This window comes from Vulpes lagopus, chromosome 1 (assembly GCF_018345385.1).
Source record: "Vulpes lagopus strain Blue_001 chromosome 1, ASM1834538v1, whole genome shotgun sequence".
Taxonomy (NCBI): Eukaryota; Metazoa; Chordata; class Mammalia; order Carnivora; family Canidae; genus Vulpes; species Vulpes lagopus.
This window is the reverse complement of record NC_054824.1, coordinates 78,000,469-78,277,590: the sequence shown is the minus strand read 5'-3', so window position 1 is coordinate 78,277,590 and position 277,122 is coordinate 78,000,469. Positions and strand designations below refer to the sequence as shown.

At 48.9% G+C, this 277,122-nt stretch overlaps 3 protein-coding genes, 1 long non-coding RNA gene and 1 pseudogene across 15 annotated transcripts; 3 read left to right on the top strand and 2 right to left on the bottom strand.

Moving 5' to 3' along the window:
* Positions 1 to 20,981: 20,981 nt before the first annotated feature.
* On the top strand, positions 20,982 to 90,170 carry SEC22A (SEC22 homolog A, vesicle trafficking protein). 10 transcript variants are annotated; one of them, XM_041760920.1, is made up of 10 exons: positions 20,982 to 21,100; positions 21,952 to 22,085; positions 25,169 to 25,196; positions 28,118 to 28,161; positions 28,860 to 29,060; positions 40,206 to 40,369; positions 41,493 to 41,687; positions 62,408 to 62,523; positions 76,667 to 76,732; positions 87,887 to 90,170. In XM_041760920.1, exons 3-10 carry the CDS (start codon positions 25,185 to 25,187, stop codon positions 88,085 to 88,087), a joined length of 999 nt encoding a protein of 332 aa, XP_041616854.1. In that variant the 5' UTR covers positions 20,982 to 21,100; positions 21,952 to 22,085; positions 25,169 to 25,184; the 3' UTR covers positions 88,088 to 90,170. The 10 variants fall into 10 exon arrangements, with proteins under 10 accessions (XP_041616854.1, XP_041616871.1, XP_041616913.1 ...); XM_041760912.1 differs by lacking the exon at positions 20,982 to 21,100 and adding an exon at positions 21,107 to 21,296; XM_041760943.1 differs by lacking the exons at positions 20,982 to 21,100; positions 87,887 to 90,170 and adding exons at positions 21,107 to 21,296; positions 78,892 to 80,228.
* LOC121471980 lies at positions 80,371 to 86,093 on the bottom strand (annotated as a pseudogene).
* A 10,568-nt stretch (positions 90,171 to 100,738) lies between the features above and the next one.
* ADCY5 (adenylate cyclase 5) lies at positions 100,739 to 245,906 on the bottom strand. Of its 2 annotated transcripts, none has more exons than XM_041773154.1 (21): positions 244,579 to 245,906; positions 161,179 to 161,328; positions 156,738 to 156,859; positions 143,889 to 144,000; positions 142,144 to 142,271; positions 140,106 to 140,264; positions 139,157 to 139,298; positions 137,116 to 137,256; positions 132,637 to 132,659; positions 131,962 to 132,106; positions 130,792 to 130,889; positions 127,503 to 127,590; positions 114,791 to 114,907; positions 114,433 to 114,597; positions 111,465 to 111,586; positions 109,640 to 109,672; positions 108,345 to 108,477; positions 104,964 to 105,227; positions 103,975 to 104,179; positions 102,935 to 103,059; positions 100,739 to 101,507 (listed from the first exon to the last, which is right to left on the bottom strand). In XM_041773154.1, exons 1-21 carry the CDS (start codon positions 245,755 to 245,757, stop codon positions 101,379 to 101,381), a joined length of 3,780 nt encoding a protein of 1,259 aa, XP_041629088.1. In that variant the 5' UTR covers positions 245,758 to 245,906; the 3' UTR covers positions 100,739 to 101,378. The 2 variants fall into 2 exon arrangements, with proteins under 2 accessions (XP_041629088.1, XP_041629086.1); XM_041773152.1 differs by having other exon boundaries at positions 111,465 to 111,640; positions 244,579 to 245,893.
* Positions 209,139 to 211,992, top strand: LOC121501073. 2 transcript variants are annotated; one of them, XR_005990522.1, is made up of 3 exons: positions 209,139 to 209,397; positions 209,976 to 210,090; positions 211,248 to 211,992. It is a non-coding gene; the product is annotated as an uncharacterized LOC121501073 (long non-coding RNA). The 2 variants fall into 2 exon arrangements; XR_005990516.1 differs by having other exon boundaries at positions 209,139 to 209,512.
* Positions 245,756 to 256,982, top strand: LOC121487011 (collagen alpha-1(III) chain-like). Its single transcript, XM_041748491.1, has 2 exons — positions 245,756 to 247,376; positions 255,520 to 256,982. Exons 1-2 carry the CDS (start codon positions 245,756 to 245,758, stop codon positions 255,585 to 255,587), a joined length of 1,689 nt encoding a protein of 562 aa, XP_041604425.1. The 3' UTR covers positions 255,588 to 256,982.
* Positions 256,983 to 277,122: the final 20,140 nt, after the last annotated feature.

The following is a 277,122-nucleotide window of genomic DNA, read 5'->3' as shown; positions in this document are numbered from 1 at the left end:
CTCTGGCTCTCTCTTCCCCACTTGCCATGTGTTCGAGATGAAAGAGCCAAGATTCCTGAGTCCCTCTTTGGAGAGGAGCTGCCAAGGGAGCAGCCCGCCGACACCAGATTGTGACATGAGTGATAAATAAAGACCTTTATTTAGTATCTTAAGCCTATCCTGTCTCATCTAAAACAAACTGCATTTTAACACAGAACCCCTCAAATTCTCCCATAACAGGGGTGGTGCCACATGATATTAATTTGGGTTTAGTAACATACTAAGTAGGATCAGACGTTCATGAGGCCCGTGTCCTTACATGTGACACGTGGCATCTGGATATTTATGTTCTTTTTGTTCTTTATGTCCTTTATGTTCTTTTGCCTCCCACATGAAAGAGGGCTTGTGCTTGCCCATGCCAGGGATGCGACACCCTTCACCGGAGCTCTCTTTTCTCTCTCTATGGGCTTCTCTCTGCAACTGGCACTCATTGGTCCTTCACTGTAGCCAAGTGCAACAGTTCAAAAGGGTTGAGTGCATGAAAAAGGGTGTACTCTACGAAATACCTTCCCCTGAACACAGGATGATAGTCTTTTTCCCCTTTTGGAAAAAAAAAAAATGTTTGGTAACCAAATTACTAATTAGAGAGATTAGCATACCGCCTCTCTTCCTAAGAATCCAGAAGTTCTTCGTATTTTATAAGCCATCACGTTTATATTGCAAAAATCTCCCCCACTAATTCATAAGCACCTTACGGTTAAGGAACCAGGCTGGGGCGGGGAGTGTTTTCTTTTGTTTTTATTTTTATTTTTTTAAAAGATTTTATTTATTTATTCATGAAAGATACAGAGACAGAGAGAGGCAGAGACACAGGCAGAGGGAGAAGCAGGCTCCATGCAGGGAGCCCGACATGGGACTTGATCCCGGGACCCCAGGATCACACCCTGGGCCAAAGGTAGGTGCTAAACCACTGAGCCACCCAGGGATCTCCATTTTGTTTTGTTTTTAATCTTAAGTCCTGAGAGTTGGGTTAATCTTACTCCTGATTCATAGCAAATTATCATTATCACTCCACATAAGGCCCCTTTCTAGTTTTATATGATTTTATTTTATTTCTACCCATTCACTCTGATAGTCACCCACCAATGTATCTGATATATGTTGTTAAATATGTATGTATCCTTTTCAAATATGGTGTGTGTGTGTGTGTGTGTGTGTGTGTGTGTGTAAAATCTTTGTTTCATTTCCATGGATATTAAAAATCTGGTGCAAACTCTGGGCTGGCTTCTAGAATGTAAGTAAGTAAACCACTTCCTCCACAGACTTTCAGGTAACAAGCTGATGATTAGACTATGCACCTTTATTATATTTATAGGGTTTTCAATGCCCTTTGAAATGTGATTAGGTCTTTTAAGGATCGTGGACCCTTACGATACTTAGCTTATAAATAATTAAATCCTATTAATACTCCAGACTGACTCAAACCTAATTTATTTCAAGTTCTGAGTCTCAGTAGAGGAGGCCTTGGCTCACTACTTTCAAAATAATGTCACTGCCTCATTCCATCTTCTCCTCAATTCATTTGAGTGGTAAAATACAGGTGACAAAAGAGGGGGAGTTGTGCAGAGTATTACTAAAATACAGGATTTTATTAATTTGAAAAAAGCCTTCAAATTCCAGAAAAGCAGAGAGAATAATAAACCACATGCCACTGAATTTCTTCTTTAGAAAATAATGTATTTCAGATACATTAAAAGGGACTAAAAGAATATAAAGAGCACCACTGTGTCCATTCCTCAGCTTTAGATCTTACAAATACAATTGAAGGCAAGTTCCTGATCCAATTCCCATCCATCCTTCCATCCCTAAAATCACCATTATTTTGCATCTTATGTGTCACTCTCATGGAAGCCTTTATGCCTTTACTACTCCCATATGCATCCAAAACACCAATAATATTTTGCAGATTTGAAATTTTGTATCAATGAGATCATACCCTTTTAGCCTTTTGTAACTTTTCTATTTACCTTTTTTGGAGGTTTTTCCTCATTGTTAATATATGTGGTTCTAATGCATTTAAATTCTACTGCCACCTGTTTTATTGCATGACTAAAGTTTATTTTTGCTCTGACAAGCAATGCTGACGTGCGCATTCTTGAGCATGTCCTCTTCTGTACACGAGGGGATTTCTCAGAGTGGCTGTTGGGAGGTGAGATGCTGGTTTCTGGTGCTCCTTGCCTGCAGGCCTGCCTGGCCCTCCTCACTCAGCCCACTCCTGATGCAGCTCTCTCCTCTGTGTCTTGCAGCCACTGGGGCAAATGCTCTGATGAGGGCAGCCCCATGTCAGTGGCTGAGTGCTCCCTCTGGTCCTCCTCGCCCTCCACAGTTGCTGTGACTGTACCCTCTCTAATTCCAGCACCCAGGCTCTCACCCACAGCCTCCGGGGGAGCAGTCAGCAGCCCTCCACGGGAGCCCCTCTGCACACTGGCCTGTCATCAGCTTTGGGCATGGCACTGATCTCAGCTCTGACCTCTTCACGCTCCCCCGTCTCTCTGCTTCTCTCAAGGCATCAGACTTCACCCTCCATGCACTCCCTGCACCTGGCACTGTCCTCCTTGCCACCTCGCTGCCATGGGCCCCTACCGACCAACCTTTGTTCCCCTCCTACCCATGTCCTATTTCCTCTGCCACCAGGCTTATTTATTTTTCACATATCCTTGTTTCACCCCTGTCCCCAGTTTTCTCATCTTTGCCACCAGGACTCTCTCTCCTGCCAGACCCACCTCCACCAACGTCCTCCTCTCTGTCACCATGACCCTTTTTGCCACCAGCTTCAATCACCCTCTTTCTTTTTGTTCACCTTCACCATTGGGCACCTCTCTACCACCAAATCACTTAATTCCATTAAGCCACACACTTTTTAAAACTGAAGTATAGTTGTCACACAATGTTACATTAGTGTCAGGTGTGCGACATAGTGATTGGACAACTCTGTGTTAGGCTCTGCTCACTGCAGCGTAGCTCACCACCTGTCACCATATGATGCCATCCTAATACCACTGATTCTATTCTTCAGGCTGGGCTTTTTAATCCTGTGACTTGTTCGTTCCAGAACTGGAAGCTTCTATCTCCCTCTCCCCTGCACCCATTTCACCTGAATCCCCATCCCCCCTCCCCTCTGGCAACCATCATTCCATCTCTGTATTTATGGATCTGTTTCTGCTTTTTTTTTAAATAATAAATTTATTTTTTATTGGTGTTCAATTTGCCAACATACAGAATAACACCCAGTGCTCATCCCGTCAAGTGCCCCCCTCAGTGCCCGCTCCCACCCCCCGCCTGTTTCTGCTTTTTGTCTATTTATTCATTTGTTTTGTTTTTTAGACTCTGCACATAAGTGAAGTGATATAGTTTTTGTCCTTCTCTGCCATCTAGCTCCATCCATGTTGTCACAGGTAGCAAGATTTCATTCTTTTTTATAGCTGAGTAATATTCCTCGTGTGTGTGTGTGTGTGTGTGTGTGTGTGTGTGTGTGGCAGCTTTATCCATTCATCTGGCAATGGACACAGGCTGCTTCCATGTCTTGGCTGTTGTAAATAATGCTACAATAAACATAGGGATGCATAGATCTTTTCTTTTTTTTTTGTTAAGATTTTATTTATTTATTCATGAGAAACACAGAGAGGCAGAGACATAGGCAGAGGGAGAAGCAGGCTCCTGCGGGGAGCCTGACATGGGACACAATCCCAGGACTCTAGGATCACGCCCGGGCCAAAGGCAGACGCTCAACCACTGAGCCACCCAGATGTTTCAAATTAATGTTTTCATTTTCTCTGGGAAAACACCCAATAGTCAAATTCCTGGATCATATGGATCCTATCTTTAATTTTTCAAGGAACCTTTATCCTATTTTCCACAGTGACTACACCAATTTACATTCCCACCAACAGTGCATGAGGGTTCCATTTCCTCTGCATCCTTGCCAATTCTTGTTATTTCTTGTCTTTTTGATACTGGCCATCCTGACCAGTGTGAAGTGATATCTCATTGCAGTTTTGTTTTCTATTTCCCTGGTAATTAGTGATGTTGAGCATCTTTTCATGTGTCTGTTGGCCATCTGTATGTTTTTTTTTTGGAAAAATACTTATTCAGATTCTCTGCCCAGTTTTTTTTTCAGTTTTTTTTCACAATAAAATATCTCAAATTTTATTATGATTATGACTATGATTGCTATTTTATTGTTGACAAATTTACAGGCACAGATTGGTGGGATGAGAAGAGGAGGCAAAGTTTAAAGAAATTTAATTAGACTATCATTTTCCTATATAGCCACTAGACCACCTTCTCAGCTATTCGTTCTTTTTTTTTTTTTTTTGTATATTTTTTTATTGGAGTTCGATTTGCCAACATGAAGTATAGCACCCAGTGCTCATCCCGTCAAGTGCCCTCTGCCCAGTTTTAAATAAAATTTTTTGTGTTTTGGGTGTTGAGTTGTAGAAGTTCTTTAAGTATTTTGGATATTAACCCCTTATTGGATGTATCATTTGTGAATATCTTCTCCCATTCGATAGGTTACCTTTTTATTTTATTGATGGTTCCCTTCACTGTTGAAGAACTTTTTACCATAGTGTAGTCCAATAGTTTCTTTCTGCTTTTGTTTCCCTTGCCTGAGGACACATACCTAGAAAAAAATTGGACTCAACACCCCTAACAGACAAACTTTCACCACTGACATGTGGCTTTTCTTCTCTCTCCCTAGACCACACTCTGATCTGAAATCTTCACCAGCAAGACCTCACTTTCTGTCACTGGGCCCTTCCCTGGCACCTGACCCCCAATATACCTCACTTTAATCCAATCCTATAGAATTATTGTGCCACAGAGCTCATCTCCATGGACTCCTTGTTGGTTGGCTTCTTCTGTCCCAACAGTCTTAGACTTTGATCCCTTGCGCCTTAGACTTTGATCCCTTGTAAGAAGGTGGGCTGCTCCTCTATGCTGATTTCCTGTTAGGAAAGTGATGCAGGAGGTTGATTTAGGAATTCTTTAAAGGGTCAGAGAATTCCAGGAAAGAATCAAGGCTGAGCTTCGCTGCAATCAAGAAATGCCCCTAGGTATAGTGACCTGGGAAACTCCCCAAAGTAAAAGGGATATCTATACATCTATACAGGGATGCAGAAATACCCTCCACCACAAGGAGTGTTGGTCACCATGTCTTACAGAGTGCTTGCTGGTGATTTGAAGCTCAGATTTGAAATGAAGCCACTGAACGAGTCCCAGGTCTGCCGTTTGGTGAGGCACTTTGGCTTCTCCAGTCTCTCTGGCCAGAGTGCGCCCAGGGGGGACGTGGCAGTTTTCCAGGGGCTGGGCGCCCTTATGGAGGCCAAAAGATGCTGCCTGGGACAATGGTCTCTGAGCCGCTGGCCCCAGTGAAGAGCCCGGGTAAGTATTTCTCCTCAGTGGAAAAGAGAGGCCTCTAAGAGATCTAATACAGAAGAGCAAGGAGGACAGCAGGAAGAATTAGGTACTTCCAAAGCCGGAGGGAACAGCCAAGCTGTTTGGGTCAGAACAGAGACTCTTATAGACAAGACCCCCCAACTCCTGGCACAGAATGAATAGCAGATTGGGAGAAATGATGAGGCACTTTTTACAGAGGCTTTTCCAGGAAAAAAAAGACAAGGGGCAAGAAGATGCTTTTCCAAAAGCCAAGTCAGTGTCAACTTCTACAGAGTCAGGCCCGTTAGAAACTAGACTGTCTTCAAGGGCAGTGGGGGTGCTCTGGAGCTCAGGAGCACCTGACAGTCATGGGTCTGATCCTGGAGAGAATCTGGAGCTTAGGCGTGGACTTCACACACGGGAGGAAGGTTAGGACAAGAAGGAAGCGTGTTCCTTGCAGAACCTGGAGATGGGCATGCCTGCAACACAAGGTTCCCTTTGTCCCAGAGCAAAGGAAAGTGATGAGCACCCCACCCTATGGCAACCAAGCAGGCTTTGAGGGGCAGAGCTGTCCCAGCAGTTGCAAGTCCTAAGTCACCAGTAATAAGACATGTCGCTATCATGTGCCCCTCAGCGTGTGGTGCACCGAGGAAGATACAACATGACTTCTGCGATATCCTTGCCAAAAGTGCATAAGCTCAATCGAATCAAGAAAATACCAGTCAAACCCAAATTGAGGGACATTTTATAAGTTAGCAGTACTTTTCAAAAGTATTGGGTACATGAAAAATAAGAAAAGACCAAGGAAATGTCACAAATTGGAGGAGAATATGGCGTTAGGATAACTAAATGCATTAGGAAGGGGGGTTCTGGATCAAACCCCAAAGACTAGTAAAAGTCTGTAAGTCTGTAGTGTTTAGTTTTAACACCAATATTAATTTCTGGGTTTTGATTATCGTAATGATGTAAATTGCTAGTAGTAGAAGAATTACACAGGAACTCTGCAATATTTTTGCAACTTCTCTGTAAGTCTAACATTATTTCAAGCTTAGTGAAAAGAAAAATTTTTTTAAAAATCTGGGTCTGATACCTTTTGGCAGGGGGCAATTTTTGGTCATAAGTCATTATCTTCATTAGCTATGGGTCTGTCTAGGTTTTCTATTCCTTCTCTAGACATCTTTAAATTTTCTCAAGAGTTTTCCATTTCAACTATGCTTTCAGAATCATTGGCATCATATTCATTTATATTATTCTCCAATACGTTTTGAAATTTGTTGGGGTTATAGTTCTAGCCCATTTTTCTTTTCTTTTCTTTCTTTTTTTTTTTAATTCAGAGGTTTTATTCTGTAAAGCACATATGCACATGTTTCAAACACAGAAAATGAATCTGGGAGTGAATGCCACAACAGATCAGCTACTGACCATCATGCAGCAAGGCAAGTGAGGTGGGTCCACTGGCCCTCGTAACCCCACAGTGCCTGCAGGAGGGTTGAAAACCAGGATGCTGAATCCCTACATACTGCCAAAGAAAATGCAACCGAAAAGCAGGTGCCTAGTAACGAGAAAAACTTACAAATAGAATCAAAACTGATTCAAGTCATACAGTGAAAGGACAAAAGGAAAACGGAAAGAGATCAATATGATTTGAAACAACCATTTAATAATAAGTTGCTAACCTTTTATTGGACCTCCAGTCCAAGATGCCTGAGGACACGCCAGGGGTCCTGTGCAGGGTCACTCAGAATGGCACATGGGCCCCGGATGGGACGCGTTTCTTATCCTGAGGTCCCCAGCAGGATGTGGCGGAGGACTGGGCCTTGTCTGCAAGTGCCCGGATATGAACAGGACTCTGGACTTCCTGAGATTCCACGGGAGTCTCTTCAGTTCCTAGACCTCTTCACCCATGTCCATGGCCACCATCCTTCATACACCTGCCTGACTCTGGGTTTCCATAAAGATCTTTGAGAATTACCTGGATAGCCCCTTTTTCATTAACGCTATTATGTACTTAGGCTTTCCCTTACAGTTGTCCCCTTTGATTGGATTGGGACTGCAAGGGGCTTGTCTTTTTATTAGCCTTTCAAAGAATCTGTTTTGGTTTTGTTAGTCATTCTTTGTTTTCTATTTTCAGTAATTTCTAATTTAATTTCACATTTTTTTCCTTTTTTTGTGTGTTCACTCTATGATTTTTTTTTTTTAGATTTTATTTATTTATTCATGAGAGACACAGGGAGAGAGGCAGAGACATCGGCAGAGGGAGAAACAGGCTTGCCATGGGGAGCCGGATGCAGGAACTCAGATCCCAGGACCACACCCTGAGCCACCCAAGCATCCTCATTCTGTGATTCTTTTTCTAACTTCTTGAACACTTTGCTCATGAGTTTCCCACCCTTCTTATTTATATTGTAAACAGTCATTAGGACATAGTCATTGCTTCTAGTTCTATTTTTATCACTTATGTTGTCATCTGTAGTGTATTCATCGTTGTACAATTTTAACAGTCATAATTTCTGTTCTAGTTTTTCCTTTAATCGATGGGTTATTCATAAATATGCCTTTTTTTAATAAATATGCCTTTTATTTCAAAATACACGGGATATATTTTCATATAATTTCAAAATGCAATTTATTTTTTGTATATAGTTCAACAGGATTTGTATAATTTTTCACCATAACTTTTTATTATTAAGAATTTTATTTTACTAAAACATGGACATTCTTATAGTCTAAATAATATCGTTGCCATTTGGCATAAGGTTCACAATACAATTTTAGTAAAAACTGTCCATCTGCTCTTCACTCTTCCCACCAAAACAGTTATTGGTTGCCTGAAATGAGGAAAATGTTTCAAAATAGAATGTGTCATTGACTGAATGATCTAAGGCTTCAGGTTTGACTCACCACCCCTGTACCTTTCCAATGATTTTGTATACTAATGAAGAGTATTGAAGCACACCTTGAGCTTGATTTGTGATTCAGTTCACCATCTTCAAACAAATTACAGCCAATAAAAGTTTTTAAATTAACATCTCTCTGGCAGTTGCAATGACATTTGTGTGTGAATAGAGGTTATGGAGATTTGTGATTGTGCCGAAGAATATAGGTCCAGAATCACTACTTATTATTGCTAGTGTTAAAGTATGACAAGTAATATTCTGGTGAATTTATATATTCCCACTATTTGAAACACTGAGGGAAGCTGGAATCTGGAGACAAGGTCAGGAAAGTCACTCTCTAAAATGGAATCTAATGGGATTTAATATACAAGGGAGGGGAGTTTTTATACCATATTCTGTTTTGTGGTTTTGTGTGCTTTCCTATGAACCCAAAATGCTAGGAATAATGGCCCTAACTTATCCACAGTAAAAAAAGAATCTAATATTAATTATCTATCATTGCCTGTATTAGGGGTGTCCACAGATGCAGAACCAAAAGGATGTGTGTGTGCCCGCACACAGTGTGAGAGAGGGGTGGGGGGACAGAGAGAGAGAGAGAGAGAGAGAGAGAGAGAGAGATTTTAAGGACTTGGCTTACATGATTATAGAGACTGGCAAGTCCCAAACCTGCGGGATGGGCCAGCAGACTGGAGACCTGGGGAAGAGCCAATGCTACCGTTCAGATCTGAAGGCCGTCTGCGGCTAGGACTCCTTTTTGCTTTGGAGAGGTCGGTCTATTTCTATTTAGGCCTTGTACTATGTGTATGAGTCTCACTCACATTATGCAGGACAAGTTGCTTTTTCTCAAAGTCCACAGATTTATATGAAATCTCGTCTAAAAAAACCCACCATCTCAAGAACATTCAGAATAATGTTTGACCAAGCACCAAACACTGGCCCAGCCAAATGGACAAATATTAACCATTGCAGTGCCCACGGAGGATGGGATTGTAATGGATAGCTGTTACTATTTTAGTCTTTAGAAGACAGGCTGCCCACAAGGAAAAGCGGCCTTTGATTAGCAACTGTATTTTTTCTCAGTTTTGTGGCCTTGACCGGTTTAGTTAACCTCTTGCAGCTTCAGATTCTTTCTATAACTAAATAATAAGGTTGTGGGAATTAAATGATATTATTCTGTGTAACATCCAAGGGTCCCTTTGTAGGTGCTCAAAGATTGCTCATATCCCTCTGCGTCTCCAGGAAGGAACATTCTCCAGCTGCTGCCTCGTCTAAGCTAAGTTCTTATGAGATGAGTCAACACTCTGGGCTCTGGCATCCTGATCGCAAAGCCACATCTGATTATTAATTCTATTTTCCATGTATGCAGACATAAAATATTTGTTAGAAAGGATTGTCCCATTGTTCATGAAGACAATGGCATTCTTTTCTTCAAAAAAATGGAATTATGTCGGGGCGTCTAGGTGGCTCAGTCAGTTAAGTGGCTGACCTTGATTTCAGCTCAGGTCATGATCTCAGGGTCCTGGGATTGAGCTCCGTCTTGGGAGGGGGGGTTCCATGCTCAGTAGGGAGTCTGCTTGAGGATTCTCTCTCTCCCTCTGCCCCTCCCCCTGCTTGCACCCTCTCTCTCTCTCTAAAATAAGTCTCTCATAAAAAAAATAGAATTATGTCCTCCATGCATGCAGTGTGTGTGCATGTGTGTGTAGTTATTTTCTTCATTAAAAAACTTGATACACAGTGTTACATTAGTTTCAGGTGTACAACATAACTATTCAATAAGCTTATCTTATGCTATGCTAACCACAAGCATAGCCACCATCTGTCACCGTACAACACTATTACACCATTGACTGTATTCCCTATGCTGGACCACAATGTTATTCTTATTCATAAATCAACGTCTCAGTCAGAAATTGTTGGTAAGAAACTCACTCTAAGAAACTCATAAAAAAAATTGGTCGTTGTTGTTTTTTGACTCAGGACTGAGGGGAACCTCACAGAGATTTAATTACAGGAAATCACCTATCCTCATTGGAAACCAGAAAATGAGTTATCTGCCTCCATCTCTAGCCTGAGAACACATAGGCTTGTTCATTGCTCTTGGTCTTCCTTACTATGTTCTAAATATTTGCTCCCCTGTAATTTAGGCTTTGTGTGGCACTTCATAGTTTTGCTGGCCTACCCTCTACATGGCCTTCAGCTCCATGCACATGGCATTTGACCAACTCACTATGTTTCTTAGATCAACTTTGGAGTCTGGCTGGTTGCTAACCAGCTCCTATGGTCAGATGGTTCCACTGGCTGTGGCTAAGAAGGAATGGATTGTGTAACTGATAGACTGATCCTTTCAGGACTATAAGTCAGAAACTTAGGCTGGAAAGGTAAGTTGGGTACGCCGGGCAAAGTAACCTAGAACTTAATTCTATATGGCTACCTCGATGGGTCAGTTGATGCACCTTAAAAAGCTGTGCCTGCCCTCTGCTCCTGCAGCCCCAGCCTATAGTTTGCCTTTAACTCAAAGCTAGCTTCCAGATTTGCACAGTCTGATTTCTCCCCAAGTGAGAGAAGCCAAAGCTCCTACAGGCCTTTCTAACCCTTGGCTGCTGTTTGTCCCACCAGGGGAGAACTTGGACCACATCATAATGTGGCTCTCAATAGACTACTATGATCTCTGGCATGGACTGGACATCTCTGCTTGTCTTGTCTTGCTTTTGTATCTCTGTCTGCAATCTCGGTGGCCTTCCTGGTTTTTGTCTCCTCTTCCCTCCACAGACCTGTGGACTTTGCCTGTATTCACATTCTCCTGGTGTCCAGCTGGATCTTCTCACTCCTGATGCTCGTGGCCCAGTACTTTACTCCACTCCAGTATGAACCAACTTAGAATGCTGGCTTTCTGAACTTGCACAGCTGATGGGAAAACCCAGATGTGGCTGGATCCCTGTGACATGTGAAATGTCCTGAGAGGACAAGCCTATAATAGCCAGCCTGCCAGCACCCCTATAGACCCACCAACTGCAAGTGGCAGCAAAGCTTCACAGTGAGAAGAACCAGCATGTGAGTCAGCAGGCCTGGATTTGAATCCTAGACCTTCTATTCACCAACTGCGGGAACATGGCCAAGTTTTCTGAGGTTTAGTCCTATAAAATAATAATAATTGTAATAGTTAAGGCACACAGTTGCTAGAAAAACTAAATGAGATGAGTGTAAAGTAATTAGCACATAATAAACAAATGGTAATAGTTCTTTTAAATCATTTTTATCAGTGTTAATAGCAACATTTCCTAGTCCCCAGGAAATGGTTAAGGAGGAGATATTGTTAATACCACACAGTCAACTCCTCATTTCTGAAATAGGCTTTTCTCTTTACTCCATCTATCCTACAAGGTCATTGCTGTATGCGGGTGGAGAAGAAATGATGAGTGTATTTATAGCATTTAGGGAAACTGTATTTTGGATGTGGAGAACTCCCCCACCTAAAACCCTCTTCTATAATAAAAGTTTAAAATCCTTTCCTTGCAGCTTACCTTATTTTTTCCCCCTTAAACCACAGCAGCAATGTCACATTGAGGTTTCTCTGTGCGAGCACCACCATACTAACACATATATCTTAACTGAATTTTGGTTAGAGGGAAAACTATTTCTAAGTCATTTTTCCTATAGCCAAGAAGTAGACAGTAATTAACACATTATTTGTAAACAGGAACAAGAAATAATTTATAGCTAATGTGTGGTCGTTCCATTCTTTCATGAACTCACAAATTTATGTGTTGAATAAAACCTATGAATACTAACTGGCTCTTTATTCCAGTAAATGAGACTGGTGGGGAGTGAATTGGAAAAGGAAAGTGTGGGACAGATAATTGAAAAATAAGATGGAATGATGGATTTGAGATGCATGTCTGCTTCTGAATCATTTTGTGGCTCTAAATAAAGACAGCATTTTCGGGCTCTGGTTCTCCACCTGGAAGATTATGATAATATAACTATCTGGAAAGTATGGCATGAGAGTCAATTTTTTAAAGAGGGAGAACGTCAAAAAGATTTTTGGACTTTTGGATCCCAACAGACAAACATTAAAACCAAGAGTCTGGGAAACATTTTATCCTTGGTTAACAGATTTTGTAATATTTGAAGAAGCGATTTTACATCTACGGTTTCATTAAATTAATAGTTACTCATACATGGTTTTGTCAAAGAGACAAATGAATGGGCAGTTTACAAAAGTTGAAACACATTTGCCCAAGGAACATATAAAACAATTGCCATCCTCACTAATAATATCAACATCGCAAGCTTAGCTATGAAGTTACTTTTTTTCCCCACTCTTCAAATTGGGAAAAAAATCAAAGTTTGATGGTACAAATACAGCTTTGGTTGAGGGTATGGGGAAATGTGCACATCGGTGATGGTATAAGATACTAAAGGATTTTTGAGAGCAATCTGGTAATAGCTCTAAAAATTTTAAACCAGCATGCCTTTGGACCAGGAAATTCTACTTTGAAGGATCTATCCTACCTAAAGACAGAGATATACATATGACGGTGTTTGTGACAGCAATGTTTGTAATGACATGAAACGAGAACCTGATCATCCATTAATAGAAAGTGATTCAATAATTCACCGTACATCCATATTACCATCTGCCACTGTGAAAAGGAATGAAGCAAATCCACAGATACTGACAGATGGGGTATGAAGAGGGATTGTCCATGAAATGTTGTCATAAAGACAAGTTGCAGAACAATATATAGAATATATCATAAAAAAAGAATATGATATCATTAAAAAAGTTCATGTGGAAGATACCCACTAAAATAGTAAGAGGAAGATTATTTTAAAAAGATTAAATGATGACTTTCTCATTTTTTATTTATATTATGTCTCAGAAATGAAAATTTTAGTTGTTTTTTTGTAAATGTGTAGCTAGCTCTAAAGATATGATAGATTCAAGCTAAACTTTTTTTTTTAAGATTTTATTTATTTATTCATGAGAGGCACAGAGACATAGGCAGAGGGAGAAGCAGAGGGAGACGCAGGCTCCACTGCAGGACCCTGGGATCATGACCTGAGCCAAAGTCAGGTGTTCAACCGCTGAGCCACCCAGGTGCTCCTAATCTAAACATTGTTTTTGGAAAGAATCCATCACAGGTGATGTGTACTTCTTACTGCATCACATCAGGGAACTGAGACACAGCATCTTACAGCCAGTGAGGGATGTTCAGATTGACCCGTGGAGTAGAGTGGCAGCAACCTTTTGCCTTCATTGTACTGGTGGGTATACCTGTGTGGTGTGTTTTGGTGTCAAAAGAATATCCTTGGGGATCCTTGGGTGGCTCAGTGGTTTAATGCCTGCCTTCAGCCCAGGGTGTGATCCTGGAGACCTGGGATCGAGTACCACGTCGGGCTCCCTGCATGGGGTCTGCTTCTCCTTCTGTCTGTGTCTCTGCCTCTCTCTCTGTGTCTCTCATGAATAAATAAATAAAATCTTTTTTTAAAAAAAGATATCCTCTGTCCATCGACCATTTACCTACTGACTTTACCACCAAGTTAATTTCTACCTAAATTAGTGTTTTCGTTTGAGTTGAAAATAATGAGTTTATAACTCCACCATCCCTTTTGTTATATCTATTTTCATTATATTATTAAGCCAAGTTTTCTCTCATTACCTGGGACTACTTATTTCCTCTGAAATACAGCCCTACTAGAAAAGTAGGAATTTTTTCACTTTATTTATTTATTTATTTATTTATTTATTTATTTATTTATTTATTATTTTTTCACTTTAATTAGCATTCAAATATTTGTTGGCCACTGATAGTTCTTTTGTGAATTATCTTTTTTGTGCCTGTTTGCCATGGGTATGTTCCTAATACTCTTACTGATATGCTGACTTTTTTTTTTTGTCATATGTGGTATATATGTCACTTGGTTTGTCATCTGGTTTTTCATTTATTTATTTTCATGTATAGACACTTTAATGTGATCTAGTAAACTTTCTCTTTGTGGTTTCTTCGTTGCTTTTGTACATAGAAATGCTTCTTTATCCCAAAGTCAAATCCATTTTTATTTTCTTACAGCTATTTTATAGTTGAACTTTCTTTTTCTGATTATAGAATGTTTATTTTAAAAACATTGTATCTTTCTCTTTGTTCTTTTCACTTAAAAAAATATATGTATTTATTATTCCCCTGTCTAAAATCTTTCTCTGCCTTCCTATTGCCTGTCTGATTAAAGTCAAACTTGGTAGTTTGGCATATTAGCTCTTTGGAGTCTAATTTTTTTTTCTGCTTCATTTCCATCCATATCCTAGCACTAAGAGACCACTTGCAGTTCCCTGAATTGTTAATGCTTTTCCACAGATCTATGTCTTTACATATATATATATATATATATATATATATATATATATATATATTCCTTCTCTATGTCCCACCACAGTTTGCCTGGTAAACTTTTCTTCTTCCTGTAAGTCTCCTCAAACATCACCTCCTTTTTTTCTCTCCAGCTCAGTTTGTCACCCCTTTGTGATCTTCCCAGAGCCTTTGGTTAGATTTTTTTTTCATTAACTTTTAGCTTATTTCATTAGCATTGGCATTACCATTTTCTGTCAGCCTTCTTCACTGTAAAGTTCCTGGTGTTTTCTTTATTTAAGAAGCAATTTGGGAAAAAAATAAAAATAAAAAAATAAAAAAAATAAAAAAAAAGAAGCAATTTGGGAAGATATTTTGAGAATATATAAATATCTTCATTAAACTTTGGACTACTAGTGTTGGCATTGGCGTCTATTAATGGTTTTCTAACTCCATCATTCCTTTTGTATTTACTACTTGGCATCCTACCATAAGGAAAAGCTTTCTTTTCTTACTTTTTAATTAATTAATTTATTATTTAAATTATTGTGCATGGACTATGAATCCATAGTTTGTTTAACTGATTACTTTTATTCCAGTCGATGGGCTATAAAACATTACAATCACTGTTTGATTTGATGTTCCTATTGTCCCAGATTGAATCTGTGGGAATTCCCTCAAGCTGACTCCAATGTCCTGTCACTCTTTGGTACTTCTTCACTTTCTGATACAGGTTGGTCCAGATTCATATTCTTCTTTCTGTGTCCAGGCCTGAGATTAACTTTTCCCCCAAGATCTCTGGTTCCTTTTAGTGGAAATGGCATTATGTTCCCTTATTTTTAGGTAACTCCTTTATTTTCAAGTTACTCCCTTTTTAAAAGTAAGTCCCTTATTTTTAGATAACTCCCTTATTTTTAACTACCTTCCCTGTCATGAGAAACTGGCTTCCATGATCCTCAATGTATTTAGTCATTTGCTTAAGCCTAGAAAATACAGAAAATCATTTCAGAATTGCTAATTAGACTTCAATATATGTATGCTATTTGTTACTTTTGAGGTAAATTTTACATACAATGAAATGCAAAAATCTCAAGTGTACCATTTAATGAGTTCTGAATTATGCACACACCTGTGCAACCCAAACCTCTATCAAGATATAGAACATTATCACCGACCCCAGAAAATTCCCTCATGCCCTTTTCTAGTCAACCCAACCACTAGAGGCAACCATTTTATGATTTTCTTTTTCATTACAGGTTAGTTGTATTTGTGTAGAACTTCATTTAAATGGAAAAATACAGAATGTACTTTTAGTGTCTGGGTTTTTTTTTTTTTTTTTTGCTTTACATAATGGTTTTTTAAAAATTATTTTTATGGCCCAACATATGGTCTGTCTTGGTGAAGATTGCATGTGCACTAGGAAAGAATGTGTATTCTGCTGTTGTTTGGTGGAATATTCTATAATTATCAGTTGTGTCAAGTTGGTTGCCAGTTCGTGTCTTCTATTACCTTATTGACTTTTTGTCTACTCTTCCTATAACTTTTTAAAAAATATTTTATTTATTTAATTTATTTATTCATGAGAGACACAGAGAAAGAGAGTTAGAGACATAAGCAGAGGGAGAAGCAGGCTCCTCGGGAGGAGCCCAATGTGGAACTCGATCCTGGATTCCAGGATCATGCCCTGAGCCAAAGGCAGATGTTCAACCGCTGAGCCACCCAGGCATTCCTTCCTATCACTTTCTAAGAGAAAGTGTTGAAATCTTCACCTATAATTGTGGATTTGTGTATTTCTCCTTTCAGTTCTATCCATTTTTGCTTTGTGGACTTTGAAACTGTTATTAGATACATTTCTATTAGAATGTATGCCTGTTTTGATGAAAATGATTCTTTTGTCATTATGAAATATCCCTCTTTAGCCTTGATAATATTCCTTGTTCTGAAGTTCGCTTTGTCTGATATTAATACAACTACTTCACCTTTTTTGGATTAGTGATTGGGCTTTTCTTTGTCCATCTTTTCACTTTTAACTTATCTATGTCATTATATTTAAAGTGAGTTTCTTGTAGATAGCATATAGTTGGGTCTTGACTAATTTTTCAAATCCAGTATGACAATGCCTTTTAAAGCAGAGTTTAGACCATTTGCATTTATTTTTTTTAAAGATTTTATTTATTTATTCATGAGAGACAGAGAGAGAGAGAAAAAGGCAGAGACACAGGTAGAGGGAGAAGCAGGCTCCCCTGCAGGGAGCCCAACGTGGGACTCCATCCCATGACTCCGGGATCACGACCTGAGCCGAAGGCAGACGCTCAACCACTGAGCCACCCAGGCATCCCATAGACCATTTCCATTTAATGTGACTATCAATATGTGTTTTGTGTGAATTAGTCATACTGGATTTCTTGGTGTTTATCCTTTTTTGGGCTGGCTTTCTTTCTTGGACCTATGGGTTTATATTTTTTATTAATCTTAGAAAACTTTTGGTTATTATTTCTTTGTATTTTGTATTCTTTCCTGTCTTTCTGGATTTCTGTTTGCACATGTGTTAGATAACTATTGTCCTACAGGTTACAAGGCTCTGCTCATTTTATTTTTAACTTTATTTCTCCCTGCACTTTGGTGTAGTTCATTCTTTTTTTTTTTTTTAAGATTTCACTTATTTATTTGAGAGAGAAAGAGCACAAGTGGGGGGGGGGGAGGGAGAGGGTCAAACAAGACTTCCTGTTGAGTGAGGAGCCCTAAGGAGGACTTGATCTCAGCACCCTGAGATTATGACCTAAGCCAAAGTCAGATACTTAACCAACTGAGCTGCCCAGACTCCCATAGTTCATTTTTTGTATTGTTTCCTCATTACAGATCTTTTCTTCTGCAGTGTCTAAGTTGCATTCAAACCCATCCAGTGAAATTTTCATTTGGGATATTATATTTTACTACTCTACAAGTTTTATCTAATTCTTTCTATAGTTTCTTTTTATAAAACTTTAATTACATTTGTGTTTTTCTTTAAATTCTTGACCACATTTATAGTAGCTGCTTTAAAGTTCCTATCTGCTGGGGCACCTGGGAGGCTCAGTCAATTGAATGTCCAACTCTTGATTTCTACTCTGGTTGTGATCTTGGGGTCATGGGTTGAGGCCCATGTTGAGGCCTGTGTGGAGCTCTACAGGGGTTCTGCCCTGGGTGGAGAGTCTACTTGGTGTTCTCTCTCTTCCTTTTTCTCTGTCCCTCCCTGCCATAAGCTCTCTCTTTGTAAAACAAATAAATAAATCTTAAAAAAATAAAGTTCTGGAGATGCCTGGGTGGCTCAGCAGTTAAGCATCTACCTTCAGCTCAGGGCATGATCCTGGAGTCCTGGGATCAAGTCCCACATTGGGCTCCCTGCAAGAGGCCTGCTTCTCCCTCTGCCTATGTCTCTGCCTCTCTCTCTGTGTCTCTCATGAATAAATAAATAAAATCTTTTTTAAAAAATATAGTTCCCATCTATTAATTTTATCATCTGCACCATTTTTGGGTCTACTTCTATTGACTGATTTTTCTCCTGTTCATGGTTCACGTTTTCCTACTTCTTTGCATATACAGTAATATTTTCATTGGATAATGGACATTGTGGGTAATTACTGGTTTGGTGCCAGGATTTCGTCTTTATTTACAGATTGTTAAGTTTCATTCAAGCAAGAAGTTAATTATTTGCAGATAAGTTTTCTCAGCTTTGTTTAAGTGGATAGAATAGACTTTATTTACTCTTGGGTTAGTTTAGCCTTATTTCTAAAATGTGGCCTTTCTGAGGTCTCCCTATTGAATCCTCCAGGTGTTTAGTAAGGTGTCTGCCTTCCAATTGGCCAGAGTTTGAATGTTTCTAAACTTTATTCAAGCTCTAGTAGTTGTTCAGCTTATAGTTCCCCTAGTAGTTGTTATTTGACTAGCCTCACGAAATCTATCCTTAAGCCTACACCAGAGATTCATGGAGACCCTCATGCATGTTTCTGGAGTTCCTTTTCTGGTGTCCTGCCCTGCAAATTTTACTTGCCTCAATGTCTCCTAATTCCAATTTCTCTCTCCTCATTTAGTAAGAGTAATATCTCTTTGGCTTTCTTCTATCCTGTGCTTAGGTACATACCTCCAGAAAGAAACCTTGGGAAACCTTTGGGCTCATCTTATTTGTTTTCCTTTTTTCCAGTATGTCTACTGTCCAATGTCTGAAAACACTTCTTTCATAGATTTGGTTCAGTTTTCTAATGTTTGTGATAGGAAGATTAGTCCGGTGTCAGTAATTTATGGCAGGATCACTCCTAATATTTTAAAAATGTAAACTTTCTGTTGAAAATTTACTGGAAAATTGCATAAATCGTAAGTGTACAGCTTGATGAATTTTCATTAATTGAACACACTGGTGCAATCAACACCCAGGTCAAGAACAACAGTATTAGAATTGCAGGAGCCCCCTGGTGGCCCTTTTTAAACATTAATACCACCTAAACATACCTGATATCCCAACTTCTACTATATTTATTATTTTTGTCTATTTTTGAATATTATGTAAGTAGAATCATATAATATATACTTTTTGTGTTTGACTTCTTTCATTCAATTTTAAGACTGAAATTTGTGTGTTACTGGTAAGTTGTTTGTTCTCTTTCCACTATGTGAATATTCTAAAATTTACTCATCCTCTTAACATTCTTAAACATGTCTTTTGGTGAACATATGAATATATTTCTGTTACATATATACTTACAAGTGGAATTGCTGGGTTATCCCACTTCAATAACTATCAAATTTATATAATTAGTCTAGACATTTCTTCTTAAGTCCGGCCTTACACCTTCAAATCTGTTTGACACCTCTGTTTACAAGCATCTCAAACTCATATCCAAAACCATTTGCTCCTCTTTTAATGTTCCCCAAATCAGTAAATGGCTTCTTAATCCATCTAGTTACTTAAGGAGTCATTCATTCTTTTTTTTTTTTTTTAAGATTTTATTTATTCATTCATGAAAGACATAGAGAGAGAGGCAGAGACATAGGCAGAGGGAGAAGCAGGCTTCCTGCAGGGAGCCCAATGTGGGACTGGATCCCGGGACTCCAGGATCACACCCTGAGCCAAAGGCAGATGCTCAACTGCTGAGCCATGCAGGCGTCCCTTAAGGAGTCATTCTTAATGCTCCTCTTTTCTTTACTCTTCCCAGAAAACCAATCCATTATTAAGTCCCTTGGATTCCACCTCTCATTTATACACGTCTTGAAATTATCCAACTCTCACTGTCTCTACTGCCATTATCCTAGTTCAAGCCACCGTCATCTCTGGCCTTGACTAATGTAACCACCTCCCACCTGGCCTTTCAGCAACCCCACTTGCCCTCTTCCATACTATTTCCCACAAATAGCCTGAGTGAGCTTTTAAATATGTAAATCAGATCCCGTTTAACATTCCCTATTAGCTGCCCATTAACCTTAGGATACATTCCAAAATACAGTCTAAAAGCCATTATGTGGCCAGTAAGAGCCTGCTCGGTCTGGCCTCTGTCTCATCTCAGCCGAAGCTTGCTCCCTACATCTCAACCACACTGACTTCCTTTCAGTTCCTAGAACACCCCAAGTTCTTTCATGCCCCTCTTTCATGCCCTAACAATTTTAATGTTCTCTTGGCTTGAACCATTCTTTAAGGCTCTTTCATATGCCTGATACTTAAAAGGCACTTCTTCAAACACTCTTCCCTGATAGTCCAGAATTAATCCATCATCACACCTACTAATTTTCCTTCATAGTACTGATTGCAATTTATAATTATGTAATGCTTTATGCTTTAACGTCTCTCGCTCCTGTTGCACTTTAGATTCCATCCAGTGTTACCTTCATTCCTGTAACCCGATGCCTGACACCGTGCTTTGCACGTGGTTCACAGTCATTAAGTGCTTATTTAATAATGTATGGCCCATGCAAAAGTTGGAAGGGGTTGCAGGGTCTGCAAACGGCATTTCTCTGCCGAGGTTAGGTGCTTCCTCTTGCGAGGTGATAGATGGGACAAATCCTTTTTTTTTTCTTAGTTTCCCCCTGCTCCTTGGATAAGTGTTTGCTGTAGGGCCGCGTGAGAGACAAACTGCCTCTAGATAGAGGCGGGAGCAGGACCGATGAGCTTCATTCGTGAGAGACAGCACCAGCCGTCAGCTGAGCGCTTTGCAACCTCTCGGCGCAGGTGCGTGGAGAGCTGTCAGTCTTTTTGGGAAGGGGGCGGGGCGACTTCGGGCCCCCAGGAGGGGGCGGGTCAACGTGGCCTCCCCGCAGAAGCTGATTGGCCTAGGCGAGGGGCCGGGGGCGGGGCCTGGTTCCGTCGGGCGCCAGCCACGTCGGACGCGGGGCCGCCCCGCAGGAAGGCCCCTCCCCGGCCCCACAATGCACTGCGGGCCGCGTCACTCGGGGCGGCGGGTCCCGGCTCGACAGGTACGACCCGGACGGTCCCGGCGCTCGGTCCTCCGCTCCGAGGGTCGCTGGGACCCCGGCAGGCGGCCCCTGGCTCTGCCTGCCTGCCGCCGCGGCCTTCGCGACCACAGACCTTCCCCCCGGGCGGGGACCCAGCGCGTGCCGTGGGGGCGGGAGCCGGGTGGTTGGAGCCGCGGCGCTCGGGAGAGGTGGAGAGGTGCGATGCCGGGGGCTTCGTCCCCTGCGGCGTGAGGGGGGCTGTGGGTCCGCGCGAACGGCGGCTGCCCCCGGGCTGACCTGCTTGGGTACATGGGGCACCCAGGCAGGGCGCTCCGGGAGGGAGAGTCGCTGTGGGCGCCCGGCGGCGGCGGGGGGCGGGGCGGTGGGCGGGGCAACTGGTGTGGCGTAGTCCAGGGGGCGGGCGGTGGGCGGGGCAATGCGTGTTGTGGTCGAGAGGGGGCGTGGCAGTGGGCGTGGCGCGGCGGTGGGAGGGGCCGGTGGGCGGGGCACTCCCTGCCCCCCCCCCCCCCCCCCTGTTGTTAGAAACACGGTAATCCCCCCGAGGCTACTTAGGTGGCCTAGAGAGCTCGACCTGGCGTTTACTATTTTTTAAAGGCTAGGGTGGGATTTGAACCAGCGGCTTACTTCGCGTCCTGTGGGGAGTTAATTTGCATTGAGCCCAGAGATCGGCCCTCGTTGGCCCAAGAGAAACGCCTGCCCTGCCTGCCCCTGGCAACTTTGGGAGAGATGTGGCCTTACAAGGAGTCCTGAGCGCTTGGCTGGGCAGGTGGAAGAGGGACTCGGGAATAGGAGCCCCAGGGACTTGAATCTCTCTGCCCGCAAAAACAGCTTTGGACTTTTCTCTGCCTTAGTTTCCTGGATCGTCCGCTTGGGGGCAAGTTGGAGAGCTTGAGAAGCAGCCCCTCCTATGCCTAGACAGCCAAGGCAAAGCCCAGGGCTAGAGCGTCAGCCACCAGACGCGAGATGTTGTGATGCCAGCTAACAGGTGGAGCATCCACTTTTCTAAACTCTGAATTTGCTCACGTGCTGAGAGATTATAAGGAGTTGGGCAGTACTGGAAACAGTACCTATGCTTTCCGGTGTTGAAGGTTGTAGTTGAGCACTTGAATCCGACGTATGTGGCCATGCCCTAAATTAATGGGACGCCTGGGCATTTCCTGTGTTGAAAACCGTGATAACAGTTTAGTGATTTGTGTGTGTGTGTGTGTGTGTGTGTGTGTGTGTGAATGAACTGATTTTTAAAAATCTACCCATGTTTTATGTTGATGTTTATTTATTTTTTAAAGATTTTATTTATTCACGAGAGATAACAGAGAGAAGGGCAGAGACACAAGCAGAGGGAGAAGCAGGCTTCATGCAGGAAGCCCGACGTGGGATTCGATCCCGAGACTCCAGGATCAGGCCCCAGGCTGAAGGCAGGCGCTAAACCACTGAGCCACCCGGGCTGCCCTATATTGATGTTTAAAAGAAGCACAGGTCTTATCAAAGGCTTGGCTCTGACTTTCCATATACTTGAGTAGGAAGCTTGGCTGTGTCGTGAGGCAGTGTGTGGTTGGGTTCACTGTTTGGAGTTCAGCCTGTATGGAAGTCTGTCACTTACAAATGTTGGACTTGCCTAAATTCTTTTCTGAGCTTGAATTTCCTCAAAGGTAAAACAAAACTGATAATACCCATCTCACAGGTTATCAGAAGGCCTAAATGAGATAGTGTATAAAGTGCCTGGTAAATAGAGGGCAGTTAATGAATAATAATAATAATATTCTTTTTTTTTTAAATTTTTATTTATTTATGATAGTCACAGAGAGAGAGAGAGAGAGGCACAGACACAGGCAGAGGGAGAAGCAGGCTCCATGCACCAGGAGCCCGACGTGGGATTCGATCCCGGGTCTCCAGGATCGCGCCCCGGGCGAAAGGCAGGCGCCAAACTGCTGCGCCACCCAGGGATCCCCCCATAATAATAATATTCTACTTTTAGTCCTACAGGGTGATGTTTCAGGTTCTTTATGTATCCCTATTAGGTAGATACTATTAGTATCTTTCAAACAGTCCTATGAGATACACACTAGTAGTGACCACAATTTACAGGTGAGGCAACTTGAGTGTAGAAAGTCAAAACTTGCTCACGTTTACAGTTAACACATGGTGGAGCCAGTTTTTGAACCCAGACACCTGTTCCAGAGTCCATCATGTTAACTATTAGGGAAAATATAAGGTGGTCTTAAGGAAAATATAAGGTGGTCTTTTATTATTTCAAAATTTGTGGCTAAATAGCTTCAATCACTGGGTTCTTGCCTCTTGTGGGTTTTAGGAGACTGATGTAGCACAACGATTTGGAGACACAGAAAACTTAGGTATAAGCACCAGTTTGGCTATATATTTGCAGTGTGACATTGAGAAAGGGACCTTCAATTTCCTCGTCTGTCAAATAGAGGTTATATTTCACTCACTGTTTGTAAACTGTAAGGTGCTGCACAACTGTTAGGGATTGACACATTTGTGCCTGTATTGGGGGCCCTGTTCCTAGTTGTGGGTATAATCTACTCTGGAGCCTGAGGCTAGATGTACTGTGTAGTACAGGCACCTGTATTAGGAGTACTGAAGGCTGCTGGTAAGGTGCGGGGGTGGGTAGGCAAAACTGTAAAATAAATTCTGATTGTCCTTGGTACGCTTTCCCCTTTTCCTCTTTAAGCTCTGTTTTTCAAGTGTCTTTCTGTTAACCTGCGGCTGTACAGAGACCTTCCCTTTTCTCTCAGTCTTGCTCCCTCCCTGTGTATTACAATTAATATAGCTTTACCCCCAGTAACCCCCACTCCCAAGTCCCACAGATCTCAGCTGGCTCTTTCTTTTCTTTCTTTCTTTCTTTCTTTCTTTCTTTCTTTCTTTCTTTCTTTCTTTCTTTCTTTCTTTCTCTTTCTTTCTTTCTTTCTTTCTTTCTTTCTTTCTTTCTTTTCTTTCTTTCTCTTTCTTTCTTTTCTCCCTTTCCCTTTCCCTTTCCCTTTCCCTTTCCTTTTTTTTTTTTTTTAAAGGGTCAGCTGGCACTTTCAATAAAATATGTACCAAGGTAGTGTTTCCCATGCAGAATACTTTGAGTGATGAGTAGATGAATATTTTCAACAATAATTTTCCAAAAAATTTAACACACATTTGGATGAAACAACAACAGGGACTCCTGGGTGGCTCAGTGGTTGAGTGTCTGCCTTGGGCTCAGGGCTGGTCCTTGGGTCCTGGGATCGAGTCCCACATTGGGCGCCCTGCAGGGAGCCTGCTTCTCCCTTTACCTGTGTCTCTGCCTTTCTCTCTCTGTCTCTCATGAATAAATGAATAACATCTTTAAAAATAAAAAAAGAAACAACAACAAAAATCTCTAAATAGGAGACAAACCTCAAAATTGATTTCACAGCTATTGCTAAGGATAGTCAATATCAATTGAATAGTCAATAAGTCAATGAAAGACCTACATTAGGTAAATAATGATACAAGTGAGGTGTAGATATGGTAAGAATTCTGCAAATGGGGGCACCTGGGTTGCTCAGTCGGTTTAAACAGCTGACTCTTGTTTTGGCTAAGGTCATGATCTCAGGGTTGTGAGATTGAGCCTTGTGTCGGGCTCTATGCTGAGTATGGAGTCTGCTTGAGATTCTCTTTCTCCCTCTCCCCTCTGCTCATGTGTGCATGCTGTCTCTCTCTCTCTCAAATAAATAAAATCTTAAAAAAAAAAAAAAAGAATTCTGAAAATAGTACTTGGATAATTAAAGTTTGGGAAATAGCCAAAATAAGATATAAATGGTTAACCTGATATTAAATGTTTTTATCTCTTATGAAAGCATCTTGCTGGAAAGTAGATATAAAACATACCTTGTATGTTGGGTTTCGTTGATTTTTGAGAAAGTGCCTTCTTGGTGACCCATAGTCATTACCCCATGAGGTTCTGAAGAAGAGGTCAGCATCCTGTTATCCTAGGACTAAACAGTTGCTAACCACTGGCACAGTGGGAGTTTATTTTTCTCAGTTTCTACATAAATGTTTTCCCAGACCTATCTAGATTCTAATTTGGGCTTTTTCCTTTAGCAGTTGCTGTTGAAGAATGGGTATACAGGTCAGTACTCAGATTCCCTTTGAGTTTTCTGCTGTCTAAAGACATACTTTTTTTTTTAGTGTTAATGGTGAGAGAAAATGGATCATGACCTAAAAATGTATCAGTGGCCCTGATAAAACTATTGCTCCTGAATCTTCCCATGCAAATGTTAACCTCTTGATTTCCCCAGTTCCCATCAATTCTTCATTGGTTTTCCCAACCACCACTGTGCCTTAGACCCTAAGGGTATTCTAACCTAGCTTGGCCCCTATGTGGAGGGATCCCTTTTTCTACTAGCATAGTCCAGATAAGATGGAGTGTTTTCTTTAAGGAACTGCATTAAGAATCCAAGGTAGAAAGAGAAAAGAGGGGAGGTAATAGTTGATAGAGGAGAGATTGTTTATCCTAAAGTGGTTGAAATCCATCCACAAACCAGGCAAGCCTGACATTGTTCATGGGCAGTCATGACAGTTTCTTTTGCTAGTTTACTGGTTAGCATGTAAGGTCAAATGACTCTGGGAGGAAGAAGTTTAACTTTTTTTCCTCAGAGGAATCGTATCTACTGATAGAAGCGATTTTCTGACAACCTTTTAAGAATTTTGACAGGGAGTCTCAGTGCTGTGTTGTGCTTTTGGTTTCAAGCCTACATGTATTGGGAATATCTGAAATGCAAGTTTGTCTAACAGTAGTTTTCCAGTTAAGTGGTGGGTGGCACAACTTGTGTTTGCTCTTTTCATATGAATTTCCTTAATTCTGGATTGATGGTCCCTGATGGTAGGAACTAATGTCTGCCGTAGTCCTAGACTGTAGAACCTATTCAATAAATGTTTGTTAAATGAATGGAACTTACAGGTTGGCGTTTGTTTCTTAGTATATGTTTTACAAAGTATGAATCATATCTTTCTGTTTTGAATTCATTAAAAAGAAAAGAGTAATTGAAGACTCCATGAAAATTGGCACTCTATAATAAATATTATTCCTAATATTTCTGTTGGGATCCTAGAAAGATCAGGCATAAAAGAATGCAGTCTACTTCTAAATACTAAGAATATGGGTGTTTGGAAACTATAGGTCACAACCTTGCCCTCATGTTAATTCCCAGAGTAATTGTGTTGCAGTAAACTTTAGGAAGAAAAAATTTTATATTTTAAATTTCGTATTTTAAATTTATATTTAAATAAGAAATGCCTAAGGATATGAAGTAAGACATTTTACTACTTCTTATCCTTAGGCTAAATCTCATAATTATGGTTTATTTTATTTATTTATTCATGATAAACACAGACAGAGAGAGAGCGCATGCGCGAGAGGCAGAGACACAGGCAGAGGGAGAAGCAGGCTCCATGAGTCCCCAATGCGGGACTCAATCCCGGGACCCCAGGATCACGCCCTGGGCCGAAGGCAGGTGCCAAACTGCTGAGCCACCCAGGGATCCCCATAATTATGGTTTGATAATGAAATAAAACATAGAACAATTTTTAAGAGGAGTTTGTAGTTTATACATTATCTCTTGAAGGATCTCATCTTTTTCTTTACTGCTTTTAGAAGAGAAAAGAAACTTATTTAATAGGGAAAAAATGATTTGAATATGTCATATTGGAATGTTAGAAGATCCCATTATGATTAAGGCTAATTTGATTGATGTGGGTTTTTTTTCTGTTTAAGTGAATGGAGAAGAAAAATATTAAAGGGTAATGACATGTTAATACTTAGCTATTCCTCTCATTTCCTCATGAAAAGAGGAAAAGGGGGAGTAAATTTAACGCATTAACTTTGTTATATGGGTTAATTTTTTGTGTTAAGTCAGTTGCCATTGTAAATGGACAGTGAGGTTTCAACTTCACACGGCAACAAAAATGAGAAATTTTTTATGGTACTAATTTCCAGAGTCAGTACCAGTTGGTTTTCTGTGCCATATTTTGATACATAACTAAGTTTTTCATTTTTGGAATGAAGTAATATTGAGCTATCTGAGAAGGACAAGTGAGGATTAATTTAGCTCTGAGATACAGTATCTTGAAAAAAGTCTATGAAATTGTTACCAAGTTTTTCAATTTTCACCATTTTCCCTACTTCTAGTGAAGCAGTATTTAGTGCGCTGTGCTCTGAAGGCCTCACAAGAAAGAGTTATCACTTAATTTCAGACTGAACATGTTTTAATTTAGTGTTTTTTAAAGTATGATCTGATCTGTAGGCACTAAGCATAGTAATTACCTGGGAATTTGTTAAAAATGGAAGATTCTCAAGCCCTACCTCAATGTCAGTGGATCAGAATTTGGAGATAGGGGGAGGTTCAGAAACCTGCATTTCTAACCAAGCTTCCAGTGGTTTTTATTCAAGCTAAAATTTGAGCAACATTGAATAGTTTTTAGCAAAGTTTCTGTTTACCTAATTTCTTTCAGACCCAGCCTATGAAGTCCTTTTTATCTATCTCCATGAAGCTTGATCATAATATAATAAAAGAGGCCATTATGTTTTATTTTCTGGTAAAGAAATTGAGAATGATATTAAAACCAGTATTCCTAGCTTTAAGATTTATTATGAATACAATTTTTTTGTTATTTAAAGATTTATTTATTTATTTTAGGGAGAGAGAGAGAGAGAGAGTGCGTAAGTTGGGGAAGGAGCAGAGGGAGAGAATCCCAAGCAGACTCCCTGCTGAGTGGGGAGCCTAACATAGGTCTTGATCGCAGGATCCTGAGATTATGACCTGAACTGAAGAGTTGGATACTCAATCAACTGAGCCACCCAGGCACCTCAATAAAATTTTTTTCCTGATTATAAAAATAATATATACCTATTGTGGAATATTATGAAAATTTAGGAAATGTAATAATCTTCCATAATACTATTTTCTGGGGATAAGCATTATTATAATTTTGGCATGTTTTCTTGTATCTATTTCTCCATTTATCCCTCCCTTCTTCTTTTTGTCTTTATAGAAAACATTCGCGATTTTTATCCTGCCTTTTTTCCTAATTAATGTGTAAGCATTTTACCATATTACTGAACTCTTTTTCACAGACATGTGCATTATATTCCATCATAGGAGTATACTATAATTTATTTAATACTCTGTTATTGTTGGATGTTTAGATTGGGTTTGGTTATTTCTGTGAAAGAATGTCTTTCTGTTTAAAATTTTGTCTGAAACTATTTCTATTAAGGTAGGGCTATATATTTACATTATTATTGTGGTCAAAGGGCATAATAAGTAATTTTAAACTCTCTTGAATATTGCAAGATTATTTTGAGAAGATATTTATTCCAATATTTACTCCTGCAGATACCTTTAAGAATGCCAGAAAGAAGCAAGTATCATTTTTTTAATTTTTAAAAAATATTTTATTTATTTGTTTTAGAGAGCCCATGTACTGGAGGAGGAGTGGTGGGGTAGAAGAGGGACAAGCACTCCAACTTGAGTGCAGAGCCTGACTTAGGACTGGATCTCATGACCCTGAGATCGTGAACTGAGCTGAAATCAAGAGTGGGTAGCTCAACTGACTGAGCCCCCAGGTGCCCCAACAAGTATTATTTTTTAAAAGCTAACTTGTTAAGGAAAATGTAGTATGTTAGCGCTTTAATTAGTGAACCTTTGATTATTAGTGAATTGAACATTTTTACACCATTTATCAGGTTTGACTTTAATTTTTTATCTAACTCAAATTGTTCATCTTGTTTTAGGTCTTCTCTGCTGGTTGAAATGTCTATGATTTTATCTGCATCAGTCATTCGCGTCAGAGATGGACTCCCCCTTTCTGCTTCTACTGACTATGAACAAGGCACAGGCGTGCAGGAGTGCAGAAAGTATTTTAAAATGCTCTCAAAGAAACTTGCTCAGCTTCCTGATAGATGTACACTGAAAACTGGACATTATAACATTAAGTAAGACTTGAGTTTGCACCATTAGAATAATTTGCTCAGTGTTTGCCATTTGCATGAAATATAAAAGTGGTTGTAGTAAAAAGTAGTGATTGGTTAGTTTAGGAAAAGTGTTCAAATCAAGAATCATGTGGTTCTCAATTTATACTAAACAGTAGTCGTCATATTATTGCCCTTTTTGCAGCTTCTCTGTGTTTATATCTGGCTTTAGAAATTTTTATACTTTTGCAGATCACGGATATTCTGTAAGTTGGTCATTAGGTATTTATTACTTAGTGTTCTTACATGTCCAGACAAACTGTGTAGGAAAATATAAAAATTGTGCATGATACCTGTCCTCAAAGAACTTAAATTTATATTCTAGTGAGAGAGGATACCACTCATTTCTATTTATTGCACATGAAAGTAACACTGGGCTATGGGATAGAGTGACTTTATAGTAGTTCAAGGCCTCCCTGAAAGGGTGATATTTGAGCAGAGACCTAAGAGATGTGAAGGATGCTGTGGATGAAGAGTAAGGCAGAGTGACAGCCAGTGCATAAGGCCTGTGATACTGATCAAAGGATGGAAGGAAAACCAGAGATGCTGAAGCAATATGGGCAATTAATAAAGTGGCAGAAGGTGAGATCAGAAAGTTAGGAATGGGACAGGTTATATAGAGCCTTCTGGGCTGGGATAGGAGTTTGGATTGAGTCTAATGTGATGGAAAGCCAGTGAAGAGTTTTAAGCTAGAGAGCTATATATAATGTGATTTATGGCTTTGTGTAAATCATCCTGGCTGCTGTATGAAGAATGTGCTCTAAGGGAGAAAGAGTAGAAGCAGAAAGATCATTTAGGAGACTCTTAAAGAAGTTCAGGTAAAGGTGATGTTTATAACTTGAATGAGAGTGATAATAATGAGAAGTGGTTATATTTGGGCTGTATTTTGGGAGTAGCACCAACAGATCTTCCTAATGGATTCTAGTGGGATGTGAGGGAAAGAGAATAATTGAGTCCCCCCTAGATTTTTGGCCTAGAGGATGCCCATAATTACTTGGCTAATGGGGCTGCAATGAGTAATATTGGAGGATGTGTGTTTCAAAAATCAAGAGTTTTGTTTGAACATATTAAGTCTAAGATGTCCATTAGACATTCAGGAAGATCTGTCAGGTAGGAAGCTGGGTGTGTAAGTCTGAAGTTCAGTGAAGAAGGACAAGTATGGAGATTTAGATTTGGGGGTCAGCTTACAATGTATAATTAAAACTGGGAATAGATAAGACCCCCTTGAAGAGCATCCACATGACACAGAGGACAATTAACTCTTGAGCAGTTTGATACAGAATTTGCATACAGAAGGATATCAGATAAGGACAAGGTCCATTATATCAAGGTCCTTGATATAATTAGCAGAGGGCTTAGTTATTGAGATGACACGAGTCATGTCCTGACGAATTATTAAGATTTGGCCAAGACAGAGAAGAGGGCATTCTAGGTGTAGAGAGGAGAGGCGGAATAAGTAAAGAATGACTTAGCCTTAGGGGTGTATTCACCTGTTTGGCCTGGTGTAGTGGATGGTGATTTAGGGATAGTTATGGGAAATGTGAGATAATTAGTGTGGGGCCAGATCCAGGATTTCCTTGCAAGTTCAGACTGAGGGATAGGAAGCTGTTACTGCAGGTTTGAGGGAAGTGACTTGATTAAAACAAAACAAAACAAAAAACCCCAAAAAACAAAAGCAATGCTGAGGCAGTGAAATGTAAGGTGAAATGGAAACTCTGAGAAGAGAGAGATTAACCTATAATTAGGGCCTGAGCTAGTAAGATGTAAGTGCAAATGAAAAAGAGAATGCCAGTTACAAAGACACTTCAAAAAGAAATGATTAAGGGATCCCTGGGTGGCTCAGCGGTTTGGTGCTTGCCTTTGGCTCAGGGCGTGATCCTGGAGACCCAGGATCGAGTCCCACATCGGGCTCCCTGCATGGAGCCTGCTTCTCCCTCTGCCTGTGTCTCTGCCTCTGTCTCTCTCTCTCGTGAATAAATAAATAAAATCTTTAAAAAAAAAGAAAAAAGAAAAAAAAGAAATGATTAAGCCTGATAAGATGGAGTGCCAGAAGGGAAGAGATGGAATACCAAAGATGACTGAAGCCCTGGAGTTGGACAGAATGAGCTCTTTGGAAAGGGTTGCTTACTCTGAGGGTGAGGAAGAAGAGGAGGGTAACTAAGCACTACTTTTGAGTATTTTACTTGAGGTTTTGACTAGGTAGTCCAGTTGAGATGGGATAGAGATCTTGAAATTGCTCACATGAAGTTGAAACTGTGAGGGTAGAAATGCCCACTGAGTTTCTGAGAGGCCCAGAATAGAACCTTAGAGAATGTCTATAATTACTTAGATCAATTAGGTAATGGAAAGATAATGAGCTTTTATCTTAAACTGGGTTTTCAAAGGATTTTACAGGAAAATGTGGTGGTTGATGGTTAAAATATATCTAAAATGATGTCTAATCTATTTCTGATTTATGGAGAAAAACTTGAAACCTTTTAATATTCTATTTAATAGGCTCTTTTAGTACCCTTGGTCATTATTCTGAGTTTCAGTTGATATTGTATAGGACTATAGACCTATATCAGTGTGATGGAAGATTGTTTGAACATATATTAATTCTGACAGATATCCTAGACTTGAAGAACAACTTTTTTTGCCAATGTTTTTCCTCCTTTATTTTATTCTCTTAAAAGCAGAGTATCATGTAGTAAAATTTTAATACCCCTTCCAATTCTGTTTGTTTTGAATTCTAGATTTTGTGTTATTTCTTTGTATTCCTTCTTATTCCACAAAAGATGTGAGGTAGTTTACAAAATAATTCAAGAGCACAGAAGAGAGTATCACATAAAGGGATAAAGATAGGAGAATCATAAACTAAAATAACATTTCCTTCTGGAGATGGAAACTACTTAATCCAGTCATTTGTTGGAAAAGGACTGCAAATATTTCTCTGAGCTTCCTCATGGCCCAAAGGAGGATAATGAATCATTTACAGGATTTAGTGTCCATTGGATAAAAACATTGCTCTTCACATTCCTGAGACCTGATGTACGTTAAGAGGGACAGCATTTGAATAGCATTTTTCCAGCAGCCATAACGATGAGCTATTTATGATTTTTCTTGTAAAATTCCTTAGTGTAAGCAAATGACACAATTCAAAAAGCAATTTTATGAGAGAGTTTAGGAGTGAGATGAATCAGCAGCGGTCTAATCTGGCCTGACCTAAGAATACAATTTAGAAATGTCTAAAGGAATAAATAGATTACATGGCCTTTAGAACCACACATAGAAAAGCCTCTATGCATGTTATTTTTGTAACCAAGTTTTTAAAAGGGATTGAACGGAGAAATTTTAGTTCTAGTTCCTGACAAGAACCTGGGTTTTATGTTTTCTATTATTGATTAGAGGACTTGATTATTTTCTAGTTTATAGAGGTTTCCATGCTGTATGGCATTACATTTAGACTAATTATAAAGTCACTGTAAAATTGAGAGTTTATATGTTACCTGAGTTACTTAAAGTTCCCTTGTGACACCTCTTTTTCTAACTGCCCATGAGCTTGCCAGATAAAACTCACAGATCTGCAGTTATAGCATGGCACAGCCCAGAACTGGCACAGGCTGCCCATCTGCCTTGTCGCCTGGCTTATAGCCTTTTGAATCACCTTCTTCTTGCTACTACTATTTCATTTCTCTCATGATCTCACTCCTTACACAGATTGCCTGTAGAACTTGGCTTTTTTTTTTAATCATTTATATTTTTCTTGTTTTAAATTTATTTTTAAGTTTTTATAATCTTTCTATATAGTTAGATAACTTACAGAGATCATTATCTGTTCTAGCTTATAAATGATTCCTCATCTTTTAACATTGTGGCTTTCAAATACGTATAAAAATTGAGGTTGTCTTTGCGGAATACCAGTGAGAACCAAAACAAAGTTAAGTATGTAATTATATGCTAAATCAAATGGTACCTCATGCTGGAGTCTAGGTGAATAGGTAGAGGAAGACCATAGAGTTTGAGGAGAAGAATTAGGGTAACATTTTAAAATTAAGAAAATTCCAGGGCGCCTGGGTGGCTCAGTTAAGCATCTGCCTCTTGATTTCAGCTCAGGCCATGATCTCATGGGTTGTGGGATCAAGCCCCACATTGTTTGAGTCTCTTCCTCTGCCCCCCACTCATGCTCTCTCCAGGAAGTGAATCTTTAAAAAATATTTTTAAACGTAGAAAAAAATTAAGAAAATTCCTTTAATCCCTCCTCCCCACAGTGTGTTGGGAGAATAATGAACATCAGATTGTAGTGGCTGAGTAGTGAGTTAAGCTAATGGAGCCCATTCTGTGGAGCTCAGGCTGGCACAATGCCTTGCACATAGGTTACTAACTGCTAAATGAGGGATGATTGTTTTGGGGGTATGGCAATGTTCAGAGATGCCATGGAGTTAAGTCTTCACTTTCTCCAAAATACTTCAGTTTGGCTTGTTGATTGGTGGCTGGTTGGGGGAAGCATAATCTAGTTTTGTGATTTCTTCTCATTTTTTACAGTTGAATCTTTGAATGACATGGGTTTGAACTGCACAAGTCCATTTATAAGCCAATACTTTTCATAAATACAGTACTGTAAATGTTATTTTTAAATAGCATTTTCCTTTCTCTATCTTCATTGTATGAATACAGCATATAATATAACACAATGTGTGTTAATTGTGTTTTGGTAAGGCTTTCAGTCAACAGTAGGGTATTAGTAGTCAAGTTTTTGGGGAGTCTAAACGTATGCTGATTTTTTACTGTGCAGGATATTGACATCCCTAACCCTAGCATTGTTCAAGGGTCACCTGTACATAGTGATGCTATAGTTCTCTCTGTGTAAAAGTTTAAAGAATTTATCTGTTTCATAAGTTGAAGGATACTTTCCTTAAATTGTCATAAATGTTTAATATATAAACCTATGTCAGAACTTAGGAAACACAGTGGCTAAAGCAATAATTATGAATCATATGAAATTAAGTTGTGTCATATGAAATCTTAAAATTTTGAGATTGGTTTTGGAGATTTGGGAATCATAGTGGGACATTTTGAGATCTCTTTAAACATTGAGATACTGATCTTATGAAAATACAAACGTCTTTGGGAAGCCAATCATACTCTATTGTGAATTTTAATGCAAGAAATAAAATTTCTTAATTTTCCCACTGAATTCTTCTGAAGTCTGATAATACCTGTGAGCCTTACAGGTTCTCTCTTTACCTTAGTCTCTACTTTCTCCATATTAGTCCACAAACTGCTACCTCTAGCTGGGAATGCTATTTTAGGCTTACCTACTTTTTGTTTTTAGTTTCTGGCGGTGCTTTTCTTTCAGTTTTTGGTGTTATTTTCTGATTACAGGAATAACAACTTCAACAATGACCCGGTCATTAAGTGCCTGCAGTTGCCAGGCACTTTTCCTATGTTATTCAGTTTTGTAACAGTTCTGTGATTGGTTAATAAATAGGGCTCTTTCCCATTGTCAGTGCAGAAACAACTTACACTAGCATAAGCAAAAAAAGGGTATTGTGAAGGAGAGGCAGGCTTCTAAAGTGGCTGGAGCCCGGGAACACAGATGTTATCAGGAATCTTGCATTTCTCCACTCTCCTTTTGCAGATAGCTATTCTCCATATATTGGAAAACACTACAGGCAGCTGCAGGCTTACTTCATTTCGGCTGAGCAACCCCTCAGGTTAATTATTACTGTCTTAATTTATTAATAGTTTGCAATATACATGGTTATTTAGCATGCTACAAAATGCAGTTTTGTTTCCTAGTTTTGTATATTGGTGTTTTAAGTGCTTTCCCAGCACCATATCATAAGTGCCTGGCAAGCAGAGATTTTGTCTTTGAAGTCAGAGCCTATAGAGTAGAATGCTAGACATATGCTATGTGCTTTGTTATTGCTTGGGGAAGATCATTGCTTTCACTAATTGTTTAGTTGGTATAGCAGGCCACAATTGTCCTAATGTTGTTAGTGTTTAATTGCTGTGTAAAATTTGACACTTAATAAATAAAATCAGATACCAGAAAATGCTTAATGTTTAAGCATTTTTATTGGATCTTAGAAATCACTTGAGGTATGGCTTGCTTGGATACCTGATAGAATTAGCTTTTTAGGGAAGTGATTTGAAATGGGTAAATACCCCCTATCTGGAGTTTGAATTTCTGTCAGTCTTACCTGTTCAAGACATACTTAGTCCTGGAAGGCCCTGAAGAAGTTCCTAGTGTGTATGCTGGGGGAGGAACCAAAGATGTAATGAAGTTGGATAAATTCCTTGGCCTGAAGCTATAAAGACCAAATCCTATTGGTACCAAGGCCAAGAAGAAAAAGGGAAGTAAAAAAATTGGAGCAAAGTAGGAAGAAAACAATGGCAGTTTAAAAATTGTGCTCAAGGTGAGGAAAAGATGTGTGAGGTTAGTAATGTCTGTGATAAAAGGATAGTAGACATATCTAACATAGTAATTCTGCATGGTATCTGAGAACATCTTTGTCTCTAAAGTAGGAGGATGAGGATGTTGAAAACTCACTGACCTGAACCCTAAAGCCTTTTGGAAGAGGAGGTGAAGTTGTATTCCGGTCTGTAAAATTTAGTCAACTATTTATTGAACTTCTTCTTTATGTAGATACTTTGAATAGATACTGCTGGGCTGTACAATTATATGTGCACAATATACTCAACAAATTAGTGTATAAATGAGTAAATGAATGATGTCATCTTTGTACTCATTCACTAATTTATTGAAAACATTTTGTGTACTAGACCCCAAATATTCTAGTTGCTAAGAATATAGCGGTGAGCTCTATAGAAATGATCTCTGCTCTTATAGAGCATAGATAGCAGTGAAAAACATTACAACAAATAAACATAAATATATAATTACAAACTGGATTAGTTACATGAAGAAAAATAACAGCTACTATGGTATAACCCAAGGGGTGGGATCAATTTATTTTTTTTAACGATTGTTTATTTCCCACTGAGCATGGAGCTTGATGTGGGGCTCAATTCCACAATCCATGAGATCATGACTTGAGCCAAAATCATGAATCTGATGCTCAGAGAACTGAGCCACCCAGGTGCCCCGTGCCGGGATCAATTTAGATTATATGCTCTGGGAGGAACTTTTTTAAGTCTAAGAAGGATGAATAGGATTAACCAGGTCAGAATTGGAGCATGGTAGAGATAGGGTTGGGTTGGAAGCATTGCAGGTGAGGAAGACAATTTGTAAAGTTTCTCAGATTAGACGTTGGGAGGACTGGGAGTAGGTTGGTATCCTTTGGATCTGAAATACTTTATGTGGCTAGAATGCAGAGAAGGAGGGGTAGAGTGGCACAAGAAGTAGAGAAGTTGGCAGGGCTTCCTGAATATCCTGATACAAGTTCCTAAATCCTCAAGTTTCATTTACTCTTAATTAGAGGAAAAAAAAATAGAGATTGATTTATGGCTTGAAAAAGTGAAAAAAAAAAGTTGGTGAATTAAACACATAGTTGGTTTATGTATAACATAGGGAAGTTGGTGTTGTGTTGGAAAAGAAGGGATGCTTTGGAGTTAGAACTAAGTTTGACCCCGCTCTGCTTCTAAAATGTTGATGTGGCCCTGGTAAGCTGCTAAAAATCCCTGAGCCTCTGTTCCATCATCTGTAAAATGGAGATAGTCGTGCCCCTTTACTGTGAGAGTAAAATTAAATAGAATACGTAGCTAAAGCCCTTATTAGCAGGGGGCCTGGTTCAAACTAAAGGGTCAGTAAACTGTACCTGCCGCTGTTACTGTTACTCCTCCTCCTCCTAATGGACAGGCAGATGCATGCACAAACTGGCATACCTATAGTGACTTTAGGCAGTTTCATATGAGGAATTCTCAGTGAGAGGATGGGAATCTTTGTCCCCCATGATAATCGCAAAAGCCAGAAATCTTTTGATAAAGAAGGCTTGTATGTATTGTTGAAAAACTGCCTTTGCATTTCAAAGAAAGACAATAGCATATGACTAAGTTCACTATGAAAAGCCATAATATTATAGAGCTCTTTTTGGCCTTTTCAGAGAGTATCACATAATTAGAGTAAAGTAAAGGCTTTGGAAAAAAGACTGTGAAAATGCTGACATTTAATCTTAAAAACACAAGCTTCCTTTTATTTCACAAATAATTCTCTAGTTAACTAAGTGTAAGCAAGAGAAACTGTTTGGGATAAATTATCGTGTTTGTGTCTGTGGTTAACTTTTTTTCCCCTCCCTGTGGTTCACTTTATCATTAATATGGAAATACAGTAAAATTCTACTGTAACACAAAAAAATGAAGTCCAAAAGCTTCAGTCATATTTGTGGAGGATAATGAAACAACTCCTAGGGTAGCTCCTTGAGTGTTGGGAGTGTGTGGAAGCAATCACCAATTGTGTTTTATCTCAGCTCAAGTTCCTGGGGCGGGTGGGGGGCGGGGGGTGGTGTGCAAGGCGGAAGTAGGGTATATTTGGATGCTAATGACATGTCAAAGAATTTTTATAATGATGGTAAAGATTTTTTGGAAAGAGAAAATGACTTGAGAAAAATGTACTTTGCCCTTTGGTTTAGTTATTCATTTCATAGAAAAATGCAATATGCATGGCTAAACTTTTTTGACTATGACTCATAAGAAGATATTTCAGTTTGTGAACATTACCTATAAAATAGGAAACTAAAAAGTTTTATACACTCCAATATTTTCTGTTATGTTCTATTTCAGTTTTTAGGAAAATGCTTTATGTAGTTTACTACACTAATTTTATGACCTTCTAATGGGTCACAAGTTGTAGTTTGAAAAACATTTCATCTAATGATTGTGTTAAGTGAACTTCAGAAAGGAATTCTAGGTTATTTCAGAAGCTATAAGTTTCAGAACTTACGGAGTTTCCACACCATTAATAATAATGAATAATAGGTACCAATCCCACATCATTTGGTCTTTTGAGAGAGAGAGAAAGATAGATAAATGCATGAACTCTCACTGAAGGATACATAAGAATTTAATAATAACATGAGTTGGGGTGCCTGGCAGGCTTGATCAGTGGAGTATGTGCTCTTGATCTGGGGGTTGTAGGTTCAAGTTCCACATTGGGTGTGGAGATTGCTTAAAAAAAAATCCTAAAAAAAAATAACATGAGCTGCTTGAGGAACAGAGAACTGGGTATCTTTGGGTGGAGGTAGTGGTAAGACACTCTTTAAGTACTGAATTTCTTTTTTCATTCTTTTAAAATTTTGAACCATGTGAATATATTCTATACATTAAATTTAAAATACAAATTCTGCTTCTTTATTATTAGAGAAAAAAAGAGGGAAGGGGGTCTCCAGTATGGATCAGGGTTTGTTCAGTGAAGATTGCTCTTAGAGATTAGCAGTGTCTTTCAAAGGAGCGGGAGATAATAACCTATATGATATGTTTGCTGTGACTGATCTAGAGGAGCTACATGGGCAGTTCTATAAAACAATGTTTAGATGATTCACTAGGGTTAATTTGTGTAGCATTCTCTGCTTATTGAGGGGATTATACACTTTAGATTTTTTTTTTCCAGTAGAACATGACCAATTTGAACATTTCAGTGCTTGAAGTTTTAATAATTTTTAATTTCTTATTTAGAAATAATTTCAAACTTAGAGAAAAGTTGTATAAATAAGAATGACAAACATAATACCTATCCCCAATTTCACCTTTTGTTAACATTTTACCCCATTTAGTTAACTATCATTATCTGCCTGTCTTATTTTTGTCTAAATCATTTGAGAGAAACTTAAAATACCATGCCCTTAATTCCTAATTACTTCGAAGTGTATTTTCTAAGATTAAGGATACTCTCTTAACTGGCATAGTTATCAGCTCTAGTAATATTGACATCATATTTTAATCTACTTCCTGTTTTCCATTTTTGTCAGTTGACGAGGGATGTCCTCTACGGCATTTTTCCCCCTTTGTGGCACAGGATCCAGACTACTGTTACGTATTGCATTTAGTAGTGTCTCTTTAGCTTCCTTTGATCAGAAACATTTACACAGCCTTTATTTCCGTTCTACAGTGTTGAGATTTTTAAAGATTATAGCTCCCCTGCCTTTTAAAATACAATGTTGATCATTTTGATATTCTTTCATGATTAGATTCAGATTATGCATTCTTGGCTAGAATACTTTATAGCTGATATATCTTTCTGAGGCTGTCACAACTGAAGACACAGAAAATCCATCTGCCCCTTATTAGTAACGTTAAGAGTACTCAGTCAAGATGTTGTCTAGTTTCTGCTGTATAATAAATATTTTCTCCTTGCAACAAATAAGCAGTCCATGGGAAGATATTTTAAAACCACACAGAATTTCCTGCTCCTCACCAGAAGTTCCACCTATACTCACCTTTCATTGATTGTCCTTGCTTGACCCAGTCTTTACTATATTGGTTGCAAAATGCTGATTTTTCCAGTTCTAGCGTTATGTACACATTTACCAATTTGTACTCAGCATTCTGCTGTAAGCAAGAGTTCTCCTTTCTATCCCATTTATTTTATTTGTTCTTGTTAAAAAACTCCTAAATTACTCTTACTTCCCCAGTGGTTCATAATTCATTATTATATAAAGTAGGGGATTTGATTCTGGAGTCAGTGGATGACTTTAAGAGGTCAATGACCAACCTGAAATTGTGAGCCAGATTTTGTGGTGTTTGGACAATTTTCTGAGGAGAGTGTCTGTAACTTTAATCAGAATCTCTAAAGAGTTCTGGATTCAAACAGGATTAAGTTCCACAAGGTGAATAGTTAAGTGTTAAGCTATCTGTAACCCTTACATATTTGTATATTTTCCCCTGCTTTCTACCCCAAGTGATAAATAACTTAAGTGTTAGAATTGTACTGTATGTCCATCTGTAGGTACTATTCCATTTTTTTTTTTTGTCTACTGTTTTTAACTGCAACAGAAAGTAGTAGTATACTTTGGTTTCTTTAATTTCTTTTTTGCTAGAATATATAATAAAATGTTAATATCTTCATTGCCACTGTAGCAGCTGTTTATGGTATATAGAACCAGTCTTTGGAAGCAACGAATTACCTTGATTTAATTTGAAATTTTAAAACCAATGTTTTTTACACTGTAGTTTTATTAGCTCTCTGGGAGTGAGCTACATGATGTTGTGCACTGAAAATTACCCAAATGTTCTGGCCTTCTCTTTCCTGGATGAGCTTCAGAAGGAGTTCATTACTACTTATAACATGATGAAGACAAATACTGCTGTCAGACCATACTGTTTCATTGAATTTGGTAAGGGCCTGATTTTTTTTCCTTTTCATTATCCTGTCTCCATCCAGTCATAAGAGATTTTTTTGTATAATACTGGGGGCCAGGGGAAAAACTCAGAAGATTTTGCTACCTTGCATTTGATAGAACAATTTGACAAATGGTCTATAAATTATGGCAACTTCTTCATTTAGGTGCCTATTAGAAAAAATTGTGTTTGAGCTGTGGAGGGGATTGTGATTATTGGCACAAAGAATTAATCCCAGAGGACTGTTTCTCAATGAGAAATTTAAAAGAGATTCAGAGTTCTGTGTGTTTATGTGATAATCTTTTATAGTCTGCTTAATGTAGGATGGAGGTTGGCAAACATTTGCTGGAAAGTACCAGATAGTACATATTTTAAGCTTTAAGGACCATATGGTCTCTGTCACAACTACTCAGCCCTGCCATTGTGGCTTGAAAGCAGCCATAGGCAATACATAAATGAATGAGTATAGTTATATTCCAATAAAACCTTATTTACATAAACAATCAGCAGGCTCAATTTGGCCTTGGGCAGTAGTTTGCTTGACTCCTGGTGTAGGAGAAAAAAGTAAAACCAAGTTATAAATAATGAAAGTAAAGTTGGAAGATATTTAGAAATGTCTTTTATTGATTTCATTAAATTTGTTCTTTAAAACATACATTCTAATGGTGTAAGCAGTAAATAAGAAAACAGGTTTATAAGAACATGTAATTTACAGTATATATTCTTATGTAATTCAGTTGGTAAATACTGACAGACTTAATATTTTATGAGATATGGTTCCCTATAAAAATTAAGACTTTGGTTTAAAATTAAAGCTGTTTTTCCTTTTTTTTTTTTGGTAAAAATGTAAAGTAATTATTTGAAGTGAATAATAGAAATAGTCCTACAGTTATGTAGTGTTAAATCTTTATTGTGTTTGTAATTATTTCTAGAGTATAATTTCTAGAGTACAACACTGATGACTCCATGATATATTAAACACAAATAATATTAGAATATTCTATGGCAAATTAAATAGTTTGAATAACAAACTGTCTGCAGAATTTATTCCATAAATGTCACACTCTCAAATTAATTAACAAATGACTGCAAGGAAATTTATTTTTTTATTTTACATAGATAACTTCATTCAGAGGACAAAGCAGCGATATAATAATCCCAGGTCTCTTTCAACAAAGATAAATCTGTCTGACATGCAGATGGAAATCAAGCTGAGGCCCCCTTATCAAATTTCCATGTGTGAACTGGGGTCCGCCAATGGAGTCACATCTGCATTTTCTGTTGACTATAAAGGTGCTGGTAAGATTTCTTCTGGTGAGTTATGGATCTCAATTATTTCATTAAAAAAAAAAAACTTTTGTAAGAACTGAGTAATTCTTGTAAATTAATTTCTTTATCCTAATATTTTAAAGCAAGTACATGAGATAATGTAGAAAATAAAGTAATTCTTTGTACCAGTGTTTTATGTGGTAATCTGCCAGATATGTGACAATCAGAAAAATACTTTTAAATAGTAATCTCAGAGGAACTCTTTGCTAGGGAAACATTTAAGAATTTTTTTGTGTTTCTTAAATATTTCTTTATAATTTTTTTCAAGAGATGGATAATAGTTTATTAGTAATATATGTTTATGTACATGTAAAGTGCTTTGCATTATGTCAAAATAGCTATAATCAAGGCCAGGTTTCTTGATTATCACAGAAAATGGGATCATCTACCCAACCCTTCCCTCCCAAACTAGAAACGCCACACTCAACAACTGTGACAGATTGAAAACCACGGCTTAAAAATGGAAACCTTATTATTATAAAAAATAGCATATGCCATTTTTGAAGTCCTTGTTTAAAAAAATTCCCTGTAGTACAACTTTTTTGTCTAAGTTCTGTGACTTTTCCCTGCTCTTCAGCCAAACCAGGGTAGCACTTCAGAACTTTGAAATTAGCAACTCAGTGTCTTTTCTATCCTATTTCTCTGATCGACTTCAGATATAATCAGTTTCCTTAGCTTTTTGTTCTATGATGTTTTGAAACCCTCCCCATTCTGGAAGCTGCTTCTGTATGTGCTTTAGTTTGTTAGTATTCTTTAAATGGGGCATTGAGGACTGAACACAACATTTCTTGGTTTGATTAATAGAAATTATGGAAGAAAGAAGGATACAAATTATAGTAAAATAATCCAGTCTGTTAGGAAACAAACACAAAAACAAGGTCAATACCAGTAACAAGCCCCAAGAGAGAGGAGGTAGATCAGTACTCAGAGTTGTTATATGTTTTCTAAAATATCCAATTGCCAAGAAAAAATTACAAGACATGCAGAGGAAGAGGAAAGTATAATCTATATAGTAGGGGGAAACAAAGCAGGCAATAGAAACTGCCTTTGAGAGTGATCAGATGTCAGATTTAACAAATAGTTTAAACCATTATAAGTGTTCAGAGAACTAAAGGAAACCATGATTAAGGTATGACAATGATATTGTATCAAATAGACAATATCAATAAAGACATAGAAATTATAAAGAAAAAGAACCAGTGTATGTTCTCATTCATTTGGGGAATATGAATAATAGTGAAAGGGAATATAAAGGAAGGGAAAAGAAATGTTGGGAAATATCAGGAAGGGAGACAGAACATAAAGACTCCTAACTCGGGGAAACGAACTAGGGGTGGTGGAAGGGGAGGAGGGCGGGTGTTGGAGGGGAATGGGTGACGGGCACTGAGGTGGACACTTGACGGGATGAGCACTGGGTGTTTTTCTGTATGTTGGTAAATTAAACACCAATAAAAGTTAATTAAAAAAAAAAAAAAAAAGAAAAAGAACCAAATGGAACTTCAGGAAGTGAACAATACACCTGAAATAAAAAATTTACTAGTGGGGCTCAAAAGTAGATTTGAACTGACAAAAGAAAGATCAATAGAGATTATGTAATCCAAAGAATAGAGTTAATAAGAATGAAGAAAAATGAACAGAACCTCAGGAAAATGTGGCGCACCAACATATGCATGGTGGGAGAACCAGAAGGAGAAAAGAGAAAGCAGAAAAAGTATTTGAAGAAATAATGGCTGAAAAGTTTCCAAATTTACTCAAAAACATTACTCCTCCAGGAAGCTCAGTGAGTTCCAAATAACCATGTAAACAATCCACAAATAGATGAGTCATATTAAACATGCTGAAAGACTAGACAATGAGAAAATCTTGAAGCCAGCAAGAGAAAAACAACTTGTCACAAGATTAACAGCTGACTTATCAACAGAAACAGTAGAGATCAGAAGGCAGTGGGACAATATGTTCAAAATGATCAAAGGAAAAAACAAAACAAAACAAAACTGTTGGTCAACAGCAGTTGACTATATCCAGCAAAGCTGTCTTTCAAAAATAAGGTTAAATAAGGACATTTGCAGATAAGTAGAAGCTGCGAGAATTGTTGCTGGTAGACTCACCTTACAAGAAATACTAAAGGAAGTTTTTCAGGCTGAAAAGTGATCCAAACAGTAATTTGAATCTACACCAAAAAAATCAAAGAGCAACAGTAAAGATAATTGTACAATAGTCATTTTTCTTCTCTCTTTTGTTGACTGATGTAAAAAGCAATTGTATAAAACTGATGTATTATTGAACCTATAACATGAATTGTAGTGTATATTTTCCATAACAGCACAGAGGAGGTGGGTGGAAGCAAATGGAAATGATTCCAGGTGGTAATTTGAATCCACAGGAATGAATGAAGAAAGCCAGAGTGATAAGAATTCATATTAATAAAACTTAGAAAAATATAATTACTGTGCTTCTCTTAGCTTCTTTAAGAGATGTAAAATTAAGTAAAGTAATAATTATAACAGTGTATTTTGGGGTTTGTAATGTTTATAAATGTAATATGTATACAACAATACCTCAAAAAGAGAAGAAAGGGAATAGAGCTACATAGGAATAATGTTTCTATAGCTCATTGGAATTAAGTTAGTATAAATATGAAACTATTTCTGATTAGATGTTTATGGTAAGTCCTAGAGTAGCCACTAAGCAAATCACTCAAAGTAGTGAATGAAGTTCATTAAAGAAATTAAAATGCTGCAGCATAAAACATTCACATAATGCAATGATAGCAGTAAAGAAGTAGAGCAAAAGGCATGAGACATATAGAAATAAGTAAAATGGCATATGTAAATCTGCTATGTCAATTAATAAGATTGGATTTAAAAATGTGAATGAAACATTCTAGTCAAAAGTTGGAGATTATAAAAGTGGATTAAGAATGGATTTAAAAATGTGAATGAAACATTCTAGTCAAAAGTTGGAGATTATAAAAGTGGATTAAGAAACTAAAAAGGTAGAAGTAGATTGAAAGCAAAAGGAATTTAAAACCCATATAATGCAAATAGCAACCAAAAGAGAGGTGGAGTGGGTTTTTGATGTTGGACAAAATGGGTTTTAAGACAAAAATTGCTACTAGAGACAAGACATTTTATATTGATTTATATTTATATTGATTGCCAATCCCTTAAAGTAAAACAATTTTAAACATAGATGCATTTAACAACAAAGCTCCCAAATACATGAAGCAGAAATCTGCCAGAAATGAAGGAGGAATAGACAATAATGGTTGAAGATTTAACACCCAACTTTCAATAATGGATAGAACTAGGCAGAAGGTAAATAGGAAACAAGATTTGAACAACGCCATAAACCAACTAGATCTAACAACTACAGAACACTCTGTTCAACATCAGGAAATGTATTCTTTTTACAAAAAATTTTATTTACTTATTAGAGAGACAGAGTACAAGTGGGTCGGAGGGGCAGAGGGAGAGGGAGAAGCACTCTTTGCTGAGCAGGGAGTTTGACATGGGGCTTGATTCCAGGACCTCACGATCATGACTTGAGCTGAAGGCAGATGCTTAACCAGCTGAGCCACCCAGGCAACCCCTAGAAAATATATTCTTAAGTGCAGATGGAATATTCTCTTCCAGGATAGACTTTATGCTAGGCTATTAAAAAAAAACAAAAAACATAAATTTAACAGGCTAAGAATAATACAAAGTAAGTTCTATAACTACACTGGAATGAAATTAGAAATTAATAACAAAAGAATTTGAGAAACTCTTAAATACGTGGAAATTAAACAATACACTCCTAAATAATGAATGGGTCAAAGAAGAAATCAAAAGGGGGAATTTATACACGGAGATGAGCAAAGATGAAGATACAATATAACAAAATGTGAGATGCAGCTAAAGTTGTATTTAGAGGAAATTTTATAGCTATAAATACCTTTATTTTTTAAAAAGGAACATCTCCGGGATGCCTGGGTGGCTCAGCAATTGGGCGTCTGCCTTTGGCCCAGGGCATGATCCCAAAATCTGGGATCGAGTCCTGCATTGGGGTCCTTGCATGGAGCCTGCTTCCCTTGGCCTGTGTCTCTGCCTCTCTGTGTGTTTCTCATGAATAAATAAAATCTTTAAAAAAAAAAAAAATCTCATGAATACTTTAACCGTCTGTCTAAAGGTACTAGAAAAAGAAAAGCAAATTAAACCTAAAATAAAAAGGAAATAACAAAGATTAGGGCAGAAATGAAAATGAAATAGAAAATAGAAGAATAGAGAAAAATCAATAAAACCAAAAACTAGTTCTTTGAAAAGACTAACAAAATTAACAAACCTTTAGCTAGATTGACCAAGGGAAAAAGAGTTTATTAGAATCAGAAATGAAAAGACATTTCTGCTGATCTTACAAAATAAAGGATTTTTTTTTTTAATTTTATTTATTTATGATAGTCATACAGAGAGAAAGAGAGAGAGGCAGAGACACAGGCAGAGGGAGAAGCAGGCTCCATGCGCCGGGAGCCTGATGTGGGATTCGATCCCGGGTCTCCAGGATCGCGCCCTGGGCCAAAGGCAGGCGCCAAACCGCTGCGCCACCCAGGGATCCCCAAAATAAAGGATTTTAAAAGAACACTGTGAACAGTTTTATGCCAGTGAATTAGACAACTTTGATGAAATGGGCATATACTTAGAAATACACAAACTACTGAAACCAAGTCAAGAAGAAATAAATAATCTGAATAAACTGTATCCAAGAATAGGGATTAAATTACTAATAAACTGACAGGGATGCCTAGCTGGCTGAATGGGTGGAGTGTGTGACTCCTGATCTTTGGTTGTTGGGGTAGAGATTACTTAAAAATAAAATCTTAAGAAGGAGAAGGAAAAGAAAAAAACAAACTACTGACAAAGAAAATCCTAGATTGAAGTGGCGTCACTGGAGAATTTTACCAAACAGTTTAAGAATTAACCAATTCTTTAGAAACTCTTCCAGTAAATAGAAGAGGGGGAATGCTTTTCAACCCATTCTTTGAGGCCAGTATTCTCCCATTTCAAAACTAGATAACAACATCACAATAAATTTACAGATTAATAGTATCTCATGCATATGGACAACGGTCCTCAACAAAATGCTAGCAAACCAAATCTTAGCCACATAAAAATTACTATATACCATGACCAAGTGAGATTAATCCAGGAGTGCAAGGTTGGTTTAACATCTGAAAATCAGTGTCATATACAATATCAATAGAATAGAAACCAAAATCCCCTAATCATCTTGATAGGTGAAAAAAAAAGCATGTAACAAAGTCCAACAGTCTTTCATTATAGTACTCAACAAACTAGGAATTGAAAGAAACTTCTTCATCCTGATAAAAGGTATCTACAAAAACCCACAGCTAAATTCATATGTAATGGTGAAAGACTGATGCTTTCTTCTAAGATTAGAAACAAGTCAAGGATGTCTGCTCTCACTAGTTTTTTTTTTTTAAGATTTAATTTTTTTTAAAAGATTTATTTGTTTATTTGAGAGAGAGCAAGAGCAAGTATCAAGGAGGGGCAGAAGAAGAGAGAAACTCAGACTCCATGCTGAGTGTGGAGCCTGAAACTGGGCTTGATCTCACAACTCTGAGATCAGACCCAAGCTGAAACCAAGAGTCAGATGCTTAACTGACTGTGGTACCCAGGCCCCCGTCGCTAGTTTTTGTTTGTTTTTTTGTTTTGTTTTGTTTTGTTTTGTTTTTTTGCTAGTTCTATTCAGCATGATACTGGAGGTTCTAGACAGGGCAGTTAAGCAAGGAAGGGAGGTGGGGAAAGCATCTGATTGGAAAGGGAGAAATAAAATAACTTCATATATAAGATGATTTTGAATATAGAAAATCCTAAAGAATCCATTAAAAAACTATTAAAACCAATGACTTTAGCAAGGTTGCAGGATACAAGATCAATATACAAAAAATGAGTTCTATATACCAGTATTCAACAATCTGAAAATGAAATTAAGAGAATCCTAGCAACTATTGGCTGAAACAAGACAGATTGTACTTCGTATTGTTTGCAATTTAAAAGAAAGAAAATTCCTTATAATGAGAAGGTAAAGTGTAAAGTTAAGAAGAATATAAAGCCAAGGGCAGAACACTGAAGAATGCCACTATTTAATGGACAGGCAAAGGAAGAAAGTTTACCAAATAAACTTTGGAATAGGAATACCAAAGAAAAAAAATACAACAGGAGAAAACTGTTTCATGAAAATGAAGGGATAAGAAATTGTTGGGCAGTGTGGGTGGCTCAGTGGTTTAGCGCCGCCTTCAGCCCAGGGTGTGATCCTGGAGACCCAGGATCGAGTCCCACGTCGGGCTCCCTGCATGGAGCCTGCTTCTGTCTCTGCCTGTGTCTCTGCCTCTCCCTCTCTGTGTCTGTCATGAATAAATAAAATCTTAAAAAAAAAAAAAAAGAGTCCAATACTTAACTGAATGAGCCACCCAGACACCCCAAGGTTAAAAATTTTGTTTTTCAAAGACACTGTCAATAAATTGAAAAGATAATCCACAGACAAATCATATATTTCCTAAAGGATTTATGTCCAGAAAAATAAGTAACACAACAGTAACAATAAAAAGAAAATCCAATTTTAAAATGAGGAAAGGATTTGAATAGATATTTCTACAAAGAAAATGTGCAACCGTCTAACACATGAAAAGATGTTCCACATTATTAGTCATAGTGAAATTCAAAATTCAAAAGCAAAATTATAAGCCACTAGGATGGCTGTAGTTTTAAAAAATAGTAACAAGTGTCAGCAAGGATATGGATAAATTGGAACTCTCCTATATTGCTAGTCGGGATGCAGAATGGAGAGCTGCTTTGGAAAATACTTTGGAAGTTCCTCCAAAAGGTAAATACAGGAAATGTGTACATGAATATTTATAGCACTATTATGCACAGTAGCCAAAAAGTTGAAATAACCCAAACATCTATCAAGTGATGAATGAATAAACAGATTATGGTGTATGCATGCAATAGAATATTAAGGAGTTAAGAATGAATGAAGTATTGATACCTAATGACAACATGGATGAACTTTAAAAACATTATGCTAAGTAAAAGAAGCCAGATTCAAAAGGCTAGCTATTTTATTTATTTATTTTTAAAGATTTTATTTATTTATTCATGAGAGAGAGAGAGAGAGAGGCAGAGACACAGGCAGAAGAAGAAGGAGGCTCCATGCAGGGAGACCGATGTGGGACTCGATCTAAGATCTCCAGGAACAGGCCCTGGGCTGAAGGTGGCGCTAAACTGCTGAGCCACGTGGGCTGCCCAAAAGGCCATATATCTATAATCTCATTTGTACTAAATGTCCATAGAGACAAAAAGTAGCTTAATAATTTTTTTTTAGCTTAATGATTAACAGGAGTTGGAGAGGTACAGGGAAATAGGCAATGACTACTAATGGTTAGGAGAAATCTATTTGAGGTGATGGAGATTGTGGAACTAGATAATGATTACACAATTTGTTTTTTTGTTTTTTTTTTTTAAATTATTTTTTATTGGTGTTCAATTTGCCATGATTATACAATTTGTAAATATGCTAAAGCCTTCTGAATTATATACTTTTATTTCATTTTGAAAGAGCTTGTGCCCATGCGAGTGGGGGGAGCAGAAGAAGGAGAGAGAGAATCTTAAGCAGGCCCCATGCTCAGCACAGAGCCATGTGGGGGTTGATCTCACGACTCTGATATCATGGCCTGAGTCAAATTTTTTTTTTTTTAAGATTTTATTTATTTACGAGAGACACAGAGAGAAAGGGAGGCTCCATGCAGGGAACCCGATGTGGGACTCGATCCCGGGTCTCCAGGATCACGTATGTCCTGGGCCAAAGGCGGCGCTAAACCGCTGAACCACCAGGGCTACCCTCATGGCCTGAGTCAAAATCAAGAGTTGGACATTTAACCAATTCAGCTGCCCAGGCGCCCCTGAATTATGTACTTCTAAGGGTGAATTATTATATTCTGATTATATTTCAGTTTTTAAAGTCAATAGTAAATGATTGAGTTACTACTTTGAAGACTTCTATTTCCAGTAGTGATGGAGTAGCAGTTCAGACCAATAGTCCCACAAAATACATGTAGGAAAGTTAAATGGAATGTATATATTATATAGAATAGGTCTTAAAAAAAAGAATATGTAGCTCTAATATGATACAGAATTTAAATTAAAATGTAATCTTACTGAAGTCTTTGGATATCCAACAAGATTACTAAGAATTACTGGGAGACAGAAGAGAGTGGAGGCCTAGGGAGATGAGCTTAATGTTTGGAGCTACTTTTTCTTTCTTTTTTTTTTTTCTTTTTTAAGATTTTTAAAATTTATTCATGGGAGACAGAGGCAGAGACATAGGCAGAGGGAAAAACAGGCTCCCTGTGGGGAGCCTGGTTCAGGACTTGATCCCAGGACCCCAGGATAATGACCTGAGCCAAAGGCAGATGCTCAACCACTGAGCCGCCCCGGTGCCCTGGAGCTACTTCTTTTGGGGCTTTTATGAATTCTGGAGGGAACAGCTGACAGCCACTCAAGATTAGGAGACAGAGATTAGAAAACAGGGTCCACTAAACTGATGGACCTCATGAACAGCCACCCAGCTTTGGGTTTGGTCTTTGGATGTTGGCACTCTAGGAATATAGGTAAAAGGATTGTGAAGTAAAATCTTTTATGAGGACTGGAGCTTAGTTTTGAATAATATTGGTCTCTGAAATTGGATTGAGTGGATTCCAGTGCTATGCTCCAAAGATCCTGGTGGAAGCAAGCAAATATCTTTCTTAGAGCAAAAAGTCACATAAGTTTCAAATTATATCTACAGCAATACTTTGAAAATAGAATATTTGGTAAACAATAAAGTAACCAGGTATATATCACCAGGCACTTGGATATACTAGACTACATGAACACAAACCATTACACACACGCATACATGGCCTTATAGGAGTCAGGGAAGCCAGAAGACCACTTAATGATGTCTTCTAAAGGATAAAAGAAACTGCAAATGTGGAATTCTGTGTGTAACAAAAATATACTGAAAGAATGAAATGGCAAGACTGGCTGTCCTTGCAATGTTCCTGATCTTAGCAGGGAAAGCATTCAGTCTTTCACAGTTAAAAATGATGCTAACTTAGGGTTTATGTAAATGCCTTTTTATCTAGTTGAGAAAATTCCCTTATGTTCCTGGTTTGATGAGTGGTTGTACCAGAAATTAATGATGTATTGTGTCAAATGCTTTGTCTACATTTATTTATTGAAATGATTATGATTTTCTTTTTGAAGTCTTTACGTGTAAATTATATTGATTGCTTTTTTTTTTTAAGATTTTATTTATTCATGAGAGACACACACAGAGAGAGAGAAAGGCAGAGACACAGGCAGAGGGAAGCAGGCTCCATGCAGGGACTCTATTCCGGGTCTCCAGGATCACGCCCTGGGCTGAAGACTACGCTAAACCCAGGGCTGAATGAAGACGGCGCTAAAACCACTGAGCCACCAGGGCTTTTCAAATGCTAAACCAACCTTGCCTTTCTGTGATAAACCCCACTTTGCTAAAATTTTATTTAGATATTTTTTTATATGTTTTCATGTAGGAATTGGTTTATAGTTTTCCTTTTTTTGTAATGTTTTTGTCTGGTTTTGTTATCAGGATAACATTGGCTTCAGAATAAATTGGGGGGATCCCTGGGTGGCGCAGCGGTTTAGCGCCTGCCTTTGGCCCAGGGCGTGATCCTGGAGACCCGGGATTGAATCCCATGTCAGGCTCCTGGTGCATGGAGCCTGCTTCTCCCTCTGCCTGTGTCTCTGCCTCTCTCTCTCTCTCTCTCTCTCTCTCTCTCTCTCTCTCTCTGTGTGACTATCATAAATAAATAAAAATTTAAAAAAAATAAATTGGGAGGTATTTCCTCTGGATCTTCAATTTTTTAAGAGATGTTTTTGTAGAACGTTTATTTCTCTTTTTTGGTCAGTTTGGTGAAGTCTTTTTTAGCCTCTGGTTTTCTTTGTGGAAATGTTTTCAACTACAATTTCTTTGGTGGATGTAGAGTTGTTCAAGTTACCTGTTTCTTCTTGAGTGAGTTTAAGTAGTTTGTGTCTCTGAAGGAATCTGTTCTTTTCACCTAAGTTAATGAATTTTGGGGAATAAGTTAATATTCTCTTAAACCTTTAATAATCTGTAGAATTGTAATGATACAACCATTCTCATTTCTGATATTGGAAATTTTTGTCTTTTGAATTTTTCTTCTGATCAATAAAAATGCAAAGCTCTAATGAAAATGATTTTCTTAAAGAACCAGCTTTTGGTTTCATTGACTTTTTATTGTTTTTGTTTTCTTTCATTGATTTATGATCTGGTCTTTATTACTTAATCTTCTGCTTACTTGGGGTTTAATTTGCCCTTTTTCTAGGTTCTTACAGCAGAAGTTGAGGTTATTTTTTTAAAAAATTGGTTATATTTTATTTGAGATCTTCTTTTCTAATCGGCATTTAGTAGTATGTATTTCCTTCTAAATATTGCTTTAGCTACATTCATAAATTTTGATGCATTGTATTTTCACTTTCATATTGTTTAAATATGTTTTTTAAATTTCACTTTTAATTTTTTTTATCACCCGTTGGTTATTTAGAAATGTGGTACAGAGTTTTAAATAGTTAGAGATTTTTCCAGATAGCTTTCATTTCTTGATTTCTAACTTCATGTGGTCAGATACCAAATTTTGTGTGATTCCAATCCTTTTAAATTTATTGAGACTTGTTTTTCTCTCCCAGAATATATTCTCCTTTAGCCGTTTTTCTCTGTTCTGTGTTGAAAAGTGTGTATTCTATTATTGTAGTGTGAAGTTCTCTACATGTCATTTAGATCGGGTTGGTTGATAATGTTCATATCTTTCATATCCTTCCTGATTTTCTGTCTACACTCAATTGTTGGTGTTGAAATCTCTGACTATATTTGTGAATTTATATCTTTCTCCTCTTTGGTCTGTTAGTTTTTATTTTATATATTTTAAAGCTTGTTAAATATTTAGGATTGTTTTTTCTCTTGGTGCATGGATCTAGCAATATTCTTAGTTCAGCAGTTTATTAATATAGCCACTCTAACTTCTTCTTTAAGTAGTATTACAACGGTTTATCTTTTTCTGTCTTTTCTCTTTTAACTTCTCTATTTATAGTGGTTGCTTTTGGGTATTAATTTAGTTGAGTCTGTTGAGAAACAAAATCCAATTAGACTGTATCTTTTTATTTAGGTGTTTAGACTGCTTATATTTAGTGTGATTATTGATATGGTTGGGGTTTTTTTTAAGATTTTATTTTTAAGCAATCTCTGTACTCATTATGGGGCTCAAACCCATAACCCCAAGATCAAGAGTCACATGCTCTATTGACTGAGCCAGCAAGGCACCCCAATGTGGTTAGTTTAAACCTACTATCTTGGCTGTTTTCTTTTTATCCTAGTTTTAGTCACCTTTCTCTCTTTTTCTGCCTTCCTTTAAATTATTATTATTATTATTTTATTATTTATTCATGATAGTCATAGAGAGAGGAGAGAGAGGCAGACACAGGCAGAGGGAGAAGCGGGCCCCATGCCGGGAGCCCGATGTGGGACTCGATCCTGGGACTCCGGGATCGCGCCCTGGGCCAAAGGCAGGCGCTAAACCGCTGAGCCACCCAGGGATCCCCCCTTTAAATTATTTTTTGATCCATTTTCTGTTCTTTGTTGACTTATTACACCTCTTCATTTCATTTATTTGTTTTTATAGTTGCTTTAGGGTTTATAGTATATACCTGATATTTCATGGAAGGGCCAGTAGTTTTTGCCATGGCCAACAAGCAAGCCAGGTCTTGAAATGAAAACAGTTTTGTTTTGTTTTGCGTAAGGGCCATGTCATTGCTTCAAAGCCCAGGAGCCTCTTTTATGATTCTTCTTTCCAAATGTGCTTCAGACTCAAAAAATATCTCTACCACAGATATTTTGAACACCATTAGATCCGTGAGGCCTAAGGGCTGGATGGCAAAGTGTCCATTATGTAATGCAGTCTCGGTCTTTCTGTTGCTTTGGCCCTCCTTAGCTATTGTTAGTCAGTAAACATGTTGCAGCTACATACCCACGTTTTGTAATGTTGCTTTTGGAATCTAAAGGCATACTCAGCAGATCTTTTCTTAGTGGTCTGGGTTGCAAGGTGCAACCTGATGTTTACATTCAACATACTCTAGACTTTTAACCACCAGAAACTTGACTGATGTGGTAGGCTCCTATAGTTTTTTTGTTTTTTTTTTTAAATTATTTTCCATACTCTGGCATACATGTATCATACCAGGGTATCTAATCCAAGGCATATACTGTCTGTTCTTCAGATCCTGTCAGCATGAGAATATCAACAAAGTGGATCAATATAATGTTCCATGAGGTGTTAAGATATTGGGTTCTTGTAGGCTAAGAGTCAGCAGACTTTTTCTCTAAATGGCCAGATAGCAAATATATTAGCTTTTATAGGCCAAATGGTCTCTGTTGCAACTACTATACTTTGCTGGTATGGTATAAAAATAACCATAGACAATGTGTAAAAGAATAGATAAGACTGTATTGTAATAAAGCTTTACTTACAAAAACAAGTGGTGGACTGGATTTGACCTGTGGGTCATAGTTTGCCCAACCCTGCTATAGACTAATCTCCAGCTTAGAGTTGATATAACCTCACGGCAATATACTAAATGGACTGCTCTCATTCGCTCTCCTCCTCCTCCTTTCTTCTTCTTTCTTCTTTTTTCTTCTTCTTCTTCTTCTTCTTCTTCTTCTTCTTCTTCTTCTTCTTCTTCACAGCATGTGAGCGAGTGCTGGGGGGGAGGGGCAGAGGGAGAGAGAATTCCAAGCTCAGTGGGGTTCAGTCTCACAACCCAGAGATCATGACCTGAGCCAAAATCAAGAGTCAGGTGCTTAACTGACTAAGCCACTCAGGTACCCCTATGTACTGCTCTCTTTATCAGGTAAAAGCAAAATGCTTCTGATTTTCTCTGTTTATTAGGGTAGAAAAGAAAGTGTTAGCAAATTAGTATCTACATGTCATGGAATTAATTGATTGTTCCATATGGAGATTGTGTTTGGAAAAACACGTGAAATTGGAAGCCACAGTAATCTGTTATCCTCTACTATACTTTCATTTTGGAGCCTTAAACTGGAGAGTTAAGTGGGTGTGTAGTAGGAATCAGTATCTGTGCATATTTTAATAAGCCTTGGATGGTGAAACTGATTTCTACATTTACCATAACGATTAATATTTTGATGATGTTTCAGTAGGGGAAGCTCCATGGCTTCCATTGGCCTGTCCTTCTCTAATAGTTCTAGTTTGATAGGTCTGACAGTCAGTGTTGGCTGCCAAAATATCTGTCCATTAATGTATACAGTCAAGATCTAGAAAATTAACCTTTAATTTGAGGCAGGGGACTATCCAACTTGATATATCAAGAGATGAATTCTGTTAGAAAGTACGTATATTGTTTGACTTCCGTAAGTCCCCACTCTGACCTGTAGTCTGTAATGGTATCCTGGATCAGCAGGTATCCAGACAGCAGACACTGGGAAAATGGGGGAAAATCTGGGATTGTTTTAAGAAAGATAGAGAAAGGGACACCTGGGTGGCTTAGCAGTTGAGCATCTGCCTTCGGCTCAGGGCATGATTCCAGAATCGCCGGATCAAGTCCCACATCGGGCTCCCCACGGGAGCCTGCTTCTCCCTCTGCTTATGTCTGCGTCTCTCTTTAAAGATTTTATTTATTCATGAGAGACACACAGAGAGACAGACAGAGACATAGGAAGAGGGAAGAGAAGCAGGCTCCATGCAGGGAGCCCCATGCGGCACTCAATCCTGGGATTCCGGGATCACACCCTGAGCGGAAGGCCGATGCTCAACCACTGACCACTCAGGAGTCCCTAAAATTTTCTTTAAATGCAGATGAACCCTGCATAATATTTTCTATAGTCTCTGTTGGTTTTCCTTTTTTTTTTTTTTTTTTCCTAAATAAAGTTACTTTATTTTGGAATCTGGCTAATAGTTATTTGATAGACATTACTTTTCAGGCCCTTTTTTCTGTTACTTTTGGTTTCTTTTCTCTTTCTGACCTTGTGACCCCTTTCCCCACAGTCTAGCATGAATTTTTTCTATAATTTTTGGAAGTCTACAGATGTTCTGCTATCCATCATAGGGTGAATATGTTAAGCTAAACACTGTGTCTTACTTTTACCCTTTTTGTTTTCTTTTTAAAACATTTCATCATGGGGAAATTTTAAATAGCTGCAAAGTAAACAGAATAGTATAATGAACTCTTATGTACCTGTCACCCAACTATAGTAACTATGTCAACATTTTGCCATTCTTGTTTCATCTGTATCCCCACCCACTATCCACTCACCTACTTGATAATTACCTCTGTGGTTCTTTCTTTAAGGAAAAAAAAAATATTTATTTGAAAGAGACAGAGCATGAACAGGGAGGAGAGGGAGAAGAGGGAGAGGATTCCCAGGTCCTGCTCAATCCTAGGACCCTGGGATCATGACCTGAGCTGAAGGCAGATGTTTAACCCCCTGAACTACCCAGGCACCCTGGTGCTCTTTCTTTTTTAAGGGGAATTTGCACATGTTAAAATGCATGAATCTTTGCTGTGTGGTTTAGACACATGGATACATTTGTATAAGCCATTCTGTTTTGAAGTGTAGATTTTATTCAGGTATGGCAAGGCCAACAGATCAGGAGACAGCTGCCACTGAAAAAGTAGTTACACTCAGATCCCAAGAGAAGGGTGCACACTACACCATCCAGGGCCATGTGGGGAAGTACTGGTATTGGTCAGGAGGTAAAGAAGTGTGTTTGGCTTCTTTTAGTACAGTGTCATATCATAGGTCTTTCTTATGCTTTTGCCAGGAAAGAACTGGAGAGGCAGCGTAAGCACGTTTGGCTGGGTTGGGTACTTATAGCAGTCTCTGGATATAGGGCTGTTCTTAGTTGTGTGATACCTGACCCTGGGGTGATTCAGGCTGGGGGATAGTGGCCCTGAGTTTGGGAGCCCCATAGAGAAGGTAAAGTATGGGATTTGGATTAGGGGATTTGCTTCTGAAAAACACTCTTGCAAGTGAGTGGTTTGGTATCTCTTAGGAATTTGATAGCCCTGGGAAGGGCCACCCTGTAGGGTCAGAGCAAGGCCCCAAGATATCAAAGTATCAAAACACAGAATTATAAGAAAAAAACTAATACATACCTGTATCACAATATTACAATATATCCATCTCCCCAGGAAGTTCTTTTGTATCTCTTCCCAATCTCTGTACCACCTCTAGGCAACCGCTGGTTCTGAATTTTTGCTCTCTAGTTATTTTAAATTTTGTTTGTTCTAGAACTTTATATAAACAAGATTATATAGTGTGACTCTTGTGTTTGGCTTCTTTTAGTACAGTGTCATGTCACAGGTCTCTGTAGTTTGATCCTTTTTATTGCTGAGTAGTAGTCATTGTATAAACATGCCACAGTCTGTCCATTCTCCTGCTGATATTAGCTTGTTTCCAGTTTGGGGTTATAAGGTTACTACAAGCATTTGTCTTTTGTTGACATGTTTTCATTTCTCTTGAGTAAATATTAGCAGTTGAATTTGCCAAATCAAAAGTAAGGTACATGTTTGAGTCTTTTAGAAACTACCAGTTTTCTAAAGGAGTTGTACCATTTTACATTTCCACAAGCAATGTGTAAGAGTTTCTTCTATGTTCTCATCAACATTTAGTGTTGCTGATCTTTTTAATTTTATATTTGCTTTTATTATTTAAAAAAGTTTCACAAAACTCTAAATAAAATACATTTTTCTGTTTTCTTTGACACCTTTTTTTTTAGGATAAACACTAGGTTATACAGTCTTTTTTCCACCTGTGTAATTTTATAGACAGTTTCTCAGTTGACTAAGAATGGTAGTCTATTTGGCAGTTGCCCCACAAGGCAAATAAATTTCCTAATCTCTGTCTTTCTCAAATACACACACACCTCAGTAAGTAAAATACAAGACAGAATGTGATACATGTTCCAAAAGAGATAAATAAAAAGTACCATTTTTAGGCCCCATGGCCTTAAAGGACATACAAGCTTTTGACAGGTGATGATCTAAGAAAGTGTTTTAAAAAAAAAAAAAAAAAGTAGGTTTTTAGTATCATACAATTAATCTCATTCAGTCATAATTTAGTAACAAATTATGTTCATTTAGATGGAACTGACCAGAAATTTCTCTTATATGTTCCAAAATCTGTTTCTCCAGATATTTGGGGCATCATTGAATGTCTGTACCTCCAGAATTTTGTTTCTGCTCAAAGCATTGGTACTGTGGTATTATGATATGCTTTGGAGGTTAGAATGGTACCCTCATTTTACATCTTCGTAATGACTGTTCTGGTATTCTCTTTCGCCATTTGCCTTTCTCTTGACTCTTCTTTCTCCTCTTCATTGAATTTTTTCATTCCACCTATAAATGTATTCAAGTCTCCCTCCTCCACCACATGATAGGGGAAAAATAATTATTTCTCTCGGTCCTAGTCTGTCAGGCTGTCATCCTGGTTTTCTTTAACTGTGGTAGTGTTATTGCACTGCTTCTCTCTCTTACCGTCAACAGTTTTTAGCCTCTTGCAGGTTGAATTTTGCCTTCAGCCACTCTTCTGAAACTGTTTTATAACAAGTCAGCAACCATCCCTTAGCAATATATCTAATAATCTTTTTTTTTCCGAGTTCAGACTGTCTTTGGCCTGTGCACAGGCATTGTTACCCATATTCTTTTTTATGGATGGTCTCCCCTTCCTAGGCTTCTGAGGCTCTTTCCTCTTCTTATTCTGTCTTCCTGAATCCTTGTCCTCCCTTTAAAGGTAGTGTTTGCCAACGATTTGCAAAAGTTCTTTCCCTAGTTATCCCATCCCAACCCTTCCTTTCAGATGCAAACCTTTCTGTTTCTCCAGCTCTCACTCTTCCATTCTTTCATTGCTTATTAAACATGCCTCATTATCACTGCAAGTTTGATATCTTTAAAATGTCTCCATTTTTTTTTTTTTAAATCAAACCTGAGTTTCTTCCAGTGTCTTTGCTGGCAGCACCCTTGTCTTTCCAGTCATCCACACTTAAAACCTTGACATTTTCTTTAATTTTTTTTCATTTTTGTTTCCTAGTTAATTGCCAGGTCTGCTAGTTTTAACCCCTTTAATATCACTCACCTCTTCATTCCTGCTGTCACTATCCTAATTCAGGCCCTCATATCAGCCAGTCTTTTGCAATGACTCCCTAATGAATTCTCTCTAAGGTAGATTTGTAGAAAGAGCATGGGCTTCGCACTCTTGTTAGACCCAAGTGCTAATTGTGAAGATGGCACTTACCAGCTGTCTGATTTATAGCAGATTATTTAACCTCCATTTACAGATGAAAAAATTCAGACACTGAGAAGTTAGTCATTCCTGCCTTATGAAGTACCATATTTTGAGGGATAAATGGGACAAAGTGTACCTATGAAGAAAGCACTGAGAAAATATTGTCTTCCTGCTTTTAATCTCTTTAAAACCTTAATATTCCTTAAGCATAGCTTTAATCATATTGGTCTCTTGCTTTTCAGTGTTTCTCCACTAACTTGTTCATAATTTTTAGCCTAATATTTCCAACTGTTTGTTAATTTGCTTCAACTCCCATTCCTGACCTTATTTCTTCCTACTCTTCATAAACATCCTTTTAAGCCAAACAAAACCAATATTAATGTCCAGTGGGAAAGTGGTTAAGAATATGAGTTCTAGTGTCAGGCTACCTGGGTTTAAATCCTAGTTCATTTACTTTGGACAAATTACTTAGTTTCTGTATACCTTAGTTTCATTTGAAAAGATAGGGATAATTATAGTGCCTCCTGCACTGGGTTCTCGGGTGAAACGAGATCATGTATATAAGCCCTTGTGCCTGGTACATTGAGAACAGCCACTGTTAGTAGGATTAGCGGAGGTAGTAGTAGTAGTTGTTGTTTATGCTCTTAATATTTGCATCTCATTTCTACCTCCAGGCTCACATTCTTTTCTCTGCATGAAATGTATGAAATGTAGTTTTTCCAATTTTTACCTATCTAAATTTTAACCCATCTTTAAATATCTTCCCTGGTTTTCTTACCACTCCTGTATCACCACCTTCCCCCTAATTACCTTTCTTCTTTCTTCTTCAGAATTCCTTAACTATTTTAGTTTAGAATGCTTATCTGTCTGTTTCCCTTCAAAAGACTAGAAGTATCTTGAGAGCAGATTGTGCAAATAATTCTTTGTATTTTCTGAAGCACAATATTTTACACAGAATCATGCTAAAAAGTATTTGCTAAGTGAGTATATTAATTCCCTATAAGCAATAACCCTTTGGTTCCAAAAGGTTTACTCTTACTTCTTAGGAGCTTTTGTAAACTTCATTAATCATTGGCTCATAAAAAGTTTAATTTTGTCATGACCCATTATTGGGCTCAAGGAGAGTAATTAAAGAAAAGGCATTGTAGCAAAAGACAGTTATAGCAAAAACAAAACAACAACTGACCAGATGACACTACTTAGAATTCAGTAACTTTTTTTCTTCCTAAAAAAAAAATTGCCTTTCATTTATTATTTTTCCAAATCCACTCTATACCTACTAGTACCTACCATGGTGCCAAATTGAAGTGTGAAGTGAGCATTTGTGGATAACAATGAATCTAAAATATGTTTTACTAAAATAGAAAGGAGATATCGCATAATACGTTAAAATGTGATTTAAATATCTTGTTCAGTTGCTAACATGAGAAATTGTCCTTAGGGAGTGTCACCCTCATGTTGTATGCAGATGGAGTTTTCTCTTGGTAACCATTCCCACAGGTCCTAGGGAAGAAGATAGGGTGGGAGTGGGTGAATCTTTACTTGAGAATTTCTTTCCCACAGTGATTTGGCACAGCTCCATCCTGTTCTTCAGCATAATACATGCCTTGTCTTTGTTAAAAGAGGCTTGTCATTTGCTTTCATGCTTTTAAAAATATTTTGGGTCATTTTGAAATAATTTTAATAGTAAATAGTAAGTGGTATACTATAATTAATTATAAAGAGAGTGTTCCAAGGCCAAGAGATAAATATTAGAAACTTAATATTTAATATAGTCATTTATTTCTTAAATAGGCATTGGTCAACACCTTAAAATGGTAATATTTTTCCATTCAGAATGGCCATACTTGTCCATAAACAGCTAAGATTTTTTTCTTTAGTTATAATACAGAATATTATTTGGGCTTTTTCATAAGGTAAACTTGTATACTTTAGAAGTATGATTTATGTAATCTGTTCAGTTGTCAGGTAGTTTTATCCTTGAGGCCCATATTAAGGATTCCTTTTTTATTAGAGGCCAGTTTTTCCCTACTACTGAGAGGGTGTGGGGAGGGATGGACAGGGGATACAAAACACGACTAATTACTAGACTAGTTGGATAGATTGTGAAGGTTTTTTTCTACTGATTAAAAATTTGGTATTAATACTTTACAAAGATATTTAAATTTTTGTTTTCATATTAAAACCTCAAGGAAATTGAGAGACCAAGTAATCAGCTTGGGCACAGAAGAAATTTAAGAAAATATTATCCCATCTTAGCATTTTCTTCTGAACTTGAAGAACAAATACTTTTTTATGATATGTAGGGTTTTGTGTTTCTGTAACTATTTAGGGAAGCTTTTCTGCTGTAATGGCTGAACATAAGTTGCAGAGATTTAAGCCTTTCCTTATATTAATGTTCTACCTCATTAGCTTCATTGTTAGGGCTTTTACACTTCAGCGATTTAAATAAAATGATCTAACTGTGGTTCTGTTGCCCCCTCTTTCCCTCTGTCTCTTTTTGAGGTCTAGATTATTTCATTTTGTATTTTCATTTAGACTCAGTTGTTAATTCTGTTAAGCCCAAGATGATGATAAAGTGAAACTATTGCATAACTAAATATCTTACCCTACTGAAGCCCACAGATAACAGAATCCATTCGTGAAGATGAAGTGGTCCCTTCTTCAGCTAGTGTTTTATCATTTGTAGTGTTCTTCAGGTGGTCTTCAGAGATCAGGAACTTCATAGCCATACATACGACTATTCTATTGTAAAGTTCAGATTGGTGATTATATAGAAGCTTTCACATATATCCCATGGTATTTATAGCCCTGGAACCCAAATAAGGGAGTTTTGCTTAAAAAAAAAAAAAAAAAAAGCAAGCTATGTTCGTCCTTAAAAGTGTTATCTAAGCATTTTTCAGAAAAAGTAGGAATTATGCAATGATTTTTCAGGCAAAGTCACCTTTGCTTATATTTGCAACTCCTTGCAAATGGTAGACCTATTTAAGCAGTAAGGTTTTTTTCTACATGACTTACTGCCAGATGTGAGCACTCCTTAGCACTCTATACCCCAAGTGCAAGTGAGATGTCTTTGTTAAAAATGTAGAGAAAAAGAAGTTAATTGAGCTTGAGTTCAGGGCAGTGAAGCTGACATGTCATCGTTTTGCATTTTAAAAAAATTGTTCCTAATATATTAATAAATAGCTTTATGAAGATTAATCCGTGTTTGACCCATTTAAATTAAGCAGTGTATTTCATTTTACATAATTTTAGGTATTGATGTAAGATAGTGATACTCATTTCTAACCATTTCTTTTATTTTCCAGCTCACCTGCGACTGGAACCAGCAACTCTGTCAGGGATTGTGGCTTTTATCCTCAGTCTTTTATGTGGAGCTCTGAATTTAATTCGAGGTTTTCATGCCATAGAAAGTGTTTTGCAGGTACTGTGCTGTTTTTGCAATTTCAAGTGACTATGCCTGTTGATTCTACTTGTTACTCAATTGATTTGAATTGATTTGGGTATAGTACAATTTACGGTGTGTGCTCAAACTACCCTAGTCTCCTCTTCCTCTAAGAACAGTGATTTCTAGTTGGCTTCTTTGACTCAATTAGCACGTATTTATTTACTGTTTGCTCTGCAGGAGGCTCTGTTTATAGGTACTCTCAAGATATTTCTGACATGAGCACAACACAGAGCCCAGATTGAATTGGGAGGGGGCAAAGCAGCACATGAATAATTGCCAAGTACGTAGAGTTTGAAAGAAGAATAGTCAGTGTAAGAAGGATAGGAGAAAGAGGCTTTGTGGAGGAGGGGTGAGCTGGATCTAAAAGGATCCTAGTGGACAGAAAGGAATGGAAGAAAGAAGGCATTTAAAGGCAGGTTTTTGTCCCAGTTCTGTGTATTTCCACTTTGTTATCTGTTCTTTTTCCTTTTTGTTGGTGACTACCTGAAACCCTTATTGTTTTCAGATATTGCCAACTACTTTGTTTTCCAGTAGAATTTTTTCCAGAGACCGTGGCTGTCAGAATATTCTAACTTTTTCTCTTTCTTTCTTAAAGTTAAGCACATTTCAGACTGGATAGTTTTCTTTACCTTTGTTTGTACTCACTTTCTCTGAAGTTTTTTTTTTTTTCCTGATACTTCCACATGTAAATTAGTTCTCTGTTTTTGGTCAGCATTAAGCTCAGAATACCATTCATAAAAACCCACTTAGCATACCTTGTATTCTTTTTTAAAATTGCTTGTTAGTTTGGGGAACACTTAGTACCATTCTGAGTACCCTCTGAATGTCCTCAGCTGTTTGAAGCCAATAGCAGAGGAAATCACAGGTTCCAGGCAGTTAAGCTGTCCCTTTGAGTAGGTAGGCAGAGCTTCTCAGGACTTCTCAGTTTCATTTTTCAAACCTCTTAAACCCCCCAGTTAAAGCCCCTCTTCCCTTTGAGACCTAGGACAGCTGGCTACTGTCCTTTGGTGTTCCTGTCCCTATTCCCTAGCCAGGTCAGCTTTATTTCAGCAGGAGTTCAGTTTTGAGCCAGTTAGACAACCTAGACAACCTGCCAAAAAGAAAAAGCAATTTGGAGAAAGCTGATTGGAAAAGTTAATAAATAGGATAGCCTCTTCCTTTTTTTTTTTTTTTTTTTTTTTTTAACTTGATGTAGTGGAAAGATCAGTAGTATAGGTGTGTGAAGAGATGGTTTTTGTGGAGGAAAGAGAGAGAGGGTTGGCTCCATCTCAGCTCCTGATTAGCTCTGTGACCTTGAATAGCTCACTTTACTCTCTAGTCCTCAATATCATTACTTATAAAATGAAGAAGGCTGGATTTGATGAGTATTTTCCAAGTATGGGGCATATTTACCACTAGTTGTACAGTGGATGACTTTAAGTGGTAGAGGAAGAAACATTTTTAATTTAAGAGTTGTATATTTAGTGTATGTTAATGTGTAGTATCTGTATTTGGTAAGATTAATGATAGAGATATAAAATTTTCCTTTTAAAATTAATTTTGATAAAAAGCCAACTTTATATAATTTATTAAGTAAGTAATGGCATAATTAGTATTTGGAGTTGGCAAAAATTGTGAAGATGGTTTTTTGTGGTTAAAAAAATTCTCAGGTTGTTTGAAATTACCAAATTAATAAATAAGGGGAGGGAGCATATCTGAGTAGAGAGAAGTTTTTGTGTTGCAGAGACTTACCATCCCTGACTCAGAAGACTGACCACATGTGGAACCGGGAGCTTAGACCCCCATTACTTTTAAGTTAAAAGTCAGGCAAGGCTGTTGTATCTCAACAAAACCTATTAAAGAAAATGATTTCTTTCAGGCACTCAGATATCTTATCCCTCATCTTCCTGGATTGATCTTTGCTTCCCCCTCCTCTGATTCACAACTTCAAAATAAGGAAAATAGGGATGCCTGGGTGGCTCAGCGGTTGAGCATTTGCCTTTGGCCTGGGGCCTGATCCTGGAGACCCAGGATCGAGTCCCACATCAGGCTCCCTGCATGGAGCCTGCTTCTCCCTCTGCCTGTGTCTCTGCCTCTCTCTCATCTCTCATGAATAAATAAATAATCTTAAAAAAATAAGGAAAGTAGTATAAACTATTATCTTTTCATGCTTTTGAGCTGCTACAACTGGCTGATGCCTGCCTCAATTCCTGAGTGTTTCATGTTTTCCCTCTGAGCAGTAATGTCTTTGCTTCTGCCTCATCGAAGTTGTTGTTTAGGTTTCAGAAGAATAATAATCGAATTAAACTGATTACTACTTACATGTAACTAACTGATGGCTCTGAGATTTCTCAGCCTATTGCTACTTTAAAAAGACATCACAGACCAATGTAACTCATGAACACAGATGGAAAACTCAACAAGATATTAGCAAATTGAATCCAATGATGTATAAAAAGAATTATATACCACAGACAAGGGGGATTTTATTCCACATATGCAAGGCTGGTGCAACACTGGACAAGTAGTTAATGTAATCCATTACATCAGCAGGCTAAAGAAGAAAAATCATATGAACATATCTGTGGATGGAGAAAAAGCATTTGACAAAGTCCAATACGTATTCATGAACCCATCACAAACTAGGAATAAAGGGGAGCTCCCTCAGTTTGATAAAGAACATCGACAGAAACCCTATAGCTAATACCAAACTTGATGAGAAACTAGATGCTTTCTCCCTAAGAACAGGAACAAGACAAAGATTTCCCTCTAATCATTCCTAGTCAACATTGTACTGGGAAACCTAGTTAATGCAGTTAAGACAAGAAAACAGAAGGCATACAGATTGGGGGGAAAAGGAACACTACTGTCTTTATTCATAGATATTCTGATTATGTAGAAAATCCTCAAAATTGACAGATTCCTAGAACTCATAATGATTATAGCATGGTCACAGGATCCAGAGTAAATATATAAAAGTTACTTAATATCAGCAAGGAACAATTGAAATTTGAAATTTAAAAAGCAATACTATTTATATTAGCATCTCCAAAAATGAGGCACTTAATAAATCTAACACAATACATATAAGATCTGTATGAGAAAAACTATAAAACTCTGATAAGAGAAAGATTTAAATAAATGGATAGACATTCAGTATTGTTAAGATGTCACTTCTTCCCAATTTGATCTGTAGATTCAACACAACCCCAGCCAAAATCCCAGAAAGTTATTTAGTAGATATAGACTAAGTGATCCTGTACGGAAAGGCAAAAGACTCAGAATAGCCAACACAATACTGAGGAGAAGGAAATCGAAGGACTGCTACTACCCAACTTCAAGACTTGTCAACCTGTAATAATTAAGACAGTGTGACTGGCAAAACAATAGACAGATCAATAGAACAGACTGGAGTTGCCCAGAAGTACACCCACAAGTATAGTCAATCTTTGACAAAGGAACAAAAGCAATTCAGTGGAGGAAGAATAATCTTTTCAACAAATGGTGCTAAAATAGCTAGACATCCACATGCAAATAATAATAATAAATCTAGACACAGATTTTATACATTTAATAAAAAAAACTTAGCTCAAAATGGATCACAGACTTGAATGTAAGATATAAAACTTAAAAAACCTAACAGGAGAAAACTAAGATGATCTTGGGTTTCATGATGACTTTTTAGATACATCAAAAATATCCGTGAAAGGTTTTGTTTTTTTTTTTTCATTTTTTTAAAAGATTTTATTTATTCATGAGAGACACAAAGAGAAAGAGAGAGAGGCAGAGACACAGGCTGAGGGAGAAGCAGGCTCCATGAAGGGAGCCCGATGTGGGACTCGATTCCGGGACTCCAGGATCACACCCTGGGCTGAAGGCGACGCTAAACTGCTGAGCCACTAGGGCTTCCCTGATCCGTGAAAGTTTAAAAACTTTTGTTCTGTGAAGGGCATTAAGAGAATGAAAAGCATTAAGAGAATGAAAGAGATTAAGAGAAAATATTTGCAGAACGGGTCTGACAAAGGGCTCATGTCCAAAGCATACACAGAACTAAAACTCAGGAGCACAAATAATGCAATTAAAAATTAGACGAAAGAATGGAACAGACACCACACCACGGTAGATATACAGGTGGCAGATGAGCACATGAAAAGATATCCAGGGGATGCCTGGGTGGCTCAGCGGTTTAGCACCTGTCTTTGGCCCAGGGCATGATCCTGGAGTCCCGGGATCGAGTCCCACATCAGGCTGTCTGCCTGGAGCCTGTCTGTCTCTGTCTCTGTCTCTCATGAATAAATAAAGTCTTAAAAAAAAAAAGAAAAGATATCCAACATCATATGTCACTAAGGAATTACAAATTAAAACAATAACATAACACTAAACTCCTATTAGAATGGCAAAATCCAAAACACTGACAAAACCAAATGTTTAGTGAGGATATGTAAATACGAACTCTTCATTCAATGCTGGTGGGAGTGCAGAATGGCTCAGGTGCTTTAGAAGACAATTTGGCTGTCTGTATGATCCAGCAGTCAGGCTTCTAGGTATATTTGCTTAAACGAGTAGGAAATTTATGTCCACACAAAAACCTGCACATGAATGTTTATATCTGCTTTACTCGTAATTTCAAAAAACTAGAAGCAACTAGGATGTCCTTCAAAGGGTAAAAGAATAAACAAACTGGCAAGCTGTACAATGGAGTATTTTCAGTAATAAAAAGAAATCTCTCAAGCCAAAAAAGACATGGCAAAACCTTAAGTGCACATTATTTAATGAGAGAAGCCTGAGAAAACTGCATACTTACATGATTCTAATTATATGACATTCTGGGGAAGGCAAAACTATATAATAGAGACAGTAAGTAAAAGGATGAGTAGTTGCCAGTACTATGGAGGGAGGTAGAACGGGATGAAATCCCATGCTCCATGGAATTTAGGGCAGTGAAACTATTCAGTGTGTTACTGTAATGGTGGTTATGTTATTCTACGTTTGTCAAAACCCAGAGAATGTACAATACAAAGAGTGAACCCTAATGTAAACTGTGGGCTTCAGTTAATGATGTGTCACTGTTGGCTCATCCGTTGTAACGAATGGACCACATTAATGTAAAATGTTAATGAGGAAACTGTGAACAGGGAAAGAGCCAGGTATGTAGGAATTCTGCAGTACACTCTCTGCTTAATTTTCCATAAACCTGTTCTAAGGATAAAAATCTATTAATTGAAACACACACATTCATACCACCCATCAACATTAAAAGAAAGAGCGGGAAGGGAGGAGCCTTCTCCAGCCTTTGGTTTTCATTAGGTGTGGCTCCACTTAGCAGTTAAAGTATAGCTCCTTGTACCCACCCAGCTCCTAGGAAATGGTGGATTGGCTTTCTCTTCTCATGGAACAGCTGAGCTTTCCCCTTCACGCGGGCCAGGAGGGGATGTCAGTGTCCCAGCCTGGGTGGAACCTGGGAATGTGATTCATGTTTTGATGTCAGGTGTAGACTTTTGTGCCCTTTGAGAATAGTGACCATTTTGAGAAAGCCAGTGGAGACCCTCTAACCCTGTACCCACTAGTCCCTCTCAGCTCATCCCCAAGTACCCCCACCAAAGATGATTGGAGAAAATAATATCTTTTAATTTACATTTATTTGTATAAAGAAACTCTTGAACAATAAGAAACTAAAAAATGCAGTAGGAACTGGACAGATGGGCAGCAGGGTAGGAATGAGACTCTTCACAGTATATGCCTTATATGTTATTTTTACTCTTTGAACCATATGACTATATTATTCAGATTTTAAGTAATAAAATGAGTATTTAGTAACACCTGTTATTTAAGCATGAAAAAAAAAAGACAACTTCTGTTAACCCAACCTAATAGGTAGATTTTCAATAACATTTTAGTTGAGTAAAGGTAAATATTTTTGTTGGGGTTAAAGGGAGCCCGAGCACTTTCCCTGGTTTTTGTAGCTTCTTACTTACTGCCTCTTAGAGACCAGTTTCCCCTAGAAGCTTCAAGGTTTTTTGATTGTTTTAAACAGTTCCTTAAAACTGTGGTGCTGGAGTATGAAGGAAACATGGAGTACCTTACAAGTAGGGAAGAAATTAGAGGGCTTTTTTTTTTAAATTAGTAGATCATTATAATTTGGGGACTCAGTAGATGCTTGTATCTTTGAGATGTGTCTTTCTAATGGTTGACATGGAATTCTTTCTTTTTCACTGTTGTCCTAGATTTATTCCAACAGTGTTTCCTTATCACCTGATCCAAGGACCTGTAAACTGGTTGAAATGGGATTTTTAGTTGTCTGGAAACTATGGACACTTAGTTACTTGGTTCCTTTAAGATTGTTTTAAATCTTTGTTCTATCATAGCCACCTGACCTATTCCACATACATTCATCAGTAATTGAGGTTTCTAAAATGGGGACACTTAAAGACAGGAACAAGGAATCAGTACAAAGTTGGGAGGAATATAGTCCACAGTTAGTTTGTCACTCGTAGATAGTTTGAAAAGATTTTCCAGCAAATTCTGATCCTCTAAATGAGAATCACCTAAATGAGAATCACTGCTTTTGGAAATTCATTGGACCAAAAGTAGAGTTTCCTATTCCAGTTATTGGGGATTTTTATATCAATATAGAGGAAAATGTTCTGATAAGTCATGCTTGGAAATATTTTTCCATGTCTTTTTCTAAGAATAATGAATTAGGAGCACTGTGTGGTGTTGGAAATACCTACCTTCTAAGGATTCTGTGTCTTCCTTTTTTTTTTTTTTTTTAACATTTTATTTATTCATGAGAGACATAGGGAGGAGAGAGAGAGAGAGGCAGAGACACAGGCAGAGGGAGAACCAGGCTCCATGCAGGGAGCCCAATATGGGACTTGATCCCAGGACTCTAGGATCACGCCTTGGGCTGAAGGTGGCACTAAACCACCCGGGCTGCCCAGGATTCTGTGTCTTAAAGGATGGAAAGGACAGTAGGTAAACAGAAGGAGAGAATGGAATGTCAAACTGCAGAGGACACTGTGATCAATTTAGAGTTTTAAGCAGGATAGGATTAGGGATACAAACTAGATTAATTTCAACAAGTACATCCTTTCAGCCCAGGTTAACCTAAAAATATATACAGAACTGGGGACCTGAGGTCTCTTGCTTTTACTTTTCCCTCATTGGCATCTATTTCATTATTGTTGATGACTTGTACTGGAAAAAGATCCTTTTTATTCTCACTAAAGCCATTGAATTTAAGACATACTTTCAGCCTTCTCTGTGGTTCATCATTGTATTTTGTGTTAGAAATAACCTCTAGAGTCACTGTAGATAATTTTTGGTCAGGAAAAATAGATCTTTTTGAGATGGTGTGCTGTGTGAATTCCAGTGCAAATTCCAGGGCATGGGACTTAAACTTACCTGTTTTAAAGTTAACTGTGGTGGAGTTACTCGGATCATGGTGGTCATAGAGGAGGCAGAAAGGCAGTGTGCAGAGGAAGTGCCCTCAGCATTTCTTTAATACTTGATTGAAGAGCCAAGGATTGATTTGTGGATCATATTTTTAGATCTAGCTGAGAATACATATATTTCCTGAGTGTGAGCAGTGCATTGATATTAAAGTTTACCTTTTTAAGGCCATGAATTTTAACTCCTTTCTGAATGCTAAAAATGATTGCCACATTTATCTTCTAGTATGTAAGTTGGTGCCTGAGGCACATTTAAACTTGAGAACCCACATGAATCAACATTCCTGTATATTGTTAACACTGTTTGAAGATGCAGTACAAGTTTGTTTCTTCTAAATTAACAACTGCCTCTTAGAGTAATAACAAGGAATTCATTAAAAGATGTAGCACTGAAATGTTTTCTTTGGAATTTAAGTTCAAACTAGGGGAGCTGTAGGATGAGTGCAGTTTTATTTTAAGCTGGTAAATTTGATTTAGGGTTCACAGTAATATGTAAATTAGATTATTTTCACTCATTTCCTAATTTTCTTCTGAGTTTAGAGATGTTAATAAGTTTATTATGAACTGACATCTCATGAATATAGAAGCTTTTATCACATTAGGTTTATATTGCCTGTATTCCTTAAATGGTCAACCTTGAGACAATGATTATTAATTAAACTGGTGCCAGTCTAGAACTAATTTGCATGTGGTGCATTAGGAAAAAATTGAGGAATCTGATACAGCAGTAGAAATGCTAGTCTAGATTCAGGATACCTGGGTCCCATCTGCCAGTAACTGACTTAGTGACCTTGGATGGGTTGTTTTATGTTCTTGGATTTCATTTTCCTATTCTTCAAGAGACAGGTTTTAGACTACCTAGGCTCAAGGACCACTTCAGTAGTAACAGTCTAAGACTCTGATTTTGAAATTGTAATGGCTACTACAAAGCAGAAGTAATCAACTTGCTTTTATTCCTTGAGTTCTTTATTTCCCATAGATTTATTTCTACCTATTAAAGCTCAACAGAAGTTTTTGATTTATTTAGTGGCATAATATCTATGCTAAGATGCAGTGCTTGCTTGCTTTCAAAAGAAATAAAAGTATTTTTCCTGATACTATGCTCATTGTTAAAGAGTTGAGGGAAAAAGTATAAGGAAAATAAAAATCATCTCCAAATTTTCTCTTTATTTGTGTGCGTGTGTGTGTGTATATACACACACACATATACATACAAATACATACATATACTTTCATATCCATTATATAAGTTTATGCCCTTTCTTCCACTTAAGATTAAAAAGTAAATATTTCCCAATGATTACAGTCATTTTTATGGTATCATCCAAAAACATTGTGTGGCTTTTATATAAAGCCTGTGCTTATCTCTTCATCTTCACCTTTAAGAAAATGTTCTTTCCCTCTGTTAGTTTTCAAAGCAATATATTGGTATCCTAGTATTACCCTAAGGGTAAAAGTAACATATTTAAAATTTTTATTTGAACTCCTTAGTCTACCCCCTCCTTCCCTGCTCTGCCCCCTGCCTTCATCCCTCTGTTCTTGCCCTCCCACTCCGAACCTCTGTCCCACCTTCCCTCAACCGCTAGCTGTTCCCTCACCTGCATTTCATCTCTTCCAATCTACTGGCTCTTTTCTCCAAGCTCATAAACATGCCGTAGTGTGCCGATCTTTAAAAAAAAAACAAAAAACCTTCTTGATGTATGTTCCCTTCTCATTTTTGAAAGAATATACTGTTTGTTGTTCCCACTCCTTCACCCCTATTCTCTTCATCTCTTGTGATCTCTTCTCTGCCCTTCATTCTTCCAAATCCTGACCATTAAGCTCACTGGTATCCAATTGCCAAATGCTGCAGCCACTCTTGAGGTCTCATCTTATGTGACCTCTCTGCCTCATCTCACATACTATTCAGTTTTTCCTATTAAAAGTGACTGTTTAATTTCAGAAATAAAATTTATTTTAGAGAACTTAGAAGCAAATCAATTACTATTAATAGTTTATGTTACATTATTCTTCTTGACAGTTTTTTTTTTTTAAGATTTTTTTATTTATGAGGGGGGGGTGTGGAGAGAGAGCAGGGCAGAGACAAAGGCAGAGGCAGGCTCCACGCAGGGAGCCCGATGTGGGACTTGATCTCGGGTCTCCAGGATCATACCCTGGGCTGAAGGCAGCGCTAAACTGCTGAGCCACCCACACTGCCCAACAATTTCTTATCCCTTCATTTTCATGAAACAGTTTTCTCCTGTTGTATTTTTTTTTCCTTTGATACTCCTATTCCTAAGTTTATTTGGTAAACTTTCTTCCTTCACCTGTCCTTTAAATAGTGGCATTCTTCGATGTTCTGCCCTTGGCTTTATATTCTTAACTTTACACTTTACCTTCTCTTTGGATATTTTCATGATGGCCTTTTTTAAAAAAGTTAATCTGTACACATACCCACACATCCTCCTGCATATGCACATGCCTACAGTTTCAAAGCCTGTAATTCCAAAGCCTGTTGTCACAGTAAGTCATTCTTTTCCCATTTCTCTTCCTTAAAGTCAACCACTGGGTTATCCTGCTAGGGAGATAATGTGCATATGCTATACATATTTACTTATGCAGTTGTTCTTTTCAAAGTATTTCTATATAAATGGCAACATACTCTATACTTATTTGCATCTTTCCCACCTAACAATATGTAGATCATTTTATATAAGTATATGGAGATCTATTACATTCATTTTAGTGGTTGCATAGCATTAAATTTTTGCATTCCCCTTTCCTTCCACTGCATTTTATTTTGGAAGAATTCAAACTTACAGAAAGATTTTAAAGACAATACAATTAGCACCCATCTGTATACCTACCTACCCTTCTTTCTTTTTTCTTTTTTTTCCCTGAATAATGTGGAAGTAAAATTGTAGGTATCATCACAATTTATTTCAGAATTATTTAGTATGTATGCCTTAAAGGACCAGGAATTCTCCTACGTAATCATCATACCTTTATTACACCAAAGATTTTAAGAGCAATGCAGTATTATCTAATCTAAAAATTCATATTCAAATTTCTACAACTGACTAAATATCCTTTATAGTTTCTTTTCCTCTCTCCAATCTGGAGCCAATCAGATTTACATTTGATTGTCCTAGGCATTTAACAACTCTTTAAATAGATGACTAAAGTAAGATCTCTAGATTCAACTCTTTCCTGAAGCTGATTTAAATATCTATGAAATATGATTATTAAGATGTCAAACTGGCCCCTCTAAAATAACGTGTCCAGAATGAACTCAGTTTTTCTGCTCTCAAACCTACTTTTCCTTCTGTATTCCCAATTTAGTGAATGGTATCTTTCAAATGTTGCCTTAACAAGAAGACTTGAGGTCATCCTAAGCTCTTGCCTCTTTGATTGTATGTGCTACTCTCTTTGCCTGGAATTCTCTCCCCAGCTTGTCTCCCTTTCTATTAATTCATTCTTCAAGACCCAGATTAAGCTTTACTTCCTTGAACAAACCATTTCTGACCCTTTTTTTTACCCCAGGCAGAATTAGATGTATCTCTACTAGTCTCCTTTTGTACGCTGTATACACACCTATCCCATCAGTTAACACTTTGGGTGGGAATTGTTGCTTAATATATCTGCCTCCTTAATTAGAAAGTAAGCTCCTTGAGTTCATATGGATTTACTTCTATCCTAAGTCTAGTAATAAAATACCTTGCCCATAAATGTTTAATGAATATTTATTGAATCAAAGAATACATTTATAGGCAGTCTTTGGCAAGTACAAATATTTTTTTTAAGCTCAACTCGACATGCATTTGTTGAATTCCTACTACGTTCAGTTTCATTCAGGTAGTAAGTTTGATTTTCTGCCTTGAAGAAAGGTTAGAGTGGGATTGGGGGAGTGGGCAAAATGGGTGAAGGGAGCCAAGAGGTACAAACTTATAGTTATAAATATGGGAATGTAACATCAACATGGTGACTGTAGTCAATAATATTGTGTTGTATATTGAAAGTAACTAAGGGGCAGCCCCAGTGGCACAGCGGTTTGGCGCCGCCTGCAGCCTGGGGTGTGATCCTGGAGACCTGGGATCAAGTCCCGCAATGGGCTCCCTGCATGGAGCTTGCTTCTCCCTCTGCCTGTGTCTCTGTCTCTCTCTGTGTCTATGAATAAATAAATAAAATCTTTAAAAAAAAAAAAGTAACTAAGAGTAAATTTTAAAGTTATCACAAGAAAAAAAATTGTAACTTTGTATGGTGACACATGACAACTAGATTTATTGTGGTGATCTTTTTGCAATATATACAAATATAGAACTGTTATGGCATACACTTGAAACTAATATAATGTTTTATGTCAATTATACCTCAATTTAAAAAAAATAAAGGTTAGGGTCTACTTGAGAAGGTAAGGGTTTAAACAATACTAGAAGATAATCTGATTATCTGATAAATGATGCAGACAGTGACCTCAGGGAAAGAGAGGTTGGTAAATGTTTTTGAGTACTTACTGTGTGCCAGTTACAGTTCTTTGTGTTTGCAAATGTTATTTAATCTCTACAACTTTTTTTTTTTAAGTGGAAATTGAAGTTAAATAGTCCAAGACCATACAGATAGTAAGGAAAGATTTGAACCCAGGTCTGACTGACTCCAGGAACTTGCTCTTAAATGTTCCAAAGGCAATTAAGAGAGTTACAAAGTGATATTGTAAATTAAGGGAAAAAATAATATCCCAGTAGGGTAATTAATGGTATATCCCCACAGTGGAACGTTAAATAATCGCTACAAATCATGCGTTTGAGGAATATTCGGTATCTTGAGAAAGTGTTTATGATATAATGTGTAGTATTAAAAACTATATAAAAGTATAATTCCATTTTTTAATGTGCATATATTTTTATACAGAAAATATCAGAAGGAAATACATGAAATGGTTAGTGGGAATCCTCCCGGAGTTATGGTATTATAGACAATATGAATTTCTTCTTTGTGACAGTCTGTTTTCCAAATTTTGTATAATCAACATAAGCTCTTATAATCAGAAAAAATGATCACTTAAAAAATGAAGGATTAAGAAAAAACAAGCAGGACTTAAAGTCTTAGAATTATTAAAGTTAGGAAGGTTTCATGTTGACCTTCTGTGCCTCTGAGGTAGAACAAGCCTACACATTCCAGACAGATTAATGGTTCCTATTTTAAGATTATCTTGCTAGGTTAAGCCATTCTCCCTCTGCTTTACGATCAGTTCTCTTGCCTAATAGCAAATGGAAAAGTAATTTTCTCTATATATTATCATGAGAGACACTCCCATGTCCTGTGAACATTTTCATTGTGTAAATATATTTTTTCTAAAATAAGGGCCAAATGTAATGTTCCTGCTTGGGCTATATGTTTTAGTTTTTAAAAACACTGAAAGAGGGATCCCTGGGTGGCGCAGCAGTTTGGCGCCTGCCTTTGGCCCAGAGCATGATCCTGGAGACCTGGGATCGAATCCCCTGTCGGGCTTCCGGTGCATGGAGCCTGCTTCTCCCTCTGCCTGTGTCTCTGCCTCTCTCTCTGTGTCTCTCATGAATAAATAAATAAAATATTAAAAAAAAAAAAACACTGAAAGAAATTAAATATAGATATGTAAGAGGAATCAAGAGAGAATAGAAAAACTTGGGTTTTCTATTAGTTTTCCATTAGTTTTCATTGGAAAAAAAAACATTCTGTATATGACGTATCTGTTTTTCCTCTGGGTGGCTATTTTTCTCGTAGTGTGTGACTGTTCTCATTGGGATTTAGCACACTCTAGTGGACAGTAACTTTTCAGTTTTTTTTTAAATCCTGTCAAATTACTTTATTGGACGATTCAATGATATGCTTCCCTGATAGTAAGCTTTGTCAATGCTTATTTAAGTCAGGTAGTGATCCTAGTGAGCAGGACTGACTTTATAGGCCACTGGAGTGTTGTGCTTTTTTTTTTTTTTTTTTCCAGTGGAGAAAGAGGTTTTTGTTTGTTTGTTTGTTTTGCTTTTGTTTTTGTTTTACCTTATGTGGAAACTTTCCCATTGGCTTTCATCTTTTCTTGGGTTGACTAAGAAAAGAGGCAGAGCTAAAATAAAACAAAAACATTTATATGGGGTCTCTGAATTGCAACTGGGAGAGCACAGTTTGGATAGCAACCCAAATTGTGTCCCTTTAGGGCACAAAATTTAAGGTTTTAAAGAAGACAAAAAAAAGTTTGTATGTGTTGCTTACAAAGAATTTTGTTTGGCGTTGGCAGCAGAAAACTAGTCTTGCCTGAGTATAATTGGTTGCTGAGGCTGCCCCTTAGCAAAGACTCTTACCACAGGTAATTGCAGGTGTTTGGGCAGAGTCCTTGGAATATTTGTAGTTTGGCCCAGTTTAGAGTTCATGGTTTCATCAGTGAGGATGTGCATAAAGGCCCATCTCCTTCATGGCCCCTGGCACCATTTTAAAACCCTTTGACATAAGTGATTTCATTTCATTTCACCTTTCATACATGGGTAAAATGAAATTGATGGGCCAAAACATAGAGGAACGCCGGTAGTGTTTCTGTACCTCACACTCCCTGGACTTTTAGGACTCTTGAGAATTCTTACATACCATTTGTGCATAAACATTATTGTATCCTATCCTGATGGATTCTTTTTGGAAATGAGCTTCCACCAGAAAAAAAGTAACTTTTAATTTTGTTTTTGCAGAGTGATGGTGAAGATTTTAATTACGTTGTTGCATTTTTCCTTGGAACAGCAGCCTGCCTTTACCAGGTAGGTTCTCCCCATTTTTTTAAAAAACATTTTCCTATTGTTTGTTTCAGGTATTAATTCTAATAATTGCTTGTGGAATTTAAATAAATAAAAATAATGTCTGAGTTCTTTGCTTCTCTTTTGAGCCTCTGTTAGCTTTATGATCTACATCTCCATTTTTTAAAAAAGATTTTATTTGTTCATTTGAGACACAGAGAGCATGAGCAGGGGGAGAAGCAGAGAGGGAGGGAGAAGCAGACTTCCTGCTGAGCAGGGAGCCCTATGTGGGGCTTGATCCCAGGACCCTGGAATCATGACCTGAGCTGAAGGCAGATGCTTAACTGACTGAGCCTCCTAGGTGCCCCTACATCTCCATTTTGAATGGACTTAGAGCCCAGTGAACTTAATGTTTACACTCTTCTGTGCCAGGTTTCAGTGGTAGTATGTCAACTGCCTGTGGCAGTAAAGGCTACTTCTGGATTTTTTGGTGATTGATTACTGAGCCCAAGAGCTCTTCTTATACTTCAGCATGAGGATTTTATACTTTTGGGAAAGTATGAAAGAAGTGTAAAAGAAGAGCAGAAGCAGAATTTTCGGGTATTTATTAGTGAGGACTAGGATGGATTGCCAGAATAGAGAAATTGGAAGAAAGGAAATTAGTTGAAGGTGATTCCCTTACTTAAGGCAGAAGGCAATGAAAGAAGAAACTCTGGTAAAGGCAGTAGGGATGGGGGGTGAGGGAAGGACACTTTGGAGGAAGCCTGCAAGGACTTGAAGACAGGATAGATACGAGAGACTTACAGAGCCAGGAGGTTTTGCACCTGGTGATAGGGAGCTAGGTCCTGGCATTCCTGAGAAGTAAGAGGAATGTCTTTGCTGAAATGTGGTAAGGCAAGCAGACCTTTTGATGTAACGTTTATAAGTGACACATTTCTCTGGCTTGCATAGAAAGAATGTTATAAAGATTCAGGACTGCAAACTTAAGGCTATCTAAAAACTCAGTAGAAGTCTCTGGTGAAATACTTTGAATATATGCATTTGACTTTATATAAAGATGGATGAGAAATTTTAGTTTCAAGTGGCCCTATTTTTTTAATCCTCTAATTTTTCTTAAGCATTTGTATTTAGAAATTTTCTATCCAGTTTGACAGATTTAATTATAATGAATGACATTTCATGCAGGAAATGTGAACACTTGTATTTGTTAATGTCATAAGTACTTTAATTTTATGAAGTGTTTTGTGTAGATTTTAAACTATAATCTCTATAGCCCTATCACACAGAAGACATCATCTCATTTTTGAAAATGAGAAATCTGAGGCAGTTTGAGAAATCACATAGCTAGTAAGCAGTAGAGTCAGGATTTGACTTTGTTTTTTTTTTATTTTAAATATCATATTCATCCCACTATATTACGCTGTTTGTAAGCAAAATTACTATATTTGTATAATGCTTTGAAAATTACTATATTTATAATGCTTTGAAATTACAGTTTTATAACTTAACATGCATTATTTCATATTCTAAAACAATGAGGTAAATGTTAACTTTAAAATAATTTCATGAGTAATTCTTGTAAAATGTACTTTTGGCTGTTTTGCTTTAATAAAATTATTTTAATATATTTACATTTTTTAAATGATTTTTTATCAAAGGCCTTAATGAAATAATTTTAAATACTACTAATAACAGCAAAATGAAATGAGCTCTTAGTTGTGCTGATAAGCTCTTTATATTCCTTGTGTCCATTAAACCCTCACAGAAAGTACCACGCTAATCTTGTTATTGTTGCCATTTTTCACTGAGGCCTAGCCAGTTCCTATAGTCAGTCAGTGACTCGGGCCCCATCTGCATGAGGCACACCTCTATTATATTTCCCAGGACAGCTAATAGTTTTGAGAGGAGCACTGTCACTCACGTGTTCTTTTACTTGAGAGAAGTTAATTGGATTCATGCTTTAAAAAAGAAAAGCAAAAAGCCAATTTTCTCACTGACCGGCATGAAACTGTTTGCTTTCCAAATATGCTTGAGCCAGAGTGATAATAATGCTAGTTTTTTCCACGGTAAAACATACCATGTTTTATCCTGTAACATGTTCCATCTTCAGGGTATTTTTTTCATTCCCTTTAGATCAGACCTCAAAGGCTACGACTCCATGGTTTTGTTGCCTTTTTCTCCAGGTTCTGGGTACTTATGGACACACACAGCTCAGTCAGATAGGAGTAATCTTGCTGTGGAACATTGGAAGAGGAAATCAAAGGATCTGGAAACTAGAGACTGTTCTTTTTTCCCCCGCAGTGCTTATTTTGAAAACTTTCTGACAAGTTGAAACACTAGTATACTTAGAGACACCAATTATTAACATTTTGCAATTCTTTCTATATTACACTCTCGTTTTGTATGTGCATGCATATAATGTGTCTGTTAGTTGTTTATAAAATAAGTTGCAGACAAATATGTGAGTGTAAAGTTGTTTTTCTTATTAAACTTTTTATTTTGAGATAATTGTAGTTGTTGTAAAAGAGATACATAACCTTTACCTGGATTTCCCCCAGTAGTACCATCTTGCACAACTATAATACATTATCTCAGCCAGGATGTTGATGTCAATGCTGGCAAGACAGAGAAAAGTTTTATTACCACAAGTAGCCTTTGTTTGCCTCTTTATAGCCACATCCACTTCCCTTCTGCCCCTTAATCTCTGGCAGCCACTAATGTGTTCTCCATTTCTGTAATTTCCTAATTTTAGGTCATGTTATGTAAATGGAACCATATAGTATGAACCTTTTGTGATTGGCATTATTTTATTCATATATAATTCTCTGGAGATTTATCCAGGTTCTTGCATTTATCAACGATTTTTTGTTGCTTTTTGTTGGTGAATGGTATTCCAGGGTATGGATGTACCATATTTTGTTTAATCATTCACCCATTGAAGGACATCTGGGTTGTTTCCAGTTTGGGGCTATTATAAATGAAGCTGCTATAAACATTCATGTACAGGTATCTGTGTGAACATGTCTTCATTTCTCTGAGATAAATGCTCAGGAGGGTAATTGCTAGGTCTTGTAGTAGTTGTGTGGTTAGTTTTATTGAGATAGACACAGTTCTCCAGAGTAGAATTCCATTTTACATTTACATTTTTACATTTTACATCACTCATATCAGCATTGTAGGAGTGATCTAGTTTCTCCGACATCCTCTCCAGCATTTGTTATCACTTTTTTATTTTAGCCATTCTGTTAGGTGTGTAGTGATCCCTCACATTGGTTAATTTGCGTTTCTCTAATGGCTAATGATGTTGAATATTGTTTCATGTACTTATTTGTTATCTATGTGTCCTCTTGGATGAAATGTCTTTTCATGTTTTTTTGCCTATTTTGTAATTGGATCATTTGTTTTTTGCTGTCAAGTTTGAGAGTTCTAGACATAAGTCCTATGACAGAAATATAATTTGCAAGTATCTTATCCCAGTCTGTAGCTTGTCTTTTCATCCTTTTTAACCAGGTCTTTTGCAGAGCGAAAGTTTTTAATTTTGATAAAGTTCATTTTATCAGGTTTTTTCTTTTATGGAAAATGTTTGTGGTATCTAGTCTAAGAACTTTTTTTTTTTAATTGAAGTATAGTTTCAGATGTACAACATAGTGATTCCACAAGTTTATACCTTTTGCTATGCTCACCACAGTGTAGCAACCATCTGTCACCATATGCTATTATAATTCCATTGATTCAAGTCTAAGAACTCTTTCCCTACCCCTACCCCCTGAAGATTTTCTTTGTTTTCTTAAAGTTTTAGTTTTATGTTTTACATTTAAGTTCATGACCCATTTTTAATTAAATTTTGTATAAGATTATATGAAATTTGAGACTTAGATGATTAGATTAAGGGGCTTGTGTTTCTTGGTTTTGTTTTTGTTTTTTGGACTTTTGTTTTGCACATAGCTGGCTGGCCTACCAGGTCCTTTATGCAGTTGAATTTATAAGGTGATGCCAAGGTAGGACAAGTAAAGTTCCAGTTTGAGGGCCTCCATCTCCCTCCCCTGATACCTGATCCACTGGCTGCCAAAGCCGGAAGGGGTTTGGGATAGGGTGCTTGGTCATGGGATAAGCTGCTATGGTTGGACCAGCAGATGGGCAGAAGGGAAGGTTTCACTTCTTTACAATCTGAATGACATCCTTGTCCTCCAACTTTACCCACTTTTTGAGGATTATCTTTCACAGATAGACCCCAGACCAGAGCATATTTAAATTCTTTGATAAGATTTTTGTGAATCTTCATGCAGAAATCCTCCGCTGTAGTCCTGGAATAAGGCAGCACCACTGGAGATGTATAGTCTGGCAGTTGGCCTTTGGGTTTGGTGTAAATCCTTACTAGTTTCAGATAGTCCCAGATCTTTTTCAATAGGTCATCAAAATTCTGGTGGTGATGGGCAGAAATGGGTACACAGTAGGGCCCCTTATAGATGATATACAATTCCTCAATGGAGATCTGATCAATCTTATTCAGCACATAGATACAAGGGATATAAACTCTGTTTCCTTCCACCACATGGATGAGGTCGTCTGCTGTGGCATCACTACGCAGTCACATCAGCATTGTGAATTTTGGATTCAGCCAGAATGCTCTTCACAGTCTCAGCATCCATCTTGCTCTGAGGGCAAGTGGCTGTGAGATTAATGCCTCCTTTGTCCTTCTTCTTAAAGGCATTGTTGGGGGGTTTGCTGTTCAAGCGAATGTCAAAGCCTTCCAGCTCATTTTCAATTATCTTTTTATGTCCCAAGGGTTGCAAGACATCCAGAACAATCAGGATCCAAGTTACACGTTCGGGCCACTGCAATGACTTGACGGCCTCTACCTTTCCCATCCTTGGCACCCTCAATGATACCTGGAAGATCCAGGAGCTGGATCTTGGCACCTTTGTATCTGATAACACCAGGCACAGTAGTCAGAGTAGTGAACTCATAGGCTACCACCCCAGAATATACCCCTGCCAGGTTACTAAGCAGTGTTGACTTCCCCACTGATGGAAAACCCACAAACCCAATTCGAGCATCACCTGTCTTGGCCACATCAAAACCTTCTCCTGGCCCACCACCACCACCACCACCACCACCTTTTGGGGTAATGAGATTTTTACGAAGCTTAGCGGGGCTCTCTTACGAGCCTTCAGCAGCCCTAGGTGGTGTGCGGTGGCCTTGTTCTTTTGAGTCCAAGCCATCTCGGCTTCGATCTCCACGATCTTCGCTAAGGTGCTGCTTAGGTGGCGAGTCACTGGGAGGTCGCTGGGGAGTGTAGTGGCCTCCGCACAAATTACCACCCCTCTGTTTTTTGAACTTTGTTGTTGTTTTGGCTTATGGATGAATGGTCAGTTGCTCCATTTTTTTAAAAAAGGTTTTTTTTTTTTCTCCACTGAATTACTTTTGCATCTTTGTCATACATCAGTTGGACATATTTGTGTGAGCCTATTTCTGAGTTTTGTATTCTCTTTTTTTGATGTATGTGTCAGTCTCTCTGCCAGTACCACATGGTATTGATTACCATGACTATATAATCTATATTAAGTTCCATTTTCCTAATAGTTACATAGTTACTCGGATTATCTTTCTCATAATACATGACTTATGATAGTTTGTATTTTATGATGAAGTGGTCTATTTCATTATCAAGTTTATGTGTGTAGAGTTGGTTGAGTATCCCTTAACTATCCTTTTGATGTCTGTATGATCTGTAGTACTGTAGTAATATTCTGTTTCTTTAAAAAAAAAAAAAAGAAAAAAAGATTTTATTCATTCATGAGAGACATAGGCAGAGGCAGAAGCAGGCTCCCTGTAGGGAGCCCGATGTGGGACTTGATCCTAGGATCCCAGGGTCATGACCTGGGCCGAAGGCAGATGCTCAACCACTGAGCCACCCAGGTGTCCCTAATACTCTGTTTCATTCCTCATATTGTATCTTCTCTTTTTCTTTGTCAGACTTACTTATTAATTGAACTTTTCAAAGAACCTGCTCTTTGTTTTGTTGGGTTTTTTTTGTATATTCAGTTCTATTGATTTCTACTCTTTATTATTTCCTTCTTCATGCTTGCTTTGGTTTATTTGGCTTTTTTTTTTTTTTTTTTTAAATAATTGGTATATATTTTGAATAAGCAAAGAGATCTGCATCATTACCTGATTAGAAGTTGCTTTATTTTTTTTTAAATTTTTTTTTTCCTTTTTATTTATGATAGTCACAGAGAGAGAGAGAGGCAGAGACAGAGACACAGGCAGAGCAGGCTCCATGCACCGGGAGCCCGACGTGGGATTCGATCCCGGGTCTCCAGGATCGCGCCCTGGGCCAAAGGCAGGCGCCAAACCGCTGCGCCACCCAGGGATCCCCGGTTTATTTGGCTCTTATTTTGGCTTTTGCGATGGGAGCTTTGATAATTGAGAATTTTCTCTTTTGTAATATATATTTTTAGTGTTAAATATTTCTCTCTTTGAACACCATTATCTGTGTCCCATAAATTTTGATATGTTACATTTTTTTCATTAAAATTTTTATTTTTTTCTTCCTCAAGTTTTTTTTAAATTTTATATAGTTAATATAGGTGTAATACTGGTTTCAGGTGTAGAATCTAGTGATTCATTATTGAAATACAACACCCAGTGTTCATCACAAGTGCCCTCCTTAGTCCCCATCACCTATTTCACCCATCCCTCTGCCCGCCTCCTTTCCAGCAACCCTGTTTGTTCTCTGTGGTTAAGAGTCTGTTTCCAGGTTTGCCTCATTCCCCCCTTCCCATTTCATCTGTTTTGTTTCTTAAATTCCACATATAAATGAGATCTATGAGGTATTTACCTTTCTTTGACTGGCTTAGTTCACTTAGCATAATAATTTCTGGCTCTATTCATGTCATTGCAAATTGCAAATGGTAAGATTTCATTCTTTTTTATGGCTGAGTAATATTCCATTATATAAATGGAGCATTACATACACATATAATGGGATGGATATATATATATATATAATGGAATATATGTGTGTGTGTGTATATATGTTTCTATATATACATGTATGTTTATATATACATATATATGTTTATATATATACAAAATAAAAAATATATAGAATAGAATATATAAAATAGAATATATATATAAAATAGAATATATATATATAAAAATATATATATATTAAAACAGAATATCTACACACACACACATATACCCATACACTCCACATCTTCTTTATCTATTCATCAGTCAGTGGGTATTTGGGCTTTTTACAAGAGGATTTTTATTTTCATTTAATTCAATGTATTTAAAAACTTTTTTTTCTTGTGGCTTCCTCTTTGATCTATGGATTATGGATTATTTGGAATTAATGTTTCGCTTCCAAGAGTTTGGAGATTTTCCAGTTTTCTTTCCATTATTGATTTCTAGTTTGATTTTACTGTGGTTGAAAACACTCTGTGTGGTTTCAGTTCTTTTAAATTTGTTGAGATTTATTCTTTGGCTCAGAATATGGTCTGTCTTGGTATATGTTCCATGAGCAGTTAAACAGAATGTGTATTCTACTGCAGCTGAGTAAGTGCTCTGTAAATGTCAACTAGATCCAATGGTTGATGGTGTTCAGTGTTTCTGTATCCTAGTTGATTTTCTATTTAGTCTTATCGGTTGAGAGAGGAGTACTGGAATTTTCTCTTTTTTTTAAATTAATTAATTAATTAATTAATTATTTATATATTTATGTATGTATGTATTTATTTATTTATTTACTTACTTACTTACTTACTTATTTATGATAGAGAGAGAGAGAGGCAGAGACACAGGAGGAGGGAGAAGCAGGCTCCATGCTGGGAGCCTGACGTGGGACTCGATCCTGGGACTCCAAGATCACTCCCTGGGCCAAAGGCAGGCGCTAAACCACTGAGCCACCCAGGGATCCCTTGGAGTTTTCAAGTGTAATTGTGGATTGGTATATTTCTCATTTTAATATATCAGTTTTTGCTTTGCATATTTTGTAGCTCTGTTGTTTGGCTCATACACATTTGGCATTATTGCCTTCATGGTGGGTTGATCTATATAATATGCGATTTATAGTCTCTTTAGCCCTCTCTCTTTTTGGAAATATTTTTATATTTATCTGGTACTAATATAGTAATTTCTGTTTTCTTCTGATTAATGTTTGCATAATATATCCTCTGTCTTTTTACTTCCACCTTCCCTATATCATTTGAAGTGAGTTTCTGGTAGAAGATTAAAAACTTTTTTTATTTGTTGTATTTACACCATTACTTTTATTTATTTATTTATTTTCTCACGAGAGACAGAGGCAGAGAGAGGCAGACACACAAGCAGAGGGAAAAGCAGGCCTCATTGCAGGGAGCCCGATGTGGGACTCGATCCCAGGCCCCCAGGATCACACCCTGAGCTGAAAGCAGTGCTAAACCGCTGAGCCACCCGGGCTGCCCTACACCATTACTTTTAATGTAATCATTGATGTATTAGAGCCTAAGTTTGCCATCTTATTTTTTGTTTTATGGTTTTCATTTTTATGTTTTCTTTTTCCTAAATCTTCCTGTGGGTTACTTGAACATTTTGTAGAACTCCATTTTGATTTATTTGTGGTGTTTTTAAGTTTATTTCTTTGTGTAGTTTTCTTTTTTGAGAGAGAAAATGAGTTTGTATACACGTGTGCAAGAGATTGGAAGGGGCCGAGGGCGAGGGAGAGAGAATCTTAGCCTCCATGCTCAGTATGGACTCCATCTCACAACTGTGAGATTATGACATGAGCTGAAATCAAGAGTAGGACACCTAACTGACTGAGCCACCCAGGTACCCCCTTGGTATAGTTTTAACTGATTGCTCTAGGTATTGCGTTATACGGTTTTTTGGTATTGTCCTTTTACTAGTTCAGGTGAAACATAGAAACTATATCTCCTTTTATGTCCCTTTGCCCTCCTCTGTTTATAATTGTCTTAAATATTTCCTCTACAAATATTTAGAGCCACATCAGACAGTGTTATGAATTTTTACTTCAGTCATCAAATATAATTTAGAAATCTCAAGAGAAGGAGAACCTATTATATTATGTTGCTGACTGTTCTTTTTGCTTTCCCAGTGTTCTTTCAGGGTTTCTCTTTTATTGTTTCCTCTCTGCTCTGAGATCTTCCTTTAGCCATTCTTTTAGGGTGCATCTGTAAGTGTCAAATTCTCTCTTTCACCTGAGAATGTCTTTATTTGTCCTCCCACAAGATAACTTACTAATTCAAAGAGAAAAATAGTAACTTTACCATGGAGAAATGTGTCAGACACCACTTTACTGAGAGATCAAAGTTAACATCACCAATTATAAGACATATTGCACATCACCTCTGTAGTATTCTTGCCCAAACTGCATGTTCTCACTTTAGTCTTGAGACAGTATCAGGCAAGCCAAAATTAAAGGACATTCTACAAAATAACTGATTGATACTCTTTAGACTGTCAAAGTCATGAAAAACAATGACTTGAGGAGCTATAGCAGATTTGAAGAGATAAGACAGCTAAATGCTCTAGGGAATCCTGGATTGGATTCTGGACCAGAAAACAACCTTAATAAGACAGCTGGCAAAATTCCAATAAAGTCTGTAGATCCGTCTACAGTATCATATCAATGTTAATTTTGTGGTTTGATGAGCATCCTGAAATTATGCAAGGGGATATTCTTAGAGGGAGCAGGGTGAAGGGTGTACAAGAACTCTACTATTTTTACAACTCTTCTCTAGGTCTAAAATTATTTCAAAAGGAAAAATTATTTTTCCAGCTTTTTTACACAATGAAAATCACTCAAAATAAGTACTTACCGTTCATTTTGTTTGGATAGCAGCCTTCTTTTTTAAGTAGGCAGAGTCCTAATTTGTATAAGAACTAAACAGATTTAACAGAACATTTCCACATTCTTTCTGCAATTGTTGCAGACACCTTAACGTCCTTCCTATAGTGAAGCCTGGATAGAATTTCACACAAGACCTGTGCTTCTTTCTTAAGACTTTGTAATCACATATAAATCCTATATTTAACAGATTGTGAATTCTAGATATCTTCTAGGACACTGTTCATTCATTCAGCAGATTTTTATTTGTGTGCCAGGCAGTGTTATGGGCACTGGAGATAAATGAATGAACAAGACAGAAATCTCACATCTCATGAAAAACATAGATCCTTTTGGAAGAATATATAACAAATTAAGCAAGCATATTTTAAAGTGTGTTTATAGTTATATTATGGAGAATAGTAAAGCAGGAAAAGGTGAATGCCAGGATTTGGGGCTTGTGGGGGATATTTTTTTTTACTATATTTTCTAAAATAGCACTTACTACATCATCCTCTGTCCTCTTGTTCCATCTTTTAAGATATAACTATTTGGTATTTTAGATACATACATACATATGTATAATCTTTTATATATTATATACATATATAACCTTTTATATTTCTATATTATATTTTAATATATAATTTATATTTTATTATAATCTTTTATATATTATATGTATTATATGCATATATATATGTATATATCTTTCTTTCTCCACTGGAATGTAAGCTCCATGTGAGCAAGGGCTTTATTTGGTTATTTGAAGTTAAAGAACAATGTCTAACTCTTAGCTGGCCCTCAATAAACATCTGTTGAATAAATTCTACCTCAAATGCTCACTCAAATACTCTATCTTGCTTAGTTCTTTGCACTTAGGGGGATTAGTAGATATTTGTGGATTTCATTAACATGCAGATTCAAGTTATATGAGAGTCCATTTTGCTGTGGTTTGTTTTTGGTACTTTTCTAGGGTAAGAATGGTAGATGGAATCCCCTCAGACCCTGAGAATACTTCATAGTTGCCTGTCACCTTGAGGAATGTGTTCAGCCTGGTTGCAAGGGAGTCATCCAGTTGTAACTCCATTTTAAATATGATACAAAATGTTGTATCTTTTGACAAATGAAAAACATAAAAGGAAAAATCTGTTTTCCTTTCAAGCTGTAGAGCTTTCATAGCTGAATGTCTTAAAGAGGTTACATTATCTTATCTGTAGATGAAAAATCCCCTTATTCCACACTTATATTCTACTCTGTGGCCTGTTAAAATTTTATAGTAGAAGCATCTATTTCTTTTCTTGTAACCCTAATCATCTGTCATTTTATATTTTGAACAGTGTTATTTACTTGTCTACTACACCAGCTGGCGGAATGTCAAATCTTTTTTGACTTTTGGTTTAATCTGTCTATGCAACATGTATCTCTATGAACTGCGCAACCTGTGGCAGCTTTTCTTTCACGTGACTGTGGGAGCGTTTGTTACGCTACAGATATGGCTAAGGCAGGCCCAGGGCAAGGCTCCTGATTATGATGTCTGACACCATCCTTCAGACATACTGCCCTGGCTTCCAAGGAAAAAGGAGGGAGCCTATCTTAACTGCCACTGTGATGAAGAAACTGTTCACCACAATCAAGAAGCTCTGCTTTCTTTCTCTCCAACTATCCTTTTTGTTTTAAGTCAGCATGGCATGCCTGGGAGCATGCAGTACCTGCTAGGCAAACTCCTCATGTTAGCCATGAGATTATTATTATTCAGAAGAGGAGGAGACTTCTCTCTACAGGGCCACAACAGTGGAAGAACAGTCAGAAGCTACTGGAAGACTTGGCCAGCAGTCCTGAATCCTTCTGAAGAGTTCAATCAAAAAATATGTGTGGTACATGCTCTGAGGACCAAGCAGGAACTCTACAACCTGGGTTTGCCTTTGTGAGGCATGAGTATAGCCCAAATAAAAAGATGCTGTGAAGTTTATGTTTAAAACAACTTGCTAAATATCAGATTATTTGCACATTTATGGTACTAAGTTTATAAAGTCCAGGATGGTGTGGAATTGGTTCTTTTTCCTTTTGTATGTTTGTTTGAATATTACTCTGGAGTCGCTTGATGTAGGAGAAGGCTTTTATGAGCTCATCTCTAGATCAGCACAAGTATTGAAAACAAGTAACATGTTTTCTTTCTAGCCCCTGTTTATAGTTTCTTTTGAAATCATTTTTCAAACATGATTTGTTACATTATAGCCATCGTTTCCCAAACTTCAATCACCTGAATATTACATTTACTATTGTTTCTTAGTATTTATCTTTTAAATCTTAAAATAGTTCAAAAACAAACGAATCTCTACTCCAAGAGGAAAACCAGCATCAATTTACCGTGAATAACTACAAAATAAAACAAAAAATGTTATCCAGTTCTAACTAGATACTAATGCCTCCCAAGGCTCTGAACCCAAGAAGTCTGCTCTTTGTTCCAGTGAGAGAGATGTTACCCAGCACCAAAATGGGGCTCTCTCTGTGGAATTATCAGAAGAATAAAATAAAATTGTAAAGGGAATGACATTCTCACTGTGATTCTGCATTATTTAGTTCTGTGTTGTATACCACCTAAAATCCTCTGGTGTGCCACCAATGGTATGGGTCCTGCTCCATGGAAATACTGAACTGTATTAGCTCCCAGCAATTCTTTTATTGTTTAATGGCTTTGAGGAGTTCAGCCCCTAGTATCTTAGAGAACCTGTTTGCTTTTTGATAACATTACAAAGGTTGTTCGAACAGTTATGAATTGATATAGGAAGCACAGTTTGATTCCATTAGCAAAATCGGCAACTCTCCTGGTTTTGGAAGGCACCTTCATTAATGATTTTCCTTTGTTTTCAAAGAAGAGATTCCAAGCAAAGAATACATAAGGCACTGAAATTTGATATCCAGAAAAACAGTGGACCCGTTCCATATAATTCATATTACTGAGAGTATTAATTAAGCAGAATGGTCCAGAGGGGTAAAATCCTTGAACTACCATGGTTGCCTGAACCCCATATATGTAGGATGTCTGTAACTGTAAAATCTTGCCTAACTAGAACCTTTTTTGCTGCACTCCCCTTTTAGGAGAATGAGGCAAAGGGAAGACAATAAGTTTGTAATATCAGGGATTTATTTAAAACAGGAAATTCTAGTTCATTTCAGTTTTCTGCCTCTAACAAAACTGACAGAAATTATATATATTCTGAAAGCTACCCCAAGATATACTACATGATCCTAAATCATCAAAATAAAATTGATTTGTGTTTGGCATTTTGTATTTACAGAGCCAGGAAAGTGAAGTGGTTCAGTTTAGAAAGATTTTTCTGAACTAATGGTTAAAACAAGAAGAGTTCTCTTGTGATTTTGCTATATGTTGAATCTTTATAGCTCTCTCAACCTGTTTGGTTCAGTTTGGTTCTCCCTATTGTTGAGTTATTGTGTTTGGTATTTGGATCATTCAGCAAGGACACTTTAAAACTCACCAACTGTCTTTAAAGGCTTAATTTATTTTCTGTTTTTGTTGTTTTTTCACCAGCTATTTTGGATAATGGGATGTTTACATCTTAATGTAAAAAATGAAAATAGGCATAAATCATGTTTTATGTATAGAAATGCTTTCTTTCATTATTTGGTGTCTGCATCACTGAGTGTTTATATTGACTTCTCTGCTTCTATCATGTTGTTGCCAAAGAAACTATGAATTTGGAATGAAAAGTTTTTGCCACGAGTATAAAGCTCTTAAGCTCATTAGGCTTCTAATGTGTATGATAGTATAATATCTTCCATATATACTGTACTTTTAAGAACAAGTCTGCATTTACCTAATCATAATGAGTTTTGCAGTGTTGGAAGAGAATTAGTTGCCCTCTTGTTATGAAGGAGGAAACTGAGCTAATCAGATGTTAATGACTTACCTAGGGTCACAGAGCTAATAAGTAAGCATAGACAGTTTCTAATCCTTTAGCCTTAGGGTTCTTCCCCACCAGAGTGGGGACTGATGAAGATAACTAAGGTTGTACTCAGGGAATAGGTCTGTTCTTGGTGTAAAATTGGGGAATTGGGGACTTAATGAGCTCTCCGGCCTGCTAGTGTCGAATTTAGGTATTTATTAAGGTAATTCTGAAATGCTGCTTTTTTATGAAGGCGTGCCATGAAGGCATAGATGCTTTGTTTTGTATCCTAAAAGTAATCACAATATATGCTTGCTTTTCGGTCTGTATTTGCAATGTATTTATACCTGACATCTTTCCCAAAAGAATTTGAAGCACCATACCCAAATAAGACCTGTACAATGGTAATAAAATATGAACCGAAGGGAAGAAAACAAAATCAGTGAAAATGAAAGGAAAAGTGAACATGTTGCTATTATCAAGTGTATAATTTGACTCTTGAACTTCTTGGAAGTCATGGCTAGAAGAAAGGGAAACAAGTTTCATGTCACTCTAGCTCTGTCTGGTAAGTCAGAGGACACCAGTGCCTCAGGGGAGACTTCTTCTGGAGGGATTTTGGTAAAAATGCACTTAAATCCTAAAATGAACAGATCCTCACCTCCTCTAGACATTTGCATATTAAGATTGTGCCTTGAATCCTCAACTTGTACCAGTTTCAGTCTTTCATTTAAGGATTTTTAGTGTGGTTAATAGAGGATTTTGTTCCCATAAGGAAAAATTCTTATCCTAAGCCCTAATTAGGTATGTGTTAAAGCTTGAGAATCCACTTGAGACAAATGCCTGGAGACATGGAGAATCTTTGCCTAATTTTGTAATTTTATAATTTATATAAAGTGAATGTGCTGTCCCTGGGTTAGCACATTTATTTTGTATTAAGTGTGGTCTTTTTCACAGAGGAATCTAGTCTGGAGAAATGGCTGGCCCCTTTTCTCTTAGGCCATGTCTGGAATCTCATTAGACTTGATTTGTGAAGGCTTCACAGAGCAGATTTGTCATATGAGCCTTAACCTCCATGTCACAGAAGTGCTTCCTGCTGAGATTAACTGCCCACCAAAAGGGAGTTGCTTGGCCTTTATTCCAAAAGTTTTGATAAGTAACCTGGGGACCCCACCCTGAGCTATTGGATTTCCAAGAGACACAGCAAAGTGTGCATATGTGTATGTATGTGGTTTTCAGTTTAAGAAACTTTTTGTTCATTTTAAAAGTTAGAGCTATCATGGAGTATATAGTAAAAGAACGAATAAATTGCAGTTTGACCTTGAACAACACAGGGTTTAGGGGCACCAACTCCTCCCTCCCTGTGTAGTCAAAAATCCATTCATAACTACTTAACTACTAATAGCCTACAACTTACTGGAAGCTTTACTGATAACATAAGCAGTCAACACATTTTATATGTTATATGTATTATATACTTTATTCTTTTATAATAAGAGAAAAATTTAAGAAAATCTTAAGGAAAATACATTTTATAGTACTGTAATAATTAAAAAGTCCGTATGTAAGAGACCCTGCACAGCTCAAACCTGTGTTCAAGGATCATCTGTGTCAAAAGCAACCCACTTGATCAAATTGAACATTTGGCCTTACCACAGATTATAGGTAACTCCTCAGGGCTGCCAGCTTTGTCTCTGGGCAAGCCTTCTTTGTGTTTTCCTGCTTTATCATCTCTAAGGAAATGCTGTAGTAAAATCAGACCTGATTTTTAGTTTTAATTGGCTTTAGTAATATGCTACCTTAAAGTTAATAAAAGAAACCTCTCCAACTCCAGGGGTTGTGAATGAGTTTGTGTGTAAAGGCTGAACGGGCTGAGAGCTATCTCTAATAGTGCTATTGATGAGGGCTAGCGGTGTCCGATCATCAGTGTTCTAGGACTGCTGTTCAGTGCTGCCGTATTGCAGCCTCCTGTTTGAGCAATGAACTTTTCAAAGAGAAACGGTGTCTGGCTGCCACTGTTGAAACGTCCTCCTTGAGTGGCCAGGCTTTCTAGATTACTTTATTTCACAGATGAAGTCACAGCGTGAAGCGCCGTGTGGTTGCAAACCCTGTGGCTGGTACCCTCCTTGCTTGTGAACAGTGAGTTCTCTTGATGCCGTGTACGTGTTTTTCTCCTGCGTCGGCAGTGCCAGTATATAACAAATAGCCTTACTTAGCACAATTGGACACTGTAGGAAACTCAAGGAGAGAAAGAATAGGCTTAGTTCTCAGTTCCTGTACTTAATACCCTAGCCTTATGAATTGCTCCCGCTATTTCCTTGGTAACAAACAGTATTTTCAGCCCCACCTCACCCACGGGTGCTATTTGCCCTTTTCTCCTGCGCAGCACAGCACAGCCATGCAGGTGTCCCTGAACAGGAGCACGTTCAGTGGCCCTCTGAGGGGAGGGAACAGGACTCAGAAGCTCTGTTTCCCGTTTGGTCCTGGCAGGCCCTCCCCAGCTCTGCCCTGATGGCTTGCCTATTTGTGCCAGAGGCTGGGCTGTCGAGGACCTTGCCAAAAGGTGAGCAAATAATATTTGGCCTTCTACTTTGAATTCCTCCGGTGCCTGGGACTAATGGTGGCACTTGGAGCGCCGTTGGAGGGCCAGGGCTCGGTCCTCCTACATGGTTCATCCTTAGGGCAGCCTTGGGGATGGGGTGGAGCCATCTCACCTTCACCCGAGGAAACAGACGTTCACACCTGACGTTCAGGCTTAAATGATTCAAAAGTTGGTGTTCATATTTCTGTGCTGCGGAACCTCAGGAAGAATATTCTCTTTGTATGGGTGCGAGTGACGGCCCCTGGGCTGCTCTTGTTCTAGCAGCAGTGCGGACAGAGCCGACACAACCGCCTGTCACAGCAAGTGGCACCGTGTACGAGGAGCACGTCAGCCTCCCAGAAGGCCTTTCTGTAGGCTCTCCTCTATAGACAAAGCACCTGAGGCCTGAAGGGGTAAGGGACTTGACCTCAGTCACAGTCTAGCTCATGTGGTGGTGCCAAGACTTCAGTCCGGATCAGTCTTATTCAGAACTGGTGCTCTTAACCACCATGTACCGTGAAGCTGGACAACATGGAAATACGTCGAAGTATATAAGGAGTATGTATTGGAACGTATATATATGAGTAATCTACGTTACTTTTTAAATTAGAGATTGGTCAGTGCCAACTGCTGCAGTGTGGATATTCTAGACTGAGTAAAACGGCTTCCTAAAATTCCTGCATCTGTAATGCCACATGGGGACATACGGCCGCAGGGGGTATGGTGAGACTTCAATGAGCCTTCGATTTTAGGGCAAGGACCTATACAGTCTGGTCTTTGTGGTAAGACTACCCCATGAATTCATGACTCTTGCGGAATATTAAAGTTTCACTGGTGATTCATTTGTTACAAACATTTTTATTTTTTTAATTTTTTAAAAAGATTGTATTTATTGAGAGAGAGACAGATAGCAAGAGAGAGCAGAGCAGGGAGGAGAGGGAGAAGCAGGCTCCTGGCTGAGCCCAGGACTCTGGGATCATTGACCTGAGCCAAAGGTAGTCGCTTAATCAATTGAGTCACCCAGGTACCCCTCTTTTTTATTTTTATTTTTTTCCTTAAGATTTATTTATTCTAGAGCACACAAGCAGGGAAAGGGAGAGGGGGAGAGAGAACCCAAGGAGACTCCCCACTGAGCGCAGAGCCCAACCTGGGCTCGACCCCATGACCCCAAGACCATGACCTGAGCTGAAACCAAGAGTCAGATGCTTAACTGAGCCACGCCAGTGCCCCTCAAGCATTTACTTTTTCTAACTGAAGAACAGAATTGATTGGTTCTTTGATATAAAGTAATTTTATGGAAATTTCTTCATTAAGTGGTCTCTATATCTGAAAACATTAAACAAAAATAGAACATAACTTTGCAATTTTGAATAGTGATTATGAATTTGGAGTCAGACTCCCTAGCTGTCTGTACTGGTATCATGACCTCAGTAAGCCACATAGTCTCTCTACCTCCATTTCCTCATCTGTAAAGTGAGGAAAATAATAGTACCTTGGGCAAGGTGTTACTGTGAGTATTTGAGTCAATAAATCTAGAGTACTTAGAGCTTGGCACAGTGAGTGCTAGGACAGCGTGGTCCATAGCATTATGGTCTGTCTTGGTGTTACTGTTACTTTCAAGGTAATGAGTCTTTTACATTGCAAATGGCCCTAAATAGACATTGTACAACGTTTTTCAGAGATCACCAGCAAAGCATCTTATTGGAATGTCTAGCAGACGTGTTGCCTGCCCTGGCAAGCTTTTGGTTACAGACTTCTGGGCAGGGCAGTGGGGATGCATTCAATGAGAAGAGAAGGGAACAGAGCGACTCATGCTTGCCAAGCACCTGGTGTACATCAGGTGCTTTCTTTACAGGTTGTGTGAGCTTAACAAAATCCATCTGAGGTAAGTGAGCAGGATTAAGTTGTCCAGTGCCATGCAGCCTGGAAGTGGTAGACTGGGCTCTCCAGGACCTCACAGTCTCCCAGGCGCTGGAGCACCATCAAGAGGGGGGAAGGTGCCTCTGGGAATCTCATCTTGTCCAATGTGGTCCTTGCACTGTGGCCCCAACATCGTTTGCTTTGAACCCTCTGATCTGACCTAACGGGTGCCCTTGAATGGTGGCCGCCCCAATGCCCACCACTCCGTAGGGGCCTTCATGAGTGTGCGTGTGTGTGGTCTGTGCTTTGATGGGAAGCAAGGGAAGGCAGAATGAAACCAGCAACCTCCAACCCACGATATAGATACTTCTATAGTATCTATAGCATATATAAATGCTGGGCATGTGAAGCCTAAGGCACTCTTAAAAAGTGCAGATGCAACATAAAAGATGAGTCCGATGCAAAATGCAGCCCTCAAAAAAAAGAAAGAAAGAAAAAAAAAACAAAAAAACCCTGCATGAGCCAGGAGGTGCCACTCTAGCTAACTGACAAAGTCAATGCACAGAAGCAAATTTTGCAAAATTGGAAAATAGAGATGCTGACAAACCAGAGATTCTAGGCAGGTCTAAATTAGAAATTATGCTGAGGGGGAGAAAAAGTGAAGAGGCCCCTCATGGACTCCAGTGAGAACTCTTCAGTTCACAGGCCTCATAGACCAGCGATAGGAAAGGGGCCCTGAGGATGAAGATGCATTCAGCAAGTAAGGGGATGGCTCCTCTGTGGGTGAGGTTTAGGGCTGTCCAGCCAGTTGGGACAGGGGCCTGCTTTACCCTCAGCCCTAGACAATCCCCTCCCTCCCCTTATTGTCTTTCACCTTCATCCCATCCTCCGGACCTTCTGCTGGGTCTGTGAACCTAGACTGATCACCTGGTGCTCTGCACTGCATGCATCCGGGCCCTTGGTAGGAAAGGACTGGCCACACTGCCTGCTGCGCACCGCTACTGCTGCTACGGCTGGCATGGTGTCTGGAGGAGGTCAGAGCACAGGGTTTTGCAATTTTGGTTTCAAGGTGATCTTCCCACGGATCCCCCTTGGTGTGATGCTTTTCATTTCATTTGTCTGCCTTTGGCTTTAAGATCTTCGAATCCTAATTCCATCGTGTTTATGTTTGTGCCGTACTGTGGTCTAGCACTTGGATATAGGACAGGCTCACACAAATATGTAGAATCTGAGAATGCTGGAGGAGAGAAGAAGCTTAGACATCAGCCATTCCGATGGCCTGACTGGGCTTTGTTCTTGAGAAGCAGCGATCCTGCAGGTGGGAAGGAAAGAGAGGCAAGAGGAAGACAGCAAATACCGTATTTTTCATTCCAAGACAGAGACGGGGCGGGGGGGGGGGACCTCAAAAGGGCTTTTTTGAGAATCCGAAAGGCTAAGAGAAGCTGTAGTACTATAGTCCATGGACTTCACCTGTTGTCAACCTTGAGAAGTGGCAGGTCCTCTGTCCCTGCAGGATCATCAGTGCCCAGCCAGGTAGGCACAATGGACAGAAGAGCCTGTGGGTCGGAGTCATACCTTTTGCCCTAGAGGATCAGAGCTGCCTAGGAGATGGCACCAGTCCTCTCTCCCCCTGCCTCCCGGGCCTGGGGACAAGCACAGGCGAGAAAATGTATGGGCGAGCTCTTTGTACACCTTGGATTAAGTTCATCCGAAGGCAGGGGGTGGGGGGCATGGTCTTGTCTGGGCTGCTGTGCCCTCTTCTTCCCCCACCTTCGCAGATCACACCAGCCCTTCCAACTCGCCCCCTGATCCCTGTGCTAAGTCATGGTGCTTGTCGCGGTCAGCATGGCCCAGACTTGATAGCCCCTTCCTTCCGGATACAACCTGGAGAGCATTTGTTGTCTTCACAGTGAGGAATTATCTTGATTTGGACATTCAAAAGCTGTGTGTTTTCAGCGTGTATCCCTGCCTCTGCCCTCTCTCGTGCAGGTGGCTGCGTGCTTCTGAGCATTGTACTCCCTGTGCCCAAGAGGGCCGCCCCGCGCTGCAGTGATAGGGGCTCAGCATCTTTTCCAAGCCCTAGAGGCTCACTCTCTGCTAATTAGCAACTCCTGGCCAGGTTGCAACATTAAGGAAAACACCCACATCTTATCACGCAAAAGCCACAGCCTCCGGGCATCATTTGACTGTATGGCATTTAGGTGATACTTGCTTTTGGAAAAGTTCTGTAAATGTATTTTTTTAAAGTCTTAAAGTAACATGACTACTTGGTGACTATGTAGCTTCAGCTTCCTCAGTGCACCAGGCTTCACTGTGCCTTCCCGAACATTGCTAACCCCCCTCTGCAGTCAGATCATCACGATGTTGGCTCAAGTCTGATCTTGTTTGTTTTTTAAAATTATTTATTCATGAGAGAGAGAGAGAGAGGCAGAGACACACGCCGAGGGGGAAGCAGGCTCCATGCAGGGAGCCCGATGTGGGACTCGATTCCAGGACTCCAGGATCAGGCCCTGGGCTGAAGGCAGGCACTAAACCACTGAGCCACCCAGGCTGCCCTGATCTTGGTTCTATTATTATTATTATTATTATTATTATTATTATTATTATTTATTTTTCTGATCTTGGTTTTAATGGTCTTTGCTGTCAGTGGGTGTTAAAGCAGTGTTTGGAACTCACTACAACCTACCAATGGGGTCTTTGGTAATAAGTTTTGCTAATTAACATTCCAGGTACAATATGCTTTTGTTAAGAAAAAAGAAAAGTATAAATCTCTAAGGGAGACACAAATGTGTTCTCTGCAATTAGCTCAATAGAAATGGGGATGGGGGGGCAGCCCCGGTGGCGCAGCAGTTTAGCGCCACCTGCAGCCCAGGGCGGAATCCTGGAGACCCGGGATCGAGTCCCCCGTCAGGCTCCCTGCATGGAGCCTGCTTCTCCCTCTGCCTGTGTCTCTGCGCCCCTCTCTCTCTCTCTCTCTCTCTCTCTCATGAGTAAATAAATAAAATCTTTAAAAAAAAAAGAGAGAGATGGGGATGAGAAGGGCTCATGGAAGTTCTGGGCTGCATTCCCTCACTGCCCTGGTGTGCGCCGGGTGTGCATACACACGCACGTGGTTTCATGGGCCTGCCTGAGGGCTTGCCCTCCACGAGTTGCCGTGGGGTTGGGATTCTTCAGGAGCTGATGTGCTGCCCACATGGTCCAGTCAGCCTCTGAGGTTGGCGTTTTCATTTGGTTTCCTTTCCTGATTGTTTCCTAACCTGTTTCCTAACCTGAAAAGTTCTCAGAGTCAGACATGAGCTTTATACAGTCGCACCCTTCGCCGTGCACACTGGGAGCATTGCTGATGCTGTCCCGCTTCCTTGGAGCAGGGGGCCTGCCTAGGACCAGGGCTGCCACACCTGTGCCCCCATGTGGCACATTGTTGCAATGAACCCAGTGAAGTTTGGTGGTGGTGATGGTGATGGTGGTGGTGAACTTAACAGTGAGCACAAGCAGGGGGAGCGGCAGGCAGAGGGAGGGAGAAGCAGGCTCCCTCCTGAGCAGGGCTGGATCCCAGAACCCAACCCAGCATCAGCAGATGCTGAACCAGCTGAGCCCCCCAGGCGCCCCACCGCGGGAGTGAGGTCTTTTGCTGGCTCCTTCATGTTCACTTGACCAAGCCCCTGGGTTTATTTCCTGATCCCAACCATGGCCCTACATTTGATGGCTGTGGCAGGTGGGAACCGCCTTCCTACCACCTGGAGGTAAGAGTCCTCCTGGGGCACACAGGTAGTTACCTGCATGTGCTGAGCCGATGGGCCTGCTTTGAATCTCCTCTTAGTTACCAGTTGTGCGAGGTTGGGCAGGTAACTCCACCTCTGTCTGTCCGTCAGTGACGTGGCGGCCAGGAGGATCAAGTGGTGCTTATCCCCGTGTCTGGCACACAGTGTCCAGCAAACGGTGGGCGTGGGTATTAGCTCTCCAGGTCAAACCAGCATCCCTCCCGCCTGCATCTCCTCCCCTCCCTGCCACTCGGGTCCTTTCCATGATCTGTGTTCTTGTCATTTTCAACTTTCTTTCCCTCATCACGGTTCACCTGTTTTAAAACATCCTCTTCTCAACCTTGGATCTTTTCTGGTTCCATCCTCAGTCCCTTGTCCCCTTGACTCCTCAGTCCAGGGAACTACCCTCTCGCCAAGGCCACCAGTGTCCTCTCGCCTGCCTCAATGGTCCTTAGCGGATGTTCTCTCCGTAGCACTGTGCCGTTCCCCACTCGGGGTCGGTCTCTGCCCTCTGGGGCTCCCTCCCCGGTGCCCCGCCAAGGGCTGAGTGCACCGTTCTTCAGGCTGGAACCAGGCCCGTTGTTGGCCCAGACCGCAAATCAGACCAGGACACGTTACCAGTGAAAGTGTTTAATAGTTAAATTATTTAAATAGACGTTTTAATTTCCATGGGAAATCATAATCGTATCTGTTTTTGCAAGAGCAGGAATAAAAAGAGTGCACACCCTTGGAGGGAATGAAGAGCTAGTACTGCACGGTGTCACCAGTCACTGCTGGGATAGGGGGGCTGGGCCCCCAAGAGGCCGAGGAGACCGTCACCGACGGGGGGACCAGCAGAGGAACTCAGCACACACGTTACTCAGGTTAGAAGCAAAATCAAAACCCGGCACCACCAGAGGGTACCATGGGGGGGTGGGGGGACTTGAGAACACCACCATGGAGAGAGCCAGCCCCCCCCACACCCACACACCTGCACACCTGCACACCTGCAAAGAGATGCAAGGGAGGGGGGGGCGATGCAGAACTCGAAGGATGGAGCAGCAAAAGCATGGACAGACTTGGGCTGGCAGTTTAGGTCTGCAAGCTTTGCTTCTCAGAGCCGTGCTCACACTGGGGCGAGAGATGGTGTGTGGAAGGGGCAGGCCGGTGCTCGTGTCCGGTGAGGGGTGGTGCAGGGCAGGCATCAAGGGAACGTCTCGCAGCTGCCGCCCCACCCCCTTCAAGCTCGGGTGGGAGGTGACATTTCTGCCCTGAGAAGCAACAAAAAGATCTGGGCACGGGACCCAAGGACTCTGACTAGATCTCTAGGATAATAGTTCATTCTCCACTTTCATGCCCGTTTCCATTTTATACCCTTGTAGGGTATAAAAGTGATTTATATATATATATATATATATATATATATATATAAATTTAACTGCCCCCTCCCCCAAAAAACAAGAACCAGACTAAACAAAATCTCTGCTAGCTTTGTCTTTTAGACGTTGAAGCTGGGCTCTACCCTTTCCTCTGGTCTGCGGAGGGAGAGCCAGCTGAGAGAGGCAGCAGGCGACTGACATCCCAGGGAGAAGAGACCGTGGTTTGCTGCAGGTTGGGGCCGGTTCCCTCAGTTCCAGCCGGGCCGAGAGGGGAACGTACCCATTTGCATTTAACTTTAGGGAAGTGACGTGTTAGGGAGGGGGGTCATGTGTACGTGCATCTTCCCACTTACTCTGAACGCAGGGCACCCCAAAAGGACATACGCTCACTGCTCTGGTTGGACCTGGGAAAACCCAAAACTGCCGAATCTGAGGTGAGGGAACGGGCATCCTGCATGTGACCAGTTCCACAGCGTAAACACACACACACACACACACCTACACCAGTACATACGTTGACATACATACAGTACAAATGCTGTGCACAGCTGTTTTCTAGTATAATTTACAAAATATAGAATTTGGTATATTTGTTAGATCTCCAAGGATTTCAATGATACAAAATAAAAAATACAAAAAGACAAATCGGGGTCCCTGCCCTCCCACCCCAGCGGCATCTTCGTTTGCTTGCGGGTCTCTTACACGCATACAACTAGCATAGTCTAAAGAAGGGCACAGAAAGTTGTTTTATTTAATAAATATTCTTTTTCTCAGAACCACCCCTCCTTGCCTCGAGTCCTCTTGCCTCCCCCTCGCACTTCGTTCCGTTCCCCTCGACGAGGCGTCGTCTACGTGTGCGGGTGCAGGAGGGGGACTGCGGAGAAGGCCGCAGCCCCTCCGCAGCCAGCACTTCCGCCAGAAGCCCCTCCGCGGGGCAGGGGCCGTGGCCTCTGGCGGAAGCTGAAATGCTCACACAGGAAAGCGGGGCCCTGGGTCCCCCAGGCCGAGGCCTCCCCGTCAGCCCTGTTGCCGCACGCCTGGCTACCACACGCCGCCAGAGCTCCAGCAGCTCCTTTCTACCCGTGCAGTAGCAGCACCCGTTAGAAAACTCGAGACTCAGATCACGCCTGGCGGAGTCTTCTACGGAGGAAACATCTTTGGTCAGCTTGGTGCTTGCAGGACGCTGGCACCCCAGGGCCTGGGGCCTGCCCACAAAGGCAGAAGCTGCTTCTGGAGTCAAAGTGGAAAATCTCACCGGCGCGGCCACACGGGCTAGAGCGCAGGCTTCCACCTGCCCACTGGCACACAAAGAAGCCATTTCCGTTTCTCAGGAGGCCAGGCGGCCTGGCATCACCAGTTGGCAGCTGCTAACTGAGCGGGGGCCCACCGTTGAGGAAGTAGGTCATCATCTCGCCTTTGCCCTTGACCTTGACCACACCCCTGCACTCCAGCTGGTACGTATTGGCAGCCAACACCTGGTACATGTCCGTGGTGACCTGAGGAGGCAATGGAGAGGTTCAGATCCCTGAACTGCCTGTCGTCATCCACGATGACAGGTGCACCCGTAGCAATCTCACGCTGCTGCCATCGATCCTGAGCATGTGACCAGCGTGCTCACCCAAGTCTCACTCCACGGCAGCTAGATTAAATGGGATAAGCAGCGGCCCTCAAACTCGGAGGGAAGTCCTATGATCTCAGGCTCACAAAACCCGAGTCCCTTCCCTAGGGTTTCACAGCTAACCAATGGCAGAGCCTGCATCCAGGCCTGTGTCCTACTGCCCATCTGCTTCAGCTTTTGGAACAAAGAGGGGGACTGAGCAGTGGCCTCGGTAGTCACCGCACTACTGCTGGGTGAAGGAGAAAGCAGCTATGCAAGCGCGAATCTCACTAGGGGAGCTCCCTGAGCACATCCCACAGTACCGCTGAGGCTCCTGGCCCTTCCTGGCTGTCAGGCCGGGGGAGAAGGGCCCGGGAATCTCTGGGTGGGCTACTGGAAGGTGACCCTGCTGCGGTACCATGCGTATTCCAAGAATGGGAAAGCCCTCTGCAAAGCTGAGGTGCCAGGCCACTGTGTGGTTGCACAGAGTCCTTCACTTGGCTGTGGGTGGGGTCAGAAGCTCTGCAAACTCTCCCCATCTCCCATCGTGTCCCTTCTCCCCTTGACACGGGGATGCAGGTGGGAGAAAGCAGTTTGCTCAGGTCACTCCGACAGCACCTACATGCCAGCCAGGCGGGGCTGATCTGGCCAGAGCTATGCTTGGGCCGACTCTTTGTTCAGGGGTCCCACGGGAGACGGAATCTAAGGGACATTTGAGCAGCATCAGTGTGAGCAAAGAAAGGGCCATGCAAGAGAGCACAGTTCAAACGTGGGGACACTGAGGCCAGGGAAGCTCAGTGACCTGCCCACAGCCTTGTGGGGCATGGGGGGCTGGAGGGTACAGGAAGGGAGCCCAGTCCAGGGCCTCAATCTTGTCAGACTGGAGCAGAGGGAATCAAGGAAGGCCTGGGACTCACAAATGCCAGCTTGCAAAGGATAGAGAAGAGAAAAAAAATCTCTGGGCCTCTGGCCAGGCCCCTTGGCTGTTGGGGGCACCATCCCAGGGACCAGTGGCCTTGCCTGGTTCCCCTGAAATAGGCCCTGAGTGCTGTGGGCTCCATGCAGCAGGACCTGTCCCCCCCCCCCCCTTCCCCCTTCCGTATAATCTTTGTGTCCCGCTGCGTATGCGGGTTGGGTCCTTAGCACTCCGGCTTAGCCGGGACCCCTCAATTCCTTCTGCGGCCAGTAGAGGGCTCAGCGGGCTGGAGCTCTGTCCAAGGTGCTGAGGGCTGGAAACACACTTGGGGTTCCAGGGACCTGCCGGCGGCCTGCCCCCAAGACCGTGCGGCACAGCCTGAGGCCCGCCAGGTGGGCCCCAGCCCTCACCTGGATGCGGTCTGGCACGCCGGTGCTGTCCATGCGGCTGGCCACGTTCACCGTATTGCCCCAGATGTCGTACTGAGGCTTGCGAGCCCCGATCACCCCGGCCACCACGGGGCCGATGTTGAGCCCTGCAGGGGACAGAAGTCGGCACGTTCTCTTCGGGGCTCAGACCAGCGCTCGCCCCCACTCTCATCCCTCCCTCGATGCCCAGCGGGTTCTGCTTGGCCTGAAGACAGGCTTGGCCCCGCAGCTCCCGCCCCGCCAAGCCAGACCACAGAGGCCTGTTCACGCAGCACCGCTCCCGTACGTGTGCCACCCAGGTGGCCGCCCCTGCCAGTGCATCAGCAGGACCACCCTCTTCGAGCACCCAGGGACGTGCCACATCATCCGGTCGCCTTTCCATAATCCTCCTTCTCAGGGGCATTTCAGTTTTCACTGCCACTTCAGGCTCCGCGTACCAGAGCCCCCCTTCTCTTCCTCCTCACCTCTGCTGCTGCTTTCGGGGGCACTACCATGGTGGCTCCTCCTAACCCACGGTCTCTTCCGTGTCCAAGTGGGCCTCCCCCGGGCGTCTGAGCTAGGACGGGCCGGGATGTCGCCAGGGCCCAGCTCCAGAAGCAAGGCTGCTGCCCTCCATGTGGGCTCCCTGCCTCACTCCTGGCACTTTTGCTCTAATCTCCCCGACGTCCTCCCAGTCTTGCCCACACCAACCCCGATCACCCTGCCACTCAGCATCCGCTGTGCTGGTTCCCCCACCTCAAGCGTCCTCCCTCCTCCCCAGGCAAGAACCTTCCCCAGCACACCTGGCTTAGCTGATGTGGTCTAGACAGTTCCTGCCACGTCTCCAAGCCCCTGGGCTCTCTCCCCTCTTGCCCCAGAAACTCTCACCCGGGGCTGCATCAAGCCTCACCGTTGCATGAGAGGGAGGACCACAAACATAGACCCTTCCCTCCACAGCCCTCCTCCTCGGTCCTGCCAGGCCACATGCGGCTTTTTACCCCACCTGCTGCCCCCAGGCTGGACTGGCCGGAAGCCAAGCTCACCGATCTTCATCTGAAAGTTGTTGAAGGAGTGCTCATTGATGTACTTCATTTGGTCCATGAGCTTCATGGCAAAGTCAGCCAGGGCTTTGATGTGGGTCTTGCCCACCTTGTCGTATGTAGAGTCATTGAGGCCTGAGGCGGCCATGTAGGTGCTGCCAATGGTCTTGATCTTCTCCAGCTGCCTGAACCGATCCTCGCTGATGATCTGGATGGAAGGAGGCCAAACCTGGGTCACCTCCAAGGCTGGGGCACTGAGGTCTGCGGGGAAGGGCAGCAGCATGGCCCCTCATAGCCCCTCGGTTCGCACAGGGGGCCCGTCTCCACGCTAACGTGTGAGCCTGACAAAGCAGACCTCCCAGGGACACGTCCTCATCTTTGTCCAGAGAGACACCCTTCCTCTACCTCCAGGCCCAGCCAGAAGCCTGCCCAGACGCACTTCAGCCAACGTGAGTTACCTGCTGCCCCAGGAGCCGCAGGGGCTGTTTCCACACAGCCTGGCCCCAGCCCCATCCTCCTCCCCAGGACCTGCAATCCCGCTGGGGTTGATCCCCTCACGCTCATCACTCAGTGAGCTCCCAGGGTCGAAATGCCCTCCTGGGCACAGCAGACCCAGTGCCGGGCACACACCGGGTACTTGCTGAGGGTGCTTGTTTGTGTTTCTGCCCTTGCCGTCAAGGACTTTGGATCATCGTCCTTCTTCCTCCCTTGGTCTAGGCCCTCCTTCCTTGGACTCTCTCGAAAGCCAGGCCCCGACCCGGCGCATGCCCAGCCCCAGGTGGCATGAGAGAAACAGCAGCGAATGGGGAGGACTGGCGGGATAGCCGGCCAGGGTCTCAGAAGCCCCCTTGGTCACCTACTGGCTGTGACCTCGGCTGAGCCGCGTCTGTGGACCTATTTTGTCCTTTGTAGGAGGCCAGGGGCCTGTCCTCGGGTGCCCTGGCGTCCCTCCCGCTCCAGGGACCCACGCACCCCCCACTCCCCAGCCGCACCTCATCAAAGTCAGCGATGATCTCATTGAGCAGCCGCAGGCACTCGACACCCTCATTGTTGGCCTCAAGCTCCACGTAGAACTCGGAGAAGTTGGCGATGGAGGCGAACATGACAGCCACGCACTCGCACGACTGGTAGTAGAGCTCGTCGTTGCGTCGCTCGCGGGCCAGGAAGTGGGCAGCCACGTCCTTGGGCAGGATGTTGTGCAGCAGCCGCCGGTTGTAGGCCTGCAGCTCCTCCATCTCCTCCTTCTCCTCCGTGGCCTAGGACACGGCACCGGCCGGTCGGAGGGAGGGGTGCGTAGGCCGCAGCCCCGGGCCCCCCCACTCCTCCCCGGCTCCTCCCCGCCGTCCCCACCTCCCGCTCTCCGCGAGGAGCAGCGACAGCAGAAAAGCGACACGCGTGTTCGCACCCACTGGGCCTGCCCGCCCCTCAGAACACGACACGCGGGAGGGTGCTGGACCCAGGGCCTGGAGGAGAGGCCGAGCGCAGCCTGTCTGCGCAGAGCTGGGCCGACAGGGCGGCTACGGGGCTGGTCCCAGACCGCACCTCCAGTGGCCCTCTGGCGACCAAGCGCTCCCCCGCTGTCCCTTTCCCTCTTCCTATCAGGGAGCACCGTTTGAGGAGGGTCCCTCCTGCAGACCGACCCACGGGAAGATGACCCAAAGCCCTGCCGCTCCCCCCGGTTCCCCCAAGGGCAGGCGTGCCCCAGGGCCAGGAGGTGCAGATGCCCCAAAGGGCCACCTGGGGTGGGATGGGGACGTCACCACTGATTTTGGTTCTCCCCCACTTTCTTGGGTCTGGGAAATCAGGCTTTGTGGTCACTCACCCTCCAGGTTAAAGGGACAGTGCAGAGCTCTGGAATCAAGTGGCCAAGAGTGGCTCAGGCTGAAGCGCAGAGGTGCAGGAGCCACCTGACCAGAGTTCATGGGACACAGGAGGTACAGAGGGCAGTCTGCTGGCTTCCTCCCCCTTGAGGGCAAGCCAAGTGGCCCCTTTAATGGAGAGTGACCATGTTGGCAAACAGGCGGGTAAGGACCACTGCGGGGCCACTGCAAAGGTCTCGCCAGCCCTCTTGGACCCGCCCTAACTCAACGTGGAAGCCTATCTGTCCGGCTGCAACAAGGACCTCCACCAGGGCCAGGGCTACTTCCCGGCTCTCCAGGTGGGTGGCAGCTGCTTTAGGGAAACTGCCAGCACCCTCGCCGGAGGCCACGGGACCTGGGTCTAGCAGGAGCAGACAAAGGTCAGGGACCCCAAGGCTCAGAGGCCCAGCCTAGCCTTGCACCTGAGCTGACGGCACCACAGTCTATCGCTCCTACGGTCACTGGAAACATGGCTTCGAGAATGGGGGTCGCACCTACGGAAGTTCCTGGGCCCTGGGACGCCAGGTGGGCCCAGCAGGCATGTGCTATCTTCCAACCCACGTGACCTCTGCTCCCGTGAGGCTCCCTCGGGCCACCCCCTCTTCATCACCTGGGGCCACCGCCCCTAGCTCTAAGATGGTCCATGGCCTGGGACCCAGAAGCCCGCCAGCTCCTCTGATCAGCCCAGCAGGTGGCCGTGGAGGCTGGGGCTGGGACAGTGGGAGCAGGGCTACTGCTGGGAACACAGGCCAAGACCTGCCCAGAACTCTGAGCACGCTGCCCTGAGACATGACGCTGGGCCGCTCCCCACGCAGCCAGCTGCTTCTAGGACTGGGCTCGGGCCGGGCAGGAGGGTCCAGGGGTCCAAAGCCCCCTGCTGATCCTAATGAGGTCACTGCCCTGGGGGACGGACAAGAGTCGGCTCTCGCGACAGCGGAGACCCAGCTGTCTGGCCAGGAGCAGGCCCGATCCTGCCTCAGGCCTCCCCCCGTCCCTGTCGGTAAGTCACACACCCACTAGGGCCAGCGACCCACACGGGCTGCTGGGTTGACTGGGGTGGGGTGGGGGGCAACGGATTATCACTCACCCATCCCAAGGGCCTGTGTTCAGGTTTTTGCTTACTGATACATATTTGATGTTGTTCCCCCTCCCAAAAGCCCTGGAGGATGGGACAGGGAGGGACAGGTAAGCATCATGAGCCCGCGGCTGGGGCTCAGGGGAGAGAGGCCGACACACCTGGCAGGTAGGGACGTGCTCACCGTCCCACCCTCCCACCTGTGTGCAGGGGCCTCTGTTGCCTGGGCACTGGGTGGGGGTGGTGAGGGAGCCCCCGGCTGTTCTGCTCAGCCCCGGCCGGCAGCCTCTCACTGACCCTGTGCATTCAGGGGCTGGACAGAGACCTGGCGTGGGGGGGGACAGGTCCCCAAGACAGGCTGAGTGGCAGCCTCACCCTTCCCTTGCTTCTGCCCGTTTCTCGAGGTCTCTGCAACACAACTTAGTTGCCCATCAGCAACCGTCTTGGGGGCCAGGGACTCCCTGGGGCTCCCGTGGGAGGTGGGGGTGTGTGTGGGGGGTGTGCACACGTGCGCGTGAAGTGGGGGGACGTCAGCCCCGGGTCCCACGGAGCCTGGTCAGCACTTAGGAGAGAGCTGGAGCCGCGGGGGAGCCTCCCCAAAGGAGAGGGCGTGAGAGAGCCAAGAGGAGGCAGGGAGGCGGCAATGGGAGCTCAGGAGGTGGGCCTCTCGGCCCCCCCCCCCGGCATTCCGGCGCACAGAGCTTCCTCGAGCCCCCGAGGGGGACCGCAGTGGACAGCGGGGCAGCTGGATGCCCCCACCCGTAACCGAACTCGGGGCCTCCCGCGCCAGCCTGAAGACTTGAATCTCAGCGTTAACAGGCAGCTGAGGATGGAGGCGGCCCGCGTGGGTTGCGGGTGAGCTGGAGGCCGAGGCTGCTGCCCCCAGGGGAGACGCCGTGCGTGCCCTCGGGACCTTCTGAGCCCCCGGTAGGTAACAAGCACCCCACTGCCCCTGCCCCGGCCACCTCTCCCCAGGGCCAGGGCGAACCACCGTCTGGGTTTCCATCCTCCCCTGGAAGATTCACGCCAGTTGTGGCCCCATAAGCCCCGCTCAGAGGCCTGCTGGGCCAGCTCCTGCACTGCAGCCTCGTGACACGGTGACACGGGCAGTGCGCACCCCGCCCTCCTCCCCTCCTGCGCCACACCCCGGCTCTGGATGTGCCCACTAGTGCCTGGCCAGTGTCTGCGACTTCACAGCGTGTCCCTGGGGCCCATCAAAGTCCCAGCACTGTCAGGGGGCGTTGGACTGGAATAAGCTCTGGGGTTTTGCCTCTTGGCTCCAGGGAGCAGGGAGCGGACCTGCTGGGACACGGGGCGCCGGCTGGTGGGGATGAGGCCTGAGCGGGACACCCCAGCAGTGCCTTAGTAAGGCCCAGCCAGCCCAGGGATGACCGTGCTCACGTGCTCGCGCCTCCCCAGCCCCGCCCCGGGCCACCCACCTGCAGTTTCCAGAGGAAGTCCAGGCGGGCGGTGGACTCCACTTGCTGGGCATGCAGGTACAGGGCCAGCACGAAGACGGAGATGATGATGGGCGTCACCACCTTCAGCGCCACCTTGGTCGCGTGCTCAGGGCTGCAGGGGGCGGCAGATGCCCTGGCACTGCAGGCAGGTCCGAGCGTCCTCGGGCCTTTCTCTTCCTCCCGCTACGCCCCCTCTCCTCAGCCTCCTGCTCATTCTGCCCGAGGCAGTGCCTCTCCCGGGAAGCCTTCCCGGCCCGCAGCCCCGTCGCAGCGCCCGCTCGCACCCGGTGCCCGATGCCCTCCTCTCCCCGCATCACTGGGAACCTTCCCTCTGGTCTCATCGGGGGATCGGTGAGGCCCTTGTAAAAGGCCGTGTCCATCCCAGGTCTCTCCCAATAGACACAACAGGGCCGTGGGCACAGTAACAAGGGAGCCGGGCAGTGACCCCTCTGGGCTTTGGGCAAGCCTCGTAACCTCTCTGAACCTCAGTTTCCTAATCTGCAAAAGGGGATCACAACGGCCACACTTTAAGAATTAAAGCTACTGTATACGAAACTCCTTGTATACACCCACAGCAGGAACCCCAAGACTAGCAGCTAATAATGGCTAATTCCACTCCTGTGACCGTTATTAATAACTGCTCTTCATGGGAGCTGCTGCCCCGGGACACCCGGGGGCTCGGCCGGGTAAGCAGCTGACTCTTGATTTGGGCTCAAGTCATGGTCTCAGGGTCCTGAGATGGGGCCCCGCGCCCAGCAGAGAGCTTACTCCAGGTGCTCTCTCCCCCTCCCTCTGCTCCTCCCCTCACCCCCCTACCAGTTCTCTCTAAGCGGCAATAAAAGGCCACTGTCCCAAACCCTGGTCCCGGTCCCCAGGAAAGAGCCTGGACCTTGAGGGCTGCACAGCCTCGCTGCCCAGCAGCAGCCCAGCGCCGAGCTTACCCTGCTTCTCCCGGAGGGAGGGCAGCTGGGTGAGGGGGTCCCCGCCTCCCGTTCTCCTGTGCCCCAGCGCCCACCTGCTCCTGGGGAGAGCCTGAGGCCAGACGCTTTCCGATGACGCCCGTGCAATGGCCCGCGGGCCCTGCAGGCCCAGCTGCTGAGCCTGCAGGGCATTGTGCAGCAGTGGGGACCACCCAGGGGGAGAAGGGCCTCCACCAGTTAGACCCCTTGGGACCCGCTGAGGAAGCAGCTGCTTTGCCCCCCACCCCGCCCCGCAGGCTGCTGGCCGCCAAGGCCCGGAGCGCTGATTCGGACAACTCGGGGGCACACACTCACCACTGCGAGGTCCCGTTGTTGTTGTTGAAGTCTCTGTGGACAGGAACGGGGAGGGCTGTTTGGGGCTGCCCTCTGCGTGCGCCCCCACCCGCCCAGCTCTGCTGCCCCCACTCCTGGACCCCTGCAGCACCCCCAGCACCCCTTGGGATCCACCAATACCTTCAGGACGGGAGGCTTGCAGAAAGACCAGCCCCCCCGGCCCCCGGCCACCAAGACCGCAAATCAGGGCAAGGGGGTCCCCCTTCCCTGAGACCCGGGGGCCCCCCAGCACCCCTGCCCCGGGGCAGAAGCCAGCCTGCCTCCCGCCTCAGCATCGTGCTGCCTCCGGAGGCAGCAAGACACGACCCCCGTGCTGCCCAGTGCAGTGGCCGCAGCCACGTGTGGCTCCTGAGCCTTCGCACGTGGCTGGTGCAAGTTAAAACGTCCCGTGGTGTCTAACAGATACCAGGTTTTGAAGAATCAGTGTGGGGGAAAAATGAAATGTGTTTCATTAATGATTTTATATTGACTGCAAATTAGTATTGTGAATGTGTTGGTTAAATAAAAATATTAAAAGTGCATGTTTTGCCTTTCTAATATAGCTACTAGAAAATTTTTGAATTATACGCGTGCCTCGCATTATGTATCTCCTGAGCAGCGCCCCAGAGCCAGCCAGGGCCTCCCAAACGAGAAATGACCTGGGGGGGGCGGTGCGGAGAGGCTGGCAGTGGGGGGAAGGAGCCCATCAGAGGGAGGAGGGCCTGGACTGCCTCCCCTCCTGGCCCTCCAGGCACAGCAGCCTGCACGGCCCCTGGGGCCATGGCCTCCCCGCTGTCTGCCCACAGCCCCACTCGGCCACCAGGAAGGGCGCCCTTGAGTCCTAGATCCTTCCCTACGCCTTCCTTTGCTCAGGTGACACCGTCTTCGCCAGAAAGTGGCGTTTCTGACCCTGGAGTTATCGCCTGTCTCATCCATGACTGTACCGCGCTCTCCGGCTCAGCGCTTGGGACACGTAGGCCCTCAGTGAATGCTTTTGGATGAATGGATACAAGGATGAGTGGATCTCTTCCTATAACTTGGAGAAAGCACAGTTTGCTGCATTTTTCTCAAGGGACACAGACCTGTCACTCGCATTTTTTGCACTTCCTGGTGTGTGTGTGTGTGTGTGTGTGTGTATGTGTATGTGTGTGCACGCATAGCAGGGTGACGGGAAGAGAAGGGTACTGACACTCGGCACCTTACAGATGTTTTACTACTATGGACATTATTCCTGTTTTACTGGGAGTTAGATAGCCTGGGGTACAGCCCCAAGCCTGCTGCCTGGAAGTGGGACCCAGTGGCTCACCCTCATAACCAGGAGCCTCTGAGCAGTGCACAGACTACCCAACCGTCCGTGGCAGCCCTGCCTACTTTGCTGGGCTGCTAAGAGGATGAAAAGGGACAATGTATGTCCCAGAAACCACAAAGGTTTTTTTTTCCTACTCCACAGACCTTGCTATCCAGCTCTGTTGAATCTTGACTCCTCTCTGGGCCTAAGGTGCCATAGACAGATGGAGCTAAATGAAAATAGCTCATCAGAGGCTGCCCTGAACAAATGAGGAATAATTCACTGAGGCCTGAGGGCAGGAAGGACCTAGTCACCCTGAGGCCAGCCCCCCGGCCCCGTACTGGATAAGAGATGGCGGAGAAGGCCACACTGCAGTGCTTTGCCCGGGTGGTCAGCTGGGGAGCCACAGAGCAGCCCCCTTGCAAGTCCCCCGCAGCCCAGGCTCCCAGCCACCCACTGGCCTGGCCTCCCTGCAGGGCCCCAGACCCGGTGGGGAAATCGAGGCGGGGGGGCACCTACATGGCGTTGGCGGTGACCAGCAGGTCAGCGTTGTCAAACAGCGTGACCCGGGGCACCTCGACGACGAGCACGTATATGAGCTCAATGGCCAGCATGAGCACCAGCTTCCCGATGCAGCTGATCTGCAGGAACACGGAGCAGGCCAGCAGGCTGAGCAGCACGCTGTAGGTGAAGTACTGCGGACAGAGGGCAGCGGCCTTCAGCGCCCCGGCCTGGCCTCCCCAAACCCTGGCCTCCCCGAGCCCCAGCCTCCCCCGGCCCTGGCCTCCCCCAGCCCCAGCTCCAGCCTCCCTGGCCTCCCCCGGCCCTGGCCTCCCCCAGCCCCAGCTCCAGCCTCCCTGGCCTCCCCAAGCCCCAGTCTCCCCGAGTCCCAGCCTCCCTCAGCCCCAACCCCAGCCTCCCCCAGCCCCAGCCTCAGCCTCCCCCAGCTCCAGCCTCCTGAGCCGCAGCTCCAGCCTCAGCCTCCCCCAGCTGGAGCCTCCCTGAGCCCTGGCCTCCCCCAGCTCCAGCCTCCCCCAGCTCTAGCCTCCCCCAGCCCCAACCTCAGCCTCCCCGAGCCCTAGCTCCAGCCTCCCCCCAGCTCCAGCCTCCCCAAGCCCCAGCCGAGCCGCAGGTGAGGACTGGTCTGAGGATACTCCTGCTCACGCAGACTTGGGATGTGACGTGAAGACGCCTGGGCAGCTACCGGGGCGGAGGGGGGGGGGGATGCGGCTCTGGGCAGAGCTCGCGGGCACAGGCAGGAGAGCCCGATGGTTAGAGCAGGGCTCCAGGCCAGGCAGGCTTGAGGTTTACCCTGATTTATTACGGACCGTCTGTGCGACTTGGGCCGTTGGGCCAACCTAAGCCTCCGCGTCCCCATCCGCAGAACCCCCGTGCCCCGGGCTCTGCTACGGTGGGGTGCAGCCACGGCACGGCTGGCGCCCCGAGAGCTCTGGGGACAGAGCGCCCCAGCCCCTGACCTGCAACCTTAAATCCAAAGCTCTGAAACCTGACGGCGTTTCACGGCTGATGCGGTGGCAAGGCCTCAGCTGCCCTTATTTGGTGGCAAACCTGCCCCAACTGCCATGCTGCTGCTTATCGTCTTTAACCTGCTTCTTGAGACTCCGCGTGCACTTCGCTGCCCAAACGTTACGGTCCATCATGACCAGGTGCGGCCCGGCCTACGCGCGGGTGTGAAATACCCTCTGGACGCTGAGAAGCTCCGCAATTCCCAACATACCCGACCTGGAAGGCTCGGACGGGGCATTGGGGCCCTACACGACTTGCCCCGGGGAAGTCCCTGCTGGTCGCCAAGCCTCAATCTCGGCCTCGGACAACAGGGGGCCCGCACCTCAGGCGCCAGGGGTGCCTTTTGGCTCCGTCCCGGCGTGTCAGCAGCAGCTTTGCTCCTCCTTGCACACTTGGCAGCCCTACTCCAGAGTTGGCACCGGCCTCCCCGTTGGCTTCCACTGCCTCGGGCTGGAGGCCAAACGGCGCCGGAGGACGCTCCCAGGTTGGACCCTCGGGCGCCCTAGACGTGCAGGAGCCCAGCGAGGGACCGCACAGGGCCCCGGGAAGGGGGGGCGGCCTCCCGCCGCCGGGCGGACAGGGGCAGAGGACGCGGGCAGCGCCACGCAGCTCCTGCAGCCCCAGGGTCCCAGCCCGTCCGGGGGCGGCCCTGGCTTACAGCTGCTGTCCCCAAGGGCCCTGGCGTCCGGGCGCGCCGAGGGCTCCGCAGCGGCACCCAAGCCGGTGGGACTGTGGCGGGGGGACGCCCCTCCCGAGCCAGACCCAGCAGCCACCGCTAGCGCCCCCTATCCCCCCGGCTTCTTCCTGAAGCCGCCCCCAAGGGGCGAGTCCAGGAGCAAACAGCCTCGGGCCGCGGCTCCTGCGGGCTCCGGCTCTGTGCAAGAGACAGAGGCGCGAGCGGGAAGGCTCGTCCCCGAGGTGGGCAGAGGCCCCCGCGCCGCATCTTCCTTGCCCCTCCTATGGGGCCAAGGATCGGGCTCCCTCCCAGGGGTTGGGGGAGTCAGGCCGGCACCATAACGCCCTGGGGGCCTCACTGTGGTTCTGGACCTTTCCGTGAGTCCTGGGAGCTGGGTGAAGGTTGGGGCCACCTCCCCGGGAAAGAGCAACAGCAGCCATCATCTCGCAGGTTCTGTGTGAGCACCGCGGGTGGCTGGGGCGGGGGTGGGGGGGCATATAGGGCATGGGGGTGTGGGGGCAGCTGGGGCATGGGGGCAGCTGGGGCATGGGGGCAGCTGGGGCATGGGGGATGGGGCAGCTGAGGGGTGGGGGCAGCTGGGGTGGGGGTTTGGGGGCCAGCTGGGGGATGGGGGGCAGCTGGGGCGGGGGTTTGGGGGGCAGCTGGGGCATGGGGGTGGGAGACAGCTGAGGGGTGGGGGGCAGCTGGGGCGTCGGGGGCAGCCGCACACGGAGCGGACACCTAGGCTAGAGGCCCAGCCCAGCTGCTCTACTCGCTGGAAAAGCGCTCCCCGAGGAGGAGGAGGTGGATGAAGCACCCCACAAACCATAGGCACTCAATGTATGCCGCTCCCTGAGGGTTCTTGGCCCCAGTTTTTAACCCCAATAACCCGTGGGTCCAACGAAAATGTTCCAGCCAACGATGAGGGTGACGGCAGGCCTGGCCCCCACCCCCCCCCCGGCCCACCTCTGCCTCGGAGGCAGACCTGTGCCCCGGGTTAAGACCGGATCCCAGCCCCAGACGGCCGGGGGGAAAGCCCTGGTGTGTGCCTCTTACTCACTGCAGGACCTTGGGGGCTCCCCACCCCGGGCCTCACTTTCCCCATATGGAAAGGTCTCCACTCGCCGGCGCTGCAGGGCCGCTGTGCCGTTGGGTGCCGGCACCCGGCCTGGGGACCATCCACGCGGCCGGCAGGGTGGCTCCTCCGTGGAGAAGGCGCCCGGCCCGCGGAGCGAGAGTCCGGGGGCGGGTGGGGGGTCCCCGCGTGCCCCCCGCGCCCAGTACCTCGGGGAAGTTGCAGCTGGGCCAGGGGCTGCCGCAGAAGCCCTGCTCGTCGCCCAGGCTGAGGTTGGCCGCCGACGCCGCCACGTGGCACGCGTTGACCCGGCTGGTGCTGATGTTGTGCTCGTCCGCCAGGCAGTCCAACAGGTCCTCGGAGTTACACATGAACTGGGGGCGGGAGGGGGGCTCAGCGTGGGGCCCGGCCCGGGGAGGGGGGGTGCAGCCTGACACTGTGGGGGGCGCCGAGCGGCTGGCCCTGCCCTGGGGGCTTCTCGAGTGTTCCGGGGCCCCCCAGCCCTCGGAGCCAGGAACTAAAACCTGCGTGAGGGGCCTCAGCAGCCCAGTGCGACCGCAGACCTACCATGTTGACGAAAGCCGACAGGAACACCAGGGTGATGGTGAACACCCCGACCAGGGTGCTGTTGGTCTTGGAGCGCACGATCTTCCTCGAGAGGCTCTGGAGCGGGGCCGGGAAGAGCTGCCCCAGGGCAACAGGGAGGGAGGGAGACAACAGAAGGCGGTGGCGCCTCTGCAAACTGCCCCGGAGGAGCGAGCGGCCGGCAGCTGCCCTCCCCTCCACCTCGGTCCCTGGGCCGCAACCCCCCGAGCTCCCTGAACACCCTCCACCCGGTGTGCTGCGCACCTGCCCCCAGGACGACGGCCGGGCGTGGGCCTGCTGCGGAGCTCATGGCTGGGAGAGGCAGGAGGGGAGCAGAGATGCTCTCTTGACCCCCTAGAGCAGAGGGGAAAGCTGGGGGACATGCTACCTGACTGCTGAGCTGGTCAGGACTACGGTCTGGGTGGGGGGGACAGTAGGCGGCAGCTGGGGAGGCCTCCCCAAACTTGCCCAGGGAGGCTCAGAAGGCTTCTGCGTGGGAGAGAGCGGAGTCTGGGGACTGGGAGGACCTGGGGCCTGGAGGGAGGGGACGGGCTCGAGAAAAGGGGGCAGAGGAGCTGTGAGCAGCAGGGTGGGGCCCTGCACACACGAGCTCAGTGACCCTTTCTTCAGGACTCTCGTGGATCCGTTCCTCATCTACGCCTTCCTACACTTGCTTCCACTAGACAAATTGCACGTCCACTCAAAGACCCACTGCAGTCCTGGCAATGAAATGACCCCGTCACCACAGCTGCCACAGTTGGCTTTATCCACCGAGTCCTCCGCACCTCCAAAGCAGCCTAGATTTAAAATGATGTTGGCAGACACAGAGAAACTAAGGGGTGCATTTGGGCTTCCTCTGCCCTCGATGCCTCCCGGTGAGGCTGGTCGGCTGCCAAAATGCCAGGTGTTGGATGGAAACCCTTAAGGGCAGAGGATGGTGGTGGAAAAAGCACTGGGTCGGGAGCCTGGAAGGTTCTAGACAGGGCTTTTCCTGCACGACCCTCAGCAAGTCACTTCCTTCTCTGAAGGCTTCCCATCTGTAAGATTCTCAGGGCCCTGAGCATCTGTGTATGTCAGACTACAAGGCTTATCCATCCTCCCGTGCTGACAGGGTGGTAACACACACAACAAAACAGGCAAGAGGACACAGTGTGACCGCTATGCGACTGCTCATTCCCACTGCAGGAGGCTTGTGTGCTCCACGGTTTCCTGCTAGCAAGTACCGGGACCTTGGTCTACTGTTCCCCTGTTGTGACCCACACTCACTCTGTGCAGAGCATCCACGTGGGCCTGTCACATCTGCCCCATGGGCTCTGTGAAGCCGACACTAACATGTTAATGTCACTGCTCTTGCTGTGCTAGGGGTAATAGAATCCTTTGTCTCTGACCCAGAGTCTCATGTCTCCTGCCAGCATCCATGACAGCGTAAGGCTCCTTTACCAGCTTGCAAGTAGGGTGAAACCAAATCTCAGACCCTTTATAGTTCTTGCCACCAAGGAAGTGCCCTGCTGACCCCTCGGTGCTGGGCTTTGAGCTGGGTGCGCCTGTTGGGAAGCAGTATATTTTTTCCACCCAAATCCCCTTCCGCCCTTCCAACAAGGCCACCTCCTATTCAGCAGAGGAAAGAGGGGACCATAGGAAAGAACAAACTGCAGTTGATAGAGGCCTGACAGCCTTCACGCCATATGCTGGCCAGTGAAGACCTCAGATTCCAGTGGGTTGCCCCCCCAGCACAGGTATGTCCGTGTATCATCAAGTCTGTGGCATTATTCCAGAAAAACGCTTCCTTTTAGAGTCACAAAGACGACAATCTGATTAAACCACTTACATAGTAGAAGGAAACCTATGTGCGATTTGGAGAGCACAAGCTTCAACGAAAATCCTGTTTAGTAGACATGGAAAATAGAATATTCCACTCAATGGAACAGAGTGAGAGTCTAGAATTAATCCCTTACACTTATGATCAATTGATTTTGACAAAGTTGCCAAGGTAATTCAATGGGGGAAAGAACAGCCTTTCAACAAATGTTGCTGAGGCACCTGGATATTCACACGCAGAAGAATGATACCGGGCCTCCACTTCACACCACACACAAAAATTAACTTGAAATGGATGAGAGACATAAATGTAAGAGCTGAAACTATAAAACTTGTAGAAGAAAATATGGAAGCCAATCTGTGTGACTTTGGGTTGAGCAGTAGTTTTTTAGATTTAACGCCAAAAGCACAAGCAAAAAAAAAAAAAATTAGTTGGAGGTCATAAAAATTAAAAAATTTTTGTGTTTCAAATAACACCATCAAGAAAGTAAAAAAGGTGCGGATATAGAAAAATCGGGACCTCTATGCATTGCTGGTGGGCATGAAAAATGATGCAGCTGATCTGGAAAACAATGTGACAGTTGCTCAAAAAAATAAACATTGAATTATCATATGATCCAGCAATTCCCCCTTTGGATATACACCCAAAAGAATAAGAAAGCAGAGGTTTGTACAGATATTACAGGCTCATGTCCACAGTAGTATTATTCACAATAGTCAAAAGGTGGGAGACCCAAATGTCTATCTATGGACAAACAAGGTGGGGCATAGCCATCCAGTGGAGTTCAGCCTCAAGGAAGGAAATTCTGACCCGATCTACAACACGGATGACACCTTAAAGGCAGTGTGCTGAGCGAAAGACAGTCACAAAGGGATAAGTGCCATATGATTCCACTTTTTTATTTTTATTTATTTATTTATTTATTTATTTATTTATTTATTTTGATTCCACTTTTTAAAAAAAAGATTTATTTATTTGAGAGTGCAAGTGAGCAAGCACGAGTGGGAGGGGCGGAGGGAGAGGGAGAGAGAATCTCAAGCCGACTCTGCACTGAGCACAGAGCCCCACGGACCCCTGAGATCACGACTTGAGTGGAAACCAAGACTCGGGTGCTCAAGGGACTGTGCTGTGCGGACACACTCCCATATAGGATTCCACTTTTACAAGATACCTCGCATAGCCAGACTCAGAGAGATGGAAAAGGCAATGGTGGTGGCCAGGGGTGAGGACAGAATGGGAAGTTACTGTTTAATGGGTATAAAGTTTCTGTTTGGAACAGTGAAATTCTGGAGATGGATGGCGGTGACGGCCGCACGACAGTGTGAATGCATTTAATACCGCTGAACTGTACGTTTAAAAAAGGTTACAATGGAAAATTTTGTATTATGTACATTTAAAAAAAGATAGTGAAGGCCAGAGAATGGGAGAAGATTGTTGCAAACCGTATATCTAATATGGGTTTTGTAACCAGAATGCAGTAATTTCGTCTTATCCATCTTACTTCAAGGCGCCACCGCCCACCCCCGCTCCAAGTGGATGCCGGAAATTGCAGGCAGTCCTGAAATGTGTGTGTGTGTGTGTGTGTGTGTGTGTGTGTGTGTGTATATGCACACACTATGCTTTTTCCTGCACATACACACTTATGATGAAGTTGAATTTATAAATTAGGCACAGCAAGAGATTAATAGCAATAATAATAAAATTGGGCAATTATAGTGTGATAAAAGTTACGTGAATGTGGTTTCGCTCTCAAAATATCTTATTGGATTCACCTTTCTGCTGGTGATGCGAGATGATAAAATGCCTATGTGATGGGGCAAGGTGACGGGATGACGTTGGCACTGTGACACAGGGTGAGGCTACCACTGACCTTCTGACAGCCCATCAGAAGGAGGACCACCTGCTTCCAGGCCAGAGCTGACTACAGGCACGAAACCACAGAAAGTGGAACTACAGATAAGGTTTTACTTTACACGAAGAGCTCTCACAACTCAACAATAAGACAAATAACCCAATTTAAAGATGGGACAATGAGGGCAGCCCAGATGGCTCAGCGGATTAGCGCCGCCTGCAGCCCAGGGTGTGATCCTGGAGACCCGGGATCGAGTCCCACGTCGGGCTCCCTGCATGGAGCCTGCTTCTCCCTCTGCCTGTGTCTCTGCCTCTCTCTCTCAATGTGTCTCATGAAGAAATAAATCATATCTTTATTTAAAAAAAAAGATGGGACAATGATTTGAATAGACATTTCTCCAAAGAATCCATAGAAATGGCCAATAAGCCCATGGAAAGATGTTTGCCATTAGTCATCAGGGAAATGCAATTCCAAAACATGAGGTACCACTTCACACTCACTAGGATGGCTGTAATCAAGGAGTCAGATAATAACGAGTGTGGGTGAGGATGGAGAGAAATCAGAACCCTTGTAACACTGCTGGTGGGAATGCAAAATAGCGCAGCTGCTTTGGAAAACAGGTTGGCAGTTCCTTAAAACGCTACACACAGTTATCATCTGACCCAAGACTGTACTCACAGGTATTTACCCAAGAGAACTGAAAACGTAAGTGCATGTAACAGCTTGTTACAAACGATCCCAGCAGCACTATTCCTAATAGCCTGAAAGTGGAAACTTCCTCTGATGACTGGATAAACAAAATGGGATGCATCCACACGATGGAACATGTGGCCAAAAAAAAAAAAGGAATGAAATGTTGTCACTCGGTACCACGTGGACGAACCCTGAAGGTATGATGCTAAGTGATAGAAACCAGTCTCAAAAGGCCATGTATTGTAGGATTTCAGGCAAATTCAGGCAGACAGGAAGTAGAGTTTGAGGCTGCCAGGGACTGTGGGGGGCAGGGAAGTTACGGTGACAGCTAAGAGGTCAGCAGGTCCTCGGGATGACGACAGTGTGCGGGAATTAGTGGTAATGGTTACATAACTTCACGAAGGTACTAAAAACCCTTACAATTTCGTCCACCTTTACAAAGGTGAATGTTCTATACTGAATTGCATCTCAATAAAGCACGTATCAAAAAACGTACTCAAGCTCTTACTCGCTGTCTGACCCTGGGGAAGGCATCCAGGGCTCCGGTACCTTGGGAGATACCAAGGTACCGGAGAAGACTCGATGAAGACTCGATGAAGGGAAGCATTTTAAAGTGCTTTGTAAAGCTGTGAAATTCAACAGAAATTTTAGTTAATATTTGCATTTTTAAAGAGCTACGTTGCCAACAGGAATGAAAATCCTTACTTCCTACAAAAGGAATCTATTTGCTTCACAGCTGGGGAAAGTGTTCTGGCTCTGGCCCGAGGAGCTTCGTCTGAAAAGGTACAGCAGATGGTTCCTAATTTTTGCTTGAAATTTTTCCATTCCATCCTATCTCCCTGACCCATGCTACTCAAATCGTTTCGATCCTGATCACCCTATCCATCAACTGAAGGGTTTATCATTTTGCACCCACCAGTAAAATTTAGGCAAAGATTAGTAAATGCTAATAGAAGGTGGCTGGGGACCAGGATACGCGCGTGGGCCTCCTGGTGACGTGAGACCTGGAGCCCCACAGGGGCCACCTAAAGTTCAGGAGAACTGCAGGCTATTTTTAAAATTCAATCCAGGGGCGCCGGAGTGAGTGGCTCAGTTGGTTAAGAGTCTGCCTTCAGCTCAGGTCATGATTCCAGGGTCTTGGGATGAAGCCCCACATCTGGCTCCCTGCTCAGAAGAGCCTGCTTCTCCCTCTCCCTGTGCTCTCTCACTCACTCTCTCAAATAAATAATCTTAAAAATAAAATACAATTCAATCCAGAATGTAGTTTTAACATCTAATGGATGACTGACTCTTTTTTTTTGGGGGGGGGGGTGTTTATATATGTATATATTTTTAAAATTTATTCTTTATTAGTTTCAGAGGTAAAATTTAGTGATTCATCAGTTGCATATAACATCGTGTCATTCCATCAAGTGCCCTCCTTACTGCCCATCAACCGGTTACGCCATCCACCCACCCCCTTCCCCTCCAGCAACCCTCAGTTTGTTTCCTAGAGTTGCGTGTCTCTTATGTTATGCCTCCCTCTCAACTTTCATTTTATTTTTCCTTCCCTTCCCCTATATTCATCTGTTTTGTTTCTTAAATTCCACACATGAGTGAAATTGTATGGTATTTGTCTTTTCTCTGACTTGTTTCGCTTAGCATAATACCCTCTAGTTCCATCCATGTCATTGCAAATGGCGAGATTTCATTCTTTCTGATGGCTGAGTAATATCCCCATATATATATAATTAATCCCCATATATATATATTTATATATATAATATATAAAAATATATAAACCAATCTTCTTTATCCATTCATCAGTCGATGGACATCTGAGCTCTTTCCATATCTTGGCTATTGTGGACATTACTGCTATAAACATTGGGGTGCAGGTGCCCTTCTGAATCCCTGTACTTGTATCCTTTGGATAAACCCCTAGCAGTGCAATTGCTGGGCCGTAGGGTAGCTCTATTTTTAACCTAATGCACTAGCTTGCTACAAGACGATTTCTCTTGTCATCCTTTAAAAAGACCTGCTCTGGACTTTAAAACCTCAGGCAGGAACCCAGGAATTGCTGTTTTGAAATCTCCAGAAGCTCTGACATCCTGCTCTGGAATCAGTTTATAGAGTATCTCATCTCCTTAATCAAAAAGTTCATCTGCATGTTTTCCCTAAATCCCGTCTTTACCAATCCCAGCGAGGATGGTAAAACCCTTCACCTGGGATGGATCTTCTCACAGGGACGCTCCACAGCTGCAAGCAGATCCTGGAGACCATTTTTTACAGCAGGAGAATTGTGCCCGTGCAAACCAATTACTCCAAGGCTGCTCACTCACAATTACAGCTCAGAAAAAGAATTGATTTTTAAAAAATAAATTCCAAACCAGTGCATTCCCAGTCTCATTAATTCAAATCAATGCAACATGAAAAACAGGAGTGGGGACACAATTAATAAATCACGACTGAGGTGAAGGGCAGTTCTGACCCTGGCCTCTCTGAGAGCCTCCAGGCAAATCAATGATCAGCCTGGGGCCCTGGTTCCCTGTCTGTGATGTGGGGTCAGGGTGTTGCAGAGATGAAAAAAAAAAAAAGTGTTGAAATCTGATGAGAGAGGGAGCGCCGGGGTGGCTCAGTCAGTTAAGTGTCTGCCTTGGGCTCAGGTCCTGACCCCCGGGTCCTGGGATCAAGCCCTGCATCGGGCTCCCCCCGCTCAACGGGGAGTCTGCTTCTCCTGCTCCCTCTGTCCCCCACCCCGCTTGTGCCCTCTCTCTCTCATGCTCTTTCTCTATAGTAAGTAAAATCTTTAAAAAAAAAAAAAATCTGATGAGAAAAAAATCTAAAGAAAAGAGTCTTTTTGACAAGAAACTAATTTTAAAAGGCTACTGCTTTTCAAAAATTTTTTAAAGATAGGAAAACCTGAGAGGCCAACCAAGGCAGGCAGAACTGACCAAGCTCCACACCACTGCCCTCCCTGGGGTCAAATGGACATATTAACAAAGGCAGTGTCTTTGAGAAGGAGGATCGTGGGCTCTGGAGTCAAGAACCACTGGGGCTTCCTTTTTTTTTTTTCTAAAGATTCTATTTATTTATTCATGAGAGACCGAGAGAGAGAGAGGCAGAGACACAGGCAGAGGGAGAAGCAGGCTCCCTGCAGGGAGTCCGACATGGGACTCAATCCTGGGTCTCCAGGATCAGGCCTTGGGCCAAAGGCAGGTGCCAAACCCCTGAGCCACCCACTGGGGTTTCAACCCCAACTCTAGCACTTCCCAGCTCCAAGGCTTCGGGAAAGCTGCCTAACCTCCCCTGCAAGACGAGGGGATAACCTATAATAACCTCACCTTAGAGGCGGAGGAAGCACAGCTCAGTGGCACAGCCAGGGCCCGACCCTCGACTGCCGACTCCAGACCCCGCAGGGACCTGAGCTGTGTCCCCCAAACGGAGAGTCCTCTGTCCCCAAAGGAACACGAGTCGGGCCCCAACACACCATCTCCCTGACAGCGTGAACCCCACATGCAGGCGGAGGGTGAGTGTGGGGGCTCTGGGCTCATCACAGGAGAGAAGACACCACGCAGACTGCTGTGTAGTGAGACCCCGCTCCAGAGCCTGGGGGAGCAGGGAGGCCGGGGCGGTGGAAAGGAGAGTCGGCAAAGCGGGGGGACTTGGCGAAGCCGTGGAGGCTGCAGGGGACAGGCTTCTGGGGACGTCTCGGGGCGCGCAGAGCCTAGAAGCGGCTCTGGTGGCAGCTCCCAGGAGCCCAGGCAGCCGGCTGCCCGTGGGAGGCGAGCTGAGAGGGAGGCAGCCGCCAGAAGGATGGAGGTTTAGACACACGCATGTATGTACCTGTGCGCACACGCTCCCGCACACGCGCGCACACGCCAAGAGCTGTGCGCCAGGTATGACCTCCGTGCCTGTCTGCTCCCAGCCCCCGAGATGCAGTAAAGGGTCCAGGCCAGGATGTGGGGAAAGGAGGGAGCCAACCTCCTCTACCCGTTTGGGTGCTGGGAGCGAAAACGCTGGCGCTGTCAGAAGTAGGCCCGGCTGCCTCACCGGCTGAGGGCAGGAGCCACAGGGAGGCTGACGGACCGTCAGGGGCGCCTGCAGGGGGAGGTGCTGTACTCCGGGGACGGGAGCGAGCTCACCATCCCCGGGGGTAATCAACGGAGACTGGCCCAGCCTTGCTCGGTTATCATAAGGGATTCCAACTTCACCACTTTGGCCATTTCCAATGTGAGACTCTGAGTCTGCGGACCCTACGTGATGGCCGGGAGGGGTTCAGCGTGGGTCTTTCTATCTTTCTTTCTTTCCTTCTTTCTTTTTCTTTCTTCTTTCTCTTTCTTTTCCTTCTTTCCTCTTTCTTTCTTTCCTTTCTTTTTTCTTTCCTTTCTCTTTCCTTCTTTCTTTCTTCTTTCTCTTTCTTTTCCTTCTTTTCTTTTCTTTCCTTCCTTCTTTCTTTCTTCTTTTTTTTTTTTTTTAAAGATTTTATGTATTTATTCATGAGAGACACAGAGAGAGAGGCAGAGACACAGGCAGAGGGAGAAGCAGGCTCCTTGCAGGGAGCCCGAGGCGGGACTCGATCTCAGGACCCCGGGGTCATGACCTGAGCTGAAGGCAGTTGCTCAACCCCTGAGCCCCCCAGGGGCCCCTCAGCATGGGTTTCCCTAAGACAAGCAGCTCCGGGGCCCCGGGCAGCATGGGTGCTGAGGGAAGGGAGGAGGGACGTGCAACTGCACGTCACTTGGACTGGCCCCGGAAGACAAGAACCACTCGAGGGATGATCCTGAGGGCAAAGCATCCCAGAGACAGCGAGGCCCTGAAGCAGTGAGGCCCGGAGACCGGGGCGCCATCTCGGGGTGTGTGTGTGACCTGGGCCTCACCGTGTCACGAGAAGCTCAAACAGGCCGCGACGCCACGGCCATCGGAGCGCTCAGTAGCAAGCCTTCCAGAACCTTCCCAAGGCGGGGACCCAGGCCGCTGTTCCCTGACACTCAGCTACGACGACTAAGCTGATTCTGACAAATTCAGGCGACGCTGTCTTCACATTTGTCTCTTCAAACAGGGTAAAATACGGACACTTGAGCAGGTCGGTCCAGTTGTCCGGGGCACACGGGGAAGCAAACGGAGCGTGAGGAAGACCCGAGTCTCAGCCGCCGGGCCCGGGCCGCGGGTCACTCAGGAGCTGCCGTAGCTCCTCAGAGAGCCACGGGCCGTGGCTGCTGGAAAACCATGGAAGGAGGAGAAGTCTGGGCGCCGGCGAAGGGCAAAGGTCTTCAAAGGGAAAGCAGGACGACAAGGGAAATTCCAGTGGCGTCAGCTCCGTGGCAGCACCTTCGGAAAGGCCATAAAATCAATATTCAGGGCCGGGCCAGGCCGCTGCGGGGACGGGGAGGCCAGGCTGCCCTTGGAGAACAGGCCCTGCCGCATCGCAGCGTGCAGGCGGCTCACCCGCAACACGACGGGGAGGGAGGATCTCATACTACGAACAGCTCCGGGGGGTCCGCTCCCCAGGAGGGGACTGCTGCAGAGAAGAGGGTGCACCAGAGGGGGAGGCCGCCAGGAGCTCAGGGCGGGCATCGAGGCTCCTGGGCTCCCGGCCCGACGGCAGCTGCCACACCTGCCACACGTGCGAAGCCGCCCAGGACGGTTTCCCTAGTGCAACTGTCTATGGAAGCTCCACCCTGCAGGGCGGAAGCGGCCTCGCCCAGGGGACCGTGGCCTCAGAACCGTCAGAAAAATCGCTGGGCTGGATAAAGGAATCGAGAATAAGCTTATTGCGTGTGACACTGATGACAAAATAGAGTCAATGAAACACGAGCAGGATGATTTCCATAAATCATCTTCAACGGCAGCAAAGAAGAATTCACTGGATCAAAGTATGAACTCAAGGGCAGCCCCAGTGGCTCAGGGCCTGATCCTGGAGACCCGGGATCGAGTCCCGCGTCGGGCTCCCTGCATGGAGCCTGCTTCTCCCTCTGCCTGTGTCCCTGCCTCTCTCTCTCTCTGTCTCTCATGAATAAATAAATAAAATCTTTTTTTTTTTTTTACAGTATGAACTCAAAATGGCCAGTTCAGGTGGGGAAATGAAGCTTCCTCCCTCTCCTCCTCCTCCCCTACCACCAGATACGTGTGCCAATTGGGGAACGCAAACCGGAGGAAGTCGGGGTTGTTCAGGTTTGCTGAGGCAGCTCACAGGAAAGAGAGAAATCCAGGTTCTCGTGTTAGACTTGTAGACTCCGTATGGCTTTGATCCTAACTTGAATAAGCTAGTCAAGTACCTCAAACAATGACTTTGCCTCAATTTAGGACTTACATTTTTTTTTTTTTTTATGATAGTCACAGAGAGAGAGAGAGAGAGAGAGGCAGAGACACAGGCAGAGGGAGAAGCAGACTCCATGCACCGGGAGCCCAACATGGGATTCGATCCCGGGTCTCCAGGATCGCATCTTGGGCCAAAGGCAGGCGCCAAACCGCTGCGCCACCCAGGGACCCTCAATTCAGGACTTAGAGAGAAAAAAGATTCTTCTGGACATTCACGAAAGAATGTTTACTTTTAGCTATGGTGGTTTTTTTTTTTTTTTTTTTTTTTCTGGTTGTCGTGACCTCTTTTACTGTGGTAAAACACATGTACCGTAAAGTTACCATTTTTTACCATTTGTAAGTGCCCAACTTAGGGGCATGAATTATATGCATAATGTCAAGCAACCATCACCACTCCATTCCCAAAATGCTCTAGTTCCAAAACCTTTCCACCACTCTGTACGCTCCGTGCCCACGAAGCCAGAACTCTCCACTCCTTCCCCTGCCAACTCTAGAACCACTTAGTCTACTTTTTGTCTCTATACATTTGCTTATTCCAGATACTCTGCAAGTGGAATCATACGATCTATGTCCTTCTGGGTCTGGCCCCTTTCACTAAGCATGCTCCCAAGGCTCATCCACACTGTAGGCATGTGTCAGAACATCATTGCCCTCCGTGGGCAGGTAATATTCCAGCATTATCTATACCATATACCATTCTTGTTTCTTTATCTGTTGACAGATATTTGGGTTGTTTGCACCTGTGGTGAGTGTACCATGTGCTTTTATAGCCATAAGATGAAGAAAGTAGAACTGCCCCCTGTGGGGGAAGAAAGCAGGCTGGGGGGGTGGCATGACAAGGGCAAGACCAGAAGGCAGGCTGCGACTGAACACAGAGTCTTGAGGACGGAGCTGGTGGAGAGGCCGGGAACCAGGGTTAAATCCCATGGTGCAGCAAAGTAACAGGCCACGCATGTAGCTCCACTTGCCAAATGCCCCTGGTCCCCCCGTGGATGTCCCCTTCTGCACCGGCCCTCCAGAGGATTCCCAGGAGGGCCTCCCCATTCTGACAGTTTGTCCACCAAGACCTCGGCCATTAGGTAATTAAACAAATAACAGTCTCATGAAATACCTTGCTTGGAGGCTGGAAAGAGAAAGGGAACTCTGGAGGTGACAAAGGTCCAGTCCCTCTGGAAGGAGAACATGGTGCCCACTGCAGTATACGTAGGGAAGGATGGCGGAGCCTGTCCCCCACCCTTGCTGGGACTTGGCTCCAAGTGAGCATCAGGGACGAACAGAGAAATGGTTACAGCAGAAGCTGGAGGGGCTTGTACCTGCCTGGGGACAGAGTGCTCTCTGGGACCAGGGCTGGTCTGTCAGGGAAGCCTTAAACCACCACGGAAGGAAATGAGGGAAAGGCTTGGTGGACAAGGCAAAAGGGAACCTGAGTGACTTCCGTCACAGACCAGAATGGCTTGTGGCCCGGTCCCCACAGCACACCTAAGAGGAGGTATGGGAGAAAAACACAGAACAGGGTCTCATGCCCCGTGTGGCCCTGTCTGAAGCCCTGAACCACTCTAGGCCACTCTCCTCATCTATATGATGGGTGCTCAAAAGCCACCATCCCTATGGTCCCCTCCTGGGCCCATTCCAGGCGCATGGGGACATTGAAGGCGTTGCCGAGCAAGGTCTCTTCCATTCTCACGCTTTCAGCACATGTTTCCTGACCACGGCTCCCCGTTTGGCTTTATGCTAGGTGCCCTTCCTTCATCCCACCTGACACCAAGGGGGCAGCGACAGGAGGCAGTGACACTACCTCACATTGCCAAGATTCGCAAAGGCAGACTACAATAGCCCATACCAGCAAGCCTCTGCTGGCAAAGCCCATCCTGCAGACTCACTTGCTGCTCACGCCAATCAAGGGTGGTGCCCCAGCCTCACGGCCCCCCGATCCCACGTGGGACTCCTGGGCTCCCGGGAGGAGCGCCTACCGTTGGGCTGGGAGGGGAGAGAAGAAGGTGACCGCGGGCTCAGGTGCGAGCGAGACTCACCTTCACGCAGGAATAGATCACGGACACAAATACCACCAACGTCAGCAGCAGGAAACAGGTCAAGTAGAAACTCAACATGAACACGGAGCTGGAAAAAGAGAGGAGCTGGGGGATTCTGGGGCTCTGAAAGCCTCTGGAAGGAAAGAGAAGTTGCTCCATTTCCCCTGAGCCCACTGCCCAGTCTGTTCCAGCCCCTGACGCACCGACAAGGGCTTACACAGCCTTATGGACGGATTCGGGGACCCCCCCCCCGCCCGCCCACATGATGGTCTGGCTCATGTCCCCCCGTCCTTGCCTCCTCCCTGTACCTCCCTGTGTGGAGCGGAGCCCGCAGAGCCCCCATTGGAGAAGCAAGGGTCACCGGCTTGATTTTTTGCCTCGTTCCAGCTACCCAGAGGCGCACTCCTTTAGCTGGGAGGAGCTACTGGAAAAGCCACCTGGTTATTCCCTCCCCGGAGTTACTCGTGGCTAGGTAAGTGACTGTGAGGGCTGGAAACGGGACAGAAGGCCATCATTTTTAAAATGCATTTGTCGGGCAGCCCGGGCGGCGCAGCGGTTTAGCGTCGCCTTCAGCCCAGGGCCTGATCCTAGAGACCCGGGATCGAGTCCTGCGTCGGGCTCCCTGCATGGAGCCTGCTTCTCCCTCTGCCTGCGTCTCTGCCTCTCTCTCCCTCTCTGTGTCTCTCATGAATAAATAAATTTTAAAAATCTTTTAAAAATAAAAATAAATAAAATGCATTTGTCAGCAGCCCAACCAGACACTGAGGAACAGCAGTAATGTATCCCTTTGGAGGGCACAGTCCCTAAACCCCGTCCCCTGCCAGGCCTCACAACAAGTCCTCCTCAGCCTGCTGGTCCAACAAGAAAATGCAAGGCACTCCCCTGTCCCTGCTTCGGGAGGAGATCACAGGTGATCTTCATGTTCAGCTCGTTCAGCTCGGGCCCAAATCCTCAGACATCAGAGCGGCCGGTGGCTTTCCACCCAAACGGCCCGCTGGCCCTCCTGGGGCAGGGGCTGGCTAAGGCACGCCCCATCCTACGGGAGGCCTTGCCCCTTTCAGGGAGCCAGAGTGGCCTGGGGGTGCCAGGGTCGTTAGCAGGTTAAAGGCCAGCGGAGGACTTGAGGAGGCAGGTGAATACCTCTAGAGAGGCTTCAGAGCGGCTTTGTTCCAGGCTCCCCGCAAGCCAGCACTTTGGGGCCTTAAACCAATAGAACAAGGGTAGAGAACTCTCTTCAGAGGGAAAGAGACCTTTAAAGCAGCCTTTAATGCTTCTGCAGAGAGAGGACTGCTGGAGGTGGCCTCCCGCCAATGCCTTTAGCAGCTCAGGGCTGTGGCCAGGGGGAAGGGAGCCGCCGCACGCAGAGCAGGGACAGAGGAAAAGCTGGCCCAGGAGCCATGAACCACGAGCCACGCTGCAGGACCAGGGAGCGGCGCACGGGTGGGGTTATCTGCACCCAAGCTACTGGACTGCCAAGAGCAGCGATGGGACAGAAAAAAATGGGTCACTCATCTAGACCTGGAGCCCCACTTAAATTTAAAAAAACAGGGTCCTGTGTCACCCACAGCCCCACCAGCTCTGCGCCCCCTCGGTGTGGGAGGCAACGGGCGTTAGCTGCACAAGCAGAGTGGAGCCGGGCGCTGGGCCCTGCGGTGTCCTGCCGGAGTCACAGCGGGCACAACCGGGACGGCCATCGCCGCAACGGCACGTAGTTAAAAAATCAAAGGCTCTGAGTGTTAGGATGTACAGGCATCACATACCTCCCGACAACAGGCACTAAGAAGGACACATCCCTTCTGCGGGATTCCTGGCAAAACTGTGCAACCTCAGTCTCATTAAGAGGAAAACATCAGATAAACCCAATGGACACATTCTCCAAACTGACTGGCCAGTACTCATCCGAAGCGCCAAGGCCACAGGAGACAAGGAAAGGCTGAGGGAATGTCACAGACGAGACGGGACCACGGAGAAAGAACAGCTAAATGCAATGTGGGATCCTAGACTGGCTCCTGGGACACAGGAAGGCCACTGGGGGCAACACTGATGGAATGAGGTGGTGGTCAGTTGGTTCACGGCACCACTGCTGTGTTGATCTCCTGGTTTCCACCCGTGTGCCGCGGTTACATAAGTGGCCAACGCTACGGAGAACTGGGTGGAAAATGCACAAAAACCCTCTGTAGTACTTCTGCCCCTTTTCTCTAAGTCTACAATTATCTCAGGATGAAAAGTTGAAGGTGTTGGGGTCAGGGTGCTCTTCCAGATTTAGCAGGACTTAGGAGACGTAACCAAACGCAGCCAATGGATCTTGAGTAGATCCTGGCTACGAAGTGACATCTGGAGACGATTTTAGAAACGTGACCACGGACTCGGCGTTACAGGATTGCAGAGACCGGGTATTAATTTTGTTCGGGGGTATAAGGCAATGTGGTTTAGAAGGAAAATGCCCCCCACGTGGGTATATCGATATTGAGAGTTTTTAGGGGGAAAAAATGTCCTTTTGTCTAAGATTTAAGTAGTCAGAAAAATAAAGATGAAACCACTGTAAAACATCAGCGATAGTTACATCTAGGAGATGGTGCTGATAGTATTAATTGCTTTTCTGTATGTTTGAAATACTGCACGATAAAAAGTCACAAATGCAAAAAAAAAAGTAACAAATGCATATATACGTGCACATGCACACATACAAATGAATACACACACACACACACACACACACACAAACCTAAGAAAGGTAACACAAGCAATCATCTTTCTTGTCTCTGTGTGACTCATTTCCGAAAGCCCAGTGCCCACTTCAGACTGGTCCCCTCGGAAGCCACAGGCCTCTCCCAGGGACACGGCCGGTCCCTGGAAGCATTGAGAAAAGCCTTCAGAACCAGAAATCTATTCTTTGAAATACCCAGAGTTGGGGAAAACCTTTATCTTTTGAGGATGTGTTGATGATTTTGCAAGAGCCAAAGGTCACCCGGAAGCAAACATGGTGAACCCTGGGGGTGACCTAAGGGCCACAGCAGTGTGGGTTGCAATGGGGAGAGACGGTCAAGAGCTGAGGAGTCGCTCGGGCAGCAAGGCAGTGGCCGCAGAGGTTTCCCATCCTGGAGGGAGCACATCACCTCCTGGGCACCGCGGAGTCAACCACAGTGAGTCACACTGCGGCTTCCCAGTCCCACCGAGGACACGTGGGGACACCTCTCCTTGATTGAGCAAGTCGGACTCTCGCCTCTGCTCTCCTACACGCCCTCCGCTCCCACCCCTAGAGCCCCGCAGCCAGAGGGACGGTACTCACTGGGGTACGATGGTGATCTGGACAAAGCAGATGAAGAGGAAGACAAGCGAGGCACATGCCACATAGGCACCGAATCGGTCATCCACCTGCTTGGAGTACTGAGAGGAGGGCAGAGGGTGAGAGGGGCGGAGGCGCCCGGCCCCGTCTGCTCCAGCCCTGCTCTACTCCAGACACACGGGGCCAGCCCACTCCCAAGACCTGTGACACCCAGAGGAACCAGCTCCTCGGTGCTCAGGAAACCAGCCCAAAGCACCACAACGTGGTACCTGCGGGGAGGGCAGCTGAATTGTGTCAAACCAGAAACTTTCTGCAGGTCGGGTCCTGGCTCAATCACCCAGCACCACCTACACTCTAGGACCCGGGCATGGTCTACGCCGTCCTTGCAAGGGCCGCGGGAACAAGGCCTACTCAGCCGCTGCTTCGAGGCTGACAGGAGACTCACCCCAAATCACAGAGCTCATCTCCGAGGGCCAGACACCCAACAGGCTGGGCCCCCAGAGGTCTCGCTGGCACCAAGTCACCAGAGGGGGTGCTCCGCAGCTCAGTGCCATTTACCGCTGGAACGGTGCTGGCCTGGCTGGTCTGTCTCTCACACAGGGCACCAGTTCACGTGAGCCCACGTTAACCCAACCCCGGGGAACCGCGGTGGGGGGCGGGGGCCACACACCCTGCACTGTGGTCCGGCCCCGGCTCTGTCACTACTTCCCTGGTGGCCTACAGCAAGTCGCCCAACCTCTGAGTCACAACTTGAGATGGGACAGAGAGGCCCGACTGCCCCTGCCGAGACAGTGTGTGTCCACTGGTGAGGATGTTGACAAGAGTAACAAAAATGATACAACTAGCAACTGCCATTCACGGATACTGTGTTCGGTGTTTTATATCCGTGGATGGTTTAACCCTCCCTATGACCCTGTGGACACGGTAGGTTAAACAGCCCCGTTTTCCGGATAAGGACACAGAGGCGCGGGGGACATTAGGACTCCTCCCTTCCGACCATGGACATCTCCCTAAAATCTCCATCTCCTGGGCAGTGCGGCATCGAGCAGGCGACCCTGACCAGGAAGGGCCCTTTCTGGGGTGACGGGGACAGGCGGGGAGCCGACCAGTGCCCTGCCCTCCTCCCGGGGCCTGGCTGTGCCCAGGACCTCCTTCCCGCCCAGGGTGCTGTACCTTCTTTTCTAAGTCAGGCTCCCTGAAGGTCAGGAGGAACTTGCGGACGTGCTCCGACCGCAGCCTGTCGATGCTCCTGGCGTCAATGGCACGGCCCAGAAACTCATCCACTTCATCCTCAGGGTTCGCACTTTCCTGGGCGTTCCTGGGGAGCAAGAGAGGCTGCCACCACGGGGACGCCGCTAGAGCGCCCACCTGGCCCCCTGCACCAGGCCGGGCAGAAAGGGCCTGATAAGAGGGGTACGGGGTGGCCCTGGGACTGGGACCCGGATGGCCAGGAGCCCACGGGCCACCCCAGTGCTTTCACCCGGCTTGGGGTACCCTCCGGGAAGCAGGTTTCACCATCAGGGTGCTGGTCTCAAAGCCCCATTCCTCAAGGCAACGCCCAGTGCTCAGTGGGGTCAGCCCCCAAGAACCGGGAAGTAGAGGAGAAAGGAGGACAGTCCCTTGGGGCCCTGGGATGCGGCCAGGGGCCGGCGACCAACGACGTGCAAGGTCTGCACTTTCCTGAGAGCTGCAGGCATGTGGGCGCAATGTATTTGTGGGGGAGGACAGATGGGTGGCGCCGAGACCCAGCCTCTCGGCCCGGGGCCCACGCAGCGCGGAGCTCTGGGGCAGATGTGGGGCTCCCCCTCCGCCCGAGGCAGCAGGGATAAAGAAGTGCACGTTACTCACTTGTCCTTGGGGTCTTCGAAGCCCTGAAAGAGAGGGATGGAGAGAAGGGCAGAAGTATGAGAACGGAGGGGACGGAGAAGCGACGCTTCCAGGAAGGCAGGCCCCAAGGAGCGGGCACTGCGGGAGGCCTGTCGCTCAGGGCTTCTCCCCTCCTTCCTTCTGCGGCGTGGCCGGGCTCTTCCTACGGGACACGCTCTGTGCTAGACGCGGGGCCACACTGCCATTTCCGGTCGCCACTGGCAAAACCCATGTTTCTAAGCTCCTCCTGTCCCCACACCCAATTCCCCAATCCCCCCCTTTCCTCCTGGCCCCTGGGCTTGATAGGTCCCTCTCAGTCCTGCCTTGAAATACCTTGAAATGAGAAACCACGAGGTGCTCAATCCCCACATGTGTGCACACCTGCCCCCCCCCCCACACACACACACGCCCTGAGCACATGAAATCTCCCAGCAGTCCACGAGTTTTGAGCCTGAGAGAAGTTAAGCTCCGGTGACCTGCCACAGGTCTCCTGGCACCTGAGAACCAGGGTGTTCCCACAAGGCCAGAGTAGGGTGGGGACCCAGCAGGTGAGAAAGCTGCCCGCCACGGGTTTGACGACTGCTCGCACACCCAGGGCTGAGCGTGAAGGTCCCGTGTTGGCCGGCACACCCAAAGCCTACTTTGAACTGGTCATAGATTAGCTTTGAAAGCTAATCTATGAAGCCTACAAAACGGGTCTCAGGGTGGGTCGCCTGGAAGGGGAAGGGGGTAGAATCTGGGAGGCACTGAAGGAGGTAGCGACAGCCCCGGGATGGTTCCCGGTAAGGCTCAGTTGCCAGGGCAAGGACAGAAGGTGACCTGGGATCGCCTGTGGCCCCGTGCGGAGCACGCTGCTGCTGGGCAATCGTGGAGGTCAGCAAATGCCAGGCGAACCTGAATCCCCAGAGAACACACCCCTCTCGATGCTCCCTGCAGACGTGGCGTGAAAATGCAACGAAGCAGGATTTACGTTGGTGTTTATGAGCCAGAGCTGCCAGGTGCTGAGACAGAAGTGTCCACGCCGCACCGGGTGTGGGCTTCCAGGGGCCTCGGCAGCCTCCGGGGGCACATCCAAGTGGATGTGGACTCTGAGCTACTCCCAGGCTGCCTGGCGGTTTTGTCCCTGGACAAGCGGACCCTTCTCCCTGTCCCCTGAGAATCATCAGGCCCTCTGTCCAGGCTGCGAGACCTGCCCACGACACCTTCCCAGCCCCAGGCTGCAGAGGTTGGTGTTACTCAGGTGAGTGCTCCGCGTGGGGGCAGGCCCATGCTGGGTGCTCCCCGGATCCCTGGGGGCACGAGCTTAAGGGGGCAGCAGGGAGCCCGGTCGGGCCAGCCCTACGCAGACCACGGTGCGTCGCCGGCGCTGGATTCTGTCACAGGGGCAGCGATGATCTTACTCTGGGACTGAGGACAACCGAGCCATATTATGCTTATGCTGGTCTCTGCAGCTCGGAATTAGACCTGACACGTTTGCGACAAACCTGTTTCTGACTTTCTCCTGTGCCCCTTTGGTCGCCTGCTGGGGCTGGTTGGGAAAAGGTTCTGCTCTGGGTGCCGTGTTAGTGTGCGGAGCTCAGCATTCGTTTGGGGTGTTGGCAGATAAACCATGGCAAATGGTCATTAGGAACATGGGCCAGGGTCACTACGGGGGGCTCAGTTGGTTAAGCGTCTGCCTTCGGCTCAGGTCGCGATCCCAGGGGCCTGGAATCGAGCCCCGGGTTGGGCTCCCTGCTCAGCGGACACTCTGTTTCTCCTTCTCCCTCTGCCCCTCTCCCTGTTCATGTTCATAAATAAATAAATAAATAAATAAATAAATAAATAAAATCCTTAAAAAAAAAAAGGACAGTCCAGCAAACCAGGTTCAAGTTCCCTGACCCGCTTACTAGTTCTAGGACAAATGTCCTCAGCCCAGCGAGGAGGATCCTCAGACAGGCTCCTGCTATCTGTACCACGGCACTTCTGGGAAACAGCTCAGCTGAGCGGGTTCTGTTTGGTTCCCAACTCCTGTCCCTTGGACCTAAAAGCAGGAGCAGAGCCCATGGCTGCTCCGTGCATCCACGTGAGGCGCTGGCTCCGCTTTGCACGCCCGCCCTGGCCAGCTTCCTGTCCTCCCTGAGCACCGGCTCAGCCTGCTGCTGCTGCAGGGAACGCAGAGCCCCCCTGGTTAGATGAGCAGAGGCCCCTGTCTGCCCTTCCTGTCAGCCTTCTTAGGAATTGGTACCCTTAGGGACCTTATGACAGACATGCCTAAGCACAAAACCCAGAGCAGCTCGTCGCTACATTTTAAAAACAGAGTCAAAGTCGGAACAAGATGTAAAGAAGTAAAACCGCTGCCTCCAAGTCAGGAACTTTTTCTTGGTGCTCCCAGCCACCGCCTAATCTCCTCTCCCAACCCCATCGTCAGTGGAAGTCAGGGTAGAAGCTCTTCTTTTGTGCATCTTTCTCAAAGATTTCAGGCAAGTTTAGCCCCAGATGCTAAAGCTGCGCCTGGCAGCTGCAGAACCACCCCGTCCGCAGCCTGGGCACTCTGGGGGCGCTGGGGGCCGGGCGCCGTCCTTGACGCTGGCTCCTGGTGACTCTGCTCAGCCAGGATGAGGGACGGGGACTCTCTTCTCCCAAAGGCTGCTGCAGAAGTGTCCCCAACCCTGCTTTTCCACATGCCTTCCCGGCCCTTCCTGCTGGTGAGGCAGCCAACACCACAGAGAAGCCCTGTAGCCAGTCTCCCCCCGAGACAGCCCTTCTGCTAATTCTTCCAAGGTTCCTGGTCCTAACAATGATTAATGCATCTGCTAAGACCAGTGCTTACACTCCAAACTGTCTCCTTTGAGACTCTGAAATAACTAAAGACTCCACTTAAACCAAGTATTACCAAAGAAAAAAAGCTTTCCAGCAATTTTAAATAAGGAGAGCCCATCAGGAAGGTACCTCCCCTGCCTGCTTGTGGCTCTTCTTCCTCTCCTCACTCCCATAGTCTCCTGCTCTCCTCTGTCATCTCCCTCCTGTCTTCTTCCCTCTTCCCTCCCACTTGGGTGAGCACCTTCCTCTTTGCACCCTGGTCCCCCTCTCTCTGTGCACACCCCCACTCCAGTCCTGGTCACGTGCATACAGAGTCCACGGGAGATTATGAAAGCGCTGGGGTGAGAACAGAAAGGGTCCCCCCGGTGTTTTGCTTTGGGGAGGGCACCCAAAGGAGGAGGAGTGGTGGCCGGAGACCTGTGGAAGCCCAAGTTCAAAGCCCTGAAGGAAGACTCCCCCCGCCCGCCCCATTATAAGCTTGGTGTCCTAGGAGTTGCTTCTTTACTGTCAAAAATTAAAATGGAGGTCTTGGCTCCATTCCTTGTTGGACCCTATATGGTTTCCTTAGACCTTTGTCATCTGTTATCTGCCAGCTAGCAAGGAGCAGAGTGGCCGGGTCCCCAGCCTGTCCCTGGCTCAGTCTGCTGACTCAGCTGGATTTTCACGAATTTATCTGTAGTCCCTGCTGCTATAGCTAAAGCCTGGTCCAACCCACAAACCCCAAATTGGGGATCCTAGTGCCAGCATCTTATTCCTGTACTCTGGGTCTGAGGGACAAAGTGGCCTCACACACACACACACACACACACACACACACACACACACTCAGAGCTCCCCATACCCTCCGGCCTCACCCATTCCCCTCTCAGGGTGGGCGACTCCTGCCTGAGAACCAGGCTACCCTGGAGCTGAGGAGTGTGCTTGGATTTAACAAACCAAGCTCCAAGATTAAAAAAAAAAAAAAAAAAGAAAAAGAAAAAAGAAAAGAAAGAAAAGAACAGAAAAGCAAAGAAAAGAAAAAGAAAGGAAACATTGCTGCTGCTCTACCCTGACCTCCATCACCCCTCTTCCTCTGCCTCCCACCCTCTGAATTCATTCTATCATTGACAGAACCCGGGCAGTGCACTCTGGATTAGGCCGCCCCCGGTGCACGCAGGGATGGCTGGGGATGTCCGTCCCCCGAGGCAGACAGGTCCCTTGAGATGGAGGCAGCCCCCCTACCACGGCCACTGCTCCTCCAGCCTGCACGCTCCACTGGAAACCCGCGCTCAGCAGGGGCGCTTCTCAGCAGAGGGCAAAGGGGACCATCAGCTGGCACTTGCCAAAAAGTACTGACATGGTTTCTGAGCCAAATGATGTGTTTCAGCTGCCTGGGAGAGGCAGAAGGTGCCAGAAGGGCGTCCGATGAGCTGGTGCCCGACCCGACAGTGCCGAGGGATTACTGGAGGTTTGGGCTGGACTCGGGGTCTGCTTGTAGCCTCTAGGACTCGTGGAGAGGGCGCAGGGTCAGAAGTCAGGCTCTCTGGCTCCTCGTCCTAAGTTGCTTCGGTGGCTCTCCAGAGTCTGTCGGGCAACCCAAGGGGCCTGGCCTGGCCCTCACAGCCACGGAAGACCCTAGCCCTGGACAGTACTGCCTGCAACGCTGCCCCACCTGCTACTTACCATGCGCTTCATCTCCTTGGACACCTGGTTGCCCCCTAGGTGGTTGTAGAAGGGACGTTCGGCCCCCCAGTGGGGCGGGTTGTGCCCAATGGAGTTGGTTCTCTGGCGATTCATCTTGGCGATCATGGCCTTTTCTTCTTTCTGGGAGAAAAACCAGATGCATCAGCCTGTGGGCAGAGCCTACCGGAGGAGCCCAGGTGGGGGGGCTTCTCATTCCTCCCAGGAGCCTGGCCGTGCAGGGGTGGGTTGGGGCAGGTACCCTTCTCTTCTGTGCACAGCCTGGAGCCTAGAGCTCACTGCAGAGAGCATCCTAAATCCCTTCACACTCCCCAATGCTAGTCCTGGCTGGCCTAGGCGGGAGGCTGGTCTTGGGCAACTGTCATCAGCACAGAATCCTCGGGGGTGGGCAGGGATGTCCAAGGTGCCTCGGGGTAAAGGCAGGAAAGGAAACCAGGGATTGCAATCTCCACTCAACTTATCCCAGACAGACATGTTCTTCCAGAGAGAGCCACAGGGCAGGCCCTGCTGCCCTGAAGGTTCTAGAAACTTGGGTCCCTTGAGATGTAAAGAACAACAACATACATTATACAAATACACAAAGCAGGGCCTCCCTCAGCTGGCTTCCTGTGTGCCAACCATGATATCTGTCTGTCCATCCATCTAACGGGCTCCAGGCAGAAGGTTGGAGAGGCCCTGGGGAGACCTGAGCTGGCCTTCCCCTCAGCTCCCTCTCTGAGCCTGGGATGGAGCCTGTTGGATCAGGGCCGCAGCGGGGAGGGGACGCAGCTTGCTTCAGCTGACACTGCTCTAGGTGCGGGGAGAGGGTATGAGGTGTCACTCTCTGTCTCTGTTTCGTCCTTGCTGGACCACCTTTCAAGTTGGAAGAACATGACCCAGAGAACGTAGGGTAAAAGGTGAGCACTTGGCCTGGGTGGGGCAGGAAGGGGGTGCTGAAGACCTTGCTATGTTGGCAGAGGAGAGAGCGTGGGAGGGGGGCCTGGAAAGAGGTCAGGTCACCCATACTCTTGTAAAAGAGCAAGCAAGTGTTCAAAAATGTGTCAAATAAGCCACTAGGTGCTCTTGCCGGAGCGCCTAAATCCTCCACCATCCCTGTTTGTGGTCCGTGGGGGCCCGACACAGCTCGCGTGCTGCTGTGTCACATGGGGTGCCCCGTGACGTCCTTGCCAGGGTGGACACCCGCCCCAAGGAGCCCCCAAATCTACCTTTGCTGTCACCCAAGACTTTCTCCGGACTTTTGTCTCTCTGCTTAATTTTATCTTTGGTCTAACTTCTCAGGAAAGAAAGAGGGAAGCTTTCCTCTAGCAAAGGTCGCTGACCAACAGGTCAACGCAACGGAAAGCTTCGTCAGTAAAAGGCATTTTAATCTAGGGAGAAATAGAAAATGTTCTCTTCATTCGCTTTAAAAATTAAGAACATGGAACATGACACTATTAAAAATAGAACGCCAAAGCCTGCTAATAATTCAGTTTTATATTTGGGCGAGTGTGGGCTGGGACAAAGGGAGGGAGGAGAAAGGGAAAGGACGGAGGTCCTCCGGAGACCTGAACGTCTCTGTAGGGACGGGCAGAGACAGGTGAGAGATGGAGAGACAGAGACAGGGCCGATGTCCACCTGGTTCAGGCAACAGACCAGGAGCGGGAGGGACGTGAAACAAATGCACAGACAGCGGCCGGGGGACAGATCTCCTGGCTGTTCCATTTCCACGCCCTGGCCTGCCGCTGTGCCGCTGCTAACTGATTTCAGGCCTGTTGCATTTCTGCTACGGTGGGAAAATGAAAGGATCCCCATCTGCCGTCAGCCTTTGCAAGCCCTCAGGGGTGCGAGCACTCGATGTGCTTCCCGGGCTGCAGGAGCCGCAGCGGCACGAGGGATCCACCACTTGACTCAAGGAGACACGGAGACGAGAAGGAAGCGGATGCCAAGAAACATTCCTTCCCGGCAAGACTAAGGCCCTGCCGAGGCTCCCCACCACCCCCGGCTCTCCGGCCCCCTGGCCCTTGGGCCCCCCACCCCGCCGGACCCGCTTCTGGGTGCAACGCAGGATGAGGAAGGTCTCGATACTGTGCTCCTTGAGGTAGGCGTTGCGCTCGCCCCCGCAGCCCGGCTCCACCTCGTAGTCACCGTTCAGGTAGCTGAGTGTGGCCTTGGTGATGTGGATGCGCCTGCAGGGGGAGGGACGCAGGGAGAGGAGAGCAGAGGACAAGACTTGACAACCCCAGCCCCCTGCAGAGCCACACCTCGAGCCCCGAACTCTGGCTCAACTGCCAACCCCAACCGAGGCCCGACCTAGGTCTCGAAGGGCCGTATCCCCCCACTGCCACCAGGGCGGCTCCGGTGGGCCCCTCCCGAGCTCACCGCCACCCTGGCCGCTCGGCAGCACATCAGGCTGTCTCATCAGCATGGGCCCGTCAGGAGGACACAGCCTCAGTCTTCCCAACTTTGCGAACCCGCTCAGCCCAGCAGTGGCTTGGCTCCGGCTGATGCAGGACTGAGTTCAGATCCCCTAGCCTGGCACGGTGCCCCTTTACTACAGGCACTGCTTCCCCACTGGTCCCTACGAGGTCAAGTGCTCTACTTCCATTCCTTGGAAACATTGTGCTTCCCACGCCTGGGCCTGTCCTCGCCCTGGTCCCTCAGCCGGGCCCTCTCCCCACCTCCACCACCTCCCTCACCTGTACGGATCCTGCCCCGTCATCCAGGCCAGCTCAGGTCCCACCTTCCTTTCGGTCCTGACTGCCCGGGAAATACCCATGGGTCCTCCCTCCCCCAGAACTCGACGCCACCTTATCGCACCACAAGCCGCCCTGTTTTGTGCAAGAACCTTCTAGGTGAAGCCTGGGGAAAAGGTTGAGAAGATGCTCCCTACAGCTTGCCACGGTGTGGGGCAAGTGGTTGGCCAAGGAGAGGACTTTCTACTTAAATTCGGCCACCCTGGCCCCAAGCCCCACAGCAGTGGGGCCCTCACTCACCCAGCCTTGCCTCCAGCTTCCATATGGTTGGCCAGCGTGACGTCATTAGACCAGACGTCGAACTGCCACTTCCTGAGACCAAGGACACCGCAGTGTACTCGCCCGCTGTGAATTCCCACGCGCATGTTCACGTTCACCCCTGTCACCTCCCGGACCAACCTGGGGATGGAGCAGGGGTAAGGCTGGGAGAGGATGGGGGCCAGGCGCACAGAGTAGGGGCAAAGCTGGGAGGTGTGGGGTCGGGGTGTGACACGAGTGCAGGCAGGCGTCAAAGCGGCATTTCTCTCTGGTCTAGCCCCCAGGGCAGGGTCTGCGACTGTTCACCCGAGGGGTGCCCGGGGCTGAGCCGTGGGGCGCTGCTTCCCGGCGTGGCCACAAGAGGGCACAGCGCCTCGCCCTACAAGCCCGGCCCTACAAGCCCGGCCCTACAAGCCCGCCAAGGCACCCAGGGCGCTGTGTTCTCAAGGTGCAAATGCAAACCATGCCCACTGGAGCCAAACGGGGGAAGTTCCAGCCGCTCCAAACCCCACTCATCTAATGTTCAGATTTGTCCACGCTGCTGCTTCTCGGACACAATTTGCAGCATAATAGCAAAAGGTGCTTAACGGAGTTTCAAGGGCAGACATCTGTCCTGCTCAGGAGAGGAGGGGAGCCTGAGCAGGTGCAGGAGACCGGGGAGGTTCCATGTGCTAGAAGGTGGCACCAGGACCCCCGCCCCACCCCGGCCACAAACCACACCCAGGGGTGAGGGGCTTTCCAGGAGATGGGCGGGCCCTCTGGGTTGGAGAGTGTGATGGGCGCTGTATCCTGCGTGTGTCTGAGGTGCGGGGTCTGCAGGAGAGGGTGCAGGTGCTCCAGGGGGAGGCATCAGGGACCTGGATGCTCCGATACCCCGGGGTAGGCCCGCTCAGCCAGCGGCAGGAGCAGCCGTGGACGCTGGCCCTCCTCCCACCCCCCACGCAGGGCAGAGGCACGTCATTCCTGGCTTCTCTCGTCCTTGCTACCTCTGCTGGAGCTGTGCCTTCCGTGCACGGTGCCTCGGGGCCCTTGCTTCGGGCAATTACTACCCGATCTACCTTTCTGGCTTAACCCCCGGGCCACCTGCTGCAGGAAGCCTCTGCTGGTCCTCCCGATGGAAACGAATGCCCCCTCCGGGGCCCCCCCATCGCAGCCTGCCTCTCTCACCTGCTGGGGTCTGCTCCGCTGGTACCACAGCAGCGGGAGTGTCGGCCTCTCCCTCAACAGACTCCGTGCTCCCAGGCGAGGGAAGGAAGCACTAGCTCGCCCAGGCATGCAGGGCCATCAGCGACAACCGCCGGGGGCGGGGGGGGGGGGGGGGAGCTCCGCCAAACCTAAGGGACCCAGCCTCCGTCCTAGACGGCTACTCTGACCTCTGACCTTGTCCACCGCGGCTTTTCCTGTGCCCCTGCCCGGGATGCTTCTGAAGCTCCAAAGCCACCGAGCCTAAGCTTGGATTTTCCATATATATATATATATATATTATTTTTTTTTTTGGATTTTCCATATCTTTTAATGGAAGATGGGGCCCCCTCTCTGGACAGCAGTGACCAAGAATTGGCCAAAGATCTTTTTTACTATTGTTTCTGGCAAAGATGGATTTTCTTAAATGGGGACACCCATGTTTTCCATCCACCCCCCGTGTTATATCACCCTGGGGGACGGGGGCGGATGTTTAACCTCTGTGAGTCCAACCTTTCTCATCTGGGAAGAAATGGGGCCAAAGGGCTCTACACCTGCCTGGGTGGTTGTGGGACTAAGAGACTAAGGAGCAATGCATAGGGCGCAGCTCGCAGGCCAGCTGGTCCTCCTCTCCTGCAGAGGTGGGGCCACGCCTCCTGCTGCCCCGGAGTCTGCAAAGCTTTCCCTTCCTACAGGACATGTTCCTCAGGGATAAACTTCCCAGGCTGCTGTGGGCAGAAGTTGCCCAGGATAAGGCTCAAAGCCAAGAGATGTGAATCAACCCTCCAACGTCCATTACCCAGGCTGTGGGACGGTCCCCTCACAGACGGGCACTTACGAGATGGCCTCAATCATGTCCATGCCCATCTCCACGCAGCAGTGGGCGTGGTCGGCCCTCGCTTCAGGCAGCCCAGAGACACAGTAATAACAATCCCCCAGGATCTTAATACGTAAACAGTGATTCTCCTGGAAAGCAAATTAATTTTAAAAATTAAAAATAGTAGGAAAGAGAAGTGGGAGGGAAAGAAACGGGAAGCAAACAGATTCACCCCATGCCTGGAATAACTTGCCTTTTAGGGCAGTGAGCACAGACCCAGTGCCGGCAGATGCATGGCCCCAACCCCAGGACAGGCTTATCAAGAGCTGGGGGGGATGGAGGACAGGCTGAGCAGCCCTCAGGCATTCCAGCCTCCCCAGGCTCAGGAACTCACTTTTACGGTCACTGCTGAGACCCAAGAAGAATGCAGCTGGTCCGATGCGGGAGCAAATAGGGCAGACTCGTCAGTTTGAGGAAGGCCCCCAAGTTGAGAGTCAGTGTCCCTGGTTCCACTCCCAGGCCCTAGAGAATGCTCGGACTCTTGGCCTAAGGTTCTACCGACAGTTTTCTGATTCTCCTTCTTTTACAGAAGACCGAAGCAGGAATGAGACTTAGCCAAAGCTTGTCTGACCCTCAGACTGTCTGAGACTTTGACCAAACAGAGTGATGCTAACCAGCAAGCCTGTGAGCGCTAAGACCCCCACAGAGCTGAGGCACTCTGCTGCTCCTGAGTACAAAAAGGTCAAGACTGATCCAGGACGATAAGGTCAAGACTGATCCAGGACTAGGACTGGGATGGGGTGTCATTAGTCACCAGTCCTCAGCTCTCCAAGGCTGGCCCCCAGAAGTTACTTCAGGAAGTGGGACACTGGGATGCATGTGTCCGTGTGGCCTTGGATCCTCATTTAAGGCCCATCCTATGCCTCAGGTCCCAGCACATACCCAACTCCCCTCATTCCTGTTCAGTGATAAAAAAAAAGCATCAGGCTGACGTGAGACCCACCATCTCCTGCTCTTAGAGGCCCTGGCACCACCTCCGACCAGCGCCAGCCTCTCCTCAATGATCTGATGTCCTATAGGGCGAAAGGGAACGTGGCCGCAGGTCGTTGGACATTGCCAGTAAGTGGCCCCTGACACATAATGATTCTACAAAGGCTCAGAGCATCACTCAAAGACACAAAAGCTGGGAAAGGATAACAGTGTAAACGGGGACCTAACGAGTGAACACGTCATTTACTACTCCAGGCCCTGGGCTGCTACTTCCAATTTGTCCAAACGGTGCAGAGTCCTCTTTCTGGAAGCCTCTGGGGGCTGACACACAGCTGTCCGCAGGCCAGTTGGGTTTCAGACTCATTCTCTCACCACTCTGGCCGACCTCATCAAGAAAATGGCTCTATGGGCACATAATTTGCCCCACCGAGCAGAAATTCCTCAGGGGCCTGGGCAGTGTCACCTGCAAGCCTTACCAACCCCTTCCTGAGACGGAGAGCTGGCTCCCTTGCTCCCTGTGACCAATGACAGTATAAAAACACGTCCGACTGCGTGCGGTGTGAGGACACGTAGCCACAGCCTGTGCAGCCCCTCTGCCCCTCCCCAGTTCTCAGCAGTGGGCTCCGCACAACAGGGCACATGAAGGCACAGTGCCTGTCACTGGGGCCTGGTGGGTCCTTGGCCACGGCACTCTCCCTCGGGCAGCGCAGATGGGCCTACCCTTCTGGCTCTGGCGCGGGCCCTGGGTGCTGAGGACAGTAGAGAGGGTGACTCACCGCAGCCAGCTTGTCGAAGCGGGCGAAGAGCTCATTGAGTGTCATGACCAGCTCCTGGGCAGTGCACTGGGATGCCAGGCTGGTAAAGCCCTCGATGTCAGCAAACAGGATGCTGGGGAGACAGGTGGAGGAAGACCCCCATGAGGGAGGAAGGTCAGGGGGACAGCTGGGGCCACCCTGGGCCTTAGGACGGCTGCTGGCCAGCAAGAGTCCTGGGGAGGCCGGGGGCGGGGGGCTCCAAATGGCTGCTGGGGAGGCATAAAGAGGCCTGGCAGTGGAGAACCGAGGAGGCTGGCCTCTCCAGGCTGGCTGGATGAGATACAGTCCTGCCTTCTGTGCTCTAATTATGCCTTCATTCCTGCCCAGGTCGGGGGGGTGGGGTGTGTGTGTGTGCAGAGGCATATGGGGCCTGGGAGTGAGTCTGCCTCAGGTACCAGAGGCAGGGGCCTGCCTCCCCGTACCCTCCCAGTTGTCACCTCTTGGGCCTGCCCTGTTTGACTCCTGAGCAGCCCAAGGTAGCTGGGACCCTTGATTCATGTGCTTTGAAAATGCTTCGGGCCTCGATGGCAACCATACTAAGGTCTCACTTCCCAGTCCCACAGATAAGATTTTGGACCGAAGCCCTCCGTCCCTGCGGAGTCCTCTAGAAGGGACTAAAGAGGCTCACGGAGGAAAGAGAGGGGAAGACATAGCCAGCAAGCACGTCTGGAAGCCTCCCTGCCAGCAGCTCCAGCCTCATCCACAGGCGTGTCGTCAAACATAGCAGCCAGTCCCTGCACCGTGCACTGTGGATCTCCCGTCCGTCTCCGCGGCTTGTGTTCCTGAGATCGAAAATATCTTCCTTTTCTTTCACAACATGCTGCTAGAGGTGAGGCCCCAGGGCTGGAGAGTTGGAAGGGCCCCTGGAGTTTTGTTTTGTTTTTTTTTTTCTTTAAATGGACACAAAAATGTAACAACTCTCATGTACTGAGATGCTCCCAGTGGCCTGGCTCAGAGCTGGGAGCTTCCAAAGTGTCTTCTCACTGAGTCCTCCAGGCAGCCCTGCAGTGAAGGCTTGGTGTCTCCTTGCGGACGAGGCAGCTGAGCCTGGGGAAAGAAGCTGCAGACAGCAGCCTGGTGGGCTCCTTCCCCCGGGCCTGTGTTCTTCCCACCATGCCACAAGGCTCCTGAGGCTCTAGATCGTCTTCTTTTTTAAAATTAAGAACGTAGAACTAAACACATCTTTGTCACTGTATTTGGAAAATGTGTATTAGGGCATTAAGCCTGTCTTCCTATTCTGATGTTTGACATCTGGGGTCAGTAAGGCCTGGGGAGCCTATTGGTCCATCCCAGGCTAGCTGGGTCTTAGAGCCAACAGCTTTCCTTAGGGTGCAGAGTCCCGCACCCCAACCAGGCTCTCATACCCCGGCCACTACTCTCCTGCCCTGAACACCCCAAGGACAGGTACCAGACCCAGTCCCTACACTGCAGGGCCCACTGAAATTATGTAAACTAGCCCATCCCAAGCCTGCTTTCTCTGCCTCACCTATTCCTTCCTGCAGAAACCCCATTGAAGGCTCTGGTCCTCGACCTCCTCTCACTCTGCCTCTGGAGCCACCACAGTGCTTCCCCACTGGTGGAGGTGGGGGGCTGGTTTCCCACGGTGTGGCGTGCTCCCCTCCTCCCAGGGTGAGTAACAACCGATCTTTTCAATGGCAGTCGTCTCCTCATCTATTTGCCTTTGCATGCCTGGATAATAACAAAGCCTGCATCTGGAAACAGCTGGACTGTTCTGAGCACTTCATGGGTATTAACGCACTTTAACATCACGACCACCCTGTGAGGTCAGCATCCTCCTCTTCTTACAGGTGAGAAAACGGAGGCACAGAGGGGATGAGTCACATGCCTAAGGCCACACAGGCAACCTGGCTTCATGGCCCAGGAGTTGATCCTATAAATATTAAGCTGTTGGCCCCACAGCCATCTTAAATGAATAAGAGCATCATTCAGGGGTCTGGTATTGTATGCGGGGCAGAGGGGCACGTATGGGCCACCACGCGTGGCGGTCCAGGACCCGAGGACTCCACTGAGGGGGGGAACACGCACCAGCTGCTTGCCAGCTCACATGAGGGAAGGTGCAAACAGATGAGCCGAAGGAGGGGAAAGAAGAGAAGCTGAGGGGGAGGAGGAGGAAGAGGAGTGGAGAGGAGAGAAGCTGCCCTGGCAGGGCACAGGAGAGGGCAGCTATGCGGGCAGGGGCTCAGAAGGTGCACGGGAGTCGGGGGGCTCCACCAGCCTTTGGTGCCTGGGGTCTGACGGGCTCAGCAGCCTGCCTGCCAGGTAAGAGGAGCAGGTGAGGGCAGGCTGCCCTGCTCCCAATGCTGATCGCAGCTCCCTAACGAGGTACAGCCCTCTCCCCACCCACCTGTGCTTCTCTGCCTGCCAGTCTTTCAGGCAACTGGCCCACTCCACTCAGGAACGAGAGGAAGGTCGCCCCCAGTCTAGGTAAAAGCACCGTCACATGGCTGTTCTGGAAATTCTTCTCTAACTCTCAGGAAACCAAAGCCAGCTCAGGCTGGGGTCAAGATCCACTGCTCCAGACTTAGGAAACCTTCATCGGCCAGGGTCAGTATCTCCAAAGCAAAGCCAGCAGGTGCCAGGCCCAGCGGCTATTCTATGCCAAGTCCAAAGCTGCAAGTGGAGGCCTGGCTTAGGCGGCTGATGAGACCCCAAAGTTCCTGAACCCCGCACTTGGACTATGGGGTCAGGTAGCCCAGGGCAGCAGGCTGAGGAGAAGCAGGGGAGGAAGGAGAGAATGGGCCACCCCTAGAAACACGAGTGTGGTCCAGGGGCTCAGGGGGTGAGTCTGGGACTCCATCGACAGGGGCGCATTCAGCAGCTGTGGCATCACTGAGCTGCGACCTCCCACACCTGCTGAGCTGACCCAGCCAGGTGGGAGGGACAGGCCTGCCACCATGCTCCTCCTCCACGGGGGGACCTCGCTGGCCCTTAGAACACTTTCTTCCACAGCTGCTTACACCCCCGCTAGACCAGCGGCTCTTAGTCCTGGGGTCTGGAAAACCTGGAGCTTTTACAAGGTGGCCCTGGAGCCCGCCCCCCCCCCCGCCCCCACCCAGACATTCTGGCTTAATTAGCCTGAGGTGGGGCTCTGCTATTGATTGCATTTGCTCGGTTTTATTTTAAGCTTCCCTGGTGATTCTAATGTGCAGCCAGGGCTGAGAACCACCGCACTCGCTTAAATGTCACCTCAAGGAGACTTCCATCGCCCCATATGAACCTCTACCCTTTCCCACGTCTGTCTGCCCTCCCTGCCGTATTCTGCTCTGCTGCTCGGTTCACTCTCGGCTATAGTATTGCTGTTGTTGGTGTTATTGTTACGTTCCTGTTTATCTCTTCCCGCTAGATCAAGAAGTCCTTGAGGGAGGGATTTTTTGGCCTATTCCGTTCCCTGCTGCATCCCAGCCACCAGCACAATGTCTGACACACACAGTAGATTTTCAAGAAAATGTGCCACTGGACGACTGACCAAGGACAGGTCACATCCCTGTGCCCCCTGCCCCATCTCTCCCCCACCCCGACCCGCACACGCCCTAGCACGCCCTAGCACGCCCTAACAGCCACGTCTGTTAGCTTCCTGGGGCTGTCATAGCAAAACACTACACACTGCGCGGCTTAAAGCAACAGAAATGTCTTCTCTCACGGTTCTGGAGGTTCGGGGTCCGAAATCCAGGTGTCAGCAGGGCCTTCCTCCCTCCAAGACTCTAGGTGGGACCCTTCCTTGTCCACCCTTGGCTTGCGGCTTTGTTACTCCAGTCTGGACCTCTGACCTCACTCTGTGTATTTGGGTCTTTATACAACATTTTCCTATTCTCATAAGGACACCACTTAGACCGGATTAGGGGCCCACCCTACTCTAGCATCTCAACCTGATTTCATCCGCAAAGAGCCTATCTCCACAGTCACAAGGACCAGGGTCAGGACTTCGACAGATCTTTTAGGGTGATGCAGTTCAACCCGTAATGGTGCCTGATGTATATTTGTTGAATGGAAGAGAATATTCACACTTTCATAGCAAGCAAGAGGCAAGACTGCTCACTCCAGCAGCTCTTCCTTCGACCCTATGGGGCCTCTTGGGGTTCCAAGCTAGTCACCTGAGAGAGCCTGTGGAGCCCAGGGCCTGGGGCCAGCAGTATTCAAGGGACAAATGCAAGAATGGTTACAGAAGCCATGAGCAGCTTCCTGGTTCACACTGGTGTGTGAGGGGCCCCCCACGGCTTGGGAAGCCAGAGTCTCCCTCCAACCTGCTGGGATCGACTCTTCGTGACCTGTCTTGGGGTTTTCAACAGCTGCTGAGGAGTCAGGGAGGGCAGGCTGCTGGCTGATGAGTTGCTGGTGAGACGGAGCGACCCGCCAGCCAGAGAGGAGTGGCTCAGAGCAAGCTTCCAAGTTGTGCAGAGGTTTGGATAAGGTCTCTGAGGTCCCAACTCCAAAACCCCGCAGCCTCTCCTACACATTTATGGAAATTCTGCACCTCCACATTCCCCCTACCTCCTGTCAGAGGCGAAGTCACACTCCTCTGCTGCCTCGGGGGAGGAATTTGCTCAGTGGCTGTCACCCTGGAAGCTCTCCTGTTTTTGAGGTTTACCCAATTGCAGACTGTCGGTTCCACTGGCCAGAGTTTCCTGAACTGCTCTTCGGGAACCTGAAGGCCATTTTACAGCCACACGGGGCCCAGGATGCAGTAAGGTCCTCGCTCGTTGATCGGCTCCCACTTGAGAGCTCATCTTGGCAAGGCCATCAGGCCCTCGTGGTGGGTGCGCGGAGGCCGGCCCCCCCGGGCGGCGCGCTGCTCCCTAATTGCCTGCCATCCATCACTCACGTCGCCCGCCTTCTACTCCGGAGGCAAGAGCGGCAGGCACTTCAGCCCAATTATCCCAATAGGCCTTTCAGCCTTCTGCTGCCTCGGCTCAGCTTCCCCGTGTGCATTTTTGGGTAAGCACACATTTCCTCGCTGTTGCTCCCTCTTGTACCAACAGATGCTGTGACCTCACGGAGATGCTGGGGTCTGACCCTGCTCCTGAACAGAAGCCACACGTCCAGCAGCACCTGGGATGCCCAGACGCTGAGTTCTCCTTGTAGTCTGGGCAGCAGGCAGTGCCTCCATTCTCCGCACTGCAACAGAGGGGACTCAAGAAATGCTGAGAGGCCAACCGCCTGTGGAGGAGGGCCCAGGAGGGGCAGGAGGCCTGGGGAAACAGAGTCATGGGGAAGGGGCAGGAAGGGAATGTGGCAAGGTCTCAGCCCAACTCCCAGGATGTCAGGCCCAGTGGGAGCTAAAGGTCTTAGGGGAGCAGGGCAGGAAGTGCCCTGGAGGCCCCAGCAGTATAACCTGGAAAGGCCCAGCCATAGGCCAGGGGTCTACCCCCTGCAGTGTGCCCCCCACCTCCCCGCATCATTTGCTCCAAGCCATACCCCTAGTAAGATACAGGAGGAGCGGTGGGTCACTGGCACACGCTAGGTGAACAGCACAGTCGGGGTGGTCGTATCAACGACTGGCTGAGAATGGACACCAGATGACGGGCATTTTCCAAGGGGGGTGCGAAGTAGTTAGAGTAGGACGTATGGACAAGCAGTGGCCCAAGAACCTTCTGAGGGACAGGCTGGGAGAGGAAAGGGGGGGAAGGTCAATGAGAGGATGCTGAACACACTGGACATGTGTACAGACTCCACCCTGAGACAGTCACACCCTCTCTCCACTCTCACGGCAACGCGACACCTTCCTTCAGAAAGTGGAAGGGCCCCGGGACTGGCTTGACTATCAGGATTGGGTCTAGGTGGTCTGGGGTCAACATAGGTCCCGGAATCCCTGCTGCCAGCTACAGGGCCTCCTGCAGACCCCATTCCACCCCCTGGTCCCTTGATCTTGTTTCTGCCCACTCAGTCCTACCGCCGCCACCTAGACAATGGACCTCCCATTGCATTTATGGACTTCGCGTTTACAAAGCCCTGCAACGTGCCCGAGGAGAAGCCCACAAAGTGGGGAGGGGACCAAGTCTGAGCAGTTGTCAGTGACCTCTCAGTGATAAGTACGTGGGACTCTCTGTTTTCTTCTCTATATTGTTAGTTCCTAATTTTTCTACAAGAAACACACTTCCTTTGTATAATAAAACTGCTGAACACTAATAACAATCTTGTAGGATCTGATTCTATCCCTTCTATCCTCATGATGTCTTTTCTGACTTGCCCAGCTCAGGATAGTCCTTCTTATTAGATCAGAATTTCAAAGGCATAGCCTGACACATTTAACAGGCCAGTGTCTCGTCACCCTAACTTCTCTCTCTTCTTCTCTACCCCAGAGTCCCCAAACTTTGGGTCCAAAGAGCTAAAATAGTAAGTCCTAGCTGGCTGCTGGCTCCATGCCCCGCTGACCCCCATCCATTCCACATTCAAGGACAAACTCAGGTCCCTTGTGAAGACCTACCACCGTGCAAGGGAGTTTAGAAACTAAACCGTGTGCACTGCTGGTAGGAAGGTAAAATGGCGAACCTCTATGGAAAACACTACGAGCTTCCTTAAAAAATTAAAAAATAGGATTATAGGCCATATGATGCAGCAATTTCACTTCTAGGTATACACTCAAAGGAACAGATAGCAGGACCTCAAGGAGGTATTTGCACATGCATGTTCACAGCAGCATCATTCACCACTTGCCCAAGGGTGGAAGCCGCCCAAAGGATGAATTGATCCACAAAAGGTGGCAAACACACACAATGGAGTATTAATTCGGCCTTAAAAAGGAAAGAAATTCCAGCACACACTACAACATGGATGGATCTTGGCTATGTCCTGCTGAGTGAAATAAGCCCACCGCAAAAGAACATGTACTGTATGGTTCCACTTATGTGAGGCACCTAGAATAGTCCAACTCATTGGCACAAAGTGGAATGGTGGTGGCCAGGGGCCGGCGGAGGGCAGGAATGGGGAGTCGTTGGTTAATGGGACAGAGTTTCAGTTTTGCAAGATGAAAAAAAAAAGGTTCCAGAGATGGATGGGGGAGGTGGTTGCACGATAACGTGAATGGTTAAAACGGCCAATTTTCTACTATGTCTGTCTTATCACAAGTAAAATAATGAATTAATTAGTTAATTAAAGAGCAGAGCCCCACCCCCAGGGGCTTCCCTAGTGGGACCAGCTGGGTTATGAGGCTGCTGTTCCCAGGGCACCAGATGCAGCCCAACCTCACTGCTGAGGGCTGAGCCGTCCCTGAGGGGCCCGCACGCGACCTCTCCTACCTCCTCCGAGTCCTACCTGGCAAGGAGCAGCAGCACAATCAATGTGGGATGAATGAGATAATAACATAAAGGCCACTTCTGTCTATGATCGGTATTGCGTGGAGCTCAGAATACTTTTCTTAATATCAGGTTGGAGACAGGAATGCTAGGTGTTTACGGACCATCCCTCATGTGGTCGGCTGCCGGGAATGTGACTGGAGGTAAACATTTTTCCTCTCTGCCCACAGGGCGCACAATCCACCCACAGGTATCTGAGCATCGCGGACGTTGTCGCGAGGCCATTGTAATTCAGAGCCATGCCGCAGCCGAGCCAGACACCAGAACGACCTGGGGAACACAGCCAAGTCCTTGAAGGAGACGGGAGAGGAGATGATAACCTCAGAAGCGGGAGGTTCAGGAGAGGCTGGGGAGAGAAGGGAAAGGAGGGGGGAAGGAGGGAGGAGAGGGAGCCCTCCCCAGAACCCGCCACTCCCCTACTGTGCGGGGACGGCTGTTACCTCACTTCTAGCCCGGGGTCCTGGCGGGTCTTGGGCCAGGCTCCTGAAAATGAGGCTGTGATTTGAGCCAATGGGCCAAGACCCCACACTCCATCCTGAACCCTCCTCAGGGTCCAGACAGATAGGGCCAGGGGAGGAAAGGGTTTCCTCAGCTGAGGACCAGCACCCCCTGGAGGAGCTGGCTCCCTGGCCCTCTCTGGCCCTCTGACCATCTACAACCTTTAAATCCTAAGAGCTCTGGCGTGAGACAGGTCTTTCAGGTATGGAACTCACCCACTATGGACCCTTCCGGCCGTGGAGTGCCCTTCAGAACCCTTCAGGCCTGGCTCAGATGTTCCCTGCCCTCCTAAAGCCTTTGGGGTATTGGCCACCCAACCTTGACTCTCAGCTCATACCCGCTCCACCTCCATAGGGCAGTCTGAGGCTACCTCCTGGGTGGGGGGGCCTGGCCCGGGGCTTTACAAACTCCACCCCGACAACCTTCCCAGCACCCCTGCAGGGAGTGGTCCTAGGGCCCCTCTTACAGGCTTTGTTCCTTTGTGGCTTTCATCATAACAGAATAACGGGGTGGCAAATTTTGTAGCATCTATACCCTTTAAGGATGCAAAGTCCCACTAACCGTTCCTCGTACCCTTTGAGGATGCAAAGTCCTCATGTGATATGTCCCCAATTTACTAATCAATCCACTGTTTGCTGTGTCTTCCTGAACAGAAAGTGGGCTTCCCAGTATCAGAGACAGTGTCCTTCTTAATTCCCATTGCAATCCTCGCCTCTAAGGCTCAGTGTCCCACGGTTGGAAACAGAGGAAAACATCCACTGAACGGACGAGTGAGGGGACGTCACCACTCCCATGTTGTAGATGAGGACCGTGAGGCTCAGGTTAGGTGACCTGCCCAAGTTCCCACGGCTGTTAAGGGGCAGAGAGGGGTGTGATCCAGGCTGCTCAACACAGACACTCATCTTGTTCCACAACGGTGACCTGGTGGCAACTGGATTCAGGCAGCGTCTGTGTGTACTGTGACCCAGGGGATGTGCTGTGTGCTTCCAGGGCTGGCCCCTTCCCCCCCTCCTCAATGTCCTTCCTCCCAAGCAGAGCACTGGGAGCACCCAGCCCAGAGCTGCCTCTGCTGGCATGTGCTAGAGGCCTTTGTCCCCGGAATGGGCATGGCACAGCCCCCCTCTGACCTGGCGCTGCTGGCCACAGGAGAAGGGAGAGAGGATGGGGAAGAGGGAGCTCAAGCCACAGGTCTGACACCCCAGCGATGGGCTCTGGCCCCAATTGGCCTGTCCAGCCCCAGAAGGGCTAAAACATCTCCATCTGTCACTACATGTCAGTCAGGGGAGGCTGGGGGCTCCAGGGCGGGGGGGTCTCCAAGGGTGCCTTGGCCTCTGGCCCACCTCAATGCTTTGCCACTGGTGGCTCAGCACCAAAGCATCTGACAGGCTCCTGGCGGGTCCTGGGGGCAGATATTCCATTGGGGGTCAGGAAAGGGTGAGGCCACAGCACAGTGGGGATCTGTTGTCACTCCTCCCTGCCCACCCATTAGTCTCTTCCCCTTCCGCAGATCCGGGCCCCGACTGTCACACCGCAGGGCTGATTCATTTTTCTTGTGGCCTTGCTCTTGGAGGGGGCTAGAGAGCAGCATGTCATCACCCTCTCTAAATATTATAACTCCGCAGAGAATTGACAAACGTGACTCATCACCCTTCCACTCTCCAGCCAGAGAATCCCCAGGCCTTGCTCTGTTGATAGGAGTGTGATAATCATCACAATAATAGCGGTAACAACGATAATCGCTGCTCCCAATTACCGAACACGTGTCCTGTCCAGACACTGCGCTAAGCGCTCCCCTCACACGCTTTCATCTGCTCCTCGCAAGCCTGCTAAGAAGGTATTCTTCTCATCCTATCAGGCAGAGGAAGAGACTGAGGTTCAGAGAACCAGCGCCCATCACTCGCCCCAGTCACATGGCCCGGGGACAGCAGAGCGTGGCCAACACTCGGGGCTGCCTAACCTCGAGCCCCAGGCCTCATCACCGTACCACGAGCCGGGCCCCCAAGCGCATTTCCGCACGACCACGTCACCCCTCCACCTACTACTCAGCCCTCAACCCAAGTCAAAAGTTCAACCCAAGACAGAGACGAAGCATGCAACGTGCTTCCGTCGCGAGCTGCAGCCAGGGCTGTTAACGGAACAGGGAATGGGCCTCGGCGGGCTATTTGCATCTGATTGCTTGTGGCTGGCCTCTGATGTGCACCAGCCGCCACTAGCCTGGCAATCTCAGAGTCAGAATTATGTCTGTCCCCATGAAGTGGGTGACATCTTGATTTTTCTCTCCTTTTTTCTCTCTGCTGCCATTGATCTTAGCACATCCTGAAACAGAAATACCCCCCGTGTGGCTGGCGGGGGAGGTCTGAGTCTTGCCACATGGACATTCGGGTCACCCTGTGATTAGGGTACTGTTCTTTTATGTACCCGGAGTCACAGCCTCCGTGAGAGTGGGTGGATAAGGGGGACGTCACCCCAAGAGCAGGCCACTCCTTACGGTGGTGGAAGAGGCCTAAGTCAGTCCCTCTGACCAGACCCCCTTGCTGGAGGACTGGGGGCCCAAAGCAATGGAGGGGCAGGAGACAGGGGTGAGAGGGCAAGCACTGGGTGGAGAGACAGTGGTGGCCAGATGTACCAGATGTGTGAGCCCGGCCAGGCTGAGCACCTATGCCTCGAATGCCAAACTGTTTCTGAGCAGTGAATTCTCTGCATCTCCTTTATGTTCGGCTTTATATTTCAGTGGAATCTACTGGAAGGGGGATCCCTGGGTGGCTCAGTGGTTTAGCGCCTGCCTTTGGCCCAGGGCGCGATCCTGGAGTCCTGGGATCGAGTCCCGCATCAGGCTCCCGGCATGGAGCCTGCTTCTCCCTCTGCCTGTGTCTCTGCCTCTCTCTCTCTCTCTGTCTATCATGAATAAATAAATAAAATCTTTAAAAAAAAAAAAAAAGGAATCTACTGGAAGCTCTGCTGCACTGAGAGCAATCAAGTCCATGCTGTGTTTGGAACGACACCGGGGCCGGGGGAGGGGGGTGGTGGTGGGTACAGCAAGGACAAGAGAGAAAAATCCCAGAAAGGGGAAGCTCAGGGCTTCATTATGTGTTGGGACCACTTGGCAGGTTACTCCTTCCCGTCCGAACCTTGGGCCTCTGAGATTTCTTCTAATAGGGAAGGCTATTTCTTTACGTGTCCCTAGGGTCCCCCAGATTTTAGGGGCTGCTATCAGACCAGGAAGGCCCCTGGTAAGTCCACAGTCTCTCTTTCTCTCTCTCACACACACACACTAGAAGCCAAACCTCTCTCATCCACCTTTTCTGAGTCTCCCCTTGGCTTAGGGGCTCCCCGAGTCTCCTTCCCACAAATCCTCATACACGTTCCTTTCTCCTGGGCATAGGAACTCTGATACCAAACAGCTTTCAGGGGGCAGCTGTCCCACTTAACCAGCTCTAGGATCTTGGACAAATTAATCTCCGTGCCTCAGTTTCCTGTGAAATAAAGGTAATAGTAGTACTGGCCTCTTATATGGATTATGAGGACTCAGTGATTATATGAAAGTGTTCAGAGTAGTGCGTGGCTTAGGGAAGGCGCCATACGAGTACAACTCTGGTTGTGAGCAATTATTCCACCTTATGGGGTCAGAGGTGGGTGTGAAGAGAGGTGGGAAACCAACATGTCAGCTCAACCGACTGAGTCCTGGGCCCCACTTCCCTCTCTGAGCTCGGCTCAGCTGAGTCTGCAGCCCCTCGGGGCACCTCCTGGGCAGGCACTGGGCCTCGGCCTTCTTCCTGCCCCTGGCTATGCTCTCCCCGGCTGACAGCGGAGCATGGGTGGGCTCTGGGGGGGACTTGGGTACCCCCACAACTGAGGACACAAGTTGTTCAGGTAACCTTTTTCTTTCAAAGGCTTGGAGTCTATTTTGGAAGATGGATACAGGACACACCGGCGGATGGAACCAACAGTCTTGGATTCCAGGGCACACTTGGGAACTGGGCAATTCCGCCTGAAATTTGGACAATTTCGACATGAAAACTCGGTGCCCTCCCTGCCCCTGCGGCCATCAGCCTCGCCTTGAGTGGATGTATACTCACGTGGGCGTGTTATGGTGCATGCACCATAATTTATATCATTCCATTTAATCCCTTTATGAAAATTCAGCCCAAGCCTCCAAAGGGTTCCCTCTACACCAGCTTTAGAAGATTCGTGGGTCCGAGATTTTGCCCAGGGAGAAAGTAATTCTCTTGAAGGCAAACACAGCAGCTCCTTTTCTGGGCAGATGGGAGGATTACAGGGCTCTCCAGGAAGCCACGCTGGATGAAGGCCACTGTATCGCTCCGTGTCCCCACGGAGCTCATAAGCAGATTTTGCACTCTATTAGTCTACATCTGTTTGCACATCCCTGCTGTCAGCAGCTTCTGCCTAGAGAAGCATGTGCAGCGAGAGGGGCGTGGGCTGTGGGGCAGGCTGACCTGGATGCACCCCAGCTTTACCAGTCCTGGCTGAGTGACCCTGGGCGAGGATCTTAGCCATTCTGTGCTCAATCTCTAAACAAAGGATGCTGATGAGGGCCCCCACCTTACAGCATGGTCAGGAGGATTAGCAATGAGGTGGGTAATGCCTGGTACCAGTGCCTGACCCACACTGGCTTAGCAGACATGGAAGCTGCTAGATGATGATGAAGACTGAGATGATGACAGGACACGTGGGTCCCAAGTCGGCTTCCTCCCTCCCTTGCCAGGCTAGGAGTTTCCCCGACAGCTGGGGCTGCTGCATTCTCCTTTCTCCTCCTCCCTCCTCTAGCTTCTCCCTGCGGCCTCAGCTCCCATCCCTCCGTAATAATTCACTGCACCAACCTAGAGGGTATGGTGTGGCTGGGGCACCCCACACAGCACACATGCCCCAAAGCCACAGACCACCCTGCCGGGCTGTGCTCCCCCAAAGGGCAAGAGGAGGAGATGTTGTCTCCCCAGGCGTGCAGTCCTCCCACCCTGCCCTCGCCCCCCAGCCGCACTCGTACCTCACGTTGTCATGTTTCTGGATGTAAATCTTATGGAACATCATATCCTCCTGCTTGGCATTGATGTCTGCTTTCATCTCCATGGCAACGTGACGGGGCAGGACAGACAGCAGGAGCCGCTCCTGGGGAGGGAAGCACGTGCTTTCATCATAGCTCTTTCCACCTGCCTGGCAGTCCCCTGCTTGCCCCCCCGCAGGCCGACTCCTCCCCACCCGGGCCCCCAACCACAGGGCCCTGCAAAAGCCCTCAGGCTGGCCTGAAGTTCAAGGAGCTGACATTTAGGTGACAGTGGGCCAGAGTTGTGCCCCCAGGATTACTGGAACCCGGTCTCTCTCCCTGGGAGACCTCCCGGGTTTTGTGTGCCTGCACCTGCACCTGGGGAAGAGCAGTCCTGGTGAGCCTGTAGCACTGAGCCCCCCGGGGCACCCTGCATGTCACCGGAGACTGTGTGCGACCTTGGGCAAATTATTGAACCTCTCTGAGCCTCAGGTTCCTCATCTATACATAGGGATGGGGTGATTAAGGGCATCACGTGAGAGTCACTCAACTCGTCCTCAGATTTTCACCGAGCACCTACCATGTTCCAGGCAAGGTCTCTCCTTCACAAACCTCCCAGTCTCAGGGGTGCTCAGGGTACTAGGGGGCACTGAGCAGGGGTTGCTGGGCTGGGAATGGGGTGGTCAGGGAGGGCTTCGTGGGGACCAGAAGGATGAGGTTGGGACTACTCCATTTCCGCGATGGGGACAGTAGCCCGGGAGAGAGGGAAAGCGCGTGGACTCTGAGAAACGGAGAGAAGCTAAGACCTGTTGGAGAGGAGGCGGGAGGGAAGCAGGGAGGGGGCCAGGGTCACACTGTGGAGAGGGGTCCCGACTTTGCCTCCCTCCTCCCCTCTCTTCCCAGGCCTGCCTGCTGCAAGAGGCCCAGCTGCCTCGGGATGGGCGACCTCGCCCTGCGCCCCAACAGCCCACTACCCACGCCAGGCTGGCTCACGGACTTCTCCCGCCTGAGGCCTTTCCCCCTGGCTGGCCCAGCCCTCCTCATTCTCCCTTCACTCGTGCCTGTCACCAGATGCTGGGCTACCCCCTTGTATGACCCCAAGATTCCCCTCCTGCACCTGTGTCTTTCTGGTTTCTCTCCCTCCTCCTGCCCCCCCACCCAGCACATGCCCACCTCTCTCCTCTTTCTGCTCACTCTCGCCCCTGAGAGCACGCACCCCTGCCCGTCCCCTCCTCCTCCCTGTCCCTCCGTCCAGGCTCCTGAGTCGCCAGCTGCCCGCCGGATGACTGGCCACTACCACCGTGACACCGCACCCCAAGCCATACTCACTTGCCCGGGTTTTCACTCCCCAACAGCTCTTCGAGCTCCCTGCCTTTGCCCCCTGTCTTTGCCTGTGTCACCAGGTCGGCACCCCACCCGTGTAAGTGCTTTTGCCCTTCAGAACATCCCCTCTGCGCCTCATCCCTCTCCCCTAGGCCCGGGCCCGTCCAGCCCCGAGCAGGTCCTCCGATGCAGACGCAGACTCCGGTCCTTTCTGCTGCACGTCCACCCGCACCGCCTACGTCCCAGCCAGAGGGCCCCTCCCCGGCCTCTCCGCTCCCTGTATGGCCCCAGTCTCTCCAGTACACTGCCTTTGTTGTGACACTCGCTGGTGCAAAATCTCCGGAGCTCCCCCGGGTTCTGGATTCTTCTGGAGCCGGTGAGCCCACCCTGCTTTATTTTCCACTGCAAGCCAACACCCCCACTCGACCCGCCCGCTTCCGGCGCCTGGCCTGCTCCCACCAGCCCGGGCCTGGCTGCCTTCTCATCCTCCTGAAGCACCTCTACCGTCCCAGCCTCTGGTTCTCGCATGTTCTAGGCCTCCTTCGGGTCCCACCCCGGCGACCAGAGCAGGCCCTGCACCAACTTCTGTGTCCCAGCTTGCTGCCTTGGGTCCATCCTCCACACTGCAAGCCAGTGCGTGATCTTTCTAAAACATACCCCTGACCCCATCGCTGCCCTGCGTAAAACCCGTCTATGCTTCCCGAAGCTTCCGGAGCCAGCCCACAAGCCCAGCCTGGCCTCAAGGTTTCCATGATCTGGCTCCCGCCTACCCCTCCCTGTACCCGGCAGGCCCTGAACTGTGTTCCAGATCCAGTGCACCATGGGAAGCTGCCCAAGCTCCTGGCAGGGTTTCCTTGTCTTCACACACAAGCCCCTCAGCTAGGCTCAGCATCCTCACATCCAGCCGCTAATCCTGCCTCAGGCTTCCCCTCTTCCCAGCAGGAGGGTCCTGGTGCTGCAGAGCATCCCCTCACCACGCAGGGCTGCCTCTGGAGCCCCCGATCACTCAGGGTTTTGGGGGGCCTGCTAACCGGGCCTCCCTGTAGTGCATGCAGTGAGGTGCCCCTGAGGACGGAGCTGTGTTACGCTCAGCTCCACAGCCCTCAGCCTCGGGCCTGGAGAACACTGGTAATCCGTGCAGGGTGCTCTCTGTGGGTTAGCTTGGTCTCCCTGAGCATCAGTGGAAGTGGCCCTTGAGGGCCACCTCCTATCTCCCGAACTCTCAGTTCCTGGTGACAGTAACACAGAGTAAGGGGCAATCCTGTGGAAATACAGCACAGCTGGGGGACCACATGCCATCTACTGTTTATGTCCATGAGAGACCTTCCTACATTTATAACCACTTCTGGGGCTGCGGGTCAGGAGGGGTGGGTGGCTGGGGAACAGCTCTGAGTCCTGCCACCAGGCGGCACCTCGGAGTGCTCCCTAAGGGCCCCCCCAGGGACCCAAGAGCAGCACTCTCTGCAGAGGGTGGGGGAGGCCCGAGAGCCACTGGGCTCTGGCGGGGTGAGGAGTGCCTGTCCCCAGGCAGCACGCCTCCCCTCCCTGGTATCTTGGCTCAGAACATGCTAAAGCAAATGGATTTTCTTCCCCAAATCCCTGTGGATTTGCTGGAATGTCCAGCCTGTCCAGGGCCAGTACAAGGAAACCATGATGAGCTGTAAAATACGCATTTTACTGGAGAAGGAACAAGGCCCAGAAGTGAGAAGGGACACTCCCTGACACAAAAAGAGAAGGAAGGTATCCCGATGTCAGGCGACAGATGCCAGGGCCTGGAGCTGGGACTAGCCGGGGGGCCTCTGAGGCATGGAGGGGCTTAGGGTAGGGAGCAGAAGGGCAGCAAGTTGGACAGAAAAACACAGTAGGAGAACCCAGGGACACCGCTGACCATGGGGCTGTTCAAGAGCCGGACCAGGAGTTCTGACGGGGCCAAAAGAATGCCTGGGGCCAGCCAGGCCTCAGGCTGGACAGCATGAGCTGGGGACCTGGCAAGGCACACCGGCCACAGCAGCAGGGCTGGACGGAAAGCAGGGACAGGCCACTGGCCGGAGGGGTGGGCTGTGCTGAGGAGACGCTGCAGAGCTTCGCCCCCTGGCTCGGGCCGGCCCCCGTCACGTAACTGCTCGGGGTGCGTCCAGATGGAGTCAGACCCTCTCACACTGTGGTCACACTGCTGTGTGCCTGGGGCGCCCACAGCGTGCTCTCTGGGCACGCGAGGAGGCCATGGGGGGGCTTTGTCTCCCTCGCCCTGAGCTCAAAGGCAGCAGGACTCCACTCGTGTCTGTTGTGTAGACACGGACATAAGAAGAGAGGAGAACCCGCTTCGGAGTAACTTCATCACTGAGAGCCACGTCCAGGGGGGCCCTGTCACCCTGCTGGCCCGTCCACACTCTCCCCTGGGGTCACACAGCTCCGTCTCTGGGGCTCTAGTCCGTGAGTTTTTCAGCTCGTTGTGTCGCAGAGTCCCCAGAACGCATCTGGTTCACACTCAGGCAAGGGCACAAGGGTCCTGCACCCCACCAGGATGCAGGGCAGCCAGGCAGGTGCTAGTCCTCGGTCCTTGCCCGGCCATCACCCAAGAGAGCACAGGGGGCAGCTCCCCCCGCCCCAGCGCTCACCGCGAGGAGCCCTCCAAGTCTGTGGCCCCCATGCACGGCCTACTTCCCTGCCCAAAACTTCTCTGAGAGCGGCGTTTAGGGTGAGACAGGACCACCATCCTTCCTCTGAACCAACCAAACCTCAGAACTCGGCACAGATAAAGAGCTTAAGGAGGGTGTCCCAGGGGCTGCAGCTCTCACCGCTCTAACTCATCGGCACTGGGGAGGGTGCAGGGCCCCTTCCCGTGCCCAGGGTCTGGGCTGCTTGGCCTGTCGGCAGCAGGGAAACATGACGGGGCAATGGGCAAGCAGTAGGGTAGAGCTCTTCCTCCCAAGTCTCCTAGAGCATTCCCACAGAGCCAGAAATGCTAGGCTCCCTCCAGGGAAAACATTCCCTTCTGGCTTAGTCCCTGCCTGGATGTGGGGTGGGGCTGGGCGGCTACACGCAGCGCAGTTGGTGGGATGGCAGGCAGCTAGGCAGAGGCAGGCCTTGGGCCACGCAAGGACAGGAGGGCCTCACCCACCTGTTGCTGGTTCTCCCGTTGCGAGTGGAGCCGTGCCTGGATGCACTCCCGGGTCTCTTGGAAAGCCTGTCTCTGGGAGACCTCAGCCGGGTAGTGGGTACAGACACCCACGATGTTGGTGCAGGAGAAAATGAGGACATTGGAGACGAGCTGCAGAGGGAGAGATGAAGACACGGAGCTGAGGCCCGCAGTGGGCACCAGTCGCTGAAGCCCCAACCCTGCCCCCCCCCCAGGCCCCACGTTAGCACACACACCCACCTGCGAGCAAGGACACTCACCCATGGCGGACCACAGGGAGCGGCTAAGCAGGATAGGTCAGGCTCTCTGACTTCCTCGAAGCCCAGAGCTTGGCTGGCCTGTGACAGGTTGTGGCCCCAAGGAACCCAGTCTCTGAATAATCATACTGTGCATGCGCACAGCAGAGACGAAAAGGTTAGGCATACAGGTGATGCTGTGATGGAGCTGTGTATGCGCTGGTGGGGAGGGGGCGGGGGGGAGGTTGCAAGGAAGGTTCCATAAGGGTCACGGGATTTCATTTTTTGAAAGCATGATAGAGTCCAGCACAGGACAAAGGACTGCCCTTTTGCAGAGAAGTCTGAGATGATTATCGTTAATGCTTATTATTCCCCAGGGATCACTGAGCTGAAGCAAGTGCCTGCTGGCTACCCAGGAGATACCCAGCAGTGTGCCAAACCCTCTGAGGTCTGGGAGAAGGCTAGGTCCCAGGGCCAGCCGGGGTCAGGGTCAACAGCAGGTCCTGCCTCCTCTGAGTTTCCATTCCTTCTCTGCACCAGCCCAGACGCCCCCTGACAACTGCACCATTCCAGCTGGCGAGCATCCACCATTGCCCTCTGCCCCACACTCCTGCCCTTCCCCGTCCCGATGGAGGTGCGTGTGTGGAAAACTACTACTGCCCCTCAGGTCGCGGAGACAAGGTTGGAATTCTTTGGAAAGGAGCATTTACTGAAAAGCTAAGGGAAAAGAGAACACAACACTACACACACACCCCACAAAAGCAAGATCACGTAGCACACTTCAGATCCTAAATTTGCTCAGGATCTGAGACAAACGTTTTCTTGGCAAGTCCAGCTAGCTACTGGGATATCTGGGTAAACAGATGCTGGTCCTGCCCTTGCCTCGGGCCATGCAGGACAGAAGCCACACAAAGATGTTCAGGCTTCTAGGACTCCATCCCTCCCTCAGCTTGATTCTTAGTCGCAATGACGGAAGGGAACCCCAATTGGCCTTGGCACCTTCTCCTGTAGCTCCGGAAGCCCTCTGGACTTGAGCTGCTTGGTGTGACCTAGCAGACAGCCCCACCCTCTTCTTCCAGGGGCCTCTCTGTCTCTGGAACCTAGAAGTCCTGTCCTTCCCTCAGGTCTTTGTTCGACCTGAAGGCTTCCCCCCCAACCCCCAGCCCCAGCTCTGAGGCATCCTGACCTCCACTCAGGGTCCTCAGCCAGTCCAGGTCTGGAGGCCATGTGGGCTCCATGCTGGATGTGGGGCTGTGGTTCCCTGGAGACATCCTATACCGCTCTACCGTGACTATCCTGAGCCGTGAACAAGAAGAGACTTTCTCTTTCCAATCTCTCAAAGTCCTGCTCTCTCCTTGGCTGCACAATAAATTCTGGTTTCCTGGCTGCAGGACACTGTGAGCTCGCCTCGAGCACTTCCTGGATATCTTCCAGATGCTTCCTGGATGTGCCTTCGGGGAAGGGGCAAACTCAGGTTACTAGCTCCACCAACTCTGATGATGACTCATAACTCCCCCAACCTCACCTGAATCCCATCCACCTCAGAACTGTCATTTTACATAAAAACATGGCAGAGAAAAACACAACCTACTCAACACAAGGAAAGAAAACCCCCTGTTCTATGAAGCTTACAATCCAGGTGAAGAGATGAGGGGTCAAGCCTGACAGAAAACTGGCGCTAGAAAGCAGAAATGGTCTTGCACCAAGCAAGAGGGCAAGGAATCATGAGGAGGCAAGAGGAGAACTTCTGGGCAAGCCAGGCACATTGGGCCTGGGATTGGGGCATAGTTGGCAAGTCCGGCAGGCACGGGAAAGGGTATCCCTGGAAAGAGTATCTGTGACGCTCAGGTTTGTGAGGTACTCAGGGGTCCTCGAATAAATAACTCAGGCTCTATGATCCTGAGGGGAAGTCCACAGAGAGAAGACGGAGCTGGAAAGGCAGATAAGAGCCAGACTGCAGGACATCTGAATGTCAGGCTGAAGACGCCTGGCACAATTCTTATACAACAGGAACATGAAGGACTACTGAAGGAAAGAAGAGCAAGATGAGCACGTCAGCTTCACAAAGGCTCATCAAGGCCAAGAGCAGCAGAGGGAGTCAGAGATAGGTCAGGAGGCTACCACAGAAGTCCAAAGACTTCTGCATGAGGCTGGGGGCCAGAATGCAGAGCTGACTCAAAAGGAAGAGCCATAAGACCAGGGCAATAAGGTTCAGGGAGCAAGAGACTATGGCCTAGAGTATTCATCATGAGAGTGACTCTGAAGGGAGACCTGGATAACAAGACCTCAGAAAGCCACTGGGGACCACTGAGAGAGAGGTAAGGAGAATGAGGTGAGGAGGTGAAAGCTGAAGGAGCACTCTTCAGGGAATGCTGGAGAATGTTCTAGTTAGGGAACATCTTTTAAAAGGAGAAGAAGGGGCCAGATGACTAAAAACAGGAAAAATTGGGAAAGAGAAATGAGGAGGTACCCTCAGACAGGATAATGTATCATGAGAATGCAACACGGCCAAGTGGGGTTAATCTCAGGAACAGAAGCCTGGTTCAACTTTGAAAAATCAAGGTAATTCACCATATCAACAGACTAAATAGAAAAACCATATGTTTATTTCAATAGTTACTGAAGAGGAATATGAAAAAATTCTACATCAAGGCAAGATTTAAAAAGAAATCTCAACAAATTAGGAATGGAAGAGATCAATAGCATATACAAAAACCTATAGCTAACGTCATACTTAATAGTGAAAGGCTGAATGTTTCCTGCTAAGACCAGGAACAAGGCAAGGTCGACCCCTTTCATTACTCTTACTTGGCATTGAGGTTCTAGACTATGCAATAAGACAAGAAATAAAAGGCATATGGATTGGAAAAGAAAAAAATACAACTGTCTATATTTGCAGAAGACATGTAGAAAATCCCCCCAAAAAACTCTACAAAGTAGCTACCAGAATTAATAAGCAAGTTTAGAAATACAAGGATATAAGATCACAGGATACCGGGTCGATATATAAAAAGCAACTGTATTTCAATATGTAAGCAAGTTTTGTTAAAAGCTATAGTCATAAAACTCAGAAGAAAACATAAAAGTAAAACTTCATGACGTGGGATTAGGCAATGATTTCTTAGTTTGACACCAAAAGCACAAATGAAAAATAAACGAATTATACTGCATCAAAATCAAAAACTTCTGTTCTTTCAAAGGAACCAAGAAACTAAAAAGACAACCCACTAATCGGAGAAAAATATCTGCAAATCATAGATCATACTTTTATTTTTTTATAAATATATAAAGGCACTAAAGAAAGGACCATCTTTTCAACAAATGGTGCCAAACAATTGTCTATATGTAGGACTAACTCAGACCTCCCAAAATACATAAAAAATTTACTCAAAGTGGTTCATGGGCCCAAATGCAAAACCTGAAATTGCTAAACTTCCAAAGGAAAACACAGGACTTTGGATTAGGCAGAGATTTCTCAAATATAACAGCAAAACCTGATCCATAAAAGAAATGATGAATTGATAAATTAGACATCATCAAAAATAAGAGCGTATCTCTTCAAAAGACACTGTTAAGATAATGAAAAGATAAGCACAAAATGGAAGAAATTACTTGCAAATCACATATCTGATACAAAGACTTGTACCCAGAATTCATAAAGAACAAAAGTCCACAATAAGAAGACAGCCCGCTTTTTAAAAGAGCAAAAGATCTGAATAGATAATTCATCAAAGAAGATATAAAGATGACAAGCACTGAGAAAGATGCTCAAAATCATTAGCCATTAGGGAAATACAAATTTTGAAAAACAACAAGATACCATTCAACACTATTAGAATGGCTAAAATGACAAAAAGAAAAAGAAAAAACAGGTGCCAACACAGGTACTAGGAAGGCGTAGCAACGGGAACTCTCAGGCCTTGCTATGAGAAATGAAAAACGGTAGAGCCACTTACGAAAGCAGTTTGGCAATTCCTCAGTTACACACGTATGACCAGCAACCTCACGCCTAGGTATTTGCTCAAATGAAATGAAAATTTATGTTCACACACACACAAAAAAATCAGTGCAGGAACGTTTATGGAGTATGACTCATCTAAAAAAGGAGCGATCTAGAGATAACACACAACATGGACCAGTCTCGGACACATGATGCTGAGCGAAAGAAGCCACACTCGAAGGGCCATATGATGGCATATTTACATGACATTCTGGAAAAGCCAAAAAAAAAAACTGGAAGGACTGCAACCAGACCGGTGGTTGCCAGGGGCCAGGGAGAGAGGTTGATGAAAGGGGCAGCGGGAGGAACTGTTTCCAGGTGATAGAACTATTCCATATGTTGATTGTGTTTGTGGCTACACAACTGTACACCTCTGTCAAACCCACAGAACCATACACCAGGAAGGGTGGATTCTACTGCTTGAAGTTATACTTTTATTTTTTTTAATTTTTATTTATTTATGATAGTCACACATTGAGAGAGAGAGAGAGAGAGAGGCGGAGATATAGGCAGAGGGAGAAGCAGGCTCCATGCAGGGAGCCCGATGTGGGACTCGATCCCGGGTCTCCAGGATCGCACCCTGGGCCAAAGGCAGGCGCCAAACCGCTGCGCCACCCAGGGATCCCTGAAGTTATACTTTTATAAAAAAGAATGGGGGGCACCTGGGTGGCTCAGTTGGTTAAGCATCTGCCTTTGGCCAGGTCGTCATCCCAGGGTCCTGAGATCGAACCCCATGTTGGGCTCCCTGCTTAGCGGGGAGCCTGCTTCTCCCTCTCTCCTTCTCCCTGCTTATTCTCAGGAAGAAAGGGAGGAAGGGAGGAAAGGAAGATGGGAGGAAGGAGGGAAGGAGGGAGGGAGGGAGGGAGGGAGGGAAGGAAGGAAGGAAGGAAGGAAGGAAGGAAGGGAGGAAGGGAGGAAGGGAGGAAGGGAGGAAGGGAGGAAGGGAGGAAGGGAGGAAGGGAGGGAGGGAGGGAGGGAGGGAGGGAGGGTAAGATGTGGGAAGGACTAAAAGAGAGAGCATGAAAGCCAGCCAAACAGAGAAAGAGCAGCCTTTCCTCTCTCGAAGGCCAGGAAGGGACCAGAACCTATTTTGAGACATGACCCCCAAGGTAATTATCAACTGGCTGCTGGAGCATCTCGGTCTTAATCCCCGGGCCTCTCCTGCTGTAATCGGACTCCTCCTGCAGCCAAAAGGCCAATAGCAACAGACGGTGCAAATCCAGGTAAAATGATGCCCAGTAACCCAATAGGGGTCCAAATGGCTTTGCTGAGCTTACTGTGTCTCTGTGTCCCTCTCTCTCATTCACTAAACACGAAAGGGGGAGAGCAGCTAGTTACAGGGTGCTAGGGTGTGAGGCTGGGGTGTGAGACAGGGGTCTTCGACGAGGTCATTGGGAAGGGTGGTTTCCGCAAATTTCACCTGAGAGTGAACAAGAAAGAGACCAATGTGTTTGTTACACGTGTACACACACACACACACACACACACACCACTCACCCAAAAAGCAGAGATCTGTGCCCCAGTTCTCACAGATGCTGAGGCTCCTGTGCAGACACTAATGTTATGAATGGAGAGGAGGCATCAGTAAAATCGGGTGGAATTCTGCTGAAAGCCTTCTTCTAGGAAGGAGTTTGTGGCTTAAAAATGATCTCACACTTTGAGCACCAGGGTCCAAATGCTGACTGGCTTTCTTCTCCACTAAAAACAATTCTCAGTCATTGAGCCCCTTGCAGACATAGTAAAAGTATAAACCTTGTCCTTATGTAAATGACTTAATTAGTAAATAATAGCAGGTATCATTCACAATAGCAGGGAAACAAGGCCTAATTAAGGGTTTGCTGGTTTTCCTTGCATCGACGTCCAGGGACAGATCTAACCACATGGAACACGTGCACGAGTGTGCGTGCGTGTGTGTGTGTGTGTGTGTGTGTGTGTGTGAACACCTACACCAGGTAGCGTAAGGAGCAGACCTAACAATACAGCAAACCTCATTCTCTGGGATTCACCTCAGCATCTGCTTTTAAAACAAGCCCAGCAGATGGTTTGGGCCCAGGTGGTCTGAGGACCACAGGGGGCGGAACTCCTGCTAGAAGGGAATGTCTGGAATTCTAGTCTCTGCGTGGAAACCCAGGGGAGATGCCCATGAACACCTGCCACTCTGGCGGCAGTGGCGGAGGTATTTCTAAAACCCCAGCACTTTGGGAAACCCAATCTCTCGCCGCCTGCAGGCCGCAGGTTTGATTTGGCCCCGAGGGTGAAGTCACGTTGCCCCCAGTGTGTGCAGTGCCTCCTTCTTTTTTTTTTTTTTTTTTTTTTTTTAGTGTAAGTATACCCCATGCAATATTGGGAACATATTTATACTAAAAAATCATTTGCTGTTATCTGAAATTCAGATTTAACTGGGCAACCGTATTTTACCCGGCATTCCTACGAGGGAGCTTTTTCAAACCTGCCCTCCCCCAATTCTATGACAACCCTCTCCCCCCGCCCCGCAAAGCCCTAGAACACTGGGTGTGACCCAGCTCCCACTCCACCCCACTCCCTCGAGATCCTCCTCCAGCCTCTGCAGATCCTGCACACACAGACCACAGTGCTTCCTCTTCATGTCAAACTCTGAAATCCCCTCTGTTAAGTGCCAGCCGAAGCTGGGAGCTGATTTTCCAAGGCCACCCGTCCAGCCACAGGGGTCTAGCACCTCTGGGCCCCAGTGGGCTGAGGAGCGGCTCCCCACTGCTCTGGGTACTTAGGAAGGGAAGGAAGATCCTCTCCTGGGACCCAAGCCCTAAAGACAGGCACAGCCCCTCCCCTGCTAGTCTTTTTTCTATTTGCAAACACACCAAACCAGCAACCAAATGAGTCCCAGATAAAAGGAGCTGACAAGCCTGACAAGAGTTTCTACTGCCTGCCCCAGATTTCATTTGTTCTACACGGTGGTGGTGGGAAGCTCGGGGGACCTCAGTGGAATCCTATTATGATACAAAATACAATAAATCAAGGAAGGATAATCTTAAATTATATACTCCTGGAAGTCACATCAGCTCCGTTCCTTGTATGCTTCACCGAGCTCAAAGAGGTGTTAAATGGCTTTTTAAAAAATATTACATATTTTTTAACTTTTTAAAAAGTCACAGTGACGCCTCTTAAAAATTTGTTCCTTCCAAAGAATGGAGCCTGCTGTATACTTTTTTGGGGACCAAAGCCACATTATCTCTGCTTTAGGGGCTTTCATGATGAGATCCTCTTCCATGGAGGTAGTTGGTTTATTTCAATGGCTCTGGGCAAACACACCCAGGCTCTCTGCTGTCCTCATTCCCATGGGGTCCTGCCCAGAAGGCACCACCCCCTCTTCTCCATTCCAGCGAGGATCTAGGTGCTCAGGGCTTGTCAATCGCTCCTGCTCTGAAGTGCTCTATGTCAGAGATCCCCATATCCCTTCACATCATGACGCCTCCTGCTCCAAAGCCTGCCATGACTCCCTATTACCAGGAAGATAAAGCCTCCATCTCAGCACTGGCACTAAGACTCTACAAGCCTCATTACAGGCTACATTCCCCTTCTCATCTCCTACTCCAACCATGTGACAGGGCTACTCACTGTCTCTGGAAAACAGCAATCTATAATACGATCCTAAAAGTATAATGTTTATTTAATAGAATTTCGCTGTTACTACAAGCAGGGCATGAAAGATGAACAAATCAATAATTAGCATCTGCTTAATACATTCTTAGGAAAGGCAAAACAGACTAAAACGTGAAGAAAGGCAACTATCTAGGAATGACTGGGCGCCTCGATTTACAGCTTTAAAACACTTTGCACATGCAGGATCTCACTGACTCCTCTTCACTTGCTGCCGAGATAGCAGGCCGGCTGGGTATCACCCCTCTTTCGCCAATGAGGACACCAAGGCTCGAGGCAGGAGTCCTGTCTGCAGCTCCCCGGCACAGCCGCAGCAGAGCCAAATCACAGATTCTCATTCCAAGAGCAGAGCTCATCCTACTCTACTGACTAAGCTGTTATTTATCCCAACCTAATTTAGGTCTCCTTTTGCTTTACTCTATTTAATAAAGAAACACTCGACTTTCACTACCGTCCTAGGTGCCCCAGGCCTTCCTCATACATCCCGGTCACATAAAATGCTGATTAGGGACCTGCTCCCGGCCACAGCCTCCAAAACTCGCTCTCTCCAAGGAACCACCACTGTGGATGAGAAAGCCCACCCTGTGCCTTGGTGCGGCCAAGCCTTTCTCTAGTCCGGCTTCCCTTAATTATTTTTCATCGAGATAGAATTTCTGTACCATAAAATTCACCCTTCTAAAGAATGTAATTCAGTAGTTTTTAGTGTATTGTCAAGATTCTGCAACCTTCACCACTATATAATTCCAGAGCATTTCAACATCCCCAAAAGAAATCCCACACTCATTAATCACTGCTTATTTCCCATCCGCACCCCCACCGCCAGCTCCCGTCGGCCCCTAATTTATTTTCTGTCTGGATGGATTCGCCTGTGCTGGACACTTCATATAAACAGAAGCATATAATAGGTAGCCTTCTTGTCTGCTATTTTCACTTAGCATAATACTTTCAAGACTCATCTCTGCTGTGGAATGCATCAGTTCTACATTCCTTTACGGCCACATGATATTCCATAGAATGGACATACCACATTTTGTTTATTTATCCATCCATTACGGGAATTTGGGTTATGTTGCCATGAACATTCATGGGCAAGCTCTTGCACAGACATATGTTTTTAGTTCTCTTGGGTATATATACCTAGAAGTGGAAATAACAGACGTTCTGGACTGAGTATTTGTGTCCCCTCGCCCCCAAAATCATATATTAAAATCCTTAACTCCAAGCAGACGGCGTTAGGAGGTGGGGCTTTGGGGGAGCTGATTAGGTCATGAGGGTGGGATTAGTGAATGGGATTCATGCGCTTTATAAAAGAGATCCAGGGGCTCCTGGGTGGCTCAGTCGGTTAAGTGTTGTGGGCTTAGGTTACGATCCCAGGGTCCTGGGATCGAGCCCCAGATCGGGCTCCCCGCTCAGTGAGGAGTCTGCTTCTCCTTTTTCCCTCTGCCTCGCCACTCATGCTCGCTCTCATAAATAAATAAATAAATAATAAATAAATAAATAAATAAATAAATAAATAAATTCCTCTTAAAAAAGAGAGAAAGAGATCTCAGAAAGCTCTCTCTAATGCCCCTTCCACCATGGGAAGATACAGTGAGCAGGTAGCCACGTATAAGCCAAGAAGTAGGTTCCCACCAGACACTGAATCTGTTGGTGCCTTGAATTTTGGACTTGCCAGCATCCAGAACTGTGAGAAATAAATGTTTGTTGTCTAAGCCACCCACCTTACAGTATCTTGTTATGGCAGCTTGAATGGACCAGGATGCTGGGTCACATGACAAATCGACGCTAAACATTTTGAGGAACTGCCCAACTGTTTTCCAAAGTGGCTGCACCATTTTCTACTCCAACCAGAAGTATATGGGGATTCTGATTCCTCACATGCTCCCCAACACTTGTTTTTGTACATCTTTTTGATCACAGCCATCCTAGGGGGAGTAGGGTGGTACCTCAGTGTGGTTTGGATTTCCTTTTTTTTTTTTTTTTTAAAGATTTTATTTATTTATTCATGATAGACAGAGAGAGAGAGAGAGAGAGGCAGAGACACAGGCAGAGGGAGAAGCAGGTTCCATGCAGGGAGCCGGACGTGGGACTCGATCCAGGGACTCCAGGATCACGCCCTGGGTGTTTAAACCACTGAGCCACCCAGGCTGCCCTGGATTTCCTTACATTTTAAAGCAAATAGTGACAATAACAAGTGAGATAGTTTATTCTGTAACTTGAACAGCTGTGCCTTTAGAGATGATCACACTGTACACTTTATATTTGTCATCTTTGGTTACTTATTCCTCGGAAGACCCCAGAACTTGTATACCTATTCAAAAGAGAAGCCACAGCTTTCACAGAATAGTACTCACTTGAGCAGGATACCCTCTTTAAGTCACTCAGCAAACACTGATCGACCACCCAGGGCAGAACACTGTGCTGGGGAGGAGGGGGCGCGGGTCTGGAAAAGCTCAGCCTTGGGCCACCTGGCCCCTGCCCCCCGCCCCAGGACTGCACGTTTGCTGACAGAGGCAGGCACATGCACAGAAGAGCTGAGAGGACATGAACACTACAGGCATTGCGATCTTCAACGCCAAGTTAGTTTCACACACACTCAGTTTGCAAAAAATACACACTCAGTTTGCAACAGTTTTAACATGAAGTGTTTTCTAAATTAACAAGAAATAAATAGAACTTAACAGAAAAATCAGAAATGTAGACGTGCAAGCTATTCAGAGAAGTAAAACTACAAATGGCTGATGAATGCGTGACACACACACAAAAAATGTGAAACCTCCCTGGCAAACAAAGAAATACAAGTGAAAATAGTATTCGCCTATTAAAACTAGCAAAGTTTTTTTTTTTCATGGTAATAACATTAGCAAGAATGCAACAGAACAGACACCTTCCATCCATCAGTGGGGAGGAGAATGGTACCACCCTTCTGGAAAACAATTTGGGAATATGGATAAAGAGCCTTAAACATGTTCATACTCTCCCCTCACGCTCTGGTGGTGAGAATATAAACTGGTGCAGCCACTACTGAAGAAGACAGTACGGAGTTTTCCTCAAAACATTAAAAATAGAAATGCTGTATGATCCAGCAGTTCCGCTCCTGAGTATTTGCCCAAAGAAAATGAAAGCACTAGTTCGAAAAGACATACCTGCCCCTATGTCTCTTACAGCACTATTTACAAAAGCCAAGATATGAAAGCAACCCGAGTGTCCACTGACAGTTGAATGGATAAAGAAGGTGAGGTATAGGGACACCTGCGTGGCTCAGTGGTTGAGCGTCTGTCTTTGGCTCAGGGTGTGGTCCCGGGGTCCTGGGATTGGGTCCCACATCGGGCTCCCCGCAGGGAGCCTGCTTCTCCCTCTGCCTGTGTCTCTGCCTCTCTGTGTCTCAAATAAATAAATAAATAAATAAATAAATAAATAAATAAATAAATAAAATGTAAAAAAAAAAAAAACAGAAGATGAGGTATATATACCTACAATGGAATATTACTCAGCCATAGAAACAATGAATCCTTGCCATTTGCAACAACGTGGATGGATCCAGAGGGTCTCATGCTAAGTTACATAAGCCATTCCGAGAAAGACAAATACCATATGATTTCACTTACATGCAGAACCCCAAAACCAAGTGAATAAACAAACGATAAAAGCAGAAACAGACCCCTAAGTACAGAGAGTAAACTGATAGTTGCCAGAAGTGGGGGGTGGGAGGGATGGGCGAAAGGGGTGAACGGGGGAAGGAGGTGCAGGCTTCCGGCAGCAGAATGAATAAGTCACAGGGATGAAAGGTACAGCAGGAGCAGGACCGTCAACCGTATTACAATCACATGGTGACAGATGGTGGCTACAGCATGGTGAGCACACACACATAGTGTAGGGCCGTCCAATCACTGTCGTATATCTGAAACTAAGGTAACGTTCTGTGGCAACTGCACGTCGATTAAAAAATAATATGTTTATACTCTTTGACCCACAAATCTCTGCTACACAGAAACTCACTGTCCCGGGCAGGGCTTTCCATGCTCGGGTGATTACAAGATTCAGAGGAACAGAAATGTTGAAGAACTAGGGAAGAGTTGGGTAAATTATGGTGCTTCAGCACCCTGAAATAGGTCAAGGCCTCTGCAACGTTTTACTTGAAGAATATTTAACATCACGGGAACTTTTCAAAATCTAATGTCAAGTGGGGGAGAAAGAGAATACAGAACTGCATAGTTGACATGATCCCAATCTAAAAATATACACGTGTTAACAGCGGTAGACCGTCTCTAGGCGGCAACAGGATTGGAAGGATCTTTTCAGACCCTTTTCTTTAGGCCACTGAAGACGTTCTAACCTTTCTATTATATGTATTACTCTTTAAAAAGACTAATGATCAATTTATAGTAAAAAAACAAAAAACAAAAAACAAAAAAAGGGGGGAAAAATACATGGCTTTTACTGTGAGCAGTGCAGGCTGTAGGAACTTCTCGGCTAATAGATCCAGGCAACTGGGGACAGAAACTGCATGAATTAAGGGGTGGAGGGACTTTGAGGGGGTGCAAGGCTGCCTGGGGAACCCCAGGAAGTCGATGCTGACTGGAATAGAACAAGCTAGGGGAACTGGCCAGAAACGAGGCAGGGTTCACGGCTACATCACAAAGGATGTCCCTGCCCCGGGGAAGGAGGAGACACGTGACCCAGGAAGCATTAAAACTCTTGGTGGCTGTATTTCCAAAACTAAAAAGTATACTGAATTCTCAATCCCTAACATGTGTATTCACTAAAGAAAATTTCCAAAAAAAAAAAAAAAAATCCATTTACTACCCAACACGGCTAGGGTTAACTGATTTATCCCTCTTTTTTTTTTTTTTTTCAATCTACTCCGTTTTGGTTTTGTTTTCACAAGGCTGTCACCTTACTGCTTATAATTTAATGCCCTGCTTTTTTCATCTAACATTATAACATAAGTCTATCCCCCTCGTTATTACAACTTCTAACGCTGCAGCGTTTCCGTAGGAAAATGTGATCAGAGCTACACTTTGGGGATATTCATTTCATGGCTGGGCAGGAGGCGGCAAAGAGGAAGGTGCTAGAAGAGGTCAAACAGAGAGCTGGGCAAATGGCACAGACAAGGAGGGGCAGAGCCTGGGGGAGGCCAGTCGCCCTGCGAAGGGGAAGGAGAACAAGTGTTCGGGATGTCCCAAGCAAGCAGCTCAGAGGAATGAGTCTCCAGGGAAGGGAAAAACTTTGGTTCTTAATCCATGCAGGGAAGTCCAGGGCGGGACTGGCTTCAGGGGAGGGGGGTGCAGAAGGGGTAAGACAGTGTCATAAAAGCTAAATGGAAGGGAAAGATTCAAGCAAGAGTTGGAGAGCCCATGGTCAGGGGCTGTGGCAGAGGCTGAGGATGAATCAAAGGGTGTCAGGGGTCCCACGGGTGACCTCAGAGAGGAGGTAGGAGTCCAGACCACAAGGGTGTAGGACATAGGGGCGGCGAGGGGGCCAGTAGGGAAGGTGGTCTTTCCCAGGGTGCTCGGGAGAAAGCACGGGTTCCAGCTGGAACAGATGCAGCAGGGAGCAGAGGACAAAATCCGCCAACAGCAGGGCAGCAGTGCATGATGGCACCCACCAGCCACAGGGCACGAGCACCTGAAATGGGGCTCGTCTGAGCGGAGACGTGCCCGAAGCGTGGAAGTCACACCAGAGTCTGAGATGTCGTCTTACATTCATTACATGTTGATGCGATATGCTGGCTACATGGGGTGAAATAAAAAATACTGTTAAAACTTGTGGTTTTTTTTTTTTTTAATTTTCTGGCTACTGGAAAAATTAAAATGATGTATGTGGCTCTCATTACATTTCTGTTGAACAGCAGAGCTGGCCATAGAACAAAGGGGAGGCAGGTCAAGAGGGACCTGCAACTTGCCATCATCAACAGGCTGATTTGCAAAACAGCCAACTGGTGTTTTGGAAAACTTGACAATCGGTGAGTCTGCCTAGAGCCCCACCTGTGGGCCTCAGAGAGACTGGCCTCTCTCCCTGTCCTTTAGGGGGTCTTTTCCCCCAAGGCTCAGATTCCTTCATCTGCCAGGCTCGGGACTCATTCTGGATGGTGCACTCCACAGCAGCCACTCCGTCTGGCTCTGGGGGGCCTAAAATGTCAAGGAGAAAAGGGAAGAGGTGTGCAGGGGCTGAGGCTCATCCATAAGACCCCAACAGATAAGAAGATTTCGGATGGGGGCCCAGGAATAGATCGAAGCATCGGGACTATCTAGCACGTCATGAAACTCGGGGGCTTTGGGAAAGTATATGGATTCAAAGCCAGGGGGAGAAGGGGCAGCCTGGGAGCAATGAATGAACAATGTCTGGAGGTGGCTCAGTCTAGAGAAGGGACTGGGGACTTAGGAAGCTAAGTTCCCATCCTGGATTTGCAAAAAACAAACAAACAAACAAACAAACAAACAAAAAATTATGTGTGTATATATAAAAAAAACTGGAGAGGCAGTGGGTGCTGGCCCAGGTCTCTGCCACCTGGGACAACCACGGAGCAGCCACAGCCTGAGTCTCTGGATGCTCAGGCCGGACACTTGTCCTGACCCTACTTCCATGAATGGAGATGCCACTCACAGGATTTTCTGAGAAATCCCCTTTTTCAAATATTCTGGTCCCAGTTCTCCTGGAATGCAATGGAAGGCTCAACACTGCAGCACAGAGCCAGCTGGTTACATCTGGAAGCCCTACAAGTCTCCCTTCTGACCCGTGCGGGATCCACAGGGAGTCCCAGAGGAGGCGGGAGGCCTTCAGAATTCATGTCAGGCAACGGCCTCCCCAGCCGCCAAGGTGCAGGGATCACATGCACAAAGCGGGGTGGAAACCTGGATACCTCCCCCGCCCAAACCAAACCAAGGAGGCAGGTGGCGGGGGAGGGGACAGGGGTGCCTTGGAAAGCCTTTCTAGAGAAGCTGGGGGGTGGGTCTGCTCACCCATAAACTGCTCCTCGTGCACTTCTCTGATCTCCGGGGTAAGGAGGAGTTTGTTTTGTGGCCTGGCAAGAAGTTTCGTGGGCTAACGGTTTATTTATAATCCAGTGCAAATGAAATCTCTCCTCCAAAAATCTCATCTCCGAGAACAATTATCCAGCCCCCCCTCCAAGGTCCCCCACCCTCAGCTTCCTCCTCCCGCTTCCAGGAGAGTCAGACAGGCTTTCATTGTTCCAGGTGAGCCGTGGTGACAGATGAGGATGATGCCAGGCTGCGTGGGCGGAGGGAAGGGGCTGACAAAGCTCTGGAATCGGATTCAGGGGGAGAGGAGAGAGCACCACCACACACAGACTTCTGGTTGCCGCCCTGCACAGGTGACGTGCGGGCTGTCCTCCTGCCTCGCCACCCGCTAACCTCCACCCACCCATGCCTCCTCCCTCCCTCCAGGCCTCACCTCCAGGGCCCACTTTAGGTCTGAACTGGGAAGGAAAACAGAAAAGCTCAAGAAAAAGTGAAATTGCCATTAGCCCGCTTACCTAACCTTGACTTGGTGGCGGGACACGTCACGGGGACGCGTCTGCCCGTGTGGAAGGCACGCGGCGCGTGACCCAGGGCAGGGGGCATCCTGAGCCTGCCCTGCCAGGTGCCTCAGCAGGGATTCGGGGGCTCCCCAGGCTACCCCGGAGACTGCCTGCAGAGAAAGGCAGGGGGAGACGACGGCCGGAGCACTAGGCTGGAAGTCAGGGGACCCGGGTGCGAGCCGTGTGACTTTGGACAAGTCCTATCGCCTACTGGGATCTCGAAGCTGAGATGGAGCGGAGGTCACCTGCTAATAAAACACCAGGGCCAACACGCTACTAGTGTGACGCTCCGTAGTCAGGCTGGCCGTGCCGGGAACGGCCTGGGCGGGGGGCGCTGGAGGACAGCCCCACGGGGCTGGGCAGGCGGCCTTCTGCGCCCTAGCACATCCCCTCCTCCGGGGGAGCGGACACGCAGCAGGCACCCGTAAATGCTTATTACACAAATAAGTGGATGGAAAGGAAGTTGAGGGCTGCAGGGAGCTTTCAAGGCCTTGGGTATTCCAGCTCACATCAGGCCGCCAGCAGTCCTTGCTTCCGACACTGTACAGCGTGAGGCAGGAGGGGTGGGGTACAGGACCCCCCCACCCCATTAAGCGAAATGCAGATGACACAGCCAAAGATGGACAAATGAACCCAGCACGAACAGCCACTCCACCAAGGGAGGGCCTGGAGGTGGCGTCCATCAAGGAGAGGAGTCGGGAGACGAGTCTATGCGGCCCTGTGAGTGGGCTGCGGGCTCCGCTGGGCTGGGAACTGGATCTGGGTGTCGTGCTGGAGACTCCCTGCCTGGCTGGCTGGCCCTGGGTCTGGCCCTGGCCCTGGGAAATCCCCAGAGGCTGAGCCCGTGAGGGGGTGACATCACGTGGAAATGGCAGGCGAGGTGAGCCAAGGACCTGGATCCAGGTCGCCACAGGGCCAGCCCCTCTCCTGCCTGGCTGGGCCACCTCAGCAAGTCCTTGGAGGCCCATGAAGTTTCTTCTTATGTAAAACAAGAGAAGGTTAACCCCTCGGCTCCCAGCTGCTTCCCAAGGGCCCTGACGTCCTGGGAGCCTTCTCTGTGGTGGGACTCAGAGTCCCGGAGAGAAAACCAAGAGTTGGCCCTGGTCCGGCTGCCACTCACTCCCAGCCATCCTACCAACCAGGGCTGGCACTGACGCCACGAGGTATGAGGAGTTAGAGCTAAGTCCTCCCCCGGGGCCAAGAGAACATACCTGGGGGGCCGAGGCGTGAGCCTTTAAACTCAACTATGACCGGTGTCTGCCTGTAAAAGGCACCCAGGAGGAAGAGCGTGGCAGACATTCATTTGCAGACCCACCCCGTACCCTCCAGAAACATACTCTCAGCTCGAGGTCCACCTGGTGAGCTCTAGGTTATCCCACTACCACCCCTCATCCCGTCCCTTTCGAGTAGATCATTGAGATTAACCTTTTTATTTTAAAAATACATTTTTTAAAAGGCTTTGGCAGAGACTGTGGTCTACCTAAATCCATTCTCCCCTTCTTCCAAAACAACACACAGTGGCCGGGCACGCAGCCACCATCCTTGGGGCCATATGATGATGCTCAGGTCAAAGGGGTGAGAGTGGAAGTGGTGTGCACAACTCTCCATCCGCAGACAAGCCCCCTGCTCTACCTGGACCCGCACCTCTTTGCTCTTTCTTCTGGAATGGAACCCGGACAGCTTCCAAACCCAGCTCTGACCACACAGACGGGGATAACGTCCTTGTAGGTGGTGGAAGAACCCCATGGAACTGGGCCAGGCCACTTGGACTCTACTCCCTGAGAAAGAAACTCTCAACTCCTTAAAGCCACTGTCTCTTGGCGTCTCTGTGGTACACAGCTTGGCCTTCACCCTAATATAACTGCAAACAGCCGAGGTTTCAAGTTCTGAGCATCCAAGGGCAGCCTAAGCCCATCCTTCCTCCTCCTCTCCTGATACTTGCTCCAGGACAGAAGGGAGAAGCCATGACATGCAGAGTGCACGAGATGAAGGAAGGCAGGATGGGGTTGGAAGCGTGAACACGAGAAGGCCACTTGAAAGACGGTTCAAGGTTTCTGAGGTAGTGGTCCTCCTGACAGGAGCTGGGCCCGAGCCCAGACGCCAGCGCAGAGACAAAGCAGACAGAGGGGCTGGGTTCTCAAGGGCGGAAGGAGGTGTAGTGGCTGCACTCCACAAGCTGGGAACCAGAGGCCCAGGGGAAAGGAGGAGCAGGCTCTGCATTATCTCAAGGTGAAGCATGGTGTGGCGGAAGTACGTGGGATCTGGTGTCTGAAGGCCTGGGTTCAGGTCTCAGCTCAGCTACTTATAGGACGAGTGGTGGCCACTGAGTAACGGCCCCTAGTAAGCCCGAGATTCTTCTATAAAATAAGGATGTACTACCTACTTCTCAGGGACTGTTGGTCAACTAAATAGGGCAATAAGATAAAATGTCCGAAAAGCAATTACCTTCCACTGCCTATCTGGGGTTAGATGCAGTCCAAGCAAGAAACTGAGAATCCTGCCCAGTCTATCCCCAGTCCCTGAGGGAAGTAGGGAGGGGAAGGACATGGATCGGTATTTGTCAAGTGTCTTGAAGCACCTCCAGGGAAGGGGACCAGACCCACGAGGGTTCCGGCCTGGGGCCTCCCGGCGCTGTGCACCTGCGGCCCAGCCTCTCTCACCCAGGCTTGGAGGATGGGCAAGGGCTGGGGGCAAGCCTGCTGCTCCCACACCTGCTGGGCAGTGCCTTGGGGACTCCACCCATGAGGGGAAGAAGCCCTCAAAGACAGGGACCCCCTCTGCTGGAGAAGGGGCTCCTCTCTTCCATCCAGGGGCCTCTTCAGGCTCTTGCCTGGGGAACACAGCCCTTCACTAGAGAGACCACACGTCCTTTACCTAAAAGCAGGGAGCTGGGAGGCATCTGGAGAGCCTCTAACTCAGGAATGAAAGCAAAGACTCAAGCTTCTCGGGAGGCTCTCAGCGAGCCGCCAGGCCTGCCAGGGAGCACGGGCTTTTGAACACCTTACGCTCCTGTCTGATGGGCCCGGATCCCCATACGGCGAATGTAGGAAAGCAAAAGCCATCCGAGTACCTCGCCTCGGGAGTGGCTGGGCCTTGGGCCCAGACTGAGCTGGGGGGAGACAGTGGGGGTTTTTGCAGAGGTTGGGGCAGGGAGGCCCCTGAGGTCTGTAGTGGGACTAGAACCATCCACGGTGCCCCCTCTCACCCTTGGGCCCATTTTCCCCTTTTTCTTCTACAACTCAACTTCCTTTCTTCACAAGATGATGTGAGTTGGTGGAGGAAAGTGAACAGAAATTCAGCCCTTGCCTGGCCCTGTAGGCTGTTCCTGAGAGCCCCAGTGCCGCCCTCCGATGAGCCCACCACACAGATCCTTGGGCTCTCAACCGGTCTTGGCCAGTGTTCCTCTGCCAAGGGGCACGTCCAAAATCCTTTGTCGTCTCCTAAAGGTCACCTCCTGTGCCAGCCTGAAAGCTCTGTCTCTCCCTTAGTTTACCCTCATTTTTCTGCTACAACATTGACCTCTCTTAGTCCTGGCTGCTTATACCCACCCCAACCCCACTGATAAGCCCTCGCCTCCTCACCTCTCCCCAAAGACTCTGCACACTCTCCTCTGGCCCCCAGAACATGGGCACTTCCCAGTAATGCTGTGGGATCTAAGAAACCGTCACGATGCCCTGTGGGTCAGAATCTCCACCCCCAAATGACATCACCATCCTGGGAGCACCCAGACCCGGGGAGCCCGGACAGTGCTTTCTCCTCCCCATCTAGGAGGAGCAGAGTCCCTCCCAGGGCTGAGGTGGCTCAAAAGAGCCTTAGTCCTCAGTAAGGCAGAACGGAGCGGAACCCAAGCCAGCAATTCCAGGTGCTCTCATTCCCGGGCCGGGCCACGTGCCTGTACCTGGGATGACAGAGCGTGCCAGCTCGAGAGGAGAGGAACACAGTGGCTCATGCTCGGCCACCAAAACCCCTGTGTGCCCCTGCCCCACACCAGCCACAAGGGCAGGAAAGCCTGGCCAGGCTCATGGCTGGCATCAGCCAATCCTGATGGTCTGCTGTGGATCAAGGGCTGCACGGGAAGGAAGCCTGGGTGCATCCTTTGTAGTCACCTAGTTGAAGCAAACAATCGCTCCCCTAATAAATCAGCTTTGCAAGTTTGAATGTTTGTCAGCAGGGCTTTCTTAAAGAGGGCCACAGCTACAGCAGAAGGCAGAGCCTGGCAAAGCCACCCTGGATCCTGGGGAACCTGAGCCCTAACAAGCAGAGGAGAGGGCACAGGTGCTCAAAAAGGTGGGCACTGCGACACATGGCCACAGGCTGTCCCACAGCAAATTACTAGAGGGTTGGCCAGGGAGCTCTCTGGGTGCCAAGACCACCTCTCACAGAGCCCCTAAACCCCACACAGTGCCTGGCACGTGGCGGGCACTTGATAAACGTTTGGTGAGCAGGAGCGTGGGCAAACATGTCAAGGCATGACTGGCTCATCCTAACCACGGCCATTTCCAGGCAGCAGCTTATGTACATAAAGAACACAAACCAATTTGACCTCAGTATGAGCTCAAAATAATTAAGAGAGGAAGTCTGCTACAAATCATCCAGTGCATTCCAAGCGATCAAATGCATTTAGAAATCCTCGGCTGCTTAGTATTAACCATGCACACTGGCTTCCTCACGTAATGCAGCTAGCTGGACGGACACCGGGAGGGATGGGGAACTCTCTTGGAGTCTAGCAGTCTCAGCTGGCTGCTCCGGAGCCAGAACAGGACCCTGGGAGAGTGAGGGCTGAGAGAGGGACAGATCCTCCCCACGTCACCCCAGCTCTCATAGCAGTGATGCCCCCCTGTCCTTCCTGAAGGGCAGAAGGGACAGAGGTCCTTGTGAGTGCCTCAAGCGCCAGCACAAGCCACCTACACCAACACCAAGCTGCCACCTGGCACTTGCAGGGCTGGTCTGGTTTTCATCAGTGACTCTTGCTGAGCCAGGGAACTTGGCCAGGAGCCCCTCAGGTAGCACAGGACCAGGCCTGCGGGAGCACAGGCCCCGGGCTAGACTCCAACCCCATTGCTACCGCAGTCACTCGGGAACCTTAAGACACATCTCTCGACCTTTTGGTGCCTATAAAATCAGGACAGGACTTCCCTGTATTTGATGGAGACGTTTCTACTGATGGTTATGGTCAACTCCCAGCTATCCATGTTAAAGGAATCAAATCAGCATGTGACTGGCCCCATGAGACATGCCACGGACATTCAAGATGTGGCCCCTGCTCAAGGTACGCTCAGTTTAAGGTGGAGAGCACAGGAGAACCCACGTGAATAGATGACGAAGAGCAAGACGGCAGGTGCAGATCTGCAGAATACAGATGTCTCCCGTGGGCCACAGAGGCTTCAGGGAGGGGCCAGGTTAGCGTGTGGAGCTGAATAGAATTTGGACAGGAGGGGAAATTTTCACATGAAAGTGACAACCCTGAATAATCATAGCATGGCCAGGGCAGTGCAGAGGCCACCCGGCAGGATCCGAGAGTGACAAGACGGCGCTGCGTATTCAAGGAGCTCAGAGGATGAACCACTGTCTACCCAAATGAAAAGCTTGGTGTCACAGCCAATAAAGAGCCACTGTGGGTGGGGGTGGGGTGGGGGGAGGAGTTTGACGATGAGATAATATTCAAGAACAAGCAGTGTCCACCGAGTGCTTATAGCATATGCCGGTGGGACCTCCTTTGGTCCTCATGACGACTCACCCGTTGGGGGCAGGGGGTGCAGTTAAAAATCCCCATTTTACACACAGAGAAAATGAGGCCTAGTGAGGTCAAGCAACGTGCTCAAGGTCACACAGGGAGGAAGTGGCTAACCATCGTGCAAGACTGCTGCTCTCCATCACCAAGAAGGAAGAACCATCGGTCTCTAGCCGCAAAGAAGGGTGGACACAGAGAGGTCTGTAGGGGAGGGATGCTGCTGCATCAGGGCGATAGATGGACTGGAGAGAAGAGACGAAACCAAGAGACGCCATGAGGGGACTACGGACAAAAGCGCCGACTGACCCACATCAGACCCAGGAGATTTGAATGTTCAGGAGGCCTGGGACCGAGATGGGACAGTTGGGCAGTGTGCCAGGTATGGAGCAGGTAATTTTGGACTGAAGAGTGGAGAGCTGTCCACGCAGTCTCCTGGTGAGGGGGCTGTTCTCCCACACGGCCTAACCTCAGCTCCAGCCCAGGCTTTTTCAAGTTAGCCCCCCCACCCACGGTCCCCCCTCGCCCAGTGACACCCCACCCCTACCAGAGTCCCTTCTCCAGGGCAGTGCATCTGTTCCCAGGGGAAACGGACCAGGTCTGGTTAGTGTCCGTTCACTGCCACGGTGTCCAAAGCGGGAGACGTACTGTGTCCAAGTCTGTGTGTGTGAAAGCATTGCACGCATGTATCAAGATCCTGCAGCTATAAACAGCTCTACCTCTGAGAAGGAAGCGTACTCTCATTTTTCCTCAGTGGACGACAAACAGAGATAAACCAGGCGCTGAGCTTTCCTAGGTCCCGCTGCCAGCAATCGCAGCCAAGAGGGCTTTCCATGGGGTGTCCTTCCTGGAAACTCTGGGCCCCCACAGTCAAGTGTCACGGCCTCACCCCAGCTTATCCTGTGTCTAGGCACAGCCACCCTTCTGGGACAGGCCCCTCTGTTCCCGGTTTTGAGAGCAATCTGGAGAGGGAAGGATATTTACGACCCAGGGTCAGCAGACACTGTCTCGCTCTCCTGAGAAAGAATGTCTGCAGTTAAGAGTTTGCCCCAAGAATGACGAAGGGCCAGAGGGATGAGGCCTGTGGCAGGCCAGCCACCCTAAGGGCTGATTTCATCCCTCAGCATCTCCTGAGGCCCTACTGCGTACCTGGCACCTGGCATCCGGGGGATGCTGGACGGGGCACTCACGTGGCACGTGGAAAGCTAGGGGTCCGGGCAGGATGACCACGAAGGCCCCGAGAAGCGAACACCCTCTTCATCTGTCCACGTGAGCATCTGTTCTGGTGACTCGTAGGCACTTGCCGTGGGGTTCCCGGCCGGGCTCCCTGCAGGCCTTGAGAGTGATAGTGGGAGTCCTGCTGGTGACGGTGATGTGCGGGTTCCTAAGGCCAAGACTGAAGTCTCTCATGGCTGCTTGGGGGCAGACCTGGACGTCCTCGAGCTGCCCGTTCTCCAGGGCAAGAGGCTGCCTGAGGTCCAGGCGGGACTCAGGGGCTGCCTGGCAGGACCGTGACTGTGGTGGCCCAAGGTTTGGAGGCCCACAGGATCGAGGAGCAAGGTACCCCCGCGGGTGGGCACGGTTCAGCTAAGCAGGCTCCGGACCCTGGCACTTCTGTAAGAGAAACCAGAATTTCTCCCGAGGACTGGAAGTTCTGCCCAGGGCCAGGGCCTCCCAGGCCAGGCCATATATTTTTGAGAAACGCCTCATTAGGGGCAGGAGACGTTTGTTTCTAGAGGCCTTTCCTCCAGGAGAGGCCTGGGGACCTAATTCGCTAAGGGGAGCTCACAGGTGGCCACTGGCCAGCCCGCCTGCCGTGAGCACGTCCAGCGGGCGCTAAAACACGGAGCGGCGAACCCCTCGGCCTTAGCCCCAGCGCCCCCAGAGCACAGGGGGGCCGAGTGAGCTCAGAGGACCCACCGGCCAGGAGAGGCTGGAGGAGAGAAGTCTGGGCAAGCAGGTGGGAGGAACCAGCACCAAACCCTCACCAAGAAAAGGGCAGGAAGACGACGTCTCCCTGAAATATTCCCAAAGCCTAATTTTAGACAATAGCTCCTTTCTCTGTCAGCATTCTTCCCAGAATTAGGATTTGCATCTGGTGGATTCCCGTCAGCCCCTGGGGAAGTTTCATTCTCTGGGGTTTCAAGCTTGGGGTGCTTTCTATGCCGGCTGACGCAGACCAGTGGAGACAGGCCCCAGCAAGGAGAAGGGGAGCCTCGGCCCGTGGCCTTTCTAAAAATCGTGTGCGTGTCCACCCACGCAAACCCTGCTGCCCGCCGCCCGCTGACAAGAGCCGAGCAGACAGGAGCTGCAGCTCCACACAGCAGCCAAGACGATCTTTTCAAAACACAAGTCTGACCACGTAAACTACACTTCCTCTCCCACTTCAAACTGATAACGTCCAACGTCTCTCGGAATAAGACCCAGTCTCCCCAGCTCTGCTACGGGGGTTCGGGGGTTCGCGTCCGGCCTCTCCAGCCTCTTCTCACACTGCTTCGAGCTGTCACTACCCTGGAACTCAATCCTGCCACGGGGTTTTTGCATATGCGAATCCCACCTCCGAGAAAAACCCCACTGCCACCATCACCTCCCTTTGCATAGTTACCATCTACCCTTCCTTTAATTTTTTTAAACTTATTTATTCATGAGAGACACACAGAGAGAGAGAGGAGAGAGAGGCAGAGACGCAGGCAGAGGGAAAAGCAGGCTCCACGCAGGGAGCCTGATGCGGGACTCAATCCCGGGTCCCCATGATCAGGCCCTGGGCCAAAGGCAGGCGCCAAACCACTGAGCCACCCGGGCTGCCCTCTACTCTTCCTTTAGACGGCAGCCAAATAGTCATCATCCTCTGATTTCCCAAAGTGGCTGTGCACCCCCCACCCCGCCCCGACTGCCGTCACGGGTGCGCATCTCCCTCCCTTTTGTGCTGAGCACAACGGAAGTGTTACCGTTGCCAGGGTGACTCCTCATCGGAGGACCACGTCCCTACCGGACTGATGGCTCCGTGAGGGCAAAGCCCACCTGCTCACCACGGAACATCAACACCTTGCACAGCGCCAGGCGCAGAATAAATGCTCGAGAAACACCGAACGAATGAATGAACGAATGAATGAATGGACGGATGCTCATTCTCCGAAGCTAAATCCACAGATTACCCTTGGGAACAAAGCTGAAGAGCAGCTGGGGGCACGGCAGCCACGTGCTGGCCTCTTCACTTCCTTCTCCAGCCTGACCACTCAACGCTCATCTTCAAACTTCAGACCCCGAAAGGGCCAGACGTTGCCCTTTTGGAGCCCCCTGCAGGCCCGAGCCCGCGCACCGGGCAGCAGCGCGGCAGGGCCCCGGGCTGCCGTGTGCTGCTGGTCAGGACGGGCCAGGCCCTGCGCAGAGACCAACACACCCCGAAATCTCGGGGCTTTACTCCTGTACGGGCTTAGATGTGGCTCATGAAAGACGCGATACGGGCGAGTGCTCTCCTCCCTCTGGAGCACGTGGCCCCCTGGGTCACTGCGGAAGGGCGGGAGGAGGCTGGGGACCACGCAGTTATCTTCATGGGCCAGTCCTGGCCATGCCACACACCGTGGTGTGCGCGGCTTCCGCCCACATCCCACAGGCTACCACCCGGTCGCTCATCTGGCCCCAAACCCACTGTGAGGGAGGCCGCAGAACCCATGAAGAAGGGATGGTGTGGAGAACACACCCCCACCACCGTTCCGCTGCTCCCCACGAGGGCTACTTCCGCCCACAGTCCTACAGTGACCTGTAGCCTCCACTGGCCAATGGCCCCACGTCCCTAGTGGGAGGGCAAGGCCTCCTACCCTGAGATGCTATGCTGAGCAGGAGCCCAGTTTCCCAGAGCAGAGAGAGATCAGCAAGGGGTCTTCCAGATGGGTGTGGGGCCTGCGTGATAATGAAGACCACACCCTGGTGGCCCGCCTACGCCCACTCCTCCCATCCTGGGGAGGGCAGCCTGACACTGTCCCTGGGATGCCCCACGACCATGTTGAAACTTTGGGTTCTTATCCTGGTCGTCGGCCAGAAATGCCAAAGGAGTGCCGGGGCAAGGGGACCTGGCAAGGAAAGCCACCTGCGGCTGAGGTCCTGGCGCTAGCCGGATTGGCCAAATGTCTTTAGCTGTCTATCGTCACGCCTTTGTTCCCTGAAAGGTAAAATGAGGAAGGCTCAGCATCTGCTCCAACCTATGGCCCAGGGTTCGGGGGGCAGATCAAGGAAGAGAGGGTTAGGGAATGACGTTCAGATCAAACTGACATGTTATTCTAGAGCGAGTCACCTAAAGCTCCAGGGCAGCTCCTTCTCTTTGGCCAGCCTGTGGCTCGGTACGACAGGCCTAGGCTGCCCATGCTCTGTCCCACACTCTCATTTTCTGAGCCTCCTAGCCTGGTTTCCAGGAAGTCAGGCTGAAATTCTCCAAGCGAAGTGAATTCCTGGTCCCGGCCGCTTCCGTGTTCCAGGGCACACAGACATGGCATCAGACACGGCAAGCATTCACTTCCAACATTTCTCTCGCCCACCACACAGGCGCCCACCGTCTCCAGCCAAGGGACACAGCACCACTCGTAGGCACTCTGGGATCACAACTGGTCTTAGGCCTGCAGAGGTTCTGGAGCTGGAGGGAGGGTGGGGTTGATGAGGGATGGTTTGTACAGAGGCCCCAGGGCGGCGGTGGGGAGGACGGCCCCCACAAACCACTGCGAGGCTGAGCCTGGGCCCAGGTCCCTAGGGCCGAGCCCTCCCCTCCAGGAGGACTTCTGAGACAATGCTCTTGAAATAACACAGAGTCTCTCCACTCCGGGGAGGGGAGCCTTAGGAGGTAAGAAAGGAACAGACGCCGCAGGAGGCTTCAGGCCCACAGAGCAGGTGAGTTTTCAAGAACTTTGAGAGATTCAGAGTAATTGCTGCTGCTTAGGGTGGGGGTACGGAAACGGGGGAGACGGGAAGGGGAAGAGGTGTGAGAAGCGAGTGGGTGAGGCAGACAATGAAGGCTGTCAGGAGAGGCTTGTGTGACAGCACAGAGCGTGGGACGGGCGTGTAGGTGAGGGTGGGGTCGACTCCCAGGGGCTCAGAGAAGCAGGGAGTTCGGCAGGGGGTGCTCAGTACCTGCAAACGTGAGAAACCCAGCCAGGGCCCCAGGTCTCAGCCAGCTTCTGATCGGACTGCCTGAAGGAGAACAGCCCCAAGAAAGCCTCTGAAACTGCATTGGTCTTTCCGTGTAGGGATCTCCCCACGGGTCTCTGGGTTAACTCTAGTAGATCACCCTCACTTTTGCAGAAAAAGAAACAGACTCAAAGGAGAAACCAACTCAACCCCAGGCTGCACAGATGAAATAACAAATGCAGAGTCAAGAATTCAAATCTGGGTCCTTTTAACCCCAAAGGACGCAGCCAAACATCCTGGGGTCTGAACACCCCCTCCAAACAACGGGTCAGACTCTCCTAGCTGGGACTCCTTCCCTAATTAGAAGTAATCCTTCCCTCGCCTGGCCTCCAGAACTGTGAGTCCAGGCTCCAGGTTTGAACATCTTGGTCAAAGAAGCCAGAAAAATCCCAGTTACAGTTATCCACTCCAGCAGCATGATTAACAACCACAAATATGTACATGAGCCATGAAAATGGGCAAGAAGCTAAAGTCGCTGAGTAGGAAGATGAATCTAATGCCCTCTGCCTTCAAGTGGATATTCTGGTCCTTAAGGAAAAACCAAGCTGTGAGCACCTGGCATTGGGGATTGCAGATCCTGGGCCTCCCAGAGGAGGAAGTGCAGAGAAGAGGTGCATGGGGCCCGGGTGACAAGCTCTGTGGGCCTCATCTACCAACCCAAACCTGGCCCTTTACTCGGAGTCCCCGTTGGCCTGCTCTCCTGGAATCTGAAATCAGGGAGGGCGGGCATGCACCCACAGTGCCAGGACCTGGGGTCCCCACCTCCGACCCTCCTCAGATCCCCTCCTCCCCCCACAAGAAGTGCAAACAGCAAGTGCCCCCCAGGGTGGTCGCCAACATTACTACTGTCTGAGAAAGGGCCGGGCAGAGAGGGACCGCAGAGAGGCAGGTCTTTCCCCTGACTTTCCCCTTCCTTTGCTTTGCTCCAGGACAGGGAGGGGAGTCGGAGCCCCCAGTTAGCATTATCAGCGAGAGGTCAGCCGCCTGTGCCCAGGAGACTGCAAGCCTGGCTTCCATTTCTGGCCTCTCTACGTCTGGTGTGGCTTTGGGCAAGTTGCTGAAACCGTGTGCGTGCCAGTGTCCTCCCCTGCAACAAAAGGATGATGGTGCTTTCCCATAGGGTGGTTTGAGGATTTTATAGGCATTGATAAGTATAAATGGCTAACGCTTTTTTTTTTTAAATAAAAGGAGTGTATTATGCTACTTTTCCATTACTAGAGGACAGCAGCGCTCTCCTTTCTAGTAAATGCCAAGAATTTTCTCAGCTCCCTCTCCTCCGAGCTGAGGTCTCAGTCCGATTGCGCCCCCATAAGACCACCGTCTCCATTCTCCTGGGAGCCTGAACCTGTGGCCTGTGCCACAGGCCCTCACAACACCAGTCCTAGAAGCCTCTCCCCAAAGGAGCGGTGGGGGGGGGGGGGGCTCTGTGGCCGCAAGTCGGCCTGGGAGACGCTGGGTCACATCCGCGAGGCGTGTGACCTGTGCAGCCGCTCAGTTTAATGCTCTAGTGTCTTCCTCTCAAAATTCTCAGTGCTTTTTAGAACAGGGGGCCTCACATTTTCCTCTTGCATTGGGCCCCGCAAATTATGCAACAGGCGTGGCAGTCTTCTCCACCTGTCTGCCTGTGGCTTCTCCTATCACCCCCTCAAGAGGCGCCCTGGCCACCAGGCTCAGCTCCCTGTTTGGGAGCTTCCCTCGGTGTGGAGGCTCACCTGGAGGCCTAAAGCCGCTCTCTTGCTTCCACCCTCAGCCCTTTGCAATCTCTTTGCAACACAGCAAGCAGAGGATCCTTTTGAAACAGGAGTTAGAATCATGTCGCCCCTCACTCAAACCCTGTAGCAGCTCACATTCCACTGAGAGTAGAAGGCAGGACCGAGTCCTGACAGGGGCCCCTTGAGGGCCTTCACGGTCTCATCCTTCCCTTCCCTTACTGACTTCTCATCTGGGGTCCTCCCTTTGCCTCCCTCCACTCCAGCCACACTAGCTGCTTTCCTCTTCTGCAACAAAGCCATCCGGCACATTCCTACCCCAGGGCCTTTGCTCTGATTGTTCCCTCTGCTTGGGACACTCTTATCCCAGATATCCTTTCTTTCTTTTTTTTTTTTTAAGATTTTATTTATTTATTCATAAGAGACACACAGAGAGAGGCAGAGACACAGGCAGAGGGAGAACAGGCTCCATGCAGGGAGCCCGAAGAGGGACTCGATCCTGGGTCTCCAGGATCACACTCTGGACTGAAGGCGGCGCTAAACCACCGAGCCACTGGGGCTGCCCCCAGATATCCTTTCTAAAAAGAGTTCCAAACAGCTCTTTGATGGCAGAAAAGTCCTCTAAAATCATCTCTATGCCCTTGTCCCCAAGTTGGACTGTACTTAATCCGGTCTTTTGAAAAGCATGGAGCCTTGGTGAGAACGTGGAGAAACTGGCACCCTGGTGCACTGGGAAGGGGGTGGGGTAGGGAAAACGGTGCAGCCACTGTAGAAAACAGTATGACAGTTCCTCAAAAAATTAAACATAGAATTACCAGTGATCCAGTAATTTCACCTTGGGGCATACACGCAAAAGCACTGAAAGCAGAGACTCCACTAGATATTTGTACACGCGTGTTCACAGCATTACTCACTGTAGCCAAAATGTGGAAACAGCCCAAATGTCCATGGGTGGGTGGAAGGATAAACAAAACGTGGTACACGCATACAATGGAATAATATTCAGCCTTAAAAAGGAATGAAATTCTAACACACGCGACAAGATGGATAAACTTTAAAGACGTGACGCTAAGTGAAATAAGCTAGATGCAAAAGGACAGATGTCATATGATCCAACTTACATGAGGCAGAAACCAGGATGGTGGTGACCGGGGGCCGGGAGGCAGGGCGAAGTGCGGAGCTGTTATTTAATAGGTACCGAGTCTCTGTCTAGTACGATGACAAAGTTCTAGAAATGGATGGTGGTGGTGATGGTTGCATAATCTGGTGAATGAGCTTCATGCCACTGAATCGTACACTTAAAAATGGTTAAAATAACAAACTTGACGGTGTTTATATTTCACCAGAAGTTAAAAAAAAAAAAAGTCTGAAGGTAAAAGTCTCAATGAAATATGGAATCCACCCAGCCCCCCAACTTGCTCCTGGACCGATTAGCCTCCTCCACAGCCACCCCAGGGCCTGACGCTGCTCTCAGGAGACAGAGCCTCGTTTGCAGCAGGGGGCTGCGCCTTGGCCCTGGCCTGGAGAGGGAAGGGGCGCTCCAGGCCTGCTGCACCTCCGTGTGACCCTGTGTGCAAGGGACACTCGGACACAGCCCAGGCCCCAGGGGGGACAGCGGGAAGCCTCTGACAAAGAGATGGGCCCTGTGAGCAGAGGGGAAGCTCACAGGGCAAGGCCGGGTCTGGAGAGGCAGTTGGGAAACGCTGAATGCTGTCCCCAGCACCCTGGATTCCATGGGAGGCCCAGGCGAGGGGCAGGCAGCGGCCACAGTGCGTGACAAGAGGGACGGGAGGAGGCGACCGTCCTCTGCAGCCCAGGCCGCTGCAGGGACTTGGCGTGGATCCGCCCAGCTCGCACCAGGGCGCTCGGCTCTCCACGCCTGGCCTTACCCACGACGCACGAGGCCGGGAGGGGAGGGGGGATGCCCCAGCTCAGCCCCAGCTCAGCCCCAGCGGCAGGGTGGCGGAGGCAGGGCTGCCTGCCCAGCTGGGGTCCCCCCCTCCTGGAGAAGGCCGGGCTCATGGGGCCCGGGAGGCCAGAGGAACCAGTGCTCGCCTACTGGGCTAGTCTTAGGCTCGCGGCAATGGCAGTTCCCCGTGCGATCCCCGTGCGACCCCCGTCCAGCTCAGCCGAGGAGGTTTAAGCCATGGGCCGGAGCGGAAGGAAAAGACAATGTGCAGACCCATGTGCATGCGCACCCCTCCTCCAGGCAGGCCTCGTAAATGCTCCCCCCGCCCTACAAAAGGGAGGAGGCCAGTCGGTGCCCCTTACTCCCTGCAGCTCCGCACCCAGGAAGGTCCCACCAAATGTCCTTAACCGTGTGAGCTCATGACTCCCGGGTCAGAGGGCCCGAGGTCGCCAGGCCCCAGGAAGGGACCTGGAGGGAGATTTAATCATAAACAGCCTCTGGCTCACAGCTGCAGATGGGACCAGCTGTCTCCTCCGCGAGGAGAACGAGACGCTCAGCGGTGCGTATTGTCAAGGAATCTGGTTGGACTGGAGGATGAATTTTTCAACCTAAAACACCGCCACGGGAGCTCCTCTCAGAGCAGGCCTGACTCACGAACGGCTGCCTCTTCTCCTGGGCTAGGTCATGGTGGCGCAAGCTGCAGCCGGGGTGGGGGTGGGGGGCTTAGACGACCTGCGGAGCCCTCAGCAACATCTGCTCACAGGCCTGCATCGGCGTTACCCGGCGTCAGAGACGTGGAGGGCCTTGCCCCAGGTCACACAGCAGAGGAGACTGGAGGACAGGTGTGTCCTCGTAAAACCTGTCCACACGCACTGCCCTTCCTCTGGCCCCAGAACCGAGGTCCAGGGGACCACAAACTACTCCTTCCTTGTCCCCTTTCCATGAAAGCCACAAGAGCTGGCCTCGGGGCACTTCTTGTCTCCTAAGCTCCGGCTCTGGAGTTCAGCTCCCACAACCATCTCTGAGCCCCAGCGCTTCTAATTTGTGGAGCGCAGAGGCCACTCGCATATCCCCCTGCTGTTCCCAGAACCATCCATAGTCCTTAGTGGGGTGGAGGACGGGACAACGGGACATCAGGCAGGCAGGGACCGAGTGGAGGACGAGTCCTGCAGTCTCCTTGAAGCCCCTGGGGCTCTGCCTCCGTCCTCGAAGTCATAATATTTACAGGGAACACTGGAAAGCCAGCCACCCCACAGCTCCGCCTGGCTGGCAAGTTACTGCAAACAGCAGATGTCTCTGAACAATGTGAGCACGGCCCCCTCTCCTTACTCGGCGCCCTGCTCCCCTCCTGGTAAACAAATAAACAAATAAGTTGCCTGAGCCAAGATAGCTGCCCTTCCTGCAGAGGTCACCCTGGAGCCGGATTACACACTCACACTCCACTTGGGAGCACGTCCTTCTAGGGGCAAAAAATGTCCATCGCGGACACACACACACACACACACACACACGCTGCTATAATCTGTGTGTGCATGCGCACGCGTGTGTGTGTGTGTGTGTGTGTGTGTGAGATGGGTGGGGAGAGAGAAAGGCAGTGAGGGGGGATGTAGAAGGAGAGGGAAAGAATGTCAATAGAGCCAAAATGCTTATTTTATTAAAATCTTTTATAAATAAGCCCCACTTAGCCCCAGCCAGACATGCAGGGTCAGTGCCAGAAATCGTGACTTGTCTACTTTCTGGAGACCTAGTTGGTGAGACGGCGGTGTGCGCAGCAGGGCAGGAGACCCGCCGGTGTCCTGAATGCATATCCCCGTGCCCTCCATCCGCAGAACGCCTACAAGGAGCCTTATCTATTAGAAAAGCCCGGGTTCGAGTCTCACCGCACCCCTTACTTGCTGTGTGACTCTGGCAGGTTTCTTAAGCTCTCTGTGCCTCAGTTTCTCATCTGTAAAATGGAGAATAACAGTATCTACACTGGAGAGTCACGGAAACTAGCTATCAGCTCCCGTGATCATGAGCTCCATCCCCATCTTCCTTACTTCCTTCTCTACGGTCCACGAACTCCTTTTGCGAACCAGCAGAGAACCATCATCACCGCCAACCTCCTCTCTTGAATCCCGAGGCAGCGCTACAAGGTAGCGTCCTTATCTCCATCCTCGAGGCCGTGCAACCAGCCTGAGGTCACCACGCAAGTGACCCAGCCTGAGGACGAATGTCCTAGACAGGTCAGAAGCGGAGGGTTTCAGGAGACCCAGCCCTCTCCAGGACCCCGGAGGCCGAGAGAAAGTAAGGGACGGCACCCGGGTGTGCATGAGCCTGCGGTGGCTCAGCTGAGGTGGGTGTGAGGGCCCGGGGCTGGCCGCCAAGCCGGGTGCCCCAGCCTGGACGACTCACACCTCTTGGCCAGAGCCCTGAGCTCCCGAGAGGGTCCCCCACAGGATGCTAGTGGCCCAGCCCCTAACCCCCACACTGGCCATCTCTCGACTCCCGGGAGCACTCCACGATGCTCCAGCTCTCCCCGGGAGAGCTCTCCGACAGCACGGAGAAGCCCCCGTCTGCCCAGGATGGCCCTGGCTTGCGCCTGCTGCTTTGAAGCAATTAATGGTGTTCCTTCCCCTTCACTGTCAAAATGTCCTGGTTTTGATGCTCAATTATATGGTCACCGTACTCCAACACTGCCCATCCCCCCACCCTGCTGGGGTCTTGAGCCTTGGGCCAAAATCTGCCATCCAAGGGGGCACCCCACCCTCCTTGCGCAGTTCCAAGGACCTTCAAGAACACTCCTGACCGGACTCCTGTGCTTTCCAGGCTGTAGAAACTTTCTTCCCACGCTGCCTGCCAGCCCCCCCTGCCCGTGACTTCTAGAAGCAGCACAGCTGGGTCTTCTCAACACAACACAAGTGACCAGAGGTCGTGAGCCTGTCAGTGTGGAAGGCAACTCCAGCAGAAACGGGCCACTCCAGAATGGAGAAAGGACGCAGCCAGAGGCATTACCCGGCACCACTTGTGGACACATCAGATCCACGAGCCATCACTCTACCTCCACAAGGAGAAAAGGCACTCCCGCGAGCTCATGTCTGCTCGATCGTTCTCGCATTCATTCATTCACTCAGCAAAAATCCACCGAACATCCACGAGGTTCAAGGCTGGGTCCTATCATCAGTGAAACCAAAACTCACAAAATTAAAATAAATAGAAAACCTAGAGAATGAGGATGGAGATACACACAGACATGTACCTACACAGATTCCGTTATTTGTGCTGGTGAGTGGCGAGCCTGTCCATGACTATCCATGGGACAGTCCTTGGAATCAGCCTCCGAAATGCACTGGGTGATTTTTTTCCAATACATTTACCTCAAGGGTGATGTTTCAGCCCATTGATGGTACATTGTTATTTAAATGAGCCTAGATTCTGAGACCTCTTCTATACTCTCAGAAAATACCAAGGGGTTGAGGAAGCTGGGGGGGGGGGGGTATAAATCAATAATCAATCCAACCAAATTCATTGATCTGGGAGGCTGTTATTAATTGCCCAGGACGTGACCAGAAATGCAAGAAGCTGGGGGGCAAACCACAGAGGGAACACACGAGGTGAGAGTCCTAAAAATATGCAAATCCAACCAATTTGCAGAGAGAGACCGGCCCCTTGCTGAGGGGGACATTCATCTCAGCCTAGCCACAAACACGGGCCGGCCAAACTAAAGTAACAGAATGACCTCCCTTAAAAAGACCTATTAGCAGATGCAAGAGAGAATTTATCTTCATGCAACATTAATTAGACAAACGTACCGAGGCCAGTGGCGGGCCAGGCACTCTGCTAGGGCTGGAGAAATCGGCAATAAATAAAGCCTGTCTTGGATCCTGAGACACACCCAGTCTCAGGGGAGAAAGACAAAGAAAACCAGGGAGAGCCAAACAGCTGGGTGAGTGTGGTCCCAGAGGGACCCCAAGGAAGGAAGGAAGAGTTCGTCCCTGTGCACTGAGGCATGGCTCAGGAAGGCTTCCTGGAGGAGGTGATGTTTGACTTGGGCTCTGAAATACAGAGGAGCGGTGGCAGAGGGAGCAGCAGGGGGGACAGAAAACATTTCAAGGAAGCTTGGAGACACAGCTATGCTGGCATTCAGGGCAGATGGGGGAAGCCGGTGCTGAGGGCTGGAATGGCCAGGAGGCAGCATGCTCAGACCTGGGCTATGAGCCTTACAGCTGTGTGGCCAGCGTGCACACACCAGAGGGAGAGGGCCGAGGCAGGGCGATCACTTAAGGGCCTTTGCAATGGTGCAGATGAGGGAGGAGGGGCAAAGCAGGGCAGATTAGGAGGGGATGTGGAGGGAGGGAGAGTCAAAACCATTGGGCTGGCCTGGGGACACATAGCCTGGGAGCAGCAGGACGTCTGTGAGGGTATCTCCAGAGAGGCCTGGGCCAGAGGCGCAGAGATGGCGACAAGACTGCATCACAGGGGTGGGCACGATCAGCTAGGAGAGGGTCCAGCATGGAGCCCTGGGCACGCTTGATGCCTAAAGAGGAAGGAGAGGACGGGGCCAAGACATGAGACGGGGCGGGAGAGGGTCAGGAAGGAGGTGGTCCTGGGCTGGCTAGGGGCAGAAGACTAGCAGCTAAGGAGCCTCAAACATGTGGCAGCCGGGAGACCCCAGAATGTGCGGCAAGGGCCGCTTTCCTCGGAGGGGGGTACAATTGGGGAGTGTGGGGAGACATGTAGGCTGAGAACCACCCCGCTGGGAAGGCTGGTAGTGACAAGGAAGAGGACATGGGGACGGAGGCAGGCCCCCGGCGGGGGAGGAGGAGAGGGGGTCTGCAAGTGGCAAAACCTGTGCCGACGCTCAGCATCTAAGGGAGGGAGCCAAGGAGGGACAGAGGTGGCCTGGAGAGACAGACAGACATCCAGGGCAGTGGAGGAAGTGCCCTGGGCAAGGAGAAGGTCCTGGGCCAGCTCGGAGAGGCCAGGAAGGGTGCCCAGGAGGCCAGCTGAGAGGGGGAGGGACAGAGGTTGGAGGGTCTTCAGTGAGGACGGAGTTCATGTGCCAATGATGAGGGCTTGGTGGGGACACAGGCCTGGGAGCTAGAGAGACGGTGGGGAGGCCTCCAGCCGGCCACTCGGCCACTCGGGGGAGGAGGGTGTGAGTAACACCGCAAACCTCCTTAGTTAGAAGATCCTTGCTAGGAATTCTGGCCCAGGAGGGGGAACTGGCTCAGAAGAGGTAGGAACACAGCTTAGAGTTTCCTCCAGGCTAGGATTTGTAGCCCTGGCCCGCTGCCCCCCCTTATACCAATTTGCACACAAAGAATTTTCACTAGAGAACACCCCCCCCATCACACACACACACACACACACACACACACACACAAACACTGCTGCACAAGGTGTCCAAACTCCTGGTCCAGCACAGCCCACATCTGGTTCTGGCCCTGGGTGATGCCCCCAGCAGAGCACCACATGCAGAGAGGCATGTGACAAGCAGATGAGAGGGACACTAACCCAGAGGTTAGAAAAACCTACAACCTTCCCTCTCGCTGACCACAGGGTCAATCAACTCTCCTAGAACAAGTACTTCCCAATCCGTGGCTCTGAGCGGGATAAACTCCAAAGTAAAGCGAACGTGACCTAAACCTAATTTAACGGAGAGTACACAGATGTCCGAGCAGGCCTCTGAGCCCCAAGAAACAAAGGCTGCAGAGCATGCTGGGGAGCCCGGCTTGTAGGGAGCTGCAAATAGCCCTTGTCCTTCCTCCGGAGCAGTGGGGAGGACAGGTGGGGACAGAGCCGGAGGGAGCGCCTGGGAAGTGGCCCCACACGGGGCTGCCCATGAGGGCAGAACCATGGGCAGCTGCCAGTGCCTGAACCATCAAGATTCTAGCTTTGGTCACAGGCTGGGAAGTTGGACAGACGTTTGGAACCATCAGCTCAGAGGACAGACCCCCCCACCCCCCCAACCTCACACACATGCTCAACACTACTCCTTCCTGGCAGACACAGCTCACAGCCAGGTCTGTTTTTTTGTTGCTTGTGGCACAAGGGGGAGAGAAGCGGGAGCTGGTGGCCTAGAAGAACGCACTAAGGGCAGGTGCAGGGCAGCCTTCAGGATCCGCTAGGTCACCCGGAGCTGTGCCAGTCTTGTTCTCGCCCTCCGTGTCCCTCACCCTGCATCTTCAAGCCCACTAACCTCCTGCACATGCTGGTGGAATGGGCCACAGAGAGCCAGCCTGGCTGGGTGCAACCTGGCTAGCAGGGGCTCTACCTGAGGCATGTGCGGGTGGTCTTCAGGAGCCCAGGGCCCCCCTCAGATGGATCTGAGCTTTCTCTGTGCATGTGCAGAGGTGCATTTCCCTGCAGGGAGGGTTCATAGCTTTCCTTAGATTTTCAGAGGGGCTGGGACCCCAAGGAGGATAAAACATTTTTTTTTAGGGAACTAAAACGTGCCACGGAGTAAGGAACAAGGGCTGGGCTCTGGTGGCAGAGGATGAAGCCACATGGCAGTCCTGGACCTGGCAGCTGGGCCGCCCAGTCACGTCCCCAGAGTGGACTCATCCTACACCTTTCTCCCCCTTCACCTGCTCAGGACAGCGGGCCACCCTGCAGCCAGGAGGGTTCACCTCTGTGGTCTGTCCCCCGATCTCCAAATGAGAAGGGAGTATTCATTCAAACTTTAACCAAGGACTTACAAAGGGAGGTTCATGGGGGTCAAGGTGGGCCTTTCGAGGTTTCCTTCCTCCCTGGTAGGAGGTGGCCAAAGCTGACTTCAGAAAAACCAGAAGCAAACACTACCCGCACACGGTGCTGATTCAGCCTTGGGCAGGGGCCAGCACACTTCCCAGCTGGCCCTCCTGGAACCTGGGGGCCGCCCAGCGCACCTGCGCACGAGGACCAGCTGCCCAAACAGACTGGCCAAGGGGTTCCCGGAAGCTTGGAGAATGTGCAGGCATCTGATCCCTCCAGGGTGGGATGGGAGGAGATAGATGGGAAAAGAAGCAAAAGTGTGTGGGTTTGGGATTAAAAAAAAAAAAAGAGCTACATTCTGAGAATTTCAAAGCATGTGCCATCCCTGAGGCTGCCGGGCCACTAAACTAGGCCAAACCCACCCTTCTCAGCCAGTCCATGGTGCTGCTGCCCGATGACCACAGACTGTCTAAACACTTCCAGATGTCCTTGAGGGCCACGCAGGAGACAGCAAGTGCAGTTTGGACAAAATAAAGTGAAAGATCATCTCTTGGGAAAGAGAGGCTATAAATTACAATTATGACTTCCCACCCAGAAGGAGGGAGAAGCCCTGGGGTTGAGGATTAAGGGCGGACGATGGAGTTGCCCTTCCTGAGAGGCAGCCCTCACCCAGTCAAGGAGGCGGACGAGCAATGACACTCCCGGGGCTGACTCTGGTCTCCAAGCTGCAGCCCAGCTCCCACCATCTCCCCTTCCCAAGGTCCAAATGCCATGGGATGGAAACAGGACCAAAATAACCTCGGCCCACGAAATATGCTCAGCCGTCTCCAGGGCCCGGGGCTCCTGTTAACTCCAAGCGGTGACGCAGGCGGTCCCCAGGGCCTTGGCCCACCCTTGGCAATGTGCAACTCCAGGGGATGCCATTCACGGTGCAGACTATATACGAACGGCCACCGCGGCACGCCAGCAGGGGAGGGGAGGGCTATGAGCCACAGCCTTGCAGGCTAACGGGTGGTCAAGTCCTGGGGTGGCCAGTGGCTCTACAACCAGCGTTCCCAGCCATCCGCTCCCGCCTCCAGACCAATAGTCCCATCCCTCACCCCTGATCCCTGGAGCACCTGCAGTCCCCACCATGCCACCATCCATCACGGCTTCCCCAGCACAGTGGGACTCTGAGGGTAAAGGCAGGGCCGTTTCCAGGGGCCCCGACGGAAGCCCTGCAGCTGACACAGGCTGCAGAAGGCCTGCCTGCCCTGGACAAGTGCCTCCTCCTTGCATCTAATTTACTTTACATAAATAAGAAAAATTCACCAGGTAGTGGCTGGAGTGGGGGAAGCGAGTTGCTACATAGTAGAACAGCATATCCTGTATTATACTAATTGGGGTTTTAAGTGATTAAAGGGACATATAGAAGTGTCATAGAATTAAGGGTGACTTTAGTTTCTCCTTTATAATTTTCCAGATTGTATTCAAGAGTCGTGTATGGCTTTTATGATCAGAGAGAGGGCTACGAAGGCAATCAAAGATTATTTTGCCTCAGAGAGACCTTGAACGGAAAGCTCTGCGAGCTCAAGGTGGGATGAAACCGGCCAGGTGCTACAAAGTCAGAGGAAAACGTTGAGATGGGCTGGTGTGGGGCAGCCCTGGTGGCCCAGCGGTTTGGCGCCGCCTTCAGCCCAGGGCGTGATCCTGGAGACCTGGAGACCCAGGATCAAGTCCCATATGGGGCTCCCTGCATGGAGCCTGCTTCTCCCTCTGCCCCTTCTGCGTCTCAACACCCACCCAGAGGACAAGCTATTTTTCAGTGAGGGGATGGTACCAGCATCCTCAGGGAGGTCACCACAATTTCCCCCCACCTCAAGTGACTCAAAGGACGTGTGGCCCCGAATGCACTGGGCCCAGACAATGGCTGGCACCTCCGTGTCTGCATCAGGACGAAGTCAAGGCAGACACCGGAGCTGGCCCACAAACCCACCGAAATCTCCCCCACCGACGCACACTGTGCCAACACAGTTGCCCCCCGGAGGTGCAAAGGACGCAGGGTTTGGGGGGGGACAGGCCTGAGTTCAAGCCGGTTCACTCGGAGCCGAGCTCTGCGGCCGTGGGCATGTTATTCCTCTTCTCTAAGTCCCTGTGCAAAATGAGGACAAGGACATTAACTCCTAGGGGTGTGGTGTCACATGAGAACGAGATAACATGTGCAAAGTGTCCATTTGGGCTGGCCCGGCCAGGTGCTCGCTAGCTGGCAGCTCCTGGTGGCACAAGCAGGGGCCCTCCGCAGACCAGCGCCAGACTCCAAAGGCCCACCCCCATTCCCAAGTCCCCTCCTCCCCTCCATGCCCGGCTGCTGAGGACCCTCCGGGATCACGTACAACAACAGATTTTAAGACGGTGACATTTAAAAAATTTTTAAAGACTTGTTTCGTTCTCTTAAATGAATTTGATTTTTTTTTTTTCTTAGCCAAACCAAAAACAATAAAATTTTACCACCTTAAGAAATCAACTCTTTTCACGTTCCCTTCCGGGGATCTGATTATTTCTGAATAAGAAGAATGTGTGTTTACAGTACCCGTCCTGCACAGCCGAGAACCCAGAAATAACCCAAAAGGCACCCTATGGGACAACACAGAGGTCACCCAGACTATGCACTCACATTCATGAACTTTACCCACGAGTGATGATCTCAGGTCATCACTGAGTACCTGATAACTGTTAGTTTCCACAAATTCTAATAATATAGTTGCCAAGCTCGTGCAGTTTAGAAATAGCAAGTTAGAAGTGGAGGTGGGGTGGGGGTGGGCGAGGTGAAGAGCTGCTTGGACAGGCACTGTGATAACTTGGAGAAGTGACAAGTGACAGTCTATTAACGGAAAGGAAGACAGATAATGATTTTTTTTTTTTAAGTATGCTTTAAGTTACCCAAAAGATGGAGCAGCTGAGGCTATTTCGTGCAGGAGCAAACAGCCTCGGCCCCACCTGCCTGGCCTGTTCCGGAGCAGAACATGGTGATTTGCTCACACAAGGATGGCCCAAATCACACAGAAGAGGTTATATCTGGGACTTCTTCAGGAGGTGGACAAAGGACATTATTTTAGGAAGACATCTATCAAAAATAATTATAATAATAAATGCTGGCATGAATTCTTAATTATCTAGAAAAAGCAGGCCACACAGAATGGCCTGCTCCCTAAGGGTGCTGGGGAACAGCGGGGTTACTGTGCAGACTTCATTTCTTCGTTGTTGTTGGTTTTTTTTTAGGTGAAAATTGCCCTTTGGACTTTCCCACTTTCCCTGGGCCGCATGCGGGGAGCCGAAGGGCTTCCCTGTCTCACAAGGCCCATCAGGCCCAGGCCGGGCATCCAGACAGAAACCTCAGTCCAGCGTCCCCTGGGCTAAACATCTGACAAATGGGTCACCCAGAGCAGGCAATGTCCCCCAGACTGGTCTCCTCTGCGGCCCAAGGACCTACCCCTACTCCAACCCCGTCTGCGTCCCCTCCCCAAACACTCACCTGCCTGCACCTACCTTCCTGAGCCTGGCTCAGCCTGGCTCAGCATGCCGGCTACCTCTCTCTCCCCATCCAGATGCTAACCTGCCTCTTGAAATCCTCCTCACCTGGCAGGCCTCACATGGGGCTCCCCTGGAACGCCCTCCCATCCCTTCCCATCCGCACACCTGCCTCCCCCATGCCGGAGATGGCAAGCTGTGCGCGGAGAGAACCGGCCTGGGCGCTTCCCTACAGTAACAGCACCGTATAGTGGGCACTCAACGAGCTTTTGCTGGCTTTGAAAACCCGTGTCCACACCCCAGCAGATCAGGGGCCCCGCTTTCCAGAGCACGCAGGCCTGTGGGCACCGTCACATGCACGCCTCACCCTTCCCACCGCTTTGGGGGAACTCACACACGATGTGATCTCCCAGAATTAGGAAGGAAGAAAGGAGGTCCAGCTGGGATGGAATTCCCCCTTGCCCAATAAGGATTTTATGCTAATGTTTTTCTCCATAAACTTTAAAAAATAGAAGGACTAAATTTGTCTCTGTCCTGGTGTTCCTGAGAATGGGTGGAACTAGGTGGAAGGGAAAGGGGCCCCTGCCAGCAATTTCCTCTGTGCCTTGCCTCATTGACTTTTTCCTTACTCTTCGTTGTGGCACAAAAAAAAAGGGTGAAGCACAGAAGCATCCAGAAGCCCTAGGTCCTTCTTCCTCCCACTTGACCAGGCAGGAGTCTCCCCCATCCTCGAAGACGACCATGGAAAGCAATGACTGACTCCTCCATTCCTGCACTTAATCTTCAAGTGTGGGGCGCCTGGGTGCTCCGTCGGTCAAGCGTCTGCCTCGGGCTCCCAGGGTCCTGGGTCCTGGGATCGAGGCCTGCATCGGGCTCCCTGCTCAGTGGGGAGTCTGCTTCCTCCTCTGCCCATTCCCCACCCCCCACCCCACCTCTGGCTCGTGATCTCTTGCCCTCTCTCTCTTTCTCTCAAATAAATAAAATCTTCTTTGAAAAAAAAAAAAACTTCAGGGCTGAAAATTCTTCCTGATGTCCAGCTTAAATCCCTCCTGTTCTGAAGGATCTTCTTTCCCGCTTGCAACCATTTTCCCCCTCGGGTCTTAAGTGAACTGAATTCTTTCCAACCGGAGGGGGAAAAAAGAAGGATGAGGAAAAGAGCTCATACCAGTGCCGACTGAAGCCAGTCATCACGAAGGTAGGTGCGAGTGTTTGGGGAGGGGAGGCAGATGGGGTTGGAGTATGGGTAGGTCCTTGGACCACAGAGGAGACCAGTTTGGGGGACATTGCCTGCCCCGGGTGACCCATTTGTCAGATGTTTGGCCCAGGAGACACTGGATATATCTTAGGGATTAGACAGGGGGGCGGTGGGGAGGTACCTGGGCGGCGCAGTTGGTTGAGCGCCCAACTCTTGGTTTCAGCTCAGGTTGTGATCTCAGGGTTGGGAGATCAAGCCCCGCATTAGGTTCTGCGCTCAGCAGAATCTGCTTAAATTTCTCTCTCCCTCGCCCTCTGCCCTCCCCCGCTCTCCCTCAAATAAATAAAAAGATCTTAAAAAGAAAAACACTGAAGGGGCGCATGTGGGGGAGACAGCACGAGAGGCTGCTGGGAAGAGTGTAGAAGAGAACACAGGAAGAGTAAGAAGGGAAGTTTGGGGGTTAACCCTCCTGTCGCAAAACTGCTGGGCACTGACAAGGCCGCTCACAGGTGCTCGGGGTTCAAGCATCCCCCTGTCTGGGGTGCCCCACCCCTCAGCCCGGAAGCACCTAAGCAGCCAAGGGCTGCCCTCCTTCTCAGAGCACTGGCAACAGGTGCCCATTGCCATGGCAACCAGCTCTCCAGGCACCTGGAGACCAGGTCTCACCAGCAAGGGGGCCCCCAGGTGTCCCCTGATGAAGCCCCCTTCCTCCAAAACCAAGGGCTCAGCCAAGCCCTGGGCTGAGACGCACCATCTGGCTACAGGGCGACAGAGAGGCCGGCGTCCCCTGACTTGGGCCGGTCGTCCAGGCCGTCACACAGTCTAGGAGGCTCTGCTTCGGGGCTCCCAGGGCTGAGACGACTCAGCGACACTGGAAGGTGCTCCCTTCTTGACATGTTGCAAGTATGAGTCGGAATATGCCCCACCCATCATCACCCCAGCCCCTCGTCACCTCAGGCCTGTATTCCAGGCCAGCCTCCGCCAATCCAAACCATCAAGCTCACGGCCACCACCACCAGGATAATCTTCAAATACTATTTTTATCTAATCACTCTTCAGTGCCTAAAATAGACTTTGCTCTGGCTTATCAGATCTCATCTAAACCTTCACAGTATTTACACCTCCACACGCTCCAGACTCAGCTCTGGGTCCCCACCATTCCAGCCACGCCAGTCTTGTCGACCAATTGTCCTGTTATGCCAGGTTTTCTCTGCTCGGGTCATCATCATCCCCCTCCCGTGTGTCTTTGCCTTCTGGTTCACATTCAGGTCCGCACCCAGCCGCGCTCTAGTCTGTCACTGTAACTACCTGCATCCCCAGGACGTTGCTGTGAATGACCATCCGGTTGTGAGCTCTAAATTTCTAACTTCACTGCAAACTCCTCAAGCGGGAAGCTTTCTCTTTCCTTGGGCTGTGAGATTCCCCTGTTAGGATGGGCGCTCTCAGAGGACCCACAAGGCAGCTTCCTCCATCAGACTAGGCACTCCCTAGGGACCAGCAGCACAGCTTCCCCATTAGAATTCTCCAGGGACAGGACTGGGGGTGCTACCTCTACACCAGCCCCAGGGCCGCAGCCCCTCCCTGGCTTCTCCACACCACAGCTGTGGCTTCCAAGGCAAGTGGAAGGGTGTAAGTCCAGGGCAGGGCTGGCCACTGGAACTTTCTGCAAAACTGGGGATGTCCTGAGCTGCTCAAAATACTGGCACTAACTGCATGTGGCTCTTGAGCCCTCGAAATGCGACTAGTCTAAAATGAGATCTACTGTAAGCATCAAACAGACACCAGATTTCAAAGACTTAGTAAAGATATAAACTTTGTGGTGATTTTTTTTTATTGATTACATGTTACAATGATAATACTTTGCATATTCTGAGTTAAGTAAAATACAGTGCAAAAAATAAATTTACCAAAAAAATAAAAAATAAATAAATAAACAAATAAATAAATTAATTAATTAATTTACCTGTTTCTTTTCGTTGCTTTGAATGTGGCTGCTAGAAAAATTGCAAACTATACACGTGGCTCACATTATGTATGTTCCTGTTGGACAGGCCAGTCTAGAACGCTTTGAGTATGTTCATCAGCTTGTACCTTTCAATTAAAGTCTCTCTTCGACCTCTGAAGGGTGTCATGAGCATCCCTTCTGAAGTGTGTTCATGACTCACCTTTTTTTCCCCTCTCCATGTTGCTTATTGTAGTAAAAAAACATATTGTGTAAAATGAAATCTGCCCTCTTAACAAATGTTTTATTGGTTTTTATTTTTTTTTAAAGATTTCATTTATTTATTCACGAGAGACACAGAGAGAGAGGCAGAGACACAGGCAGAGGGAGAAGCAGGCTCCCTGCGGGGAACCCGACGTGGGATTCGATCCCAAGACCCCAGGGTCACACCCTGGGCTGAAGGCAGGTACTCAACCGCTGAGCCACCCAGGTGTCCCCTTAACAAATGCTTTAGGTAGGCAGTACAGTATCAGTCACTTTATGCACCTTGTCGTACTCTCATCATTTTTCTTAGTTTTATTTTATCTCGATGCATGCCTCTCTGAAAGATGCCTCAAATTTTCTCTGGGACAAAATGGTATTACAAATGAGTTACTTAACGTAGGCCTCTAGTGCCCTAATGCTGGATCTCTCATCCCTGGTGTCCTTTAGGAAGAACCACCATTGTGACAGTTCCTATATATCGTCCCTTACTACATTCATGATGCTTTGGGCATGAGCTAGTTCACACACTGACCCTATAAGGCAGGCAGGCCAGTCATTAATATTAACAGGCAAGAGAATGCAAGGTCGGGGGGTGAAGCAAAGTGTGCAAAGGCCGTGCCAGGACAAGACCTCAACTCTTGACACACAGACACTCCCCGCTGCGCACACGCAGGCAGGACAGTGGGCACAGTTCAGGAGCAGCAGCGTTCTAGTTACGCTCTCCTTGCCCCTACAGAGAGGCTAGGACAGACTTCAAAAAATGGAAATGTTATGAAAGTAGGAGTAGGTTTCAAAGACAGTTAATAGGTCTAAAATGGGAGCCTGTAGACCTGGGTTCCAGAACCACCTCTACTCCCCAGAAACTGTGCATCCTTGGCTCACAGCTCCTTTCACATCTGTGTGCTTTGGTCTCCTCATCTGCAACATAAGGAGCTGGATGCTTCGAGATGCAGCCGGGTAGGCACCGCTTACCCAGCTAGTGGGAGTGCAGCTCGATCCTTTTGTACAGCAATTTGGCAATATGTGTCAAGAGCCTTTGAAATGTTTAACTCTGACCCAGTAATTCCACTTCTGAGAATCCTAAGGAAATAATCCTAAATAAGGAAAAAGCTTTATGTGCAAGGACCTTCATCTCAGCACTACTTATAACACTAAAATACTGGAAGTGAGCTAATGTCTAATAATAGGAGAATGGCTAAACCGATATGGTAAATCCACTTAATGAAGTTATACAGTTATGTAAAAGAACGAACTGTCAACCAAGAACGTGCTTTCGGCCAAGTGAAGAATCCAGGATATGAAAAGACTGGTACTGTATCACTGTAATTCCATTTTGAAAAGAAAAAAGTTTTCCACCGCTACGGATGCGCACATGCATATACTCACAAAACTTGAAGGAAATTCACCTTATTCCCAACAGTAACTATTCAGAGTGACGGGACACTAGGTGCTTGTTTTCCGTTTTTGGGTTTGTTTGTTTTTTTTTTTCTAGTTTTCTCAGGTTCCAAACATGCATAAATAATTTTTGGAAAAATGTATATAAGAAAGATTCTGATTTTAATTACCTATGACTCCGAATGGTCTGGAGGGGTCAGACAGATGGTGAAGGGGACACTGATGCTAAGCCCAGGCCCACAGCTGGGTTGGTCAGGGAAATGCCAAGCACCTGAGGACTCCTCTGCAGAAAAACCCAAAGCTCAGGAGACAAGGGACCAGCATAATTCACAATCAGGTGGAGAATACATCCCATTGCTCATCCCTCCTCCAAAAAAAAAAAAAAAAAAAAAAGGATCAATTTTGTGGCTATATGTCTGACCACCCTACGTATATCCTGGAGCACATGATTTTCAACCTATGTTCACTGGAGTCCAGTTAGGGGCTGGGATCAAAATAGGGAAGCTGGCCATGGCGGGGGAGACATCCACCTCCGTGGTTATTAACTGTTTGGTCAAGGGACACTTATTTAAGATTTCACTAAGCAAGTGGTGGAAAGATTCAGGTGACTGCTCTTGCAGGTTGGGGAAGAAAGCTGGGACCATCCTGAGTCCTGGCCTTCCTTCTTGGTCAGTGTTCTTCACGTCAGGAACAACACATCCCGACCTTTCCAGCTTTCCTGAGTCTCCGCTGTAACATATAACTAACTACCAAACCAACCCAGAGAACCTGGCCTGTCTCAGAAAAAGCCTTAAAAACACATGAGGGGCCTCAGATGACCACTGGGTGACCTCATGGCACTTGCCCCTTCTGGAATCCTCAGGCAACAGGTGGCCACCCAGGTCACACCTCAGACCGAGCCTGGCCAGGCTAAAGCAGGTCAGGTGGGGGACGGGGGGGCACAGACAAGGGCCGTGCCAAGGCCAAGCCATGTACCAGCCCCTCCAAGAGCAGTGCCGGTGCCTCTCAGGGCTTAAAGAAAGCACAGTTAGGACACAAAAGAGAAGGGCATCCTGCTAAGCTGGATGCTAGATGGGAACCCCTGACCCCCATCTGTCTAAGAGCTGAGATAGGCTGAGGACAAAACAGACCCATGGAGGGTTCAGATAAATTAAGATTGGTTATCAAGGGACACAAAGGATGCCTGGACCACAAGTAGGACCTTTTAAGGTCGATGGCAAGGAGGACAACCCTCCACTCTCCAAACATAAGGCTTGGGCCAGGCCCAGAGGTGGAATGCTGGGGCTGCAGAGCATGGCTCTAACCCAGAGCTACTATTCTTGGGATCGAATCTGGCTGCCTGACAGCACTGGACTGCCAGTAAGTCTGGTGGCAGTGGGGCTGACAATGCTGGCAGGATGCTGGAAGGTGAAGGGGGCCCGGGGGATCCCTGGGTGGCTCAGCGGTTTAGTCCCTGCCTTCAGCCCAGGGCATGGGCCGTTGGGCTCCCTGCATGGAGCCTGCTTCATCCCCTGCCTGTGTCTCTGCCTCTCTCTCTGTCTCTCAAGAATAAATAGATAAAGTCTTTAAAAAAAAATGAAGCGGGCCCTTGCAGCGCAAGCAAGGGTTTGTTCTAACCTCCTCATCCCAGAGCAGAGCAACTCAGAGGACCACGGTTGGGGAAAGCGTTCAGAGAGGACTCCAGTTATACCTACAGTATTTTCTTTCTGGCAAAGAAAACGTACTTATGTCACATTTATTATATAAGCAAAGGCTGACGATAAAAAGTAGGAAAGGAAGCCACGAAAGCATCGCTGGATGCTGATGTGATCGACAATGAAATCAAAGGCACCCGCGCGTCTTGCAGCTTGAGTAGCAGGAGCAGCACAGATGCAGAGCCAGAAAGCCCTGGGTTTGAATTGGGCTTCACCACCTGCGGCATATGGGACCTGGGTCCAGTTTCCTCATCCCTGAGATGGGGGTGACCTAAGATCCGCCCCCCAGCAGAATCACTCTAAGAGCAGTTTAGGCGTGTTCTTGAGAGGCTCAGCGCAGCGAGGAATCGGGTCTTCCCACCATCTTCCTAAGCATGCACCTTCTCCTCCCCATCACGCCCACACCACGGCCAGTGGCAAGAATCAACCAGCATCAGAAAAGCCCCCAAAGGGCTCCTGCTGACTGTGGGATTAGGAATAACCCCGTGAGCCAGCCTTTCCCAGCAGCTGGGTCCCTCCTTCCCCGCTGTCCCCGTCACGGCCTTCCTTCTGTCTCTTCTGCCCTCAATCCCACCTCTCTTTGGAATCCACACCCACCCACAGCCCCTCCTCTGTGAGGTCTCCTCTGACCCCTCCAGCCAGGAGACAGTTCTCTCTCTCTCTCCCACCACCTTTCTGATATGCTGCTTTGATGATCATCAGCTGCAGGAAGGTGTCCATCCTCCTGATGAAGCAAACATTTCGAGTCTGGTTAGTTCATGAGAAAGGAATCCTTCCCTCAGAGAACGTGGAAGCCAGTGAGGAAGAGCAGAGATATGCCCACCCAGGAAACGCCGGAGAAGACAGGGCATCTGATTGCAGAGTACCAGCAGGAGCGGCACAATCAGCAGTTGCATCCGAGTCACAGCCCTGCCCGGGGCCAAGCTCAGAGACGCTACCTGTTGGCCCTGCAGAGGGGCTTTCAAGTGCAGCGTGAATGCGGGATGGCAGGCACCAACCAAGCACCCCACTGCTGAGAACACAGACCCAAACAAAGACACAGATCCCTCTTCCCATAGCCTCTACCCTTGCACAAACACTGCCCCAGACACAGGGAACAGACATGATTATCCTTGAGCCACTGGCCTGTTCAGAGTATCAAGCAGCAGGCCCCCTGGTACCTCTGGCCCTGCCTCACCAGCCCCCGCCCAGGACCTCCCGCTCTGGCCAACAGGCGGGATGGGGCCAGAAGGAGGGAGGTTGGCCCATGTCCCTGCCTGTGTTTGGGGCCTGGTTCCTGCCTTGTCCCATCTCTCCAGCTGTGTTCTGGAGAGAAGAATGTGCTCTCTGCCCAGAACAAACACTCACACAGGCCTCCTGGGTGGGAAGGCAGCTCAGGAAAAGAAGTGGGAGCCTCCACCCCCATCAGACCAGGGCTCCTGGCAGCTCTGTGGGCTGTGTGTGTGTTGGGGTGGGGGTGGGGGTCCCCAGAGCCACTCTGAGTTCAGCACTAGGGGATTTTCAAATCAGATGGAGCACGGAGAGGAAGTCAGAAAACCAGGGCCCACTACCCAGGCACCCTCAGAGGAATCCAGCTGCTCACGGACAAGTCTGAGCGTGAGTCCCCTTGGCCACAAGGGAAGATGACTGACATGCAGATTTCTGTCCTATTCCATCTTCTCATATCCTCTCTTCAATCAGCTCCCAAGAGAAACCCTGCCAGCGTGGCCTGGTAAATGTGTGTTTTGGGGTTTGAGCCCCTACCTCTGGTCTCCTCTGAGCCTCAGCCTGCCTACAGAGCACAGAGAGAACCAGACCTACCCCGCCTGCCTCTGCAGATCCGCTAGGACCAACAGAGATGCCTGGGGGAGGGCAGTGGGGCGCCAGCATGTAGAACCGCTGGGGAGGGTTGCCTGTCGCTACCGCTGCTTTTTGGTTGGAACAGCCCCTGAAAGCAGAGCTGCTTGGTGAAGGCCTGGGGGCCAACCAGTGCTGTCTCCCCGGACCTGTCTTCCCAGCTGCTGGGGTCTCAATTCTGCAACCTAGACACCCAGGCCCTCAGTGGCCCACAGCAGCCCTATCCCTGCATGCTCCTCCCTCAGCCTTTTGGCGAGCCTCTGAGAGCCAGTCCAGAGCCGACAGAGAGGGACAGGTGGACAAGAGTCATCTCAGATCATGGTGTGTCCTCCTTCCAGGTCTTCCCTGCAGAGTCCAGGCAGGCAGAGAAGCTGGGACACCACCTGCGCTCTCCTTTGGGACCCCAGGGAGCTGAGAGGCACAAAGGACCAGTAAGACCCAGCTGAAAACCAGGTCCGTGGCATTTCCCACCGTACCCATCACGTCTTTTTGTTTTTCAGTATTTCAGATGCTTTGACATCTTGCAGCCCAGTCAATTCTTAGAGATAGCAAATGACTTGCCTCTTACCCGCCTGTGAGTCTTTTCCACGCAAACCCACCAATCCAGAGCCCAAACTGCCAAGCACCTCTTCTATCAAGCTCTTGAACGCCCACACTCCAGACCACTAATCCCCTGCCCCAATCACCCCAGGGACAAGTACCAGACTCGGGACAGTCCCTACACCCCAGAGCCCACTGAAATTATCCAAACTAGCCCATCCAAGCCTGCTTACCCTACCTCACCCATTCCATCCTGCAGAAACCCTAACAAACTCTCTCTCCGAGATTCCCCCTTGCTCGGCCTCCTGACCTACTGGAGCGCTTCCCTGGGGGGGGCGGGTAGGGTGAGGGGTGGCAATGGTGTGGGGCCCCCTCCCAGGGAACTGTGGGGAACAACTGATCTTTTCAAGGAAGTCATCTCCCAATCTGCTGGCCTCACCCCTCCTGAGTACTAACAACCCCTACATTTTAAAACACTCCAAACTAGTTCTCTACTCAGTTACAAAGATAATGGTCAGGTACCACCGACCAGCAGGGTGGTGTTTCCATTTGAGTTGGAGGCAGTAAAGGGGAGAGGAAAGGGATTCTTCCTCCTGAAATCATGCTCTTGAGACTCAAGGTTGTTTCCTTTCTGTTTCTCCCATGATCACTCAAATGGCACAAACAATGGTTTAATGAGTACTAACTGCTGTAAAGATGGGAGGGACCAGGACACCCGGGTGACATGGGGTTGAGCAAGCTGGCGTTCCCACCACTCCACCCCGCGGGGCTCCTTATAAGGCTCTTGACAGTGTCCAGGCCCTCTCTCCACCCGCGCCCCATGCCAGCTCCTCTTGGGGATACACAGCCGTCCTCAGGCGGCCCGTCACTCCCACACCCGCCCTACAGGCCAGGCCACGGCTGTTGCTCCTCTTTCTCAGGAAATACAGGACCTCTTCCATCTGGGCACCAGGTCACCCCTTGGTTTGGGATCAAAATTCCTCAATTTGCAGCCATTCACATCCAGGCTTGGGGACATCCTTGGAGCTCAGCCACCACATTTCCCTGAACTGCCTGCTTCTCTGTTCTAGGAATGTGACACCCCCTCAGCTGCTCCTCCCTGCCCGGCTTCATCATCTAGCTCTGTCCACTGGAGCCCTCACGGCCACATACCCAGTCCCACTTGAGACACCCTCACAGCCCCCCCCCCACCTATGAACTCTGCTCCTGGATCCCCCTCTCTTCTCACATCAGCACCCAACACTGGACCTTAGGTTTCTCTGGTCACCAGCAAGCGTGGGCCTGGATGAACAAAATGTGATCTATCCATGTAACTGAATATTATTCAGCCATAAAAAGGAACGACATGTTGATAAATGCTACAACACGGACGAGCCTCAAAGACATTATGCTCCCTGAAAGAAGCCAGACACAAAAAGATACATATCACATGATTTCATTTATATGAAATACCAAAAAATAAAATAAAAAAAAAATAAAAAAATTAAAAAATAAAAAAAGAAATACCAGAGCAGGCAAGTCCATAGTGCCTGGGGGAAGGGGAGCAGAGGAAAGGCTCCTAACGATTCTGGGGGTTGGTCTGGAGGTGACAAAGATGTTTGGGACTACACAGAGGCGGTAGTTGCGCACCACTGTGAACGTACTACACGCTACTGAGCTCATGCGTTTTGGAATGGTTAGCTTCGTGTTGTGCAAATTGCACTTCAATTAAAAAAAAAAAAAGGAGGGACACCTGGGTGGCTCAGTGGTTGAGTATCTGCCTTCAGCTCAGGGTGTGATCCCGGAGTCCCAGGATCGAGTCCCACGTCGGGCTCCCTGTATGGAGCCTGCTTCTCCCTCTGCCTGTGTCTCTGCCTCTCACTCTGTGTCTCTCATGAAAAAAATAAAATCTTAAAAAAAAAAAAAAAAGGAATCAGATTGGATAATCCATCCATTATGTATATGAAGCAGGAAAATTAGTCTATGCGATGTTAAGGGTTTTTATTTTTTCTTTTTTTTATGTTAAGTTTAAAGAAGCCGGCAGACACAAAGTTCTAGCTGTGCAGGCTACATCCACATACGGAAACAGGCTCTCCGGGGGTGTTAGAAAAGACCTCAAGAACTAGCCAGTGTTTTAAGCTTATGGAAGTTTTTTTCTATACAATGGTCTATACAGACAGTGTATACTAGGAGTCCAAGAAGCCAGGTTCCAGTATCCGCCTCCGCCCCTAGCCAGCCTGGGAGACCTTGGTGAAATCCCTCCCCATCTAGACCTCAATTCCCTGTTTTTTTTTGTTTAGTTTTGTTTTTTGTTTTTCGGTTTTTTTTTTAATTCCCTGGTTTTAAGAATGGCTTAACCATGACAAGAGGGCAGCTGAACCAGACCCACTCAGCCCCAATCCCTCCATGCGCCAGGAGGTGCCACGGGGCACCCCTCCCCCAGCACGAGTGACAGTGACTTCCAGTCCCCAGGGAGCGTGCAATAGCTCTAGAAACCCAGGCAGAGCGAGAAAGAAGAGGACAGATGGCCCACACAGTTCTAAGTGTGGCCACGGAGGAAAGTGTCCTTTGAGCCAGGGCCTAAAGGCAGGACCTGGCTTTCTCAGGTGGAGACAATGAGTTCCTGACCACACACCTGTGCAAGCAGCGAGGCTGGGTGAAGGAAGAAGCACCATAAATGCTCACTCGGTTGTCAGTCTGGCGCAACAGTTCTCAGAGAGGGATCCCACCAGTGGGACCTGGCTAGAAACGTGAATTCTTGGGCCCCATCCCAACCCTGTGATTCCAAAAGTCCCGGGGTAGGCAAGCCTGAGCACCTGCTTCGTTCAGCCCCACCCACCGTGCCCCAGCCTCACCCACCTCCAGGGCCCAGCGGGCAGAGCGAGGAACTGCCCCATCCCCTGCTGAGGAGCCCACCTAGCCCGTGGACGGAGGTGAACTTTCCCTGTCTTCACCAGCCCGCTGGCCTGGGGAAGGCCAACACCTAAGGCGGACAGAGCCCCATCAATCCGCCTGCTGCTGCTCCCGCCCTAGCATCTTCCCCTTTCCCTGACCTGAAGCCTGCGCTTCCCGGGCAGTGGCCCCAGAGCCCTGAGGTCCGGGACAGAAGGAAGCGATGGGACCTCCCTCTGCCCCACCCCCCACACACAGCTGGGATCCTATCAGCCCAGCTGGAGGCCCCCATCCGCCCCCAGGGCCCCCTTGAGAGCTGAGAGGATGAAGGAGGGAGAGATGAGGGCTAGAACACAGCTCATCACTCCTAAGGGCGGCAGAGTGACTAGGAGTTTCCTTTCTAGAACTCTCCAGGAAACAGCTCACAAAGGCTCCCTCCAGGGCAGCTCCGCCCCTGGATTGGTTCACCTCCTCTCCTCTTCCTCCTCCTGGAGGGAGCACCCCCACCTCCCAGGTGTCAGAGGACAGCAGGGGCCTATGGCCTGTTTGGGGAGGTTCAGCCCCTATTATTCCAAAGCCCCTGGCCACTCCCTGCAACCCGGCCTGGCTTTGGAATCACACTTCTACCTCCTGCTAGCTGGGTGACCTTTGCGATGTGTGTTTTCTGGAAAAGCAGGATAACAATACCCTCCTCCTTAGAGGGCTGCAGGGAGGATGTACACGTAAGTACACACAGGAAAGGCTCAGTAACAGAAGCTCTTGGAGTCATCACCACTATCACGCCCCATCCTTTATTCAAACTCCTGCAATGGCTAATCGTCACCCACTGGGTAAAGCCCAAATTCCTAGGAACTAGCCACTCTGGCTCCCACTCATCTCCAAACCAGCAGCAACAGGAAGACATTCTTGGTTTGTCAAATATGCCCTCCAACTACCAAGCCCGACCTCCGTGATGGTCCTCGACCCCCATGACCACCCCAGTTCCATCTGTCAGAAGCTCTTCTTGCCTGCCCCGTGGTCCCGTCTCCCCACCCCCAGCAACCCTCTGGGCCTGCAGGTGAGGAGGGCCTGTCATCCATCATGGGGTCCTCTCACAGAGGGCTGAGCAAGTCCAAGAGCAAAACAGATGTTTGGAAAATTGAATGGACTCCTTCCAGGTTCAGAAGTGAAAGCAGAGCCTGAAATCAGCAGAGAGCAAATGTTTGCGGGCGGACCCCCTCCCACTGCTAGTCATTTGTGCTTAGGGCCTGTCCTAGGCAGTCGGGGAGGTCACGTTCTGAGGGACTGTGTCCTCTGAGTTCCCAGCCTGAGACAGAACTCTCCAGAGGCAACAGATGCTGACCCAGCCCCAAGGGGACAGAGGACAAAGGCCTGAGCTTGGCCCAGGAACTCAGCTCCTGCCTGCTCTCCTGAGCCTGCCTCCCACCCCTGGGCTGAGACCCACCCTCCAGAAACACCCCAAGCCCTGGCTCCCATAGAGCACCAACCCAGCACTACAAGCTCAGCCCCAGTCCTATCAGTGAAGCAGGGTGCTCCTGAACTCCCGCTCCGGAGGCCAGGGTAGCACGGAGACCCAGGGACCCAGGCCTCCAGGCCCCATGCTCTGGAACACACACACCTAAGGACAGTGGAACGTAAGGGGACAGCTGGGCTGACATGTCAATACAGGTGAGTGGGTCCATGCAGGGCTTTCTGCCTGTGTTGACTGCACAACAGAGTCCCAGGTGACACACTGCAGCCTTCATCACCTTCTCCATACACAGTCCAGTCGCTGTCCCCACATCCTGAGAGCCCACTTCCCAAAGCCACCACAATAGAATGTCCCACCTTCTGGGCCATGCCCGCCTCCTGCAAGCAGAGCTTCAGAACCCCCAGGTCCCTACCCCAGCAACCAGGAGTTCAAGACAGCTGCCCTCCTCTCTAGAAGGTGCCAACAAGGTCCCCATTCATAAAATCTTCTTCCACATAGGGGAGGATCAGAAGAGACAACAGGAAGGAAGCAGGCTAGCCTTCAGGAAGGCTTCTTGACCCAAAGGTCGAGAAGGATGCCATTGGCAGGAGACAAAGCATCTTCCCCGTGGGTCTTACTGGGCCTGGCCTGGGTGCCCTGTCTTAATTTTCAGATTGTTGCCACCAGATTGCCCGTCAGAGAAGGCATTCTCCCCACTAGGAAATAGGGGGAATGGGAAAGGCAAGAACAGAGTGACGGAGAAAGAACCCAACAGGACTGTCCCCGTGTGTCTCCCTCTGGCTCTGAATAAATGCCAGATAATGCACCTGTGATGTCCTCCAAAAGTCCAGGCAGTCCTCAAACTGTGACTTCTAAAGGGGCCGGGGCTGGTTCTTCGGGTGACATGTTAAGGGTATCACGACAGCAGTTATTACGCTGGTGACGGACAGTCTAAGAGAAAAGAGAGGCTGATGGTCTCCATGCGGAAATCCAGCACAGAGGGAACCTGGGCCCCAAAGGGGATAGATTGTTAATTGGTTATCCGTTACGTGGAAGGCTCTGGAACCCACCTCCCCCGCATCTCTCATTTCCTATCTCTGCTCTTCAGCTTTACCACAAAAAAACATCTGGAGAAATAGAAACATCTGGATCCTTCCTCAGGCTAAAATCAAAACAAACCAACAACAAGGAAGGGCGGTCATGGTGATGCGCTTGTGCGACGAGTGCCCTAAATAGCCATGTCGGTGAGCACGCCTGTCACAGGGGCCGGGGACCTTCACCCACGGGGTTACAGACACCCGGGACGGCCTCACAGAGCAGGAGTCAGAGCCCGGCCACGGACCTTGTTTCGGGTGAAATCGAGAGTATGAGAGGTCCCAGAGCCCCCAGAGAGGTCCTGAGGTCGAGGCAGACACAAGCCTCGCGACGTGGGCTCATCCGGGAGACCAAGAGTCTGTCTCCGCTGCTCAGCGTTTTCCCATTTTCATCTTGGAAATGCTGCCGGTTTGTGGGAAAGGAGCTCCAGACCCTGGCAGGCTCGTTCGCTTAAGTCATGACCTTTCTGAAGGCAGGTCCAGTTGGCCTGCCCCAAACCCTGATCTCGGGGGGCAGGAGCACTTCCTGTGCCTGACGAGCCCCCTGGGCTCCGAGCTCAGGCCCGCGGGTGGGCTGGGGCCGCACAAGGAGGGTGCCCATTCCTGGGAGGCCTCTGCTCTCAGCCTGAGGACGCAGCGGAGGGACGCGGGTGCTCCCTCCCAGGTTCTGGAGCTGAACCATAGAAACATGCGCTTGGGAAGGGCCTCCCCTCAGAAACCTGAGGCCCGACGTCGGTCCAGCACTGCATGCGATCCACGTCCCCCCCGCCCCATCCTTTCCAGAAAGTCCTAAACCCGCGTGGCTCTCACCAGAGAGGACAAGTGATGACCCAGCCTCCAGGGGCTCGGGCCAGCGCGGCCACCAGGTGAAGCTGCTCCTCCGAACCGCCCGGTCAGTCTAACCGACTGCTGGACCCCGCCAGCTCCAGTTCGAATGAAACCAAACTCCGAGGGGAAAGGAGAGCGAGACCGACGGCGAGGGTGGGCCAGACCGCGCGCTGCGTGCGACGGGGTCTCGCCCCCCAGGGTGGGCCTCGGGGGGGGGGGGGCCCTGCCTTCCCCCTTGCTGTGCACTAGGAAAATCCTCTTGCCCTCTCTGAGCCCCATCTAATCCCCTCAGCTTCGGTAAGATGAGGATGACGACAAATCCTTCACGGACACTCCAATGCGATAAAGCATGGGAAACGTTTGTCAGGAACGGCACCAACGGGCAGCCTGGAGCGGGGGTTAGTGCCGCCTTCGGCCTGGGGCCTGATCCTGGAGACCCGGATCGAATCCCACATCCGGCTCCCTGCATGGAAACTGCTTCTCCCTCTGCCTGTGTCTCTGCCTCTCTCTCTCTGTGTGTCTCTCATGAATGGATGGATAAAATCTTTGAAAAAAAAAAAAGAAAAGAAAAGAAACTGCACCAACAACGAGTGGGTTGTTTTTTGTTTTTGTTTTTGTTTTTTTGCCAAAGATCTGGGGTTTTTAAAAAATATTTATTTGAGAGAGAGAGAGAGAGAGGGAGGGAGCATGAACAGTGGGCAGGGGCAGAGGGAGAGGGACGAGCAGACTCGGCCGAGGACCCGAGCCCGTGACCCGAGCTGGAGCCAGACGCTGGATGGACTAAGCCGCACGGACGCACCGGCCGCACCGGCCGATGACTTGTTTTGCACGATTCCGTGTGTCCCGAAGTGAGTGCCAGAGGGACATGGAAGCTTGCGGGGGGGGGGGGGGGGGGGGGGGGGACGACTTCTGAGCCAGGTGCCTGACCTCACAACTCCCCGCCCGAGCAGCCCTCCTGCAGATCTACAGATGAGGGACCTGAGGCTCTGGGAAGCTCCGAAACCTGCCCCGGGCCCCAAGGCAGTCAAGGCGGGAGGCGGGGTCCACGCGGGGGGCTCTCAGACCCGTGGCCTCCACCACATCTGCTCCAGCCCCCCCCCCCGCCCCCAGAGAAGGGCTGGGGGCTGAGCCCCAGCAGGGCCTGCATCCCCGACGGTGACCAGCGGGGCACACGCACCCGTCCTGCCATGGTCCCCACTGGCCCCGGGGGCTGACAGGAACTGCTTCTTCTAGGCTCTATTTTCTGTAAACATGGCTTAGGTTGCCAAGAGATTGGGAATTCATTGGTTAGCGACGAACGAGACAGTCATTACACTTGCCCTGGCTCCGCTGGGGACCGGGCGACGGCTGGAAGCGGTGGTGGCCAGGGCCCAGCCGGGGTCCGCCGCAGCCCAAGGCCCACGGCCCGCGGCCCACCTGCTCATGGCCGGAGCACGTCTCACCAGGGCCCCGGGGAGGTCTTCACGGTACAAGATAAAATGACCCAGATTCTTTCCGAGCTGGGCCATTTGTCCTCCCCGGGGGTGACAGCGGGCCCCCGGGAGGACTAATGAGCCTCTCTTCAGCGTCCGGGGGACCGTTTAGAAAATGATTACTTTCCCTGCGACCAGAGAGCGGGGCAGCGCGTCCCACAGAGCCTCGAGGCCTCGGGAGGTGCTCAGAACGCAGCTTAATTATAAAACCCAAGCCTCCAGGTACAACCTGATACACCTTCTCGCTACGGCGGCTTTCTTTCTCAGTTCTCCTTTATTTTACCCCAACACCGGGCCCCCCGGCCCCCCCCCCGGGAAGAAACCACAGTGAGGAAATGGCATTGAGGGCTTCCCCGGCTGACTTGGTTGGGATGGCACAGAGGCAGAGGCCAACTTGGAGGGCACAGAGGCAGAGGCCAACTTGGAGGGCACAGAGGCAGAGGCCAACTTCGAGGGCACAAACCTTTTCTTTTTTGCAAAACACATGCTAAATATCTAGAGGTAACCGGACACGATAGTCAGGATTCGCTCCACATACTTCAGCAAGAAGGGGGTGGGGGGGAGGATGAATGAAGTAAAAAGCATTGACAGGGGATCCCTGGGTGGCGCAGCAGTTTGGCGCCTGCCTTTGGCCCAGGGCGCGATCCTGGAGACCTGGGATCGAATCCCACATCGGGCTCCCGGTGCATGGAGCCTGCTTCTCCCTCTGCCTATGTCTCTGCCTCTCTCTCTCTCTCTCTCTCTCTCTCTCTGTGACTATCAAAAATAAATAAAAATTAAAAAAAAAAAGCATTGACAGTTGCTGCGTCTGAATGGTGGGTATGTATGCGAGAGTTCATTATTCTCTGCACTTGGAAATGTTCGTACTGGGGCACCTGGTGGCTCAGCCGGTTAAGTGTCTGCCTTTGGCTCAGGTCGTGATCCTGGGGTCCTGGGATCGAGCCCCGCATCAGGCTCCCAGCTCAGCAGGGAGTCTGCTTCTCCTTCTCCCTCTGCCTGTCCCTCCCCCTGCTTGTGCTCTCTCTCTCTCTCTCTCTGTCAAATAAATAAAAATAAAATATTTCAAATGTTTCATATGAAAAAATCTGAGACAAAGGCCCCACACAGGGGCAGGGAGTTATGATGAGGTGCGCAGGGAAGGCACAGGGAAAAGGAGACGTGGAGACAGAAGGAAGGAAGAGGCGGTGCAGCAGGGCCTGGGCGGGATGACGATGCCCCACAGAGGCTGGCTGGCGTTCTCCTCGGGGATCTGCTGTCCTGAACTATCAGGTCACCTCCATCCCAACAGCTCTCTCTCTGAGATTTCATCCTTCAGGACTCGCTTCCAGACTCTTCCCCCAAAAGGGGCTAAAGGCACCAAGTTCCTTCTCTGGAACTCTGAGAACTAGAACATTTTGTCTGGCTGAGTCCAGGACGACACCGGGCTGCCTCACAGAGGGGCGGCCTCACCAACCTCCCCAAAAGCCCTCCCTGACCCTGACCTAACGGGCAGGGAGGAAGCTCTAAGGCACCGGGGACACTCAGACTCTGTCCCCTCATCTGAGGTAAACGATGGAACGGCAGAAACTTGCAGAGACCTCAAGATTTCGAGCGAACTCCCTACGAGACATGCGTCCCAGGCTCACAGACAGGGTACCCCGTACTGGGGAAGATGCTAACCTACAGCTCCGTTGCACACTCTCTAGGTTACGGCCTGAACCACATCCTCCAAAGTCGACAGGCTGCACCCGAACCCCCCGTGCGACTGTATTTGGAGATGGGGTCTTGGGGAGGGAACGGAGATTAAAAGAGCTCATTAGAGAGGGGCCCTCACCCAACAGGGCCGGTATTACAAGGAGAAGAAGAGACGCCAGCGTCTCCCCACTCCCGCTCCCTCTCGACAGCTCATGCGCAGAGGAAAGGCCATGTGAGAACCCAGCCAGGCGGCCATCTGCAAGGCAGGAAGACGGTTCTCACCAGAAACTCAATCTTCTGGCACCTTGATCTTGGACTTCCAGCCTCTAGAGCTGTGAGAAAATAGATGTCTGTTGTTTAAACCACCCAGTCTGTGGTATTTTCCTATGGCAGCCCAAACTGACTAATTCTTCCCCTCAGAGAGATGAGGTGCATTGCAGTTCCACCTGATCAGTAAGCAGACTTGTCTGCCTCAAGCACCCCTGATGGCCCAGCATCCCCGGAGGTACACGGTCCTCACCCCTTCCCCACCCCACGCCTGCAGGACCTAGGGCAGGAGGCAAGAGAAGCCCAAAGGGGGTCTGCCTTTCAAGGGAAGGAGAGGCATTGGTATCAGCCAGCGGCCCTCGCCCTCTCCTGCTCAGCCTTCTTCCTGGGCCCAACAAGCCAGTGAGGGAGACAGTCACCCAGTGGCCAAGCCAGCCGCAGCCAGTGAGCCGTCCTCCCTCACAGGCCCTGGACAGCCAGGCCCCAAGAGAGGACGTTCCCTTAAGCCCTTGCCCTTGCCACTCCCCAAATGAACAAATACTTGCATGTGGTAGGCATCATCCCTTTATTCAGGCGACCAATTTGTATTAAGTGTCCGCTTTGCTGAGTGCCGGGGAGGGATATGCAGCTCCTGACTTTGAGGAGGCCAGAAATCCACAAATAAAGAAGGTGACATGGGGAAGAGGACAGCATTTCGGTTCAGACGACAGGTCTAAATCCCAATCAAATAGGAAAGGTCTAAATCAGCCCTGACCAGCCCCATGACTTTGGCCGGTGGGGGGCGGGGGGGGACCTGGTCATCTCACCGACTCGGGCCTCCATTCATTCCACTAAAAGTAAGACCTGGAGATGATAGCTAACGTTCTCGTGACCCCTGACATTCCAGAATTCTACGTAGTAAAGCACAGAAAACCATACCAAAGAAGATTTGCAGGGCAAGATAGCTCGAGCTGCCTGAAATGTGCCGGATGAAGAACCAGAGTGGCCCTCCCGCACAGGAAGACCTTGGACCAGCCATGGCCACCAACTCTTTTGTGGCAAGGAGACAGCCACAGGAATCAGAGAGCACTCACTTCCCTGGGGAGCCCTGCACCCACTACCCTGGGAGAGTCAGGACCCACGCTGGTCACTCAACCTGGGAAGGTAAATGGCACGTGTTCACCCAAGGATCCCACCTCACCACCTGGCCTGTGCTCCCACCATCCCTGGCACCCCAGAGAAGGCCCTGGCTCTGCACCTCCCTTGCCCCATCATGCTTCTCCAGAGACCTGCCCTCCACCACACCAGAGGCTCCAGTTCTGACCCCAAACACACCAGCCCCTTCTCTCCAAACCCCCACAGGCCGAGGAGCCACAGACCACCCTCTTCTCTTTGAATGGCAGCACTATTCCTTCATCCTGGCCTGTCTTCCATGCCTCCTCTTCCTTACTTGCCAGATCCTGCCAGCTGTCCAAGAGAAACGTCTCTCCCTTGACCCTTTCTTCCTGCTCCCACTCCAGCCTTTTTCCAGGGCTGCAAGCTCCCCACCGCACAAACTCTCCCTGCCCAGCCCCCTCCTAAAGTGCAGCACTCTTGCCCTCAAAGGATCCCCTCTTACAGCTATATTACAGACGCTCGGCAGCCGGCAGCCGAGGCCATACTGGGTTACATTTCCTGCCTCATCTCCCAGCTGCCCCAGGGAGGACTCTGCACTCGGGTCACCGGGAAGACTCGGTGTGCCCAGACACACCCTGGAGACTCCAGCTTCCAGGCCATTGCTTCTGTGTTCCCCGCTGCCACACTGTCGGGGCTTCAGAGCCTCCTTCATGAAGACCCTATGGGCTCCCCCCTCCTCTCAGCATCTCCAGCTGCTGCTGAGCCCCTCCTCCCCTCCTCCAGGCCTTCTCCCCCTCCCGGCTCTCAACTTGCACTTCTCCATGTTCCTTATTTTATTCCCCTTGGATCACGAGTTATTTGTGTGCTTGTCTTAGATGCACCCCTCCATCCCGCACGGATGACAAGTTCCTGGCGGGCGAGGCCGACACCTTCCTCATCACTGGATCCCCGTGCCCTGCAGACAGAGGCACTCAAGACCTATCTGTTCCCCCAAGTGACACTGAACAGTCAGTTCTTTGGAAGGAGAAGGCAGGGGCGGGCTGCCAAGGTGCGCCGCGGAGGGCCTTGGCGCTGCTGCTGTGTCGGGAGCGGGCATCGCCCACCCTGGGGACAGGTCTCCTCTGTCCAGTGCAGCCTCATTGTACGTTTATGAGTCATGGTCACGAGGCCCACAGCAGCCTAATGAGGGACATTCTCTATACACACACTCACACACACACACACAGACACACAGATACACCCCAGACAGGCAGGCCATTTCCCGCCTAGGGAACAGAGTTAAGGCTCCAGCAGAAAGGGGAGGAGAGAGGCAGAAAGGTTCCGGCCCAAACCCCACCTTGGCTTGCCCTCTCTGGGGATTTATGATCTCCTTTCTCCATTTCCTCCTGCTTGGAGTAGGGCTGAGGTGGGGAGTGCTCTAAGAAGCAGAGGAGAGAGGCAGGAAGGCAGGGTGGAAGGTGAGGGGTGGGCTCTCTGTGTCTTGGGCCCTATAAGTGGCACCAACTCTGTTCACCTGCAGGCCAAGAGCCCGGACCATCTGAGACAGATGCCAGAGGCCCACGGCCAGCCGAAGCCTGACAGCAGGCCCCAGGCCGTGGCCTGCTCCGCTCCAACCCCATTCTTCTGGCCTGGGGATGGCAGATGGCTCAGGGTAGCTGTGGGGGTTAGTGAGCCATACCCCATCACACCCCACATTCGTTCCCCGGGGCTGCTTTCACAAAGTCATGAACTGAGGATTCAGCAACAGAAATTACTGTCTCCCAGTCTTGGAGCCCAGAAGTCCAAGTTCAGGGTGTCAGCAGGGTTGGTTCCTCTGGGCTGGGAGGGAGACTGTTCTAGGCCTCCCTCCTGGCTTCAGGTGGTCTCAGGCATTCCTGGGTTTGTAGATGGCGTTAGTCTGCATCTTCAGGCACCTTCTCCCTTCAGTGCATGCCTCTCTCTTAGTCCAAGTTTCCCTTTTTTCTAAAAGGACACCAGTCATATTGGATTAGGTGTCCCCTCCCAAAGACCCCATCTAACTTGATCATCTGCAAAGACCCTATTTCCAAATAAGCTCGTGAGTACTGAGTTAGAACTTCAACACCTTTTTGGAAAACAGGATTCAACAGAAGCAGACCACACGGGTGGGAGCTGCTGAAGGTACTTTTATTGTCCCTACAGAAAGAATAATAACTGCAAAAGAGCAGACCCTCGTGGGCTTACATTGCCACACACGATCATAAGTGTGGACAACAACATTATGAAGTTGCTTCTATCATCTCAACTTCCTGATGAGAAGGTTGAGGTTAGGGAACTGACCCACGGTCTTACAGTTGATGCACGTCAAAGCCAGAATTCAAATCCAGGTGGCCCTTAGCTACTGCACGATAACAATCCTATCATATGATGCGCGCCAGTTCTGGGCACCACAGGTATTATGTCACTAGGGCCTGGGTATGGTCCATCCCGGCCATGAGACTGAGCTATGGAGAGAGCTCCCACAGGGCAACTACCCCCAGCACTCTGACTCAGTTTACCACCTTGGCGTGGGAACAAGCCTGCAATGGGCGATGCCTAGGTAGGAGATGTTCGGAGTGGGCAAGTGAAGAGCAGCAGGCAGGGGCGCCTAGGACAAATGGAGTCCACTGCGTCCCTCTGCAGGACCTCCTTACCGGCCCGGAGATGGCCACAAGACCATGCCATATCAACCTCAACTGCTGTGCTCTAGTGGAAGGGACTTAGTGGTTTGTCCAGAGGCTTTGGATGTGATGGTGGGGAAGACTATGGGAGAGACGTGTGAGCATGAAAAACCTGAAACCCACTGCCTTCAAGCCTCACAGCCATCCCTCGTGAGCTAACCGCAGCCCTGGCCTGGAGCCAGGTCCTCCAATCTTGGCCTTCTCCATAATTGTGTGTGCTTGTTGGTGGTGTTGCTGTTATTATTACTGTTGTAGTAATCATATTACTCGATGTTTCTTCCCTGGCCACTCCGGGGACAGCACAGACATTAGCTCATAATAATGCAGCCTTGCCTGGGAGGCAGAACAGTGTGCAGGCACTGGGACTGCCAGCTTCCTCCTGGGCAGAAAGGGGCCCTCGCAGGGTTTTGCTCAGCGCCTAATATGGCCACACTTTCTCCCCTTCTCTCAGCAAAGTGGCACCAAAGCTGAGGCAAGCTTTAAATGAGTGGCTAGGGCAGCCAGAAATTAAAACACACAAGACCAGGGAGAAACTAGGGCGGCCACAGAGTCTAGAGGAGCTAGACATTTAATTGACTGCACTCTTCCTCTTGGCCTGTCTCTGGCATTTCCATGACCAGTGGGGGAGGTCAGGGTATTTGACACAGATGAGCACGCAAGTCTTGCGACAGAGCTGTGAAGTAGACAGCCCCAGGTGGTCAGATGGGGTCCCGGAGGGTCAGACGTTGTGGTCACTTGTCCTGTGTACAAGGTAACTTGTACACAGGTACGTGGCAGGGTGGGTCTCACACCCAGAGCTGCCTGACTGTGAAGCCCAAGCACCGCCACTAAACTGCACTGGCAACTGAGTCACCACTGCAGGTCAAGGGTGGTGAACTCAGCTCACGACCTGGGGCTGCTGCAAATCCTCCTCCCGGAGGAGATCCTCCAACCCCACAGGATTGACCAGACCACAGGATTGACCAGACCACATGGCAATGGCTTCCATGCCAGGCCCAGCAGCAGCCGACCTGGAGCCCTTCTCAATGAGCCCCTCCTCGATGCTACTGAGGGCCCTTAGGGGCCCTGGTACTCCAGAAGAGTCCAAGGACTGTGGCCATTCCACCAGAGGGACAAGCACACAAATTAATGAGAGTCCTTTCTCGAGTCAGGGAGAAAGACATGGCACAGATCACAGTCTGACAGGAGCCTGGCACAATTTGGATGCACAGAGCAGGGAGGACTTCCCAAATGTCCCTCCTGGGGAGAAGCATCAGAGCTGGGCTTGAGGACAAAGAGGTGACAGGACAGTTACTGGGGCTGCTCCAGCCCTGGGCTCAGGAGTGGGTCACGTGAGGCAGCAGCTCAAGGGGGCAGTTGGCAGCCCAGCCCTCCCTGACTGCCCACCCATCCCACACCTGCATCCACCTCCCTGACTCATGCCCTGGGCTTAGCACCAACCCTTTGTGCTCAACTGCTATCATACCTGTGAAATCCTGACCCGCCCCCCCACCCTGACTATAAAACCCATCCCTACCCCACCCCTGGGGAGAAGGGGAAGTGGAGGGAAGCTCCTGATCAAGGGGATGTAATTCTTGGCTCTGACTTCCTGCAGAAAGGTGAGAATTTTCTCCTCTTCCAGCATCTCTGGCTATAGCTGTGGAGCCTCCAGCATTCCACCCACTTTCCAGGTCCCCAGGACTGAGGACCTTTGTGTCCCATGGCCAGAACTGGGTCCTGAAGCAGGGAAGAGGCCTGATCCCATCCTCAGGGAGTGCCCAGTCTGATGGGAGAGGTAACATCCTCTCGCCTCAGAGAGCTTCTAGTCTGATAGGAGGCTTTGGCAGGGTGGGGGGCCTTTCTGGGGAAGGGTGAGCTCGGGGAGGCCGCTGCCTTCCACCAGCCCTTCCTCCGCCCGGCCGGGTGGCCGTGCGCCCCTCCTGCACACCGTGTCCAGCCCGGTGGGTGCAGGCTAGCTCCTCCAACGGGCTCTGGGTTGGAGGGCATGTGTATGTGCTTGCACACGCGTGTCTGTGTATGTGTGTGTGTGCGTGCATGGCTGTGTGTGTGTGCCCATCTGTCCTGGGAAGCAATAATAGTTAATAAATAAGTGAATGGCAAAAATAGCCTCAAAGGAGCTGACAGGCAGAAGGCCAGAGCAGCCGGGCACGGGGCCAGCACCCTGAAATGCCAAATGTTAATTTAGCCAAAAAAATAAAAGGTCCATTTCGAGACGTCCTCCATGAGCCAGGGTCAGGGTCTGTTGTGGTTTCTGGAGCTGGCATTGCCCCTCCCCGGGCATCGTGGGTGCAGCCCAGGCACGGGGGCCCCCTGCATACTGTGAGGGAGGTGGCGCTGCAGGGAAGGGGCCCAGTGTGGGGCACACGAGGTTATGCACAGGCAGGAAGACGGCAAGCCGCTTCCCAGCAGTCCTCCAACACTCCACCCAGCTGGCCAACCCTGCGTCCAGCCCCCAAGGTCTAACCAGCTAGGGGAATGTTCTAGACATCACCACCAATCTCCTTCCCCGGGCGTGGGCCCGGTCCCCCGGTCCCCCGTAGACACTCCCTTAGGGGTGAGGGGTGTGACTCGACCTCCTGGCGGTTGTTCACTCTCAGGCCAGATCCCTCGAGTGTCTCCTTTGGCCTCTCCTGCCTTCTCCCCAACAGGCCTCACCAGCTCAGAGCACTCTCCGCGCTGAGGCCTCCGGTGGTCCGTGGGTGGTTTTGTTGTCCTTCGCTGCCTGAGGACGCGTCTTAATGTAGTTACAGGAGGAAGCACATCTGGGAGAAGCAGATGTGGGTCCCTTTCTTCCTCAGTGGCTCCAACTCTTTGCAAACAGTTTCTTTACTGGCCTCTCTACAACGGTCCTGGGAGGGGATGCTAGTCGCAGGCCTGACTTCCTTACAGAACCCCTCAGCTACCCCCACCCCCGAATTCGGGGGGGACCTGGCTCAGCCCACTCCTCGGTTCACGCTCACCCAGGAAAGACCTGCCCCAGCTCCCAGACTGGTCCCAATCAGTTCTGGAGGCTGCCTTGCTCCCAGAGGGCCTGCGATGGGACAAGGTGGGATAAAAACCCAGGACCCGGGACCTAGCGCTCCTTCCACTTAGCCTTCTCTTTGGAGGTAACGCACTTTTCTTCTCCCATCCAAACACACGGGCATTTGGGAAAAACATTAGTCTCTCCTATAACGTGTGGGAATTTAGAAGCACAAACTATACGCGGCCAGGACTGACCACAGGTCATCCAGTCAGGGCACTTTACTTGGCAGTCCCTGTGCTAAGTGCTTTGTAGAGATCATCACATACAATGTTCAACACAGCCCGCGGAGGCAACAATTCATAATACATCCCATTTTATGCAAAACAGGCTCAGAAAGGGCAAGAGGCCTGCTAAGGAGACACAGCAGGGTCGGTCAGACCTGGGACCTCAATCGTGGAGGCACGGGAATACAGTGGTGAGCATGAGGAGGCTCCACCTGGGGAAGCAGACGCCCTCAAGGGAGTCGGGGGTGGGGAGGCAAGAACGAGGGAGTTCAACACCCACCTTGTCAGGTGGCCTCTGAGGAAGGACAATATGTGGAGGTCGGCATATTGGGCCTGTGAGAGTGCTAGGAGCTCTGGGGGGTGAGGGGGCCAGGACACCAGGTCCCAGAGAAGGGGAAAGTTCTCAGAGGCACTGAGATCTCTGGGCCCCTGGCAGGGCTGGCTGGGCAGGGGGGCCAAGAGGTCCAATGGTGGGGTGCTTAACATCTGGATGAAGGCGGAGCCCTAGGGTTTGAGGGAGGAGGCTGATGGGGGATGTTTAAAGCCCAAGAGAAGGCAAGGAGGGATCCAGCCCAGGTCTCCCCAGGAGGGAGGTGACATCTAGCTCCCCAGAGGCTGGAGAACTGGTGTTTGGTCAGGGAGGATGAGGAAACAGGTTTGGCACCGCTGAGAACTAAGGCAAGAAGGACCTAACAGGTAAACGCCAGCTGCTCTCTGTGGGCCTCGCCCTCGTGTCTGAAGGCCCTGACCCTCAACTCTCCCATCACCTCCCCTCCCGGGGGAGGCAGCAGTCTCTCCACTCACCTCCCAGTCTCTCTCTCCCTGGCGGCTCCTCCCTTCAGCTCCAAACACCGACACTAAAGCCACCTTTCTTTTTTCCTTTTTCTCTTTCTTAAGATTTTATTTATTTATTCATGAGAGACACAGAGACAGAGAGAGAGAGGCAGAGACACAGGCAGAGGGAGAAGCAGGCTCCATGCAGGGAGCCCGATGTGGACTCGATCCCGGATCTCCAGGATCAGGCCCTGGACTGAAGCCGGCCCTAAACCGCTGAGCCACCCGGGCTGGCCCTAAAGCCACCTTTCTAAATACACACAGGGCCATAGGCACTCACTCTCCATTAAGAACCTTCTAGAGACCCCGCCTGCCTCCAAACAAACCAACCTGGGCCCAGAAATCTACACTCCTCCCAGCCTCTTCCCACCTTCCCATTCCTGCCAGGAAGCCAGCAGGCTTCGTCTCTGCTGCTAAAAATGCGGGCATCCCACTGGACCAGGAGGTGTGAATGCCCGTCCCTCTGGATTTGGGGCCAGGCTGCCCGGCTCATCAGTTCAGCTTGGTCTAACCCGCCATGTCTCAGTGTCCCCATCTGCACAATGGGGGTGACTACATCACTGCTTACCTCACAGAGCAGCTGTGGGGCCTGAACGAGTTAACCCACCTGAAGCACTTAGAACAGAGCCTCGTGCACCGGAGACACCATTTCCAGGTCTCCTCTCAAGGGCAGGGTCTGTGGCTGGTGCCGTGGTGCCCGCCTAACACATGGGCCACACCTGTTCAACAACCCAGTCCACCAAACAGCTAAGACTGGGACCCAGGCAAAAGGAGAAAGGACACTGACAAAAATAAAGCCAAGTTAAGGACGCTGGTGAATTTTGGTTTAGGACATGCTGAGTTCAAGGAGGTGGAAGGACACCAACCAGGAGGACGGGCGGACAGGGACCCCTGACGCAGGTTAAAGCAGGCAAGAGCTGTCTATGAGCCACGTACTGTCTGTGCATGAATTTCAGTCCTCGCAGGGTGGTAGCATTTTTTGTTCCCATAGCCACCGAATTACGTGAACAGCAGAGAGCGCGTCCTGCCTCCAAGACCACCAAGTACCCATCGCCCAGAGGGGTGGGGCTGGCTGGGGTGGTGGGAGCCCGTGGGAAGTCAGGGTGGCATGTGCACCTGTGTGTGGTAGCTTCTCGGCTTCTGGGGAACCCAAGGCCCCCAGCCTCTGCACCCTACTGGGGAAGAGAGTGTCCCACCCACACCCTGAGCTGCACCCAAGTGCGACTGGTCCTCGCAAGCTCACTGGCCCTCAGCACTGCCCTGCTCCCTCCAAGCCTGGGCCGTCCCTGCTAGGCTAATGGGAGCTGGGGCTCTGGACACCCCTGGGAAGTCTCAGAGGGGGCAGCTGTTTACTGGCCTGCAGTGAAGGAGTAAGTGCACCCCCGCCATCATTCCAGGGCCAGCCCAGCAGGTGGGGAGGGGGCCCTCATAGCACAGGGGCCCAAGATACCTCTTCCTTCCACAGTGGAGCCTAAAGAGGACCCTAGGAGAAGTGAGATGGGGCAGTCCACAGCTTTTTGTTCCTTTAAGAGAAACCAGGTCTGCTCCTGATTTTTTTTTTAAGATTTTATTTATTTATTTGAGAGAGAGCAATTATGAGCAAGGTGGGTGGGGGAGCAGAGGGAGAAGCAGACTCCCCGCTGAGCAGGGAACCCTACGTGGGACTCGGGATTCAGGATTCGATCCTAGGATCCACGGATCATGACCCAAGCCGGAGGCAGAGGCTTAACTGACTGAGCCCCCCAGGCGCCCCTAGGTCTGTTCTTTAAATCTGGGTTTGGGCAGCCTGGGTGGCTCAGCGGTTTAGCACCGCCTTCGGCCCAGGGCGTGATCTTGGAGACCCGGGATGGAGTCCCACGTAGGGAGCCCGCTTCTCCCTCTGCCTGTGTCTCTGCCTCTCTCTCTCTCTCTCTCTCTCTGTCTCTCATGAATAAATAAATAAAATCTTTAAAATAAATAAATAAATACATCTAGGTTTAGGGTGATTTCCTTTTAACTTCCAGAAGATACAGAGAAAAATTAAAGAAAAGCAAAAAAGAGAAAAGAGCACAGGAGAATGCGAGCTGGAACCTGTCTTACAGACTCGGACACCGCCTCACCTGGATGCCACTGCTTCCCCCAAGGGGAAGCCAAGAGCAGCGTCTACCACCCCCACAAGCTCTCCCCCCACCCCATATGCTCACCCCAGGATCAAAGCAGAGAATGACACCACTTCAGACCCAGCAGAGGGAGAGGGTTTAAACCCACCCCTCAGAAGGCAGGTAGGAGACAGCAGAGGCAGTAACACCCCACACGGGGAAGATGTCAGATGGTGACTAACTGGCTTTTCTAGGCCATTGTCACCAATGCTAGAGAAATATTCCACTTTAAAAATAAATGTAAAGCAAAATCCAAAATTAACTCTCCCCAGATAACCCCTTTCCAAAAAAGACCACGTCGTAATCCACATGTGGCCATTCGCATATGCTTTAACCCACAGGCGGCTCTCCGTCCCGGATAGGGATACCCTCCGGGCCACCACCCCACACGGCTGGAGCTTTCCATCTTCTCAGGCCTCAGACAGACCCCAATTTCCTGTGCTTCCCCAGGTGTTCCGAGGCCGGGCGGCTGGGCCTTGTGCTCCCTGCCCTGACCTAAAGGTGCTAGAGAAGAAGTAGCTTCAAGATGTCCTTGTGGGGGATCCCTGGGTGGTGCAGCAGTTTGGCGCCTGCCTTTGGCCCAGGGCGCGATCCTGGAGACCTGGGATCGAATCCCGCATCGGGCTCCCGGTGCATGGAGCCTGCTTCTCCCTCTGCCTATGTCTCTCTGCCTCTCTCTCTCTCTGTGTGACTATCATAAATAAAATTTAAAAAAAAAAGAACAAATGTGCACAGGGGAGTCGCGAACCATCCCCTGCCTTTCAAGAAATCAGGAGTCAAAGGCGCAGTGACAGCAGTGGAAGGAGGCAACAGTGCTGCACAAACATGCTGGTTACCTGCTGTGTGACGTGGGGCAGGTGCACTATCCATCCCGCCAGTGTCTGAGCGCCCACTACGAACGCCGCTCTCATGGACGCTCGCCCACGCAGGACACTGAACGCCGCGGAGGATGGGTAGTAAGGCCACGGGGCTCACATAATTCCTCCCCATTCCCAAGTGAAATACCACGTGCAGAAGGCAGGAAGGAGTTAACACAGCTCAAAAGGCACTTGCGTGTAGCTGGTGGGGGAAGGGCGTGCAGAACCTTGAGTGCAACCTGCTGCCCTGCTAGGGTGGCTTCGTGGAGCACACGGCGTCGTAGTCGTTTTCAAAAAATATTCCTGCAGTTATCACAGCGGCGTGCTAAGCCATGTATCGAGCCACGTCTGGGGCTAATTGCTGGTGATAAGAGCAACATAAATATACTGAGCCACGGCCCTGCCTGACAAGATTTTATGCGCCAACCACCAACCAAGTTTTCTTCCCATTACACGCCTGCAATAATTTTTAGTGGCCATCACTCTTTACTGAATCACCACAATAAACCCTTTCGATATAAACAACTCGCCTTTCAATATAGCCATAAATCAGACTCCGTGTCATCTACACGATCCCTCTGCTGAGCGAGGGAGGCGCAGGGCAGTAGTTCTCAGCCCCGGTGCTTGGGAGACTCACGGGGAGCGCTGCCACTCATGCCACTCTCATGCCCAGCACCCTCCCCCAACCGCCGCCCCTCCCCGGCAGAGCCTGGGTTCCCTGGGTTCCCGGGTTATATAAGAACTCATAGCCGGGCCTTCACTTCCCACATGTGAAGCTCTGGTGGGTTCTTTGAGGTTAACCTGCCCAGAGAGCTTGAGTCTTAGCCCTGGGAGTTGGAGGTGAAAAGTGGTGTGGACACACCCGCACTAGAGCGCATGGCCACCTGCTCGAAGGAAGTTTAGGATGTGCTACGGGAGCCGCGATTCCATGGGATTGCTTTCAAAAGAATGAAGAAGGGGATCCCTGGGTGCCCCAGCGGTTTGGCGCCTGCCTTTGGCCCAGGGCGTGATCCTGGAGACCCGGGATCGAATCCCACGTCCGGCTCCCAGTGCATGGAGCCTGCTTCTCCCTCTTCCTGTGTCTCTGCCTCTCTCTCTCTCTCTCTATGTCTATCATAAATAAATAAAATCTTAAAAAAAAAAAGAATGAAAAATACTTTCTGGAATGTGTGTAGTTATCCCTGCCCATAGTCATTGTCCTTACAGTTAAATTTGGCTCCTGGCAAGTCGCTGGGGTCTTCCCTACACCCCACAGCTGGGAAGACCGGAGTCCGGGAGGACTCAGGGAGCAGGAAAAGACACCAGAGGAAAGATGAGAAGACAGGGCATCAAGGATGGGCGGGAGGGTGGCAAGTGGGTGCGGGGGCCCCCACTTGACATCAGCAGACAGACCAGTAGGAAATCCAAGAGAGGGGACGAGGGTACAGAAGAAGAGCAGTGTTTTCTAAGGCCACGACCACAGGCACATGGTCGGGAGCGCCAGGAGGCTCCTTTCTGCCAAGTCAGAAATCCCGGTGGAACCTGAGAGTGGGAACTGTCTGCCTTCTTCCCACAATGCTGGGCAAGTAGGGACCAGAAAGTCAGCAGCCTTAGTAAAAATTTGAGTATTCAAACAGACAGACCCCTGCCCTCAGAAAGCTGACTGTCAAGTAGAAAGATAAGTAAACCCACCAGCATAAACCAGTATAAGGGCTACAGAGAAAAAGAAGAGGATGCTTCTAATTTAGATTCACAGGGTCCAATGCTGCAAAGGCAGGGCCCCTGGTGGGGCACACGCCTGCCCTGCTCCCTGGGGTTCAGCTCTGGCGCTGCTCCCCCAGCAGCCTCCTCGGCTGAGAGGCCAGGGCCGTGGCACTGCCTGCTGGTGGTACCAACTGGGAGCTGGTGAGGAGGGCGGATGCGTGGCCCCCTCCCATGCAACAGGGTCAAATGTTTACAGAAAAAGGGCCTTGGCCAGAGGAGATGGGGCACTTGGCGTGCTAAGTAAGTAAGTAAGTAAGTAAATAAATAAATAAATAAATAAATAAATAAATAAATAAATAATTTTAATAAAATAAAATAAATTGCTTTCCCATTCCCCTCCCCCCCAAAAATGTGAAAATAAACTCTTGAAACCCAACTTAGCAAAAAATGACACTTGGGCAGGAGTTAACATTTTCTTTTAGGTCTCTTGAGAAGAGGGGCAGGGAGAGACATGGATGTGAAGCAGGATGGCTGGGGTATTTTTTAAGGGGTTGATAGTTGTGAGGAGCGGAGCTTTGAAGATATCCTAGGAACCCTCTAGCAAGCGCTAAGCCGCACATCTACTAGATGCTACTCTCCAGAAAGACCCTGTGTCTGACCCCTCCAGGGTGTACCAGGAAGTACCCTGATGCGTCCCCGAAGAATGGATAGGAGGCAGCCTGACCCCCAAGCTAAGCTCTCCTAGTGTGGTTTCTGACCCCTCCCCTGGGTCTCAGTCCCTATCACACATCCAGGAAACCAACCGCTCAGGAGCTCTTGATCTGATCCCAGGCACCCCAGGGACACCTCAGGGCCACCTTCCCCACAGTATCGCCAGCTCAGGAAATGCAGGCTCACTGAAGGCCCGTCCGAGCCAGACACCACGGAGGAGGAAGGCCATCACAAACAAAACACCACGCGTTCCCAAAGCCAACCCAGACAATGCTGGACAATGGTTGTGCCTTCTCTAGCCTCTGAACGCACCCGGAGGTGGACATGGGGCTGGTTCCAAATGGGCCAAGGCAGCTGGATTTGGAGTTGGGGATCGGGATTGATGGTGCAACTCCTAGCGAACTGACTAGCTGTGTGACCTAAATGAGGTCACTGCACCTCTCTGAACCCCCATGTCCCCCTGTCCCACACAGTATCAGCAGCACAGTTCTGGAAGACGAGTGCGTTACCTTGTTTGGGGCCACCCAACGCCAGATTCCGTCAATCAGGACTGTACCATCCCCGGTGGACAGGAAGGAAACCCTGAGGGAGGCCGAGCAGCTCAGCCCACAGTCCCAGACCTGGGTTTTCTCCTGGGCCCCAAAGCGCACGTCTGCCCGGAACCCATCACCTCCTCAGAACCCACAGGAGTAGCAGAGCTCACACAGGGTAAAGCGCTTTGTTATCTATTAAAATGCAAATCAATGGGCAGCCCAGGTGGCTCAGCGGTTTAGCACCCACCGCCTTCAGCCCAGGGCGTGATCCTGGAGTCCTGGGATCGAGTCCCACATCGACTCCCACATCGAGTCCCACATAGAGTCCCACATCTATCCCACGTTGGGCTCCCTGCATGGAGCCCGCTTCTCCCTCTGCCTGTGTCCCTGTCTCTCTCTCTCTGTGTCTCTCATGAATAAATAAATAAAATCTTAAAAAAAAAATAAAATGCAAATCAAATGGGAAAGTGAGTCTGTAAAGCAAAGGGGGGAGCGCCTAGGTGGCTCAGTCGGTTGAGGATCTGACTCCTGGGTTGAGGATCTGACTCCTGGTTTGGGTTCAGGTCATGATCTCAGGGTCGTGAGGTGGAACCCCACATCAGGCTCGGCACTCAGCATGGAGTCTGCTTAAGATTTTTCTCTGCCTCTCCCTCTGACCCTCCCCATCCCCCCAAATAAATAAATAAATAAAATCTTTACCAAAAAAGTGAGACTTTTGTCCAGTATATGAGTCACTGTCCAGGGAAGAGAAAGCCATACATTTTTAAGAAGTAATAATTTAAAAAATAGTTGCACAGAAGATAAATGTATATATCATACATAAATTACACGGGGGGGGGGCACCTGGGGGGGCTCAGTCGGTTAGGTGTCTGCATGCAGCTCAGGTCACGGTCTCAGGGTCCTGGGATCGAGCCCCAGGACGTCTGGCTCCCTGCTCAGGGGCGTCTGCTTCTCCCTCTCCCTCTGCCTCCCCCCACTCGTGCTCTCTCTCTCTCTCAAATAAATAAAACCTTAAAAAAGAATTACACATGTATTTATAGGGATGTATTTCTTAAGTCTTTTTTTACTTTTATGCTCGACTTCATTCCTCTAGTCCAGCAACCTCTCTACTAGTAACGAAGGTTGGTTCTGAGCCTGCTGCCGAGTCTTGCACCTGACGCTTTTTTACCCCAGGAGACGGCATCTCCCCCTTTCCGGTGCTCAAGTCAAACCTGGGCTTGAATCCCCGTTTCTTAACTCTCAATTTGGATTCCCCACAGGAAAAGACCCTGAGACAAGGATTTGAGTACAAGTGGTTTTACCTGGGAGGTGACCCCAAGAAACACCAGAAGGGGAATGGGGAAGAGAGGCGAGGAAGGGAAGGAAGGAGGCCCAGAAAAAGGGACCCTCGCCTGTTATCACTGTGGCAACCAGAACTGGCGCTTTCCTTGGGATGGGGGTGGGGGGCCCCACAGAACCCATGTCTCGGGGTTAAACTCCCCTGGCCCCAGGGGAAAGGAGCTGGAATAGTCCTCCACCAGCACACAACAGTCACTGGCTGAGAGCTGCTCTGCGGTGGAGGCCCCCAGCACATCTGAGCTGCCCCGTAGCCAAGCAGAGAGGCTTCAGGCCAGAGAAAGCCCCCAGGTACTGACAGCTGGCAGGAGAGGAAAGGCCCATGCCCCGGGAACATGGGCAGGTGCTGACCATCTGCTACGGCACTAACTGTGTGACCTTGAAGAAGTTACTTACCTTCTCTTATTTCATTTTCCGAGCCCTGAAACAGGGATAAAAATGTGTTTCTCATTAGGGATGATACTACAATTAAATGAGGTCATGTATGGAGGGAAGTAGTTCCATGTCAGGCTTGTAGTAAACGTTCACATATACTCATGGTTTATGATCAATAATCTTTTTTTAAAGATGTTATTTATTTATTCATGAGACACACAGAGAGAGGCAGAGACACAGGCAGAGGGAGAAGCAGGCTCCTCGCAGGGACTGGATCCCAGGAGCCTGGGCCAAAGGCAGACGCTCAACCGCTGAGCCACCCAGGCGCCCCTATGATCAATAATCTTTAAGGGTGGAAAGGAAGGTTGAGGAGGAAAGGAAACAAAATTTGGGGAAGAAGGATGATCTAGAATGGCCCATCTCTAACCTCCCTGTGGACAGCCAGGCAATCAGTGCCCGAAGCGAAAGTTCTGGAAAGACATTCAATGGACGCTAGGCCCACCAAAGGTCATTGTACAGAAGCCCAACCTTCTCCATTGCGTAATGACAGCAAAAACAAAATCAGATTTTTAAAACCCCACAAAACCCTAAAAGAAAGTAAAACTAAATTAAAGGAAGCATCTTCCCGGTCCCTTCCAACAAAACCCTTTATTTTAGTCTCATTCAGCTGGGGAATGAGACTTTAAAACAGGTAAACAGCCAGTAGGGGCTGAGAAACCTTCTTGAGAGAGGAAAGCCACCAAACAAATGCCCCTGTATGGATTACTTCACCTAGGCCTATCCCAGAGGCCCAGGCCTGAGAAATCTCCAGGCTGCTCCCAGGTCCTGAAGCAGCGTGTCCTAAAGTGAGTTCCAACACACACCACCGACACCTGTTACGTTCCTTAAAACATAGATTCTAGGGTCAAATATGTTTGATAAAGGCTTCATGCAATATCCCCCCCTTGGCAAATTTTAGTGCGTATTAACATATTCAAAGCTTTCAAGTCCTACAGTAAAGAATTCTCTGTTTAAGCCACTATCTCCAAAGCTTATCTGACAAAGCAGCAAACGCGTGTAGGTAAAACATCTATTAACGTCCCTCTAAAGGACATCTAGAGTCTGGGCTAATGGCAGTCGTAGGTACTGGGACCCAGCTGAGTCATCTTTGAACCACCCTTCCCACCCACGGCCTAGCACAGTGCCTGGTATACAGTAGGCATCTAATAAACAGTTGCTGTCTGATTGAATGGGGAGAAGGGTGAAAGAATGACTTAATAATGGTTTTCAGATCTGCGAAGTGATATAGTATCGGCAGTGCCAGGCGACAGCTCTTGGTTTCCAAGAAGGCACACGTTTTAAATTGCAGCAGGAGGGATTTTGGACGCCCTGCTCGGAGTTTAGGATTGCAATCCACCAAAATAGGCTTCCAAGCCAAGCTGCATCGCTTCCTTCTGTGGAGGTGTTGGTCTAGCACTTCAGCACAGCAGAGTCTGTGTGCAGCCGTCCACCCACCCCACCACCCATTCATTCACTCATTCAAACCCTCACTGAGCACCTACTGTGTGCCAGGCACTGAGGTCCCTGAGGACCCCTTCCAAAAGCCAGCTGGGACTGCAGTGAGCTGTGTGATAAAGCCCAGGAACCCCTAAGGGGAAGGGAGAGGGGACCACCCAAGTGTGAAGGCAGGAAGCCTCAAGCCCAGAAGCAACAGCTCATAACCCACTCACAGCAAGGAGGGGGTGGAAGGATCTCACGCTGACACATGAGGCTGGCCTGAAGAATAAAGCCACTACTGTCTCCCTGTGTTTGTTTGTCTTTCCCCCTTTTCTGGTAACTACATCCCATTGTTCCCAGACTGCATCCCTGCCCCCACCTCCAGGCCTGTCCCCATACTCAGAGTTCCAAGCTCCTCTTCCTTTCCTGAAGCCCTGCTCCTCCTTCAAACCATCTCCTCGTTCCCTACCTCTTGCCCCACTCCTTGTTCTCTACATTCCACACATCTGTTCTGGACTGGGGTGTCCTCAATATTTTTCATATCCACTCCTAGACAAAGGAATGAATAAACCAGGACTCTGCTGAACATCCCCCAGCACCAGCACCGATGGTGAGCCACAGATCGCTTCATCTCAAACCGGAGGCAGGGGATGGGAGAGGTTGGCAGGAGAATAGGTGTCCAGGTCTGGAGCATTCCTCCCATCCTATTTCACCATTACCCATCACCTTCCAGATGTGCCTCCTCCATTAGCATATACTCACCAGCCCCACCTGAATGTTTCCCAATGGCTCATCAGGTCTGCAATGGTTTTGCTTCTTTCCTAAAAAATTTTTAAATTTTTTTTATTCTTAAATAATCTCTACACCAAACGTGGACCTCGAACTCAACCCCGAGATCAAGAGTCACACGGTCTACTGACTGAGCCAGCCGGGCGCCCCTGGTTTTGCTTCTTTCACATAGAGCCCAAGATGGGCACGACAACAGAACACCCCAACGGACTTGAGGAGACACTCATGCTGGTGCCAGGCCCTAAACCACAGACTCCTAGGGTTGAGGGTGACCTGAGCAGTCATCATGGTCAATGGTCCCCAGCCCAAGAGTTGGTCAAGATCACCAGGAGAATTATGAAAACTAGATTCAAGCTGTTTAAAACATAGGTCCATTCCTGGACCCCAACGCAGGCCTCCAAAAACAGAACCACTTCCTCAGTAACAAGCGTGGCTGAGGCCATCCAGTGTCTACTTGAAAACCTCCACTGACACATGCCTACCTAGAGGCACCTGGTTTGATGGCTGCAGCCCCAAAGGCTGGAAAGGTATCTCCTACCGGGAGCTGAGATCTGTCTACTGTTTCCACCCATTTGCCCCAACCCTGCCCTCGGGAGCAATGAAAAATAAATTTAGTCCCTCTAATTGTGTCCGACAACAAGGGTCCCAGCAATAATGTCTTGCCCAGCTGTTTTTTTTTTTTAAGATTTTATTTATTTATTCATGAGAGATACAGAGAGAGAGAGAGAGAGAGGCAGAGACCCAGGCAGAGGGAGAAGCAGGCCCCATGCAGGGAGCCCGATGTGGGACTCGATCCCGGGACCGCGGGATCACTCCCTGAGCCAAAGGCAGACGCTCAACCACTGAGCCACCCAGGTGCCCCTCGCCCAGCTGTTTTCTTACCCTGCTACAACCTGCTCTCCTCTCCGCTAAGTATCTCCCAGCCTTTCAAAGGTTCTCTCAGAAGCAAAGGTTTCTAGTCCCCTTACCAAGCTGCTCACCTTCCTCTGAGTTCCAGAATCAACCACAGTTGATTCAAAGGGGGCCTAATCTTCCCATGATTTGGATATGTCCATTAACCTGCCCCAACAGCCTGCTGGTCTTTTACTTTTTTTTTTTTTTTTTAAGATTTTATTTATTTATTCATGAGAGACACAGAGAGGCAGAGGCACAGGCAGAGGGAGAAGCAGGCTCCATGCAGGGATGTGGGACTCGATCCCAGGACTCCAGGACCATGCCCTGGGCCGAAGGCAGACGCTCAACTGCTGAGCCACCCGGCGTCCCAACCTGCTGGTCTTTTCAAACAGCCAGCCCCAAATGCAGGCTCACTTTGAGCACGCAGTCCATTAACTAGAAACCCCCAGATTTTGTTTGCGGCATTATAAAAAGAGACTTTCCCTATCCTACATCTGGGCATTGCCTTGAGAAATACTGGGGGGGGGGGGCAGGAACGGGGAGAAGTAGGGCTTTCCAATCCTCTCCATGAAGTTTTGAGTCCGGGAGAGAACATTAAGGTTGACCCTACCCTCTGGTAGCTACATACCCCTACCCGGGAAGCACGGGTCGAAGAAGGACATGCTAAAGCCTAACTTATGTAACAGCACCCAAAGGACTTAGGGGCACAGAGTTCCTGGAGCAAACTATTTCCAGTCTCAACACAGGCTGGCCTCCTGGGAAGTAAATGACCAGGAGCTGGACCCCCCACAGGATAAATGCAGTTATCTGGGTGCCCAGGAGCGGGCATCCCGGACAGGATGTCCCCATAAGGAGACTGGGACAGTCATAGGAGTCTCCCGTCTGGCCTTCTGTACCTCCATCTCTGGCTGGGGCCAAGGTGGGAGCCCCTTTCATACCTCTTAGGAGAAAAAAAAAGCCTGGCCCAGCGAGGGCCACAGCCCTGCTTCTGCTGCCAGCTACACCTTCTGACACAGTGACCTGCGGCCAGGGCCCATCTACTAGGAAAGCTTCCATCCAGGGCTTCCACGCCGATTTTTAAAACTTTTCTGTGAGGTGGGGCAGGTTCCCGCGATGGGGCTTAATACATCGTCCGTGTCTTCTTTCTAGACAAACATGAGCACGCTGTTCTGTGTTCCACAGCACACAGGCCTCACGCTCTTGCCCCAGATCAAATCCCAGACTGAATTATTAACACTGAACATCCCACCAATGTAGAAGCTGGTCATGTTGTTCCTTGGCTGGGTCTCTGCCCTGCCTGAAGTCCTCCCCACGGGCATCGAGGCCTCCCCCCTGAATCTGGAAGACAACCCCCTCCCTAGCAGCCCCGCGAGGCTTCTGCTCCCCTTTGAACACCCCTGCCCTGTTGCACAGAGAAGGAGGCAACATAATTGAAAACAATTAGCAAACAGAATTGACAAAAACAGTTAGCTTTGAGGTAAGACAAGCAGACCCTCCTCGGCTCCAAACTCAGAGCCAAGCCCCCACCCCAGACTGCTACTGCTGCTGCTGCTGCTGCTGGAGTTCACTGAAGCCAGACTTCTCCCGTCCAGGAATGCGGGTGATGGGGGAAGCAATTCGTGGCAGGCAACTCCCAGCCATTGCAGTGGAAGTGTGTCCTCCTCCACAGCACCCCAGGGAGCCAGGAGGGAGTGGCTGTCAGCAGAGCACCTGGGGCAGCCACAGTGACCCACCATGCAGGCCTCTCGGCTGCAGGGCAAGGAGGCAGCTCTTCAATGGGGCTCACTGGGCAGCTGAGTGAGTGGGCAGCAGGAGGAGCTTTAGAAAGGGAAGGCGAGGAGCCCCATATTTCAGGGGAGCTGACCAGTCAAATCTAGCCTCCAGCTACAGTGTGGAAAGTAGGGGACGTGCATCCAGGGCACCTCCCCAAGGAACCAGAGGTCAAGGTCAGAAGGGCAGTCAAGGCCCAGAATCAGAAAGGTAAAAGGCCACGGGAAGCCAGCCACCAGCCAAGAACAAACAGCACAGGGCCACACTGATCTCCTTTCAAAGTCAACACAAAGGCTTCCCCAGGCCCACCTCCACTGCCAGGGTCAGCCCACGCAACAGACACACAACACACACACGGAGACACGTGTGTGTGCACCCAGACAGACACACCGCACATACACCGCATCCCCACCCCCCATCCCTAGCCTCCTAGCTACAGACACTCACATGTGCTCGAAGTCACAGAACATCACCCACACACACAGCGCCTGTGCCTTTCTGATCTCTGCAACAACTGGTGACAGTTACGGGTTCAAACAGGCACGAAAGAAGAAATGCAGGAAATCACAGAGTTTCTCCAAAAGGGTGACAGGGAAGAGGGGAAGGAGGAGGAGATGGGCAGGGGACGAGGACGGGTCATCCCACACCATGAGGGGCAGCTCCTCACAGCTCTCCCAAGCTCACAGGGACCCACACGGGGTCAGAATATTCTCCTCCGAAACCACGTGAGGCAGGCCTAACGTGGCTGCAGAATAATAATACCCCGCATTTGAACAAGACTCTACTTTTCAAAGAGCTCTTCCATCCATTATCACCTCCTGGAGGAAGGCCGGACAGGGGAGACGCTCATCTCCTCGGGCAGATGACCACCTGCCCCCACAGGGCCCAAAGACATTCTCTCCAAAATCATCTTTAATAGCGAAGCATATGTAATGGTTGTGTGAGCGTGCTTGTTTGTGTGTGAGTGCGTGCAGAGGCTTTATGTAGCAGAGTGGGATACAATCAAACAAAAATGAGGTTGCCATGGCAACAGGCTCCGGCATCATTGCAGCCTATTAACACAAGTGAGGAATGTGTTTGGCAGATGCTCGAGTGTTATTTATGGTATGGGTGTAGCAGAGGGACTTCTAACAGGCAAAGGAGGAGGAAAAAAACAACCCTGTGACGCTCCTACTGTACCCCACAGAGGAGACAACGGTGAGAGAAGAGCACAGGACACGCTGCAAGGCTGCAAGTAGAGAGTAAGAGATGGAAAGCAGAACCCGCAGGGAGAGGAGAGGAGAGGAGAGGAGAGGAGAGGAGAGGCCAGAGCAAGTTCCAGAGGGGACTAGAAGGGGTGGGAGAAGAAAGGAAGTAAGAGAGAAAGCAGAGGGGGAGGGGGACGGAGACTGGGGGGAGAGTTAGAGCAATAGATACAGGAAGGGGAGAAACACCCCTTTTGGTCATCTCTTGAGCAAAAACCATCAGGAGGCACCAGTTCAGAAACCAAATATTTCTCCTCTTCATTGGAGCAGAGGACAGAGCCCCAGCCATAAAAGGGGACGGGAAAGAATAAAATACCCAGGTCAGATAATGATGCTGGGGACCTGGGCTGTGGGAGCAAGGGGGCCAGCCTTGCGGGAGGAGAAGTGAAGAAATGCCAACAGTTTACCCAGGGCCCATTATGTGTCCAAGGCACAGGGGACGAGGGATATTTCCAAAGCCCCGACGTTAGAAACCATGTCACCCCGTTTCCCCAAACATGTGTCTTTATCAAAGAAAAGAACAAGGCATCTAATGCAAGCCACCCTCAAACACCTGCTGCTCCGGGCTAATCGGAGGCACAGCTGCATGCTGGGCTGTCCCACTAACAGTTCCCAACCATCCATCCGGGTTTGGTCAAGAAACACACATTTTTATATCAGACACAATCAAAAAGGTGAATCAAACACAAACGCCTCAAAATACAGTCTTCTCCGAAGCCAAATAGAACGTTTGCCTTCCCTAGTCCCGGACCATTCCTAACGGGCTCTGCTGTCAACAACAGAGCAGAACATGAGAAGTTAGGTGTAAACCCACCCCAAAGCCTACGGCCAAGTCTAAAGACCACACTGGGTAAAAGCAGCGCGGGATGAGAGGTGGCGAAGGTGGGGGAGAGAAGGGAGAAAGATTTGTGGGAGACAGAAGGGGAGTCTGTGGGACAGTCACTCCGCAGCCGCCAGGGCATTTTCGTGCTAAGCTGGGGTGGGGGCACCTCAGGACCAGAACTCCTTTCTTGGGAGCTGACGCCAGTCTCTTGAAACCATACATCTGGGATGGCCCGTGGCTGGCTCAGAAAAAATACCTCTGAATGACCCTGGAAACCTCTGCTTCTCCGTGTGAATGCCATGCCCTTCCCTCTGCAGAAGGGCTACGCCCATCCAAGCAACCTGCCTCCTACCCAAGCCAGGAGCAACACCCAAAGATAGGACATCCAGGATAGCCTGGGTCCTCGGGTCACAAAGCCTTTAGGAGCACGAACAATAGCAGGTAACTTTTTCTGATACCACCACCACCACCTCTCGGTGGGTTTCTCTCTCAAGTTCAAAGCTGATCGCTCAAGATTTTTTTTTTTTTTTCCTTCTGATCCCGCATCAGAAAAACTTTAACTAAGTAAGCTTCAACAGCCCCACCTCCTCGACTCCCTGGAGCACAACCAAGTTGGCAAGCAGTTATTAAATCCCTACTAAGTACCCTAAAATGTGCTAGACAAGGGAGAGAGGGTGGAGGAGAAAAAAACACAGGAATCCTGCAAAGGAAACACGTCAGGAATCCTGCATCCAAAGAGCTGACACTGGACGGGGAGCGAAAGCAATGGGCCCTGGAAGATAAGTCAGTGCTCTGCTCTGTGGCTCTGACTCTACTGTTAACCCCGCAGAAGAGGGAGAGGCCAGCGGGGCTGGAATGGAAGGAAGGAGGGGCTCCTGGTGGGGGTGAGGCTTGGCAGAGGTTGGGACTGGAAGGGGCGCACGCAATTCTCTCGGCCTCCAGAAAAGAACCCCGGGGGCCCAGAGAGGCTGCAGATCCTCTTCGTCCCAGTCACAGGGCACTTGGAGGTGCAGCTTAGAGCCCAGCTCCCCAGGGACCAAACTAGTGCTATTCCCTGTGGGGTGACGGGTCCCACACCCAGGAAGCTGCAGTGTGGCACAGGAAAACCCCTCAAGAGAGGGGCAGCACTCAACGGGATCAGAGTCTGAGACACGGCCCTGGAAGCAGGGAGAAGGAGGAAGGCAATGCCAATGGAATGGGGTCACGGGTTCTATCAGAGGACGCAGGCACCCGGAAGAGGTGTGGGGCGCAACATGGTCCCCGCTTGAGAGACGAGCCCCCCTCGAGGGCTCGCTTGATGACTCTCGCGGCTGCGCTGCGTGAAAACAGGCGGGCTTAGCGGGGGTCAATGGGTGAAGCCCACGGAGCTCCAGACCAGGCCCCTGTGCGTGTCTCAGAGGGGCGGGTCTCAGCGGAGGTCAGGAGAGCAAGCACAGCCCTCGCCCTCTAGAAGCCTCCAGTGGAGCTGCCGGTTAGCCAGGCAGAGGTTTGATTTCCTCCAGAGCCCACCCATCCGAGCTCAGGACACGGGTCTCCGCAGGAACAAACAGCCCCCACCACGAGCAACTGGCCGGGAGCACCCCAGGGGAGGGGTCACGCCGCCCGCACCACGCGACCCCAGCTTTCTGCCCAGGCCAGGGGGGGGGGGGACGCACTGCCACCTCTCGCTCGCATCTCAGAGGCTCCTCCTCGCCTTTACTAGGAGGGCCGCTCTCCGGCTTAGGGCACTTTTGTAAACAAAACAAACTTGTCTGCCCTCCCTCAAGTTCAGGGGCGTCTCGAGCTCCCAAGTCCCCACGTCAGGACAACTGGCAGGGTTTATCACTTCTCCTCCTCCAGACTGGGCAAGGGAGTCTGGGCCCCAAGCTTCTATGCAAGAATCCCTGACGACAGGGGGGAGAGGCTACAGCAGGGTCCTGCCACTCTTGTGAGGCGCCTTCTAGAGACGGGCAGGGAGGGAAGGGAGACCCTCTGGGGGATTTTCTCCTCCAGCTCTTGTTCCTCACTCACCTCCAGGCAACAGCGCTGTGTGTATGTGTGTGCGCGTGTGTCCCACCCTGCACCCCCAGCCAAGCCAAAGCATCTTTTTGTAAATGAACACGCAGGGGGGCTGAGAAGCTCTTCAGGCACCACACACCGGCGCAGCCACGTCTCTCGGGCCCTTGGCCCCCACTTTAGGGGGCGATGCAGCTGCTTGTCTTTGGGGCCTGCCCCAGGCCCGCCCCGCAACGCACAGTCCCCGCGGCCGCGTGGGCTCCTACCTGCTTGAGCAGGAACCGGTCCTGGGCGTTGGCGCGCAGGGCGATGGCCAGGTGCAGGGCCGACAGGAGCACCCCGCTGAGGACGGCCGCCCGCATGCGCACGGGCAGCAGCGTGTAGATGGTGTAGATGAAGAACACGGTCCACCAGATGCCCTCGGAGGCGCTGCGCGGCTGGGGCAGCAGCAGGCCCACCACCTGCACCGCCAGCACCACGGCGATGAGCGCGTAGCAGGCCAGGCCCATGTGGTCCTGGTGGAAGGCGGCGCGGTTGCAGAGCACGGCCATGACCAGGATGACCCCGACCGCGGCCGCCAGCACGGCCAGGTGGGGCAGCCGCAGCGGGGGCCGCGCGGCGTGGAAGGCGAGCATCACCAGGCACACGAGCACCAGCACGGCCATGAGCATGGTGAGGCTGCTCTGGTTCAGGCGGAAGAAGTAGCGCTGGTACAGCCGCTCCAGCTTGTCCGACGGGAACTTCTTGGAGCGGAAGATCTGCAGCAGCGCGCGGCAGCAGGCGCCCGGGCCCGCGGGGCCGTCGCCGTCGCCGTCGCCGTCGCCGTCGCCGTCCCCGTCCCGGGCCCCGCGGTCGCCCCCGGGGGCGCCGGCCTCGGGCTGGGGCTCGGGCTCGGGCTCCGCGCGGCCCCGGCCCCGCCGCTCGTCCAGGCCCAGCTCCACCGAGCGGGGGCGCACCTCCGCCCCGCCCGCCGCCGCCGGGCCGCCGCCGCCGCCGGCAGGGGGCGCCCGGGAGCTGCCCCCGCCCGCCGCGCCCCGCCGCCGCCGCCGGCTGCCGCGCCCGCAGTCGTCGCCGCCGCGCTCCTGCCAGGCCGACCTGGAGCGGAAGCTGAAGCCGAAGCCCCCGGCCAGGGGGTCGTCGCCGCCCAGCGGGGGGTCGTCGCCGCCGCGCCAGCGCTGCGCCAGGCGCTGCTGCTGCTGCTGCTGCTGCTGCACATGCTGCTGCACATGCTGCTGCGGCTCGTGCTGCTCGCGCTGCTCGCGCTGCTGCTGCAGCTGCGGGGTCACCGCCCCCCCGGGCTTCTTGCTGCAGCCGCGGGTCGCGCCCCCGGCGGCGTGCGGGTGGCCGTTGGCGCGGGCCTCCGCCTCCCCCCACGCCGCGCGGTGCTCCGGGCCCCCCCGGGTCGCCGCGCAGCCCGGGGGGCTCGCGCCCCGCGGCCCGGACATGCCCCCCGCGACCTGGTCGTCGTCGTCTTCGTCCGCCCCCGCGGGCCGCGCCGGGGGCCTCCCGGGGGGCGGCGGGCGGCCGAGCAGGGGCACCAGGCTGGGGTCACACGCCGGGGGCGGCCCGGGGCCCTGCGCAGCGGCGGGGCATCTCGGCAGCCCCGTCCTGAGCGGCGCGGCCGAGGGCAGCGGCGGGCGGGCCGGCGCGGGCGGGCACAGCCCCGCGGAGGGGAGCGGCGGCCGCGCGGAGCCCCGGGAGGTGGAGTCGGCCCCGGGCTGGGGCGGCGGCGGCGGCGGCGGCGGCGGCGGCGGCGCGCAGGGGGCGCCCGGACTCGCGGCTCGCGCGGAGCTGGGCAGCCCCGGAGTTGCGGGCGAGGCGGGACGGGGCCGCGTCCTTGCGGCCGGGGCGCGGAGGCCGCCTAAGCGGGGCCCGGCGAGGCGGCGGCGGCGGCGGCGAGGGCGCGGGCGCGGGGGTCCCGGCGCGCAGACCCGGCGGGCGCCCCTGGCTCGCGGCGGACCCGGAGCGACTGGGAGGCGCGGGCGCCAGGCAGCATTATGTCCTTACGAGGGGTGGGGGGCGGGGGGGCCGGGGGGCGGCGGGCGGAGCGACGCTCGGGGCCCCGGGGGGTGGGTCCTGCAGCCCGGGGCGCCGCCGCCCGCACCCCACGCCCGCGGCGGGACTGCGCGCCGGGCCCCGCGCCGAGCCCAGCCGAGCTCCCGGCGTCCGCGCGGGGCGGGGGCGGGGCGGGGCGGGGCGGGGCGGGGCGGGGGCGAGGCGGGCTCCCGCGGCGCGGCCCTTCCCCTCGCGCCCCCTCCCCTGCCCGCCCCGCCCCGCCCCGCCCCTCCCCCGCCGCGCGGAGCCCAGCCGAGCGCGCCGAGCGGGACCCGCAGCCCCCGCCCCGCCGCCGGGCGCAGGGGCCTGGGCGGAGAGCGGGCCGCGGGGCCTCCGCAGGCGGGCGCCTCCCGGGGAGCGCGGCATCCGGAGGGCGAGGCCCAGCGCTCAGCGCCGCCGCGGCCGGGGCGCTCCGGGGAGGCCCGCGGGAGCCCGGCTCGGGGCGCGCCGGGCACGCTCCGCCCCCCGCCCCGCGCCCCGCGCCCCTGCGCCCCTGCGCCCCTGCGCCCCTGCGCCCCGCCGGCACCCCCAGGCCGCGCCCCTTCCTCACCTGCAGGGCTCGCCGCGCCCCTCCCTCCCGGCCGCCTGCAGCCTCGTCCTGGGCCCCGACCCGCGGCGGGGGGCGGGGGGCGGGGGGCGGGGAGGGGAGCGGGGGAGGGGGGGAGGGCGCGCCCGCCCCCGGCCCTCCCCCGCCCCCTGCTTGGGTCCCGGCGCCCCCAGGCCGAGCTCCCCTCTTTTGCGTCCCCCTTGCCTCCCCCTCCCCCTTCAGCCCAACTTCAGCCCCCGCGCCGCGCCCCCCCTTCCTGGCCCGGCTCGATTGGCCGCTTCCCGAGCTGTCAGACCGGAGCCCCGCGCTCTCATTGGGCGAGCCTCGGGCCGGGCGGCCGCGACCCAGGAGGGCGCAGCGGGACCCCCGCGGCCCCCGAGGCCCGCAGACGGACGGGCGCCCGAGACACGGAGGACCTCGGACCCGGGGACGCCGGGGACGGAGAGGATGGAGATGCAGGGGGTGAGGCCGAGGCCGGCGCGGGGCGGGGGGCACGCGGGGGAGCCGGGAGCACCGCGCCGCCCAAGAGCTTTTGGGACGCTCACACTCTTTCTTTCTGGTCCCCTTCCTTCCTTCCTTCCTTCCTTCCTTCCTTCCTTCCTTCCTTCCTTCCTTCCCTCTCTCCTTCCTTCCCTCCTTCCCTCCCTCTCTCCTTCCTTCCTTCCTTCCTTCCCTCCCTCTGTCCTTCCTTCCTTCCTTCCTTCCTTCCCGCCCTCTCTCCTTCCTTCCTTCCCTCCTTCCCTCTCTCCTTCCCTCCTTCCCTTTCCTTCCCTCTCTCCTTCCTTCTTTCCTTCCCTCCTTCCCTTTCCTTCCCTCTCTCCTTCCTTCCTTCCTTCCTTCCTTCCTTCCTTCCTTCCTTCCTTCCCTCCTTCCCTTTCCTTCCCTCTCTCCTTCCTTCCTTCCTTCCTTCCTTCCTTCCTTCCTTCCTTCCCTTCTTCCCTTTCCTTCCTTCCCTCCTTCCCTCTCTCCTTCCTTCCTTCCTTTCTTCCTTCCTTTCTTCCTTCCTTCCTTCCTTCCTTCCTTCCTTCCTTCCTTCCTCCTTTTCTTTCCCTTTCTTTCCTTTCCTTTCTTTTTCTTTCTCTCTCTTTAAAAATGTCATTTGGCCTCCTTCAAGAGCCCTGGGATATGACAGAGAGCAAACAGGGCACATGGGACTATTCCCAACTTAGAGATCCAAAGCTGAGACTCGGAGAGCATGATGGGCTTGCCATACTGACACGAGTTCCGTAACTTGCAACCCTTAGATCTTTCATCAGCACCAAACTGCCTCCCGTGGACCTAGCAAGCCGTCAGCCCAGAGCAAAGTGGGGTCCCCGCTGGACAGGGAATGAATAGCTATTCCTGCACAGCACCAGCCCCAGAGAGGCAGGAGTGGAGAAAAGGACTTGACTGCAGGGCGGTGAGGACCTTGATCTGTGGACCCATGTACCCACCCAATTCTCCTGGCCCCTGAGCTGTCCTACTGCAAGTTCTGGCAGTGTAACCAGTGGGAGGGGTAGGGGACCCCATCTCTACCAGAGAGAAACAACCTTCCCTTTACTCTTCTTCCATTCAGCTCTCTCTGCAGAGTTTCTGACAAGGAGCCTGGAGTGTGAGTCAGCTTCCCTTTCTCTCTGCTGGTCATCTCCTTGCAGATTGCAAGATAAGCCTCGCCAGAGTTACAAATTGGGAGGAAAAACCCAAGAGATAGGAATAAGATAACCCTGGAGTGATTCAGCCTTTGAATAATCAATCCATGATTAGCTAAGTCATAAAAAGCACCAAGAACTTAGTTAACAACCTTCAAAGAACACCTGTTAGGTGCAAAGCACTGGGCTGGGTGCTGCAGGGATATGAGATGAGCCCACCTTGGTTACCATCACCGAGGGGGAGGAGAGCCACGATTCGGTCATTTTGGGGGAGTTCAGAGAGAAGCCATTACTTCCCATGGTGAAGGGGCAAAAAAGAAAGAAAGAAAAACAAAACTCTGGAGGTCGAATGTGGGACTAGCAGAGAAGGATGAATAAGAAGAAAGGAGGAAAGGACTGATATGTAGTCTTTAGTAAGCAACCACTGTGTATCCGTAGACGTTCTATTGTCATATAAACATTTTGAGGAAGAGGTTATTCTCCCCACTACAAAGATGAAAAAGTGAGACTTCGAGAATCAAGGCCCATAGTCTGTAGCAGGATGGAACCTAAGTTCAGCCTGCTTCTTGTACCTACCACACGGCCTGCAGCATACATGGTCCGAGAGGGACACCCCAATAGGCAAGTGCATGGACAGGCCCAGATGGCCAGCGGTGTCGGGGTGATTGGGTTCCATCCTTGATCCTCTTATTCCCTGAAGCCTTCCCTAGTTCATTCCTTTTCATTTTATTTGAATGTTTAAAATAACCATCATCTTACCAAAAGTATTCCCTTTTTAAAGATTTTATTTATTTGAAAGAGACGGAGAGCGAGCACGAGCAGTGGGAAGGGGCTGAGGGAGAAGCAGACTCCCCACTGAGCAGGGGATCTCAGGGTCCTGGGATGTGGGGCTCCATCCCAGGACCCTGAGATCATCCTGAGCCAAAGGCGGATGCTTAGCTGACTGACTGAACCACCCAGGTGCCCCCCAAAAAAGCTATTTATGGTTAAATGTAGAAAAACTAACCAAAAAAAGAAGAAGACAAAAGCAAACACAGTCATAATCATACCACCTAGAAAGAACCATTAACATCTTACTTTCTTTTAACAAAAAAATAGAGATTTTACTGTACAAATAGTTTTAGAATCTGCATTCTTCTACTTAGCTAAGTATTGTGTTTTTTCATATCGTAAGCATCCACCTGCAATATTCATTTTATTGTCTAAACAGAATTCCATTGCGTGAATATGGCATAATTTATTTAACCAATCCCCTACTGCTGGACATCTTTCATTGTCATAGCAGTTTATAAAAAGTTTCCACTCTTTTACTGTTATAAACAATGAGCATTTTTGCAGATAAATCTTCACACACATCTTTATATCCTTAGGAGAAAGTCCTACAAGGAGAATTGCTGGGTCAAACGAGAAACATTTTTTTTCCCTTAAAGTATTTCTTAAATTTCCTATCTTCGACCCCTGCCTCAGAGTCCTGCTGCCACACCTTCCGCTTTTCACATCTGTCTTCTTCCACATTCTCATCCTCCCTGCTCCTTGCCTGGACCATCTCCAGCTCTCTCCTCCCTCCATCCTCCTTGCTTTCAGTGCGGCTTCCCCTTTGTCCCCCGCTTTGATCACGAAGGTCACACCCCAGAACTGAAAAGTGTCCACAACATAGTCCCTTCCTGCCTGCCTGCTTTCACTGCCTACCACGTCCCCTTGTCATCCAGCCACCCTGAGGTGCCCCTTAAGCCTCTGTAGAGATCACCTTTCCTCCTCTGCACAAATCACCTTGGTGGCACCTCTGTGAAACCCTCTCTCCTCCTCACCCAGGCTGTGAGCCATTCCCTCCTCCTCAGCTCCCAGCACACCTTGCTTTTATCTCTATTATAGCACTTGTCACATTGTATTATCTTCACTGATTGTCAGAACTCTCTCCTGTCAGCTGAACTCCTTGTGGGCAGAGTTGGTGTCTTACTCATGCCTGTGCCCTCTGCTTACCCCGGTGTCTGGCACATAGGAGGTGCCCCATAACTGTTTGGTGATAAGCAAATGGTACGTCGGAGGAATAGTGAGCAGAATGGAGTCTGCTGCTGGGGGCGGGGGTGCCTATTGCAACTGGCAGCAGTAGATGAAGATGGAGAGGTGGACTGGACTCTGGAACACCAGAGGGAGGGTGGGCTTCAGTTTTAAAAGCTCCTGAATTTGGGGACAGGAGTGTTCTGGTCCCTTATGTTTTGGGAGGCAAACTCTGGCAGTGATGTAGCTCGACTGAGAAAACAAGATCCAAGAGCTCAGGGGACCAGTAAGGCAGCTACTGCAGAGCGCATGGACACTGAGCCCGAAAAGTGGTGCAGTGAGAATGATGCCATTGGTTGGCAGACACCCGTGGAAGGCTGAACCCAGGGGTCAACCCCTGCGAAGAGGAGGAGTCCTCAAGATCAGAAGAAAACTAGGAAAGGAACGAAAGGCAGAGGTTTTGAAGACCAAGTCCAGGATGTGCACCTGGCTGTTGTCATCGGCGAGGGGCTGCCCCAACGCCAGGTCAGGCCTCTTTCTGAAATGAGTGCTTGGTTTGCAGACGTTGAGGTGACGACACACCCCAGGGCCCTGTGGGTCCTTTGGGAGATCTGCAGACACGCCCTCCTCCCTCCAGTCATTTTCCCCCTTGTGCCTCAGTCATGCTTTAGGATTTTATTCTTCCCTCTTTTTGGAAGATTATCTCTATTTTGGAAATCAGAATATTAATATTTTAGAATATTTAGAAAAATTGGTAGAAGTGGGCATCAGTACTAGTCCCCTACCTAAAAATACCTTCCCTCACACTGCTTAAAATTCCACCATTAGATAGTCATGCTTTGGGATGACAGTCATTCCCTAAAAATGAATGCAACAAATGTAGAGACAGAAAGTAGATTATTGGTTACCTGGGGATGGGGATGGGGAGTGATGACTAATGGGCCCAGGATTTCTTTAGGGAGGTTAGGAAGATGTTCTAAAGTCAGATTATGGTAATGATTGCACAACTCAAGAAATATATTAAAAACCATTGAATTGTACAGTTTAACTCACCAGGTGAGCCTTATGGTATGTAAATTATATCTCAATAATCGGGTTGAAAAAATGAATGCAGATGCCCCTTGGAGATTGAAGGATTCATGCCAGGGCTGTGAGATGTCATCAAGTCAGTGTGAATGAGTTTCATCAGCGGGCTTCCCCCACTAACATCCACCCAAGGCTGGGGCACTAAGAGAATGGATGCTTGCTGTTGAGGATGGAGATAGGTGAGGGAGAGGAAGGAGAGAATGCCTAGGACCACTGAGCATTTCCCAAGGCAAGTGGAACCAGAAAAGGGCATGGGTTCCTGGGATCGGGAAGGAAGGGGGCGGAAATAAAAGCCAGTTAGGATTTGAGGGTCAAAAATGAAACTTTGCCCGGCCCTGTAATGAGGTCTTCACAAGGAATCAAGGAACTCTAAAACCCGTCGGGACGTCTCTTGGGTGAAAGATTCTTCAAGATCACCCCATTCCCAAAAGTGTGTCACTCTCCCCTGGATATTTGCATTTTGTGAGGAAGCCCCACCCTTCAAACTAGATGATTTACCTTTCCCCATAAAGAGTGACCTCATTGTTATCCCCAAATCCGAGAGTCGCTAACAGGAGGGACAACTGAGTGTCATGAGGGTAGGTTAGCCTCGGAGGCTTGGCGCGCAGTGTCTTAGCCACTGGGCATGGGTGGCTGAGGCCCCGGTGGTCCCTGGGAGCCAATTCTCCACGTTAGCCCAACCCCCACCAGGAGTTCGGAAGAACCAAGGCTCTCCGCCCCTCTCACTCTTGACCTCTGGCTTCCTTGGCTTGGAGATCACAGGTAGTAAGAAGCTTGCCATTGGCCATAGGGAACCAGGCCCTAGATTTTTCCAGACCTACACTCTTCCAAACCTCTGGGCCTCAGGGAACAGGAAATATTCAAAGAGCTCAGATTGTAGCTGAGGTGGAAATGGCTGATAATAGCTCGATCTGCCACTCTCCCAGGTGTTGACATTTGCATTTTAATGGAGGCGGTTAATGCCTTCAGCTGAAGGAGTGACTAATCTGTTCTTTCAGTTGCTGCTGGAGGTGAGGGAGAGACCCTTTGCTGCCCGGGGCGCTTAATGCTTCCAGTCCCGGCAAGATCACACCTGCTCTGCGCTGCCGACCCCTCGGACTCCAGTGCCCACAGTCCATGCTTTCTCTCGGTTCCTGTTCTTGCTTTGCTTGCTTTCTTGAGCTTTATCCTATAAGTCGGGAAACATCCCCATGAGTCACTTATTCTTTCAATACACATAAACTGATTATCCATTTCAAGCAGAAAACTGTGCTGGGCACAGTGGAGTGGGGACAGCTCAAGAAGTGTGCCAGCCGGGTGGCACCCTCGAGAAGTCCGAGGTGAGGGAATCACAGAAAATGCAGCACAGCGGTGCCACGTCAGCAGAGAGCATGTCGCGCGCGGCTTATGCCGGGTGCTTCTTGAACACTCCAAGCAAGAGGCTGTGACCTAATAGGAGAAAAACATTCCTAGAGGTTGGGGGAGCAAGAAGGCTTTTGGGAAAGATGAGAAGGGCCTTAGATATGCATAGAAATTGGGTATTCAAAGACAGGATAGAGTTCCAGGATTTAAAACATTCCTCTGGGGTGCCTGGTGGCTCAGTGGGTTAAGCGTCTGGCTTAGGCTCTGGTCAGGATCCCAGGGTCCTGGGATTGAGCCCTACATCCAACCCTACATCCAGCCCTACATTCAACCCTACATCCAGCCTTACATCCGGCTCCCTGCTTGGTGGTGGGGAGCCTGCTTCTCCCTCTCTCTCCGCTATGCCCCTTGCTTGTGCTCTCTGGCTCTCTCTCTGTGTCAAGTAAATAAATAAAATCTTTTAAAAATATATAAATAAATAAAACATTCCTCTAGTCACAAAAGGCCACCCATTCTATGATCCTATTTATAGGAAATGTCCCAAAGAAGCAGATCTACAGAGATGGGAAAAAGGATCAGTGATCACCTGGAGCTGGGGGGTCGAGGGAGAGGCGGAGACTGGAGACTACGGCTAATGTGTACAACGGGGTGGGGAAAGCGGTCCTAACGTTCTGGCTTTGGTTCCACAACTCTGCAAAGACACGAAAAATCATTGAATTACACACTCTCAACGGATGAACTTCATGGAATGCAAATTATATTGCAATAAAGCAGTTTAAAAATGAGGGAAAAGATGAGGCCCAGAAAGACCATGGCTTCGGTATCCCTGCTTCACAGTTATAGAAAGAATATCCAAAAAGAAAAAAGAAAAAAGAATATCCTAGTGTTAAGCTCCTAGTTTTTTTCCTGTAGGAAGGTCCCTTTTCCTCTTGTGAAAGGCTACTTAAAATTTCAAGGACCCCGATTTTAGTTAAGAAAATACATTATGGTAAAAGGCTATTTAGGTTTAGCGATTGATTTAAACAAATTCATACTTTATTAATCCCAATAGCATCTACCCGGTAGGACAGTGGTTCTGTATCTGTAGGGGGAGCATGTTTATTATGCCTACAGACAGGGCTTAGTGGCCTCTCTTTCAGGATTTCCTCAGGTCCTTCGAGGTCCTCAGGCCGCAGGTTTAGAATTCTGGTCCATGCTCTACCAAGGTGTTTTTGGCTCAATTTCTCTGACAGGTGAATGCTAATGGATGGAAACCCACTAGCAAAAAAAAAAAAAAAAAAAGTGATATACTCTTCACCCATTTGATGTTTCAGCCTTTTCAAGTGCTCAGCCAAAATGGCACCCTTTCTTCTCCTAAACCAATGGGTTTGGCTGAGAGTAGATCCAGCAAAGAAGACGGCCAGAGCCATGCCAGTTGGCAGACACTTGTCTCTAGCAAATGTAATTAAAGGCAGCAGCAAGTAAGTGCCTATTAATTTTTCATTAGAAAAGTCAAAGGCTACCTTGTTTGAAGGCAGCATCACCGAACTTCAGCCTTGGTAGTTAAAGCCAGGCTTTTCCCCACTGTATACGCCCCACTCTATGAGCACACACACATGCACACACACACAGACACACACACACACACCCTTTATTGAGTATAAGAGAGAAAGCATCAGAGACAAGCACTCCCATACTCTTCAGAGTCCCATTTCGACTTAAATTACCCCATGGCTATCGGTACATGTAACTGACTATGTATCTGAACCTTATATGACATAATGATATCTCTCCAAACTGTGTTTACGAACCACTTTTGTAATTTGAACCTTTTTTTAGATACCCTCCGGGAGAGTACTATTCAAAGCTCTCTATGGCAAATCCTTTTATAAAGAAAGTATGCTGCTTCCTCCCTAATGTGTTTGTTTTGTAAGCCAGGGGCAATGTTGCAAGGTAAGAAGAGGAGAGCTAGGGGTTGGGAGGGAACCCCCTCACCACCACCCCAATCTGGCCCTAACAGCTGTCTCCCTATTGTTAGGCTGAGCCAGTTCAACTAGGGAAGAGCTCTAGGCTTGGAGTCAGAAGATCTGGAGATCCTACACCAGCTTGACTAATTCCTCGCTGTGTTACCTCTCAAGAGTCACTTCACCTCTCTGAACTGCAGTCCCCAGCTAGCAAGAATAGCAAATGCCCCCTTACCCCTCCTTGATGACTTGTTATGAGGATCAGGACAATGATGAGAAATTCCTTCTCAAATTATTCACCCTTCTGTGAAATCGGAATCATTCTTAATTATAGCCACTTGATAAATTGATTCTTAACATCTAAATCCAGATGTTCATTTAAGAGGTAAGCACGGAATGAGACGTATCTGTGGGTCTCAGGCTCTTGCATACATTTATGGATGACGGTGATAAATATTTTTATGTCTGTGCTGTGTGTGTACCAGCTCCCCTAGTAGTCGGGGAGATCTGCTCTTTCATCGCTGCTGTGTTCAAAGCAGAGCCCCCAGGGCCATGCAGATGAGGTCTCTGTTCTCAAAGATGGTCCCTCTTTTTTTTTTTTTTGTAAAGACGGTCCCTCTTTGGGGATTCTGATGGACTGCCGCCTGTCTGCCGGGCCGGGCCCACTGGAGAGCTGAGTCCTGAGTCGTCCTGCAGGCGTGGGTGGTGATCACAGCGGCCTGTGAGGAGCTGGAGTGGTGCTGAGCGCTTTTGCTCCTCTCCATGGCTACTACTCGGCTTGGCCTTGGAGTGGTCTTGTCCAGTCTCTGTGTCGCTGACTTTGGATCTGCGATTGGGGATGGCACGGCAAGCCAAGCTGTGTTAGAAATCTTGCTGGGGCTGGCTGACCTTCCCCAAGCTGGGATAATCTCTCTCCCTGGCAACAGGCAGAGGCACCAAGGGACAGTGACAGATTGTGAAATCCTGGGGTTGGGCTTTCTAGAATTACTTAAAGAGAGAAAATAGTAACAATACCTTGCATTTGTATAGTGCTTTAAAAAAAAACTGAAAGCAGTCTTCAGAAACTATTCAAGGAAAAGGCAGCTTTGGAATTGTCTGGTAAAGAATGAACCAGGTGGGTAAGAGATGTATTGTCTTATTCTCATCTACTCAATAACATTGGAAGTATTAGAAGAAATCTCCCCCACCCCAACACAACACAGATGGGGGTGCAGAGAAGGACAAGTGGGCTGACTTGGCCAATATGACACAGCATTGGGGGCAGAATTTGACTTAGCCTGCTTAACGTTTTTTGTTAACCCAAAGCAGGCAGAGAGGATGAAGTTGAATGACCTAACAATTTGGTTTATTTGGCATGTGGACAGCTCTTCCTGAGTCAGATTTTTGACTTGGTCCTCTGGGCACATACAGGAATATGCTCCTAGTTATCGATCAGAAAGCAATGAAGAAGTGTAGAGGTGGGGCATGAGAAGAATTGTCCTTTTCTAGAGAGATACCTACCTGTGGTGAGGTCACTAAGGATCTTTAACCAAGGCAGGACCAGACCCAACAGATAGGGATGGATGGAGCTGCCTCTGTTGCCTGGGAGTCTCAGTGATGTTGGAAGAAGGGGTCACCAAACTCCGACCAGTGGGCCGTATGTGGCCATTACTTGTTTTTACAAATAAAGTTTTAGGGCCCCTGGCTGGCTCAGTCGGTGGAGACTGTGACTCTTGATCTCAAGGTTGTAAATTCAAGTCCCACTTTGGATGTAGAGATTACTTAAAAAAATAAAATCTAGAAGAAAGAAAGAAAGAAAGAGAATTTATTGAAACATAGCCATACTCATTTCTTTACTGTCTCAGTCTGCTTTTACACTAGATGACAGAATTGAGTAGTTATGACAGAGATCAGATGAACTACAAAGTCTAAAATCTTCATTATTTGATCCTTTCACAAAAAGTTTGCCAACCAGGACACCTGGGTGACTCTGTGGTTGAGCGCCTTCCTTCAGCTCAGGCCGTGATCCTGGAGTCTGGGGATCCAGTCCCTCATCAGGCTCCCTGCATGGAGCCTGCTTCTCCCTCTGCCTGTGTCTCTGCCTCTCTGTGTCTCTCATGAATAAATAAAATCTTTAAAAAAAAAAAAAGTTTGCCAACCTTTATTTTATGCCAAACACACAGAAAATGTGAAATTTATCACAGACCTAAATGTAAAACCTAAAACTATAAAAAGTACACAGGAAAAAAGAATATTTGTGATTTCGGGTTACAAAGATTTCTTTGATATAATGCCAAAAGTAAAAAATGATTATTTTTCAGATTATTTAAAAAGTTATTGATAAATTAAGACTTCATTAAAATGAGAACTTGCAAAAGACATTGTTAAATGAATGCAAAGATAAGCCACAGACTGGGGGAAATTATTTGCGGATCACCTTCCTGATAAAGGATTTGTATGCAGCATCTATAAAGAACTCCAAATTCAATAATGAGAAAAAAATGCAATAAAAGTATGCAAAATATTTGAACAGACATTTCAGCAAAAATGGAGGAAAATATACAGATAACACATAAGGACGTAAAAAGATGCTTAGTCATCAGGGAAAAGCAAATTTGAAGCACGACAAGATACCACTATACATCTATTAGAATGGCTAAAATCCGAGAGGGACTGTACCAAGTGTTGGGCAGGATATGGAGCACTAGAACTGTCACACACTGCTCGTGGGGATGTAAAATGGAACAACTACTGGGAAACATATTGGGAGTTTCTTAAAAAGTTAAGCATAAGCATACACATACCATATAATTATCAATTTCACTTCTAGGTATTTACCCAAGAAAAACGAAAGCATATAAGCAGATGACAAATGAAAGCATATACGCAGATGTCTGCGCAACGTCCTATACACTAATTTTTATAGTGGGTTTATTTATAACTAGAAGCAACCCAATATTCATCAACAATTGAATAGATAAATTTGGTATAACCATGCAATGGGATATACTCAACAATAAAAAGGGATGAGCTATTGATATATTCAACACCATGAATAAACCTCAAAATGATTATAATTATCCTGAGTGGGAGAAGCCAGACAAAAGAGAGTGTATACTGCATTATTCCATTTATAGAAAAATTCTAGAAAATGCAAACTAATCTGTAGTGCTAGAAAGCAGACCGGCGGTTGCCTGAGAACGGCAAGTGGGCAAAGAGCAGGAGGGATGGGTTACAAAGGGGCACAAGACAACTTTAGGGGTTAAGAGGTATTGAATTGTCATGATTGTGGTGATGATTTCACAGGGGTGTGCGTGTGTGTGTACACACACAAATATTATGTCAAAACGTCAAGTTGTGGGGCACCTGAGCGGCTTAGTGGTTAAGCGTCTGCCTTTGGCTCAGGTCGTGATCCCAGGGTCCCGGGATCGAGTCCCCCATCGGGCTCCCTGTAGGGAGCCTGCTTCTCCCTCTGCCTACGTTTCTGCCTTTCTTTGTGTGTCTCTCATGAATAAATAAATAAAAATCTTTTTTTAAAAAGTCAGATTGTATACTTTAAATGTTTGCAGTTTATCCTATGTCAAAATATGTAGCTAGTTTAATAAACCAGCTGTTTGTAACTAATAAAGCTATTTTTTAAATTGAGGTATAATCGACACATACCACTATATAAAAAACTTTTTTAAAAGGAAGAAGGGGGGGGGAGGCCCGAAGTTGTTCTTTCTTTAAACACTCTGTGTAGTTTGAAGTAGCCGGCCTACTCCTCAAGCTTTCTATTCCTTATTCTCACCACAATGGTTTCTCTCAGCAGTGGCTCTGTCCTGCAAAGCCTTGCCTTCATCAAAGGTGACCACAGAGGTTAACTGTATTGCCAGGGTGTGATATAAACTACTGAACGCTATCTCCTAATGTAATAGGATCATTGTTGCCTTTGAATCCAACTAGGTCAGGTATCCAATCTCAGAGAACAGCATCCACTCTAACTAGCTGAAGCAGAAAGGGATGTATCCAAAGATACTGGCAGCAAGTTCAAGGAGGAAGTTCTCGGCCATTTCTGCACCTAGGAGCTACCTCGGTATGTGGGGAATGATCTGACTGTAGAACCATCAACTCTACGTTGGAGATAGAGCTTTTTAATGGTGTTTCCCCCCTAATGGGTCATGATTTCCCAAATCCTCTTCTTGTGAAACTGCTAGCAACGCTCAACTTAGAACCAGGGATAAATGGGCCTCCCAGGTGGCTCAGTTGTTTAAGCAGCTGCCTTTGGCTCAGGTCATGATCCCAGGGTCCTGGGATTGAGCCCCACATCGGGCTCCCTGCTCAATGGAGAGTCTGTTTCTCCCACTCCCTTTGGTGCTCCCCCTGCTTGTGCTCTCTCTCTCTCAAATAAATAAATAAAATCTGAAAAAAAAAAAAAAAGGAAAGAAAAGAACCAAGGATAAATGGCTTATTCCAGGGAAAATTTCATGGGATAGGGAAAAAATAAGGTGACTCTGGAATGCCTCCTTGGGCTAGAATGCAAAGACTGATGAGGACTTTGATGACATGTCAAAAAAAAAACAAAAAAAAAAAAACAGGACGCTGCATATCTACTAGAATGGCTAAAACAAAACAAAAACCTGACAAGGCCCCAAGAAGGGATTCCATGCCCATTCTGGTCTCAGCTGCCGACCGTGCAGTGAGATACCTCTGAGGACCTGCATGTGGAGCAGAGACACTGTATCAGCCTCCCTGGGAAAACTTTGGGGAAGCCGCCAGGAGAGTGGGCTGTAGAAGTCAAGAGCCTTGGATTCCAGTCTGGCTCTTCTGTCTTGCACTTGCCCACAAGGACAGGCCTTTTCCTCTCCTGAGCTTCTACGCCCTTGTGTGTTCGTGGGAGAAGGGGGCGGGGCGTGGACCCTAAGCGTTTTCAGACCGAGTTTCCTGGAATCTTAGGATTTGCCTTCGGATGTAGTAGTGAGGGCAACCAGGATGGGGGGGTGAATCCACCTGGAACAGTCCTTTCATCTGTCTTACTGTTTGGCAGATGGAATTCTCAGTTGACAACTCAGAAGGTGCAGAAAATACCAACTCCTTTATTGTTGAAATTTCTAAATTAATCTGACTCCCAGGACCCATTCCCAGAAGGTGAATGAAATCTTTACCCCAAATGTTCTGGAAATTTCTCAGGCAGTGGTGTCCACTAACAGGCCACATCTCTGTCCCCTCGGGTCATTCCTGGGATGTGGGTGCCTTTGGAACAGTCCAATGTCCCCTCTCTGCCTTTCTCTTCCTTATCCCACAGACCCTTCTCTCTAGCTCACCCCCCATCCCGGGGACACCCTTTTGAGCCTAGAGAGAATTTCTGTGTGTGTGTGTGTGTGTGTGTGTGTGTGTGTATTTAAGATGTTTGGCCCGTCTATGCCAGTGAGTCCTTGTTACAGGTGGAATTATGTCCCCCCACCAAAAAAGGACATGTTAGAGCCCTAACCCCTAATACCTCAGAATGTGACCATACTTGGGGATAGGATTTTTACAAAGGTAATCGAGTTAAAATGAGGTCGTTCAGGGCGGAGGGGCGGGGGGGGGGGGGCGGCTCCTAATCCAATATGAGAAGAGGAAATTAGGGCACAGGCAGGCTCAGGAGGAAGGTGACAGGAAGACACACGGAGAAGATGGCCATCTGGGAGCCCAGGCGAGAGGCCGCCACGGACAGATCCTGCCCAGCCCTCAGACAGAAGCAGCACTGCGGAGACCTGGTGACCTCAGAGGGCCACCCACCAGAAGGGGGAGAAATAAGCTTCTTTTGTTCAAGCCACTCAGTGGACAGCATTTCTTTAGGAGCCCTAATGCAGATTCCTTCTCCCTCTTTTCTTTTTCAAGATTTTTAAAATTTATTTTTTATTTTTTATTTTTTTTATGATAGTCACAGACTGAGAGAGAGAGAGAGGCAGAGACACAGGCAGAGGGAGAAGCAGGCTCCATACAGGGAGCCCGATGGGGGACTCGATCCCGGGTCCCTGGGATCACGACCTGAGCCAAAGGCAGACGCTCAACCACTGAGCCGCCCACACACCCCTCTTTTTCAAGACTTGATTTTTAAGTCATCTCTGTACCCACCATGGGGCTTGAACTTACACCCCCAAGATCACAAGTCACAGAGATCGAGAGTCATGTGCTGCAAGGACTGAGCCCGCCAGGCGCCTCCTTCTCCCTCTTCCACGTCCCTTGGGAAGGCCCTGAGTTCTCCTAGGTCCTGCTAGTTCTCCTAAGAGCCGCTCAGATGGGAGAAAGGGGTAGGGAGAGCACGGAAGTAAATGCTTCATAATCTCATTCAGCTACACACACCTGAGAGCAGGGAATCAGGGGTTTAAAACAGGTTACAAATCCCGGGGCTGATGAGTTGATCCCTGTTATCAGCGGGTGATGGGTCCAGGGGGGTTCACTGTACAATTCTCTCTACTTTTGTGTCTATTCGAAAATTTCCATTGTGAACCATTAAAGAGAGAGAGAAAGCATCACTTCTCGTTGCTGGGCCATAGGATGTCCGAGATGCTTCCGTCTCTAGAGCTCCAGCACCGGAGCGTCGGCCACCCCCTTGTCGCTACAGTCCCACTCTGCTGACAGTGTCAGGAGCTCCCCTTCCTCAGAGCCCGAGCAGGCTCATAGCCGGAGACTTCCTTCCCCAGCCAGGCTTCAGCCCCCAGGGCCCTGCAGCCTTGGAGCAGCTGCAGCTGAGCAGAGCAAGGACAGGGAGGCAGATCCTCCCAGATCCCAAGGCCCCAGCCAACTTCTTCAGCACCCGATGCCTCCTCCCTCCAGCTCCTCTCTCTGCTCCCCTGAATCCTGTTATTAACATTTATTTTATTTTTCTTAAAGATTTTATTTATTTATTTGACACACACACAGAGAGCAGGGGAAGAGGGAGAAGCAAGCTTCGCACAGGGAGCCTGATGCGGAACTCGATCCCAGGACCCTGGGATCATGAGCTGAGCCCAAGGCAGACACTTAACCAACAGAGCCACCCAACAGCCAACACCCCCTGTTATTAACATTTAAATTACTGAATAACAACTCAAATATTCCCAATGGTCCCTCACATTATCTTCTGGGACATAGCTACGGTGGCTCTTGCTTGACAGATGCTCCCTCTCCCTCATCAGAAGCTCTCCTTGAGCCCTCCTGTGGGGTCAGGGCGAAAGAACCCACAGACACAATATTGCTTGTGGCATTTTTTTATAGGTGACTTTATTATTATTAATTTTTTTTGCAGTAGACTCTGCTTCCCAAGGTCGGGCTCAAACTCATGACCCTGAAATTAAGAATCACGTGTCCTATTGACTGAGCCATCTGGGTGCCCTATTTGTGGCATTTGAAATGAGTTCAGGGCACTGTCGGAACCAGAGTCATGTCACTCTTGGAGCTATGGTTGGCTGGTCAATAAATGACAGCCTGGTAGTTCTCAGCTTCCTCGTGCCCCATTTTAGGGGACATTCTTTATATGTTTTCCCTCTACATTCCTCTTCTAAACTCACTTCTTCCTCAAGAGCCCACTAGGGTTGAAATTCCCACCGACAAAACAAGAAAAGGAAATGGGCTTTTTGTGGGACTGATTTAATGAAATTTAAGAAACTGTCCTTTTATTTTTAGGATTAGGTTCTTCCTATTTTGGGGTCTTAAAATACCTTTTCTTTTCTTTTTTCCTTCTTATTTATTTGTTTATTTATTCTTGAGAGACAGAGAGAGAGAGAGAGAGACAGACAGAGGGAGAAGCAGGCTCCACGCAGGGAGCCCGATGCAGGACTCGATTCCAGGACCCTGGGGTCATGCCCTGGGCCAAAGGCAGGTGCCTAACTGCTGAGCCACCCGGGGGGCCCTATCTCTGCCATGATTAGGAATCTGGGGAATGGGAAGCCGCTGGCCCCATCTGCCAGTTCCAGGACCTCATCACCTTGGCAGTGACCTGGGTAATCCACACCAGCAAATGGATGCCATTTGTCTACCCCTTGACCGCTCCAAAGCTAGAGCTGGGCCTCGGGTCTCTGCAACCGCCACCCCAAGAGAGCCAAACGTCTATGTCCCCGAGGTAGCCAGGAGAAGCAGTGGCAGCAGCGAGAGCACACGCTTGGCCACACTCCCAGCGTCCCAATCTCACACCAGCATGTCTGCCAGGCAGAGGCAGGTCGTGGTTGGACCTGGAGCTGTAAAGCCTGCTACACAGGGAGGAAGCTGCTAGAAGCAGTCTGCGCTGTCACAGATGGTAGCTTGTTTTGTTTTAATTGGCAATTCTGTGATCGAACCACAGAAATCCAAAATCTCCCATAGGAATGAGGAGAGTCATTTCTCCAGAGCAGCCCCATCAAGGACAGAAATTAAACTGTTTATATTTATACCCAAATATCCAATAAACATAGGAAAAGGTGATCCTTCCCACTAGTCATCAAGAATGCACATTAAAGGGGCGCCTGAGTGGCTCAGTTGGTTAAGCGGCTGCCTTTGGCTCGGGTCATGATCCCGGGGTCCTGGGATCAAGCCCCAAGTCTGGCTCCCGGCTCAGCAAAGAGTCTGCTTCTCCCTCTCCCTCCACCTCTCCCCATGCTTGTGCTCTCTCTCTCTCAAATAAATAAATAAAATCTTAAAAAAAAAAAAAAAAGAATGCACATTAAAGGGATGCCTGGGTGGCTCAGCAGTTGGGCGTCTGCCTCCGGCTCAGGGAGTGATCCGGGGGTTCCAGGACCCAGTCCCACATCAGGCTCCCTGCATGGAGCCTGCTTCTCCCTCTGCCTGTGTCTCTGCCTCTCTCTCTCTCTTTCATAAATAAATAGAATTTTAAAAAAGATTTTAAAAAAAGAGAGACCCAACCAAACCAAAGACATCCCAAAGATCCATCATCAGTGGGATTAATAAACTAGCATATGTTCACACAATGGAACATGACAGAGCAATGAGAACCAACGAATTATAATCACGGGCAACAGCGTGATGAATGTACACTCGCACTGTGTTGAGCCGAAGAAGATAGACACAAAAGAGGACGTACTATTTGTTTTCATTTAAATAAAGTGCAAAAGCAGGATCTTCGGAGTTAGAAGCACTGTGGTTCTTCCAGCAGGTGGAGAGGAATCAGGAGGGAACATGAAGAGGGTTTTCTGAGGTGGTAATCATGTTTTGTTTCTTTTTTTTTTTTTTTAAGATTTTTCTTATTTATTTATTCATGAGAGACACACAGAGAGAGGCAGAGACACAGGCAGAGGGAGAAGCAGGCTCCATGCAGGGAGTCTGATATGGGACTTGATCCAGGACCCCAGGATCACACCCCGAGCCGAAGGCAGACGCTCAACCACTGAGCCTCCCAGGCATCCCTCATGTTTTGTTTCTTGATTGGGATGCTGATAACACGTGTGTGTTCCCTTTGTGAATTTTTGTCTTGCCGTACACCTATGGTACATGGGGCTTGAACTCACGACCCGGAGATCAAGACTCACTTGCTCCATCGACTGAGGCAGCCAGGCACCCCTCAAACACTTTTTAACATGTATTTACATTTCAATAAAATTTATAAAACAAGGGACACCCGGGTGGCTCAGTGGTTGGGCGTCTGCCTTCAGCCCAGGGCCTGATCCTGGAGACCTGGGATCGAGTCCCACGTCGGGCTCCCTGCATGGAGCCTGCCTCTCCCTCTGCCTGTGTCTCTGCCTCTCTCTCTCTCACAGATAAATAAAATTTTTAAAAAACAAAACAAAAAACCCTAAATGTTTCTTGTTCTAAGCAGCCAAATGCTGGGGCAATGTGTTTCGCAGCAGTAGACGGCTAACCCGCTTGCCTGCGCTCACACAGCCTGTCCGCGCTAGGACTGGAAGTGGACCCTGAGGGTGCCTGCGTCCAGCATCCACGCTCTTAACCATTCCCTGTGCTGTTTCCCCTGAATACTGGAAGGAGCACAACCAATACTTCAGCTGAACTGAGACTGCCTGGAACTGATGATGAGGCTGAGAGCTGAGTACCCTTGGGCAAGATGCTCAACCGTTCTGCGCCTCAGTTTTCTCATATATAAAATGGGGACGAAGGGGTTCCCCGGGTGGCTCAGTTGTTGAGCATCCGACTCTTAATTTCGGGTCGGGTCATGATTTCAGGGTCGTGAGATCAAGCCCCAAGTTGGGCTCTGTGCTCAGTGGGGAGTCTGCTTGGGATTCTCTTCTTCTGCCACTCCCCCACCCCTTCTCTTTCTAAATCTTTTTTAAAAATGGGGATGATAATAATACCCAATTCCATAGGGTTGTTTTGGTGATTAAACAAGTTTATACATGTGAAGCTCTTAGAAACATAGTGAACATTCATTAAGAGTTAATTAACCATTAGGGGCACCTGGGTGGCTCAGTCAGTTAAGTGTCTGCCTTAGGCTTGGGTGGTGATCCCAGGGTCCTGGGATCAAGCCCACTCAGTGCGGGGCTTGCTTCTCCCTCTCGCTCTGCGTGCTGTGCCCCGTGCTGGTGCTCTCATTCTCTCAAAATAAATAAATAAAATCTTTAAAAAAAAAAAAGAGTTAACCATTATTAGCATTAGAGTAAATAACATATGCAAATATCAAATGAAATAATATTTGGCTCAGCCCACGCTCCTCTGAAAAATCAGTGCTCTCGCTTGCAAAATGGAGATGACAATATTACAATTCCTTGTTGACAGGATTAGGCGAGCTAGCATAGAGTCTGGAACATCCTAGAAGCTTAATAAATGGCACCCACAGTTTGACTACCTGGGCTAATAATGTTCTAAGGGCAGCCTGGAAGGTGGCTGACCAGTAAGTGCGTTACCGCCCAGCCCACGTTGGTCCTACTCACCTGAGATACTTCACCGTCCTGGCTCTGGGGTCTGGGAGCCTGCTGGAGGAGGAAGGCAGGGTGAGAGAGAGTGGGGGGAAGAGAGCATGTGGGGCACGGGGAAGTCCAGCGTCTAGACCTTTCTCCTGGTCCTTAGGAATGTGCTCCCTTGGAGCATTGTGCCGGCCACTAACAGAACCCTCAGTGCTCCAATTAGAGGATTATGTTAACAATCCCAAGAAGGAAATTGGTTCCACAAAAATCCCCAGGTCCCTGGGGCTGAGAGGCTTAATGAGTCCCAGCACAAAGGACGCCACCAATTCTCGTTCCAATTGTAATCGCATGGTTTGCGCTCAAAATGCACTCCAAAAGAAATAAATAAGTAAATAATACAGAAAAGATGGGCTTCACTCTGCAACCCCTATGTGGAAATGTTTGAGAAAACGCGATGACCATCTTTGTTCAAAGATTTGGAGATTTGTGAAACATGTTTGTGTAACTTTCTTTGCCAATTTCTGGTTGAGTTTTTTTGGCATATTCAAGTGCCAGATATCGTAGAGGAGAAAACACAAAACAGCCCCCAAATGATATTAAAGCATACTTTTATTTCTTATATATATATTTTTAAAATTTATTTATTTATAAAGATTTTATTTATTCATGAGAGAGAGAGGGGCAGAGACACTGGCAGAGGGAGAAGCAGGCTCCATGCAGGGAGCCCGACGTGGGACTCAATCCCAGGACTCCAGGATCATGCCCTGGGCCGGAGGCAGGTGCTAAACCATTGAGTCACCTGGGCGTCCCAAGTTTATTTATTTACTTTTTAAGTAATCTCTACCCCCAACGCGGGGCTCAAACTCACAACCCCGAGATCAAGAGTCACATGGTCCTCCAACTGAGCTGGCCAGGCGTCCCTGGAACATACTTTTAAAAAGCACAACTGCAGAGTACCCCAAATGTTGCCGTTTCCACTAAGGTCTGACAGTGTTGGCCGTGGGCTTCAGGCAGGAAAGACCTGGGTTATGGTCCTGGCTTGGACAGATCATTTCCTTTCTCTGGATTTTCTTGTCCACAAAGTGTCAGGCTTGGATCTCTCACTGGTTTTCAAACTGGTTAGCTGGGAGCTCCTGGGGTGCCCTGGGAGGGTTCTCACCCCCATAACAGGCAAAGCTGCTCCCCTTTTGTTAGCCTCATATTTTCGGATTCAGATTCTAATTTTTTGCAAAAAGAACCCCTTGATGGCTCAGTTGGTTAGACATCTGCCTTTGGCTCAGGTCATGATCCTCGAGTCCTGGGATCAAGCCCGACTTCGGGCTCCCTGCGCATGGACAAGTCTGCTCCTCCCTCCGCTCCTTCCGCCTCTTGTGCTCTCTCTCCCTCAAAATAAATAGAATCTCTCTTTTTTTTAGAAAGAGATTTTCTGGGGCACCTGGGTGGCTCAATTGAAAGCCTACCTGCCTTTGGCCCAGGGCGTGATCCCGGCATCCTGGGATTGAGTCCCGCGTCGGGCTCCCTGCGTGGAGCCTGCTTCTCCCTCTGCCTGTGTCTCTCTCTCTCTCTAGGATAATAAATAAAATCTCTCATGAATAAATGAGAACAAATAAATAAATAAAATCTCATGAATAAATAAAATCTTTTTTAAAAAAAGAGAATTGTTAAGAATTTATTAAAGGTAAATTTCTGTTTCTGATTCAAAATAAAGAGATTTCCCTGTTAGAAAATGACTTGAGCGCTACCTTCTTAGATCATCTCTAAGCTCCGGCCTAGTTCTTTTTTTTTTTTTTTTTAATTTTTATTTATTTATGATAGTCACACAGAGAGAGAGAGAGAGAGAGAGGCAGAGACACAGGCAGAGGGAGAAGCAGGCTCCATGCACTGGGAGCCCGACGTGAGCTCCGGCCTAGTTCTGATATTGTTAAAGTCTGTGTTCAAGAGGACGGGGGGCAGGGGACAAGGACGACAGAGGACACACAGGAGTCAGACAAGGAGAAGAACTTCCCTAGCAGCAGAGAGCACACATCACCGTCACGAGTACCGTACCGTGGGAGGAGAGCTAAGGAGCTTGCGCTTGCAGGGACCTCTGGGAACAGCCCCGGGGCTCGGGGCAGAAACGGTCCCACCCAGGGCTGGGGGCGAGGATTCCACAGCGGGAGGATTCCACGGCCCTGTGAAATTCCTATGTGGGCTGAGCAATTCCTGGATGGGGAAAGGCCTGCAAACCACAAGATAAAGCCTGTTTTCCACGCTTCTCCCCTTCTCCCTGAACTGTTTCATCCCAGCTTCCCACCCGGAGTCACGCTCTGGACACATCTATCTCCACGAGCGCTGGACATGGTGCGAGCACCCGGGTGGGGGCACGAGCCTGGCGGGGTCCCTGGCCCCCCAGAGCCCGCATCACAGACAGGAAGGTGGAAGCCGACCTGCAGGCTGCACGGTCACGGCCACGGTCACAGTCACGGTCACCTAGGGCGCCTGTCCCAAGGTCCCCAGGGAGAGAGGCCAGAGCAAGAGCCATCGCGGGAGACTGGGCCCCGGGGTGGCCGGGGGTGGGGTTCCCCGGGCAGCGGTGCTTCAGGGAGGCCCTGCAAGGTAAGAAGAAGCCGGTGGAGTGGGAAGGGTCACTGTGGCAAGTGAGGCCCTGGGGTCGGGGTTGGGGTCGGGGTCGGGGTCACGGCCTTTCCCTCCAAGGCACACATGTGGGGATTGCGCGCTTTGAGCGGATTTCCAAGTTCTAGGTCATGACTGCGCTGTTGGTTATCCTGCCACCCGGGTCGGCCCCCTCCCCCGCACATCCAGATTCAGTGTTGGCCATGGTACTAGGGAAGGGCCGCCTGGGGGGCAGGGGGGCCGGGGTGACCCCCCTTCCAGAGCCGAACTGACCTCCACCTCGACGAGGGGCTCGGGCCAGAGGTCCCTGCGATCCTGAGACTGGGGTCTGGGGGAGAAGGGCCTGAAGCCCCCATGACGCAGGATGGGAGGTGGTGGGGATGTGGGGGTGCAGAGCATGCGGGAGCCACTGCCCTCTACTTTGGGGGGCCCGTCTCATGAGGAGAATCCTTGTGAGGGAGGGCGGGCCAGCGGGACCACATGGCGGGGTGTCCCCCCTTTTCTCTCAGGAGCAGCGAGGCCTCCAGAAGCTGCAGGCTCCGGTCCTGGCCCCTGAAGGAGGCTCTCTGACGTGGTGGACAAAGGTGTCGCCTTTGGAGATGGATCTATTAGGCAGACCTGTTGCTGGCTCTCCGTGTGACCTCAGCAAAATTACTTCACCTCCCCGAGATTCAATTTCCTCATCAGTGCAATGAAAACATCTCTTCTCCCAGCGGGAGCAAGGGCCTGACACACAGCGGTTACTGCAGGACGGGAGTCCTTTCTTTCCCTCTCTCTCTCTCCCTCTCTCTCTGTCTTTCTTCTTCTTCTTCTTCTTTTTTTTTTTTTTTTTAATTTTTTAGGTTTTATTTATTTATTTGACAGCGAGCGAGAGGGCACAAGTAGGGGAAATGGCAGGTGGAGGGAGAGGGAGACGCAGACTCCCGTTGGAGCAGGGGGCCAAGGCGGGGCTGGAGCCCAGCACGCAGGGTCATGACCTGAGCCGAAGGCAGGTGCTTAACCAACTGAGCCCCCGGGTGCCCCCACCCCCGTAGTCCTTTCTAGCTACATCCTCATCAGGCTGAGTCAGGGTTCCTCTGGGGAGGGTGTCTAGCCTGGTGCTTCTCTCCCCTGCCCCTCCCAGGGAGGCCTTAGGCTGGGTCTGCAGAGGCATGGGGTCAGCAGCGAGAGCCCCCCGCTTTCCCATGGGAATGCTTCAGGCTGCACAGGTGGTTCTCGGAGGCAGGTGGCATCCCTTCCCTCCACTGAGTGCCCTCAGCTCCTCTGCGGGGATGAAGGTCAGGCCTCCTGGCCAGGGACCCCCAGCATTTCCGCCTGCCTTTCATTAGGCCGCAGCGGTAGTCCTGTTGACCAGTGGGTTTCCCTCCGGTGGGATGACTTGAGGTAGGCAGATGGTGGGGCTTGCAGCTAGAGCAACGACTGGTTGCAGGAGCCGAAGAGAAGGATGGTGGGGGAAGGGCGCCCAGGAGGGCCAGCCCAACAGGAGGAAGGCCCAGCTGACGTGCAAGCCGAGGGCATGGGAAGATCCCCGTGGAGGCCTTGGTCAGCACCTTGCTCAAGGTTTGCTCTGTGACACGCAGGTCATCCCATTAACGTGCCTCTTTGGCTGGGAATGCAGCAGGGGCTACTGCTCCGCACCCCACCCTTGGCCCATGTCAAGCCTCTCAAAGCCCAGGAAACGAAAGCTTGCACACAGGTGCCCAGTGGGCCTGGACGCAAGCTCCACTAGGGCTCATCCATCTCTGCCTGGTGCGTGGGTTCATCCTCAGCATCCAACACACGGTCTGCCCAAAGACATGTTCGGTAATGTCTGTCAAATGAATAATGGGAGAGCAGGCCCTACAACGTAGTGGTTAAGAGCATGGGGTCTGGAGCAGGACAGACGTGTCAAATCCCACCTCTAAACTCACCTGCTGCGTGTCAGAGCCCCGTTCTCTTCACCTGTGGGACAGTGATGGTGAGGACGGCGCCCGATTCACGGGGCCCCCGGAAGAGCAAGCGAGACCGGGCCTGAAAGGGTCAGTGTAGACTGTGGCCGTTGCGCTCGGCGAGTACTATCTGCTCGTATTGTCGTGGGCTGAGGGGCAGCGCTGGGGCCTGACCACTGTGAGGAGAGACACCAAGGGAATTGTCCTATGAGAAGAATGACGCTAGATGGAGAAAGAACTTCCACAGTGGGAATGGATCGAAGGGCTGGAGGGACCCCACAGAGTTCTGGTGGGGCTCTCACGGGTGCCTCCTCTGTCTCCTGGAAAGGTAGAAACCAGGGACAGGAGAGACACAGAAGGAACAAGAGCATGTGAGGTAGGCAGGGCTGAAGAACCGGCTGAAGAACCTGTGGGGCAGCGGCTAAGCCTCTGGCCTGAGCCGGGCTGTGGGGTGAACTTGAGCCCCAGGCCATTCCATTCCAGCCATCCCCCAGCTCTGGAGCCAGAAGACCCCTCCCCAGCCCAGGTAAGGAAAGGGGACTGAGCCCGACCTAGGCCTTCAGAGGTGCGCATGCCAGTGGGCATGTGGGACCTGAGGCCCTTAGCCTGGGACAGGAGGAGCTGAGCACAAGACACTAGGGTTTTGTTTTGTTTTGTTTTGTTTTAAGATTTTATTTATTTATTCATGAGAGACACAGAGAGAGAGAGGCAGAGACACAGGCAGAGGGAGAAGCAGACTCCATGCAGGGAGCCCGACGTGGGACTCGATCCCGGGACTCTGGGATCATCCCCTGGGCCCAAGGCAGGTGCCAAATGGCTGAGCCACCCGGGGACCCCAGGGCTGCACATTATTAGCTACGGGTCAGCCTTGCCGGAGGGGCCCGCACTCGGTGAGTCGCCCTGCACTGGAGGACAGGCCTGTGGGTTTCCATATCCCAGCTCTCCTGCCACCTGGGCCATCAAACCCCCCCTCCCGGGGTCATGGTGCCTGGAGGCAGAGGGCTTCCTGGGGAGGCTGAGGGGTGCTGAGCACAGGCCAAAGCCAAGTCGCTTCTGCCCCAGGCCTCTCTCTGTTACCTCGAAGCCTCAGGACAGCCTTTCTTGCCCATCCCTTTGGTTCCCTACTGTCCCCTTCTACTCTCGCACTGCGGACTTGGGATCGAGGAGCAGCCCTCCGACCTTAGATTCCTCCCCTCTGCCTAAGGGAGTCACACTGGGGCCAGAGGGTGCCTGAGAGGTCCCAGAGCTCCCCGGAACGCTTCCTTGTTCTGAGGAGCCAGTGAGCAGGGCCGGGGGCGTACGCAGTGACCCTGTGGGACTCCGTGCGTGACGCAGTCCTTTACAAGGCCCAGTGCTCTTTGCCCATGCTGGTACCTCCCAGAAGCAGGTGACGTGGTGACCATCCCCCCGACCTCCTCGGCTCCCCTGACTGGGCTGCAGCTGGAAGGCTCAGAGCTGGACGTTAGGAGGAAGAGAGGCAAGCGCAGCCCCCTTCTCTCACCATGCGCCCTGCAGGACGGGGCCCCGGGGGCCCAGAGCTCCAGGTCTCTTTTTTTCAAGAGAAGCAAGAAATTAATTTTTTTCTCTTAATTTAAAAATGTCGGTAACCCAAAACAATTTAGAATATCATCTTAGAAAAAGAAGAAATAATGTAAAAAAGCCACGTTCGGCTTGCAGGCTGCCTGGGTGCAAGCTCTGCCTGATGGAGTTTGTTTCCACGAGGAACTCTCAGCCCCCCTCCACCCCCCGTCACGCCGGGGGGGCCCCCAAGGCTGCAGGAGGAGCAGCGTGGAGTGGGGGTGGGATTGAGAAGTGAGGGCTGCGAGGCCAGGAGGAAGAGGGCGTCCAGATTTCCAGGAAGGAAGTAAACAGACTCAGACCAACGCATCGCTGTGCAAGATGCAAGAGAGCACCTGCCTCTGAGCACAGAGGTGCCTCCCACCTGTGGCTCCAGGTCACGGGGCTGCCGGGGCCTCTGGCAGGGGCAGGAGGAACCGGGCCCAGGAGGCTGAGCGGGGCAGAGCGGGAGGGTTGCTGGGAGGCGGTGGGAAGCAGCTCAGCTTGGTTGCTGAGAAGTGAATCACATTTCCATGTGACGGGTGCAGTTCACACTTTGTAAGGGAACAGGGAGCAACTGGAGCCTGACTTTTCTAAATATACCACGCAAGCCAACAGCCGCCTGGCTCCCAGTTGAGATTCCTGGCGGGAGGCTGGGGGAGCCCTTAGATTCCACACCCCGGGCTGTGCTCCTCCAAGGCGGGGAGAGGGGCCGATGCTGGGAGCTGGGACTTCTGGAAGGAGCCCGCTGACTTCCAGTCCTGGTAGCTACGTGCAGGGACTCTGGGGAACTCTCATAGGTTAAGTTGTCCAACCTCAGGGCTTCTGTGGACAGAGGCGGCCACTGGAACCCCGCCGCAGGCTTCCCTCCCCCTTCACAGGGCTGCCTGGCTCAGGGACCCCTGGTTGTGTCCTCCAAGCTTCCAGGGATGGGCAGGGTCCAGGACACCCTCCCCAGGGCCCAGGAGGGTCGGGCTCCCTGTATTCTCTGATCTCCTAGAAAGTCTACACCCAAAATCACAGCGTTTGTTGGAAGCTGAAGCTCTGCCTTCCTTGCCAGGAAGCTCAGGTCCCTGCAGGAGCATGACATCCTCTGCGCTCCCGGAAGGGCCCCGCGGGCTATCCCGAAGGCTGCAAGGTGGGAACCGAGAAGTAGCCCGGCTCGGCTGCTGACCACCCGTGTCCCTTTGTCTTCTTGGCATCAGTTTCCCACTCCAGACAGGTGGAGGCTGGAGGTGACAATGCCCCTCTGAGGTCCCATTCAGACCTGAGAAGTCCTAGTTCCCTTGTGTGCGATGTGGGCTTGGGATTTGGGGTACGGGGGTGCTGGTGTTCAGTGGCAGTCTTTCATGGCGCAGGTGGGGCTGCCCACTTCTTGCTGTAGGTGTGGAGTGAAGCAGCCCCACACCGCCAGCAGGCCGGGACCAGTGCCCGGGCTTTCAGCAAGAGCTGGGGCCCGGGGGGCTCTCCTGACCTGGGGAGAAGAGGCAGGGTCGGTCAAAGAAGGGCTGAGGTCAGAGATGCCCATGGCAGGTGCGCCTACCTGTGCAGCAGGCACTGCTGGCCAGGCCTGGCCCAGGCCGGGGAGGGGCTCTGGTCCTGGGCCGCTGCTGATGCACCACCCCCAGGCCTGCGGGAATTCCTTGTACCCAGACTCTCAGCAGCTTTGGGAATGAGAAGAGGCGGGGGATTCCAGAAAGTTCTGGGCCAGACCAGCAGCGCTCTGGCTGGAGGCACTCTACAGGGTGCCGCGGTCTGAACAGGGGAGGGGAACCCTCCTCAGGCTCCACCTTCCATTGTGCCCACTGGGCTTCTTGGAGAGCTGGACCAAGGGTGCCCCGGGGGTACAGGGAGAACTAAGAGTCTCCAAGAAGCTGGCACCTGTGTTCTCCGAGAGGCTTCCTGGGTTATGTCTGCCACAGGACATTCATCCTATATGAAGCCCCTGCCCCGCCCCCATGTCCCTGTGTTCCAGAGAATAGGCAGGCAGCATGGTGGAGGGAAGACCCTGTGGGCGTCAGGGGTCTGTGGGATCAGGATCAAATCCTGCCTCTACTGCTCCTCAGAGAGGACACGCCTGCGCGCAGGGCGGTGGGTCCAGCGTCTGCCTACACGTGGCCTTTCCCACTTTCTTTAAAGAACTTCGAGTGTCTGGGGGCACCTGGGTGGTGCAGCCAGCCAAGCGACTGGCTCTTGCTTTTGGCTCATGTTGTGATGCTAGGGTTGTGATGTCAGGGTCCTGAGATTGAGCTTTGTGTTGGGCTCTACGCTTAGCATGGAGTCTGCTTAAGACTCTCTCTCCCTCTGCCCTTCCCCCTCCACTCATGCGTGTACGTGAGTTCGCTCTCTCTCTCTCTCAAAAAAAAAAAAAAAAAAAAAAAAGAAAGAAAAACCAAACTTCCAGTCTCATGATCCTATTTAGTATCTTGTTTTTAGGGGTACCTCGGTGGAGCATGGAACTTTTGCTTTTGGGGTCATGAGTTCAAGCCCCACATTGTGTGCAGAGCTTACTTAAAAAAAATTGTTTATAAGTTTCCCACTAGTGTCCTAAGTCCCAGGGGGAGGCTAAGGCTGAGACTACGTGGCACATGGGCTGGGAGGAGCCCCTGCCCTCCTGGAGCTTATAGTCTAGAGACGGTGAGAGAAGGTGGCAATAAGGACCTGGAAGGGGAAATCTGGGCCCCATCACAGTGATTTGGCAAATAAAAAGATTGCTTTAAAAAAAATTGCCTCAGACATACTTACACTAATAAGAGTTTCACTGTTATCTGAAATTCTAATATTTTTTTTAAAAGATTGATTGATTGATTGATTGATTTAGAGAGAGCACATGAGGGATGCCTGGGCGGCTCAGTGGTTGAGCGTCTGCCTTCAGCCCAGGGAGTGACCCTGGGGTTCCAGGATCGAGTCCTGCGTTGAGCTCCCTGCATGGAGCCTGCTTCTCCCTCTGCCTGTGTCTCCCATGAATAAATAAATAAAATCTTAAAAGAGAGAGAGAGAGCGAGAGAGAGCACATGGTGTGAGCACGAGTTGGGGTAGGAGCAGAGAGAGAGAATCTGAAGCAGACTCCCTGCTGAGCACGGAACCTGACTGGACTCGATCTCAGGACCCTGAGGTCATGACCTGAGCTGAAGTCAAGAGCTGGAAGCTCAATCTGACTAAGCCACCCAGGTGCCTCTGACATTCTAGTTTAGAATTAGTTTTCCTTCTGGCCCGTGGCATTGTGGGAGCAGCCAGGAGGAGCACCAGGGCCAGTTCCAGGACCCGGGGCAGGTGCTTCCTGGAGGACCAGCAGGAATGGCCAGGTGGAGAGGGAGCGGGTCTCCCAGGCAGAGGGAATGCGGTCTACAAAGTCCACTCGGTGCCAGCCACGGGCCCCGAGGGCCTGGTAGTGTTTCGTGGAACAAGGGGCGTGGGGAAGCTGGACACATAAGCAGACCCACGTCCCAGAAGGTGTCCGGGTCAGGTTCTGGGGTCTGGACTTCACACCAGGAGCGGCAGAAGGTTGCCGAAGGACTGACATGGTAACATTTGCATTCTGGCTGCTTCGTGGAGAATGGCTTTGGGGGAGGGCAAGAGTGGAAGTGGAGGGCCAGGTAGGGGCTGCTGCCCAGAGGAGACGAGAGAGGAGGCAGCGGGGGAGGGAGGTTGATAGATCCAACTGATCCTCAGGAAATAGAATCCACGGAATTTAGCAGCTGATTACAAATTAACTGAGGGAACAGAAAAGGAAAGGTGACTCCCAGGTTCGCAGCTTGAGTGACAGGAAGGTGGGGGTGCCACTCGGCAGGGCGAGGCCTGCTAGGAGGTGGGTGGGGGAAGAGGTCTGTGGCAGGCGGAGCCCGGGATGATCTTGCTTGGATAGGGCTGAGCTCAGGGTGCTTATGGGATATCGGAGTAGAGATGACCAGGAGGCCCGGAAATAGGAGCGAGCTTGAAACCATGCGGCCATGCTCCTCCTCCTAGCTCCTGCTTCAGATGGTGGGGGGCAGGGGGCACGGCTGGGCAGGGACAGGAGCACCAGAGCCTCTGGGGCCTGAGCCCCATCCACAGCCCTCCCTGTTTCTCTCCGATGCCCAACGTATGGGAATGTGGCCTCCTGCTGCCTCATCTTCTGATTCTCGTAGACGGCTTGCACGACGTCTATCAATTTAAAAGCATTGGCAAAAAATAAAAAAATAAAAAAAAAATAAAAAAATAAAAGCATTGGCAATTAAAAACAACAACAACACAACAACAATGTGAGCCAAACAGAATGTGTCCAGTGGCCAGATGCGCTCCAGGGGCCTTGGGCTGCCGTGAGCAGTTGGGGTGGAGGCCTCAGGGTCAGGAGCCCTCAGGCGATGCTCTGCAAAATCAGCCCCGAATCACCTCTGGGACTTGTGGAAAGGTGGCCTCCCACCCTGTCTCCGGGGGATCAGCTCTGGTAGGTCGGAAAGAGCCCAGGAATCTGACCTTATCAAGCACCCCAAGTGGCTCTTGATGCACTCGAGTCCGAGAACCTCTGAGCAGGGGGGAGCAGAGGAGACAGAGCAAGGCTGGTCACGGAGGCGGGGGGAAGCCAGAAGCGCAGAGATGGCCTCAAAATGATGGTGGCTTCCTAGGTCCAACCTCCTTCTCCTCCTGCCTCCACCCATACCCCGCTCCCCTGCCCAAGGAAGAGGAAGTGGGGAAGCTACACTTGCTAGTGAGAGTGAATGGAGTCGGTGGCCATACGGGCTGGTGTGCGGGGCTGTGGGTCCCTCCTCCGGCTCCTCAAGCTGTAAGGGCCAAGCTGTCCTTCCCAGCATCAGGCGGCCTGCTGCCAAGCGTCACGGCAGGGGCACTCAGCGTTGCCCGTCTCTTCCCTGGAGCTGGTGGGGGGTGGGTCAGCTTCTCTCCCTCTCCCAGTGAGGAGACCGACAAAGTCTGTGCAGAAAAATGAGATGAGTGTGGTGGGAGGTGAGCTGAGCAGGCCTCACAATTTCCTTCAGTCCCAGCTACTTACCAGCTCTTGCTAGTTTAGGAAGCGGGAATGTTCTACGAGGTTTGCCCACCTTCCCAGCTCACGCCACAGTTAACCAGCACACTTCTTGTTGGCTGTCTTGTCGGTGTTTCTTTCACCTACACCTTTGTTAGGGATGCGTGGAGGAGAGAGGAGTTCAGGCCCAGGATGAGGCACTGCTGGGCCCCTCCCCGGTCTACTCCCAAAACCATACCATCGTTTCTAATATCCAGCATGATGGCTCCCTAATTTCAACCAAAAGACAATGACTGACAAGTGTGCATTGGGTTTCATAACAGGGTCACGAGTGACCATGAACAGAGCTGGGCCATTGGCCTGGTAGGAAGCGCCAGGTGGTAGT

What these genes read in the sequence shown, in the direction of transcription:
- SEC22A (XM_041760920.1), top strand. An exon ending in TGCTGGTAAGATTTCTTCTG is followed by an intron (nt 41,688 to 62,407) that starts GTGAGTTATGGA and finishes TTTATTTTCCAG; the next exon opens with CTCACCTGCGACTGGAACCA. An exon ending in CCATAGAAAGTGTTTTGCAG is followed by an intron (nt 62,524 to 76,666) that starts GTACTGTGCTGT and finishes TTGTTTTTGCAG; the next exon opens with AGTGATGGTGAAGATTTTAA.
- LOC121487011 (XM_041748491.1), top strand. Translation starts at nt 245,756, where the DNA reads ATGCCCCCCGCGACCTGGTCGTCGTCGTCTTCGTCCGCCCCCGCGGGC. An exon ending in AGAGGATGGAGATGCAGGGG is followed by an intron (nt 247,377 to 255,519) that starts GTGAGGCCGAGG and finishes TTTTTTGTAAAG; the next exon opens with ACGGTCCCTCTTTGGGGATT.
- ADCY5 (XM_041773152.1), bottom strand. Translation starts at nt 245,757, where the DNA reads ATGTCCGGGCCGCGGGGCGCGAGCCCCCCGGGCTGCGCGGCGACCCGG. An exon ending in CAGAAACATGACAACGTGAG is followed by an intron (nt 144,001 to 156,737) that starts GTACGAGTGCGG and finishes CTGTCTCCCCAG; the next exon opens with CATCCTGTTTGCTGACATCG. An exon ending in TGTCGGCTTTCGTCAACATG is followed by an intron (nt 114,598 to 114,790) that starts GTAGGTCTGCGG and finishes TCCCGCCCCCAG; the next exon opens with TTCATGTGTAACTCCGAGGA.